Source organism: Pinus tabuliformis, chromosome 8 (assembly GCF_031772625.1).
Source record: "Pinus tabuliformis cultivar Carrire ecotype Pingquan chromosome 8, CPIR1, whole genome shotgun sequence".
NCBI lineage: Eukaryota > Viridiplantae > Streptophyta > Pinopsida > Pinales > Pinaceae > Pinus > Pinus tabuliformis.
The window spans coordinates 51,414,168-51,670,974 of record NC_142294.1 but is presented as its reverse complement, the minus strand read 5'-3'; the positions used below and the strand labels follow the sequence as shown (position 1 = coordinate 51,670,974).

At 40.1% G+C, this 256,807-nt stretch overlaps 2 protein-coding genes across 3 annotated transcripts; one reads left to right on the top strand and one right to left on the bottom strand.

Annotated features, from left to right (window-relative positions):
• Window positions 1–14,680: 14,680 nt before the first annotated feature.
• LOC149234098 (piezo-type mechanosensitive ion channel homolog) lies at window positions 14,681–183,600 on the bottom strand. Of its 2 annotated transcripts, XM_089461107.1 has the most exons (4): window positions 183,118–183,600; window positions 109,757–109,837; window positions 43,702–43,858; window positions 14,681–14,942 (listed from the first exon to the last, which is right to left on the bottom strand). In XM_089461107.1, the coding sequence occupies exons 1-4, from the start codon at window positions 183,164–183,166 to the stop codon at window positions 14,696–14,698; spliced, it is 534 nt and encodes a 177-aa protein (XP_089317233.1). In that variant the 5' UTR covers window positions 183,167–183,600; the 3' UTR covers window positions 14,681–14,695. The 2 variants fall into 2 exon arrangements, with proteins under 2 accessions (XP_089317233.1, XP_089317234.1); XM_089461108.1 differs by lacking the exon at window positions 109,757–109,837.
• LOC149234099 (uncharacterized) lies at window positions 99,856–105,898 on the top strand. Its single transcript, XM_089460977.1, has 3 exons — window positions 99,856–100,810; window positions 100,921–101,096; window positions 105,860–105,898. Exons 1-3 carry the CDS (start codon window positions 99,856–99,858, stop codon window positions 105,896–105,898), a joined length of 1,170 nt encoding a protein of 389 aa, XP_089317103.1.
• Window positions 183,601–256,807: the final 73,207 nt, after the last annotated feature.

Below are 256,807 nucleotides of genomic sequence, written 5' to 3'. Positions count from 1 at the left end.
CAGATCCTCTTTGGGATTCAAAATGTCGACAAGATGTATATAACACTGTGGATGATCCGAATCATAATTTTCCAAAAGAAGGCCGCAGAAGCTTAAAATCTAAAATACATTAAATAAATAATTTTTAATGAAAAAAAAACTATTTTTAAGATTTAAAACCATGATTCCAAGCCAATAAAGACAAAATATGCAAAGTTTGCTCATTTATATACCACGTAAAGGGGAATATATCAAAATGGCACTGAGTGCAATACATATCATCGACAAAATACATAAGCAATGAGGTTGTAAATGGCCTATAAAGTCCAAAAACAATGCTACAAGCTATGAGGCCATTCGCCTACTACAAGACTACATGTCTACACATGATCAATCATCAAATTCATCACCACTACTAGACACAAGAGCTACATAGACATCATCCGGATCAAAGTCTAAGGATGCCTCATATGCAACCTTAGTAGTAACACTGCCACCAATAACAATAGAAGTGGACCTAAAGTTATGCATAGTAGGGCCTTTGAAGCCCTTTCTTGCAACTATAACAGAGTCCCACATAGCTTGGTAATAAGGTGAGCGAGCAGCATTAAATGGGATATCTACATCATACCACCATATAGAAATGTATTGATAAGAAGATTCTTTGCATTGTTTTTTCCAATGTTCATCCAAAGTGGTTTGACAACTTGGCTAGGAGGAAGCGGGATTAGTAGAGGCAGTGGTGGCAGAGGATGAGAAATAACTCTGGATGTTTGTTCTCTTTGTTCCTTTAGATTGTTCACCAAGAGCAGGAGGAACATAGTGAAAGGGGTCATTAGTGAATGGGATAGAAAAGGAGTCTTGAATCTCATAATCAACATACCCACTCTCTTTCATGGCTTATAATAATTCCCTCTTCCTTGAAATTTCTTCTTGGATGGCCTTCTCCCTAGCCTTATTCTCCTCCAACTTTTCAAACTTGGCAAGGTACTCTGCCCTAACAGGCCCTGACACTTTATAATGGCCATCTCAAATTATAGGCAGCATAGGAATATTAGGATGTATACGAGGCATTCATTTGATAGATACATATGCATGCATCGGATGCACTTCGCTAGTATACATATTAACTTATTATGAAAATTGTCAAGAATATATAAACAAATTAATTATTGAAAGTTCTAAGTGAATACCTAACTCACATAAATATTAAATATATTGAGTGAGGTACTTAATGTATGTACCACCATCATAATATATATAACTATACAAGATAAAGGGGAAAGACAATGTATTGCACAAAATAAAAGGGAATATAATATATATATGGTGCAAAAATAAATTAAATATAATACATATTATAAAAATATGCAAGGAAAATACAATACATAATATACAAAAGAATTGTAATATATATATATATATATATATAAAAACTAAAAGGAGAATATAAAATCTACAAACTATCGAAACTTAAAAAGAATCCATAAAATCCATAATATATATATATATATTATATATATATTATATATATATAAAGTAAAATGGAACATATTATTAAGTCACAAGGAGTCATAACATAAACCAAATACAATAAGATATAAATGTTTTACATTAAAAGGACTTTGTTGTCAACCGTTAACGCAGGTGGCAGATGCCTGCTCAGACTTCAGCTAAAGCTTATCGCCTTATCCCTTCACTGGAGGAACCTCGAACAAGGGGTCACCGTTTGGAGGCAGAACATGATTCTATATAAGATGGGAAAGTCATTTCAGGAAGGGGGAGTGGATTTTGGAAGTTAGAGAGAATTCTGTGAAACCAGAGGAGATTTTGGGGAAGAGACGGGAATTTCTAACAGAATTACAGATATTGAGCTTGATTGTTCTTGGAATTTTGGGCACGGGGGCCAAAAGATTTGTCGTCTGGATCTGGGGACCATAAGGGTAGACCCCAGATAGGCTGGGAGGTAAAGGGCAGTTTGGTAACTGCAACAGCGGGCACAACCACAGTCCAAAACACCTTCAACTGATTCCAGGTATTCTTCTGCAATTTAAATTTTAAATGTTGATTCCTATCTGGTTAAAATTTGCATAGTCAGGGTTTTACACACTTCCTTTGGCACTTCACATGGCTTTACTTGGCCTCTTATCCCAGCCAAGTGTTGTTTCGATTTGAGAATACCCCCACCTCCAATAGATTTATAACAAAATTTGCATATCATTTTTCCATCATAATGAGCCCATGCAATGTTCTTGGCTTTTGGAGCTATGTTGGCTTGAAATAATTAAAATTTGCAAAGACATTTGCCAGTTAAAAACAATGCAGCTAAGAAAAATGGAAAACCTAAGATAAATTTAGGAAAAAAAAACATATGTAGCCTGCAAAATTTGATAGCATAAAACTAGAGATTTGATAGCATAGAACACATAAAAAAAATTTAATACATGGACAATAGTGAAATGAGGAATTTTTCAAGTGAAAATCCTTACCTGGAAATGCAAACTAGCTTCCTTAGCCTCCTCTTGAAGATGCCAACTCTACTAACAGCTCCAAACTATCTCCAAAATAGCTCCAAGTCCAACTCCAAGCCTCCAAGATGACTACTCCAGCAAAAACTCAACACTCTCCAAGCTCCTAATCAAACTCACAAAAACTCCAAATGAGATGTGTGAGGTAAATGATGGGGGTGAGCTCCTTTTAAAGGCTTCGAGAGGGTGTTTTTGGAGGGAAACAACCCTTACTTTCCCTCCAAAACACCCAAGAAGCTTCAAAAAAGAGTTCGTGTGGGTCCGTCACCGTCTGTTGCGGCCTTGGCAATGAACCAGCCAGTTTATGATGGAATCGGCCAGTTTGACCATAAATTGGCCGGTTCCATCATAAATCGACCAATTTGGTTAGGTTTTTTGGAATTTTTGGCGAAGCTAGCCCTTAAACCGGGTTTTTTGCCCTGTTCGACCCAATTGCCTAATGAACCGACCGGTTTGACCGGTTTTTGGTTCATGTCGGCCAGTTTTTAAAACATGGTCGCATCCGACCCTGGTAAAGATCACACACACCTAAGTCTCCTCACCCACTGGTTAGATCATTGGCAATCCAAACAAGATTAACTATCTCAATATGGCCTTTAGTCAATAATGACAAAAAGGTGACTTGCGAGTAGGATGCATATTGGGGCATGTACTCAACTAGGTCTATGGCTTCAAGGAGTACCCTCATACTTAGGAGCCTCGCTGCTCACTCCCCCCCCCCCCCCGAGGCTCCCCACCCCACCAACTTTGTGGCTAGTCGAAACACTGGGGGAAGAGCACATGCTTAGTGTTCTCAATTAGCGGTGTTTCCTCACAAGGAGGGATACATTCTCCTGCACTCCACATTATTGTCTGAAGAATAAGAACTTCGCTTTCGACAAGGGGTTGCTGAGAATGTCTGCAACTTTCTCATCTGTTGAGATGTGTTGGAGCCTCACTGCTCCTCTCTATACCATATCTCCAATATAGTGGTACTTGAGATGTGTTTTGACCTATCATGGAACACTGGATTCTCTAAAATTTTGATCTCGCTTTGATGGTCACAGTATATCACAGTCGTATCTGGGACATGATCAAACAACTCTGCAAAGAGCTTCCACAACCACACTACCTCACAGCTAGCCATACTAGTTGCAATATACTCTACCTCGGTTGTACTGCAAGCGACAGATTTCTACTTCCTACTCATCTAGGAAATCATGGCAGATCCAAGCTAAAGCAACACCCTAATCAGCCCAACCACTGTTGGAAAATCTATATATGTGGCAGTTAAATGATTTTCCTCTTAATGACATTAGCTTGTGATGTTTTTCATTATTAGTATTAGATTTTGTAATTATCTTTTCTGATCATCAAGATTAATGCCAAACCACAAAAGAAGAGAACACAAGATATAGGCACACTGCAAAGGGCAAAACCCCCCTCAAGGGGAAAACCCAGTCATTAAATTCTTCCTTCAATAGATTCAAAAGATGAGACGACCATGACCCTTACCATCTATACTCAAGACTAGCTCCATCCATCATAGCATTGAGACACGAACGAACTGTGGAAGCATCACTATAATAGCATCATTGAAGTCACTATACTAGTACCGAGATGAGGATATTGTGGTGATGTGAGAGCATCGAACAAAAGTCACTGTAATAATCTCTAATCTAGTGAGAGCATACCAAATTGTTGGGAAGCCTGACATCGTTCATAGAGATTGATGCCCTATCTAAACTCCCTGAAACAACACTGAAACATTTGCCCTCATCCAAACTTGAATCACAAAAAAGTTTGCCCTCATCTAAACCCTGAGATCACCGAAAAATGCAAGCTCTGAAATTTTGATCTGAAACTTGTGTCATCTCCGAACTTCTGTGCCATCTCCGAAACTTCCTCTGAAATAATGTGAGTTTTGTGATCTCCAAACGTCATTCTACGAGTTTTGTGATCTTTGAACTTCGCTCTGCAATTTTGTCTAAGATTCTGAGATAGAGAAATGTGAAGTCCTAGTACTAGTATATATAGTTTTTGCCATGTGAAAATAATTCAACATGAGAATGTGAATAGTTGTGTCCTTGAATTAAGCTGACATGTGATCTTTTGAGGGAGGACAACTTCATGAGGGTTCTTTCAACAGTAAGGAAACTTCAATGGATGGAGAAGTCTTCAAAAATTGACTTTAACAATAACCTAAAGCTTACAGTGGAGGCTTGACCTATACATTTGACCCACGCATGAAACTCGTGCTTTAATAAGTCAAATCAAATTAATAATAAAATTCTTTTCACTTTCTTTTGACAAATATATTATATTTGACTCAAGCACAATAACAAAGACCGAACCTAGTTACATCTTCCAACACTCCCTCTTAACTGGGGAGGTATTTATATTTACATATAACCAAGGAGGCACATGGAAGATCTGAAACCACATCATCTATGAACAAGTTTAGGCACCACAATGCCATGGACTAGATTCCTGACCAGGGAAATCTATCCATTGGTCTCTCAACAATTTAGGCACTGTAATGCCATAGATTAGATTCCTAACCAGGGCAATCTATCCATTGGTCTCTCGACAATTTAGGCACCGCAATGCCATGGACTAGATTCCTGACCAGGGAAATCTCTCCAAGTGGGACTAAGATGGACTTAAGCTTTCAACCTCTCTAGCTACCATCAGGCTTACTTGCTAACCATCAACCCAAGAATCTAGGTGTGTGTCAAAGCTCAATGACCAACGCCACCTTTCCAACTTTGGGACCCAAACATCAACACAAAGTGTCGTCTAGATGTCTTCTCAGGCAATGCTTCACTCACAAAGTCTCAACACCCCTTGATCCACCAAATCAAGGATGACCAATCTCTCCCAATCAAACTGATTGGTAACCAGCATGCTATCAAAAAACCTTTGAGAGATTTACATGTACAAACACAACCCCAATCAATAATATGCTTTCATATGTACATAATCAAATGCAAACCTTTAGGGTCGTTCTAGATGTTGCTCCTCAACTCAGTAGGACTACAACCGAATCTTTGACAAAAGATTCCTTAATCATATATCCTTTCCTACTTCTCATACAGCAACATATTCTCTGAAATTCATTCTTCAATCAAAACTAAGATATGCCCTCCCTCTCAGCGAAGAAGCATCTCTTCATCTGGACTCCCTCTTAATCTTAGGGAGATCTCTTCTATTCAGGTTTCCTCAGGGAGAACAACTTCTTTTCGTCATCGGAGAATCTTTCGTGGCTTCCAACCATTTCATCAGAGTTATCCTCATCATGCTTATCACATCAACGAACATCTTCACCATATTGAAGATTGTGTACTTGCACAACTTAGATAGCAAGTACAACCAAGTCTATAAAAGCATGAAGTTAGCCATATCAAAATCACAGAAGCATTTCAATTTAATACATATCAGATACCCAGACTTAATTACAAACAAGAGACATATATTCTTCAACATGTTGCTAGGGACTTTGTCATGAGCCCTAGACTATTTCACAACAACTTTCATTCCATGTAGGGTTTCAATGTGTCTTCCAAAGGTATGACATACCTTACTATAACATATAGCAAACCCTAGAAACAATTCAGACAAATATAAAGCATCCAACAACCTTTCAAAATTCATATGTTAGACTTCTCACTAGGGTTTCATACAAATCCTAGATTTCATACAAAAGAATCAATCAAAGTCAATCACTGCTTAGTCATTATCATGACCAGCTTCCACTAGGGTTAGTTCCAACCCCTAGATTTTCAATCAACCATCAATCACAACTAAAACTCAGATTTCACAAATCTCAAATTATCATATAGTCATCATACATCAGAGGTTTCTACTTCTACTAAGGTTCAACTCCAAAACCCTAGAATTCCATTTTCACAATCTCAACAATCATTATATAAATAGATCTAAGATTGTTATATCACACATACTAGACAATTTAACTACTACTAGGGTTTAGCTGCAAAACCCTATATTTCCAAATATCATCATCCTAGAATCTCAAACAAGGACTTCCATTAAATCCTAAGACTTATGACCACCAATACTAGGTCAACACACATATCTAGGAATTCATAACCATACATAAGCATATTATATGTTCGATAACATTAATACATCTCACTTAGACAAAGCTAGGGTTTCAACCAAAAGGACATATCTATATATGCCTAGATTTCATCATCATGCAAAGACATTTCATATCATGTGTTAGTCAAACCCAACTTCACAATCATCAATAAGAGTTAGACACAACATTCTTGATAAGACTATGGTTTGATCAGACAAACACACCCATACCAAGGAAATCATTTCTAAGACATTGTAAGGGTCTTACTTGTACATTCCACCAAACCCTAATGAGTTAGGATTTCAATGTAGGACTATAACGAACCCAATATTACCAAAACTTCAAAGGTTCGGGATTTTAGACCTTATCATTCAACCCCAACAAGTTAGGTTTTCCTTATCATACCAAAATCCCAAACAAGACATTATCAAATAAAAACTTCAAACAACATTCAACAATATCCCTAAGCAACTTAGGGTTTCAAACATTCACATTAGCATACACTTAGGTTAGGGTTTTCTAGAACCTATCTGCGGTTCTACATAATCAGTTAAGAATATGAGTGGGGTGGGTAGATTTATCAGAAGATGAATCACCAGAACAAGAATCATTATGATTCAATATAGCTAGACATAACAATGTTAGTAATAGATTGTCAAATGTATAATTCTTTCAATATAAAGAAATCAATGTATTTAAAACATACCTCTATTTCTTGGCAAACCTTGTCTTGAGAGGTCCTCCTTCATACTTCTTGATCATTCAGCGAATCATGAGCTTCTATATCTGTAGACATACTTTCAAGAAAAACATGGGATACCAAGAATCATGATTTAACTTCTCATGTTAGATCTCCTAAATAACCATGGAGGATAGAATCCTATAAATATTATTCCTTCTTTCAATCAAGGACTTTTATTTGACATCCTAGATTACTTGTAATTTCTAGAAGATAAGGATCGAGATTCTAATATGAGATTTAGTATGTCATCTAGGGAGTACTAACTATGTATCATTTGAAAATATTTATGATTATACTTACCTTGTATTTTACATACCTCTGATTCCTGAGAGCTTATTAACCTTGTCGTAGTAACAATACTTACTTGTACTCAGATCCTGAAAGAGTGCTTGAGTTTGTAAGGACAAACTTCAGATAGTTTATGTGATGACACAGTCCACTTCGGTTTGTACACAGTAATCCCAATCTTCATTGTTTGTAGGAGTGGCACAGTTCATTAATGATGACAATGTGGTGGCAGCAAAAGCTTCTTGTTGTGGTTAACCCTTATCACTGTTTTAGTTCTTATAAATATCAATGCTCCAGCCTATGATCCTATCAAAACTTTAACCACATATCATAGAACCCGAATTCTTTTATGACTGTAACTTCACCGAAAATTTATGAACCCAATCTCTGAAGTGATCAAGTTGTCTCGTTGTAGCTTACATCATACTTATACTTGTGATACTAGATGTCTTGAGTTCATTACTATCCTGTGGAGTGAAGTTATATTTTTCTTCTAGACTGTGAGATCATCGACCCTTGCTCTCTGAGATGATTTGACTGTGACTGAGATTAATACCTGAACTTTTCATTCTTTGACTTGTCACCTTGAGGTATAGCGAAATTCTCTTTCTTCAAGGTGTCTTAGCCCATTGTAGTCTTAGCTCCATTAGCCCAAAACTGCCCTTCTTCAAACTGCCTTTTGACCATTACCATAGCTCTGATACCATGTTGGAAAATCTATATAGGTGGCAGTTAAATGATTTTCCTCTTAATGACATTAACTTGTGATGTTTTTCATTATTAGTATTAGATTTCATAATTATCTTTTGTGATCATCAAGATTAATGCCAAACAACAAAAGAAGAGAACACAAGATATAGGCACGCTGCCACGGAAAAACCCCCATCGAAGGGGAAAACCCAATCATTAAATTCTTCCTTCAATAGATTCAAAAGATGAGACGACCATGACCCTTACCATCTAGACTCAAGACTATCTCCATCCATCATAGCATCAAGACACGAACGAACTGTGGAAGCATCATTGTAATAGCATCATCGAAGTCACTATACTAGCACCGAGATGAGGATATTGTGGTGATGTGAGAGCATCAATGTAATAACCTCTAATCCAGTGAGAGCAAACCGGACTGTTGGGAAGCATGACATCGTTCATAGAGATTGATGCCATATCCGAACTCCCTAAAACAACACTGAAACATCTGCCCTCATCCGAACTTGAATCACAGAAAAGTCTACCCTCATCTGAACCCTCAGATCACCGAAAAATGTGAGCTCTGAAAAATCTGATCCGAAACTTCTGTGTCATCTCCGAACTTTTGTGCCATCTCTAAAACTTCCTCTGAAATAATGCGAATTTTGTGATCTCCGAACTTCGCTCTGCAATTTTGTCCGTGATTCTAAGATAGAGAAATGTGAAGTCCTAGTACTGGTATATATAGTTGTTGCCATGTGAAAATAAGTCAACATGAGAATGTGAACAGTTGTGTCTTTCAATTAAGTCAACATGTGGTCTTTTGAGGGAGGTCGGCTTCATGAGGGTTGTTTCAACAGCAAGGAGACTTTGATGGATAGAGGAGTCTCCACAAATTGACTTTGACAATAACCTAAAGCCTACAATGGAAGCTTGACCTATACATTTGAACCAAGCATGAAACTCATGCTTTAATAAGTCAAATCAAATTAATAATAAAATTCTTTTCACTTTCTTTTGACAAATATGTTACATTTGACTCAAGTACAATAATGAAGACCGAACCTAGTTACATTTTCCAACAATCACGTTATCATCAGCAACTGGCTCTGTTACCCACCATTTCATGGGTGATATCCCTAGGAGAAAAAATTTCTCCAAGATGCTCCTTAGCCGGCAACCAGCAACCCCTTGCAACCACCAGCTAGCTCATTGTGCCGCAACCTAAGCCAGCCATGTGGTCCCTCGCCCATCTGCCATGATCGTATGATTGAAGGTGTGCCTCCCAAACCTAAAGGTATGCCTTGTCATTTGGTAATTGATTATTGTAGTTTGCTTATCATGGATACTTTTGGGCATGGATTAATGGGGGGATTCGATGGAAAGAATGGGCTAGGTCTGTGCTCCTGTCCCCTAGACCCCTTTTGGATATTAACCTTGGATTCTAGTCCTGTGGGATCTCTTTTATTAACCATATGGCTTTAGGGATCGTATTTCACAGGGCACCCCAATTTTGGTTGCATGGTCCCGCTCCCTTATCCACTTATATAACACCCTTTCCACTCATTATTACCCCATTCACCATTTCCCCCACCTGGGTTCACATTCCTCCACTTGGTCCACATAGGGTTAGCTCGCCCTTGCCCATGCCCACACCTTGGGTCATGGCCTGGAATAAATCCCGAAGGTTGATGCAACTAAAAAGAAAGATAAAACAATATTTGTCACATTCAACAAAAAAATGTACCAAAAAATGCAAAAGATGGTCGAGACAAACACATTTAGCACGTGAGCAAAAGCCAATACATGAGCTCTACCCTATCATCATGGCCATCACCCTGATTCCTACAGGTTCTAGGAGCCTTCTTCATCATATAGGAACCCATGATTGTCCCAACCCCTAGTGGGCAATGAACCGCCTTACCATAAAAGGGGGTATTCATTGCTATATCTTATGCATCATACTCTTACCCCTTGAGCCCCAAGCAATTAATCAAAAGAAATTATAAAAAGGCAAAGGGCATATAAGGAAGGGTGGAAATATCAAGGTAGGGGCACCTCATGTACCATGATTTTTCCCTCCTATACACTATAAACCCAGGTGTGGGTTTCCCTTTTATTAGCAACACTTGTACCCCAGCATGTGGCCCAGGCCTGCCCCCTCTCATCCCCTACTTCATTCACTTATCTGTCACATGCCACCACCATTTGAAGGATGTACCTTGAATATATTATCCCCTTTAGAAGTAGAAACCACCTAATAGGATACTTGGTTAACCCCATTTGGAGTTTAGGAGACATTAGCACATCCTAAAGCCCATTATGGAAGGGAAAGCCATTATGAGGTCCCCACTTGTGGACCAGGATTCGTAAGCTCATTTACTCGATTTCTCTAATGACTTGTTGTACTCGAAGGCTAGGGAACGCTTATGCAAGATTGCAGATGATCTTCATCTTGGGTTTGGTCTCCCTATATGGGGTCCTAATCCTCCAAAGGGCTACATTGGCACATGTAGGGTGTGTGTCGAGCGCCATGGGCCTCCACAACAATAGACAACATTCCATGGATCCCCGAGGATGGTCAGAGATGCTTGAGATACTCTTATTGGACGAGGAAGATGCACTTGGTTCACCTTTGCCCAGTCGGCCCCACAGATGTACCATGCACTTGGCAGCTAACCTAGGACTTGTAGGATGATGTGGCATCGCCTACACAATCATCAGAGCCCTTGCAGACAATCTACAGGCATATTCGACTCATTTGGAGAACCGTGTGGTTATTATTGTGCCCCCACACCCATTGGGAGCACCACAAGTTTATTGTTTGGAGAACAGAGGTCCAACCCCTTGTCCATCACTTTTGAGGGTCCTACTCTTCATTATGGCACCCATAGACCTCATCAAGCCTCTTGGAGGGCCCTACGACATTTAGTATTCACCATCTGACCTCTTAAGAGGCTTATTCTTTCATTTGTGAGCTAGTTTGGTGGGCTTGTCACCAAAAGTTAGATTATTAGCATATTAATTTGTTTTTGGGGCTTATGTAGGCCAAGGAAGCTAATTCAAACTCCTCCTTAAGGCTTAGTGTATAAATACAAGTGAGATGAGTTCATTTGCTCATCATCACTTTGGATTGGATCTCTTCTCTCTCTTGAGAATTTCGCACTTTTTCTTGGAGGATGAATTGGAGCTTTATGGATGAATTTTAATGTGTGGATTTGGTTTATCTTATCTTGGAGCTTTTCTATTGTCAAATTGTGGATGGTTAGATATGTTCCATTACATGTAAGTACATGCTTTTAATGTTATTCTTGTTTTACATTTTCATATACAATGTACCGGATTTTCGCTATTTTTAGGGCTAATTGTTGCATGCATTTACTACTTAAATTGTGGATTTTGTCTCTATATAGCATCTCTCAATGTATGGGCCATGTAATGTGAATGAAATCTCTTAGGGGTAATTCTATCAATGAATTTATCTTGATAATCCATCACCTTTTGCACATCAAAGTATAAAAGCTGCAAGATTGCTTCTCTTTGACCTAGAAGGCCAACGAAGTAGTCTTGAGGACTCCTTGACTAAGAACCAAAGGTCCTCAATCATATTTACCCTAGACTTCATTCTCCCAAAACTAAGACACTGATCTACCAAAAGGTGGTCACCTAAAATTAACTTCTTTTCACCTTTTTCTAGGTCTAGCCAAGTTGGGTCACCTAGGGTATCATTTTCCCAGCAAACTATCCCTCCAAAAAGTTCGATCTCCTAGCCTCTCTTGCACGAGTGTCTCCTCTAGATCTCCTCGAAATATGAGGCCATTCCGACAGTGGTGTTGTGAGAAAATCCAAGCCCTAGCTCAGAGATCAAACTTTTCCCTAGTATCCCCAAGGCTAGTGCCTCATAGGATCAGTTGAACACGTTTGAGTGCATGTTCTTTCCTTGATCCTTTCCCCCACCTTTTCTAGGTTTGGAACATCATTGATGCTAAACTCTCACCTCCTAACCTAGGCTGGGTACACTTGGTCCCCAGTCTCGTTCCTTTGAAAAGACAATTCTTCAAGGACCATCCGGGATACCAATTTCAATAAGGATTTTAGGGATTGGAAAGTTCTTTCATGATTCATATCCCCTAAACCTAACCCTCAAATCCCCTCATTCCTCTCCTAGAAAACATTATACCTTGCTTAGAAAACAAGCAAGATCTATCCTTCAACCTCTTCTGGAAGGTGAATCATTTGGGTCACTCCACATCCACTCATCGATTTATCCTTCATAAGTGACTCCATAATATACCAAGTTTCCTCCCATCGGTGAAAGTTTGTAAAGAGTAGGGAGCCTTCGCTGAGGTGACAGTGGGCTAAGTCTCCATTTGTTGCCCTTGGCTTAACATTTGCCCTTTAGGGATCCCCTTTAGGTCTCCTACTAGTTTGAGAGGTATCAGGCTCAGCAACAGAAAGGTAGACATTGTGTACTTCAACACTTTATCAAACATTCCAGCAAACAACAACATCCAGCTATTCATTTAGCTTCAATTGGGGCTTCTCACAGAAGCAAACAATCCAACAAATAACAAGTGGCTTCTCACATAAGCAAATATCAGCACCTAGCTTCACAAGTCAACTACATTTCCAACTTCAATCGCGCAGCAGGCAACAGGATCATCCATGTCATTCAGAATACATCTAGTTCAGATAGAGTCAGTAATGCCAATCAGAGGGATACATCAATAACAAAGTTTCGCAACTTCTTCAAATTTTCCTCAAGCAAGTGACCATGGACTCACAGTCCATTATGCCACATCCTTAGTGGATATTTTGCTAGGCTCATATAATACTTTCAATCTTATAATTCTTCAATCAACTCCCTCTTACACAAGACGAAGAGAACCTCAATCCTTGTCATAAACACAACAGAAAAGTCACAAACTCATCTTCAGCAGCTTTGGATCAACATCATTGTAATCATCTTCATATTGGAAGTCACAGCTAACTTCTTTACATCATGGAACAAAACATGCTTTAATTAGGTTGATCTTATCTGCTCCCTTGAGTCCAAAATTCATCGAATCACAGGTCTTCTTGTCTCTGTTCTTCCATCCTTCTTCATCTACTGCCATAGCCCTGGCAGTATTCATTATGTACCTGTAATCCTCACTAGAAGGCCATGAAAGAACAAATATAGCCAAAAAAGATACAAAGACAAGGGGCTCATAATGCAACAATAATAGAAACAATCAAGAAAGTACTTATCTCTAGAGCATATGTTAGCTTCCTCTTGATCCTCGTCCACATAATCATCAAGATTTCGAGATGTTCACTGAGATTTCGCCTCAATGTGGTCCAAGTTTCATAGTCTAAAATCCCATAGAAAAAGAAGTTAGAGTAAATGTCGAACTGACCCGATCTCAAGAGCATTCAAGAACCCTAAATTCCTTAAGTAGCTCTCCAAAAATATACCGAACACAGATCTAAATTTGAATCGGATATTGCCTGAGATTTCTCCTCAATATTTTCCAAGTTTCATCGTCTAATACCATCATAAAAAAAGATTTAGCGAAAATGCCATGACAACCTGTTTAAGTAGCATGAACCTAGGATCATGAACTCTGATACCAAATGTTATGAACCTTGTGGCTTAAAGATGATAAGAAACCAATAATTATAATCCTCTTCGAGAGGGAAACCCCCTTTTCCAATGAATGCAATGTATGAGACAATATTTGATGATTTTAAGATTACATCTCCTTCATATATATATATATATATATATATATATATATATATATAGGAGACAAGGGGTACAATTATAATAAAGTGGGACCATGAGGAATTCTAGCCTACATAACAATATAACAATAGACATGTAATCACTCCATATCTGGCAACTAATAAGGGGGCAGAGTAGGGTAGGCTCTTTTGGCCTAATTAATATGGACCTTATATAGGGTTAACATAACTATGGTCATATCATAAAAAGTTAATTGTAGATCTTGTGCACTTACTGTATTTGCATGGGGGCAGAGTAGGGTAGGCTCCTTTGATATAATTATTGCTTAGCACATACTCTCGGAAAGTATGACAATTGCATCCCATTTAATAATGTATGAATTAGGCTTTGCACAAAAATCAAACAATGGAGGGAGCAAGAAAACATAACCAGAACTCAAGGTTGAATCAAGAAACACCACAGTACAGTACAAGATAAAGAACATTGTCATTTTCACACATTCTAGAAATATGGTTTTGAAATTTTTCGGTGTATAAAATGTATCAAAACAGAAAATTTGATAGAATATTTATTTTTCCAATACGATTCTCTCAATGATTGGGATCTTTCATCAACCTGTACTACAATCACAACTAACAAAACCACTAGTTGTGTGGCTAAAAATACAAGATATAAAATATTGTTATTTGATACTGTACTTCTAGAAATATGGTTTTGAAAAATCTGGATGTATAAAACGCACCAAAACATAAAATTGATAAAATTATATTTCTCCAAGAAGATTCTTGAAGTGGTAAATGGTTTCTTTCATCAACCCGTATCGCAACACCAACAACTAACACAACCGCTAGTTGTGTGGCTAAAATAACATAAATGAAATAAGTTCCTTTCCATGGGTTGAACCTGCAAAAGACAATTCAATGAAACACCATGAATATTTACGCAAATGTCTGTCATAGAAAGCATATCACAAAAACAACATAGAACAAAAAATATAGTTGCTAATGTGCCAAACAGGTACCAAAGTAAATTAAAACCCTACATCAACAACAGCTCAAGTTGACATATATCCAAAGTTGAAACTTACCTTACACACCTACATGTGGCAGCAACTACAATAAACTATTACAAAATGCATATATAAAAAGTCAAAAATGCACACAAATAAAATTTCATGAAAACAAGGCATGATGAAAAACTCACACCCTAGAAAGAAAATACAGGCCTTATGTGTTGGTAATTGGATGTTTGACCTCATAATATTACATAAAAACAAGGTATTGAGAAAAATGGATGCCTCAAGTTGAAAATTCATGCTGAGTACATGTGATTACATGTTTACATAGTGAGAATACACACATTATCTTAATGGCAAATGCACATTTACACTATGAAGGGGAAAACTCTTGCACTATAAAAATGCATGCCCTTGACATGTTTTGCAGCCCTATGATGCCCTAAACCCTAAATGATTTTTCCTTAGCCCATATGAATGGTTTTCATATGAAGATGAATGAAAAAGGATGTTGATCCATTGTGTATGATTGATGCTAATACAGCATAATATATTGTAACAATCATGAATCCATGTTTTGTTGGAAACACTGAGAGGGGGGTGAATCAGTGTTTCCCTCAGTTTTCCACAATTAGGTTACTTTAATAATTAAAACTTCAGAGCATCAGATTAAAATAGTAAACATCATCAAATCAAGACAATACACAAGATTTGGCTCAACAATAAGCTCAATTATGTATGATGTACAAACAACATTTACCAGGTAAACCTGGAAGGAAGTACAAAACTCCCAAGCGGTTTCTCCAGCAAAGCTGGAAGGAAATAGATGTTCCCTGAAGGATGGGCTCCCGTACCAAGGATAATGGCCCGAGTACAATAAACTGTTGCCACTGCTTCTACCGCTGCTCCACTGCCACACTAACCACTTCTACTACATACTGCCGCAATCTATCAGCTGGTATACCACTACTCCTCCTACTGTTATTGTTCTCACAACTGCACCACCATCCACTGTTGCCACTAGTTGTTACACCTCTGTACTTTATTGTTTTACAACTACCAGCTGCCTCTACTGCTGAAACTTTCCAGTACTGTCATGGATCATATCAATCCTCAAAGTCTATTACTGCCATGCATCTAGGTCTCTGTCATTATATCACAACAAGTTCTTCGCAATGTTTTCATATCTAACTTCATCAATTGGCCACTGTTATCAAAGGACTGTCATCACTATTATGGTCACATAACAGAGCCTTGTTTATGTCATGGTCACTGGCATATCAATGGGTACGTTGATGTCACATCAAGGTGTTGTCAGGAGGGTTTTCAGAAAACATAACTGCCATACATCCTTTGGATATGCCCTCACTGCCATAAGTTTGTCACCACAAACTCTCATGTCAAGAGGGATATTGTCATCTAACCAAACATCGGAAGATTGAAAAATTCAGTACTTTTAGAACCATATCAAACCACGTATTTGCACTCTTGTTGTTTTGGATCAATCGCATTGGTCATACCCAGATTTGAGGAACACACCTTACACACCAGGTCAGAGGCACCTTCTCAGATCATATCGCACCAGGGCATATTTTTGACCATACACTATCGAATTGTTTCACCATTTTGCATTTGATTGAAACAAGTCTTGCTTCTACACTGGCTTAGATAAAATGAGACATATTACACCATGGTTTTCCGCACCAGATCTGGGTTCTATATTGCAGACACAAATACGTACCAGGTCATTACACCATCAACAAACATTGTTGTAATTGAAACACAGAAAACAGTGTAAAGCTCATACCAAAACACTGTAGTGAATCAAATTGGATCATCATCGCATGACAGAACAACACACTAGATTTTTCAGATTGTAAGATCAATTCACTCCACTCACACCACACAAACTTTGTTGTCTGCATTCTACAGGCCAAGGTTCACATCTGCTGCTTCAAAGGTAAGCATTGAAGTTTCCCTAATCAGATTCATGCTTCTGAATTGAATCCACGGGTTTTGAAGGTGTTCTGTTTGCTTTCGTTCAAAGACTGATATAGTTTTGCACAGGAATAACATGCTTAAAGTAGGCTCGGTCAGAAAAAAATTGTCACAGAAAATTTCACCTTTTCAGAGGTATTGTGCCACAGTAAACTCGCTTACAAGGATAATATAACTCAGATGAGGCTCGATCTTCACATGGAGAATATGTCGTAAATTTTGTGCTTCACAGATTAGAAGTATAGTAACAGATTTCTCGAATCAATCCAAAAGGTCACTGGTCAAGGCTTCTTATAAAGTCGAAACATGTGCACGTATAGGTACAGGTGGCTAGACAGATCCAACCTCTTATATAACCCTCAGATCTATCGAATTTCAGATTAGGACAAACAGTGCCAATCATAGATATATTAAATTTAAGTACTGGGCCCAAAAAAGAAATCTTGAGCAAATACCTCAAACAAAAGGGGTTTGGCCCACCGCAAAGAATACATTGTTTAGAGCCATAAAATGCTCAGAGCAAGAGGAGTTGGGTTAATGCCATAGCGAAACCTTCAACTCTGCTCCACTGCTTCAGAATTGGTGATATACAAGGCAGTCAAGATCCCTCAAATGTTGATCTTTACTCCAAAAAAAACTTCTGAAGGCTGCTTGCACTCAAATCTGCATATAAGAAGGATTTAATGATCTACAGGAGAACCACAGTGCTGTGTCATGTGAGGGTTGTGAGGAACATCACATGCTAGAAAGAAACTGAAACCCCAGCGTAGCCCAGAATCATAGACCAAGCCAAAAACCCTTGTCTAAGAAAAGAAACTAACACCACCACTTCATAACCTTGCGTCCATCACAGGGCCGAACATTTGTTAGAGGAGCGAATTTCACTTTAACTAGCTGCATAGATAATCTCAGAAATCCGTGCTAGATTTCAAGAAGTTTATGCGTTGTTTAATACTTGACTAATGGGGTCCTTTATATAGTTTAGAATAGCCCCAATTTTTGGGCAGATGACTTGAAATTTAAGAGGGAAAAGTTAATTTCCTCCAAAATTCGAACTGGGCCTGTTACCCACCATTTTGTGGGTGATATCCTATGAGAAATTTTTTCTCCAAGATGGTCCTTAGCTGGCACCCACCAACTAGCTCATTGTGTCATTTCTCTACCACCTAAGCCAGCCATGTGGTCCCTCACCCATCTGCCATGATCGTATGTTTGAAGGTGGTCCTCCCGAACCTAAAGGTATGCCTTGTCATTTGGTAATTGAGTATTGTAGTTTGTTTATCATGGACACTTTTGGGCATTGATTAATGGGGGGATTTGACAACAATAATGGGCTAGGTCTATGATCTTGTCCCCTAGTCCCCTTTGGATGATTAACCTTGGATTCTAATCCCGCGGGATCTCTTTTACTAACTATTTGGCTTTAGGGATGATATTTCACGGGAAACCTTGATTTTGGTTTTGTGGTCCCGCTCCATCAGCCACATATATTACACCCTTTCCACTCATTATTTCTCCCACTAGGGTCCACATTCTTCCACTGGGTCAACATAGGGCTAGCTCTCCCCTTCCCCTTGACCACACCTTGGGTCAGGCTTGGAATGATGCCCTGGAGGTTGATGCAGCTAAAAAGAAAAGCAAAAGCAAAAGCAAAATTGGCGACGTTCCACAGGAGAACTTACCACAAATTGCAAAATATGGTCGACACAAACACATTTGGCACATGGAAAAAATCCAACACATGAGCTCTACCCCATCATCATGGCCATCACCCTAGTTCCTATAGGTTCTATGAGCCTCCTTCATCGTATAGGAATCCATGATTGTCCCAAACCCCCAATGGGCAATGTACCGCCCTACCGTAAAAGGGGGTATCCACTGTTATATCTCACACACCATGCTCTTACCCCTTGAGCCCCGAGCAGTTAATTAAAGAAAAATCATAAAAAAAGCAAAAGGCATATAAAGAAGGGTGGAAAAATCAAGGTCAAGGCACCTCATGTACCAAGATTGCTCCCTCCTATACATTATATACCCAATTGTGGGCTTCCCTTCCACTAGCTAGCCATGTACCCCAACATGTGGCCCAAGGTTGCCCCTTCTCATCTCCTACTCCATTCACCTCTTTATCACATACCACCACCTTTCAAAGGATGTACCTTGGACATCTTATCCACTTTAGAAGTAGAAACCACCTAATGGGATACTTGGTTAACCCCATTTGGAGTTTGGAGACATTAGCACATGCTAAAGCCCATTATGGAAGGGCAGGCCACTATGAAGTCCCCACTTCTGATCCATGGTTTGTAAGCTCTTTTACTAGATTTCCTTGACGACTTGTTGAAGTAGAAGGTTAGGGGACGCATTCGATCTTATGCAGGATTGCAGGTGGTCTCCATCTTGGGTTTGGTCTCCCTATACGGGGTCCTAACCCTCCATAGGGCTACATTGGCACATGTAGGGTGTGTGTTGAGAGCCATGGGCCTCCACAGCAGTAGACAACACTCCATGGATCCCCAGAGATGTTCAGAGATTAGCTTGAGATCCACCTATTGGATGAGGAAGATGCACCTAGTTCACCTTTGCCCAACCAACCCCACAGGTGTACCATGCACTTGGCAGTTGACCCAGGACTTGTAGGATGATGTGGCATCACCTACACCATCATATGAGCCCTTACAAATGGTCTACAGGCATCTTCGACTCATCTGGAGACCCATGAGGTTATTATTGTGCCCCCACACCCATTGGGAGCACCACAGGTTAATTGTTTGGAGCAGTGTTTTAAAGCGCGATTAAATCGCGCTTTTTTTTGAAAAAAGCGCTTTTTCCCTAAGCCGATTAATCGCGCTTTTTATGGGAAAAAGCACCTAAAAAAATTTTTGCCGCTTTTTTTGAAAAAAACGCGCTTTTTGAAAAAATGCGCTTTTTCGTAAAAAAGCTCGGGGGTCCCTGGCAGCGCGATTTATAATGAAAATTGAAAAAAAATGAAAAAAAATGAATATTTTTGTACTAAATGCTTTTTTCCCGCTTTTTTCCGCTTTTTTCCCGCTTTTTTCCGCTTTTTCCCGCTTTTTCCGATTTTTTCCGCTTCATTCCCGCGGCGATTTAATCCCGCTCGCGCTTTTAACAACATTGGTTTGGAGAACAAGGGACCACCCCCTTCTCCATCACTTTTAAGCTAAGTTGCAGGAAACATTGGAGAAGGGTCCATTTCTGGCCGGAAACGAAATGAAAACGAGGAAACTCGTGTCGTATGGCCTGGAAACTCGTTTCCGACCATACTGGCCTGTTTCTCGAGGAGGAAACGTGGCCAGTACAGCCAAAAAGGAATTTCCAGGCCATACGGTGGAGTTTCCTCTTCTAACGTGACTTTTTCTTGTATTTTTTTTTATTTTTTCGCTTCTAATTTTCTATTGGGCAACTAAAATATCTTTTGGATGCTTCTAGATGCCTCTCAAGTTATAAAAAAGAGGATTTTTTGAGTGGAGCAGCCTAATGTTCAAGCCTATGGCCCTAGTGTTGATATGTAGTTCATGGTAATGGTTCATCCTTTTACTTAAATTTTTAATATTACCATGAAATGACTCAGGATGTTTGAGAGTGGTTTCGCCCTCATTGGATTTCATATCGAGAAAATAGAATCTTAGATCTCACTCAAAATCCAGTAGACTTATCTGTTTTTTAGGATTTCAGGATTGGGGGGATTGCAATGTTTCCATTGGATTTTGTCATGTACTAGTGTATGGAACTTGTATTTAATCAAGACAACCAAGCCCTCTATGCAGGGGAGACTCCCAATAATCAAGAGCACGTAGGGTACTAGGGTATAGAACTTGTATTTAATCAAAAGCACTAAGGTTGTTCGACTATGTAGGAGGAGACTCCCAATCAAGCACGAGACAAGAAATTAGAAATTTCTCGTGGCTGATTTTGGATATTGCTATTTTCATTATGTGATCTTTCATGAGTAAATGTTATGTAAATTTAGAGACTTATAGTTTATGCATTGACAATTGACAATTTAATCATAATGTAATAAATTAGAATGTATCATATATGCTTTATGATTGCACATATTTCCTAAATGTCCTAATATATATATATATATATATATATATTGCGTTTCCCTGTTTCCAAAATTTGGTGGGGTCACATTTCGTACCCGTGCCCGTGTCGAAACTCGTACCCGTTTCCCCATTTCGTGCACCTTAGCTTTTAAGAGTCCTATTCTTCATTATGGCACCTATGGACCTCATCGGGCCTCTTGGAAGGCCCTACGACATGTATTGTTTATCATTTGACCTATTAAGAGGCTTATTATTTCATTTATGAGCTAGTTTGGTGGGCTTGACACCAAAAGTTAGGGCATTAGCACATTATTTTATTTTTGGAGCTTGTGTAGGCCTAAGTGACTAATTCGAACTCCTAATTAGTCTATAAATACAAGTGAGATGAGTTCATTTTCTCATCATCACTTTGGATTGGATCACTTTTCTGGGATGAAGAAATGGAGCATGGATGACTTTTGATGTTTGGATTGGAGTATTTTATCTTGGAGCTTCTTTATTGTCAAATTGTTAATGGTTGGATATGTTTTATTACATGTAAGTACACACTTTTAATCATATTCTTATTTTACTTTTGTCATATGCATTGAATGGGATTTTCGCCATAATAGGGCTAATTGCTTCATTGCATAATTGCAAATTTGTGGAATTATTGATTCTGTATGGCATCTCTCAATGTTTGGGCCATGTATGTGAATGAAATTTCCTAGGGATAATTCTACAGTGAATTTATCTTGATAAGACATCTCTTTTTCCAAGCGAAGTATAAAAGCTTTGAGGTCTCTTCTTCCTGCCCTAAAGGCTAACCGAGGTAGTACTTGAGGCCTCCTTGACTGAAATATGGGTTCCTTTCTCATTATTCTCCTAGACTCCATTCTCCCCAAGGGATTAAGGCACTGGTCCTCCAATAGGTGATCACTCAAAGAACATGTTTCTCCACCTTTCCCTCTCTCTCCTAGGTCTAGCCAAGTTGGGTCAACTAGGGCACACTTTCCCGACAAAATAACCAAAGAAAAGATTCGATCTCCTAGCCTCTACTATGTTGGTGTGTCATCAAGGCCTACTCCAATTTTGAAGTCATTCCGACGGTAGAGTTGTGAGATAACCCAAGCCCTAGCTCTGAGAGCAAACTTTGCCCTGGTATTCCCTAGGCTAGCACCTCATAGGATCAATTTGATACTTTTAATTGGAAATTCTTACTTTGATCCTTTCCCCTTCCTTGTTTGGGTTAAGAACATCATTGGTTGCTAGATTCTCTCCCCTTAACCTAGGTTGGGTCCACTTGGTCCCGCATGGTCCAACAACTTTGAAAAGTCAATTCTTCAAGAACCACTTGGGAAGTCAAGTTCAATAAGGATTTTTACGATTGGGAAACTCCTTTACAAGGCATATTCCCCTAACCTAACCCTCAAATCCTTACCTCCTTATCCTAGAAATCTTTGTACATTGCTTAAAAAGCAAGTAAGCTTTATTCTTAACCCCCCTTCTAGGAAAGGATTATTAAGGTCACTTCACATCCATTGGTTATTTCATCTTTCACAAGTGACTTTCTATATACCGAGTCTCCTCCCATCGATGAAAGCCTGTAAATAGTAGGGAGTCTTAGCTGAGGTCGCAGTGGTCTAAGCCCCCATCGTTGCCCTTGAATTAGAAATTGTCCCTTTAGGAGTCCCTTTTATGCCCCCTGCTAGTTTGAGCGGTAATAGGGCCAAAACCTAAGTTAAATCGAGGCCAACCTTCATCAATTGAATTTCAACTTTGGTGTCACAATTTTTGGACCATATTTGAATACGCCCTCAATTGATTAAATTTAAATATTAACTTTACCCCTTCAACAATTTCTCTTTTTCCAATAAAGCGATGCCACATCATCACATTTATCCTTCTAATCATGCCAATGAAATTGCAACATCAACAGCCCTTGGGGCTTTGGACCATTAACTGGGGCTTCAACTTCAACTGGGCATATCTCACAAATCGTGAGGACCCACTAGATGCTCCACATACCACCGGAATCAGAATGCCGAGTAGAGTCCAATGGCGAGAGTCTCCAAGACAGATTCAGCGATCTGTTGCTTCAAAATCCTCATCACGTGCGAGCTATGTCCATCGACCAAGGAAACAAACCCTAGAGTTAGGATTTCGTCTAGTTGCATCATCCCCTGCATACCTACTCTTGCTCCTACTTTGACATCAATGACATCTTGCACACCTGAACCTGCTCCCGCTTTGACATCAATGACAACATACTCAACAATCTCCCCCTTTGTCATTGATGTCAACACACTTAGCATACCAAAGCATGTTGCATCATGCTTCTTTCTCTCTCCCTTGATTCTTCCAAATTTCTATCCCCCTTTGACATCAATGGAAAAGGGTGACTCCCCTTGACAATCTGTCTGCTTCCTGTGGACCTGTGATATAACTCCCCCTAATAGTGTGCTCTTTTGTTCATCAAATAGAATCCCCCTGTCAATATGTTTTCCTATTACATAATGGGCTCCCCCTGACAATATGCCTTCCAATTGTGTGAAAAGTTATTGTGAGGCATGTTTTCTCTGCCAGACCTTGGTGGTCTTGTCTTCCTACTTAGTGAATGCTTCTCTTTCCCGGTTCTGCGAAATCCAAGTCAAGCCACTTCTACAATCTTGTGCAAAATGGCCAAGGTTATGACATAGATAACATTCTGCACTCCTTCCTTCCTGGTTTTGCGGGATCCACTTCAAGCTGCATTTACAATCTCGTGCAAAATGGCCAAGATTAGGGCATAAATAGCACTCTACATCTGGTCTTAATAGAGGAGCAAAGTTGTTGTAACTCCTGTTATCATAGGCATATGAAATTTTGTCTTGTCTTCCAAAAGATCCGCTTCTAGGGCTTTAATAAAGCCCTCTATCCATACTCTTGTTATATCTGGGTGTATATGGTGAAGATCTGCTGAAGGAATCTTCTCCTTGAGAATATCTTTGCTGTTCTCCACTTCTAAATGGTCTTTGATGATTTGGCATTGAAAATTTGCATGTTAAAATTTGTCTTCCTTGAATCCTATAGAAGAACTCCTAGGATGCATCTTCTATATTTAATTTCTCCCCTCACATAAGAAATAGCCAGGGTTTTACAAATAGGAAAATTATTAGACATACCAGCATCAGTGTTTCAATGATATACCAACATCAGTATTTCAGGCAATATAGACATGAAACAGTAGTCAATATTCAATAATAATCTCACTGCATCCTATTCAACCTTGCAGCAACAAGTAAACATTCTGAGTATGACTAAACCTAGTCATCAACACATCACTGCAGTAACCACAAGCAACCATCCAATTCTTCAACAACATAGGGCAATTATGCAGTCACCGTCTTGGAAGTTTACAGCTAGTAATGTATCACTTGGTCATCATTCCACATAGGTTACTCACATACAGGTTATTATGCTAGTCATATTGACATGATACACGTACCAGCGAACACACTAGTAGTCTTAGCTAACAATCAATTGAAAAGGTGTAGATATGCCATTTTTCATCCTCTACAATGTCACTAATTTTCATATAATGAATTCTTGTCCCCATCTAGATTAATTATCACTAGGACAACGTAGGAATTACTGAATCACTTTCGATTTCAGAAAATGTCCCCTTAGGTATAGTCATGTAGAGCTTGTCCACAGACGAATGTACTCTCAAGGAATCCTTGCCAATAACTGTTACAACTACAGTTGGTTGATTTCGCTGATTTGGCATGCGATTCACTATAGCACCCAATAGAAAGGTCTGGAAATTTAGAATGTATTCTTGAGAGAGATTCTGCAACAAAACAAACTCACATGTCCAAACATAAGCATCTTCCTACAACATTTCTGGCATGTCTGAATTCAACAGATAGATTAACCATCGCATTTCCATACACATAACACAATTAGGTTAATCAACCATTCTCTTAGATTGCACCAGCGAATTAGGTCACATAAACCGCAGAGACCTGTGCCAAAAGATGGTGAAAATAGGCCAAGAGATGAAGCATGGATAGACCATCAACAGCTTCAAGATAGTCACAGATTATGGCACAAAATTCCAGCGAAGAACCTCCAACAAAATAAAATTTTAAGCCCCAAAACTCGGTCTTCTATGTTGCCGAAAGAGACCCTCAATTCGGCCAGATGACAGTCAGACCCATAAGAAAAAATTACCCCAGAAAACTTTTCTGTTTAAGGCAAAAATGAGACCTCAGGCCTGCACATTTAACCTCAGAAGATATGCACTCAAAATACTTCAGAAAGAACTTAGATTAGCCCATACCAGATGCTGAAATGACCTCAGAAACTTCTCTACACCTAGCGAATAACCATACCCCAAAAAAAACATAAGGGTTAAAGCAAAATCTCCTTCATAGGTTTGACCTTGCTTGAGATAATCTTGATTAACCAAGGCCACAAAAGCATATAGAAGATTAGACGTTTAAATCTTTGTGTATTATGGAGGATCCAAGCCTCCTTTTATAGTGATGGAGAAATTTCAAATGGAGTCAACCTGTGCAAAAAGGAGGGAAGCCGACTTGTAAATGAAATTTAAATTTTGGAGCCAAAAATATGACTTCTTGAGGTTGACTTGTCTTGGAGGCCAAAATTAACTAGGAAATCCAAAAAATAATTTGATTAAAATTCCCTTGACAATTTGTAAACAAGCTTGAATAAGATAGGCCCATTTTATTTTAATTTCCTTGCATAATATAGAATTGTTTGTAGCGCCTTCTTTGGGGTTCCTTGACCAAAAAATGGGGTTCCAACTTCGAGAAGCCATATCTCCTCAACAGAGAAGACCCAAGTTATGTGCCATCTACCGTTGAAATCGGCATGACAAGAGCTATCAAATGAAAATGGTCTTGCAAGCAAAGACACTTATCTTCATCCTCAAAATCTTCAACAAGTGCGGTGCTTCTGGGGTTTCCCTTCCTCTCTTCCAAGACTTATTGTTATTTGGAGCTTCCAATCAATGCAAACTAGACGAATATTGAGACGTTCAAGGACCGACGTTGGCATCAATGACAAAACCATCCACCAATCTCCCCCTTTGTCATTTATGGCAACACACATACTTCCCCCGCGATCACTGCTCCCCCTGTCTCCATGCTTCTGATCTTCCTTTCCTGATTTCTACCTCGCCCCCCCCCCCCTTGACATCAATGGAAAAGGGTTACTCCCCCTAACAATATATATTCCTCTATCTTCCTACAATAAACTGCCTTTCTCCCCCTGACATGTTATGCCTTTCATGACTTGCCACAATTGATTCCCCCTGTCAACAACAACCATGAATCCTTCTACAATTTTGTCCATGACTTCACTTTCAAAATCTACTACTCTACTAATCTACCCATAATATTGAACATTAATTTCACGACTTCTACTATCTATCGACCTGTTGAAGGATAGATCTTCAAATCTGCAACCACTGCTACATAAAATCCCCCTCTTCAACATTCACAATACAAGCAATCTTCAAGTTGGATTGTTTAGAATGATATATGAACCTGCCTTGTGTTGATTTGGGGTAGCATCTGATGTGCTCTAGCCATGAAAATTGGTGGAGAGGCTAAAGCACATGAGATCTCCAAGACCCAAAAATGGTTTGGGCAGATTCTACCCGGTTTGGGAGATATTAAAATAATTAATATTTTTAATGGAGTTCCTAAGTCTAAACTTAGGAAAAATAAAATATTAATGGGTATTAATATAAAACTGGGTTAGAAGGTTCTAAAAGACATGGATCAAGCCAAATCTAATCTTAGCCGTTGATTAGAGATATAATCTCGGCCGTTGAAGGACCAACAAGAAAAGTATAAGAGGAGGCTTAAGGGTCAGTTGGAGAATACACCAGAGTGATCAGTCATTCGATTTACTAGAGCGGGGTTGCTAAGTAAAGTCAAATCAGCGATCAGTTTGCAGCGAGGGGTAGTGGGTACTAGACAGAGAGGCAGAGATAGTGCCGAGAGAGCAGCGCAGAGGCAAAGAGGCAGACACAGAAGCCATATCAGGGCACGCAGAGCCCAGCAGAGATAGCGCAGAGCAAGAAGGGTCTGCATCATCCACGCAGAGGGCAGCAGGAGTGACACAGAAGGTCGTAGAGGCTACACAGTGCCTCAAAAGGCTGACGCAAAGGCCAGGAGGGCTGACGCAGTGCTTTAGTTGTGTTGGAGAGGGTTTCGTGGGGCAGATTTTGTGAATATTTTCTTCCGAATAAAGAGGTATTACTGCCGGTTATTTTTCTCTATTACGTGAGCCAGTTTGGCACCCAGTTGTCCTCAAGGATAGACTGCATAATAAATAAACCCTCAGAATTGCTGCACCGGTTTTCCCAAGTTGGATTTTTTCAGGGACGAGTTGTCCAAAAATAACGGTGTCACTTGTGTGTTTGCTATTCTTTTAGATGTTGATCTGTAGATGGTTGAGACTGTATTGTGTTTATTCCGATGTTTATATGTTTAAATAACTTGTTTGTAATTAACAAGTAGGAGAAATAAACCAGAAGAATACAGATAAAATTTCTAACGGTTAGACTTAGAAATTTCAACACATTGCTGCCAAATGACCTCCTTTGGAGTTCCTTGACCAAATCATGGGGTTTCAACTTCAAGAAGCCATATCTCCTCAACCAAGAAGACCCACGTGATGTGCCAACTACAGTTGGAATCGGCATGACAAGGGTTATCAAATGAAGACGGCCTTTCTAGCAAATACATTGATCTTCATCCTCAAAATCTTCAACAAGTGTCGGACTTCTAGGGTTTCCTTTCCTCTCTTCCAAGGCTTCTTGTTATTTGGAGCTTCTAATCAATGCAAACTAGACGAATATTAAGATCATTCAAGGATCTACTTTGGCATCAATGACAACACCATTCAACAATTTTTTGAGATTAGAGTACATTTCCACAAAGGAGCAAGTGGTAGATATTCTCACTAATCCTCTAGTGAAAGGGAAGTTTGTGAAGTACCGAGATAAGATGGGGGTGATGGAGAATCCCTTCCTTGTTAAGAGGGAGTGTTGAAGCTTGTGGTGGCTTCGAAAATTCTTTTGCATGGGCTCAATGTCTTAGCATGTGGAAGATGATTTATTGCCTCTTTAACTGCTTGCTTGGTGGAGTAAGTGATTTATGTCTTCTTTCCTAAGTCTAACTTAGGAAAAGTACAATAATTAAAGTCAATTACTTATCGTGGACTATTAAGTCATTTTCTAAGGACAAAATTATTTAAGTGACTTAGAAATGATCTCAACCATTGATCTCCAAAATCTTCTAGAAGGGAGATTAGACAGGGATTTGGGCTTTAATGAAGATTATAAAAGAATTATAGCGAAGAGGTGAAGATACAAGAACACAAGAGAGAGAGGTTGCTACAACATTTTTGGAAAAGTGAATTTCTCAAGGAGAGAGCGAATTCTCTAAAGCATGAGGCTCAATTTGACTAAGAAGAAGGAAGAAGAATATAGGGATAATTTCAGGGTGTTTCTAGGAGGTCGATTTGTTGGAAATTGGAGAGGTTGAATCGTTGAAGTGAGGAGGCATAGTTGCTTGGGAGGTTGATTTGTTAGGGCCGAGTTATGAATGCACAGGGATCGAAACAGAGCTAGGCACAAAGGCCAATATTTTGGTGAGAAATGGACCAATTTTATTCACACCAAATTTCTTTAAAGGTAGATTTCTAGCTCGTCAATTTTCCTTGGGTCGAATTATTCTAGTGAGGTCGTGTTGCAAGTTCTAGTCACTATATTTTTCTTTGTAAAATCTTTGTGGGTTGTGTTACCCACCATTTTGTGGGTAATAGCCCAGAGAAGTTTTTTCTCCAAGATGGTCCTCAGCCAACAGCCACCAACCCCTTGCAGCCACCAGCTAGCTCATTGTGCCATTTCTCCGCCACCGAAGCCAGCCATGTGGTCCCTTGCCCATCTGCCATGACCATATGTTTGAAGGTGGGCCTCCCCAACCTAAAGGTATGCCTTGTCATTTGGAAATTGAGTATTGTAGTTTTCTTATCATGGACACTTCTAGGCATGGATTAATGGGGGGATTCGGCAGAAAGAATGGGTTAGGTCTGTGCTCTTGTCTCCTAGACCCCTTTTAGGTATTAACCTTGGATTCTAGTCCTGTGGGATCTCTTTCACTGACCATTTGGCTCTAGGGATGGTATTTCATGGGAAACATCGATTTTGGTTGTGTGGTCCCGCTCCCTTATCCACTTATATTACCCTTTTCATTCATTATTACCCCATTCATCATTTCTCCCACCTGGGTCCACATTCCTCCACTAGGTCCACATAGGGTTAGCATGCCCCTTCCCCTTGGCCACACCTTGGTTCATGGCTTGGAACAAAGCCCGGAGGTTGATGCAACTAAAAAGAACGATAAAAGCATATATGGCCACATTCAACAAGGAAATGACCACAAAATGCAAAAGATGGTTGGGACCAATGTTGCACGAAGTGGGGACAAAACAGGGACTTTTTTGGAAGCGGGGACGCGGAAGCGTCATTTTCCAAAAATCTAGGAAGTGAAGCATCTACAGAAGCACCTGCTATATATATATATATATATATATATATATACTCAAAACAAACATCCCAAATACCAAATTAGTTGTAGAAGACATGAAAACATGCATATTTTTGCATAAATCAAGATAGATATGACATCCATGATTCCATTGTAGTTACTAGTATGCACATCAATGATTAATTATTCGAACATCAACCATCTATATTCTAGCAATTACAAACATACATCAAATTTTTAAGCATATAATATAACATTAAACATTTAAGCCTATTGTAAAACATAAAACATGGAGCATATGATTTATCTAGCAAGTGAGCAACTGCCAACATTTGTCATGTCAAAAATTCAAATAATAATGTTTACGAAATATGTCACTTGGTCACTGCCAAGACAAAAAGGTTCAAATTCACAAGCCTACAAGTCTAATGATTAATCTATGACAAAAGTAGTAAATTGTGAATATATCTACTAATCTCTCCTCCCACCACGAAGAGAACGTGGTGGCGGGCCTCCACATGGTGACAATGAAGAAGATGGTACCTGTGGAAGTTGTGGCATTGAAACTGATGAAGACGAACCCCCTATTGTTGGTGTTGAACCATGGAACCTAGGAACCAAGGGACCACATGGGGGTGGCATCTCAACACGATCATCATCATCCTGGAATCGCTCAAAAAATTCATACAAAAAAACACTAGTTAACAAAAAAAATTAAAAACATGAATTACAGAAATGCTTTATCAGGAAAATTCATACCACAATGGACATACCTAGATAAGAGCACCCTCTAATTGCTCTAATCGCAACACTCCATCCTCCAAATTGGGCTCCTCTGGATTCCTGTCCCAAATCTTAAGGTCTTTATTAGTCTTTGCATCATCACAGTAATGGGACAACAATCGCAAGTTGTAATGAACATAAACCAAGTTGTCTGCCCAGTCTAAACTCAACCTATTGCTTTTAACACTGTGGATGAAAAACTAAGAGCTCCACGCTGCAGAAGAAGTGTTTACCACCTGTGATAGCACCCACAATGCCAAATTCTGTAGAAGTGGAGTAGCCCCTCCATGCATGTTCCACCACTCAAGAGAAGAAAAAGTCTCTTGATCTCTAATTGCATGCATGCTCCCAAATGGACCAGTGTTAAGCGTATAGTTGCTCAACTGTCTCCGTACCATGGCAGCCTCCTCCTCATCAGGGACTAATTTACTTAATGCAATCATATATTTTTTGTGAACCTCTTGATCTTGGTGTGGTTTTCTCCTACTTCCCCCCTAGGTGCTGGTGTTGAAAGCCATGATGGATGATAGTATTTAGGTGTCAAAACATATGCTAATGCATGCAATGGAACATTTAGCATTTCCCATCGGTTTTCCACCTCTGCACGAATATAATTGTACAAGGTGATATCTCTAGGCTCAACAATGTCTTTAATCTACCCCAACATGCTATCCATTTGCTCATACACCTCCCCAATTATTGGTCGATCTGAATCTCCAAACTTGATCATGTAATAAATTGGTTTGGTGAATTGCAAAACATATTTAACCTGTGACCAAAAGTACATGTCAAGAATAGTGTCCTTGGCTGCATTAGCACCATCTCTATCAGTGTTAATTTCATCCCACGTTTCAGCACACACCATATTAGCTAAAACTTGTCTCACCTTCACTCATAGTTGTAGGAATCGCCCCCCCCCCCCCGGATCCTAGGCCGGAATCGCGTCCCGTACGGAAGCGTTCCGGAACCTCCAGGCGAAGCGCGATTCCAAAATTTATGAAGCGCGATTCCTGTTTTTTTAAGCGATTCCTGGAATATAGGTTGCGTTGGCCCGGATCCGCGCTTCGGAGGGCGCTTCGGGCCTCCGGAAGCGCCTCGCTTCGGCCCGGAAGCGCACGCTTCACGAGCTCCGGATCCGCGCTTCCGGAAATTTCCGCGGGTGCAGCAATGTAACTCGAATTTTTTTTAATTTTTTTTAAAAGTTAACTTGAGTTTGCATGAGGGGGTGGGTTAGGGTGAGGTTAGGGTGAGTTTAGGGTGAGTTTAGAAAAGAATAAAGCCCCCATTCTCTTCTCATTTTCTCACTTTGAGTTTATGAGAGTTGGAGAAGAGAAGAGAGGAGAGGAGAAGAGAAGAGAGGAAAGGAGAGGAGAAGAGAGGAGAGCTTGGAGGAGTGAAGAAGGAGGAGCTAGGAGAAGGAGGAGGAGCTTGGAGCAAGAGCTTGGAGGACTTCATCTACAAGAGCTAAAGAGGTAAGTTCAAACCCCAAACTCCCTTGTTTTTTTGAAAAAAAAATTGTATTTTTCTCCTCCCTCTCCTACTCTTTCCCATTGTTTCTACTTGCTCCTTTATTTACAGGTTGTCCACCACCTATATCCATATTCCAAGATGGTGTTCTTTTGGCTTCTATGTATCATTCCACTCTTGGTTTTAATGATGGCAAGGGTGAGGAATAGAGGGGAAGAGGAAGAGGATGAACTTGGTCCTAATAGTAGTGACCCAATGTATGATGAGGAGGAAGGGTTTGAAGAGGAAGGGGATGAACTTGAAGGGGACACTGAAGCACAAGATGGGAAAGGTACATCAACACCCTTGTGGAACTATGTGACCAAACTTGAAGGGGGAAAGGGTGGTGGATCTTACAAATTTGTGTGCCCTCATGGTTGTCATGGAGGAAAACCATATACGGGTTCATATACCCGTCTGAGGAGGCATCTTTGTGGGGTGCTGGACAGTGATGAAAAAAAGGGTTCTGTGGGGGTACAAATTTGCCCAAACATTTCAACTGAACAAAGAAAAAAATACATCCAAATAGAGATGGCTGCACAACAAAAAAACAAGAAACAAAAAACTCATTCTGAATCAAGTGCAACCTCTAAATTTGGTAGTTGCCCATCTCCTCATGGTACTTCTGCAACCTCTGGAGGTAGAAAAACAATAGGGGATTTCCTTAATGTTGCTGGGAGGGATGATGTGGATGGAAAGATAGTCCGTTTTCTTTGTGCTTGCGGTGTACCATTCAATGTGCTTCGCTCTCCCTATTGGCATGACATGGTAAAGGCCATCAATGAAGCCCCAAAAGGATACAAGGCCCCCAACTATGAGAAAGCTAGAACAGTGTTATTAGAAAGAGAAAAAGCTAAGGTTCAAAGAGCTTTGACACGTTTTACACATGAGTGGGTGGATTCTGGGGTATCCATTGTATCAGATGGGTGGACAAATATTAGAAACCAACATTTGATAAATGTTCTTGGTGTTTCTTCTAGTGGTGCAGTATTTATTGCATGTCATGACTCCTCCTCCATCAGTGCAACTGCACAAAACATTGCAGATCTCCTATTGAAATCAATCAAAGATGTTGGTCCGAATAATGTGGTTCAAGTGATCACAGATAATGCAGCAAATTGTAAGGCAGCAGGAAAAATTATTGAGCGTACTCATCCACACATCTTTTGGTCTGGGTGCCTGGTTCACACATTGAACCTTTTGATGCATGATATTGTGAAACACAAAGATTGTGGGTGGATTGCTGAGGTTTACAGGAAAGGGAAGCAGCTCATTAAATTCATCACAGGGCATACAAGGGTAAACTACTTCTATGGCACTTACTCCAAGTTGCAATTGCTTAAAATTGCAAAGACAAGATTTGCTAGTTATTACCTCACCTTTAGGCGGCTAGTGAGGGTGAGACAAGCTTTAACTAATCTGGTGTGTGCTGAAACATGGGATGAAATTAACACTGACACAGATGGTGCTAATGTAGTCAAGGACACTGTTCTTGACAGTTACTTTTGGTCACAGGTTAAATATGTTTTGCAATTCACCAAACCAATTTATTACATGATCAAGTTTGCAGATTCAGATCGACCAGTAATTGGGGAGGTGTATGAGCAAATGGATAGCATGTTGGGGCAGATTAAAGACATTGTTGAGCCTAGAGATACCACCTTGTACAATTATATTCGTGTAGAGGTGCAAAACCGATGGGAAATGCTAAATATTCCATTGCATGCATTAGCATATGTTTTGACACCTAAATACTATCATCCATCATGGCTTTCAACACCAGCACCTGGGGGGGAAGCAGGAAAAAACCACACCAAGATAGAGAGGTTCACGAAAAATATATGGCTGCATTGAGTAGATTAATCCCTGATGATGAGGAGGCTGCATTGGTACGGAGACAGGTGAGCAACTATACGCTCAACACTGGTCCATTTGGGATCATGCATGCAATTCAAGATCGAGAGACTTTTTCTGCTCTTGAGTGGTGGAACATGCATGGAGGGGGTACTCCACTTCTACAGAGTTTGGCATTGCGGGTGCTATCACAGGTGGTAAACACTTCTTCTGCAAAGAGGTGTTGGAGCTCTTATTCTTTCATCCACAGTGTTAAAAGGAACAGGTTGAATTTAGACCGGGCAGAGAGCTTGGTTTATGTTCATTACAACTTGCGATTGTTGTCCCATTACTGTGAAGATGCAAAGTCTAATAAAGACTTGTTGATTTGGGACAAGAATCCAGAGGAGCCCAATTTGGAAGATGGAGTGTTGCGACTAGAGCAATTAGAGGATGCTCTTATCCAGGTATGTCCATTGTGGTATGAACTTTCCAATTTTCCCTTATAAAGCATTTCTCTAATTCATGTTTTTAATTTTTTTGTTAACTAGTGTTTTTTTTTTTTTTTGCATGAATTTTTTGAGCGATTCTAGGATGATGATGACCGTGTTGATATGCCACCACCCCCACCCCCATCTGGTCCCTTGGTTCCTAGGTTCCATGGTTCAACACCAACAGCAGGGGGTTCTTCTTCATCAGTTCCAGTGCCACGACTTACATACGGACCATCTTCTTCATTGCCACCACGTGGAGGCCCGCCATCACGTTCTATTCGTGGTGGAAGGAGGAGAGATTAGTAGATATATTCACAATCTACTTCTTTTTGTCATAGATTACTCATTAGACTTGTAGACTTGTGAATTTGAATTTTGAACCTTTTTGGCTTGGCGGTGACCAAGTGACATATTTTGTAAACATTATTATTTGAATTTTGGACATGACAAATGTTGACAGTTGCTCACTTGCTAGATAAATCATAATATGCTCTATGTTTTATGTTTTATAATATGCTTAAATGTTTTATGTTTTATAATATGCTTAAAAATTTGATGTATGTTTGTAATAGCTAGAATATAGATGATTGTTGTACATACTAGTAACTACAATGGAATCATGGATGCCATATCTATCTTGATTTATGCAAAAATATGCATGTTTTCATGTCTTCTACAATTAATTTGGTATTTGGGATGTTTGTTTTGAGTATAAATGCAAAAAAATATAAATATATATATATATATAGCAGACGCTTCCGCGGACGCTTCGCTTCCTAGATTTTTGGAAAATGACGCTTCCGCGCTTCCGCTTCGCTCCCGCTTCGTGCAACATTGTCTCACCCTCACTAGCCACCTAAAGGTGAGGTAATAACTGGCAAATCTTGTCTTTGCAAGTTTAAGCAACTGCAACTTGGAGTAAGTGCCATAGAAGTAGTTTACCCTAGTATGCCCTGTGATGAATTTAATGACATGCTTCCCTCTCCTGTAAATCTCATTAATCCACCCACATTCTTTATGCTTCACAATATCATGCATCAAAAGGTTCAATGTGTGAACCAGGCACCCAGACCAAAAGATGTGTGGATGAGTACACTCAATAATTTTTCCTGTTGCCTTACAATTTGTTGCATTATCTGTGATCACTTGAACCACATTATTCAGACCAACATCTTTGATTGATTGCAATAGGAGATCTGCAATGTTTTGGGAAGATGCACTGATGGAGGAGGAGTCATGACATGTAATAAATACTGCACCACTAGCAAAAACACCAAGAACATTTATCAAATGTTGGTTTCTAATATTTGTCCACCCATTTGATACAATGGATACCCCACAATCTACCCACTCATTTGTAAAACGTGTCAAAGCTCTTTGAACCTTTGCTTTTTCTCTTTCTAATAACATTGTTCTAGCTTTCTCATAGTTGGGGGACTTGTATCCTTTTGGGGCTTCATTGATGGCCTTTACTATTTCATGCCAATAGGGAGAGCGACGCACATTGAATGGTACACCGCATGCACAAAGAAATTGGACTATCTTTCCATCCACATCATCCCTCCCAGCAACATTAAGGAAATCCCCTATTGTTCTTTTACCTCCAGAGCTTCCAGAAGTACCATGAGGAGATGAGCTACCAAATCTAGAGGTTGCACTTGATTCAGAATGAGTTTTTTGTTTCTTGCTTTTTTGTTGTGCAACCTCCTCTATTTGGATGTATTTTCTTCTTTGTTCAGATGAAATGTTTGGGCAAATTTGTATCCCCACAGCACCCTTTTTATCATCATTGTCCATCACCCCACAAAGATGCCTCCTCACACAAGTATATGAACCACTAAATGGTTTTCCTCCATGACAACCATGAGGGCACAAAAATTTGTAGCTTCCACCACCTTTTCCCCCTTCAAGTTTGGTCACATAGTTCCACAAGGGTGTTAATGCAACTTTCCCCTCTAGTGTTTCAGTTTCCCCTTCAGGTTCAACTTCATCCCCTTCCTCTTCAAACCCTTCCTCCTCATCATACATTGGGTCACTCATATTGGAACAATTGTCCTCTTGTGCTTCTTCCCTTCTATTCCTACTCCCCCTTTCCATCATTAAAACCAAAAGTGGAATGATACATAAAAGCCAAAAGAACACCATGTTGGAATATGGATATCGGTGGTGGACAACCTGCAATTAATTGAGCAAGTAGAAATAATGGGAAAGAGTAGGAGAGGGAGGAGAAAAATACAAAAAAATGTCAAAAAAATAAGGGAGTTTGGAGTTTGCACTTACCTCTTTAGCTCTTGTAGATGGAAGTCCTCCAAGCTCCTCCTCCTTCTCCTAGCTCCTTCTCCTAGCTCCTCCTCCACTCCTCCAAGCTCTCCTCTCTTCTCCTCTCCTCTTCTCCAACTCTCATAAACTCAAAGTGAGAAAATGAGAGATGAATGGGGGCTTAAATCCCTTCATTCCTCACCCTAACCCAAGGTGGACCCACCCCCAACAAGTCAAAATGAAAGAATTAAAAAAACAACATTTTTTTGGCCACGCGGCGGAAATGGAGGAAGCGTGTACGGAATTGCTCGCGATCCGTATGCTTCGTACTTCGAAGCGTGGCGCTTTGTACTCCGAAGCGCGGTGCTTTGTACGGCCGAAGTGTCATACGAAGCGCGGTGCTTCGTACGGCCGAAGCGTCGTACGAAGCGCGTTTTGGAAAAACCGAAACGCGTTTCAGTCACACGCTTCTGGAATTTCCAGGAAGCGTGTTTATCAATCTGAAACCGCATTTTGTACGGCGCTTCCCCCACACATCCGTACGGATCGCGGATCGAGGTTTAGATCCGGGGGGGGGACATTTCCTGCAACAATGGTTGGGACAAAAACATTTAGCATGTGGGCAAAAGGCAATACATGAGCTCTACCCCATCATCATGGCAATCACTCTGGTTCCTATAGGTTCTATGAGCATCCTTCATCATATAGGAACCCATGATTGTCCCAACCCCTGGTGGGCAATGAACCACCCTACCTTAAAAGGAGGATATTCACTGCTATATCTTATACATCATGCTCTTACCCCTTGAGCCCTGCGCAGTTAATCAAAGAAAACCATAAAGAGGCAAAAGGCATACAAAGGAGGGTGGAAAAATCAAGGTCGGGGCACCTCATGTACCACAATTGCTCCCTCCTACACATTATAAACCCAAGTGTGGGCTTCCCTCTTTTTTGCTATCATTGTACCCCAACATGTGACCCAGGGTTGCCCCTTCTCATCCCCTACTTCATTCACCTATCTATCACATGCCACCACCTTTTGAAAGATGTACCTTGACTATATTATCCCCTTTAAAAGTAGAAACCACCTAATAGGATTATTGGTTAACCCTATTTGGAGTTTAGGAGACACTGGCACATCCTGAAGCCCATTATGGAAGGGCAGGCCATTATGAAGTCCCTACCTATGGTCCATGATTAGGTAAGCTCATTTACTTGATTTCTCTAATGACTATTAGTTTTAGGTATGTTCTATGCTTAGAGCAATTTATTTCAATTTTCATAGTTAGCTCAATATCTTTTCTAGATTAGCAACCACATCAGCATTAAAGTAAACTGCAGATAGAACATAAACATAAATCGCAGAAGACAAGCCAAGACAAGAGGACACAAGATGTGGCGCTAGCCAGGGACAAACCCCAATGTGGAGAAACCCTTGATCAATTCTTCTTATATGTTCTTCAATAGTTCAGCAAAGAGAGAGAGATAGTACGTTTACAACAAAAGTCAACACTTTGACGTATCTAGATAAGAGCATAGATCATTTCTAAGAAGATGATACATGAGATCAGTTGAAGACATGTTGCTTCAACTGATTCTCCAATGTGATTCCTTCACCTATCATTGCGCTGCATTTCGTCATCATGTTGCACCTCACCGTCCTGCACCATGTTGCACCCATCATCACTATGTTGCATCTCATCATGCTTCATTAAACATGATTGTACCCATCACTGTACTGCATTATGCGCCATTGCTGCACCATGTTGCCATACTGACCTATGTGTTGGCTGCATCTTGCTTGTTTGTTGTCCCTATCATGCTTGTTGTCCTTTGCATGCTCGTTGTTGCATACTAGCTGTCCCTTGCATGCTAGCTGTAACATTGCATGCTTGATGTATTTGCTGCTAAGTACCATACAATTTTCCCAATGTTAGTTAGTTTTCCCTTGCATGCTGCTCTCCTTCGGCGACAGATGCTCTGGTTGTTTTGGCAGTTTCGACAATTTCGGTTGTTCCCGGCAGTTCCGGCTATACCTGGTAGTTCCAGCAGTTCCGGCTTTTCCCGGCAATTCCCGGCATTTCCGGCAATTCCCAGCATTTCCGGCTTCTGCCCTCTGGATTAGGGCAGCGTTATCCCTTAGGATCTCTCCTCCTACTAAAACCCAAAGACAAGTAGAGAGGAAGAGATCCCAAGTGTGTTGAAATGACTTGAAGGCCACCTCTATTTATACTAAAATGTTGCGCACAAGTGGGGTTTATTTGGTTGCTGGCCGACCCTGACGAATTGTCCCATAACACAAATAAATTCATATCTCCATGAATACTTATCGGAATCGGATGATCTTTAGATCAATCATACACCTCTCGATGAGAGGGATCCAAGAAAAATATCAGCTTCCATTAATAAGATGACCCACATGGAGTTTGGCCCTAGTTGCCAATTTTAACAATGACTTATTGTACTAGAAGGCTAGGGGACGCATTGGATCTTATGCAGGATTGCAGATGGTTTCCATTTTGGGTTTGGTATCCCAAAACGGGGTCCTTTTCCTCCAGAGGGCTACATTGGCACATGTAGGGTGAGCGTTGAGAGCCATGGGCCTCCACAGCAGCAGATTGCACTCCATGGATCCCCATAGCGATTCAAAGATTGCTCGTGGTTCACTTATTGGACGAGGAAGATGCACCTGACCCATCATGCCCAGCTGGACCCAGATCTACACCATACACTTGACAAATGATCCAGGACTTGCACGATGATGTGGCATCACCTATACCATCATCCCATCCCATGTAGGCGATCTACAGGCATCTTCGATTTGTTTGGAGACCCATGATGACACTTGTGTGCCCCCACATGTCATTTGGAGCACCACAGGTTATTACAAGGAGCCAACCCATTGTCCACTGCTTTTGAGGGTCCTATTCTTCATTGTGGTACCCATGTACCTCATTAGACCTCTTAGAGGGCCCTACGTCATGCATAGATTATAGTTTGACCTCTTGAGAGGCTTACTTTTTCATTTATGAGTTAATTTGGTGGACTTGTCACCAAAAGTTGGATTATTAAAATCAGTGTGGAAAAAATCGAGATTAAATCCCCAAAATGCGAATTTTTTGGCTGGCCGATTGAATCGGCCGATTTTTTGCCGATTTTTTCCCAGTTGAAAAAGTCGAGATTAAATCGAGACTTTTTCCAAAAAATTGTGAACGAGGAAGTTTCTTTAACGATTTTTTAGAAAAAATCGGGATTTTATTGAAAAAGTCGGGATTTTATTGAAAAAGTCAGGATTTTTTTAAAAATGAATATTTTTGTATTTTTTTTAATTTTGCCGAATTTTTGCCGACATTTTCAAAAAACTCCCGACTTTAACGACTTTTTCAACTTCTGGACCCTTGCCAATTTAATCCTGACTTCGACTTTTTCCACATTGATTAGAATATTATTTTATTTTTTGGGCTTATGTAGGCCAAGGAGGCTAATTCGAAATCCTAAGTTGTGTATAAATACAAGTGATATGAGTTCATTTCTCATCAACACTTTGGTTTGGATATCTTATCTCTCTTGATATTTTCACACTTTTTCTAGAGGATGAATTATGGATGAGTTTTGATGTGTGGATTTTGGTCTATCTTCTCTTGAAGCTTCTCTCGTCAATTGTGAATGGTTGGATACCGATATACTCTATTACTAAGTACATGTTTTTTAATGTTATCCTTGTTTACTTTTTTCAGATACGTTGGACTGGGATTTTCGCTGTTCTAGGGCTAATTGCTGCATGCATTTACTGCTTAAAATTGTGGAATTTGTCTCTATTATAGCATCTCTCAATGTATGGGCCATGTAATATGAGCAAAATCTCCTACGGATAATTTTAATAATCAATTTGACCTTGATAAGCCATTCCTTTTGCACATTGAAGTATGAAAGTTGCAACGCTGCTTCTTCTTGACCTAGAAAGGCCAACGAAGTGATATTGAGGCCTCCTTGACTGGGAACCAAGAAATCCTACTCATATTCATCATAGACTCCATTCTACCAAATATTAAGGCACTGATCTACAAAGGGTGGTCACTAAAAAGCATATTCTTTCACCTCCTTCCAGGTCTAGCCAAGTTGGGGTACCAAGGGCATCAATTTCCCGACAAGCTAGCCACCAAAAAAGTTTGATCTACTAGGGTCTCCTACTCTGGCCTTTCCTCAATCCCTCCTCCAATTTTGAAGCCATTCCGACAGTGGAATTGAGAGAAAAGCCAAGCCCTAGCTCCAGGATCAAAACTTGTCCTACCATCCACAAGGCTAGTACATCATAGGGTCAAAATCACATCTTCAAGTGAAAATTCCTTCTTTGATCCTTTCCCACCTTTGTTTAAGGTAAGAATATCATTGATTGCTACATTCTTTCCTCATACCCTAGACTGGGTCCATTTGGCCCCGTGTGGTCCCGCTCCTTTGAAAGATCATTCTTCAAAAACCATTTGAGATACCAATTCTAACAAGGGTTTTAGGGATTGGGAACTCCTTCACAAGTCTTATCCCATAAACCTAACCCTCAAATCCTCTCTTCCTTTCCCTAGAATACATAGTACCTTGCTTAGAAAGCAAGCAAGCTCCATCCTTCAAACTCTTTTGGGAAAGGGTTTATTTGGGTCACTCATATCCATTAACTTATCCTTCATTGGTGACTCCATACATACTGGGTCTCCTCCCATCGATGAAAGTCTGTAAATAGAAGGGAGCCTTAACTGAAGTGACAGTGGGCTAAGTCTCCATTTGTTACCCTTGGCCTAGCACTTACCCTTTAAGGATCCCCCTTAGGTCCCCTGCTAGTTTGAGCGGTAACAGGCTGAAACCTTGATTTTCCAGATTAATAAATGAAGAAGAATTGTTGTGGGTGAATTATTTCTATTGCAATGTGTGATTGATCTCTCCAATTTATTTTTGTTGCATATATTTCTAGATGTTAAAAATTAAAATACTAGTGGTTTTATTTTTCGATAATTCAATATTTATTTTGTTAATTAAATAAATGGTTGGGGATAAATAATTGCCATGAGAAAATAAATCTAGGCTAGTATTAGGAGATTTAACAAATAATTCCTTGGGACAAATTAACACTAGTGTTAATCCATTTGTTGCAAGTCTTCAAACAAAGGGTAGATTTGCATGTCCAATTTTTGGTCCTGGGATGAAATCTCATCATTCAAGAGTTTAGGAAAGAAAGTGTTTGATGAGTATAAGGACTTCCCCCCTTAAGAACCATTGGTACCACACTGTCGAAAAACATGTTTTCAATGACAAAGAAGAGGCTGGAATAAAACCATGAAGAATGACACCTCACCAATGGAAGTCAGAATACAATAGAATTTGACAAGGTGAGTAATTAGTCTATGTATCATTCATAATGTTTTATAATTTCTATTTGTATTATGTTTATGGTATCTAACAATTATTTGTTGTAGTTTCATTTACATTTAATAAAGGTCGTCAAGGAATTAATGGGCTTCCACAAGGAATGAAAATTTACCCTATACAATTTAGTAGGCTTCCCTACTATGAGCACCTATCGAGAAGAATGTGTTTGATACAATCCATATCGAGAAGAATGTAACAGAAACGTTATAGAGAATCTTTATATGGAAGGTGTGATGAGGAAAAAGTTGTTGGAATTTGCAGTGACATTGAAAAGCCAATCATGCAATGCAAAATGTTATTCATTTGAATAGCGATGGACACCAAGATAGTCTTCCCAGTCATTTACAAAGCAACAAAGCAATGTTATAAAAGAGGTCATTCGAAAAATTAAATTTCCCATCGAATTGTCTTCAAACATAAATAATATCTTAAATAGAAAAGGTGAATTTGGTTGGGTAAAAATTTATGGCCGGCATAACTTCATTAAGATAATTATTTTGTTATCTTTCTATATTGGTATACATCTTTTTAGTATATTTTCTCCTTCACTTTTTTATTCAGTATGTTCTAGCTCTAATTTTTATGATGATTCTTTTTTGTTACAGTATGTTCTAACTCTATCTCTTCCAAACAACATTAATGACATAAAACAGGTTATATATGATCTTGGAAAATACATGAAGTAATGATTTCTTTGCAACATGTTAGTTGTGGATGACCACATGGGCGAAAGTGAGAGAGAGAGCGAGAATAACTTAAGAAAATTTTATTATTGTCCAATGAATGGCAACAATATTAGGTCAATAGGACTCAAAACTACAATCTAGTGTGAGTGTAACAATAACTCCTATCACTATTCTACTACAAAGTGAAAAAGCTAAAGAGCTAAACAATAATAACCAAAAACAAAGCAGATAAAATGTCCATGTCAAACATGGTATGGCAATAAAAACAAAAATGGCTACCATTCCTATTTCAAACAAAGTGAATGAAGGAGCATCTCAAGGTGCATCATAGCTAGAGACAGGAGCATAATGAGAGAAGGAAGGACTAAACACTCCAACAGAGTCATCAGGCATGGATATGGAGCTCATACACTATTTCATACTCATCTGAAGATAATCCTGGACTAAGAGGAACGGAATATGTGATCTAAGGCAAAGTTAACCATCTTCCGCAACTCTCCTAATACTCAAAGTTGTCAAGAACAAAATGGTTATGAACCTTTGGGTGTTCAAGAAGGCAGAGGAGCAAGTAGATGAAACATACTATAAGCAAAGCCTCCTTGAAAACCTTGTGGACACAAGGCTGCTAGTTGCAAGTCTAAGGGTAGGTTTCACTAACCTATAAGTGAATATATCACAACACATGTCACATACGGCCATTACCATCAACAAGAAGGAAAGCAAGAAGTGATCAGCCCAACAGGGTTTGTCTTGTCTCGGCCTGTTAGCACCCAGGTGTACACCCTCTGTAATCTTGGTGCCAAGGTTGCAGAAAACAAACTTTGCTAGTTAATTATTTATGGTGGTGCTTATGCGATACGATATTTTTTACGCTCTTGAAAGTTTTCGTAGTATTTCCAATTTTTCATCATTTTTGAAATCACAAATAGAACAATGTTGCATCAAACCAGAGGAAAAGATAAAGCCATAGAGTGAAAGATGACCATCCGCCATAAGTGTAAAATTTGTACTTCAGAGTTCAAGAACATAGTATTCGAGGGAAAAATATCACCTTGCAACTCCAATGAGTTTTGCCCACCAGAGCCTTGCAGTGCTCCATTCCTCTGTTTTGACAGAGCATGCAACATAAAATCCAGTTTCAGCAAGAACGGCCAAAGTCGCCAGTAAGATGACAAAGAACAGTATTTCCTCTCTCCTTGAATTCTGACCTGGGAAATGCATCCAAAAAACCAATGGTGAAGGAAATTTTGAAGTAAATACCCACATATACAAGTTCCTATAATGTCAAAGCAATAATGCAGATAAGCTTTAAAGCCTCCCTAACTCCACATCATGACCCATATTTAATAAGAAAGGCAGCATAGTAATAAATAGATGGGAAAGGAATTGGATTACTGGCCTTAATGTTTGATGAGATGTAATTTCAGTACAAACAAACAATCAAACATGTAATCAAAGTTACCATCAATGTTTCCTTCCACAATATGCTTGACTAAAATACGGTATAAAATAAATTGGCTGATACGATAAATCATAAAATACACTACATACAAAATTCAAAAAAGACAATAATACATGGACTGGACTCCCAAAACAAAAAAAAAGCAATAAATTCAAAATGAACTCGACATAGATATTGAATAAATCCAAAAACTAAAACAGTCCAGACTCTTTTCTAACAAAATTATATGATGTAAGAATATTCAAGAGCATATTAATCTTCATGACCGTCAAAAAAATGTTTTGTGACTTCTTTTCATGATACTCAGTTTTTAGTGCATTACAAGCTCTCAAATTTGCATTGTCACTTGTTTTGTTTCTAAAATATCAAGCAGTGTTGCAAATAATTACGTATGAGATCGTAGATGAAGAATGAACACCTTAAAAAACAAATGAATGGAATGCAAATATTTCCTTGGATAAATATCTCAAAGAGTGGTATGTTGAGCTTGAAAATGAATTTCAGCATTCTCTCTCATCCCATGAGCCATCTATGGATGAGATTTCAGATCCAACAAAAGAAAAGTATGATGAGGCTATCAAAGTTTTTATTGCCGCTCCACGTGAAGAAGATGAAGAATTAAATGAGGATACTCAAGAATCCATTTCATCCCTTCATGGAAACAAGGCCTTGGTAAGCTACAGTCCTTCGCAAAGTTCTGCATTTCATGGTGCATTTTTTCATGCTTTTGAGAGGGATGATCTTGAAGAGAGACCCTCAAAAGATGATGAATTTTCAGATGTAGTTGTCACTTCATGTATGGGAGCAGAGGGCAGCCAAGAGCACATAGTTATGGACATTCTTTTTCATATTGGTAATCATGGTTGGGACATGGACTAATAGAATTTTCATGGGGATCCCATCTATGATACTAACAATGACGGCCCTATGCCTCAAACTACAGATGTTTTGTCTCTTGGGCAACCAAACATATTGAATGTATATGCACAAAATCTTAAGACTATTTTATAGCCATATTCTCTTGTAGATAGGGAAAATTCATTGCATCATTTTCATCGTATTTTCAAGCAATTGATATCTTCATATCCTACTCCATTCATATATGATGAAAATAGGTGAAGTTATGTGCTATTAAGACTATAATACATTCTCTCGCTTTTGGTTAAAGGATTGGCCTTCCTTACAAGATTGCAAGTATACCACTGCTCGAGCGAGAGCATGAGTGCTCCCTGCAATAGATCTGCACCACGCTTCGTCTCGCCGATCTGATTTGATGACCCCTCCTAGAGTGCTCCCTGCAATAGATCTGCACCACGCTTCGCTTTGTCGATCGAACTCGATGACCCCTCCAGAGGCCTCTCCAAGAGGGGATCGTCGCCCCCCCTCACACACAACCTCTCAATCTAGTTGTTGTCGCTTTTAGGAGCCTCATCAGCTCTCTCAAGTCCCCATGAGAGCACCCTTCAGTGTCCAAATTCATCAAGAAGCTCGACTCAATTCCAGAGATCACACTGCCTCCCTCAGTCCCACGCAAGGCAGCCCTTTCACTTGCAAAATGAGGGTTGGTCGATCAATTCACAGGTCTTTGGCCCTCCCCAAAAACAATGCGGAAATGCGTCAAGCATAACTAGACTGTGAAGACCCAAGGACATATATTAGTGTACTTTTGCGACAAAGGGTATTACACCTTCTAGTTCAAATCCAAAGAAGACCAAGACCTTATCTTCAGCAACAATCCATACTTTATGGACACGTGAGGCCTCTACCTAACTCAATGAAAGCCTGACTTTTATCCAGAACTAGACATTCCAAGCGCAGTTCCAATCTAGGTTCATCTTCCACACTTCCCTCTTCAATGTTGGGGAGATGACTCGGTAAGAGTTATCAGCAATGCAATCAAAAAATATATTGACAGAAGTGAGCCCAAGGAAAACCTACATGCATGCGCTCGGATCTGTGTGGAAATCAATCTCGGAAAAGGGCTTCCAAAAGCAGTAAAGATCAAGGTAGACAACTGGATTCACATCCAACCACTCAACTACGAGCAACTCCCCTTTAAATGTAAGGAATGCCATGAATACGATCATTTTGCAAATAGATGCTTGAAACGACCAGTAGAAGAACCTCAAGGGAATCCAGAGGTGCAATGGGAGACTGAAACGTAGGAATTCGGGCAATTCCAGCAAACCCTCCAAGACTACAGCGCACCCTGCTTCAAGTCCTTCCTTGTCAGATCCCCCTCCCTCCATACCCAATTCCCCTCCACACAATGGATCCTTCCCCCCCCCCCCCCAACCCATTTGACTCCCTATCCAACCTTCCCTCCAATCTTGATCTAGAAGACTCCCACATTATCCCCCCAAATCTCGAAGAGGGAGAGGTCCATCTGTCCGAGGTGATCCCTTCACTCAATCAGCCTTCAAATCTGTACCAACCCCCATTTCCCCTTCCCCCCAGATTCCCAACCCTCTATCCTTTGCTTTACCTAATCACAACCTCTCCACTGCCCACCCTGAATCTCCTCCATCTTCCTCGAACCCCCCTCCATCCTCTTCTGCAGGGACCCTAACTTGAAACCAAAAGAAATCAGCAAGGAAATCAAATAAGGAAATAAGAGACCAAGCAGCGCAAAAAGACATGGCACTGGGCGTTCAGCAACCAATGGATTCATACCCTGACAAGGGAACAACGGGGAAGGACATGCAGCCCCAGGGTAGGGAGAATATGAGAAGGTTTCTCAATCTCGCATGTTTCATAGTATGGTCCAGGCTTGATCACATGTGGTAAGTAAGTAGGTTCCCTGTAGAGGATAAACGGGTTTCCATCGAATTGTGGGATGGTTGCGTATGATAGGTCCATTTGAACGTGCCCCCCAACAATAGCTCCCCATTTCCGGGATAACAACATCCCCCACACGTTAGGAATATCAATAACAATAACATCCATAAGGAGGGATATATTGGGATTCCTAGCCAAAGAAGCTTTAAGCTCTTTGATGTTACCCTCCACTTCTACAGGTTTAGAATTAAAACCACACACCCTTTTATATGGCCGAGTGATGCTGAGACCCAATTGCTTCATAACAGTCAAAGGCATGATATTAGCATAAACACCCAAGTCTAACATACAATTGTGTAAGAAGAGGTCATTGATAGCCAAAGTAAGCAAGAAAGGTTCGTGCCCAGGGTTTCGGTCAGGAATATGAATGTTGTGCAACTCTTCAAGTAGTTCTTCCTCTTGAATCCCTAGGGACTTCTTAAGTTGTTGTTGCTCGGGAAGCTTAGCAATCTGAGTACAAAGAAGAAGAGAGAAAGAAGGGGCTTAGAAGCCTTGATGATATCTAGAACTCTGTAACTGTAGAAATGCTCTGATATATCCTTGGGTATGGAGTCTTCGATTGTACTTCAATGGTCAATAGGTCCTAATGGAAAAATGTGGACCCAGATGGGAAAATGTGAAAAGGGCTTGTAATGAGCGAAGGGGTGTGAGATATATCGGATCGGGAAGCGAGACCACACAACCAAAATCAAGGTTTACCATGTAGTGCCACTCCTAGATCTAGTAGTCAATAATGGAGATCCCACGTGACTAGGATACAAGATTAACCCCTAAGGCTGAAATAAGGAAACAAGAGTACAGTCAAAGTCCTTTCTTTCTGCCAAATCCCACCACTAATCCATGCGCAAGTGTGCCCAAGAAAAGCAAGCATAAGGACCCAATTACATAATGAAAAATCATACCTTTGGGGTTGGATGGTCCACCTTCAAACATATGATCATGACAGATGTGCGAGGGTTCACAATGGCTAGCTTAGGTAGCGGAGAATGGTAGCACATTGAGCTATCAAGTGGCGGCAAGGGGCTACTGGATGAAGACAAATCAAGAAGAAAAATCCTCCTATAGGGATCACCACAAGTGGTGGGTAATAGGTGCCACAAAAAAGTATTGTCATAGTAAGTTGTCTTCTTTTCTTAAGTGAGAGTACACAGATTTCATATCAGCGATTTGTTTTCTTTGAGCACTTTGTAGATGTTGAGAATCTAGGGCATCATGTATTCAACTCGATTTCTCTTCTATTCTAACATTATCTTATGATGTTTCACTTGTTATATCTTCTTTTAATTTGTTATGTTCTTATCATTAAGAGTAATGTCAATCCATGAAGATCACAAACAAAAACAGAACACAAGATGTCGGCACACAGCTGGGGCAAAACCCCTAAGTAGGGGAAAACCCAGTCAAGAACTCTTCCTTTAGTAGGTTCATATTACAGTGAGACAACTAAGACTCTTCACACCTAGACCAAGAAACCACCTTCCATCCATCAAGTCAGCTTAGCACACATTTTTTGGTCCAATCCTTCATATGTTAATGACACGTAGTTCATCTTGACTTTCTTATACTTATGATCTTGCAATAATAATCATTTTAATCTTCAATCCTATAGTTGCATGAAGTCTTAACATTGTTATCTCATGGATCCTCAGTCATTTTCAATTAGTAATTAACTCAAGATTTAGTCTGAAGTTACAAACATTTTTCGATCGCTGTGACATACAAAAGCTTCAATCTCTGTAATGTATCAGACTTTGGTCCTCTATAATACATCAGGAGAAGATCTTTGTGACATATAAAAGCTTCGATCTCTGTAATGTATAAGGAGAAGATCTCTGTGACATATAAAGACTTCAATCTCTATAGTGTATCAAACTTCGGTATTCTATAATACATCAAGAGAATTAGGTCCTGTAATGGTGTCATCCTTTGGTCTGAGATAGCTTGGTGTTTCAACTATGTAGTTTACCCAATACTTTGTTGTCTTGTAATCCGAATTGCTCTAAACTATAGAAGAAGAAGAAGAAACTATTTTAACGTCCACGAGGCTAAAGATAGCCTATGGGACAGATTGCTTCTTCATTTGCTTAATGTATTCGGCCCTTTTTCTGTGAAGCTTCACAATAAATGCTCCCAACTTCTCGACAAACCCCTCGCTAAATAGATTATCCCAAGAGCTAGCTGCCAGCATATCTGCATAACTTTCCCTGTTGTCTTTGAAGACCTCACATTCTAAAATGAAATGTTTTTCTGTTTCCACTTTTCCGAAAGAACAAAAAATGCATACCCTTTCCTCCCACACTTCCTTTGGCCTTTTCCAGCGCCCTATTTCACAACGGAGTTGATGAGAATTAGTCCTTAACTGAGCAATAAGAATTTTGGCTCTCCAAGAAATATTGGCCTCTATGTATGCTTTTGGTTGATGATTATGAGTGGGATTAAACAATTCAATATAGTAATTTTTCTTTCTTCCTAGCTCCTTATCCCAAGTACATTTGTGGAACTTTTCCATAACAAAATCTTTTATCTCTTTGTTGTTTATGGGACATGCGTTCAAGCAAATACCCCATTTACTAAACCATTTGTTATTTTGCTACATCCAAGTTTTTTTGCTCTTGCACAATCTATCATTAAAGACAACCTTAGGCCATCTACCCTCTTCCATTGCTCAATTTTTTTTAAATACCTTATGACTCGCACCATAGCAATTGCTTCAATAGGAGTAGTCCCTGTTTCACTTAACAAGATATCATAAGGAACTACACTTTTAATCTTAAATTTGTTTGTAATCAAACACTTCTGAATTTTCTCAATTTGTTTCCAATGCATGTCGAAGGTACTGCTAGCCCACAGTTCACAACCATAGAGAATCATCGGAATCACTAGAAGCCCAAAAAGAGTTTGAATGGTCTTCCAGTCCCATAACTCTGCCTCTCTACAGCTATTTTGAAAAGCATAAAATGCTTTCCAACCCCCCAAAGTTCTTTTCTTTCTACAACCATTCCAGCTTAGATTTTTGTTGAAGTCAATCCCGAGGTATTTGTAATCCGCAACTTCTTCCAGAATGTTGCCTTCAAAGTAGAACTTATGCTGGTCATGTTTTCTTTTCTTAGAGAAGACCACTACTTTCATTTTGCTAATATTGACTTGCATCCCCACACTTCTACAAAATTCTCAAGGGATAGTAAGTGCTCTTGCAAACCAAGAGTCGATTTAGCAATCAAAATAAGGTCATCTGCAAACAAAAGAAGCCTTATAACAAACTTGCACAAATAGATACCATCACCCCCTTGCGAATATAACCACTCCTCAAGCTTGTTGATATATAAACTAAAAAGGGTAAGACACAGTGGGCAACCTTGCTTGACCCCGATATCGCTTCTAAAACTTTCAAAAATGCCTGTTGAAGTTCTAATTTTGACTTTCACATCTTCATACAACCTATGCACCGCTGCTCTCAAATGCTTAGGAACCCCAAGTTCCTCCATTCTCTACCAAAGTTTATCCCTAGGAACCAAGTCAAACGCTTTTCTGAAATCAACAAAGCAACAAAAGACTTCTTCCCTTTTCTCCCAAACTTTTTCAATAATGTGCCTTAAAGTTATGCAATGATCAATTGTGGAATGTTTAGGTCTAAAACCTGCTTGCCCTTTAGCATGCTTATCTCTTTCTTCTGCCCACTTGCTAATTTTGTTTTCTATCATGCTTCCAAATAGCTTTGCAAACAAAGGGTTTATCATGATGGTCCTATAATTGGAGGGATTATTGACGTCACCGCTCTTGAAAAGAGGTATTCCCAAACTAGTTGACCAATCTGTGGGGAGCCCGTGTTGTATTATGATGTTGAAGATTTTTGTAATGTGAGGTGCAAGAATCTTTGAGCCCCACTTTAGATATTTTGCTTGGAGTTCAGCTAAGTCTTTTGCTTTTCCAACACCCAACTTCTTGATACCCATCTCTACCTCTTGTACTGTGAAGAGTTCAGTATCAGTGTTGACCAAGGGGGAGGGTCAACCTTGGGAACCTGCTCATAGAGTTGTCTTGCATAGTCAAACCATTTAGAAGCTGTAATATTATTTACAATTTGTATCTTTTTCGGTTGGAGCTCCTTCGAAAATAATTTGGGATTATTTTTCCCAAGGAAGATTAGTTATTCCCTCCTTGAAACATGAAATCAACCTTTTTCTTGCTTAATAACTGCTTGTACGATTTGAGCTTTATGTTATCCTTGTTTGACTCTTTCCACATTCTCCTTTCCTTTTTGCATTCCTCGTCAAACCAAGCATTAACCGGAAAGCAATTTGTTTCAGACTTCTTAATTTTTGTTATTTTGCACTTTGCAAGTGCACATTGAATTAAATGTGTTAATTCATGACTTTGAAGGCTGTGAATTGTAATTTTCTCCTTCTCAAAGAGCCTCTCTAGTGTCATTTTGAAGGTATTACAATTTTCTGGTGTCAAAAGAATCCTGCCCTGTGGGAGATTTTGTTGGACATGCTGAATTTTTTACTCCAATTGTTTTTTTCTAATCCAAGAGAAACATAAATAAATTGGCTTGTGATCTAATTTCAAATCCCACAGCTGATCTCCAACCAAAACTTCTTCCATTTTCTCACACAAACCATGCGAGCAAATTACATAATCTACCACATTGCTCCATTGTAAGTATTGCAAGTGAAATTACCAAACTTTTCCCATCTAGTCAAGCCATTACAAATGACTAAATCAAAGGCCCCACATAGAGTAAGCAATTGTTCACCAAAGAGATTGCAGCCCTTTTCCACTGAAATTCTTTCCCACTGATGATTACTTTCTTCTGTAAGCCAAATAGGGTCACAATCATCTTTACAACAAAGAATGCTAGCTTGCTCACTTGCAGTCCTAGCACTGAAATCACCCATAATAAGGACTTCACCTAGCTGCGAATATGTTGCAATATCTGCTTTTAAAGCTGCAAATGGATCTTTGTGGTCAAGCCCTCTACCTTTGTAGATTTTTGAAACCTATGGCGCAAAATAGCATGCTGCAATTCTGATGTGGTTTCCATTTTTTGAAATTTTTAAACCAAATGAATTGCTTATTTGAGTCTTCTTTTTCTAACTGAATAAGATGACTTTCTTTCTCCCTTACTAAAACCATGATACCCCCGTGCCCTTTGCCATTCCCTGTTTCCTTGCTCCACACTACCATCTTCCAGTATCCTTCAAACAAAGGTGTCTTGCACCCTTCATGCTCATGTGTTTCTATGAGGCAAATTATGTCTCTATTTTCCGCAATAGGCCCTAACCCAGGTCCTCGTCTCCATGGGTAACCTCTGCAGTTCCAACAAACTAATCTTAAGGAAACCTGGGTATGACTTGATTGCTATTTATTTTGACATGCAAGACTCACATTTGAGTCTTTATCCCTGTTTTCCCATACCAACCTTGCTTTCTAATTTCCTATTGAAGAGTTTGGTGCCTCTTCTTTATTACCATCTTACTGCTATGTTCTGGAAGGAGGTCCAAATTGCGCTATCACAACTTTGCCTTTATAAATCCATGCTCTCTTTCCTTCATCTCTTGCTGCCCTAACCTTTAAAATTTCCTCTCTTCTTTCCTCCTGTTGTTTTATAGTTAAATCTTCTTCTAGGAAAAAACGAGAACCCCTCAAGAGATGTTTCTTGCTTAGAATAATATATTTATCACGCAAGCTAGGCATAATGACTTTTATGGGCCTGGCTCTCTCCCCGTTAAACTTACCCACCCTCCATGCTTGACATTTTTGTCCTTGCCATAGCAACTTGTCTTTCAAGAAGTCTCTTGCAAGGTCAAGAGTACATTCATTTTTCCCATAGTCTTTCACCCCTTTAATAATTATGTTTGCCGCCCTATTTTGTCTTTCCTTGCCTTCACTATCTTGCATGTTGTTAACCTGAATATTTGTTTTGTAGGAATTTACAGGGTAAGTTCCTCAGACAGAACACCAAAGGACACCGCTCACAAACAGATCACAGATCAATACACCAGTACTTTTGACGTGGTTAAAACCCTCAAAGAGGGAAACAGTCCACGGCCTGAGCCAACGCGGCCACTTCAGGCAATTTATTAATAAAAGAATGAAAATTTACATAAGCTTCTCTCATGGACGGTTAACCTACAAATGACCCTCCATGCTCTTTAAATAGAGATCATGGACCAATCGGGTGTTAAGCCACGGATCAAGTATCGGTAATACCGAGGAGAGAATGAACCGTCGAATCACTACATATCATGACCGTCGGATTGTAAGTTACAAAATGTACATAGTAAAGAAACACACTTTACCTAACTCTATACTAGACCAAGTTATACTTAACTATTTCCTATGTGTCGGAATATCCTAACATCCCCCCTTAAGAACAACTTGGGATAGGATTGAAGGATTTACAAATATGACACAATAGGAGAAGGAAGGAGGCACTAGAGCCTATCCCCCCTTAGTGACAACTTCCTGAACTCCAACCATAAATCGAAGTTTAGTGAACTTCGCCTCTGTGAGAGCCTTTGTAAAGATGTCTGCAACTTGATCATCTGTTGAACAATATTGCACTTCAAGAACATGGTCGTGGATGAGCTTTCTGATAAAGTGCATGTGTAGTTCAATGTGTTTGTTGTGCTAATGTTGGACTGGATCTTTGCATAGTTGAATGGCACTTTGATTATCACACCAAAGTGTAGTCGGATGTTGCTGCTGAAAGCCAAACTCTGACAGGATCTGACGAAGCCACAAGGCTTCCTTACTAGCTTCTACGGCACCACGATACTCTGCTTCTGCTGAAGAAAGAGAAATGTTTCTTGCAAGCCCATGTAATAGGTCCTGAACCAAGAGTGAACACATAACCTGCAGTAGACTTCCGATCATCAAGGTCACCAGCCCAATCGGAATCAGTGAAACCAACCAATAGAGGAGATGCTTCGGCACTGTAATGAATCCCAAACTGAACTGTACCTCGAACATAACGAAGTATTCTTTTAGCTGCTTTCCAATGACTTTCACGTGGGTTTTGCATAAACCGAACAACAAGGCCAACAGCAAAGGAAAGGTCAGGACGAGTATGGGTTAGATACAAGAGTTTTCCTACAAGTTGACGATATAAGGTAGCATCAACTTCAGGAGAAGTACAAGTGACTGAAAGTTTGACTCCAGACTGAAAGGGACAAGGGGCTGGCTTACAGTCTTCCATGTGAAAATGGCGTAGAATATCACAGGCATACTTGGACTGGGAAAGGGAAATACCTTCCTTGGATTGCAAGACTTGAAGACCAAGAAAATAATGTAAGTGTCCTAAGTTTGTCATTTCAAACTTTCTTTTAAGGCTAGTCTTCACATGGTTTATAAGGTTGGGATCACTACCAGTCAGGATAAGATCATCAACATAAAGAACAAGAATGATAAGAGACTTGCCCACTTTCTTGGTGTAGACAGTGTTGTCAGAATGACACCTAGAAAAGCCGTTTTCTAAAAGAAAGTTATCCATTTTGGCATACCAAGCTCGAGGAGCTTGCTTGAGACCATAAAGGGGTTTCTTAAGCCAACATACAAGGCTGGAGTCTGTTTGTATAAAGCCAATAGGTTGTTCCATATAGATTTCTTCATGCAAGTCCCCATGCAAGAAGGCGGATTTAACATCCATCTGATGGACTTCCCATTTGAAAGAGGCAGCAAGGGAAAGAACAAGGCAGATAGAGTTCATTTTGGCAACAGGGGAGAAGGTTTCAGTGTAGTCAATGCCTTCTACTTGTGAAAAACCCTTAGCAACAAGACGAGCTTTATGTTTATCAACTTTCCCATCTGGTCCATACCTGGTTCTGTAAACCCATTTGCATCTAACAAGTTTTCGTCCCTTTGGTAGAGGAAGAAGATCCCATGTATCATTTGCCAATAATGAATGATATTCTTCATTCATAGCTGCTTCCCAATCTGGATGGCCTGAAGCTTCTGCAAAGGTGTCAGGATCATAATTCACTGAAGCTTGAGCCAGTAAAGAAGAGGCTCTATCAAACTGAGAACGTGTACGTCGCTGATCTGTAGGATCACCGGCAAGATCACCTGCTGCATCCCGAGTAGCACAAACCCATTTTGGAAGCTGAGGAGCTGAAGGAGGATCCTGAGAAGGTGGGGAAGGATTTTCATCATCGCTTTCATCATCTAAAGAAGAAATATTTTCAAAAGTAGAAGAGATAGGGAGAGGTGGCACATCCGCCAAACTAGGCTCGTAGGCCGATATATTTTCAGCAAACTTTACATCTCTTCTAATGATAACATTTTTGGACTTAAGTGGAATAAGCCTATATCCTTTGACATCTTCAGAATATCCAACAAAAATACATTTTTCACTCTTAGGTTCTAAAGCTTTATGTTTCTCATCTGGAATATGGGCCCATGCTTCACTTCCAAAAACACGAAAGTGACTTACATCTGGTTTAATTGAGCTCCATGCTTCTTCTGGAGTGATCTTCTTTAAAACCTTAGTAGGAGTGCGATTTATTATGTAATTTGCACAGTTAATTGCTTCTGCCCAATAATTAAGACTAAGTCCTTTAGATTGAAGCATACAATTAGCCATTTCCTTTAAGGTGTGATTCTTCCTTTCAGCTACACCATTTTGTTGTGGAGTATATTGAACAGTATGTTGCATTTGAATTCCATTCTCAGTGCAAAAGTTGATGAATTTGTTGTTAACATATTCTCCGCCATTATCAGATCTTAGCTTAAGAATTTGATGTCCAGATTGTTTTTCAACAAAGGCCTTAAAGGCCAAGAACATGTTAAATACTTCACTCTTGAGTTTTAAGAAGTATACCCAAGTGCGTCTGGAGAAATCATCAATGAAAGTTAAGAAATACTTGTAGCCAGAGAATGAAACAACTGGAAGTGGACCACATAAATCACTATGCACGAGCTGTAAAGGGGCTGAGGCATGCCAAGAGGCACGTTTTTCAAAACTGTCCCGATGATGTTTTTCGAGTACACATCCGGAACAAACACCATCTCTGCAAGATATCATTGGAAGACCTGTCACCATATTTTCTTTACATAGATTCTGAAGAGAGCAATAGTTTAAGTGACCAAATCGCTCATGCCAAAGTTTGCTCATTTCATCATTATGAGCAACAAATACCGAGGGAAGATTTGATGACCCAAAGTTGTGAAACTTATACAACCTTGTAGAATCATCAGCAATGCCAGTAGCTAAAATCTGTCCAGGATCTCTTAGGTACTTAATTACAACATTGTGAGGTGAAAATTCAACGATTTTACCTTCACCTGAATGAGTTATCTGATATACAGATAGAAGGTTGCAAGATAAGGTTGGAACACATAATACATCATTAAACTGACCATTGTCTAGATGAACAGTTCCAGTGCCTACAACACTAAGAGATCTATCATCACCAACATATATATTTTTGGTGTTACAATCATTTAAAGAAGAAAACATGGCTTTGTTTTTGGCCATGTGATAAGAAGCTCCAGAATCAATGAGCCACTCATGAGAATGAGAAGAAGAAGATACATTTAGTGCATAGCCAGACCGAGATGCTTGACAACCACATGCAGAAAGTGTCATTCCTGAAGATGAAGTTGAAGTTGAAGAGTGCTCCAAATGGATGTTATGCTTCTTCATTGCTGCTTCCAAGGCTTCCATCTTATTAAAGCATTTGGATTCTAAGTGGCCATCTCGATTACAAAAGTTGCAATGTCTATCATTTTCTTCCCTTTGTTTTTATTTGTCTTATCATTTTGTTGAAATGATTTTTCATTTTGAGACTGAAATTGCTTAGGACCCTTGTTTGGTTTAGGACCATTTCTTTTAGGATACAACTTCTTAGGATTCTTTGGATTTGGTTGCTGCTGGGCGGCTAACGCTTTCTTAGAAGAGTTTCCAAGATTAAGAAGACCAAGGTGTAAGAGTTTTTCTTGTTCTCTTATTAAAGAATCACAAAAAGAATCAAAGGAAGGGGACTTGTAGTCTTGTCCTTGAGAAATGAAGGCTTCTCTTGTAGAATGGAAGGTGGAAACAAACACAGAGTAGGCTGGTCCCAACTTAGTAAGAATGGAATAGATAAGGTTACTATCTTCTTTCTTAACCTTAACACCTTCCAAGAGAAGTCTAAGGGTCTTGAACTTGGACAAAAAATCTTCAATGCAAGAAAAATTATTGGGGTCCAATGTAAACAACTCATTTTCAAGTTGATGGGCTCTAAGTTCATTTTTTATTCCAAAAACTATAGTAATATGTTTCAATGCTTCATCAGGAGTATCAAGTTCTGCAATATGGAATCTAAGATCTGGAGAAATAGAAATCCCTATCAACCCACGTGCTTGATCTTGCCTATTTTTCCATTTAGCTGCCTTATCTTCATCTTTCGGTTTGGTTTCTTGGCCTGAGGCTATTCTGTAGAGACCTTTACTTCTAAGTAAATCCACAATGTAGGACCACCATTGGAAGTAGTTGGTGTTGTCAAGAATAACTTGGCATGGACTTTCCATTTTAATAGAAACTGAAGCTATAGATGCTGAAACTAAGTGTTGCAATGGAAAGATCTCGAAAAATTAGGCTGTTTCAAAAAAAACGGTTCTGAAAACGGCTTCCGGATGAAGAAGTTTTGGCTTTTTGAAGAAAATTTGATGAAGATGCTAACGAAGTGCGGGAATGTGCGGAAATGAAAAATCCACCCCCACAAAAAGGAGACTTCAGCTCAAGACCTCTACTCTCATAAATTAGCTTTGGACCAAGTGAGCTATACAAAAAGTTTGAGAGAGAGAGGGGGGGGGGTTGAAGCTTTGAGTTGCGTGCTTGCTTTGAGAAAGCTCTTTTTCCCTACAAAACAGAAAACAGAAAACCCAACACAGACACACAAAAAAAACGAACCTTACGGCTCGAAGTTAGCTTTAGCCGGAAACTAAATATTTTCCTCAATGTTTCTGATTTTCCGAGATCACACTAAGGCGCAGCGGAAAAGAGCATACGCATGTGAAAAATCCTTCCTTTCTGTTTCTGATTTGCCCAGATCGTACAGAGTCGTGGGGCAAAGAGCATATGCAGAAATGAAAGATATAGATCCGGTAATAAAAAAGGCTAAATAAACCGAAACCGAAATAAACAGAGAGAAAATAACTGTAAACTGCAAATAAACACTGTATACCTCCAGATCTTAAAAATGACGCAGCTAGGGCTACCGGAAACCTTTTCGCGTGAAACGAAAGGGGTTCCTCACTGGAACAGATGCTACCAACACAACAGAGCAGTCCTCTCGGCCCGAAAGCAGTCAGAAACAGTAGATCTAGGAAACGGTAGTCGGATGCAGTTCTACCGGCTTCAGATTTGGATCACCAACGGACGCAGCCCTCAAATAGCTCTGATACCATGTAGGAATTTACAGGGTAAGTTCCTCAGACAGAACACCAAAGGACACCGCTCACAAACAGATCACAGATCAATACACCAGTACTTTTGACGTGGTTAAAACCCTCAAAGAGCGAAATAGTCCACAGCCCAAGCCAACGCGGCCACTTTAGGCAATTTATTAATAAAAGAATGAAAATTTACATAAGCTTCTCTCATGGACGGTTAACCCACAAATGACCCTCCATGCTCTTTAAATAGAGATCATGGACCAATCGGGTGTTAAGCCACGGATCAAGTGTCGGTAATACCGAGGAGAGAATGAACCGTCGGATCACTACATATCGTGACCGTCGGATTGTAAGTTACAAAATGTACATAGTAAAGAAACACACTTTACCTAACTCTATACAAGACCAAGTTATACTTAACTATTTCCTATGTGTCGGAATATCCTAACATGTTTCTCCTTCCTTATTAGCAGAATTGCTAATAACTTGAGCCCAAGTTTTGGAAACTTTGGTGGAATCTCCTTTCGTTTCTTCTCTTGTGTTCTCTTCATGGTTGTTTATTTGGGCAATCATTTTCCCTTTATCCTGGGATGATTTCACATTCACCACCTCTGTACTTTCCACTACAGATTTCTTTATGTTTTGCACATCCACCTTCATGCATTGCCATTCTGTCTTCTGTATCAGGAGAGCTTCCTGTAACAATGCCACTTGTTCTTTTAAAATTTTATTGCTTTCTGCTAACACATTGTTCTCAGTCGTTATTATATGAATTTTATATATCCAAATTGCTCTGTGCTTCTTATTTGGGTCGAGTTCATATATGTATATATAGTTGTTCCTATCTATAATATGGAGTCGACATAAGTAGTTTGATGAGCCGACTTGCAGAGAGTTCTTTGGAGGTTGACTTGCAAGGAGACCATGGCTGACTTGATGGAGGAGAGGTATGACTTGAATATTTTTCTATCATGTTCGCAAGAAGGGTAACTTACATCAAATTTTAACTTTGACTCAACTGAAAAATCCTAGAAGCCTACAATGTAGGGTTGACCTATGACCATTGACCCAAGTATGAAATCCATGATTTAATAAGTCAATTTAATAATAATAATAAATTATTTTGACAAATATATTACATCTTGACTCAATTACAATTATGAAGACCGACACTAGTTACATTATTCAATAGTAGACCATAAAGATGTTGACTTGAGTGCTTGCATTACCATAGGAGAAGGTGCCTCTAAAATTCACACCAGTATAGGAAACTCACATCATAAATCACCATAGAAACTCGATCTTAGAGAGATAAGTTATGTCACTGAAATTTGCATTAATGTGTGCCTCTGTTTAGGGTTACTGTAGATATCAAAAACTTCAGTGTTTCTTCCTTTTTGGCCCTTAACTACTATCGCAACATAGTGAGGAAACTTTGACCCTCATATATGATGTATTATAGGTCTCTTTTCTAGCCCTTAATAATTTCGGTCCTCCTTGTTATAGTACAAAGATCTTGGCTTAAAACATAGATAGAGAGTACAATTTGTTTAGTCCAAAATCATGCAAGAAAATATTTGTTCCTTCAATGATGAGCATGGCTACCTCACAGTCCTTGAACAAACCTTCTAACCTTCCTTAGAAGATTTCTCTCCGATATTCCTAGCTTTGATTCCATGTTGAAATTTGAGTGCAAGATGAATTTCTTATCATGGTAATTACTTGTGATTGTTTATGTATGTATTTTCCAATTAGTTTTTACTTCATTCATTAAATCATCAAGCAATTACACAAATACAATGCACAAAAGGACAAGAGACACAAAAAATTAGGCTTCAATCCAGGGCAAACCCACAAGGGGAAAACCCATCAATCCTTTCCTTATAGATCCTTCATCAACAAGAGAAATAGAAGTCAAACTAACCAAGGTTCCAAGTGTCGATTCAGCCCTTCAAACTTTGCCATGTTCTGTCCAAAAAATAGTTAACCAATCTGCTTCTTGCCTATCCTTTAGATGCTTCGTCTGGCAGAGATTGATTGCTTATATTTTACAAGAATGATGGCCTTCCTGTAGCTCGTATCACAGAGATATTGATGTCTTCCTTTAACTTGTATCACAAAAATATCACGCTCTTCCTGCAACTCATATCACAGAGATACTATGCTCTTCTCGCAACTCGCATCACAAAGATACTAAGGTCTTCCTACAACTTGTATCAGAAAAATATTATGCTCTTCCTGCAATTTGCATCATAGAGATACTATGCTATTCCTGCAACTCACATCACAAAGATTTTGTCCCTTTTGCAATTCGTATTTTCACAAGGAAAGGATGCCACCGAAAATTTTTGTTATATGCCTCAAATTCCATGCTACAAACCCAAGATATCTTCTTCAGAAGGAGATCGAATGGATGCCAAAATGATGAAGAATTGGTGCCAATATATAGTTGTTTCCACAAAAATTCAAATTTTCTTCTTTTATAGGGTCACGAAGAACATGCCCTTTTTCTTTTGACCATGTTGACACCTAATCGTTGGGATTAGGAAAAAATAGCAAAATAAAGGAAATTGGAAGATGAAGATATGCTGAGAGATGAATCCCAATAACCTCCCTCTCCTTGTATATATCCATGTTTTCTCTTAATGAAAAACCACAATTCATTCATGGAGTTACTCTCCTGCCCTAAGATGGTATCAAAGCCAACCCCATTTTAGTTTCCTTCTGCTCTTGTAACTCTTGCAAAACTCTACCATTGTTCTTTGTATCCTCCGTCCCTCTACCAGAATTTGGAGCGTTGAGTGCTCCATGCGTTGGCTTTGAAAAAGAAATAGACCCTAGTTGTATTTTGGAAAGTGCATAATAATAAAACCCTCTGAAGAGCTGCACCGGTTTTCCTGCATTGGGTTTTTCCAGGGACATTGGTCCAAAAATAACGGTGTCACTTGTGTGTTTGTTTACATTCAATTAATGATCTTTAGATGTTGATATTGTACCTGTATTTATTTTCAGTATTTACATAGTAAATAACTTGTTAAGTAATTGAACAAGTAAGAAGAAATAAATCAGATAGTACAGGAAGAATTTCTAACGGGTTAAACTTAAAAATTCCAACATGGTATCAGAGCGTGGTTGCAGATCACAGAATAACTGAAGGCACTAGTCGAGCAGAGAAATAGCAGCAGAAACAACTGTCCCAGGTGATAAGGGTTGTTCCTAGCAGAAAGCAGCAATGAAGGGGTGACGCAGAGGGCCTACGTCATCAGTTCAAGCCAGGAGGAGGATCAGCGCAGAGGCAGAGAGGAGCAGACCTGACCTACGCAGTGCCCGGTCATCTTTCTCAATCAGGAAGGATCGACGCTGTGGCCAGGAGGTGCAGATTTTGTCGATGTCGGGATTGCGCAGAGCCTAGAGGCTCAGTCCTTCAAGTTACTGGGGTATAGGAGGTTGCGGATAATTTGCGGAGCAAAGCTAGTGGGGTAATGTGGTCAAAACAGTACCTAATAGGGAAAGGCCAAGCAGGAGGGTTTCCATAAGGGAAATCAAAACTCAGAGGGAGTAGAACCAAGGACTTCCAGGAGGGAAGTAGAGAGACTCGGAGGAGTCGGAAGAAGAGCAACATAATGGCCGTGAATGGACTCAGAGATCAGGATAGGTTGGACACAGCATCCAACTTCGTGGTCTGGAAGGCCAAGATCTTGTCCATTCTAGACAGATATCGCATCAAGGACTTCGCCTTGAAAATAATAGCGATCCCAGTTGACCCAGCTGAAAATGAGAAGTACGATGAGGCAATGGCCAAGGCAAAGTGCATCATCCTCGATGGGATCAAGGATCATGTGGTGCCGCATATTGCTGATAAGGACACGACAAATGAGATGTGAGATGCCCTCAAGAAATTGTTCCAACGTACTTCCGTGCAAAGGAAGATGTTACTTGAAAATCAGCAGCGGTCATACCAGATGCAGAAGGGAGAGCAGATAGCTGTCTTCCTCGGTCGATTGAAGGAGATCTGGGACTAGCTAACTTCCATAGGGGCCTCGCCGGATCAAGAATTGATGGTGAGGACCGCATTGAGCACAGTCTCAGAGGATTGGGAGGTATTTGCCCAGAGCATACTGGGCAGGTCGAGCCTTCCCGATTGGGAGGAACTGTGGGCGGCACTTCGTCAAGAAGAGATCAGACAGGTGACCAAGGCGTGGAATAGCGGCAAAGGGGTCGGAATCAAGGAGGAAGAAGAAGATGTGACTCTCGCATCAGTGGGAAAGCAGGAGAAGGGAAAGAAGAAGGACCTCTCCAAGGTCAAGTGCTTCCATTGTGGGGAACTAGGTCATTTTGCGAACCAATGTCCTAGGAAGAAGAGCAAAGGAGAGGCTTCTGAGACCAAGGCAGCGCCAGCGAGGGCGGAAAAGAAGTCGAGGAGGATGACGATTGTGCCATGAGTGCTCATGTGCCACTTGAGAGGAAGTGGGGTGACATCGAGTTGTAGTCAGACAGACTACAGGCGATGAGGGGCAAGATCCTTGAGGTACCCAACCTCTTGGATTATACCTTGCTATGGGAGCCCCGAAGAGGAGTAGCAGGACTGGCAGATGTTGGTAGAGACGGATGTGAATGGAGCGACAGAGAGTGCTACAGTGCAGGAGTCCCGGGACAGCAGGCTGCAACAGTGCGAGAAGCACAGGAGTGTTGCACCAGTGCAGGATGGCACAGAGAAGTGTGCAACGGTGCGAGATGCATGGAGTTGTTGCAGCAGCGCAGAGGTCAGTAGAGGGAGCACTTGTTAGCGGCAGAGGGAGCTTCAGCATCGGGAGTGTCTCTAGCCTGATAGGGATGTTAGAGTTGGGTGGATCAGTTACCTACTTCTCGGTAACTGAGTTGCAGTGTAACAGTGAGAAATGGCAGTGCAATGGGCAGCACGATGCAACATTATGAGAGGGGATGTTGTGCAGATGCAGTGTTAAGAGGATGGAGCAACAACAGCACAGATGCAAAGGGAGTTGTCGTACAGATGCAGCAATGGCAGTGGCAGGGCCATGGGCAGCAGTACCAAATGCAATAGTGCAGAGGATGTTGGGCGAGGAGGCCTAGCATCAACACAGGTCTCGGTGCCGAATAATCAGTGTGATACTCAATGTGGAGTATTATTAGAGCATAGTGCTCGCTAAGAGGGAGTGTTGATTTGGGGTAGCATTGGATGTGCTCTAGCTATGAAAATTGGTGGAGAGGTTAAAGCACATGAGATCTCCAAGACCCAGAAATGGTTTGGGCAGATTCTAATCGTTTTGGGAGATATTATAATACTTAATATTTTTAATGGAGTTCCTAAGTCTAAACTTAGGAAAAATAAAATATTAATGGGTATTAATATAAAACTGGGTTAAAAGGTTCCAAAAGTCATGGAACAAGACAAATCTAATCATAGCCATTGATTAGAGATTTAATCTCAGCCGTTGATGGACCAACGAGAAAAGTATAAGAGGAGGCTTGAGGGTCAATTGGAAAACACACCAAGAGAGATCAAGAATTCGATTTTCTAGAGCAGGGTTTGCTGAGGAAATCGAGTGAGTGATCTAAGTTGCAGCTGAGGGGCAGTGAATACATAGCAGAGAGGTAGAGTTGGTACCAGAGAGGAAACACAGAGCCCAATGAGGTTGACACAGAGGTAGCTGGAGGCTACGCAGAGGCAGCCAGGAGCTGCGCAGAGCCAGAGAGGCCAGCGTGTGAGACGCAGAGGATCTAGGGGCTAACGCAAAGGCTCCAGAAGCTGACGCAGAGGCTAGCAGAGCTGATGCAGGGCCTAGAGGCAACGCTAGAGGATTTCGTGGGACAGACTGGGAGCTGGTGAGCCAGATAGGGTGACGCAGTCCCTATCAGAGTGACGCAGAGCAGCAAAAGCTGCAATTGTTGTGGGATCGTTCATCCGGTGATTAATCAGAGGGAATATCTATCTCCGAGAAGAGGTACTACTGTCGAGGGCATTCTCTGTTGGGTGAGCCATTTCTGGCACCCTAGTTGTATTCTGAAAACTGCATAATAATAAAACCCTTTGAATAGCTGCACCGGTTTTCCCGCATTGGGTTTTTACTGGGACATTGGTCCAAAAATAATGGTGCCACTTGTGTGCTTGTTTACTTTCAGTTGATGATCTGTAGATGTTGACACTGTACTTGTATTTATTTTTAGTATTTACATAGTAAATAACTTGTTAAGTAATTGACCAAGTAGGAAGAAATAAATCAGATAGTACAGGAAGAATTTATAACGGGTTAAACTTAGAAATTCCAACATCATCCCATGAATTCCACAAGTTTGGAATTCTTGATGAAACACTTGCTTCCCCTCATGATTGGTGAACCTTTCAATGAAGATTCCATCAAAGAATCTTGAGGATCTAAAGTATCCCCATCAGCAGATGTTTCCATTTGACAAATGTATGATGAACCTTGTACTAGATGACCTTGCCACTTGTGTTTTCAATGAGATTCCCAAGAGTTATATCCTTGACTTCCATAGATTCTAACCATCTTTCATGCTTCTCTATGATGATGTCCCGAGCTCTTGCTTTCAATGCTTCTATGATGCCTTGATGCATCCCATTATTTTACTTAGTGAATCATGATAGTCATATCTTACAACAGAAGACTTAGGAACTTGAAAAGAACTTATGTGAGGAAGACTATCTCAATAGTGGAGATCTATTACTTCCTCCTCCTTGGATTTCTTCTTTTCAGCTTCTTCCACTTCCTCGGTGATGTGGGCTTCTTCTCTTCCTCTTTTGTTATTGTCCTTCTTGAAGTTATGACAATCTCTCCTATAGTGCCCATATTCTTGACACCCACAGCATTGTATTTTAGCCATGATATTCTTCTTTTTCTAAGGACCAAATTTTCCCTTTCTTTTTGTCATTGCAGGATATGCTTGATTTTGCTCACCTACTCCCACATCACATTTGGCCTTTAGTCTAGATTCTTCAATCTTGCACAATGACCATAGATCATGGAATGGAGTAGCCTCTTTCTTCCCATAAATACTTGAAGTAAAGTTACCCTACTCCTCCGATAGTGCATTTAATACAACTGTAGTCATTTCTCTTTCAGACATGACTTCTCCCAGATCTTGTAGTTGATCCCGAATTTCAAATATCCCCATAAAGTATGAGGCTATTCCATCTTCCCTTGACATCATTAGCTTGTAGAGTTCTTGCCTTAATGAGATGACTTCTCAACAGTGCTTACAGAATACAACTCTACCAATTTGTCATAGATTTCTTTTGAAGTTTCAAGTTTAGATACATATGGGATGAGGGGATCCTTGATGGATTCTATGAGAATCATTTGAGCCCTAACTTCCCCTTTCATATACTTGGAAAATGCTTGAGCATCTTCCTTTCTTGGTTTAGTGATAGATCCTTTGACATGTTCCATAACCTCATTTTCAATGAGATTCAGATCTGTCCTTTTCTTCCATGCACGATAGTTTGAAGCCCCAACCAATTTGTTGCTTTCCTTGCAAAAAGACATTTTGACAGATTCAGATGTGGACATAAATATACTTACCTGATAGGATGCTCTATCTCCTTGTTGCTTCCTTGACGTTGACGATGATACAGAGAATAAAAAACTTCTCTTTGATGAAAACAGTTTTACTTTCCTTCGATAATGATCCTTGATCTCACAAAGAGGGAGATCCCTTTTGATGGTGAAGTCTTGTTGATGAAGATCAATGATGACTTCCTGATGATGTTTTCTTTGTAGATCTTGACTTCAAGATGATCTTTGCTTTGATGTCTTCCTTGAGATTTGATCCTTGAGTGTCCCTTGATAAGATGCCCTTCCTTGACTTGGTCACCTTAGCTCTGAAACCATGTTGAGAAATCTCGAGCATCAAGATTAAGTGATTTTTCTAAGAGATAGTTGCTTGTGAAAGCTTTTTACTTCTTAGATTAGAATATTTTCTTTACATTATTATTGTGTTCTTCTTTCATTAAACAGTTACTAATGCATAAACAATAAAGAGACAAGAGACACAGAATTTAGGCTATCTGCAGGGCCAAAACCTCTCCCACTTGAGAGGAAAACCTGAACAAATTCTTCTTCTTATAGAGTCTTCAATTGACGAATACCAAGACCAAGACCCTTGACCTATTTTCCACTCCAAGACCAAGACACAAAGCCCTTTTCCTCTTCCTTGAGTCAAAGATAGTCAAACCCTTTGCTTCTTCTTCTTCTTGGCTTTCCTTTAGAATTTCAACCCCTTGATTTCAGTCTGCAACTTTTGGTTCCAAATCAGAAACCCTAGTTTGTATAGATGACCAACTTTGAACCTTAACTAGCCTCTCTTTAGAAAGAGACTCCTTCCTTTTAATTCGGCTTCCCTTTGACTTGTCCTTCACCCAACTTGGTTACCTTTAGATGATTGTAACCTTCTCGGCCTCCTTGCTGCAATAGACAGGTCTGCAACTTCACACGTGTGGAGATTACTTAGCCCAAAACAGTGTTGAAACACTTCGCTCTTTCTTCCTCTCTCCTCATTGGTTATAGGGCTTCTTCTTTATCACCTTCGCACTACTTAACTTCAAACTTGCTTCACCGAAAATTTGTGCTCTGAAATGAGGCCAAGTGGCCTATTTATAGTTGTTTGCCATCATAATAAGTCGACTTGTCATCCAGCTAGGCCGATATGTCATTTGGAGAGATATTATTATTCCTTTTGAAGCTGACTTGAAGGGAGATGCTTGTGCTTGTCTTGGAGGGCTATTTATACTTATCTAATGACTCATACAAAATGTAACATACCCAAGAAGGGTCCTTCATACATGACATTGACTCAATTTGACTTTTATGACTAGATGACAAAACCTAAAGGCTCACAATAGGAGTTATTACTAAAAATAAACACATGAAACCCATGAGACAAACATTACAATAATTTTATTTTTCTTCTCTTCATCAATTACATAAAATCACAATTACACGTCATTATGAAGACCGAACCTAGTTACATTTTTCAATAGAATCTTCAAGGCCTTAGTCCTAGGTTTGACCTCTAAACGCTTTCTTTGCTTCAATTTTATTACAACAGTCAAATCATTAATATCTAAGCCCTAAAATCACATTTTAATTGGTCAAAATCAATTAGAATTAGAAAATCTAAATTTTCATAAGTTTTGGCCACTTGGGCATCTCTAATTTGACCTAGATCTAACTTTTTAGCTTGCTGGAATTTATTGCATAACTGAAAAAATTCAGATCTGAAATATTCTGAAGCACATACTTGATAAGAATCAAAAAATTTGAATTTTCAGTTTCTGGAAAAAACTTACTATTTTTAAACATTTTGGGCATCATCTTCAGTATTTTTAGCTCCCTTATCTGTCACTAATTTACTACTGTAATAAATTTATCAGTGCCGAAATTTCCGAATCACACTTCCTAAAAGCCCTAGATTTTGAAATTTTTGAGTTCTAACACGTTGTTACTATTTTTGGGCATATTGACCATCTATTTTTGGCATATTTAGTTTGTTGATATGTGGTTGCTTACTGCTATAAACTAATAATCAGATCTGAAATATCACTTAATACATCATCACAAAGTGGGCTAAATAAGTTAATTTACATTCGCTGGTCATTGAGAAATTTTATGTTTTATGTGTAAGGCAAATTTCATGATTTGAAGTGGTTTCCTCACTGTTGTTATAACGTTGATTAAGTCTGAATTTCTGATTTTTTACTACTGATATAAATTGTCATAGATCTGAAATTGGATAATCTCATCTTTGCACTCAGAATCTGACATTGATCTTGTTGATTGGCATAATATCTTGTGTTAATAATCATTGGTGGATAAGTTGGTTACTTGAAATTTACACTTGTATCTCTTAGCACTCATCTTGTTTAAGATTGCATCACAACATTGTTAAGTGTTTTTGGATTTAGACAAATTTCACATAAGTACTTAAATAACTTAAACAATCTGAACTCAAGATAATCTCACGCATAATCTCTTGCATAAGCATACTAGATTTAAATTGCATTAATAATTTACCTCCTAGCATAAGCTAGGTTGATCAAGATATAGGGCAACCCTTCTCACTTAGCTTGAAAGGCCTCGGTAATCTCACGCATAATCTCTTGCATAAGCATACTAGATTTAAATTGCATTAATAATTTACCTCCTAGCATAACCTAGGTTGATCAAGATATAGGGCAACCCTTCTCACTTAGCTTGAAAGGCCTCGGCAACTCTTCGGTGGCTAACACATTGACCTTGCAGTTGTCAGAGCCACAGTCTCTGCAGCGCCGGAGGCATCGAGTAATAGGAGCACAACAGAAGGTACCATTAATCAGGCTCTAGCCTACTTCCTATTGGCCTTCTTCCCACAACCTACCTTGGAGCCCAGCTTCAAAATAGTTAAAGGAAGGTTACATCTAGATTAAGCATTTAACTAAAAATAACCAAGATCTCTGCATCACACATAGGTCATAGGTTTGCATATCATTCAGTCTAGTCAATCATCTTAAGCAACGGGTGTCCATCCAATCATTTGGTTCCAAGTTATTATACACAAGGATTTGTGACTCCATTAAGGCACTAGTCTCATACTTCAAAATTTAATATAATCAATAGTCTTGCTCGAATTTAACCAATTGGCTAGGCCACTCATCCATGTCTTCCAAACAAGTTGGTTTCCAACATGTTTTCCCTCACTTCACTCCATAGGCACTATCCTCCATAGCCTGTTGTTGGGAGACAGCTAGAACAGAGTGGGTGGGGATCAGAGTGACAGCCCCCGTCCTGAGCGTTGTCTACAATTCGGGCGACAACAGGGCCAAAGTGAGCCCTAAGTGCAATGAATTAAGAAGGACTTTAGGCCTGCTAGAAGTGGCAGAGTTGGAGCAGCCTAAAGAACAACTTGTGGAGGATTATAGAAGCTTACTTCAAGCCCTAAGGAACAAGTCTCTTGAAGAACTAAGGGATTGTTAGAAGTGGCAGAAGAAGAGCTCATAGGTCTGATTAGCCAGGAGCAGTTTGTAGCCCTAGACTTGCCTTGTGGAGGACACCTACAGCAGAAGTTGGGTAGTCCTCCATGCCCTAAGTTCAATGTTGGAGAAAGACATTCACCAGTGATAGTGGGAAGCCCTCTGGCCCTAAAGTGTGTCTTCATCAAGCAGCACAAGAAGGCACTAGTGGGAAGAAAGTTCGTAAGTAGCTAAGGAGCAGCAGTAAGCGAGAAGTCTCAAAGGGTTGTGTCCTTGAAGGACTAAGGAGGAGCTAGTGAGCATGAAGACCCTATGTATTGGTTGTAGAAAGACTTATGATCAGCTACAGGGAAGAGCCGTGTTCAGTGACCTAATAGAGTTGGTTCATTGATAGAGGCAGATTAGTGTTGTTGTAGATCGGGATTTGAAGGACCGGGCAAGTGTGTTCAGGGTACGAATGAGAGGAGTTGAGAGAGTGTGCTATGTTGATTTGGTGTAGCATCGGATGTGCTCTAGCCTTGAAATTGGTGGAGAGGCTAAAGCACATGAGATCTCCAAGACCCAGAAATGGTTTGGGCAGAATCTAACCAGTTTGGGAGATATTAAAATAATTAATATTTTTAATGGAGTCCCTAACTCTAAACTTAGGGAAAATAAAATATTAATGTGAATTAATATAAAACTAAGTTAGAATGGTCCAAAAGTCATGGATCAAGCCAGAGCTAATCTTAGTCGTTGATTAGGGATTTAATTTCAGCCGTTGAATTGTCAACGAGAAAAGTATAAGAAGAGGCTTGAGGATCAGTTGGAGAACACATTGAGTTGATCAAGAATTCAATTTTTTGGGGCAGGGCTTGCTGAGGAAATCGGAGGAGTGATCAGAGTTACAGCTAAGGGGCAATGAATACAGTAGCAGAGAAGCAGAGATAGTACCGGGAGCATCAGTGCAGAAGTCGAGAGAGGGTTGACATAGAAGCCAGCTAGACGCCACACAGAGCCAGCCAGAGGCAACGCAGAGCCACCTAGGAGCTGCGCAGACCCTGAGGAGGGCCAGCGTGGGAGACGCAAAGGCTCCAGAGGCTGACGCAGAGCCCCAAGAGGCTAACGTTGAGCCAGATAGGCTGATGTTAGGCCAGAGAGGCTGACACTGACCCTAGAGGTTGATGCTGGGAGATTTCGTGGGGCAGATTGGAGCTGATATCTATCTCCGATTGAGAGGTACTACTACCGAGGGCATTCTCTGTTGGGTGAGCCATTTCTGGCACCCAGATTGTATTCTGAAACTGCTTAATAATAAAACCCTCTAATAGTTGCACCGATTTTCCCGCATTGGGTTTTTCCAGGGACATTAGTCCAAAAATAACTGTCACTTGTGTTCTTGTTTCTTTCAGTTGATGATCTGTATGTGTTGATACTGTACTTGTATTTATTTTTAGTATTTACATGGTAAATAACTTGTTAAGTAAATGAACAAGTAGGAAGAAATAAATCAAATAGTACAGGAAGAATTTCTGACGGATAGACTTAGAAATTCCAACATGGTATCAAGGTGGTTGCAGATCACAGGATAACTGAGGGCATCAGCCGAGCAGAGCAAGCAGCAGCAGAAACAGCTGTCCCGAGTGACAGAAGTTGTTCCTAGCAGAAAGCAGCAAGGAAGGGGTGACGCAGTGCCTGTGTCATCAGTTCAAGCCAGGAGGAGGATCAGCACAATGGCAGAGAGGAGCAGACCTGACCTACACAGTGCCCAGTCATCTTTCTCAATCAGGAAGGATTGATGCCCATGGCCAGGAGGTGCAGATTTTGCTGGTGTCGGGATTGCGCAGAGCCTAGAGGCTCTAACCTTCAGATTGTTGAGGCATAGGAGGTTGTGGGTAAGTTGCGGAGCAAAGCTGGTGGGGTACTGTGGTTAGAACAGTACCTAACAGGGCAAGACCAAGGAGGAGGGAGTTGTTGCCGAGAATTTCTAGCCAAGAAATCTGGATCAGTGGTGCAGCTGCACTAACGATCGGAGTGGGGCATCTCGACATTGGCAGAGGGGTTTCCAAGAGGGAAATCAAGGCTCAGAGGGAGTCACATCGAGAACTTCTAGACGGGAAATAAAAAGACTTGAAAGAGTCGAAAGAGGAGCAGCGAAATGGTAGTGAATGGGCTAAGAGATCAGGATAGACTGGACGAAGCTTCAAACTTCGTAGTCTGGAAGGCCAGGATCTTGTCCATTCTAGACAGGTATCACATCAAACACTTCGCCTTGAAAACGATAGCAATCCCAGTTGACCCAGCTGAAAATGACAAGTACGAGGAGGCAATGGCCAGGGCAAAGTGCATCATCCTTGATGGTGTCAAGGATCATGTGGTGCCATACAATGCCAAGAAGGAGACGACAAATGAGATGTGGGAGGCCCTGAAGAAATTGTACCGGCATACTTTTGTGCAGAGGAGGATGTTACTTGAAAACCAATTGCGGTCATATCAGATGCAGAAAGGAGAGCAAATAGATGCCTTCCTCGGTGGATTAAAGGAGATCCGTGATCAACTAACTTCCATAGGGGCCACACTGGATCAGGAACTGATGGTGAGGACCACATTGAATGCAGTCTCGGAGGATTGGGAGGTATTTGTCCAGAGCATACTGGGCAAGACGAGCCTTCCAGATTGGGAGGAACTGTAGGCGACTCTTCGTCAATAAGAGATCAGACGGGTGTCCAAGGCGAGGAGTAGCGGAAAAGGGTTCAGAATCAAGAAGGAGGAGGAAGAAGATGCGGCTCTCGCATCTTCGGGAAAGCAGGAGAAACGGAAGAAGAAGGACCTCTCCAAGCTCAAGTGCTTCCACTGTGGGGAACTAGGTCACTATGCGAACCAATGTCCTAGGAAGAAGAGCAAGGGAGAGGCTTCTGAGACCAAGGTTGCGCCGACTAAGGCGAAGAAAGAAGTGGAGATTGATGACGACTGTGCCATGAGCACTCATGCACCTCGGGAGAAGAGGTGGGGAGACATCGAGCTGTAGTCAGACGGGCTACACGCGATGAGGAGCAGGAACCTCGATGTACCCAACCTCTTGGATTATACCTTGCTATGGGAGCCCCGAAGAGGAGTAGCAGGACTAGCAGATGTCGGTAGAGACGGATGTGAATGGAGCGACAAAGAGGGCTACAGTGCAGGAGTCCCAGGACAGCGTGAGGCAGCAGTGCGAGAGGGATAGAGTTGTTGCAGCAGCACAAAGGTCAGAGAGGGAACACTTGTCAACGACAGAGGGAGCTTCAGCATCAGGAGTGTTTCTAGCCTGACAGAAATGCCGGAGTTGAGAGATCAATTACTTACTTCTCAGTAATTGAGTTGCAGTGCAGCGGTTAACAGTGGCAGTGCTATGAGCAGCACGATGCATCATGATGAGAGGGGACGCAGTGCAAATGTAGCAGTGGCAGTGGCAAGGCCATGAGCAACAGCGCAGATGCAGCAGTGGCAATGGCAGGGCCATGAGCAGCAGCGAGGATGCAGCAATGGCAGTGGCAGGGCCATGGGTAGCAGTACATGATGCAGCAGTGCAAAGGATGTTGGGCAGCAGGCCTAGCATCAGCACAGGGACCGATGTCGGATGATTAGGGTGATACACAGTGAGGAGTAAAACTAGAGCACAGTCCTCGCTACGAGGGAGTGTTGATTTGGGGTAGCATCGGATGTGCTCGAGCCTTAAAAATTGGTGGAGAGGCTAAAGCACATGAGATTTCCACGACCCAAAAATGATTTGGGTAGAATCTAACCAGTTTGGGAGATATTAAAATAATTAATATTTTAATAGAGTCCCTAAGTCTAAACTTAGGGAAAATAAAATATTAATGTGAATTAATATAAAACTGAGTTAGAATGGTCCAAAAGTCATGGATCAAGCCAGATCTAATCTTAGCCGTTGATTAGGGACTTAATCTCGGTCGTTGAATTGTCAACGAGAAAAGTATAAGAAGAGGCTTGAGGGTCAGTTGGAGAACACATTGAGTTGATCAAGAATTCGATCTTCTGGGGCAGGGCTTGCTAAGGAAATCGAAAGAGTGATCAAAGTTGCAGCTGAGGGGCAGTGAATACAGTAGCAGAGGCGCAGAGATAGTACTGGTAGCATCAGCGCAGAAGCTGGGAGAGGGTTGACGTATAAGCCAGCTAAAGGCCACACAAAACCACCCAAGAGCTGCGCAGAGCCTGAGGAGGGCCAGCGTGGGAGACGCAAAGGCTTCAGAGGCTGACGCAGAGCCCCTAGAGGTTGACATTGGGCCAGATAAGCTGGCGCTGGGTTAGATAGGCTGGCGCTAGGTCAGAGAGGCTGACGAAGACCCTAGAGGGTGACGCTGGGTGATTTCGTGGGGCAAATTGGAGCTGATATCTGTCTTCGACTGAGAGGTACTACTGCCGAGGGCATTCTCTATTGGGTGAGCCATTTCTGGCACCCAGATTGTATTCTAAAACTGCTTAATAATAAAACACTCTAATAGCTACACCGGTTTTCCCACATTGGGTTTTTCTGGGGACAGTAGTCCAAAAATAATTGTCACTTGTGTTATTGTTTCTTTCAGTTGATGATTTGTATGTGTTCATACTGTACTTGTATTTATTTTCAGTGTTTACATGGTAAATAACTTGTTAAGTAAATGAACAAGTAGGAAGAAATAAATCAGATAGTACAGAAAGAATCAACCAGATGGTTAGTGTTAGGCCAGGAGTAACTCTACAAGTGAATTGTTGTATTAGCATTAAGATATCATATGAATACATACAAGGAGAGGGAGACTATTGGGTTTCATCTCCCAATGTCTCTTCATCTTCCAACTTCCTATATTTCTCTATTTACAATATTTACATAGGATTTCTTAATCCCAAAGATTAGGTGTCAACATTCCCCCCCTTAATCTAAAGGGTTGTTGGTGAGTCCCAACATCATTCTGAATCTTTCAAACTTTTCACTTCCAAGTGCTTTGGTGAAGATGTCTGCAATCTGTTCATTTATGGAACAATGTCATAGGTGGATTGTTTTGGCCTAAAAACGATGTCGAATCAAATGGTATTTTGTATTGATGTGCTTCATTCGATCATGGAACTTTGGGTTGTTGGCCAACTTTATTGCAGAAGTGTTTTCAATCAAAAGAGGAGTTTAATGTACTTGTTTCTCCTGCAAATCTTCCAGAATTTTCCTAATCCACACAATTTCCTTTGTTGTTGCAGTTGATGCCACATATTCTGCCTCAGGTGTAGAATCTGCTAGAACTGATTGTTTGTGTGACCTCCAAGAGACAACTCCTGATCCAAGGCTCATGACATAACCTGAAGTAGATACCCCAGTTTCTTTGTCTCCATCGAAATCTGAACCAGAGTATCCAATCAAGTTTAAGTCCACCACTTGTGTATACTTGGGTCCAAAGTCTTGAGTTCCCTTCAAGTAATTTAGAACTCTTTTTGCCGCAAACCAATGACCCTCACAAGGCTTTTGCATAAACCTGGAGAGGATTCCAACAACAAATGAAATGTCTGGTCTAGTAGTAGGAAGGTAGTTGAGACTTCCTACGAGTTGTCTATACTTTGTTGCATCCTCAAATTCTTTTCCTTCAATGGATGTGAGCTTTAAGTTTTGTTCCATTGGACTAGTCAAAGGATTGTACTCAAACATGCCAAACCTGTTCAACAAATCTCGAATGTACTTCTTCAGAGAGAGGAATATAAACTTTGAATGTTGGGTTACTTCAATACCATGATAGTAGTGAACATAGCCCAAATCTGTCATTTCAAAACCTTTCCTCAGTTCATTCTTTATGGATGCAAAGTAGTTCTCAATGTTCCTGGTCATCGAAAGATCACCAACATATACCACAAAATACACAATTGTTTTGCCAACTTTCTTGACAAACAAAGTTACATCATCAAGATCATAATGTTTGAAATTGAGTTTCAGAAGATGCTCAGTGAATTTCTCATATCAGGGTCGTGGTGCTTGCTTGAGGTCGTACAAGGATTTGAAAAGCTTGCATACCTTGTGTTCCTGACCCTTCACAACAAATGCTTCTGGTTGGGACATAAAAACATTCTCTTTCAGATCTCCATTAAAGAAAGCGGTTTTTACATCCATTTGATGGACTTTCCAAATGTTCTAAGCTATCAAGGCAAAGAGTGTCCAGATGGTAGCCCATTTTGTTGTGGGGGCAAAAATCTCCTCATAATCGACCCCTTCTTTCTATGCAAAACTTTTGCCACAATCCCGGCTTTATGCTTGTCAAGTGAGCCCTTGTTCTTGAAGACCCACTTGCAACCAATTGGTTTGGTTCCCAATGGAGGATCAACCAGCGTCCAGGTGCCATTCTTTATCAAAGCATCATATTCTTTCTACATCGCTTCTTTCCATTCATCATGAGAAGTAGCTTCTATGAAGAAAGTTGGTTCGAAATCCACAGACAAATTCAATTCACAATCATAAGAAACATCCATATAAACAGGTGAATCAAGATCATCTACATAACCTCCATTCTCTCTAGTTGAGCTTCTTGTTCCTGTCTTTCCAACCTCATCAGGACGAACACTTTCAAGTGTCTTTGTCAGCCATTTTGGAGAACCTTCCTGAAATGGCCCAAGCGACTCAGTTGACTGAGATGGGGTTGAATCAAGATTTAACCTCCCAATTCTCTCAATCACATCACTCAAAGTGGCATCAATGGTTGGAGCTTCATGCAGGGAAGAGAGTGCTTCAGAAGAAGATTCCACAGATTGATCCAGTATAGGGATCTCCCCTTCAAGATGTGGAATCTCATTATCAAACTCTCAAAAAGACTTTGCAAGTCTGAATCTATCTAATCAATCAAGTTGTCGCTCAACAACATTGTCAGTCTTGGAAGATTCAAGAAAGATCACATCTCTAGATATTATAAACTTCTTATTCACTTCATCATAGAGATGATATGCTTTGGAGGTATTTGAGTACCCCAAGAAGATACATTTGTGACTCCTTGCACTGAGTTTGTTTCTTTGTTCCTTAGGTATCAAGGCATAACAACTAGAACTAAAAACCCTGAGATGCCTTAGCGAAGGAATGTGTCCATACCACATTTCATAGGGAGTCTTGTTTTCGATAGCATGCGATGGACACTTATCCTTTATATATGCAACACATAGAACTGCATTAACCCAAAACATCAGCGTAACATTCTTGAAAAATGTTATTGAACGTACCATATTTAAGATTGTCCTGTTCATTTTTTCAGCGACTCCGTTCTATTTAGGATTATAAGGCACATTGTTTAATGTTTGAAACTTTGATCCCATGCTAGTGAAGATAGTTTTCAAATTCATTTGAAGTATATTCTTTTCTGTGAAAATTCTATCACTGCAGCAACTGATTTACTTTTCCTACTTATTTCATCATAAGTTATTCATGAAATTACTTCAACAAACATCAAAATAAATACTGCTGCAGATATCACATTGCAATACAGAAACAAAAATATGCACACATTGACACAGTTATTTTGGACTAATATCCCCAGAAAAACTCAATGTGGGAAAACCAGTGCAGCAAGGGAGGATTTTATTATTCAACAATTTTCTTATACAACAGGGTGCTAAACTGGCTTACCCACAAATAGACAAACTTCCAACACTTTCCTAAACAAAGCGTAGGCTCTACTGACCTCTGCTACAGCCTGAAACCCTCTGCGTCAGCCTACTGACACTCTGCGCAGCCTCTCTGGGCTTCTGCGTCACTCCTGCAGCCTCTACGTGGATGATGCACGCCCTTCTGGCTCTGCACAGTCTCTGCTGCCTCTGCATGGCTTCCTTTGGCTCTGCATCTACCCTCTTCTGTGCTGATCTCCCGTCTCTTTATTCCGTACTTGCTGCCTCCTGACTGCTCTCTAAACCACTGGTTCAATTTCTCAACAAACCCCGCTCCAGAAATTGAACTAACTGGTCTCCCTCAGTGTGTTCTCCAAGTGCCCCTCAAGCCTCCTCTTATACTTTTTCTGTTGACATCTCAACGGCCATGATTAAGTCCCTAATCAACGGCTAAGATTAGATCTGGATTGATCCATGTCTTTTTGGACCATTCTAACACAGATTCATACTAATACACATTAATATTTTATTTTCCCTAAGTTTAGACTTAGGCACTTCATTAAAAACATTAGTTATTTTAATATCTACTGATCTGTTTAGAATCTGCCAAACCCTTTCTGGGTATTGGAGATCTCATGTACCCCAACCTCTCCACCAAATTTTGCAACTAGAGCACATCTGATGCTACCCCAAATCAACACTCCCTCTTAGCAAGGACTGTGCTCTAGCAATACTCCTCACTGAGTATTACTCTGATCATCCGGCATCGGTACCTATGCTGATGCTAGGCCTCCCTGCCCATCATTCTCTGCACTGTTGCATCCTATACTGCTACCCATGGTTCTGCCACTGCCACTACTGCATCTGTACGACAGCTCCCTCTGCATCCATGCTACTGCTGGTCCTTTCTCCCAGCACTGCATCCGTGCTACTGTTGGTCCTTTCTCCCAGCACTGCACCTTCCTCTGCATCTGTGTTGTTGTTGGTCCATTCTCCCAACAATGCATCTACACTGCAACTCCCTCTGCATCTATGTTGTTGTTGGTCCTTTCTCCCAACACTGCATCTGCACTACAACTCCCTCTTCATTCATGCTGCTAACACACTACTTCTGAAAGGGGTTCTTTACCATCCCCATCTTTTCCCTGAAGTAGTCAAATTTTGACTTTCCAAGGGCCTTGGTGAGGATATCTGCCACTTGTTCCCCTGTAGGAGTGTAGCTCAACTGTACAGCTCCACGTTGGACACAATCTCTAACAAAGTGACATTGGATATCAATATGCTTTGACCTATCATGAAATACTGGATTCTCAGAGAGTTTGATGCAACTCTGATTATCACACATGATCCTGGTCGCCTCCATATTTCTTCTGAATAGGTTTACTAGCAATTTTCTAAGCCATATGGCCTCACACAAAGTTGTGCTTGCTGCCATATATTCTGCCTCAGACGAGCTCAGAGCCACGGACTTCTATTTCCTACTGCACCAGGAGGTTATTCCTGATCCAATGTTGAAACAGTACCTAGAGGTACTTTTTCGATCCAGTGAACTTCCTGCCCAATCTGCATCAGTAAATCCACTCAACCTGATATGCTTACCCTTGTTGTACAAGAGCCCATAATCAACTGTTCCCTGTAAATACCTGAGAACGTGCTTGGCTGTTGCCTAGTGAGCCCTCTTTGGTTCCACCATGAACTGACTGAGGGTGTTGACAGCGTAGCAAATATCTGGCCTGGTATTGACTAGATACATTAAGGACCCTATGAGCTGTCGGTATAGGGTGTGTCACACACCTACCCTGACGACACTCTTCCAACCGCACAATCGGGGATGCGGCACCACCACCCACTTTCTTTTTAACAATACTTGTAAGTGTGGACTACGCCTACTTTCTATATTTAATTTATTTTTCAACTTTCCTAAGTATAACATTCACATACACAGCAGAAACATTCAATTAATCATCTTCATCGTTATTACCATTTACACATATGCACAGCAGATATTTTAATGGGAGGGGCAACTCCCTGAAATATGAGTTTACCCGATAATAACAATATTTCACAAAATATATAGTTTTATAGTCTTTGCAGGAAACCCCAAGTTTCCTTGGTACAATATCTGTCACAACCGTGCAACCCGGCCTGCACCGTTCAGACTACCCGAACCACCATTCGGAGTGCCCACCGGTTCTACCATCCGTCGCACTGTTCAGCACGTCATTCACATGCAGCTCGTTCAGCCAAACGCCCTCAACTCATTCAAGCGGACACCCTCGCACGCCCTCACCCGTTCAATCGTTCAGGTCGGCGGCCTCGCACGCCATTGCTCATTCTGTCGTTCAGACAGACCTTGCCGATTCAGTTGTTCGGGCAAACGCCCTCGCCCTTTCAGTCGTTCGGGCAGACGCCCTCGCCCGTTCACCTTCGCACAACTTCGAACGCCTTCGAACGACCTTGCCCGTTCGGTCGTTCAGGCGGACGCCCTCGCACGCCCTTGCCCGAACGCCTTCGAACGATCATTCAGACAAACGCCCTCGGACGCCCTCGCCCGTTCTCCTTCTAACGACCTCGCCCGTCAGTCGTTCGACGCACGCCCTCACCCAAACGCCTTTGAACGATCATTCAAACAAACGCCCTCGCCCGTTCGGTCGTTCGGCCCAACGCCCTAGCCCAAACGCCTTCGCATGACCTACGGCTCCGTGCTATGGCCCAAGAGTCTGCCTGCACTTCGCCAAATTTCAGTCTTCCCAAGTAGCTCGCCCTCCTAGCTTGCATAAACACTTGGAAGCTTTGCTTGATTGATTTTTGCCACCATTCCAACGCTTTACTTATATGGCGGTTGGCCCATCGGTTGGGGCGTCAACTCACCAAGCCAACCCACCGTTTCGTCCAACTCGCCCCTCTGTCGCGTCGGCCTATGGTGTGGGCACCCATGTGCGAGACCGCCCCCACATATAAGCTTCCCACCGCCCAACACTTCGTCATTTTTGCGATAACTCTTTGTGTCACACGTTGGCTCGTCTCCTCTGTTCGGTCAGCTCATCGCACCGTGTGGGCGCGCCCCAACTCGCCGATTACCCCAGCTCGTCGCCCGCTCGCCCATCATGTGCCCTTCGTCAAACGAACCGCAACTCATGGGCCTTACATTCTCCCCCACTCTAAATGGTTGTCGCCCTCGGCAACATCGTCATACGACATCACAAAGTGTTGCTAGCTCCAACATCAAAATGCTCAAGCTGCTTGCCTTTGCTCTGCCATCGCATAAACCATAAAGGCTTATGTCTCCATGAATCGGAAAGTCTCCTATCATCAACCACATCCGTCACAATCCCCACATGTTGCCCCACTGTGGAAGGTTGGTCCCTCCAACTCAAGCTACATGCTTATTGCAACATATCGTTTCGAGCTCATCATGTATCGTCATCGTGTAAACTGCTGCCATGATACTCCAACACAATGCTAACACATCTCTGTACACTGCTATAGCCCCCATGACTCGAACTAGTCGGGCGATCAGTCCAACTCATAGTTGCAAGAATCCCCCCCCCCCCCCCCCGGATCCAAAGCCGGAATCGCGTCCCGTACGGAAGCGTTCCGGAACCTCCAGGCGAAGCGCGATTCCGGTTTTCATGAAGCGCGATTCCGGTTTTTTAAAACGATTCCTGGAAATTGGGTTGCGTTGCCCCGGATCCGCGCTTCGGAGGGCGCTTCGGGCATCCGGAAGCGCCACGCTTCGGGCCCGGAAGCGCACGCTTCCCGAGCGCTTCGGAGCGCTTCCGGAAATTTCCGCGCGGGCAGCCAATGAAACTTAAATTTTTTTTAATTTCTTTTAAAAGTTAACTTAACTTAGCATGAGGGGGTGGGTTAGGGTGAGTTTAGGTGAGGAATGAAAAGCATAAAGCTCCCATTCATTCCTCATTTTCTCACTTTGAGTTTATGAGAGTTGGAGAAGAGAAGAGAGGAGAGGAGAAGAGAAGAGAGGAAAGGAGAGGAGAAGAGAGGAGAGCTTGGAGGAGTGAAGAAGGAGGAGCTAGGAGAAGGAGGAGGAGCTTGGAGCAAGAGCTTGGAGGACTTCATCTACAAGAGCTAAAGAGGTAAGTTCAAACCCCAAACTCCCTTGTTTTTTTGAAAAAAAAATTGTATTTTTCTCCTCCCTCTCCTACTCTTTCCCATTGTTTCTACTTGCTCCTTTATTTACAGGTTGTCCACCACCTATATCCATATTCCAAGATGGTGTTCTTTTGGCTTCTATGTATCATTCCACTCTTGGTTTTAATGATGGCAAGGGTGAGGAATAGAGGGGAAGAGGAAGGGGATGAACTTGGTCCTAATAGTAGTGACCCAATGTATGATGAGGAGGAAGGTTTTGAAGAGGAAGGGGATGAACTTGAAGGGGACACTGAAGCACAAGATGGGAAAGGTACATCAACACCCTTGTGGAACTATGTGACCAAACTTGATGGGGGAAAGGGTGGTGGATCTTACAAATTTGTGTGCCCTCATGGTTGTCATGGAGGAAAACCATATACGGGTTCATATACCCGTCTGAGGAGGCATCTTTGTGGGGTGTTGGACAGTGATGAAAAGAAGGGTTCTGTGGGGGTACAAATTTGCCCAAACATTTCAACTGAAGAAAGAAGAAAATACATCCAAATAGAGATGGCTGCACAACAAAAAAACAAGAAACAAAAAACTCATTCTGAATCAAGTGCAACCTCTAAATTTGGTAGTTGCCCATCTCCTCATGGTAATTCTGCAACCTCTGGAGGTAGAAGAACAATAGGGGATTTCCTTAATGTTGCTGGGAGGGATGATGTGGATGGAAAGATAGTCCGTTTTCTTTGTGCTTGCGGTGTACCATTCAATGTGCTTCGCTCTCCCTATTGGCATGACATGGTAAAGGCCATCAATGAAGCCCCAAAAGGATACAAGGCCCCCAACTATGAGAAAGCTAGAACAGTGTTATTAGAAAGAGAAAAAGCTAAGGTTCAAAGAGCTTTGACACGTTTTACACATGAGTGGGTGGATTCTGGGGTATCCATTGTATCAGATGGGTGGACAAATATTAGAAACCAACATTTGATAAATGTTCTTGGTGTTTCTTCTAGTGGTGCAGTATTTATTGCATGTCATGACTCCTCCTCCATCAGTGCAACTACACAAAACATTGCAGATCTCCTATTGAAATCAATCAAAGATGTTGGTCCGAATAATGTGGTTCAAGTGATCACAGATAATGCAGCAAATTGTAAGGCAGCAGGAAAAATTATTGAGCATACTCATCCACACATCTTTTGGTCTGGGTGCCTGGTTCACACATTGAACCTTTTGATGCATGATATTGTGAAACACAAAGATTGTGGGTGGATTGTTGAGGTTTACAGGAAAGGGAAGCAACTCATTAAATTCATCACAGGGCATACAAGGGTAAACTACTTCTATGGCACTTACTCCAAGTTGCAATTGCTTAAAATTGCAAAGACAAGATTTGCTAGTTATTACCTCACCTTTAGGCGGCTAGTGAGGGTGAGACAAGCTTTAACTAATCTGGTGTGTGCTGATTCATGGGATGAAATTAACACTGACTCAGATGGTGCTAATGCAGTCAAGGACACTGTTCTTGACAGTTACTTTTGGTCACAGGTTAAATATGTTTTGCAATTCACCAAACCAATTTATTACATGATCAAGTTTGCAGATTCAGATCGACCAGTAATTGGGGAGGTGTATGAGCAAATGGATAGCATGTTGGGGCAGATTAAAGACATTGTTGAGCCTAGAGATACCACCTTGTACAATTATATTCGTGTAGAGGTGCAAAACCGATGGGAAATGCTAAATATTCCATTGCATGCATTAGCATATGTTTTGACACCTAAATACTATCATCCATCATGGCTTTCAACACCAGCACCTAGGGGGGGAAGCAGGAAAAAACCACACCAAGATAGAGAGGTTCACGAAAAATATATGGCTGCATTGAGTAAATTAATCCCTGATGAGGAGGAGGCTGCATTGGTACGGAGACAGGTGAGCAACTATACGCTCAACACTGGTCCATTTGGGAGCATGCATGCAATTCAAGATCAAGAGAATTTTTCTGCTCTTGAGTGGTGGAACATGCATGGAGGGGGTACTCCACTTCTACAGAGTTTGGCATTGCGGGTGCTATCACAGGTGGTAAACACTTCTTCTGCAGAGAGGTGTTGGAGCTCTTATTCTTTCATCCACAGTGTTAAAAGGAACAGGTTGAATTTAGACCGGGCAGAGAGCTTGGTTTATGTTCATTACAACTTGTGATTGTTGTCCCATTACTGTGAAGATGCAAAGTCTAATAAAGACTTGTTGATTTGGGACAAGAATCCAGAGGAGCCCAATTTGGAGGATGGAGTGTTGCGACTAGAGCAATTAGAGGATGCTCTTATCCAGGTATGTCCATTGTGGTATGAATTTTCCAATTTTCCCTTATAAAGCATTTCTCTAATTCATGTTTTTAATTTTTTTGTTAACTAGTGTTTTTTTTTTTGCATGAATTTTTTGAGCGATTCTAGGATGATGATGACCGTGTTGATATGCCACCACCCCCACCCCCATCTGGTCCCTTGGTTCCTAGGTTCCATGGTTCAACACCAACAGCAGGGGGTTCTTCTTCATCAATTTCAGTGCCACGACTTACACAGGGACCATCTTCTTCATTGCCACCACGTGGAGGCCCGCCATCACGTTCTATTCGTGGTGGAAGGAGGAGAGATTAGTAGATATATTCACAATCTACTACTTTTTGTCATAGATTACTCATTAGACTTGTAGACTTGTGAATTTGAATTTTGAACCTTTTTGGCTTGGCGGTGACCAAGTGACATATTTTGTAAACATTATTATTTGAATTTTGGACATGACAAATGCTGACAGTTGCTCACTTGCTAGATAAATCATAATATGCTCTATGTTTTATGTTTTATAATATGCTTAAATGTTTTATGTTTTATAATATGCTTAAAAATTTGATGTATGTTTGTAATAGCTAGAATATAGATGATTGTTGTACATACTAGTAACTACAATGGAATCATGGATGCCATATCTATCTTGATTTATGCAAAAATATGCATGTTTTCATGTCTTCTACAATTAATTTGGTATTTGGGATGTTTGTTTTGAGTATAAATGCAAAAAAATATAAATATATATATATATATAGCAGACGCTTCCGCGGACGCTTCGCTTCCTAGATTTTTGGAAAATGACGCTTCCGCGCTCCCGCTTCCGCTTCCGCTTCGCTCCCGCTTCGTGCAACATTGGTCCAACCAACTGTCACGCTCAAACCATGAGAATGCACATCCACATTCCATCATCAGTCGTGTCTCCTAGCATCCTGTCACAACACCAACTCGATCAAGAATCCATCTCCATCTCTATCAAAATGTAAGCCATGCCCAGGTCCATGAAGTAAACTCCATCTCGTCTGCAGCATGCTGTCCATGATGTTTGGTGTCAATGTGCCGCATGAAATCAACTGCATCTATCCAACATCATCATCCATATATGTGTAAAATCCATCTCCTCAAAGTGAAGAGATCCTCTCATCAGACCGACTCTCGATGTGCCACATCCAGGTCCATGAAGCAACCTCCATCATCTTTGTAATTGCCATCCCTCGAGTCTACCAAGGAAACAAGTATACACCTGTCTCATCATCCATGTGCTGCCCATGATCATAGACCAATCAGCTCCCACGTATCAAAAGTGGTTAAGTCTCAGCTCAACTCATGCCCAAGTGTTGCCACCAAGGCATCACCATCGATGCAACTCCGTCACTCCAAAGTGTCTCATATCGATCCTCCACATCAAGTCACTCTCCCAAGCACACCCATACATGTACTCAAAAGTATGCACCCCATACTACATCAAAGTCCCTGACCTCAGCTCCTCAATGCATCAAATCCTCCAAGTCCACCATAATATGAAGTCCCCAAAAGTCACAACCTCGTGTCATCATGAGCTCCATGAGTCATCTCCAACCAACATCCTAGCAAGCATACATGTCTCAGCTCAAAGGTCCCTGCAAGATGCCTCAACTCTCCATGTAGTAGGAATGCTCCATATTCTGCTCACAAATCCAACCAAGTCCATGGCCTTGTTGTACAAGAGTGCACAACATCCACATCAACTCATAAGTAAAACATCTCCAGGTCACACCAACGAATCCACCTGCACAACATCCCTACCTTGGCACTCCTCATTGGATGCCCATAAGTGACACCTCTACAAGTGCTCCAACATAATGTCCCTGCGTAAGACTGCCATGCTCCATGTCTCAAACTCGATGTCCATGACTCAAGTTGCCCATGTCCAACTAAGTAGACCCATCACAACAATCGGTCATCCTCATCCAAGTCTGCAATCTGATCTAGTGAACTCGGTCACCCAAACCATATCATCGTCACATGAGTCTCTCCCACCATGGCTCCCCCACTGAAGGTTCCACCAAGACTTCCTCTTGGTCTCAGCCATGAGAAGTCCACCCAAGTGTCATCAAACTCAAGTGTGTGCCCTTCTCCAATCTGTCCATGAGTCATGTTGGGCACTTAGCCAATTTCTCCATATGGCTAAAGCATGACCCATTCCTTCGCAATGATCATCACGTTCCTCCCTTGTCACAGGCATTTGCACCTTTTGCCATAAGGTCACAAACAGCCCCAACAAGCTCTGCAATAGTCAATGGTCCTTGCTTCTCCATACAAGGTCTCATCGTAGACATCCACGATAAGATCCTCGATCGCATTGGCAAACTGAATTTTCCCTTCCCTACATATGGCCCATCTACAAAAAGCTCAACTGAAACACAAGTATTTAATAGTACTTACTGCATCATGAGGCTCCTCCATGTGAATATCCTCATCCATCAATGTCTGCAAACTGCACGATCCTGGTCCAACTTGAACAATTTCAAGTTCATCCTCTACCGCTGTCATGTCTGCAACATCTTCAAACATCACGACTTCCTCTTCTTCATCATCGCAATCTGCAGCTACATCCTGCTCAATTGCCCAACCAAGTCGAAGATGTTTGTCTTCAACGTTCCTCTCCAAGACTTCAAGTTCACCTCGAATCTGTGGGTTCTCCTCTTTCATCAGCTTCAACCTGTATAAGGTCAGCAAGAGCCTCCCTTCGCATTCTTCCAAACCTACCATGTCTTGTCGTTCAGCTTGGCCCAAGCACAAAGCCTCACCCCTGCTAAACCTGTCACGAAGTATTACACTTCCTTCAGTAAGCTTGGTTCGACTAAATCAAGCTCTAATACCACCTGTCACGCCCCTACGTTGGCAGCACTTTTCCAACCGCATGATTGGGGGTGCGGCACCACCACCCACTTTCTTTTTAACAATACTTGTAAGTGTGGACTACGCCTACTTTCTATACTTAGTTTATTTTTCAACTTTCCTAAGTATAACATTCACATACATAGCGGAAACATTCAATTAATCATCTTCATCGTTATTACCATTTACACATATGCACAACGGATATTTTAATGGGAGGGGCAACTCCCTGAAATATGAGTCTGCCCAATAATGACAATATTTTACAAAATATACAGTTTTACAGTCTTTGCAGGAAACCCCAAGTTTCCTTGGTACAATATCTGTCACAACCATGCAACCCGGCCTGCACCGTTCAGACTACCCGAACCATCGTTTGGAGTGCCCACCGGTTCTACCATCCGTCGCAACTCATTCACCGTCGCACTGTTCAGCACGTCGTTCACCTATAGCTCATTCAGCCAAACGCCCTCAACTCGTTCAGGCGGACGCCCTCACACGCCCACACCAAAACGCCTTCGAACGATCATTCAAACAAACGCCCTCGCCTGTTCAGTGGGTCAGCTCGACGCCCTCACCCGCCCTCGCCCGAACGCCTTCGCATGACCTACGGCTCTGTTTTTTGCGTTTGTTGCGGCTCCGTGCTACGGCCTAAGAGTCCGCCTGCACTTCGCCAAATTTCAGTCTTCCCAAGTAGCTCGCCCTCCTAGCATGCATAAACACTTGGAAGCTTTTGCTTGATTGCTTTTTACCACCATTCCAACGCTTTACTTATATGGCAGTTGGCCCACCGGTTGGGGCGTCGACTCACCAAGCCGACCCACCGTTTCGTCGAACTCGCCCCTCCGTCGCGTCAGCCCATGTTGTGGGCGCCCATGTGCGAGACCGCCCCCACATATAAACTTCCCACCACCCAACACTTAGTCATTTTTACGATGACTCTTCATGTCGCATGTCGGCTCGTCTCCTCTGTTTCGTCAGCTCGTTGCACCGTGTGGGCGCGCCCCAACTCGCCAGTTACCCCAGCTCGTTGCCCAATCGCCTGTCGTGCGCCCTGAACCGCAACTCGTCAGCCTTACAGGGTGCGATCAACATCCTTGTCTTCTAATGCATCAATCTTCTTCTAGTTGGTGATCATTGGCGTAGCCATAGGTCTACAGTGTCCCATCCCCAACCTTTTCGGAATTTCTGTAGCACACCTTCCTTGCCCAAGGAAGATTTCTCCTTTCTGCTGCCAAACTTCCAATCCTAAAAAATAGTGCATTCGTCCAAGATCCTTCATATCGAACTCTATGGCTAGATTCTTCTTGCAGTCTTCAATGAGTCTGGATGATCCTGTCAGGAAGAGATGATCCACATATAATACTAAGATAAGTGGCTTGCTCTCTACGATCAGATAGTAGAGATTCGGATCCAAGTCACTCTTGACAAACCCCATCTTCTTGAAGTAACCATCTATTCAACCATACCACGCTCTTGGTGCCTGCTTCAGCCCATACAAGGCTTTCTTCAGTTTGCATACATGAGACTTCTTCTCATGAGTTTCAAAGCCCTCTGGTTGTTCAATGTATACTTCTTCTTCTATTACGCAGTTCAAAAATGTCGTCTTGACATCCATCTGATGGATCTCCCATCCCAGCTGGGCTGCAAGAGATATCACGCTCCTAATAGATGTATACCTGGCTACCGGGGCGAAGGTTTCCTCATAGTCAATCCCTTCCTTTTGAGCATACCCCTTAGCCACAAACCTGGCCTTGTATTTTTCAATACTATTGTCCGCGGCATATTTGATCTTGTACATCCATCTTAAACCTACCACAGATCTGTCTTGAGGCCTTGACACCACCTCCCAGACATCATTTACCATTATGGAGTTATACTCGTCCACCATCGCATCTAGCCAGACCTGATGCTGAGCTGCCTCCTTGAAGCTGGCAGGCTCTCCATCTTGAGCTACTAACGCCTAATACCTGTGTGGCTGTTTTCGCTCACTTTTACTATTCCTTGGCTCTTCGATGAAGTTCTCTGCATCATGCAGAATCTGACGAAGTTCCCTGCTGGTTCTTCCTCTGCCAACAGGTGCTTCTGTTTGCTCCTCTTCCTCATCCTGAGAATCTTCCTGATCTGAGGAAGGATTCTTCACTTCCGTTGGTTGAAGAGGCATGACCAATGGATCCTCTTTCGACTGCTCATTTGAAGGCATTTTGCGAGATCTTTTGAAAGCTCTGTCCTCCATGAACTTTACATCTCGTCGTACTACTACCTTCATGCTCCCTGGAAGATAAATCATGTATGCTTTAGCGTTCTCACTATATCCTGCCAGATACCCGTTTTCTGCAGTCTGATCCAGCTTCTTCCTCTTTTCTTCAGGTATGCGACAATATGCCAAACTCCCACATATCCTGAAATGACTGACTTCAGGTGTCTTCCCAGTGAAGACTTTCTCTAGAGTAATCTTGCCCAATGCCCGATGAGGAGTCCTACTCTGAACGTAGACAGTTATGTTGCATGCGTCTGCCCACAAGAATTTTGGCATATCCTGATCATACAGCATGGCCCTAGCTGCTTCTACAATAGTCCTGTTTTTCCTTTTTGCCACCCCATTCTACTCTGGATTGTAGGGACCTGTCCACTCTCTTCTGATGCCCTCCTTAGCGCAAAAATCAGTGAAGTACTTATCGACATATTCTCCACCATTATCTGAGCGCAAGACTTTTATTTTCTTACCTGTCAGATTCTCCACTAGAGCCTTGAACTCCTTGAATCGACAAAAAACCTCATCCTTGGTTTTCAAAAAATAGATCCAAGTTTTCCTCGAGTGGTCATCAATGAAAGTAAGGAAATACTCGGCACCGCTGAGAGCTTTGACGGACATAGGTCCGTAGATATCTGAGTGTATCAATCCTAGTACACTCTTGGCCCTATGGTTGCTCCTAGGAAATGCCACCTTGGCATACTTTCCTAGAGCGCATCCCCTGCATACATCATCTCGTTCTATACACAGATCCGGAATTCCTATTACAGTGCTCCTGAGAATTCTCAGAGCTCCATGGTGCAAGTGACCCATCCTTTTGTGCCATAGTTCGTTCAAGTCTTTGTCCCCATGACTGCCTATTAGTGCCATTGGAGATTCTAGTTGTAATCTGTACAACCAATTACTTTTGATCCTGATCTGCACTTTCTTTTTCCAGCTCGAGTGTTTGACGTATACCTTTTCCTTGATGAAGTAGACGTCATAGCCCTTGCCTTGTAGTTGTGACACGGAAAGTAAGTTCATCCCCAATCCTGGCACATGCAGCACATTTGTGGCATGGAACCGCTCTCCCAATTCTGTCTAAAAAACTATGGTACCCTTTCCTACTGGAGTACACTTTGCCTTGTTCCCCATGGTGATCTGAAAGTTCATCTTCTCTTCTCGATATTCTAAGAAACACTCCCTGATTCCCGTCATATGCCACGAGGCTCCACTGTCTATATACCATACTTCTGATGATGCAGCACTAGTCATGCACGCCACTTCTTCTTCCAACCTAGAAGCCAACATAGAGAAATCGAAATCTCTCTCTTGTGTAATCTTCTGAAAATATGCGTGAGTCCCCTGAGGTGGATGCCTCTGCATCGTGGTCCCGACCCAGAACTGATTTTCCCTTTGTCTCTGATTACTTGCTCTGATACCATGTGAAAATTCTATCACTGCAGCAACTGATTTACTTTTCCTACTTATTTCATCATAAGTTATTCATGAAATTACTTCAACAAACATTAAAATAAATATTGTTGCAGATATCACATCATAATACAGAAACAAAAATATGCACACATTGACACAGTTATTTTGGACTAATGTCCCCGGAAAAACCCAATGTGGGAAAATCGGTGCAGCGAGGGAGGATTTTATTATTCAGCAATTTTCTTGTACAATGGGGTGCTAAACTGGCTTACCCACAGATAGACAAACTTCTAGCACTTTCCTAAACCCAGCGTAGGCCCTACTGATCTTTGCTACAGCCTGAAACCCTCTGCGTCAACCTGAAACCCTCTGCGTCAGCCTGAAACCCTCTACGTCAGTCTACTGAGGCTTTGCACAGCCTCTCTGGGCTTCTGCATCACTCCTGCAGCCTTTGCGTGGATGACGCAAGCCCTTCTGGCTCTGCTCAGTCTCTGCTGCCTCTGCGTGGCTTCCTCTAGCTCTGGTTTGCCTCTTTTGTGCTAATCTCCCGTCTCTCTATTCCGTACTTGTTGCCTCTTGATTGCTCTTTAGACCACTGGTTCAATTTCTCAGCAAACCCCACTCCAAAAATTGAATTAACTGGTCTCCCTCAATGTGATCCAAGTGCCCCTCAAGCCTCCTCTTATACTTTTTCTGTTGACATCTCAACGGCCGAGATTAAGTCCCTAATCAACGGCGAAGATTAGATATGGCTTGAACCATGTCTTTTTGGACCATTCTAACACAAATTCATATTAATACACATTAAATATTTTATTTTCCCTAAGTTTAGACTTAGGGACCATTAAAAATATTAATTATTTTAATATCTCCTTATCTGTTTAGAATCTGCCCAAACTGGGTATTGGAGATCTCATGTGCGCCAACCTATCCACCAAATTTTGTGGCTAGAGCACATCTGATGCTACCCCAAATCAACATTTTCCATTATCAGTATTGTTGCACACATTTTGTCAAAGTTCCAAGGAAGCATATGTACCAATTTTTTCAAAGGATCAAAGATCATCAACCATCAACTTAACACAATGACCTTGCAATAGTCAAAGCCATAGTCTCTGTAGCGCAAGAGGCGTTGGTGGTTGGAAGACAGGGGGAGGTATCATTAATCAAGCCTCTACTTGCTTCCTGTTGGCTTCCATCCCACAACCTACTCTAAAGACTGGTCTCAAAACAGTTAAGAGGGAGGTTCCATTTAGACTAGGCATATAATTTAAAAGTAACCAAGATCCTTGCATTACACCTAGATCTTAGGATTTCCATAGCATATAGGTTAGTCAATGATCTAAGCAGCAGTTGTCCATCCAGTTACTTGGTCTTAATTTAATAATAAGCAAGAGTTTTGACTCCATAAGGCACTGGTCTCATATCTGAATTCAATCTAATCCTTAAGATCTTGCTAGATTTAACCAAGTAGCTAGGCCATTTAGCTGTGTCTCCCAAACTTGTTGGTTACCAACTTGTCTTTCGCCTTCACATTGCCATAGGGACTACCCCCCATAACTTGTTGTTGGGAGACCGCTAGAACGAAGAGGTTAGGGATCAGGGTGACAACCCCCGACCTGAGTCGTTGTCACAATGCATGTACAATCTGAGCAACAACAAGTACGAATAGAGGCAATATGAGATTATGCATCATCAATAAATGTCATCATATATTTATTACCATTGTGACGCATTGATCATAATTAATGAGTTCAAATTTTCTATGTGCTATGGAATGAAAATCATGAAAACACTATTTGTTGTACTTTCCAAGATACAAGCATCACATTGCTTAAGTTTCCTAAGAATAGTTGGCAATTGGCAAACCAGTAACACCATTTTTTTAACAAACGAAGATTGTCATAGTTCAAGTGTCCAAATCTAGCATGCCATAAAGGACAAGATGGAAGTGTACCTTTATCATAGAGAGAACTGTATGAAATGTTTTGTGCATGAGCAGAGGTTCCTTGCAGCTTATGTAGTCTTTCTTCTTCTATCCCAGTCATGACAAGCGACTAATATGATGCTTTTCTAACCTCAAACTTGCCATCAAACATGTGAATGGAGTGTCCTTGCTGGCAGATGTGGACCAAAGACAAGTTTATCCTCAGCTCCAGGTGTTATAGAACATCATGCAGAAGAAAGTCTGGAAGACCAAGCAGTTTGAGCCTAATGGTGGCAAACCCTAATTGCTTGAGTTTTGACTTGTTTACAAAGTAGACTACTCTATCACCATTTTCAGTGAATTCATAAATTATAATGACATGTATAATTGTGGTTTTATGTAATTGATGAAAAGAAGAAAAATAAAAGTATTATTGTAATGCTTGTTGTTACACAGAATTTTGTCACTGTCCCTATACTCCCCATTCCTCGACCCTAGAGGACCTCTACAGTGAACCCTACATGCTTTCTTGTCATGAATAGACTTCCGTGTTATCCCTCTTCATGAGCAGAACATTTCCCTTTTGCATCATTTCCCAAGAATCTTCCTTTTACCCCAGTTTACAAGACCGGCGCTGCTGACCCATTTCCTCCTCGCGCCGACTTACAGATACTAAACCAGAACTAGCGTCGTACGACGCAACTGAGCCTTTTCTTAGTCGTGTCGATCCTCTTTTGGCAAGTTTTTTAAATATGGAGTCGAAGCTTCCAGGTCTAGAAGCTTCGTAATGGAAGTCTAGTAAATGGTTGGGCTGGATGAAGCCGAGGAAGTCAGTTTCTTTCCCCTATTAGGAGGGAACAAACCCAAGAGATAAGGCCTCTTAGGCCTCTCCCATGATAAGAGGAACCATCCCCCCTCCATCCAAGCTATATAAACTCCTCTTTTTCCAAGCTAAACTAGTCTTAGTCTTTTTGAGCTTGAATAACCAACAAGATATCATAGCTTGTAGCCTTCTAGTTTATGTTTTTGGAGGGAGAATAGTGTGTTTGGTTTGGTTTGGAACTAAAGGGAAGAAGCCTTAAAACTTCCATTGTTGGGGCTTTCCATGAGATGCTAGTGGAGGTATGGGAACCCGGATACATTGAAGGAGACTGGCAACATCAAGGCATTGGTTGTAATCTCTTTCTGAACTTACATAAATACAACTATTGATTGATTTCCTACATTAAGTGTTATCTCACATTTGATGGCTTAAGATTCCTTGACCTTTTAAGTAGGTTGAATGCAATTTGTATGCTATCACGTTTGTTGTTGTTGTTTGTTTGCTTGTTTCAGGTATTCGAAGGAAGGAAATGAAAAGTAGTTGGAGTAAGGAAGCAGGATCATCACCAAGCGGAATAGCGTTCTAAGAGGTAGGCCCTCTTATTTGATTCTAGCCTAAGGAAGTTTTCACTAGATTGTTTGTTTGTGGCTAGACCCGCTCTCTCGGGCTAGAGGAATTGTCTTTGTCCACATCGAGAATTTACCTACACCACAAATTGGCAACTCCACTAGGGAAGCCATCCTCTTGTTTGATTGATTTTCATTTCATGGTTTGTGTGAACTTTTGTAGTATCACCTTTTCCCTTTGGTTTTCTCTGCTTTGCCTAGTTTACTGCTCTGAGTCTGAAATTTATAGTGGCAGGTCTGGTTTTGGCCTTTGAAATTTATTTTTTTTGAAATCCTCGGTCAACGCATTTAATTTTCTGACAGTCGCGCCGACTAGTGCGATTTGTTTTAAAACAGCCGTGTCGTACCCCCTAGTGGCGCTTGTTGTCAGTGAGGCAATCGTGCTGATTCCTGTAGGTGAAGATCAAGGTTTCTCCTGCATCATAACTAGTGTGTCTTGCCCTCTTAATTTCTGTCTCTTAAGCTTGTTTTGCCTGTATTCTCCCTGACAGGAAAGCTTCATTAGCTTGCTTTGTGTGCCTAGTTTGTTTATTTATGGTCTTTTGGATCTGTGTTGACCTGTTTGAAGGCATACAGGCACTAGCCCACCCTTTGATGTGTTAAATTTGGCCCTGTGTGAAGTTCTTTTTTTTTTTTTCTTTGAATCCCTTGATCAGCGCTAGTTGTAGCCTAAATAACGGCGCCAATCAAGCCTATCAGCGCTAGTTGTAGCCTTGCCATTCGTGTTCATGCCGATCAACGCTAGTTGTAGCCTGGCCAGTCGTGTCGGTCTCTGAGTTAAGAAAAAAATCAGAATTTCTCCCTTTCCAGTGCCAGTGTGTCTTAACTCTCAGACTCCCTTCTTCCGCCCAGAAGTGATGTTAAAATTGGACAACTAGGTCCAAACTCCATGTTCTGATGCTCAGATTAAGAGGCTAATATTTTTGTTGGATTCCTCTTTCTGAGAGGTGTAAAATCCATATAAAAATAGTCTTAATCCGATGAGCAGAACTTATATTTTGAATTTATTATTCTTAATAAATTATATGTGCAAGGTCAGCCAGTTTTGTAATGTAGGCTCACATGCCCAACAGATGTGTCACACACCCTCATTGATGGATATATATACAGGAAAAGTTGGAGAGAATTTAAACACAACACAACTCACATCTTCCTCTCTCATCCTAAAAGTACGAACTACCTGGAGGACGAATTTCAGCCTCACGTGGGAAGGACGAAGAGGGTTTCTGCTGCTAGGGTTTCGTAGAAGTTTCAGGACAGCGTTGACTTTTGTAGAACTGACTTGGGTTGACTCATCTACTGGTTGGAGGGTTGTTGTGACATATGCTGGGCTGGCTGACCAAAGGAGACTTTGCTGGTTGAAGCATCCTGTTGACCGCCGAAACGAACACATACATTTTTTCTTGTTTCTGATTTGTCTTCTGTAAGATCTGCTTATATGTTCTATCTGCATTTTGCTTATCTACTTGTATGATTGCTGTGAGAAAAGTGAAATTGCTCTTAGCATAGAACATCTACAAAACTTTACATGGTATCAGAGGTGAGGTGAAGACAAACTCTATCTATAGCAATCATCATCGAAGAAAATGGATTCCTCTAAGCTGGAAGTCATCACTTGGAGTCATAAGCACAACCTCTTCATGTGTAGTCTCCTCCTCTCCACATCTGGGTTTCTGGTGAAGGAGAGAGACACCATGAGTGATACGCTAGTCTTCAAGTGATGCCCTAGCTGCTGTACATTGCCCTAGCCGCAGAGATCTGAACGCAGTCAAGGGAGGCATTGTTACGCTGCACAAGAAGCCTTTATATGCTGCCTGTAGCAACCTAAACGTAGACTTGTTCACGTAGTCAATGGAGGAAGAAGAGCCGCAGTCATCAAGCATAGAAGAATTCATAGGAGATCTGGCCGCAGTTGAAAGGAGACCTGTAGCTGCCAAGCCAATACGCAGTGTGAAGGTTCACGTAGCCCTAAACTTCAGCCACGTCCCTAAACGCTGTAAAGGAGAAGACGTTATGTATGCACAGCACTATACGCTGTCATGATACGCATACGAAATTAAGGAAACTATACACACAGCATGGACATCTATACGCTCAGTTATGGACAGTCTATACGCTGTCACCTTATACGCAGTTATGGAAACTATACATTGTCACCTTATACGCATACGCAGCAAATCTATACGCTGTCATTATACGCAGCAATGGAGAATCTTCGCATAAGGGAGCCGCATCCGCAGCAAGGTATTGACTCCACCATGGTGCAGTCATGACACTCTCGGCATCCTGTAACGTTCGTTGATCTGGCAGCGTGGGATCTGGCAACATAGATCAGGCAGCGTGTATTAAATGATCTCGGCATAAGGACGCAGTCACCATGAATGAATACCCTCGACCTCCAACGATATACCTGTAGTTGATCTATTATAAAGCAGTTATACTACAGCATGGGATCCGTGTTAATGCCACGTAACTGTAGGTGACAGCGTGGTAAAATCCAACGTTGTCTATGAGAAGAAGCAGTCTTGACACCAGATCTTGGTGGTTCTTCTATAGATGTTTAAGTATATTGAATAACAGTATGAAGATAATCCAGTAACGTATCTATTGCAAACAGTGATCTGAATTACAAGAAGTGACAAGGGTAAGGATCTCGGTTGGATGAAAATCTCGAATGAAGGGACCGAGTTATCTCACACAACAGTCCTGAAATACAGTCTCGGTGAAATCTCAGTAAAGGATTTCGGTGCTATCTCAGGGACAAGGTCTTGTTACTATCTCAAGAAAAAGTCTCGGTGCTACCACAAAGGACAGTGACTTCAATTCGGTGTTGTAATTTCAGTTTCGATGTTAATTGCACTAATAGATGGAGTTCTCCCTAGTTGAGAGGGACTGTTAAAATTGGACAACTAGGTCCAAACTCCATGTTCTGATGCTCAGATTAAGAGGCTAATATTTTTGTTGGATTCCTCTTTCTGAGAGGTGTAAAATCCATATAAAAATAGTCTTAATCCGATGAGCAGAACTTATATTTTGAATTTATTATTCTTAATAAATTATATGTGCAAGGTCAGCCAGTTTTGTAATGTAGGCTCACATGCCCAACAGATGTGTCACACACCCTCATTGATGGATATATATACAGGAAAAGTTGGAGAGAATTTAAACACAACACAACTCACATCTTCCTCTCTCATCCTAAAAGTACGAACTACCTGGAGGACGAATTTCAGCCTCACGTGGGAAGGACGAAGAGGGTTTCTGCTGCTAGGGTTTCGTAGAAGTTTCAGGACAGCGTTGACTTTTGTAGAACTGACTTGGGTTGACTCATCTACTGGTTGGAGGGTTGTTGTGACACATGCTGGGCTGGCTGACCAAAGGAGACTTTGCTGGTTGAAGCATCCTGTTGACCGCCGAAACGAACACATACATTTTTTCTTGTTTCTGATTTGTCTTCTGTAAGATCTGCTTATATGTTCTATCTGCATTTTGCTTATCTACTTGTATGATTGCTGTGAGAAAAGTGAAATTGCTCTTAGCATAGAACATCTACAAAACTTTACAAGTGACTAGGATGCTTTATTTGCTGGTTTTTATTGATTGATTGGCTTGAAGTTTCATTGCTTGATTTTTTGAGTTTTTTGGATGGTTTCTATGACCCTAGGGCATCTAGGTCAATTACCGTTCATTTGTTTGTTTACTCATTATGTCAAGTTTCTGATTTGTTGCTTCATTTAATCCATCTTTCAATCGCAACATCTTCATTGCTTCATTTTCAATTGAATGAGTGAAAGAGTCTCGTTTGTTCTCTTATTTCAAGTCTCTTTTCTCTTTCCGAGCATAGATTACATTGCTTGGTTTGTCAATTGAAGCATTTGAATGTTTGGTTTGTTTGGTTCAAGGAAGAAGTTGCTTTTAGTTTCATTTATCATGCTTTGGATTTGGTCGATGCTTGTTTGTTCGGAATTGTGAATTTTTTCATTAAAGTGCTTTATGTGAAAAATTCATTTTGCATTTTATGAAAAGAAGAACATCATTCTAGTTTACTTAAGCAAAAATATTGCATTAGTAGTGTCATTGAGAAGCTAGAATTGCATCATCATAAGCATTGGAAATGAAATGAAACTTCTTTTATTGTTAAGGGAAGATTAAGTGCATTTAGGACATGTATTAGTGAAAGATTTCATTCTTTGATTGTTGCATTGATTGTGTGCTCTCTATCCCTCAATTAGTGTTAACTTTCATCGAAGAAAGATTTATTTTCTCATATAGCTGCATATAGGAATTTTTAGATGACAGTGGTAGGGCCTTGGAATTGAAACCTAATTCAAGATCAACCATTAAAATTTATTGAATTAACCTAAGGAAGCATTGAAACTTAACGCTCACATTTATTAGTCTAGGCTAGAGACGTGTTCCGGCGTCTTTAAACCTAGTGGCTGTCGTTCGCTTCGGCATTAGACAGCGCTAGCATGGACTTGTGCTCCTCATGCCAACGCGTATATAAAGGGAGACCCCACTAGGTTTGCAATCCTTTATCCATAGGAAGCCGAGTCTGCCGAGTTGTAAACGTGATACACCGAACACAGCGTTCGGGGAGATTGCCTGCTCATACTTTTCGGTTCACCGGGAGGTATTCTGCAATTCACAGTTACCTAGTAATCCTTTTTCCTAGATTATCCTAAGCAATCATTTTGATCTTTATGACTCTTTAAATTTCAAAGATCATCAAGCACTTGTCCTTTCGAGCTCGTTAACTCCGAAAGCAACTAGAGTCACCTTTCTCTCTTTTCTCGACTCTTAAAATATGAAAAGGCAAAGTTTTGTTTTAGTGTCTTAAAATTAACTACCCACGAAATATTCCTGGTTAAAGTTATCTTAATTAGTGATTCTTTAGGGTCGATTCCAATGGCAACATTTCTAGAGTCTACCAGTCAAGGATTCCCCTCAGATGGGAATCGTAGTCATAGTTTTAAAAACCGGTGGAGAAAACCGGTTACCGGCCTAACCGGCCGGTTGGAAGCCTGGCCGATCGGAACCGGCCCTCCTAACCTGGTTCAGACCCTCATTTGCCCAGAAATAGGCCCTAACCGGTAAAAACGGGCCGGTTTAGGGCGGAACCGGCCGGTTTATAGCAAACCGGCCGGTTCCGTCCTAAACCGGCCGGTTTATGGACAGGCCGCCGGTAAACACAAAAAAGCGCAGCGGTTTAGGTTCTGAGGGCGGTTTAGGGGTTTTGGGGGTGAGGGAAAGGTGTTTTCCCTCCAAAAACACCCTCACACTTGCTATAAGACACCCCTCTCACTCTCATTTGTCTCACACAACTGATTTGGAGTGTTTGTGAGTGTTTGTGAACTTGGAGAGTGTGGAGTTTTTGCTGAAGTAGTCATCTTGGAGTTGGAGTTGGAGCTATTTTGGAGATAGTGTGTAGCTGTCAGTGGAGTTGCCATCATCAAGAGGAGGCTAAGGGAGCTACTTTGCATTTCCAGGTAAGGATTTGCACTTGATAATTCCTCATTTGAGTCTGCTGTCCATGAATTATTTTTTTTGTGCTATAAACTTCTCACTTCAATGATCTATCATCTATGCTAAGCCTATGAACTCTCTAGCTCTATGCTATCAAATTTTGTAGCTTGCATGTGCATTTTTTTCCTACATTTATCATTGGTTTTCCATGTTCCTTAGCTGCAATTTTTTTTTTAAATGGCAGATTTATTTGCAAATTGTTATTATTTCAAGCAAACATGGCTCCAAAAGGAAAGGACAGTGCATGGGCTCATTGTGATGTAATTGAGGGAAAAATGATATGCAAATTATGCCATAAATCTATTGGAGGTGGGGGTATTCTTAGGTTGAAACAACACTTGGCTGGGGTAAGAGGCCAAGTAAAGCCATGTGATGCACCAAAAGAACTGTTAGGTCCTATTAGGGCAGAATACATTGCCAAGCTTGAAAAATTTTATGAGGATAAGGCTAGGGAGAAGGCCATCCAAGATGAAATTGCAAGGAAGAGGGAATTAATGGAAACCATGAATCTTATGAAACAGAGTGGGTATGATAATTATGAGATTCAAGACTCCACTTCTATCCCTTCCACCAATGACCCCTTTCACTATGTTCATCCTTTTGTTGGAGTTGGCCAACCATCAAAAGGACCAAAGAGACCAAACATCCAAAGTTATTTCTCATCTTCTGCCACCATTGCCTCTTCTAAATCTAATCCCACTTCCTCCCAGCCAAGTTCTCAACCCACTTTGGATCAGCATTGGAAAAAACAATGCAAAGAAACTTCTCACCAATACATTGCTAGATGGTGGTATGATTCAGATATCCCATTTAATGCTGCTCGCTCACCTTATTACCAAGCTATGTGGGACTCTGTTATAGCTGCAGGAAAGGGCTTCAAAGGCCCTAGTATGCATGACTTGAGGGGAGCTCTTTTGCAAAAAGAGATATCTTCCATTGATGAGTATTTGTTTGAGTTTAGAGAGTCATGGGTCAAAACAGGTTGTTCCATTATGTCAGATGGATGGACCGATGGAAAGAACCGCACTATCATTAATTTCCTTGTTCTTGCCCTCAAGGAACCATGTTTTTGAAATCAGTTGATGCATCTGATAGGGTAAAGGATGCAAGCCTTCTATTTGAGCTTTTGGATAACATTATTCAGGAAGTTGGGGAGCAGCATGTTGTGCAGGTCATCACTGATAATGCCTCAAACTATGTTCTTGCTGGAAAGATGCTTGAGGCCAAATATAAGACCATATTTTGGACTCCATGTGCTGCACATTGCATAGACCTCATGCTTGAGGATATAGGCAAGGTGGAGTGGGTAAAAAACACTGTAGAGCATGCCAAGTGCATTACAAAATACATTTACAACCACTCATGGGTATTGAGCCTAATGAGGAAACACACTGGAGGCAAAGAGCTTGTTAGGCCTGCAATTACGAGATTTGCAACTCACTTCCTCACGTTGCAATGTCTCAATGGTCAACATAGAAACTTGCAGAAAATGTTTTCCTCTGATGAATGGTCTGAATCTCGGTGGGCTCGTAGACCAGATGGAAAAGACACCAAAAAGAAAGTGTTAGACACTTATTTTTGGAAAAGGTCTGTAGAGCTTGTGAAAATTACCGAGCCCCTTGTTAAGGTGCTAAGGTTGGTGGATGGGGAAAGATTGGCCATGGGCTACATTTATGAAGCTATGGATCAGGCAAAGGAGCAGATACGGGCAGCTTACAATGACAGGTTAGCTAAATATGGCCGTATATGGGAGATCATTGATAACAGATGGAACAATCAACTCCATCGTCCTATACATGCAGCCGGGTATTTTTTGAACCCAAGGTATCACTATAAAAATCGGCTAGGAGATCAGCATGATGGGGAGGTCAGAGCTGGATTGATTGATTGCTTGGAGCGCATGGTCCCTAACCATGTAGACCAGTTGGATATACATAGACAGCTTACTATTTTCAATCAAGCAAGTGGTACTTTTGGCAAAAACTTGGCAAAGATGGCAAGAGATGTGGACCAACCAGGTAAGCAATTCCAATTTCCATTTTGTTTTTCATTTCAAGTTAAAATTGTTTACGTTCTTTACAATTCAAATTATAAACTAAGTTACTAATTATTGTCTTTTTCTTTGCAGCACATTGGTGGGAGTCATTTGGTGGCCAGTGTCCTCAATTGCAAAGGTTTGCAATTAGAGTCCTCAGTCAAACTTGCAGTGCTTCAGGTTGTGAGCGCAATTGGTCTGTTTTTGAGCGCATACACACGAAGAAGAGAAACCGTTTGGAACAAAAACGGTTAAATGATCTTGTTTTTGTGCAATACAACCTTCGACTGAGGAAGAACCAAATGATGAGCAAATCACCTGATCTAGATCCCATTGTGTTGGACGATATTGATCCAACATCAGAATGGGTGGAGGAGACTGAAGATCCTGTGTTTGAGGCTGATTTTGATATCGACATGGCTTTAGCGGAGGATGAGGCAAATTATGTGGCGGCATCAGAACCAGGATCAGTAGCGGCATCAAGGAAAGGCAAGGAACCAATGGAAGGCACTCGTCGTGCAGGTCGACAAACTCGTGCTTCCACTAGGTCCACTTCTATTGTCATTGGTGGCATTGATACTGATGTTGCAGATGAGGCAGAGGCATCCTCGGACTCTGAACCAGATGATGTCTATGTAGCTCCTGATGATGATCCTGTGTCTAGTAGTGGTGATGGACTTGATGATTGATCATGTGTACACTGTAGACTTGTAGTAGGCCAATGGCCTCATAGCTTGCAGCATTGTTTTTGGACTTTATAGGCCATTTAGAGCCTCATTTCTTATGTATTTTGCTATTTTGTCGATGATATGTATTGCACTCGGTGCCATTTTGATATATTCACCTTTGCATGGTATATAAATGAGCAAACTTTGCATATTTTGTCTCTATTGGCTTGGAATCATGGTTTTACATCTTAAAAATAGTTTTGTTTCATTAAAAATTAATTATTTAATGTATTTTTTAAAAACCGGTTCGTTTAGACCAAACCAGTCCCGGTTAGACCGGTTCCGGTCGGTAAACCGATTAGCTAGGTGGACCGGTTCGGTCACCGGTTCCGGTTTTAAAAACACTGATCCTAGTCCTTTTCCTTCTTTTGGAAACACTGGTGCTCCTTATATGGCAACGTTGTCCCTCCCTGGGTTAACCATTGGTTTACCTATCTGGTTATTAACGACCTCGGTGGTCCCGTATATCCCGACTCCTGCCTAACCATCTCCTTCATTTGAACCACATCACATTGATTCTAAGGTTGACCTCTCACCTTCTTCCCCTATTTCTTCACCTTCCTCTTCTACTTCGCCTAGTGAAAGTTTGAAATCCAGTAACCAGGAGGCTAAGAAGAAGAAGAAGAAGAAGAAGTCAGATAAGCGAGAGGCCAATCGTGCAGTTGTTACTCCAAATGCACCTCCCGTAGACAAACCTTCCGATCCTCCACGGAAGGTCAGATTCCCTTGCAAGTTGTGTAAGGGTGACCATCTCCTTCAAGATTGTCCTGGCATTCCCAGAGTCTTAGAGGTATGGTCTCAAGACCTGAATCGACCATCCCTATCGACCTCTAGAGATCATGTCGATGCTACTCCCTCGGCTAATGATGGTAAGAAGAAGTGAAATATTAGATTCCCCTGTAGGTTATGTGAAGAGAAGCATCTTCTTCACCTTTTTCCTCTTATGGATAAAGTTTCCAAAATTTTGGAAAACCTTACAGCTCCTCAAGCCCAACTTCTTGTTGGTTATCAGAGGCTTTCTTCTAACCCTCTCCTAGTTGGTAAAGAGATCGACTTGGATTCATCTCTTGCCCATCCTGCTCTTCTTGAGCATGCCTTTCTTGTGTCAGTTCCCAACCAACTATTGGTCGAAAAGAGTGTCAACTTGGCTCCGCATTCAGTTGTTCACTCTGTTCCCAAAGAGAGCCCTGATCATACTGCTCATGTTCTTCTCGTCTCCTCAGATTCTCACGAATCGAAGAGTGACTCTCCCGTCCCAGTTGATCAAAAGAGTCCTTCTCCTTCTCCTGCAGGGTATGGGGGCAATCATATGATACCCCCACCAAGTAGTTCTGTCATTTCTTTTGATTGGAGTCAATTGACTGCATTCCGCCTCCCATCTTATGTGCCTTTCCAGATCACAGTACAAGCCTATAATATGGTAGTACATGGCACTATATTAGATAAAGGCGCGTTTGTTAGCATCATGTCTTCTACTACTTGGCAAGCTTTGGGTTCCCCACAGCTTGTGCCTATTACCCAGAATTTATTGCCTTTCAACGGAGAAACCAGTCAACCCTTAGGGATCCTTCCAAAGTTCCCTATTACTTTGGGAGGAAATACCATCTATATAGACGTGATGGTAGTCCAAGGTCCCTTAGATTTCAATCTTCTCCTTGGACGCGACTATGTTTATGTCATGGGAGCTCTTGTTTCTTCGCTTTTCCATGTGGTTTGTTTTCCACACGAAGGGAGAATAGTGACCATTGATCAATTGTCATTCATTGGTCACCAGGTGCCTCCTATGCAACCATCGTCCCCTATTGGTTCTTGTTTGCAAGCAGTACCCTCCCCGCCATAGGTCAATTATGTGGCTACCTGTTCCGTCTCCACATCTGTTGATGATCACACAGATGGTATAGTACATTATGTACTAGGGGCATTGGAACCTGATCTGTCATTTGTACCAGTTGACATGTGTTCCTCCCAGAGCGTAGTTCTCCCATCCTGTGAGGACCTCTTGGAGGCCATGTTCTCGTATGGTCCATGATCAGATGTCGTGAGCACAGTTCTTTGTCTTGTGTCAAGCTCCTTAAAAAATGAAACAATGACCACGGAGCACAGTTCCTTGTCTTGTGTCAAGCTTGTTAAAAAATGAAACAAGGGTTTGAGCATAGTTCCTTGTCTTGTGTCAAGCTCGTTAAAAAATGAAACAAAGAGTCTTGAGGATAGTTCTTTTACTGTGTCAACCTCGTTAAAAAAATGAAACACCTCCCTTTTCCAAATCGAGTCTTTGATTAAGATCTCGAAAAATCTGAGTCGAGTCTTTCTTGGATCTCGAAAGTGAACCTTCATTCCATCCACCTAGCTGAATGAAATGAAGCTTGGGGGGGCATGTACCTCGAATTGAGTCATTATTCTGGGGGCATGCAAACTTAATCCAAGCATAGTTTTTCGTTTCAAGCTTGTGTAAACATGAAACCGAATTCAAGCAGAGTTCCTCATGGTTCAAGCTTGTGTAAAAATGAACCCACGCCCCATTTTACATCTCGTGATTGTCGTTTTTATCAGCTAATTTCTGCTAGACAAGCCTTGGTTGTTTCTTTCCATCGCCACCATCTCTTTGGCCGATCATATCCTTTCACTGGGTTGTTTTTTCCTTTCTTGAGGAACCGCAGCAGTTCCACCATAACTGGAACCAGTTGCTACCCTTTATACCACTCGTTCCTCTAAGACGAGTCACCTTTAAGCTCTTTTCTGACTCGTAAAAAATAAAAAATTGCCGAGTATTTTTCCTTTTTAGACTCGTTAAAGTAAATAAAAACGGGGAGTCTGCTTTACGCCCTTTTCTGACTCTCAAAACACGAAAATATTGCCAAGCTCTTGTCGTTTTGAACTCGTTAAAGGCTGTGAAACGTCATTTATCCAGTATACGTTTACCCCTTTTTCAGGCTGAGATAAACTATTTACGATAAAGGTACTCCTTGACTGAAATGGTCAAGCGGTTCTCTCAAGTATCGTTTTCTGCCTTTTCGGGCTCGAGAGTCACAAATGTACGAAAAGGGACCATGTGGAGTTTTCTTTTCTGTGTCTTTTTCAAGCTCTCTAAATATGAAAAAGATACCGAGTTACACCTTTGTCGGACTCGTTAAAACATTAAACGCCATCGGATTCGTCACCATGACGAACATGAGCTTCTCCTTCCTAAGGCTCAGTAATCTTACTAGGTCGGATTCATCCAAAGGATGGACTTACAATGCAAGCACATGCTATCCCCTTCAAGCTTGCGATTAAAAAATAATTAGGGTACCTGCCAGAAATGGTGGGGGAAAATTGGAAGTATTTCATCAATTGTATTTTGCACTTGAGGCAGCATGTCGCTCTTGAACATTGACACTCATCTGCTGTTCGTGTCGGGTTTTGGGACATCCTCGCTCTATCACTTGCCTCCCTGGGTTTTGGGTTATCCATTTTTAAACCTCTCTTATGATCTCTGCCATGTCACCATGACCTCTGATCCTATGATGTCAAATGCTGCCAAAATCAAGAGTCGTGTCATCCACATGTTCAAGAGAAGTCTTCCTACCTGTGCATTGTCTAATCATATGCCACCATCTTGGATTACTCTCATTCATTGTGTTTCTCGTTTCGTGCCGATGATGAAGGCAGATCGCTTCCTGTCGACTTCAGCTCATTATCCAAGAAGTTAATCTAAAAAATCCTTTCCAGTACCTTAGAGCTTGCATGCCCTAATGGCAAGTTCTTCGCACTCGACAACAAGTTCACATCATTGGCTTTCGATCGAGTGATTTCACGGGTGTTTGACTTCAGTTCCTTATTCACATTCCATGGATTGTGTTGCTGGTACCTTGAGAGCCATTGTCATTATTGGTGGTTTCTCTCGCACTTGTTAACGGTCCACATCATTAACCGGTAATCAAGCGACTTTCTAGCATGTTCGACTTCAACACATCTATTCACATGTTAGAATTTTTACTTTGATCAAGTCGTGTTGGAGTGCAAGACCCTGGGCTCAGATTACTAAAGTCCAGGTTGCAAGGCAATGTGACATGATCATGCTGATATACATGTCTCTTTCAGATGGATGGTTGCGACCATACCATGAGTTGTTATATGTGATCCTTCTCATTATTGGATGGCTGCAACCATACCTTGGTTTCGATATGATCCTCTTTATTGGATGGTTGCACCCATGCCTTGGATCCATTTACATGATCTCTCTCTGGATGGTTGCGTCCATACCACGATTCATGTATCATTTGTCAGAGTTTCAATGATGTATATGTATCTATGCTTGCTTGCAGGTTTTCCGACGAACTCTAGTTCCCCACATCTACTTGTAAAGCATTTCACCCCACTCTAGTTTGGCCTTCATGCTTTAGGGGGCATCTGTTACACATCATTTTGTCACTGTCCCTATACTCCCTGTTCCTCGATCCTAGAGGACCTCTACAATGAACCCTACATGCTTTCCCATCATGAAAAGACTTCCATTATGTCCCTCTTCATGGGCAGAACATTTTCCTTTTGCATCATTTCCCAAAAATCTTCCTTTTAACCCAGTTTACAAGACTGACACTAATGACCCATTTCCTCCTCGCACCGATTTAAAGAGATTGAAACCAGGACTAGCATCGTACGACGCAACTAAGCCTTTTCTCAATCGCATCGATCCTCTTTTGGTAAGTTTTTTAAATATGGAGTCGAAGCTTTCAGGTCTGGAAGCTTCGTAACGGAAGTCTAGTAAATGGTTGGGCTGGATGGAGCCGATGAAGTCAATTTGGGCTCCTTTCCCCTATTAGGATGGAACAAACCCAAGAGATAAGGCCTCTCCCATGATAAGAGGAACCATCCCCCCTCCATCCAAGCTATATAAACTCCTCTTTTTCCAAGCTAAACTAGTCTTAGTCTTTTTGGAGCTTGAATAACCAGCAAGATATCATAGCTTGTAGCCTTCTAGTTTATATTTGTGGAGGGAGAATAGTGTGTTTGGTTTGGTTTGGAACTAAAGGGAAGAAGCCATAAAACTTCCATTGTTGGGGCTATCCATGAGATGCTAGCGGAGGTGTGGGAACCCGGATACATCGAAGGAGACCAGCAACATCAAGCCATTGGTTGTAATCTCTTTCTGAACTTATATGAATACAACTATTGATTGATTTCCTATATTAAGTGCTATCTCACATTTGATGGCTTAAGATTCCTTGACCTTTTAAGTAGGTTGAATGCAATTTGTATGCTATCATGTTTGTTGTTATTGTTTGTTTGCTTGTTTCAGGTATTCGAAGGAAGGAAACAAAAGGTAGCTAGAGTAAGGAAGCAGGATCATCACCAAGCAAAACAGCGTTCTAAGAGGTAGGCCCTCTTATTTCATTCTACCCTAAGGAAGTTTTCACTAGATTGTTTGTGTGTGGCTAGACTAGCTCTCTTGGGCTAGCAGAATTGTCTGTCTGCATCGAGAATTTACCTACACCACACTTGTCTCATGGGTTTCATGAGCAAGGACTTTTAATTTAGTAATGGCTCCCATTGTGAGCCTTTAGGATTTGTCATCTAGTCATAAAAGTCAATTTAAGTCTATGTCATGTATGTAGGACCCTTCTTGGGCATGTTACAATATATGTAAGTCATTAAAAGAGTCAAAGAGACCCTCCAAGACCAAGCTCAAGCTCCTCCAAGAAGTCAGCCTCAAGACGATATCCAAAAGGCATGTCGGCCTAGTCTACAAATCAAGTTGGCTTATATTCATGAACAAATCACTATAAATAGGCAACTCGACTCTCATTTCAAGGCAAGAATTTCGGTGCAGATTTTAGAGAAGGTAATCAAAGTAAAGGTGCGAAATAGTTCGATCGAAGGGTCAATAGCAGCGCTACATCCAAGCGAAGGAAAGAGATCAAGTTTGAAGGGAAGACCAAATATATTTCAGTTCTATTTCTGGGCAAGGTCTGTCACACGTGCGAGGGAAGGTAAAAGCAGATACATATTGCAAAAAAAACAAAACTGCAAAAGATAAGAATTTGAGTTAAGGCAGGTATGATGGCGATGTTGCATGTCGAGTGAACTTACAGCTTCTTTCTAGTTAGAACTCATCCTTTATCAGTCACACGTGCGAGAAAAGAAGGGACTACTACAACAGGCAAAAGACTACGTCAAGGAGACCGAAAAGTTCAGATCTGAGTTGGAGAAGTGAAGGCTAAATTGCAGAAAGTTGACTTGGTCTTGGAGAGGTAATTTTGGTCAAGGGTCTAGGTCGTGGTCTTGGTATTCGTCAATTGGAATCTCTATAAGAAGAAAAATTTGTTCATGTTTTCCTCTTAAAAAGTGAGAGGTTTTGGCCCTGGTTGATAGCCTATATTCTGTGTCTCTTGTCTCTTTATGGTTTATGCATTGGTAGTTGTTTGATGAAGAAGAACACTAATAACCTAAGTAAAAGAAGGTCCTAATCTAAAAAAGTAGAAAGCACTCACAAGCAGTTACTAATAAAAGAGAAAACAATTAATTATTATTCCCTAGATTTCTCAACAATGGTGCCAAGCCCTGATGGCTTGAGTTTTGACTGGTCTATGAAGTAGACTGCTCTGTCACCATTGTCAGTGAATTCTTCAAAGAAATCACTTCTAAAAGTCGTGTGGAAAATTGCTCCTGAATCAAGCAACCAAGCATCTTTCCATGAAGCAAGTGAAGCATTGAATAAGTCTTCATTTACTCCAATGTTACAATGTGCCACAACATAATGAGCGGACTCAGGTACTTTTCCTTTCCCTTTACCAGGTGTTTTACCTTTTTCTTCATTTCTTCCCTACTCAATTTTGTCCCAAGGCAACTTACATGTCGAAGCATCATGTCCTTCTCTATTGCAACGTATGCAATGAAGATCAGACCTTTCTCCTTGGAAATGTTTGCACCCCCTGCCTCTAAAAATTTTTCTTCCTCTTCCTCTTCAGCCACCTCTTCCTCTAGAAGAATCTTGTGCGTGATTCTTCTCTTTCTATGCAAGGCACATAGCTTCATCAGAAGACTGAGGAGTTGTCTTCTTCCCAAAAGCCTTCTCTCTTTCAGCAAACTTTTTATCAAGGGAATCAAAGGAAATATCCTTAAGTTTTCCACTTGCTTGCAATGACTCAAGATAATGTGAATAAGTGGGATATAGTGCCTTGACATAGGCTGTGAGAGGAACATCTATTTCAACACCAATGGCTTTTATGTCATGCATAATGGATCTTATTTCTAATGCTAAGGCAAGAGGGTCATCATTTTTCAACTCAAGATTGAACAACTTGATCATCAGTTGAACCACTTCAAGCTCAGAGTGTGAATCATATAATTCCTACAACTTCTTCAAGGCTTCAAAGGAATTTGAGAATGGCGAAACATGATGACTCACCTCTTCATTTACTAACGCAGCAATCAAGGCATAGGCCTTACTTGACCCTTTTGATTGCATTTCAAAAAGACATTCTTCGAGATTCATGTAGTAGAGGCCATCTACAGAAATTTATCCATGTCAATGTGTTTTAGAGCCCATTTAAGAGCATGCTAGGGAATCCAATGTTGTTCTTCATGATTCCATGAATCCTTCCAAAAAAAGATATTTCTTACGAAATCATCTACCAACTAACATAGGAGAGAGGCCAACATAACCCCTGGACACTAGGCGCCTCCAAATTGGCCATGTTACTAAATCCTAAGCGTCTTGAAGGCCCTCATACTACCAAGCCAAAAACCCAAACCCAATCTACCAAGCAACCCACACCCTCTTAGATGAGGAAGAACCTGTAGGCTGTGATCACAAGCATGACCACTCCAACTATGTCACACAACTGAAATGGACGTTTAATAGCCAGGATGTGTTGTGCCTATTGAATCCAGTGCCAAACTAAAACTTTCCAGGTGCCTACCCCTCCATTGTACATGCTACCAATTTACCAGAAAGAATTGCTCCTTTTTGCTGCACATTCTCATAAGCTGTCCTTTGGGACAAGCAATGGGTGCAAAAGAGCTCCTGTTAGTTCTGGAATGTATGCATTTTCAAGTTTTACGTTTAAAAGGAAAAACAACCATCTTGATTCAAAACCAATATTGGAATTCATAACCAAAATACATTGATTGTAATAATGCAACATAAAAAAAATTAATCATTGAAAAACATTTTGGTATGAGAAACATTTTGTAAAACAATTGAATGGCAATTAGCATACCTTGTCGAGAAACATTGTACTGCACAATCAAGAAGGCAATCAGAAATAATTGTGAGATCAAACTCCAGTCAAGCAAGGCAACTGCACATTTATCAATAATATATAGTTTTAAACCATCATTAAAATTATTGGACCAACAACTCCAACACAATCTGTGACAAGATTACTGCAAAAAAATAGTTATTACAAAAAATAGAACATCATCAAGAAACTAACAAAAAAATGTTCAAAATCGAACACTCAACTCTGGTGGCTAGCATAATAAGACCAGTTCAGAATCAAGGAAAAAGGTTCAAAATTGATACACAGATCAACTCCAGAAAATTCACCACAACAAAGTATCTTATGTTAAAAACTAATAGCTTGAAATTACCACCATGTTGGTTTCAATATGATTTTGTGCTGGCCACAACCTCCTTGTATTTGTCATTTTTTAACCTTGAAGGCATAGGAAAGAAAGGAATATTACAATTATATCTACTGATTTTTGCTTATTCAATATGCATAGTAAAACTAGGGTTGCCTCTTCCAAAATGTTTGTTGATCAAAGCAACTCTACCAAGTCATTTGTTCAAATTCATGTCATTATAGGTCTAACCAATATCTTTGGAGAATATGTTAGCAATTAACATCATAGTACAGGAACCACCTTGATGATTTGCCTTGGATGAAATTTTGTAACTCTATTATTTACTATTGCCACCAAAAATTCAGGTCCATTTTTGAGTTTTTATTTCGCATAACAGCAAGGAGTTTCCGTCTTTCACATAAGCATTTCGAACACATCTTTTAAGGGTATCACAGCTTACTGTTCGCTGCCTAGGAGAAACTTATCAGAGACAAATATGGCACCTGGGAGAGCAAACATGAAGCCTCATGGATCTGCCCATCAGTAATTCAATTAGTGTTCTATGTGGAGGCCACATCAGCAAGATCCTCATATAAATTCTTGGGAGCGGATCTGTTTATTGACAAATCAAATTACAATTTGAAATAGTGCATGTTACCACAAAATCTAGCACCCTAGTGCAAAGCCTCACTAAGCACTCTAGATTAATGGCAACAATGAAATCAGCCACCACTGTCACCTTAGTCTCTGTTGTTCTGTGGATATATTATATATATCCCCGCAAGGGAGGCTTCCCCAGAAGATCTCAGAGGTTAGATAACCCAAGAATTCCTAGGCTAAATACCCTTCAAGAGTTTACTAAATAAAACACCCAAAGATGATTTTCAATAAAGTAGGGCTCCAAGAGGGATGAGAGATGATTCAAGGCAGTGTTGATAATATCGGCGATATTCGAAAATATCGCGATATTTTCGGCAAAACGATATATCGCTGAGTAAATATTGCAATATTTTCCATTTTGAAAATATCGCAATATTTTCAAAATATCGGGATATTTTGAAAATATCGCCATATTTTTAAAATATCGGCTATGTTTAAAAATCTGAGAAAAAAAAATAAAAAATAAAAAATAAAAATAAATAAAATTAAAAATAAATAAATTAAAAATTAAAAATTAAAAATTAAAAAAAAAAATGATTTTTTATGCTCGCTGATATTTGCCGATATTTTCGTCGATATTGCCGATAAGATGTTTTCTGGACCCTCACCGATATTTTGCTGATACCGATATTATCAACACTTATTCAAGGTAACAAGTTCAAAGGAGCTATGTCTAAATCTAGAGGGCTTGAATAGTCCTAAAGAGGCTCAAACAGATCCCAAACACGTGCTAGCTTTAAAGTATCAATTGTTGTTGTAACTTAGGATTTTAAACAATACCATTTACAGAATGCAATATTTATGACAACAATTATAAAACAGCCTATAAATGATGATAAACAATGAGTAAACAAAGGCTATTGAATGAGTTAATAAGGAAAAAGACTAGCAATTTTTCAATGGCTGAAAAAGCATAAAACAGCCATGAAACCCTAGACGTCAGCCCTAAAAAGGTGGACGAAAAATGCATTAGAAATGATATTTTACTTTTTTCAAATTAATAGATGCAACCCAAGACTGAGGAAAAAGATAATTTATGCTATTAAATGAAGATTTTTCCCTAACCTAACCTTAATTTACCCTTAAAAAAAAATAGAGTTTTGAAATTTATAGATTTTAAAAGACTAACACAACAATGGACTAGTGCCTTTTCTCAATCCTGGGCTAATGGAGTCAAAGGGTGAGGTCTATGGAAGAAAAACAATTGGAAAGAGTTAAGAGGGGGAAAGCCTCTTTCCACCAAACCCTAGCAACTTTCAATCAATTGGATATTTAAGAGCAAGGAAGCTATACTAAGGTTCCTTGATAGAAACTTGGTGATAATTTAAAGGAAATGTTAAAGCCATAGAAGATTCAACAAAAAATTTAGTGAAACCATAATTCTACAACAATTGCAAAATAGAAGAAGATACTTGTTAACCACCAAAAGAGGGTAACCCATAGGAGAAAATTGGCATCTTCATTTGAAAGCCAGCAAACCAGAAGACCTATGATGGCCCACAAATAGCTTTACATCAAAGCTCTCCACTTATGCTCTAGTCACTTCTCTCTCCCATCTGACATGCTTTTTGAAGGAAGGTGGATCATTTATCGGAACAGACAATAATCATTATTGCAATCACGTGCTATCATTTAAAGTTTTGGGGCATCTTAATATGGATCACAAACCAAGCTGGAGGATTGACTGCTCTTGATTGTACCCTTGTTCCCATGCTTCACCTCGAAGGTTATCCTTTGCCCCTAGCCCAATGTGGCCTCCCCTGAAGTCCTTTTAGGAAGGGCATTAATAGGAGGCGCTGATTGAAGTACCGTGCCCAAGGTACACTATACTTACCACATTCCATGTTTCCTTTATTATATACATCCATTCTTTGGGCTGATTGTCATCTGTCAATGGGACTGGCAACTTAAGACCTTGTCTCTGAGTCAAGGCTTGAAAATTTTCCCGAGGAGATTGATGCAGTTGAAAGAATGATAAAAACAGATCAAGTCACAACCAAAGAAAAGAAAAATTTAAAGGATGGAGAATGTGGCCCTAGCATCGAAGGGTCCTAGTCAGGGGCAAGGGGAGCAGAAGAAGAAGAACCTGTCAAAAGTCAAGTGCTTCAGGTGTGGTGAGTTCGGTCACTACAGCACGCAATGTCCGCTCAAGAAAAAGGACAAGCAGGAGAAGCAAGACCAGCAAGCAGCATCTACGAAAATAGACAAGCTTTCCTCTAGGCTAAAGGAAGAGTTCCTCCAGGAGTGAGGTGGGATGATTTGGTGTTGTAGCCCTAGAGTGTGGGCAGGGTCCTTGAGAACTCCAACTCATGGATCATTACCTGGCTACGAGGGACCCACAGTATTCAGTAGCAGGATGGATCAGTGGCAATTGATGCAATTGGTACTATAGTGACAGTTGCAGACTAATAGCAGTCAAAGATTGAGAAGTGCAGTGTAGTGTTGACGGCAAAGCAAGTGGCTCAGTGCAGAGTTAGCAGCAACGCAGATTCTTTAGTGATAGTGTACAGGCTGGTAGCAATCAGGACTCAAGAGACAGATGCATCATACTGAATAGAGATGATTCAGTGTTTTGGATGCTTCTCAGTTGTAGTTGCAGTAGCAACAGATGAGAGGGAGTTGTAGTGCAGATGCAGAGTTGGTAGCAGTATAGCAGTGTCAGCAGCAGCACAGATGCAGCATCAGAGTCGCGCAGTGGTTGGTGAGCAGCAGTGGCCAAACATCAGCAACGTGACAGGAGATGACACAGAGATAGAGTGTTGTGACAGGGTGTGCAGCACTAGAACACAATCCCAGCAAAGAGGAAGTGTTAATTTTTGTAGCATCAGATGTGTTCTAGCCACAAAATTTGGTGGAGAGACTAGAATGCATGAGATCTCCAAAACCCAAAAAGCGTTTGTGGAAATTCCACCTAGATATGACTTAATTAGATTATTAACCTATTTTTTAATGTTTCCCAAGTCTAAACTTAGGAAAACTGGTTAATTAATCAAAATTAATTAAGTCAAGGTGAGAATAGTCTAGAAACTCACACGGATAGACTTCAAGATGATCGTAGTCATTGATTAAGTTTTAATCTTGATTGTTGGTGCTCCAACAAAGGATTATAAGGAGAAGTCAATGGGCACTTGGAGAAGACACTTCAGCAGTTTGATTTCCTTGGCAAATCGATTTCCAGAGAGCAGCAGCAGTGGTCGGAGAGCCAAAGACTGAAGCAAGGACAATGAGGGGCAGGGACAGTGAGGCTAGAGGAAGCTTTCCAGATCCTGTTGATTTTTGAGTAGCTTGGGAGGTACTCCAAGCCCTAGGGTTCAGGGTTTGAAGGGTGGAGCACCACAAGAGTCGCTTGTGGGCTTGGAACCCAGGTTGCACCCATCGTGATTTGGGCCAAAACTATGGAGCATTTTGCACATGTGATGGGATGAGATGATAGAAGGCGGAAAGGAGAATCCAATGCTTTGAGAATCATCGAATTCTGAGATGTCCTTAATGAGTTATGAATTTTTTAAGTCAAGGAGTGGGTTTGCACAAGAAGGGTTAAGGTCGGCAAGCTGTTATGGAGGCCTTATGACAGCTTGTCAAGCCCTCTGATGGCATTTTGAGGAAGACCATGTATATGGTATAAATACAAGGTGAGTGAGTTTCATTTGAGACATCCATCCATGCAACGCAAGGCAAAAAAGGAGCAATAAGGATCTCGGCTATTGGAGAAAAGACTACCTATGTTTGGGTCGCAGGTAGGAGGGCACTTCAGCGAAGGAGGGAGGCTATTTAGGCGACTTTCCGTGATTGTTGAAGGGTTTTTTCACCTATAGGCGGGCCGAGTATGAAGAGGTAAGACCGCAGGTCTGTTGGGGCACGTTTTATGGACAGGTATCTCTGTTTTGAGCAGGTTGTAAGCATTGGAGGAAGGGTTGGGCAGGGCGCAAGCCTTAACACCCCAAATCAAGGCATGCGTGGGACTGTTTGAGGGTATTAGAGTGCCCAGATCATCAGCGTGGAGGCAGAGGATACTTGTGGAGGAAACCGCAGTTGTTTAAGGGACTGTGTGGGTGTGTTTCAAGGTTGACGTGGGTCACAATGATGCCCTAACCAGGACATAGTCTATAACAGAAGTTGTACATCAGACTTGGAGCCAAATTTTTCTTGTGTTGGGTCAAAGTGTTGACCAGTATTGGATCAGTTTTGGTTGCAGCCTGTGAGTGCCATGTGTTAAGGTTGACTTGGGCAGTTGGAGACCTCAACTAGGAGCAGATCTTGCAGTGATTGGATTGGGTGCCATTGGATTGGTGGAAGGCAGCGTGTTGGCTACCCATAGTAGCTCTTGACAAGCCATCATAAAGTGACATTGACAGCTGAAGGTTGGGTGAAGATTGGAGCCTAATGTGTAGCTCTTTGACGGACAAAAGAGGCTACTAGATTGGAAGATTGGAGCTCAGATATTGGCCAGCCTAGAGAGCAGATTGGATCAGCCCGTGTTCATTGTAGCAAAAGCGACTTGCAACAATGATAGGTGGCAGCCCCCATGGAGACTCTATTTGTTGTCCTTTGATGGACTAAGGGGCAACTAAAGAGCAGAATGGGAGCAAAAGGCCGGCAGGACAAGATACGACATAGAGACTGCAGCGAGATTGTCATTATATCTTCTATTCCCTAGATTGTTGTATTACTCAGATTGGTTTAATATAACAAAGATTGGGTTGTACATATTTTTACAATATTTTGTAAAAAGTTGTCTATACTTGTGCACGTGTGATTTACTGCTTTATATTTTCCGTTGTGCAAAGTAGCCTTTGATGAAATTTTAAGATTCTATCATAGATCCAAGATCCTAGAAATTCAACATGGTATCAGAGCGTGTCTGAGCTACTTTGGAAGACAGTGAATCATCAGAGTGCACAGGGAAGTATAGCTTAAGAGGGAGTTGGTCACATTGTAGGTGAAGGGCTCACTACAATGTCAAAGTTGCAGGCAAGTCTACTGTATGTCGACAGGTTGGAAAGATTGTCCAACTATAGTCCATGGAAGGAAAGGATCAAGTTGGTCTTGAGGTCAACTAGATCTGGGAATTCGTTGAAAAAGCCATCAAGAAGCCAACTAACCCAAAGGAACTGGGGTATACGAGGATTTGTATACGAGGACGAGATTGATCCTCCTAGATGGTTTTAACTCTGAAGGATCCCCTAATACCTCATTTGGCCGAGAAGAACACTACACATGAGATGTGGATGGCTCTTCAAAATTTGTTCCAGAATAAGAACGAGAACCAGGGATTGGTATTGGAGGATAAGTTGAAGTCCACCAAGATGATATAGGGTGAAGGAGTGGCTTCGTATCTGACGAGATTGTCTCAGGTAAAAGATGAACTTGTTGTCGTCAGTATGACTATTTCAAATTCATATAAGGTGAGGATTGCTTTGAAAGGGTTCATTGAGGAATGGAAGACCTTCATCAAGTGGATCATTGCCAAAGAGAAGTTACCAGACTAGAATAGGTTGTGGGACGACTTCACTCAAGAAGAGTTGTGAGACGAGGATCTTCATCAGAAGAAGAAGACTTTCGATGATGACGTGGCACTTGCAGCGCGAATGAAGGGTAAGCTAAAGAAGGACTTGAGTAAATTCAAGTGTTTCAATTGTGGCGGATGGGTCATTTTCTGTCGAGATGTCTGATGAAGAAGAAGGGAGATGACAAGAAGAAGAAAGGAAAGTAGAATGTTGGTGTTGCCACCTCAGCTGAGATAGATGCTCTCACCAGGAGATTGGCAGAGGAGGACTTTGCTATGATCTCTCATTTCTCGCAGGGTACTATCGATGAGGATGGATGGTACATGGACAGTGGTGCGTCAAAACATATGACAGGGTCACATGACATTTTTGAGACTCTAGTTGAATGGGAATCGAAGTTGCGCATGGTGTTGGGTGACAAGAGTCAGGAGATCTAAGGATCGGGGGTTGTGCCATTCAAGAAGGAGATAGGACGGATGAGGCAGGTCAAGGATGTATCGTTTGTACCAGGACTCAGATAGAGCGTGATATCTGTCTCGATGATCAAGAAGGGGTTTGAGGTCTTGTTCCAGGATGGGAAGGCAAGACTCAGGCCCAGAGGCTCTAGCTCTGATGGTATTGTGCTTGGAGTTAGAGAGCATGGTATATACACGCTAACAAAAAAGCCTATAGATCATGGGAAGAAGAAGCAAGTGGAGCAAGTGTAGGTGTAGGCTTTAGACGAGCAGGTACAGCTTCCAGAGAAGAAGGTCCGGGTTCCAGAGGCTCAGAGGGAGTCAAGTTCTAGAGGGAGTTTACAGATTCAAAGGGAGACTTCGCAGCCTCAGAAGAGTGGATGGTCAGTGGGGAGCAAGGGTGCTCCTACAACTGCCAAGAAGGAATCATGGAGGGATTGGAAAATGATATAGGAAAAGAAGAAGAAGCAGGATGCTTCAAGTGATAACGACACTTCCGAGAGAGGCGTAGTTCATGCTATAGGGATTGTTGTAGTGGTGAGCGCCAAGAGTTGGGCAAGTGTTGCGAGCAGTGATGATGATGATGAGTTAATTCCTAGTCTTGGAAGTACCTCCCTCGCTAAGAGGAAGTGTTGATTTTTGTGTAGCTTGGGAGGTACTCCAAGCCCTAGGGTTCAAGGTTTGGAGGGTGGAGCACCACAAGAGTCACTTGTGGGCTTGGAACCCAAGGTTGGGGTTTTGCACCCATCGTGATTTGGGCCAAAACCATGAAGCATTTTGGACATGTGATGGGATGAGATGATAGAGGGCAGAAAGGAGAATCCAACGCTTCGAGAATCATTGAATTCCGAGATGTCCTTGATGAGTTATGAATTTTTTAAGTTAAGGAGTGGGTTTGCACAAGAAGAGTTAAGGTCGACTAGTTGTTATGGAGGCCTTATGACAGCTTGTCAAGCCCTATGATGACGTTTTGAGGGAGCCCTTGTATATGGTATAAATACAAGGTGAGTGAGTTTCATTTGAGACATCCATCCATGCAACGCAAGGCAGAAAAGGATCAATAAGGAACTCGGCTAAGGGAGAAAAGGCTACCTTTGTTCTAAACGCAAGTAGGAGGGCACTTCAGTGAAGGAGGGAGGTTGTTTAGGAGTCTTTTCATGACGGTTGAAGGGTTATTTTGACTTGCAGGCAAGCCGAGCATGAAGAGGTATGACCGCAAGTCTGTTGGGGCACGTTTTATGGACAGGTATCTCTGTTTTGAGCAGGTCGTAAGCATTGGAGGAAGGGTTGGGTAGGCCACAAGCCTTAACACCAAAAATCAGGGCATGCGTGGGACTGTTTGAGGGTATTAAAGAGCCTAGACATCGGCATGGAGGCAGAGGATATTTGTGGAGGAAACTACAGTTGTTTAAGGGACTGTGTGGGTGTGTTTCAAGGCTGACATGGGTCACAATGATGCCCTAACCAATATTGGATCAGTTTTGGTTGCAGCCTATGAATGCCATGTGTTGAGGTTGACTTGGGCAGTTGGAGACCTCAACTAAGAGTAGATCTTGCAGTGATTGGATCAAGTGCCATTGGACTCGTGGAGGGAAGCATGTTGGCTACCCAAAGTAGCCCTTGACAACCCATCATAAAGTTACGTTGACAGTTAAAGGTTAGGTGAAGATTGGAGCCTAATCTGTAGCTCTTTGACGAACAAAAGAGGCTACTAGATTGGCAGATTGGAGCTCAAGTATTGGCCAGCCTAGAGAGCAGATTGGATCAGCCTATGTTCATTGTAGCAAAAGCAACTTGTCATAGTGATAGGTGGCAGCCCTCCTGGAGACTCTATGTGTTGTCCTTTGATGAACTAAGGGGCAGCGAGAGAGCAAAACGGGAGCAAAGGACCAGCAGGACAAGATACGACATAGAGATTGCAATGAGATTGTCATTGTATCTTGTATTCCCTACACTGTTGTATTATTTAGATTGGTTTAATATAACAAAGGTTGGGTTGTACATATTTGTACAATATTTTGTAAAAAGTTGTCTATACTTGTGCATGTGTGATTTACTGCTTTATATTTTCCGTTGTGCAAAGTAGCTTTTGTTGAGATTCTAAGATTCTATCATAGACCCAAGACCGTGGAAATTCAACAGATCCAGCGAGTGTACTGCAATCTGCAGAGAGGCAGAGATAGCCATAGTGAGGTTGACATAAGGGTTGCGTACAAGCCTCTAATAGGCAGTTTGATTTGCAAATTCGAGAAGTCGTTTCAGAGATCCAGAGACAGAAGAATTTCGCAAATATCGGGATGTTAAATTTGGAAACGAGGGCCAAACTCCACCTTGGACAGCTCATATGATGCAACTGATATTTTTAGTGGATTCCTCTTTCCGAGAGGCATAGGATTAATCTAAAGATCATCTCATTCTGACATGTACAAATGGAATTATGAATTTATTTTGTTTATGGACAAATTGTCAAGGTTGGCCAGCAATCTAATGTAGGCTCAAAAGCCCAAAAGACACGTCTATTCATCCTCAACGTTGCATATAAAATTTAAATAGAAGCATCTACCTCATTTGGACACTCATCTCTCACACACCTCTCTCTCTCATCTGATTGGGTGTACGGATTTCTAGGCAGCCTCTCTCTCCACACATGTGAGGTGCAGTCTGCAAAATTTTGTTTGGGGAGACCACATTTTTGGGCACAGAAATCGAGGCAATCTAAGTTGTTTGACCAACATTGACCGGGTAGTAGTTGACCAAGTTTGACTGCGTTTTTCTTGGAGAAAATTATGTTTGGGCAGGCTGCATTTCTGGGCATAGAAATCTAGGTAATCTGAGTTGTTTGACCAGCATTGACCACAGGGAAGTTGACCGCAGGTTTGACTCTATGTTGACAGAGTTTGACTGATATTTTCGGTATTGTTTTGGGTTAATTTGGACTGTTGTTGGAGACCAATTCGATTGGGTTTGACATAGCTGATTTGGAGGTGTAATTCTGTTGATTTTACCAGCATTGACTTTCTGGTTAGAGCATCTTGTTGACAGCAGTTTGACTGAATAGATTTGACTTTGATTGGGCAAGTGAATTTTGTATATTGTACTCTCTCTCGCTGCTAAACTTTTGAAGAATAATAAGAAGAATTGATCAAAGGGTTTCCCCACATTGGGGTTTGTCCCTGGAATGCGCCACATCTTGTGTCCTCTTGTCTTGGCTTGTCTTCTACTGTTTTTATTTATGTTCTATCTGCATTTACTGTCATGTTAATGTGATTGCTAATCTGGAAATTGTGAAAATTTATGAATCTAACACATCAAAAATCCCTATTGCAATATATGGTTTATTATCTCCTACTTGTTATTTGCATTAACAAGTTATTTAATAATATAAACGTCGAAATAAACACAATTGCAGCGTTCACAAACATACAGATCAGCAACTGAAATAAACTGAGACAACACAAGGGACACTGTTATTTTTGGACAATCATCCCCGGAAAAACCCAATGCCGAAAAATCAATGCAGCATATAGAGGGTTTTATTATTAAGCAGATTTTGAATACAACTAGGGTGCCACAAATGGCTCACCCTTCAAAGAATTTCCTTGGAAGCAATAACTCTATCCGGAGACAGATATTCCAGCTAATCAGCAACTGGATGAACGATCCCACAGTGACTCTGGCGATTCCTTGTGCTGGACAGCGAACACTGCTCCAAGCACTCTCTGGAACTGCGTCACCCTCTTAGGGACTATGTCACCCTCTCTGGCTCTGCGTCAGCCAATCAGCTCTCATTTTGTCCCATTGGATCACCTTTGCACAGCCTCTGAAGCTTTCTGCATCTACTGCGTCAACCTCTACGGCTGTTGTGTCAACCTCTTGACCCCTCTGCGTCCTCTGCACTGGCCTCCTCAGCCTCTGCGGCAACCCTTGCTACCTTTGTGTCAGCCTCCCTAGGCTCTACGCTACCTCTTTGATATGTATTCTTCGACCTCCTGCCGAACTGCCCCTCACTGCAACTGATCACTTGTTCGATTTCCTTAGCAAACCACTCCCCAGAAAATCGAATTGACTGATCTCTCATGTGTCTTGGTGTGTCTCCAATTGACCCTCAAGCCTCCTCTTATACTTTTCCTGTTGACGATTCAACGGCCGAGATTAAGTCCCTAATCAACGGCTAAGATTAGATCTTGCTTGATCCTCGTTATTTAGAACTTTCTCACCCATATTATATTAATACACATCAATATTTTAATTTTCCTAAGTTTATACTCAGGAACCCTATTAAAAATATTAATTATTTTAATATCTCTCCATCGGGGTAGAATTTCCTCAAAAGATTTCTGGATCTTGGACATCTCATGTGCCTTAGCCTCTCCACCAATTTTCATGGCTAGAGCACATCCAATGCTCTACCAAAAATCAACAAAAATTGATATTGGGCTAACAAGAAAAATTGAAGTAAATTGCTCTTAAACATAGAACATACCATTGTTATCTAAAATCAACATGGTATCAGAGTTGAGGTGAAGAAAAAGCGCAAGCAAGAGTGAAAAGAGCAATCACTGAGAAGAGCAATCATTGAGATTTCTTGGACAAGGACAAGAGTCAATGGCCTCTGCATCTTACTTCAAGCCTGATGACAAGCTCAATGATAAGTTTGATTATCATGCATGGAAGATGTCTCTTGATTTGACTTTGGAAGAGCAAGATGTTATGGACTATGTGCAGGGAAAGATCACTGAACCTCTTTCAAATGCATCAGCTACTGCTAAGACAAAGTACAAGAAAGGTGAAGTCAATGCTAAGAAGATCATCAAGAATTCTATTAAAAAGCATTTGGTTGCATACATCTCTGATTTGAACACATCAAAGGAGATGTATGACAGGTTGGTTGGCATGTTCAAGGTTAGCAATGCAAACCAAGTCCTCTTTCTCAAAAACAATTTAAAGGACATAAAGAAGGGAAGAGGTGAAGATATCCAATCCTACTTCATGAGGATTATCGAGATCAAAAATGATCTTCTTTCAATTAGAGAAGTTATTGCTAATAGCGAGCTCACTTTCATTGCCCTTGGAGGACTCCCTCGTGAATGGCATGTGTTCAACACTACTATCCTCAACAATGACAGGATTCCAGGTTTTGATGAATTGTTGACTAGATGCACTCAAGAAGAGACAAGGATGATGGAGAGAGACATGCCTTCAAATAGGAATGAACCTACTGCATTCTCCGCTCATGCTAAAAAGAAGAACAATGCAGGTTCAAAGAAGCAATGTCAAGGAAGACTGGGATTCAAAGATGGAAGGAAGGGAAGATGCTTCATTTGTAACAAGTTTGGCCACTATGCTAGGGAGTGTCCTAATAGAAGGGATACACCTCATGATGATGACAACCACAACCACAACAATTTCAGGGGCAACAACAATCAAAGGAATGGTAGATTCAACAACAAAGGAAAAAGGAATGCTCCCACTACTCAACATGGAAATGGTCGACCTCCCAAAAGATCAAGAAACTCCAGGTATGATGAATCTAATGTTGTAGATAACAAGCAAAAAGAATTTTATCTTATATATGCCCTCTCTACTGCCTCTCCTCTGGATACCTTGGGAAATTGGTTGATTGATAGTGGTGCCTCAAAGCACTTCACTGAGTATAAGGAAGCTCTTTCAAATCTGATAGAAAAGGATACAAATTTGGAAATCATTCTTGGGGATGACGCCACCTATGCCGTGAAAGGAGTTGGGAATGTTACTCTTCAATTGAATCAAGGTAACAACATTCATCTACAAGAAGTTCTATATGTACTTGATCTAAAGAAGAACCTTGCATCTATCTCGGCTGATGGAGGACAAAGGATTCAAGATGGCATTCATTGATGGAAAGGTAAGCATTTGGAATAGAAATTTCAAAGAAGCATTTACTCTTGGATTCAGGGTTGATAGCCCATATCAAGTTGGAGGAAGCCCATTAGGAGCTATGTCTTGCAACACATCTTTTCAATCTGAATTATGGCACCGAAGGTTTGCTCATCTACATTATAAGGCTCTACCTGATGTGAGGAAGATGGTGACAAGTACGCCCGAATTTGAAGTAGAACATGAAGGTGCTTGTCAGGGATGTGCTGAAGGAAAATGTACAAGGGGACCATTTCCCTCAAGTGATAGCAAGATTACCGACATTTTGCAATTGGTTCATTTTGATCTATCTAGTATGATGCCTGTGACATCTTTGGGAGGATATTTATATTATCCCATCTTTGTGGATGACTTCTCCCGCAAAACTTGGATTTATTTCTTAAAGAAGGACGAAGTATTCTCATGGTTCCGTTCTTTCAAAGCCTTGGTCGAAAATCAAAAAGGGAAGAAGATCAAAATATTGAGGACTAATAATGGAACCGAATATGAATCAAATGAATTCAATGACTATTGTAGAGAAGTTAGCATTAAGAGGGAAGACTACTATTGCATATACTCCTGAGAAAAATCGTATTGTTGAAAGGAAGAATCGTTCCATTATAGAAGCCACTTGTGCCTTGCTTCATGATCAAAGCCTTCCGAAGTTCTTATGGGCGAAAGTTGCCAACACTATTGTGTACGATCAAAATAGATGCCCTCATCAAGCGTTGGACTCCAAAACTCCCGAAGAAGTTTTGACCAGCAAGAAACCTAATGTTTCTCACTTTAGAATTTTTTGTAGCCCCGTAATATCTTCATGTGCCGAAAGAAAAGAGAAGCAAATTGGATGCATCTAGGAAGAAAGGAACATTTGTGGGCTACAGTGAAACTTCTAAGGCATATAGAATCTATGTGTCTGGTCAAAGAGAAGTGGAGATAAGTCATGATGTCACCTTTGATGAAGATGTTGCCCTTGGGAAGATTAGTAACCTTCCTATTCCAAGGAAGGACAAAGAAGAAGATATAGGAAAACAGGGAGAACCGCAGGATGAGTCGATGCCCAATGTTGAAGGACCAATGGATCCCATTGATCCACCTCCTCATGAGCCCTTCTCAAAAAGGAGACCCTCATGGCTTAGGGAAACTCTCGAAGATGCCAAGAGACATATTACACCAAGGGGGACTTTTGTGAAAGTAGGAAGTCGAATAGGCACCAAGGGTACTTAGCTTCCATGAGCACCATTGTTCAAATTGAGCCTTACACATTCGAAGAAATTGTGAAGCACCAAGTTTGGAAGGATGTGTTGATTTGGGGTAGCATCGAATGTGCTCTAGCCACGAAATTTGGTGGAGAGGTTGGGGCATATGAGAACTCCAATACCCAGAAAGGGTTTGGGAAGATTCTAAACAGTTCAAGAGATATTAAAATAATTAATATTTTTAATGGAGTCCCTAAGTCTAAACTTAGGGAAATTAAAATATTAATGTGTATTAATATGAAACTGTGTTAGAATGGTCCAAAAGACATGGATCAAGCCAGATCTAATCTTAGTCGTTGATTAGGGACTTAATCTCGTTGTTGATATGTCAACAGGAAAAGTATAAAAGGAGGCTTGAGGGTCACTTGGAGAAGACACTAGCAGGGTTTGCTAAGAGAGATAGAATTAGTGATCTGAAGTTGCAGCTGAGGGGCATTGAGTACAGAGAGACAAAGAGGCAGAGATAATGTCGAGAGAGCAGCGCAGTAGCATGGGAGATTGACGCAGAGCCAGCCATGGCTCACACAGGGCCATGCAGAGGCAATCGGGAGCTGCGCAGAGCCTTAGAGAGGCCAACATTGCTGATGCAGAGGGATAGAGGGCTGACGCAGGGCCTCTTAAGGCTGACGCAGACCCATCTGGGGTGACGCAGGGCCATCGCTGGGCAGAGAGGGGCTAACGCAGTCCAGAGAGAGGCTGACGCTGGGGTTTTTGGGGCAAATTGGTGTTGAGGAGCTGCCGGAAGGATTATTCGGGGTTTCCGCCAAACGATTTGTCTCAAACTAAGAGGTATTACTGCCAAGGAAATTCTCTGTTGGGTAGGCCAATTTCGACACCCAGATTGTACTCTAATATTGCTTAAAAGGAAAACCCTCAGATAGTTGCACTGGTTTTCCCACATTGGGTTTTACCGGGGATATTGGTCCAAAAATAATGGTGTCATATGGTGTGATTGTTTCTGTTTCCTTTAGTTGTTGATCTGTAATATGTTGAGCATGCACTAGTGTTTATTTTCAGTATTTACATTGTAAATAACTTGTTAATTAAAATAACAAGTAGGTAGGAATAAATCAGATAAAGTGCATGGAGGGTTTCTAACTAAGTAGACTTAGAAACTCCAACATGGTATCAAAGCATGGTTGTAGACCACAGGAGGACTAAGGACATCAGCCGAGCGGAGCAATAGAAACAGAAAACAGTCGTCCCGAGGTGACAAAAGTTGTTTCTAGCAGAGCAGCAACAAGGAAGCGTGACGCAGTGCCTGCGTCATCAAGGGTGCATCGGGAAGAAGTAACACAGAGGCTAAGGAAGGCAAAGGGAGTCTCATGCAGAGCCACGCAGAAGCTGGGAGGGCTGACGCAGTTGGATGAGGAGGTCAGGTTGCTGGTGCCGGGATTGCGCATATGCCTAGGAGCTCTCACCTTCAGGTTGTTGGGGTTTAGAAGGCTGTGGGAATATTGCAGAGTAGAGTTGGTGAGGTACTGTAGTCAGAACAGTCCCTAACAGAGCAAGGCCAAGAGGACGGAGTTGCTGCCAAGGGTTTCTAGCCGAGGAACCCGAACCAGTGGTGCAATTGCACAAGACGATCAGAGTAGGGGGCATCTCGACAGCGGCAGAAGGATTTCTAGGACGGAAATCAGGACTCAAAGGGAGTCCAGAAGAGAACTTCCAGACGAGAAGTACAAACTCGAAGGAGTCGAATGGAGAACTTCCAGGAGGGAAGTAGAAGAGCATCATGGCACTACACGGGGTAAGAGACCAAGATAGACTGGATGGAGCGTCGAACTTCGCAGTCTGGAAGGCCAGAATCTTATCCGTACTTGTCAGAAATCGTGTCAAGAACTTCGCCTTGAGGTAATAACTATCCCGGTCGACCCCAATGATAACAACAAGTACGAGGAGGCAATGGCGAGGGCCAAGAGCATCATCCTTGATGGGGTCAAGGATCATGTAGTACCAGACATTGCCGAGAAAGAAACGACATATGAGATGTGGGAGGCTCTCAACAAATTGTACCAGCATACTTTTGTGCAAAGAAATATGCTACTTGAGAATCAGTTGAGGTCACATCAGATGAAGAAGCGAGAACCGATTGACACCTTTCTCGGAGGACTAAATGAGATCCGAAATCAGTTGACTGCTATAGAAGCCACGCCGGATCAGGAGTTGATGGTGAGGACAACCCTTAATGTTGTCTCAGAAGACTGGGAGGTATTTGTCCAGAGTATACTGGGCAGAGGGACTCTCCCACCTTGGGATGAGATGTGGGCAGCATTCGCCAGGAAGAGATCAGAGGGCAGTTGAAGACGGATAGCAGCAGCAAGGGGATCAAAGTCAAGCAGAAGGAGGAAGATGTTGCCCTAGCATCTGAGGGAAAGCAGGAAAAGAGGAAGAAGAAGGATCTCTCCAAGATCAAGTGCTTCCACTATGGGGAACTGGGTCATTATGTGACCCAGTGTTCAAGGAAGAAGAGTAAGGGAGCGTCTTCTGAGATGAAGGCAACCTTCGTCTCGAAAGACTCTCCCACCTTGGGACGAGATGTGGGCGGCTCTTCGCCGGGAAGAGATCACACGACAATCGAAGACAGGTAGCAACAACAAGGGGATCAAAGTCAAGAAGGAGGAGAAAGATGTTGCCGTAACATTTGAGGGAAAGCAGGAAAAGCGAAAGAAGAAGGATCTCTCCAAGATCAAGTGCTTCCACTGTGGGGAACTGGGTCATTATGTGAACCAGTGTCCAAGGAAGAAGAGTAAGGAAGAATCTTCCGAGATGAAGGCAGCGCCAGCACGAGTAGAGAAGGAAGTTTTGACAGATGATCACTGTGCCATGAGTGCATACACACCACTTGAGCGGAAGTGGGGAGACATCGAGCTGTATTCAGGCAGACTACAGGCGATGAGGGGCAGGATCCTCGAGGTACCCAGCCTCTTGGATTAGACCTTGCTACAAGAGCCCCGAAGAGGAGTAGCAGGACTGGCTGAGTCGGGTAGAGATGGATGCGGATGGAGCGGCAAAGAGAGCTACAGTGCAGGAGTCCCGAGACAACGTGAGGCTAGCAGGTTGCAGCAGTGCGAGAGGCACAAGAGTGTTGCACCAGTGCAGGATGGCACAGAGAGGTGTGCAACGATGCGAGATGCAGGGAGTTGTTGCAGTGGCACAGAGGTCAGAGAAGGAGCACTTGTCAGCGACAGAGGGAGCTTCAGCATCAATGAGTGTCTCTAGCCCAACAGGGAGGTCAAATTGGGAAATCAGTTACTTACTTCTCAGTAACTGAGTTGCAGTGCAGCAATGGGCAGCACGATGCAACATGATAAGAGGAGGTGCAGTGTGGATGCAATGCTGGGAAAAAGGACCAACAGCAATACGAATGCAGAGGGAGTTGTCGTACAGATGCAGCGGTGGCAGTGGCAAAACCATGGGCAGCAGTACAGGATATAGTAGTGCAGAGGATGGTAGGCAGCAGGCCTAGCATCAACACAAGGACCGATGTCGGATGATCAGAGTAATATTCATTAAGGAGTATTGCTAGAGCACAGTCCTCGCTAAGAGGGAGTGTTGATTTGGGGTAGCATCGAATGTGCTCTAGCCACGAAATTTGGTGGAGAGGTTGGGGCACATGAAATCTCCAATACCCAGAAAGGGTTTGGGCAGATTCTAAACAATTCAAGAGATATTAAAATAATTAATATTTTTAATGGAGTCCAATTAAAATATTAATGTGTATTAATATGAAACTGTGTTAGAATGGTCCAAAAGACATGGATCAAGCCAGATCTAATCTTAGCCATTGATTAGCGACTTAATCTCGGCCGTTGATATGTCAATAGGAAAAATATAAGAGGAGGCTTGAGGGTCACTTGGAGAAGACACTAGCGTGATCAGTCATTCTATTCTCTAAAGCGGGGTTTCTAAGAGAGATAGAATTAGTGATCGGAAGTTGCAGCTGAGGGATTTTGAATATAGAGAGACAGAGAGGCAGAGATAGTGCCAGGAGAGCAGTGCAGTTGCCGAGGAGAGTGATGCAGAGCCAGCGAAGGCCACATAGAGGCAGCCAGGAGTTGTGCAGAGCCTCAGAGAGGTCAGCGTTGCTGACGCAAAGGGCCATAGGGCTGATGCAAGGCCTCTTAAGGCTGACGCAGACCCATCCAGGGTGACGCAGGGCCATCGCTGGGCAGAGAGGGGCTTACACAATCCAGAGAGAGGCAGATGCTGGGGTTTCTAGGGCAGATTGGTGCTGAGGAGCTGCGAGAAGGATTATCCGAGGTTTCAACCAGAAGATTTGTCTCAAACTGAGAGGTACCACTGCCAAGGAAATTCTCTGTTGGGTAGGCCAGTTTCGGCACCCAGATTGTACTCTAATATTGCTTAATAAGAAAACCCTCAGATAGTTGCACCGGTTTTCCCACATTGAGTTTTTCCGAGGACATTGCTCCAAAAATAATGGTGTCATATGGTGTGATTGTTTTTGTTTCCTTGAGTTGTTGATCTGTAATATGTTGAGCATGCACTAGTGTTTATTTTCAGTATTTACATTGTAAATAACTTGTTAAGTAAAATAACAAGTAGGTAAGAATAAATCAGATAAAGTGCATGGAGGGTTTCTAACTAAGTAGGCTTAGAAACTCCAACAGTATGTTATGAACGAAGAGTATGAGTCGATTATGACGAATGATGTCCGCGATGTGGTCCCTAGACCCAAGGATAAATCCGTTGTCACCTGAAAATGGCTCTAAAAGATCAAGCATGGAGCTGATGGAAGTGCTGAAATTTCAAGGCCAGGTTTGTTGCTCGACGCTTCTCTCAAAAGGAAAGTGTGGACTACGATGAGATATTTGCACCAGTTGCCCAATATACCACCATCCATTCTATTATAGCCCTTGTTGCCTTGCAAGGATGGAATCTACACCAGATGGATGTCAAAACTGCCTTCTTGCATGGTTCAATTAAGGAGGAAGTCTATGTAGAACCCGAGGGGTTCAAAGTTCAAGATCGTCAGACACATGTATGCAGGTTGAAGAAAGCCCTCTATGGGTTGAAGCAAGCTCCCCGAGCTTGGTATGAGAGGATCAATAACTATCTGATGAAGTTGGGTTTTACAAGAAGTGAAGTTGATCTGAACCTTTACTTTAAGGTTGAGAATGACAAACCTCTCATCTTGGTACTTTATGTGGACGATCTCTTTCTGACAGGTGTTGATTTTTAATGTATCTTGCACAAGTGGTTTCCCATGGGTTAGTCTCTACCTAGGGAAAAGTGTCCAAAATAATTATTTTCCTAAGTGTGACTTTATAAAGTGAAAGTGACTTTATAAGTGGTAAAGTCAATTTAAATGATAAAGTGAAAAGTGACTTTAGACCTAAAGTGCAATGGTTACTTCATTTAATGGGTGAGTTAAAAAATAGAAAGTGTGAATTAAATGCACATTTATTCTCATCCCTTGATCTAAATGAATCTGAGCCATTAGATCTTAGAGTTGCCCAAAAGTCATTTAGGGAAAAAAAGGGGGAAAAGAAAAGAGAGACTACATTCATTCTTCATGAGCAGATTGGAGAAAGGAGGCTGAGAGCTGGAGAAAAGTTCTGAAGGAGAAATTTGTTGCAGCAAGCTAAAGGAGTGATTTCTGGGCAAAGCTGGGCATGGAAATCAAGGACAGCCGAAGGTACAGTACAAACAACGTTGAATCCTTTCAGTTGCACGTCGTTCGAGAGAAGTTTTTGATAAAAAAAATCTGTACAGCGGTATGGAAATCTGTATAGCCCGTATAGTCTGTATGGTACAGTCCGTACAGTCGTATCTATATTAGTACATATTTTCAACTTCAAGTGGGCACGGAAATCATGGCAAAGTGGGCACGGTTTGTTAGATGATCCAAAAATACAAATTTTATCATAGGTTATAAAATTGAAATAAAATAATTATTAATTTAAGAAATTAAATTAATAATTATTATTCTAGAATGATTAATTAATGGAGACAATTAGAAATTAGTATATTGTTGTAACAAGATATGGCTCTCCAAATGTGTCGTATCTTAGGCTCTATTTTAGGAGATTAGTTAGCTAGTTGGTTTGAATAGCATTTAATGTAAATGGACACTTGTTATTTAATAAGTGATCCATAATTAGAGGTAGTTAGGACATGGAGCTTATAAATAGCTCATTGCAAGAGTGTTTGGTTGTTCGGGTGTAAACTCTTGCAAAATCAATTATGTAATTGTTTTTTTTTTCTGATTAATAAAATTACGTGTCTGAGGACACTTCTGCCATTATTGTGGTATCAGAGCTCCAGTAATGTTGCAGTTGATTTGAGGAAGAGATTCCAGCAGTTGATTTGAGGAGGAGATTCCAGCTCTATCAGATCGTGGAAAAACTCAACTCCGTTGAAGTGATCAGCAAAAGATTGGTATGAAATTTGCAACAAATTTTTTTTATTGATTTTAGATCTGCCAATTCTAAAATCATATTTTAAAAAAAAAAAGCTGCAAATGCAAATCTGTATGATTTTTTTTTCAAATTGGTTGAGTGAATAAAAACATAAAAAAGGACAGCGCTGTATATTTGATTTTTTTTTAAATCTTTTCCAAACATTCAATCGATTCTGCAAATCGATTCTGCATTTTTTATGAGAATGGTTGACATCTGTTTATGCACAAATACCCTGCGTTGAGCATTCTCGCATCGGTTGCTGTATATTTGAATTGGTGTGAGAGGAAGCCAATTGTGACAACTCTGGATATTACATCGTCAAGAGTAGATCCATTATTTGAAACGCTGCCAACTCCCACAGAAAAATCTGCTGCCGCGTTACAAAGCCGTTCATATAAAATCCGTGATACTCCATTATTTGAAACGCTGCCAACTCCCACAGAAAAATCTGCTGCCGCATTATCAAACGCTTCATATAAAATTCGCGATTATCCATTATTTGAAATCTGCCATTGCCACCGCCGCTTCGTCCTTTGGAACTCCCATTGTTTCAGCACAACACGATCGTAATCAGATTCGAACTGCAGACCTCCTTTGGTCGGCCCCTCTCTCTCTCTCGCGTATTTGAAAACGTTTTATTTCTGTTGTGTGGTGTCGGTGAGAATCATTGAACCGCTTTCAGTTTTCACCTTTCCTGAAGCTGTTACCCGCTCTCCATTGTTTAGTTTAACATATTTTTTACTTCGCTTGTCCCTGTGGTATGTTGATTTCTGCTTTTGCAAAGCACCACTGTCATCTGCAACAAGGTCAAGAACAGCTGCATCGATCCTGTTCGAACGAAAGTCCTCGCTGTCTCTGCATATTTACTGCCATTACTGTGGCCAGCTTGCCAGCCAGCAAAGCCAGCGTTGCTAGTCAGACAGCATTGCCAGCCTTTGTGGATTTTTTAAAAGCCAGCTGAAACTAGCGTTCCAACCATCGTGCACACGGCCGTTCCAGAGAGTCATGATAAGAAGCATAATAAAGGTTTTGTAAAGGAGAAATAAGGTGAATTATAAAGTTTTTTTTAATAGTTTGTAATTTGGAGAGATAAGGTTTTTGTAATATATAGTTTGTAATTTGTAATTGGGTGAGATGCGGTATAATAATTTTATGTGAGTAATAAGGATTTTGTAAATATTTGGAGAAATAAGGTGATTTGTAAAGTTTTGGAGTAATAAGGAGATTTTACTTGTAATGTTTTTTTTTAAAAAGGGAATAAGTGTAACTCAAAGTAATTTTACTTTGAGGGGGGGTAATTTCTTTTTTAACATATTGTGCAAAAGCACCATTGTAAAAAGTCAAATTTTGAAAGTTGCCCTGTAAAAATTTGGGAAATTGACTAGAGCCAAGTGCAAAGCTCAGTCAATATGACTATTCGAGGGTCAAGGCCAAGCCCCGATAGATCGTGTTTTTTGCATGGTGTGTTGTGCTGACTATCTTGTACTTTCTGTTCTGCTTCTTGGTGCGTCTCTTCAACGCTAAAAATGTCTAAGTTGATTAACTTATTTTTTGATTCCGACAAACTTGAAGGCACCAAATCTTATAAAACATGGCATCGTCTTATTGAAAGCACACTCATTTACAATGAATTATGGCAAGGAATATGTGATGGAGATGTTAAGCCGAATAAACCCACAGATTCAGATCCACTGGCAAAATGGGAAATCAAGAATGCTAAAGCCTTAGCTCTTATTAAATCGTCTGTGAATGATGAAATGTATGTTCATATAGAAAATGCCACGGATGCATGCACTGCCTTGAAAACTTTTAAAGACCTCTTTGATACTCAGCCTGAATCAAAGAAGGTTGATCTACAGGTAAAATTGTTGCAACAAAAATTAACTGAAGATGGTGATATTCTTGAATATCTCTCCAGACTTAAGAATATTAGGCAGGAAATTATTAATGCTGGTTTTCCCGCAATTGATGATAGCTTTATGGTCACAATTGTCATTGTTGGGCTTCCTTCTTCCTATACGCATTTTTTAGAGACTTTACAAGTAACTGGGAAATTAGAAAAACTAAAGTTTGATGAACTTTGTGAAATGTTAAGTCAACATGATAAAACTTTTGGGAAGAAGAAGAAAGTTGGTGAAGATGTTTTTCTCACAGAAGCCAGCACAAGTAAGTCATCAGCAGATAGTTCTTGAGGAAGAGGCAGATGGAATCAGAATCAAGCCGCACATAATCGAGGTCGAAGCCAAAGCAGAGGCAACAATTTTAACAAAGGAGGAAGAAATAATTTTCCAGGTAGAGGAAACAACCAAGGAAGAGGCAATTTTCAAGGACAGGGATATAATAGTCAAGGTAGAGGACAATCTCAAAATAGAGGTCAAAGCAGAGGCAGAGGACAATCTTCAGGAAGAGGAAGAGACTTAAGTCAAATTGTGTGTCGAAGATGCAACAAAGTTGGCCATTATGCTGAAGATTGTCGAACTTCACTTAATAAAATTCCCAAGTTTCAGCAGCATTCAGCACAATTTGCAAATGATCAAGATGAAGATAACTCAGAATATGTTTTTACTTCCTCACCAGTATCACAAATTTCATCTCATCTTAGAAGTGACTATGAAGATGCCTGGATCTTGGATTCCGGGGCAACTCAGCACATGACTTGTCGACGTGATTTTTTCTGGAATTTTCAAGAATGCCAACTTAATTCAATTTTTCTTGCTGATGATACAAAACATACTCCTTATGGAAAAGGAGTAGTAAAAGTTTTTCTCCCTGACATTGGAGAAAAAATGATTTCCAATGTATGGTATGTACCCAGTTTCAAGAAAAATTTGCTCTCTTTAGTCACGATTCGACAAGCAGGACATCAGGTGATTATGGAAGATGGTTTAGTGAAGATTAATTCAGTGAAACAGAACTTGAAAACAGTTATGACAGGTTATGAAGATGGAAAACTGTTACGGATGAAAGGGACAGTTATTCCAAGGCATTCTGATTTTGCAGGGGCAGCGACTACAGGTATTTCACCTATAAGACTATGGCATGTAAGATATGGACATTTGAATTTTGAGAGTCTTTCTCAATTGCAGAAACAAGGAATGGTTAAAGGACTTCCCACATTCAAAAGGGAAAATGCAAAATGTGAAGCTTGCATTTATGGCAAACAAAATCGAGAAAGTTTTCCAACAAGTTCATGGCGTGCAAACAGGCGGCTACAACTAGTTCACAGTGATGTTTGTGGTCCACTACAAACTTCATTTGGTGGTTGCAAATATTTCTTACTATTCATTGATGATTTCAGCAAAATGACTTGGGTTTACTTCTTGAAGAACAAGTCAGAAGCATTTGATAAGTTTAAAATTTTTCGCCAACTTGTTGAAAATGAAGTCAAAGAAAAGATAGGTACTCTCAGGACGGATAATGGGGGAGAATTCACTTCAAATGAATTCAAAACTTATTGCAGTGAAAATGGCATAAGACGACATCTCACTAATGTTTACACTCCACAGCAAAATGGAGTAGTCGAAACTTGAAAGAATGAATCGCACTTTGTTAGGAATGGCGAGATCCATGTTAACATTCAAGAGGTTAAGTCCAACATATTGGGCGGAAGCAATACATACAGTTGTCTACTTAAGAAACAGATCTCCAACTGCTTCTTTAGACGAAATCACACCTTATGAGGCTTGGTTTGGTTTCAAACCTTGAGTTAAACATCTTAGAGTTTTTGGGTCAATGTGTTATGCCTTAGTTCCGAAAGAAAAACGAACTAAGCTTGACTCAAGAAGTTTAAAATGCACAATGATTGGCTATTCTGATGAGAAGAAAGGGTATCGTCTTTTGACCAATGGAAAATTCATTGTGAGCAGGGATGTCATTTTTTATGAAACAGAGAGTAAGAGTGCTGAAGAAATTGAAAATCTTCTTCACAAATTAGAAACTAAGGGAAGTAAAAGAAATGGAAAAATGCAAAGTCAAACAACTTCACCAAATTGGTATGAACTTGATTTTCCTTCCTCTGAAGATGAGTCATCCAGTCCATCTACATCAACAACATCATCTGGGTCTTCTAGCAGTTCATCCGCATCTCCAAGCAGCAGCAGTTCTTCTGACAGTGATTCTCCACATTCTTCACCTGAACGACGAACATCAGTTTATATTAATCCTCTTTACAATGATGGGGACTTTACAGAAGCGCAAACAAGTGAGCACCAACTTCCGAAATGGGCAGTTCAACTTTTGAAAGATGTAAAGCCTGATGAACAGAATAAAACTGGCACCAGAAGGGCACATAGAAGTGAAGGCAATTTTGCCTTGATAGCAAATGATTTTACTGAACCTTCCACATACAAAGAGGCAGTAAAACATAAAGAATGGCAACAGGCTATGGTTGAAGAATATCAAGCAGTAATTGATAACAACACTTGGAAACTTGTTGATTGTCCAGCAAATGTTAAACCCATAGGATGCAAATGGGTTTACAGAATTAAGTATAATCAGAAGGGTGAACTTGAAAAGTATAAAGCACGACTTGTCGCAAAGGGTTTTGCGCAGCAGGAAGGCATTGATTATGAAGAAACCTTTGCTCCAACAGCTAAATGGAACACCATCCGATTAACACTTGCATTGGCCACTCAAAAAGGATGGAAAGTTCATCAAATGGATGTGAAAAGTGCTTTTCTCAACGGGGATTTACAGGAGGAAGTGTATATGACCCAACCACCAGGTTTTGAAATGGAAGGACAAGAACATAAAATCTGCAAATTGATCAAGGCTTTATATGGGTTAAAACAAGCTCCCCGAGCCTGGTATGCAAAGATGGATGATTACCTAAAGAAAGTTGGTTCTCAACAAAGTGAATCTGATGATACTCTGTATGTGCGACAACAGGGCAAATATCTGGTAATTCTTGTTATGTATGTCGATGATTTGATCATCACTGGCAATCATGATGATCATATTGCACAAGTCAAAAAGGAGTTACATGCAGGTTTTAAGATGACAGATTTGGGATTACTTCACTACTATCTTGGAGTTGAAGTCTTCCAACGTCCACATCATATTTTCATTTCTCAGAGTAAGTATGCCGCAGAGATTCTTCAGCGATTTGGCATGCAAGATTGCAAGCCCGTTCTCACCCCCATGGAGCAAAACTTGAAACTTTCAAAATTTGAAGGGGGGGAAAAGGTGGACAGTACAACTTACAGACAGTTGATTGGCAGCTTGATTTATTTGACAAATACTCGTCCTGATCTATCTTATGCAGTCAGTATTCTTTCACGTTTTATGCAGGAACCACGAAACAGCCACTGGAATGCAGCCAAAAGAGTTCTTCGATATATCCAAGGAACCAAAGATTTTGGTCTTCTTTACACAAAGACTAAAAATTTTGTACTTGGTGGATATTCTGATGCCGACTTTGCTGGGAGTATTGATGATCGAGCATCAACATCAGGTTATTTAATGAATATGGGGTCAGCAGCAGTATCTTGGAGTTGTAAAAAACAAGCTACAGTGGCCACTTCTTCAGCAGAAGCAGAGTACATTTCAACATGGGAAGCAGCATGTGAAATTGTTTGGTTGCGCCGAATTTTGCAGGACTTGGGCATTTCTCAGGGAGAAGCTACATCATTGTTCATTGACAGCCAGTCAGCCATCAAACTTGCCAAGAACCCAGTTTTTCATTCAAAGACAAAGCATGTGGACACCAAGTATCATCATATCAGGTCTCTCATTGCCAAAGATGTCCTCAAACCAGTTTATTGTCCTTCCGAAGATCAGATCTCCGACATTTTTACCAAACCGCTTGGCAGAATAAAATTTACTAAGTTCAGGGATGAACTTGGTATCTGTTGTAATGTATCTTTGGATCATAGGGGGGAATGTTAGATGATCCAAAAATACAAATTTTATCATAGGTTATAAAATTGAAATAAAATAATTATTAATTTAAGAAATTAAATTAATAATTATTATTCTAGAATGGTTAATTCATGGAGACAATTAGAAATTAATATATTGTTGTAACAAAATATGGCTCTCCAAATGTGTCGTATCTTAGGCTCTATTTTAGGAGATTAGTTAGCTAGTTGGTTTGAATAGCATTTAATGGAAATGGACACTTGTTATTTAATAAGTGATCCATAATTAGAGGTAGTTAGGACATGGAGCTTATAAATAGCTCATTGCAAGAGTGTTTGGTTGTTCGGGTGTAAACTCTTGCAAAATCAATTATGTAATTGTTTTTTTTCTGATTAATAAAATTACGTGTCTGAGGACACTTCTGCCATTACGGTTTTCAAAGAGTTTTGGGCTGAAGAGATAAGTTGTATTTTGTTGTTATGTTTTGTCTGCAAATGTATTTTTCCTGAACTTGAAAAATAAATAAATTTGAAGATCTCTCTAAAAGGTTTCCCCCAGAGAAGATTGAAGGCGTTTTCCCTAAGTCTACGTTAACCAAAACTCTGGTGTATTTTTATGTGTGTTGCTAGTTTGGTTATGTCCGTATTTATTTTCAGCATGAGTTGACAGTCCCATGTGTTTAAATCTGAAAATTTCATTTCCAGAATTCTATACGTTGAAAGGAAGTTTATGGGAAAGGGCATTTAACTGAATTGGAGTGATAAGGTGAAATTAAAACAGGGTTGGGATTGTTGGAAACTTTTTTTAGTCATCAAATTTCAACATGGTATCAAAGCTACAAGCTGAAAATTGCAGTTTGAACAGCAGACAGTAGTTTGGGACAGCAAACAGTGGTTTGAACAACAAACTGAATTTTTGGACAGCAAACTGATATTTTGGGACAACAAAGTGAAATTTCACGCGCACTGAACTTTTGGGACAGCAAGGTGTGCTGGAAAGTTCATTTCTCCATTTTCTTGGTTTTGTAAATTTTGGACAGCAGTCATGGCCATGTTCTTAAGGATAGAGGATAGACTGGATGGGATATCCAACTATGTCGTTTGGAATGACAGAATTTAGACAGTGTTTGAGGAGGCAGCAGTTTGGGACATAGTGCGGCAAGTGGTTGTACCTCCTACTGCTACAGATGAACTTGCTGAATTCACAAAAATAATGCAAAGACAAAAAGGATTTTGATGGACAGTCTGAAAGATCATGTGGTTCCTCAAGTGAGAGGAAACACATATGCATATCAGATGTGGACAACTCTAACCACTCTCTATCAGAGTACCAATGAGAGCAGGAAGATGGTACTCAAAGAACAATTGAAGAACATCAAGATGACAAAGGCTGAAAGTGTAGTTCATTATCTTGGCAGGGTCAAACAGGTAAGTGATGATTTGACTGCTATTGGTGAGACAGTTGCACCCACAGAGTTAGTCAGGATAGTTGTAGCGGGACTTCCTAAGTCTTGGGAGGTCTTTGGAGATGTTGTTACCTCTAGGGAGAATCTTCCCAATTGACACAGATTATGGGATAATAGTGTACAGCATGAGATACAGAAGACTGGCAGTGATTGGGTGAAGATAGCAAATGAGGAGGATGTAGCCTTGACAGCCAAGGGGAAGAACAAAGGGAAGGCCAAGAAAGGGGCCTCATCAGATGGGGCTAAGGGAAAGGAGAAGAAGAAGAAGAAAGATACGGATATGTCCAAAGTCAAATGTTGGGCATGTCAGAAGATGGGACACTATTGCTGCGTCCTGAGAGGAAGAACAAGGGGAAGAAGGGTACTGTAGCTTCAGCAGAGGTGGAGCAGTTTGCTTCACAGTTTGACCAGGACTTTGCATTTATTACTTCTACATCTAGTAGGAGTACATCATCCAATGTGTGGTACATAGACAGTGGGGCTTCCCACCATATGACAAGTGCACAAGAGTTTTCTTCGAAGCTTGCGGAGAGGGCAGTTGATATTGAGATTGTACTAGGAGATGACTGCACTATGAGAGTTGTTGGTGTGGGGACTATAACCTTTGAGAGGGAGTCTTTGCCTCCTTTCAAGGTCATGGATGTTTTGTATGTTCCGGGGATGAAGAAGAACTTGATTTCAGTGTCTGCTATGGAGGAGAAGGGGTTTGACATCACTTTCTCAGCAGGACAGGTATTGATGCATCCCAGGGGAACTTCCATCACTTCAGCCAAAGTGATTGGAGTCCGCTCTAGGAAACTATAAAGGTTCATTTTTCAGTCGGCAGGAGCATTCGTGAGTAGCACATCTAGTAGCACTCACACTAGTACCACCAGCAGTAGAGACTTGTGCAAGTTATGGCACCGGAGGATGGCGCATATGCATCATGGAGTTTTGAGAGTACCGAGGGAGATCACTATTGGAGTTCCTGATTTCAGTGTCGAGCATTATGAGGTCTGCAGAGGGTGTGCTTTGGGCAAGTACACCAAGTTACCATTCCCAGCAAGCGACAACAAATCTACAGGTATACTAGACTTGATTCATACTGATGTTAGTGGTCGTATGTCTCATGTGTCTTTGGGTGGTTATGAGTATTATGTTATATTCATTGATGACTACTCTAGGAGGACTTTGATATATTTCCTGAAGACAAAGGTGAGGTTTTCAGTCGCTTCAAAGAGTTCAGATCTCTTGTGGAAAAGCAGACAGGTAGGAAGATTTGGGTCTTGACGTCAGACAATGGTGGTGAGTACATCGATGGTGGTTTTTATGACTTTTGTGCACAGGAGGGCATTAGGAGAGAGTTCATAATTCCTTACAACCCCCAGCAGAATGGGGTGTCTGAAAGGAAGAACAAAGCTATTGTTGGGGCTGCTAGAGCGATGATTCATGATCAAGGATTGCCTTTGCTTTTGTGGGCTGAGGCCTGCAATATTGTTGTTTATCTTCAAAACAAGAGTCCTCACAGAGTATCGGGGAATATGAATCCGGAGGAGGCTTTCACTAGAGAGAAGCCTCATGTGGCACATCTTCGTATCTTTGGATGTCTCACATATTCTATATCCCTAAGGAGCAAAGGACGAAGCTGGAACCCATGGCAGGGAAGGGTATCTTTATGGGTTACAGCGAGACTTTGAAGGCCTATCGGATCTTAATTCCTTCTAAACAGAGAGTGGTGATTAGAAGGGATGTGAAGTTTGAGGAGGAGAGGGCCTATCAGAGATCACGGGAGTATGATGAGAGAGAATCACAAACTTCTTCTCGGCAGGGAGGTCAGGTACAGGGAGCAGGACCTCAAGGTTCTAGATTGACTGGTACAAGATGTACTTCAGTGTCAATGACATCTGGGGCACCAGTGGCGAGTTCACCGAGCACTTCTTTAGGGAGTCCATTGGTACAGAGTTCACATGGAACTTCAACTGACACAGGCACAGGTGCTAGTACAGGTTCTTCGAGGACAGGTGCTGGTACAGGCACACCAGGGTCAGTTGGCAGACCTTCAGGTTCACCAGACTGGGTGGCAGAGGATGAGGTTCCCTACAGGGAAGCTTCTTCAGGGAAGAGGAGGCCCAAGTGGCTTCAAGACACCTTGAAGCTAAGTTGCAGGAAATGCTGGCAGGGGAGGAGTTTTCGTAAGGAAACAGAAACGAAACGCGGAAACGAGTACGGTATGGCCCAGAAACGCGTTTCTTGCCGTACTTGCATGTTTCTCAAGGTGGAAACGTGGCCAATATGGCCATAAACGCGTTTCTGGGCCGTACGACGCCGTTTCCACATGCAACTTGACCTTTTTTTTTTTATTAATTTGTCTTCTAATTTTTAATTAGGTTTTTCTAATGCCTTCTAGTTGCTTCTAGATGCCTGTCTAAAGTTATAAAAGTGAACTTTTGCCCTAGTGTTGATATGCAGTTCATCGGGAAGTTTGAGGCATATGCAGTTCATGGTAATGTTAAATTATTAAAGTAAAAGGATCTCCTTTATTTTTCATTTTCATCCTTTTACTTAAATTTTTAACATTACCACGAAATGATTCAAGATGTTTGAGAGTGGTTTCACCCTCATTGGATTTCATATGGAGAAAGTAGAATTTTAGATCTCACTCAAAATCTAGCAGACTTAGCTCTTTTTCAAGATTTCAGGATTGGGGGAATTGCAATGTTTCCATTGGATTTTATCATGTACTAGGGTATGGAACTTGTATTTAATCAAGAGAACCAAGCCATCTATGCAGGGGAAACTCCCAATAATCAAGAGCATGTAGGGTACTAGGGTATGAAACTTGTATTTAATCAAGAGCACTAAGATCGTTCGACTATGTAGGAGGAGACTCCCAATCAAGCACGAGACAAGAAATTAGAAATTTCTCGTGGCTGATTTTGGATATTTCTATTTTCATTATGTGATCATTCATGAGTAAATGTGATATAAATTTAGAGACTTATAGTTTATGCATTGACAATTGACAATTTTATCATAATGTAATAAATTAGAATGTATCATATATGCTTTATGATTGCACATATTTCTTAAATGTCCTAATCTATATATATATATATATATATATATTCGCATTTCCCCGTTTCCAAAATTTGGGGGGGTCACGTTTCGTACTCGTGCCCGTTTCGGAAACTCGTACCTGTTTACCCGTTTCGTGCAACCTTGCCTTGAAGGAAGCGGAGTCCGTTGGTCCTCTGAAGAGGGTGAACAGGGAGAGTGTGCCACCTGAGCGGCTTTGCAGTTATGTAGCTAAGGCTACCAATATTGTTGACTCTAAGCCTACTAGCTGTGAGGAGGTTGCCAGCCAAGAGGTATGGAGATAGGCTATGGTGGAGGAGTATGCCTCTATCATTAAGAACAATGTCTGGGAAGTGGTGCCTAGGCCTGAGGGCAAGTCAGTTGTGACTTCCAGGTGGCTCTACAAGATCAAGCATGTTGTGGATGGCAGCATTGAGAAGTTCAAGGCAAGGTTTGTGGCTAGAGGGTTCTCATAGATAGAGGGAGTTGACTATGATGAGACCTTTGCTCCCATAGCTCGGTACACTTCTATCTGGTCCCTTATTTCTATTGCTGCAAAAATGGGTTGGCAGATCCATCAGATGGATGTGAAGATCGCATTTCTGAACAAAGTTATAGAGGAGGAGGTGTATGTTGAGCAACCACAGGGCTTTGAGGTACTTGGGCGGGACCCATGTATGTCAGTTGAGGCGAGCACTCTACGGACTTAAGCAAGCTCCGAGAGCTTGGTATTCAAGGATTGATACTTACTTGCAGCAGATGGGTTTCACGAAGAGTGATGCAGATCTGAACCTATACTACATTGTTGTAGGGGATGATTCGCTCATTCTTGTGTTGTATGTTGATGACTTGTTCATTACTGGGGTAGAGAGACTGATTAGTGGTTGCAAGGAGGATCTTGCTATGGAGTTCGAGATGAAGGACATTGGGTTGATGCATTACTTTTTGGGGCTTGAGGTGTGGCAAGAGCAGGGACATATCTTTTTGGGGCAAGGGCAGTATGTTATGGATGTGTTGAGCAGATTTCACATGGCACACTGTAGACCCATGTCTACACCTATGATCACCACATTGTATAGGCAACTTACTGGGTACTTGATGTATCTGGTCAACACTAGGCCAAATATATGCTTTGCAATGAACACACTTAACCAATTCATGGTTGAGCCCAGGAAAGTGCATTAGGTAGCTGCAAAGCACATTTTTCGCTACATGCAGGGGACTGTTGATTATGGTCTAGACTATAGGCAAGGAGATGGAGTGAGGTTGGCAGGTCACACAGATTCAGACTGGGCAGGTTGTGCTTCTAACAAGAAAAGCACTTCAGGGTGTTGCTTCGGATTGGGTTCGACAGTTGTGTCGTGGTTCAGTCGAAAGCAAAAGTCAGTTGCTTTGCGCTCTTCTGAGGCTGAGTATATGGTTGTTGGCTAGGCTAGTTGTGAGGCCATTTGGCTTCACAAGTTGTTGTATGGCCTATTTGATTAGGAGTTGAGACCGACAGTTATACATTGTGATAATCAAAGTTGCATTAAACTCACGGAGAATACAGTGTTTCATGACAAGGCAAAAAACATTGACATCAGATATCATTTCATCAAGGACTATGTTTAGAAGGGGGCAATGAAGCTAGAATATATATCAACAGATGAGCAAGTGGTCGATATTCTCACAAAGTCCTTGCCAAGAGGCAAGCATGTCCATTTCAGGGACAAAATGAGTGTGGTGAGAAACACTTTCCTCAGTAAGAGGAAGTGTTGATTTTTAATGTACCTTGGACAAGTGCTTTCCCATGGGTTAGTCTCTACCTAGGGAAAAGTGTCCAAAATAATTATTTTCCTAAGTGTGACTTTATAAAGTGAAAGTAACTTTATAAGTGATAAATTCAATGTTAAATTATAAAGTGAAAAGTGACTTTAATCATAAAGTACAATGTGGATACTTTATTTAATGGGTGGGTGAGTTAAAAAATAGAAAGTGAGAATTAAATGCACATTTATTCTCATCCCTTAATCTAAATGAATCTGAGCCATTAGATCTTAGGGTTTCCCAAAAGTCATTTAGGAAAACAAAAGGGGAAAAGAAAAGAGAGACTACATTCATTCTTCATGAGCAGATTGGAGAAAGGAGGCTGAGAGTTGGAGGAAAGTTCTGAAGGAGAAATTTGTTGCAGCAAGCTAAAGGAGTGATTTCTAGGCAAAGTTGGGCATGGAAATCAAGGTCTAGAAGACAGCAAAAGGTACAGTACAAAGAGCGTTGAATGTTGTGAGTTGCACGTTGTTCGAGAGAAGTTTTTGAAGAAAAAAACCATACAGTCCGTACAACAGTACTGAAATCCGTACAATTTGTATGGTACAGTCTGTACAATCATATCTGTACAATACATATTTTCATCTTCAAGTGGGCACAGAAATTGAGGCAAAGTGGGCACGGTTTTCAAGGAGTTTTGGGCTGAAGAGATAAGTTGTATTTTGATGTTTTGTTTTGTTTGCAAATGTATTTTTCTTGAGCATGAAAGATAAATAAATTTGAAGAGCTCTCTAGCAGGTTTTCCCGAGAGAAGATTGAAGGGGTTTTGCCTGGGTCTAAGTTGACCAAAAATCTATGTGTATTTTTATGTGTGTTGTTGGTCTAGTTATGTCCATATTTATTTTCAGCATGTGTTGACAGTCCAATGTGTTTTAATCTGAAAACTTCATTTCTAGAATTCTATCTGTTGAATGTATGTTTATGGGAAAGGGCATTTAACTGAATGGGAGTGATAAGGTGAAATTAAAACCAGGTTGGGATTGTTGGAAACTTTTTTTAGTCATCAAATTTCAACAAGAACCACAGAGTTCGATTTCCTTGGAGAGTTCGATTTTCCAAAGAGCCAGCAGTGTTGGGTTTGAGCTTCAGTAAGGAAGCAGAGATAGAGAGGAGTAGAGATAGTGAGGTTGGAGGACGCTTTCCAGATCCAGCGAGTGCATTTGCAAAGAGACAAATACAGCCACAGTAAGGCTGACGCAAAAGCTGCGTAGAAGCCTCTAGAAGGCATTTCGATTTAGCTGGAGGAAAGGTCGTTTTAGGAGCTAGTAGCTAGAAGAATTTCCACAGAGCCAAGCCAGAGGACTCCAAACTAGCAGGAATCAGTCAGAAGCAAATCAAAGGCAGTTCCTAGCGGGCGTATTTCAAGCTTGCGCAAAGGTTGACGCAGGGCCCACGAAGAGGCAGTTGGAAAGCCAGTTCGATTGGCTTGATTGAGCCAAGATTGCTTGTGGCGTGAGAAAAATTCCTCATTAGATTTTTGCCAATATTTTTCTTTGTAGGATTGTCGGATTCAGCATCCAATTGTACTCAGATTTTCTCTCACATCTGCATAATAATAAAACCCTCAATCGTTGCACCGGTTTTCCCGAGTTGGGTTTTTTCGGAAACATTTGTCCAAAAATATTGGTGTCAATTATTGTGTGTGTGCTAGTATTTTCTCAGTTTCCAGCGCTATTTTCCTCCAAAATTTATTGGTGAAAATCACAGTGTGAATTATTTAATATTTGTCGTAACAGATAAATTGTTAAATAAATTAACAATTAGGAAAATAATTTCCAGTTGTTGTGATAGATGAAATTTTCACGATCATCAATCAATGGACAGTACAGAAAATTTGGCTCAACAATAAGCTCAATTATGTATGATGTTACATACAACATTTACCAGGGGAACTGGAAAGAATCTAAACTCCCCAAGAGGTTTTACCAGCAATCTTGAAGGAAGCAAATATCCGTAAAGGTTGGGATCCCGTACCAGAGATAATGGCCCAGTTACAATGAGTTGTACTCAAGTCTCTCCCACTGCTAATGTTGTTGCTCTGTTGCTGATGTTGCTTTACTTGCTACCACACAGCTACTTCCATTACATGCTGTCTGCAACCTCAACTCTTGTCCATGTTGCCTCTCCTGATTTCCTCCTCCTGCCACTACCCGTCACTGTACTTACAACTGTTGTTGCCTTTGTTGTTACACACACAACTCTTCTGCTACTACACTCACTGGCAACTGCGTTTGCTACACCACTAACACTGTTGTCTTTTTCCCTTTGTTGTCCTCTGCCACAGCTGTTGTCCACCATTCATCACTTCTCTCAGGTTACTTTTGCACAGAAGGTTACTATCAATAGTGATGTATCAAGTCTAATGCATTTTTACTGTTGTGTCTGCATGTTGCTCCTGCACCTTTCAACTGGGTTCAATCAATTCTTTGATATCACAACTGCAACCATCTTTCTGCTACAGATAGTGTCACTATTCAATATGAAGTACTTATGGCTTGCAGCTGCAAATACTGTTCCAAGGGTGTGCCTCAGGATTGCTTCAGGAGATGCCAGACCTTGCACAGGTAGTCTTGTTGTATTATGGTCATTACAAACAGTTAAGGGCTTTATCATTGATCACATGCCATCACAATAGGTTCACTGTTGTACATTGTTGTCCCTATTGTCACTGCACTGTTATTACTGCCATTGTTACAAGCTCAAAGAAAAGGAAACAGAGTGATATCTTCAAATCACTGATACAACATTGTCAGGTAGATATTGTTAAGTGGTATTGTCATGCAAGGGTACAAGATTACAATCCACTGTCATATGTCACAATTTATTGTTACCAATGATTGTTGTCTTACTAACATTCTCTATAAAATGCAAAGGCACTTATCATAAGATTTAAGGATCAGGATCTATGCAAGACAACTGTGTATTATGAATTACACAGCAAACAGTGAGCCACAGAGAATAAGCAATGTAGCAAGCCATATGCACAACTCTCTCCTTAGGGTTTCAACAAGCTTCAAATTCCTAGTAGATGAGATCTCTGTCTTAAGGACACAAGCTCTTTGTTGCAAGTGTCAAGGCTGTAAGGCAGAATCATGTCACGACTCACAGGTATAGATTTAGAGCGAGATACATATCATTATTATTGTGTTGCTGCCAAATAACATACCACTGTCAAGGATACTAGAATTCTAGGGGCTTGTTGTATTTGTTTAACATTGTTTGTGACAGATCAGCTTCATGAGTTCAGAGATTTTGATTCTTCAAATTGATTCTTCCTTCCAGGGGTCATAAAACTGAGACAGAGGTCACTATTAGAAAAGAATCCTTATGTACTGATCCAATTCTGTGGAATAAGTACATAATCTCAACAAATTCAGGACAAGGTTTGTTTAATTCTGGTTCAGAGCCACTCCAAAATTTTCAAGGGTATCATATTGCACCCCAACGAAAGTGAATTCTCAGAATTATTTGGCTGAGTATGCTTAAACAGATGTAAATCTTTTATCACGCCTACTGAACTGACTGCTTTTGAATAAATAATGAACAATATCTCCTAAGATTTGTGAGTTGGTTCTGTTGAATTTCCACGACCTTGGGTCTAGGTTAGAGTCTTAAAATCACTGACGCTACCAAACCAAGAATCTCAACCATAAACTACTTTGCACAGCGGAAATATAAAGCAGTAAATCACATATGCACAAATATACACGGTTTTTAACAAAATTGTACAATATTGTACAATCCCAATCTTCGTTATATTAAACCAAATCTGAATAATACAACAGTCTATGGTATACAAGATACAATGACAAACTTCGTTGCGCAACTTCGATGTCGTATCTTGTCCTGTCGGTCCTTCGCTCCCGTACTGCTCACTAGTAGTGCCTTAGTCCATCAAGGCCACTACACATCGAGACTCCAAGAGAGCTGCCAGTCTGCCACTTAACAACGTTGCAAGTGACTTCTGCTGGACGTACACGGGCACATCAACTGCTCTCTAGGCTAGCCAATTCCTAAGCTTCAATCTGCCTTCTAGTAGCCTCTTTCGTCCATCAAAGAGCTACTCATAAGGCTCAAAACTTCACCCAATCACGCACCAACAATGTCCTTCTTGTCTGCTGCTCTAGGGCTACTTTGGGTAGCCAACACACTGCCCTCCAATCAGATCAATGGCACCCAATCACGTCACTGCCGAATCTGCTCTTAAGATAGGCTTCCATCCACCAAGATAAGCCCTCCAAATGGCTCCCACAGGCTGCAACTTGTCCACACTAGGACACCACCCAAACTAGTATCAAATCAACACTATCTTATCAACATACCTCTGGTTGTGCATACCATAGTTTTAAAACTCCGACTCGGCCAAGGGTCGACTCCGACTCGGTATCGACTCGGCCGGCTCGCTTTCAATGACTCGATCATTGTAAAAAATACATTAAATATTTATTTTTTATAAAAACACATAATTTTAAAGATTTTCATTCATGTTTCCAAACACACAACATTAGAATATAGATAGAACACAACATATGATCAAAGTAGGCTCATGAATATATCCATTATATCAAAATGGCACCCAATGCATTGTCCAATACATAACGATGATGATATAGAGATCAAAACAAAAACACATAACCAAGGAGGCTATAAATGGCCTCTACAACAAAAGTTTGTGACCAGTACAAATGGCTACTGCTAGAGTTGCCAACATCATCTGGCTCAGTGTTACTTGGGAGCAGGAGCGAAAGTGGGGAGCGAGAGCGAAAACGGGAGCGGGAGCAACATTTTCAGAAGCTCCTAGTTTGGGAGCAAATCCCAGAGGAGTTCGACAACCAATGTCACTAACATCAAGGTACATAGAGGGATTGGTGCTCTTGATTAAATACGAGTTCCATACCCTAATACATGACAACATTCAATGGAAACATTGCAATCCTCCAATCCTGAAATCCTGAAAAACTGATAAGTCTGCTGGATTTTGAATGAAATCTAAAATTCTACTTTCTCCATATGAAATCCAATGAGGCCGAAACCACTCTCAAACATCCTGAGTCATTTCATGGTAATGTTAAAAATTTAAGTAAAAGTGACATTCTCCTTAATCTTCATTTTCAGATGAAAATGAAGATTAAGGAGAATGTCACTTTTACTTTAAGAATTTAACATTACCATGAAATTTGAATAGCATATCAATAGTAGAGAGCATTTGAGTGTGTTAAATAGGGTTTGGGAGGGGGAAATGGACCCCAAATAACATTTAACTAATTCATAAAACACATTGGAGTCCAAACCAATCAGCAAACACCTTAAAAAATCATTAAAAATTTGTTAAATCATTGTTTTACTGGGGTTACAAACCGTTGTTTGTGACTCGGCCGAGTCAGTATGGAAAAGGCCGAGTTGGCCGAGTCATGGCTGACTCGGCCAAACAAGCCGTTTCTTCTACCGAGTCACTCCTGAGGGCAACAAAATGGATCAACTCGGCCGTTTCGATTTCGAAACGGCCGAATTTTAAAACTATGGTGCATACTATTGTAGCTCTTCACTGGTTAGGGCACCCACAGAAATATGTCAGCCCTAAAACTGCTCCAACAGTCACCTAGAGGACTGTGGCTTTCCTTCCACAAGACCCTCCTTCCTTCGCTGCTCTATATGGCACCCTGTTTCAGCTTGTTAAGGACAGCAGTCCCAACAAAACTCCTCTACAGGCCTGCGGCCAAGTCTGCACACAATGAATAGGGTTGTGGCATCTTTACACAGGAAAGACAGTCCTCAAAATTCCATGCACAGGTATCCAGATTCTCCTCAAAGCATGCAGCCTCCCTTTCTGCTCAAATCAGACCCAAAACAGAGATAATTACCACCTTAAATCATGCCCAGATTTGCCTTTAGGCCTGCGGCCTACCTCTTGCAGTAGCTCGGCCTAATCACAGGTGTGTTCTGCCCTCAAAACAGATCCCTTTACCCTATTTCGTCCTCCTTCTTGAGCTCGGCCTATTTCAGAGAGAATTCTATGAATGATGCAATTTTTGGATGCTCTAAAACAATGCCTCCACCCTCTTTTTATAGCCTAAAGAAGGGCTCCAACAAATTAGTGAAGAGACCCTTTTATTGGAGTGATCTACATCAAGCCTACATGACTTGAAAACCAATAATTAATTTCTCAACTTCAAAAATTCATTTCTCCACTTCTACAACTTAGAATTCGATGATTCTCGAAGCGTTAGATTCGGCTTTTCACCCTCTATCGTCTCATGCCCTCACATTTAGAAATGTGCCTCCGGAATTGCCCCAAACAAAATTGGGTGCAAAACCCCATACTTGCGTTCCAAGCCCACAAGTGACCCTTGTGGCGCTTTGCCCTCCAAACCCTGAACCCTGGGGCTTGGAGTACCTCCCAAGCTACACAAATCAAAAGGTTCCAGATTGCAAGTTTTGCCCAAATTTTCACCACAAGATTAGGGCTTGGTAGCTTCAACAACCTTTCGTCTTCAAGAATTTACTTCACTTCTTCGCAAGGTTCTCAAGGCCACATGAGGCTATGAGGTGATTCAGTTCCTTCAGATTTGCTCAAAATTCGTTAAACTTGAGAGTCAAACACTGCGTCTTAATATTTTTCTTTTTGAAACCCATAGCTCAGAATTTAGCCTTTTGATGGGTTTGAACTTTGATCAAGCCCTAATAAGGCTTCAATTTGCCTTTCAACAAGAAACCAAACCCCATTCTCATAAAACGCTTCAGGACCACAGAGTTCATAGTGAAACCATCAATAGATTGCTTTAGAATTGGTGCCACGTGTGCAGGCTTCTTCTTGATTTACCTGCATAAGCAAAAGCCTAGACAAAAAAAAATCCCTTAACCCAAAAAACAAAAACTCCAAAATCTTGCGACTGTCACGTGATCAAAGTTTCCTGAGCGTAGAAATCGATCATTTCAAAACATACATCCAAATGTGTATCAAATGCCTTAATATAATTTTGAGAGACATCTAGAAGGGTTAGCTGACCTTTGATTTATTTAGGAAGGAGGTAAAAATAAATTTAAATTTTTAATTTAAGCCCAACATGTGGGCCAACCTCCATAAGAGTAATCTTTATTTTATGACCTTTGACTTCTTGGAGCCACGAGTTAATGTCCTCAAAAAAAAAATATTTTAATAAATGATGAAACCTTTCATAAGACATTTTTGCGATGAAACCTTTCATAAGACATTTTTGCTATGACTAAATCTTTAATTTAAATCATAGCAAGGTTCTTATGGCTTTTGAGCATTTTTTTTAGCCATAGTAAATTCGTCCCATCATTAATATACTTGGGGCTTTGACTTGGCTGCCACATCATCATCCATGGAGCCATAAAGAATCTACCACATCAACAATACCATCCAACCAATGCTATGATGCCACCTTAGTTGCCTTTGGGGTTTCGGACCACAAACTAGGGCTTTGACTTTGACTGGGCATATCTCAAACCGTGAGGGCTCATGAAACGCTCCACATATCAACGGAAATGCCATGATGAGGAGAATGTGATGGCTAGGGTCTCCAAGTCAAATTCAACGATTTACCTCATCAAGTGCGAAGTATGTTCTTCATCCAAGGAACAAAAACCTAGAGTTAGGGTTCGCTAGGGTTTCTTCACTACATCCTCTCATCCACTGCATACCTACTCCTACTCTTTCTTTGACATCAATGATGTGTTGCACACCTGCTCGACATCCTACAGCTGCTCAACATTATGCACCTTCTCCCGCTTTGACATTAATGACGACATGCTCAACAATCTCCCCCTTTGTCATTGATGTCAATGCACCTAGCAAGACAAGGTATGTTGCATCTTGCATCTCTCTCTCTCCCTTGATTCCTCCAAGTTTCTCTCCCCCTTTGACATCAATGGCAAAGGGTGACTCCCCCTGACAATCTGGCTGATCCTACAGACCTGTGATCTAACTTCCCTTGACAAACTCCCCCTATCAACATGCTTTTCCTACTGCATCGGATCCTGTGTTGATGCTCCCCCTGAATAATATGCTTCTCCTACAAACTTCCCCTGTCTTTGTGCATCTACCAATCGTGTGAGAGATCATGGAGAAACATGTTTTCTCTACCAGACCCTAGATGTCTTGTCTTCTTTCCTGATGAATGACCTTCCTTCCTGATCCTACGCGATCCACGTCAAACTGCTTCTACAATCTCGTGCAAAATGACCAATGTTGTGACATAGATAACATTCCTTCCTTCCTGGTTTTGCAGGGTCCACTTCAAGTTGGATTTACAATCTCGTGCAAAATGGCCAAGATTGTGACATATGTAGCACTCAATATCTGATCTAAATAATGGAGTGAAAGTGTTGTAATTTTTGCTATCAAGGGTATGAGTGACTATGTCTTGCCTTCTAGTGAACCTGCCTCTAGGGTTTTGATAAAACCCTCTATCCATACTCCTGCAATCTCTAGCTTTGTGTCCATAGTTAGAACATGTGTAACAATAACCATGAAATGTGCTAGCATACTTAGGTGTGTGGGGTGAAGATCTATCGAAGGTGTCTCATCCAAGGCTTTGTTGTTCTCCATTTCTGAATGGTTTGTTATGAATTGGCGTCTTGAATGGATCATCTTGGCTTCTTGTGGTCTTCCAATTTTTGGTGTTGGTTGATTTGTCCAAAATCTTGACTTTAGGCTTTTCTCCATTCCTGGCATGAGACTTCCTTTCATGGGTTGCTCTTCATCTTTGGAAAGTGATTTTTCTTCTTTTGGTTGATGCTTCTCTTCTTTGACATGTGGCTCTTCTTCAACCTTGGAGCTTCCATCCTTGTTGCTTGAGGGCTCACCATCAAACCCTAGACCAATCTTGATAAGGGGTGACCTTTGGAAATTTATGATGTCATCCAAGACTTGTGAACTTCTCAATTGTTGTTTCAGCTTGTCAACTTTTGTTCTCAAAGTGACAATCTCCTGCTCACAGTTTATGCAATCTTCTTCCTTCTGCTTCATTTGATACCTCACAACTTCAAGTTCCCTTTTGAGAGAGGTGATCTGCTTCCCTTTATCCTATTTATTCCATTTATTTGGCTTTTCTTTTTTCCTTTCCTTGAGTTGTCTTGTCAGCGTGCTTTCTCTCTTGTTTACCTCTTCCAACATGCATTTAAGATGCTCTACTTCCTTCTTTGCTTCATCAAGTTCCTAATGTTTGTAGTTATTTAATTTAAGCTTCAAGCCGCTTGATATCAAGTATGGAAAATCTCCAGCTACTGCAATACTGTCTTTTTAGCCTTCAAGCCTTCATGTCTCTATAAACACTGTTATACATTCTCGTGGTTCTAGCCCTATCCAATGTCATTACTCGAAATTGCTCCTTGAGAGAATCAACATCCTCTTTCAAATCGGCAACCATCCTGCAAATTTCTCTTAATGTTGCGGGTCTACCTTTAAGCAGTTAAGCCTTTAAGAAGGACCCGCTCTAATACCAATTGTTGGAAACACTAAGAGGGGGGTGAATCAGTATTTCCCTTTCTTTTTACAATTGGTTAGATTAATTTACATTTTAAAACTTCATAGCATCAGATTTAGATAGTAAACAACATCATCACATCAATGGAAAGTACACAAGATTTGGCTCAACAATAAGCTCAGTTATGTATGATGTACATATAACATTTACCATTCGAACTAGAAGGAAGTATAAACTCCCCGAGAGTTTTTACCAACAGTCTAGAAGGAAGTATAAACTCCCCGAGAGTTTTTACCAGCAATCTAGAAGGAAGCAAGTGCTCCCTAAAGGTTGGGCCCCTGTACCAAGGATAATGGCCCGTTACAATGAGTTGTACTCATGTCTCTCCCACTACTAATGTTGTTGCGATGTTGCTGCTACCCAACACTGTTGTTGTTGCTTTACTTGCTGCCACAACTACTACTGCCATTACACACTGTCTGCAACCTCAACTCTTGTCCATGCTGCCTCTCCTAACTTCCACCTACTGCCACTACCCTTCATTGTACTTACAACTGTTGTTGTTTTGCTATTACACACACAACTCTTTTGTCGTTGCCCACATTGCCTTCGCTGCACCACTAACACTGTTGTATTTTTCCCTTTGTTGTCCTCTGCCGCATGTTGTCTTTTGTTACAACTATTGTCCACCATTCATCACTTCTCTCAGGTTACTTTTGCACAAAAGGTTAATATCAATAGTGTTGTATCAAGTCTAATGCCTTTTTACTGTTATGTCAGCATGTTGCTCCTACACCTTTTGTTGATTTGGGGTAGCATCGGATGTGCTCTAGCCATGAAAATTGGTGGAGAGGCTAAAGCACATGAGATCTCCAAGACCCATAAATAGTTTTGGAAAATTCTATCCGGATGAGGAGTTATTAAAATAATTAATATTTTTAATGATTTCCTAAGTCTAAACTTAGGAAAATAAAAATATTAATGGGTATTGATAAAGATAAGGATGAGAAGCTTCTAAGAGGCGAAGATCAAGTCTATTTTAATCTTAGTCATTGATTAGGGACTTAATCTCGGTCGTTGATTCATCAACAAGAAAAGTATATAAGGAAACTTGAGGGTCATTTGGAGAGACACCAAGGGAGACCAGTTAGTTTGATTTCTGGAGCGGGGTTTGCTGAGAAATTCGAACTAGTGGTCTAGATTGCAGTGAGAGGCAGCGAGTACATAGCAGAGAGGCAGGGATAGTGCCTGAGGACCAGCACAGAGATCAGAGAAGCAGATGCAGAGCCAATTAGACAGACGCAGAGGCAGCTGGATTGCGCAGTGACTGGAGGGCCTGTGTGGGTGACGCAGAGAGGCCAAGTGCTGACGCAGTGAGGCAGAGTGCTGACGCAGAGGGTCTAGGAGCTGCGCAGAGGCTAGCTAGACTAACATTGAGCCTAAGGGAAGCACCGGAGGATTTTTGTGGTATTACTGCCGTGTGGTTATCTCTGTTGGGTAAGCCAGTTTGGCACCCTAGTTGTACTCAAGAAAGCTGATTAATAAAACCCTCCTCTGCTGCACCGGTTTTCCCGCATTGGGTTTTTCTAAGGACAATTGTCCAAAAATAACTGTGTTGATGTGTTTGATTCTTGTGCATGTATTTTTTTCTATATAATGGTGTGATATCTGCAATAGAATTTATTTTAATATTTACTGAAGGGATTTGTAACTAAGTTATTGGAAAATAAGTAGGTAAAATAAATCAGTGTTGAAATTTTTAAGTATTACCCATTAGAAATTTTATTTGTATTCTTTGGTTTATTTCGCCTACTTGTTTAATTACTAACAAGTTATTTAACCATATAAACACTGAAATAAACACAATACAGTCTCAACCATCTACAGATCAACAGTTGAAAGAAATAGACAAACACACAAGTGACACCATTATTTTTGGACAATCGTCCCCGAAAAAACCCAACTTGGGAAAACCGGTGCAGCAGTTCTGAGGGTTTTATTATTAAGCAGTTTTTCTAAGTACACTAGGTGCCAAACTGGCTCACCCGACAGAGATAAACAAATCTAGCAATAATACCTCTCTTCAGAAGCAGATATTCGGAAAGTCTGCCCCACGAAACCCTCTCCAGCACAATCTGAAGCATTGTGTCAGCCCTCCTGGCCTTTGCGTCAGCCTGAAACCCTCTGCGTCAGCCCTTTGAGGCTCTGCGCAACCTCTCTGGCCCTCTGCGTCACTCCTGCAGCCTCTGCGTGGATGACGCATGCCCTTCTGGCCTTTGCGCAATCCCTGCTAGCCTCTACGTGGCTCCTTCTGCCTCTCTGCTTCTGCGTTGGTCTTCTGGCACTATCTCTGCCTCGTACTCACTGCCCCTCGCTGCAACTCTAACCACTGATTCGATTTCTCTTACCAAGCCCCGCTTTAGAAAATCGAATCACTGATCACTCTCGTGTATCTCCAACTGACCCTCAAACCTCCTCTTATACTTTTCTTGTTGGCCCTTCAACGGCCGAGATTACATCTCTAATCAACGGCTAAGATTATATTTGGCTTGGTCCATGTCCTTTAGAACCTTCTAACCCAGTTTTATATTAATACCCATTAATATTTTATTTTTCCTAAGTTTAGACTTAAAAACTCCATTAAAAATATTAATTATTTTAATATCTTCTTAACCAAGTAGAATCTGCCCAAACCATTTCTGGGTCTTGGAGATCTCATGTGCTTTAGCCTCTCCACCAATTTTCATGGCTAGAGCACATCCGATGCTACCCCAAAACAACAATCGGTTGCTGCAGTAATAAAATTTTTGTTTAGAAATTTTCACATGCTATCAGAGCGAAGAATCAGAGACAGGAAGGGAAAATCAATTATGGGTCAAGATCACGATGCAGAGGCATCTACATCAGGAGACTCGTGCAAATTTTCAGAAATTTGCACAAGAGATAGAAATTTTGATTTCTCTATGCTAGCTTCCATATTGGAAGAACAAGTTGCTTGCATAACAAGCTCTGCATCATCAGAGGTATGGTATATAGACAATGGAGCCTCCTAGCATATGACAGGAATCCGGGAGTGTTTCTCAAATTATCAGGAGGAACGAATGAATTTCCAAATCACCATGGGTAATCAAGCAAAGCATACTCCAATAGGGAAGGGTACCATAGTTTTTCAAACAGAAACAGGAGAACGGTTCCGAGCTACCAATGTGTTGCATGTGCCAAGACTAGAGATGAACTTACTTTCCGTATCACAACTTCAAAGCAAGGGCTATGATGTTTTCTTCATTAAGGAGAAAGTATACGTCAAACACCCGAGTTGGAAAAAGAAAGTACAGATCGGAATCAGAAGTAACAAGTTGTACAGGTTGCAGCTAGAATCACCAATGGCACTGATAGGCAGTAATGGAGACAAGGATTTGAATGAACTATGGCACAGAAGGATGGGACATTTGCACCATGGGGCTCTGAGAATTCTCAGGAAAACTGTAACAAGAGTTCCAGATCTTAGTACAAAACAAGATGATGTATGCAGAGGATGTGCCCTGGGCAAGTATGTCAAAGCAGCATTTCCTAGAAGTAAAAATAGGGCCAAGAGTGTACTAGGATTGATACACTTAGATATCTGCGGACCTATGTTCACAAAAGCTCTTAGCGGTGCAGAATACTTCGTCACCATCATCGATGACCATTCCAGGAAAACTTGGATTTATTTTATGAAAATCAACAATGATGTTTTCTGTCGATTCAAAGAGTTCAATGCTCTAGTAGAGAATCTGTCTGGAAAGAAAATAGAAGTATTACGCTCAAACAATGGTGGAGAATATGTCGACAAGGACTTCACCGATTTTTGCGCTAGGGAGGGCATCAGAAGAGAGTGGACAGCTCCTTACAATCTGGAGCAGAATGGAGTAGCAGAAAGGAAGAATAGGACTATCGTAGAAGCAGCTAGGGCCATGATGTATGATCAGGATATGCCAAAATTCTTATGGGCAGAGAAGCATGCAGCACGGCAGTCTATGTCCAGAATAGAACTCCTCATAGGGCATTGGGCAAGATTACTCTAGAGAAAGTCTTCACCGGGAAGACACCTGAAGTTAGTCATTTCAGGATATTTGGGAGTTTAGCATATTGTCGTATACTTGAGGAGAAGAGGAAGAAGTTAGATCAAACTACAGAGAAAGGATATCTAGTGGGATATAGCGAGAACGCTAAGGCATATAGAATCTATCTTCCAGGGAGCAGGAAGGTAGTAGTTCAACGAGATGTGAAGTTCATGGAAGATAGGGCCTTCAGAAAATCTTGAGAAATGCCTTCCGAGGAGCAATCAAAAGATGAGTCGTTGGTCAAACCACTTCAACCAACGGAAGCCAGTACCAGGAATTCTCCTTCAGAACAGGAGGAATCACAAGAAGAGGAGCTAACAGATGCACCTACTACCAGGGGAAGAACAAGCCGAGAACTCTGACAGATTCTGCGAGATGCAGAAGATTTCATCGATGCACCCAGGAACAATAAAAGGGAGCGAAGACAGCCAGATAGATATTAGGCCTTAGTAGCTCAGGATGGGGAACCTTCCAATTTTCAGGAGGCCGCTCAACATCAAGTTTGGATGGATGCGATGGTAGAGGAATACAGCTCTATAATGGTGAATGATGTCTGGGAAGTAGTGCCTAGGCCTCAAGACAGATCAGTGGTAGGTTCGAGATGGATCTACAAGATTAAATACGCTGCAGACGACAATGTGGAAAAATACAAAGCCAGGTTTGTGGCTAAGGGGTATGCTTAGAAGGAAGGAATAGACTACGAATAGACCTTCGCCCCAATAGCAAGGTATACATCTATTAGAACTATGATATCTCTTACAGCACAAATGGGATGGGAAATTCATCAAATGGATGTCAAAATGGCATTCTTGAACAGGGTGATAGAAGAGGAATTATACATTGAACAGCCAGAAGGCTTTGAGACACATGAGAAGAAGCCTCGTGTATGCAGATTGAAGAAAACCTTGTATGGGCTCAAACAGGCACCTAGAGCATGGTATGGTCGAATTGATGGCTTCTTCGAAAACATAGGGTTCATCAAGAGCAATGCAGATCCCAATCTCCACTATCTGGTTGTAGAGAATGAGCCTCTAGTCCTAGTATTATATGTGGATGATCTCTTCCTGACAGGATCATCCAGGCTCATCGAGGACTGCAAGAAGAATCTAGCCACAGAGTTTGACATGAAGGATTTGGGACAGATGCATTATTTCCTGGGGTTGGAAGTTTGGCAGCAGAAGGGTAAAATCTTCCTTGGACAAGGGAGATATGCTACAGAGATCCTGAAGAGATTCAGGATGCAGGATTGTAGGCCGATGGCTACTCCAATGATCACCAACTGGAAGAAAATTGATGCATCAGAAGACAAAGATGTTGATCCCACCTTATATAGGCAACTCATAGGGTCCTTGATGTATCTGGTCAATACCAGGCCAAACATTTGTTATGTTGTCAACACCCTCAGCCAGTTCATGGTGGAACTGAAGATGGCTCATTAGGCAGCAGCCAAACATGTTCTAAGATATATACAAGGAACAATCGATTATGGACTCTTGTACACTAGAGTAATGATATCAGATTAAGTGGGTTTACTGATGCAGATTGGGCTAGAAGTTCAGTAGATTGGAAAAATACCTCTAGGTATTGTTTCAACATTGGATCGGGGTTGACCTCCTGGTGTAGTTGGAAACAGAAATCCGTAGCTCTGAGCTCAGCTAAAGCAGAATATATGGCCGCTAGCACAGCTTCGTGCGAAGCCATATGGCTTAGAAAATTGCTTGTGAACCTATTCAGAAGAAGGATGGAAGCGACCAGGATCATGTGTGATAATCATAGCTGGATCAAGCTCTCTGAGAATCCAGTATTTCATGATCAGTCAAAGCACATTGATATTTGGTGTCACTTTGTCAGAGACTATGTCCAACGAGGTGCTGTACAGTTGAGCTACACTCCTACAGGAGAAAAAGTGGCAGAAATCCTTACCAAGGCTCTTGGAAGAACAAAATTTGCTTATTTCATGGAGAAGATGGGAATGATAAAGAATCCATTTCAGTGGTAGAAATGGATATGCGTCAGGTATTGCAGTGCAGTAGTTAGCAGGCAGCACGATGGAGCATTTGAGAGAGAGTTGCAATGCAGATGCAGTGTTGGGAGGACGGACCAACAGCAACATGGATGCAGAGGGAGCTGCAATACAGATGTAGCAGTGCTAGTGGTGGAAGCCATGGGCAATAGTGTAGGAGGCAACAGTGCAAAGGATGTTGGGTAGTAGGCCAAGCATCAACACAGGTACCAGTGTCGAATGATCAGGGTAATGTTCAATGGTGGAGCATTACTAGAGCACATTCCTTGCTAAGAGGGAGTGTTGATTTGGGGTAGCATCGGATGTGCTCTAGCCATGAAAATTGGTGGAGAGGCTAAATCACATGAGATCTCCAAGACCTGGAAATCGTTTTGAAAAATTCTATCCGGATGAGGAGTTATTAAAATAACTAATATTTTTAATGAGCTCTTAATTCTAAACTTAGGAAAATAAAAATATTAATAGGTATTAATAAAGATAAGGATGAGAAGCTTCTAAGAGACGAAGATCAAGTCTATTTTAATCTTAGCCGTTGATTAGGGACTTAATCTCGGCCGTTGATTCATCAACAGGAAAAGTATAAGAGGAGACTTGAGGGTCAGTTGGAGAGACATCAAGGGAGACCAGTCAGTTCAATTTCTAGAGCGAGGTTTGCTGAGAAATTCGAACTAGTGGTCTGGATTGTAATGAGAGGCAATGAGTACATAGCAAAGAGGCAGGAATAGTGCCTGAGGACCAACGCAGAGATCAGAGAAGCAGACGCAGAGGCAGTTGGATTGCGCAGTGATAGGAGGGCCTGGGTGGGTGACGCAGAGAGGTCAAGTTCTAACGCAATGAGGCAAAGTGCTGACGCAGAAGGTCTGGGAGCTGCGCAGAGGCTAGCTGGGCTAACGCTGAGCTTGAGGGAAGCACCGGAGTATTTTTTGTGGTATTACTGCTGTGTGGTTATCTATGTTGGGTAAGCCAGTTTGGCACCCTTGTTGTACTCAAGAAAAATGATTAATAAAACCCTCCTCTGCTGCACCAGCTTTCCCGCATTGGATTTTTCCGAGGACGATTGTCCAAAAATAACTGTGTTGATGTGTTTGATTCTTGTGCATGTATTTGTTTCTATATAATAGTGTGATATCTGCAGTGGAATTTATTTTAATATTTACTGAAGGGATTTCGTAAATAACTTATTGGAAAATAAGTAGGTAAAATAAATCAGTTGCTGCAGTAATCGAATTTCTGTTTAAAAATTTCCACACCTTTCAATTGGGTTCAATCAATTCTTTGATATCAAAATTGCAACCTTTTTTTTGCTAAAGATAGTGTCACTACTCAATATGAAGTACTTATGGCTTGCAGCTGCAAATACTGTTCCAAGGGTGTGCCTCAGGATTGCTTCAGGAGATGCCAAACCTTGCACAGGTAATCTTGTTGTATTATGGTCATTACAAGAAGGCAGATTTAACATCCATCTGATGGACTTCCCATTTGAAAGAGGCAACAAGGGAAAGAACAAGGCAGATAGAGTTCATTTTAGCAACAGGTGAGAAGGTTTCAATATAGTCAATGCCTTCAACTTCTGAAAACCCTTAGCAACAAGACGAGCTTTATGTTTATAACTTTTCCATCTGGTCCATACTTGGTTCTGTAAACCCATTTGCAACTAACAAGTTTTCGTCCATTTGGTAGAGGAACAAGATCCCATGTATCATTTGCCAATAATGAACGATATTCTTCATTCATAGCTGCGTACCAATCTGGATGGCCTGAAGCTTCTGAAATTTCTGTTTAAAAATTTCCACACCTTTCAATTGGGTTCAATCAATTCTTTGATATCAAAATTGCAACCTTTTTTTTGCTAAAGATAGTGTCACTACTCAATATGAAGTACTTATGGCTTGCAGCCGCAAATACTGTTCCAAGGGTGTGCCTCAGGATTGCTTCAGGAGATGCCAAACCTTGCACAGGTAATCTTGTTGTATTATGGTCATTACAAACATTTCAGGGCTTTATCATTGCTCTAATCATACATGCCATCACAATAGATTCATTGTTGTACACTGTTGTCCCTACTGTCACTGCACTGTTATTATTGTCATTCTTACAAGCTCAAAGAAAAGGAAACACAATGATATCTTCAAATCACTCATACAACATTGTCGAGTAGATATTGTCAAGTGGTATTGTCATGCAAGGGTGCAAGACTACAGTTCACTGTCATATGTCACAAATTATTGTTATCAAAGATTGTTGTCTTACTAATATTCTATATAAAATGCAAAGGCACTTATCATTAGATTTAAGGATCAGGATCTCTGCAAGACAACTGTGCATTATGAGTTACACAGCAAATAGTGAGCCACAGTGAATAAGCGATGTAGCAAGCCATATGCACAACTTTCTACTCAGGGTTTCATCAAGCTTGAAATTCCTAGTAGATGAGATCTTTGTCTTAAGGACACAAGTTCTTCGTTGCAAGTGTCACATATGTAAGGCAGAATCCATGTCACAAGTGTAGATATAGAGCGAGATACATATCACTGATATTGTGTTGCTGCCAAATAACACACCACTGTCAAGGACACTAGAATTCTAGGGCTTGTTGTCTTTGTTTAACATTTGTTTGTGACAGATCAGCTTTATGAGTTCAGAGATTTCGATTCTTCAAATTGATTCTTCTTGCCAAGGGTCATAAAACTGAGACAGAGGCCACTGTTAGAAAACAATCCTTATGCATTGATCCAGTTCTATGGAATAAGTACAAAATTTCAACAAATTCAGGATAAGGTTTGTTTAATTTTGGTTCAGACTCCAGAGCCACTCCAAAATTTCAAGAGTATCATATTGCACCCCAACAAAAGTGAATTCTCATAATTATTTAGCTGAGTATGCTTAAACAGATGTCAACCCTTTATCACACCTACTGAACTGACTGCTTTTGAATAAATAATGAACAATATCTCTTAAGATTTGTGAGTTGGTTCCAGATTGCAAGTTTTGTCCAAATTTTCACCACAGAATTAGGGCTCGGTAGCTTCAATAACCTTTTGTCTTCAAGAATTTGCTTCGCTTCTTTGCAAGGTTCTCAAGGCCACATGAGGCTATGAGGTGATTCAGTTCCTTCAGATTTGCTCAAAAATCATTAAACTTGAGAGTCAAACACTGCATCTTAATATTTTTCTTTGTTGAAACCCAGAGCTCAGAATTTAGCCTTTTGATTCGGTCCAGATGTCAAGGAGCGTGTTGTATCATGTAGAATGGGTTTGACCAAGCCCTAATAGGGCTTCAATTTCCCTTTCAACGGGAAACCAAACCCCATTCTCACAAAATGCTTTAGGACCACAAAGTTCACAGTGAAACCATCAATGGATTGCTTCAGAATTGGTGCCAAGTGTGTGGTCTTCTTCTTGATTTACCTGCATAAGTGAAACCCTAGACAAAAAAAAATCCCTTAACCCAAAACCCAAAACTCCAAAATCTTGCAACTGTCACACGATCGAAGCTTCCTAAGCATAGAAATCGATCATTTCAAAACATACATCCAGATTGTTGAAGAATCTAGGGCATTTAGGTTAGGATGAGATTCTTCTAACGGTGATATGTAGGAATTTACAAGGTAAGTTCCTCAGATAGAACACCAAAGGACACCGCTCACAAACAAATCACAGATCAATACCCCAGTATTCTTGACGTGGTTAAAACCCTCAAAGAGGGAAACAGTCCACGGCATGAGCCAACGCGGCCACTTCAGGGAATTTATTAATAAAGAAAAATTACATAAGCTTCTCTCATGAACGGTTACCCTACAAATGACCCTCCATGCTCTTTAAATAGAGATCATGGACCAATCGGGTGTTAAGCCACGGATCAAGTGTCAGTAATACTGAGGAGAGAATGAACCATCGGATCACTTAATGTCTAGAACATATCGTGACTGTCGGATTGTAAGTTACAAAAGTACATAGTAAAGAAACACACTTTACCTAACTCTACACTAGACCAAGTTATACTTAACTATTTCCTATGTGTCGGAATATCCTAACATCCCCCCTTAAGAACAACTTGGGATAGGATTGAAGGATGTACAAATATGACACAATAGGAGAAGGAAGGAGGCATTAGAGCCTATACCCCCTAAGTGACAACTTCCTGAACTCCAACCATAAATCAAAGTTTAGTGAACATTGCCTCTGTCAGAGCCTTTGTAAAGATGTCTGCAACTTGATCATCTATTGAAAAATATTGCACTTCAAGAACATGGTCATTAATGAGCTTTTTGATGAAGTGCATGTGCAGTTCAATGTGTTTGTTGCGCTGATGTTGGACTGGATCTTTGCATAGTTGAATGGCACTTTGATTATCACACCAAAGTGTAGTCGGATGCTACTGCTGAAAGCCAAACTCTGACAAGATCTAACGAAGCCACAGGGCTTCCTTACTAGCTTCTACGGCACCACAATACTCTACTTCTGCTGAAGAAAGAGAAATGGCACTTTGTTTCTTGCAAGCCCATGTAATAGGTCCTGAACCAAGAGTGAACACATAACCTGCAGTAAACTTTCGATCATCAGGGTCACCAGCCCAATTAGAATCAGTGAAACCAACTAATAGAGGAGATGCTTCTGCACTGTAATGAATCCCAAACTGAACTGTACCTTGAACATAACGAAGTATTCTTTTAGCTGCTTTCCAATGACTTTCATGTGGGTTTTGCATAAACCGAGCAATAAGGCCAACAGCAAAGGAAAGGTCAGGACGAGTATGGGTCAGATACAAAAGTTTTCCTACAAGTTGACGGTATAAGGTAGCATCAACTTCAGGGGAAGTACAAGTGACTGAAAGTTTGGCTCCAGACTGAAAGGGAGAAGGGGATGGCTTACAGTCTTCCATGTGAAAATGGCGTAGAAGATAACAGGCATACTTGGACTGGGAAAGGGAAATGCCTTCCTTGGATTGCAAGACTTGAAGACCAAGAAAATTATGCAAATGTCCTAAGTCTATCATTTCAAACTTCTTTTTAAGGCTGGACTTCACATGGTTTATAAGGTTAAGATCACTACCAGTAAGGATAAGATCATCAACATAAAGAACAAGAATGATAAGAGACTTCCCACTTTCTTGGTGTAGACAGTATTGTCAGAATGACACCTAGAAAAGCCAATTTCTAAAAGAAAGCTATCCATTTTGGCATACCAAGCCTGAGGAGCTTGCTTGAGACCATAAAGAGATTTTTTAAGCCGACATACAAGGCTGGAGTTTGTTTGTATAAAGCCAGTAGGTTGTTCCATATAGATTTCTTCATGCAAGTCCCCATGCAAGAAGGCAGATTTAACATCCATCTAATGGACTTCCCATTTGAAAGAGACAACAAGGGAAAGAACAAGGCAGATAGAGTTCATTTTGGCAACAGGTGAGAAGGTTTCAATATAGTCAATGCCTTCAACTTCTGAAAACCCTTAGCAACAAGACGAGCTTTATGTTTATCAACTTTTCCATCTGGTCCATACTTGGTTCTGTAAACCCATTTGCAACTAACAAGTTTTCGTCCATTTGGTAGAGGAACAAGATCCCATGTATCATTTGCCAATAATGAACGATATTCTTCATTCATAGCTACGTACCAATCTGGATGGCCTGAAGCTTCTGCAAAGGTGTCAGGATCATAATTCGCTGAAGCTTGAGCCAATAAAGAAGAGGCTCTATCGAACTGAGAATGTGTACATCGTTGATCTGTAGGATCACCGGCAAGAGCACCTGCTGCATCTCGAGTAGCATGGACCCATTTTGGAAGCTAAGGAGCTGAAGGAGGATCCTGAGAAGGTGGGGGAGGATTGTCATCCTCGCTTTCATCATCTGAAGAAGATATATTTTGAAAAGTAGAAGAGATGAGGTGGCACATCCGTCGAACTAGGCTCGTAGGCCGATATATTTTCAGCAAACTTTACATCACTTCTAATGATAACATTTTTGGACTCAAGTGGAATAAGTCTATATCCTTTTACATCTTCAGAATATCCAACAAAAATACATTTTTCACTCTTAGGTTCTAAAGCTTTATGTTTCTCATCTGGAATATGGGCCCATGCTTCACTTCCAAAAACACGAAAGTCACTTACATCTGGTTTAATTGAGCTCCATGCTTCTTCTGGAGTGATATTCTTTAAAACCTAAGTCACATGACACGAGGACACGAGACACGGAGGACACGTAAATACGAGGTATTCAATACGAAACGTAGCGACCTGGAAACAGGACACGGGGGACACGTTTTATATATATTTAATAAAAATATATATATATATATATATATATTATATATATATATACCGAAATATAGTTTTTTATCCATATTAAATTGCAGGTTGCAGCTTATCTAATCAAATTAAAATATAATTACTTCTCAAAGTTCATAGTTCACTTTAAAAAATAAATAGAATCAAAATTTACAACTTACAAGCACATAAGAAACTAAGTAGTAAGTACTTACTACTAATTAATTATTTGATATTAAATCAATTTAGATTTATTTTAACTCTAGATCTACCAAATTTCTAAAAAGATTAAATTTTCTTTTCAATCTTAAAAAAATTAGACATCAAAAATTTAATCAGTTTCAACACTAAATAATTCTGAAGTTAAAATAAACCTAAACTAATATACATTTTTCCATATTTTATGTGAAAAAAGTTACCATTACACCTTATCAAACCAACTTACCTCCACACCATCATTTTAAACTCAAAATTATAAAAATTTTATTTTAAAAAAGTCACACGTATCAGCATAGTTAAACAATTCTAAATATCGCAAACTGTTCATATTTAAGTTGAAAAATTTTACGACTACAACCAGTGAAACCAACCAACTTCCACATGACCCTAAGGACAAAATCACTTCACTTTGATAAAGCTTTACCATTTTCCGGTTGGACACTATAAAGTTAAAACAACCCTTCCAGTTGAACACACCTCTAAACCTCGTAGCCAATGCCGAATTTGATGCCAATTTGTCGTCCAATGAGAAATCTGTGCAGTTGTTCGACTGATCCATCACCTGCCTCGACAATCCAACTGACTCCCCAGCGGTTTCTGATAAGTACCAAATCACATTTTCAATAGCTCTAGGTCTGTACTGTGGTTTTATGATTCTCCATGGGGAATTAGGAGGCCAGCCATTGAAGACTACTATTAAAATTTAAGCATTTGGATCCAAAACAGGAGTTGCAGCCCAAAGAATCCGTGGGTCTTTTTTGAATTCAATGAAATGTTCAGTTTGCTAAATTTCATATGTTTTATTTATTTTTAAGGGAATTTTTGCATTATATAAAAAGTTAATTTATTGAGAAGAAATGTCTAAGATGGGAGAATCTATGACAGCTCCAGACAACCGAAAATAACCCGGGGGCCGGAATAGACCAACGCTTACGCTATAAACCATGTTTTTTTTTCAATACGTATTCAAAACATCGAAATACGTTAGGGCAACGTATTTTATGTACGAAATACGCGTATTCAAAATTTATGACACGAATGGAAAACGTCGAATACGTATTCGATTTTTATGACACGTTAAAAATCGTATTGGACACGTATTAGGGCCGTTTTCGTGTCCAATACGTAAAATACGGGACACGGGACCCTAGGGGACGTGTCCTGTGACTTAGTTTAAAACCTTAGTCAGAGTGCGATTTATTATGTAATTTGCACAGTTAATTGCTTCTGCCCAAAAATTAAGACCAAGTCCTTTAGATTGAAGCATACAATTAGCCATTTCCTTTAAGGTGCGATTCTCCCTTTCAACTACACCATTTTGTTGTGGAGTATATGGAACAGTATGTTGCATTTGAATTCCATTCTCAGTGCAAAATTTGATGAATTTGTTGTTAACATATTCTCCGCCATTATCAGATCTTAGCTTAAGAATTTGATGTCCAGATTGGTTTTCAACAAAGGCCTTAAAGGCCAAGAACATGTTAAATACTTCACTCTTGAGTTTTAAGAAGTATACCCAAGTGCGTCTGGAGAAATCATCAATAAAAGTTAAGAAATACTTGTAGCCAGAGAATGAAACCACTGGAAGTGGACCACATAAATCAATATGCACAAGCTGTAAAGGGGCTAAGTCGTGCCAAAAGGCATGTTTTTCAAAACTATCCCGATGATGTTTTCTAAGTACACATCTGGAACAAACACCATCTCTGCAAGATACCATTGGAAGACATGTCACCATATTTTCTTTACATAGATTCTGAAGGGAGCGATAGTTTAGGTGACCAAATCGCTCATGCCAAAGTTTGCTCACTTCATCGGTATGACCAACAAATACTGAGGGAAGATTTGATGACCCAAAGTTGTTAAACTTATACAACCTTGTAGAATCATCAGCAATGCCAGTAGCTAAAATCTGTCTAGGATCTCTTAGTTCCTTGATTACAACATCGTGAAGTGAAAATTCAATGATTTTACCTTCACCTGAATGAGTTATCTGATATACAGATAGAAGGTTGCAGGATAAGGTTGGAACACATAATACATCATTAAATTGACCATTGTCTATATGAACAGTTCCAATCCCTACAACACTAAGAGATCTATCATCACCAACATATATATTTTTCGTGTTACAATCATTTAAAGAAAAAAAATATGGCTTTGTTTTTGGCCATGTGATAAGAAGCTCCATAATCAATAAGCCACTCATGAGAATGAGAAGAAGAAGATACATTTAGTGCATAGCCAGACCGAGATGCTTGACAACCACATGCAGAAAGTGTTATTCTTGAAGATGAAGTTGAAGTTGAAGAGTGCTCCAAATGGATGTTATGCTTCTTCATTGTTGCTTCCAAGGCTTCCATGTTCTTAAAGCATTTGGATTCTAAGTGGCTATCTCGATTACAAAAGTGGCAATGTCTATCAGTCTTCTTAAGACCCTTGTTTGGTTTAGGACCATTCTTTTTAGAATACGGTTTCTTAGGATTCTTTGAATTTAGTTGTTGCTGAGTGGCTAAGGCTTTCTAAGAAGAGTTTCCAAGATTAAGAAGACCAAGATGTAAGAGTTTTTCTTGTTCTCTTATTAAAGAATCACAAAAGGCATCAAAAGAAGGGGACTTGTAGTCTTTTTCATGAGAAATGAAGGCTTCTCTTGTAGAATGGAAGGTGGAAACAAACACACAGTAGGCTGGTCCCAACTTAGTAAAAATGGAATAGATAAGGTTACTATCTTCTTTCTTAATCTTGACACCTTCCAAGAGAAGTCTAAGGGTCTTGAATTTGGACAAAAAATCTTCAATGGAAGAAAAAGTATTGGGGTCCAATGTAAACAACTTATTTTCGAGTTGATGGGCTCTAAGTTCATTTTTAATTCCAAAAACTTTAGTGATCCGTTTCATTGTTTCATTAGAAGTATCAAGTTCTGCAATATGGAATCTAAGGTCTGGAGAAATAGACATCCCTATCAACCCACGCGCTTGATCTTTGCCTATTTTCCCATTTGGCTCCCTTATCTTCATCTTTCGGCTTGGTTTCTTGGCCTGAAGCTATTCTGTAAAGACTTTTACTTCTAAGTAAATCCACAATGTAGGACCACCATTGGAATTAGTTGGTGCTGTCAAGAATAACTTGGCATGGACTTTCCATTTTAATAGAAACTGAAGCTATAGATGTTGAAACTAAGTGTTCCAATGGAAAGATCTCGAAAAATTAGGCTGATTCAAATAAAACGGCTTCCAAATGAAAAAGTTATAGCTTTTTGAAGAAAAGTTGTTAAAAATGCCGACGAAGTGCAGGAATGTGCGGAAATGAATGATAATGTTATATTGAAAAAAAAATCTGCCCCCTTTCTAAACTTAATTCTAATTAGCTCAACAAAGATAAAGACTTGAACTCAAGACCTCTACTCTCATAAAGTAGTTTTGGACCAAGTGAGCTAGATTAAAAGGTTAGTAATTTTTGGAAAAGATGAAGGTTTTTTTTTTTTTTGGTAGTCACTGAAGCTTTGGGGTGCGTGCTTACTTGAGAAAGCTCTTTTTTGCCTACAAAACAAAAAACACAAAACTCAATACGGACATACAAAAAAAAAACAAATCTTACGGCTTGAAGTTAGCTTTAGCCGGAAACTAAATATTTTCCTCAATGTTTCTGATTTTCCGAGATCACACTAAGGCGCGGCGGAAAAGAGCATACGCATGAGAAAAATCCTTCATTTTTGTTTCTGATTTGCCCAGATCGCACAGAGTCGCGGGGCAAAGAACATACGCAGAAATGAAAGGTATAGATTCAGTAATAAAAAAAAAAAAAAAAAAACAAAGAGCTAAATAAACCGAAATAAACAGAGAGAAAATAACTAAAAACAACAAATAAACACTGTATACTTCCAGATCTTAAAAATGACGTAGCTAGGGCTACCCAGAAACCTTTTCGCCTAAGTTGCACGAAACGGGGAAACGGAAACGAGTTTCCGAAACGGGAAGCGAAACGAAACGCAACCTCCCCAAATTTTGGAAATGGGGAAATGCGAATATATATATATATATATATATATATATATATATTAAAAATATTTAAAAATTATTATTATATATATGTGCAATCATAAAGCATGAATGATACATTTACATTATATGATTATAATTTATTACATTTAAACATTAAGATTAAATTTACATCACATTTACTCATGAGTCATGAATGATCACATAATGAAAATAAAAATATAGGAAAATCCAAAATCAGCCTTTATTTATATTAGTATATGAGGCTGCAAGTACAATAAAGACTATAAGGCTGCAAGAACTATAGAGACAAGTCACAAAAGACTAATCCTCATCATAACAATCCTCATCAAAAATAGAAGCAACACAATGCTCAACAGTGGATGGTAGTGCTGAAGAAGATGATGCACCAATTCCACTATCAGATTCGGCCTCAATATTCAGGGAAGCAAGAGAGAGATCCAAATCAGGATTTTCTGCATCCACATCCCATTCTTTAGAAGGACCACTGTTGTATTCTGGACTCCTACGAGATGCAAGGCGAAGGTTGGAGTGCACATAAACAAGATCCTCTGCTTTCTGTGAGCCCAACCTATTGCGCTTCACAGAATGAATAAAACCATAAGCGCTCCAATTCCTTTCTACTGATGAAGAGCTTGCCACTTGTGAAAGAATACGAATGGCAAGGTTTTGTAAATGTACACCATTTGCTCCATGACAAATCCACCACCTAACTGGATTCATGGTGCTTCTCTCCTCCAAAGCTGATATATCTACATAATCATCTATTCCTGCACCTGCAGCAAAACTGGCAAATTCCTCCTTTACCTCCCTATGTAGATGAGAATGAAACATTCTCATAAGGGCTTTTTTCACCCCAGTAGCCACCTCTCTATCCTTATGGGGTGCCTTCCTCTTCCCATTGCTTTTAGCAATAAGCTCCTCATCATAAAATTTGGGGTTCAAAGCATGTGCTAAAGTGTGCAATGGTGTATTGAAATTGTTCCACCTATCAACAATGATTTTCTTGATCAAACCAGCAAAATGATCATCAACAAACAAAAGTTGTGGAGACTCCTGCGAAATGATTTCCATAGTTTTCTCAACCATGGAATCCATGCCATCATATACCTCTCCCAAGAAAGGTTGGTCAGTGTCAGCACTCCGGAGAAGCTCAAATGCAGGGGTTGTGAACTTTAGCAAGAAATCTACCTTGCTCCACCAATCCTCATCAAGGCACAATCTACGCACCATAGATCCCCGCTCTGAATCTGCTTGTCTCCACTCAATCCAAAGTTGACTCACCACCATAGAAACTAATGCATGCTTAACCTCAACAAGGCGATGCAACATCACGAAGTTTGAGGCATATCTTGTCTCAGCAACTTTTAACAACTCCAATTTGGAGTACTCTCAAAATATGGCCTGAGACTGGTGGTGGTTGGTGATGAATTTGATAATCTCCCTTGCTTCCCCTGTGAGTTCCTTTATCCAAGAAACTTTGTTGTCGATCTCCTCTAAGATCAGATTCAGATTATGGACAATGCATGGTGTCCAAAAGATGTGGTCATACCTCCCCTCAATAATTAAACCTGCAGCTTTGCAAACCGGTGCATTATCCGTGATAACTTGCACCACCTTGTTAGGCCCTATTTGTTCAATAGCTTTTATAATAACATCAGCAATGTATTGTGCATCTTTCACCTCTCCTGAGCAGTCTTCTGCCTTGATAAACATTGCTCCTTTGGGGGAAGTGGCAATGATATTTATCAATGGTCTGCGCCTCATATCTGTCCAACCATCTGAGACTATGGTAACCCCAGAGCTACTCCAGGAAGAACGAATTGGAGCTAAAATGTCCTCCACAAGGTCCTTCTCATTTTTGAGAAGCTGGGTTCTGACTTTCTCATAGTTGGGCCCCTTGTACCCTTGAGGAGCTTTGTTAACTGCCCTTATCATATCTTGCCAGTAAGGAGAGCAAACAACATTGAATGGGATACCACATGCATAAATGCACCTAGCCACTCTGTAATTAGTTTCTTCTCTTGCTTGCACATTCACCAATCTAGCAATTCTGCTATCCTGAACTGAAGGGGATGCCCCTGGGCCTCTGGTATTTTTGGGTGCTGGTTGTTCATGTTGTTGAGTGTGACCAGCGCTCCTCTTTCTTGCTTCAACTACAATCCTTGGCTCAATGTTAGATGGAGCTTGAGTAAGCTCATCATGCCTTCTCTTAGTACCATCCGCCTCATCTTGCTCTCTTTGATATGCCCACCTTGCCAACGGATCTGATGTTTTTGTGCAACCTGAAATCCCCTGTCCTCCTCCATGCAATAGATGCGCCTTCACTCTTGGGTAGGAGCCCTTGTACGTATTATTGCAAAGATTGCATCGCCATTCCCATGAGCCACCACCTCCACATCTTTGAAGCTTCATCACATGCCTCCAAAGAGGATAATATTCAGCCCTTGGGTTGGCCCTAGGGATTGAACTTGCAGCTGCACTTTGGCTGGAAGCCATTGTTGCAAAAATAAATTAAAAAAACAAATCTGTAAATAATAAAAACGTTTTTCATATTTTTTGTTGTATAAACCCTAGAAAAATTAAAGAAATAGTAAGAAAAAAACTAAGAAATGAATGTGGCTTACCCAAATTAATTTTCTGTGGCTGAATCTACCCTAAAATGCCAGAAAAGAGGAGAAATATGGTTGTAGCTGAGCCAAATCTGCTGCAAAAATAAATTTAAAAAACAAATCTATCAATAAAAAACGTTTTTCATATTTTTGGCTGCCTAAACCCTAGAAAAATTGAAGAAATAGTAAGAAAAAACTAAAAAAATGAATGTGGCTTACCCAAATTAATTATCTGTGGCTGAGACTACCCCGAAATGCCAGAAAAGAGAAGAGAAATATGGTTTTAACTGAGCCAAATCTGCTGCTACTGAAATCTCCTGCTGAAATCTCTTTCTCTTGCTGCTGAAATCTCTTTCTCCTGCTGTTGAAATCTACTTTGCTCACTGCTCAAAACACCCTAGCTGAAACAACTGCCAGTCTCCAAGAGAAACGACTTGCTAAATAGTGTGATGAGAGAATGAGACAAACTGCTCTTTTATAACTTTAGAATAGGTTTCTAGAACATCCCGGAAACCTAAAAAAAATTTAAAAACAAATAAAAAAAAGATTAAAAAACAACACATAAATTTGGGGAAACGTGGCTCGTACGGTCTAGAAACGCGTTTCCGGCCGTACTGCCACGTTTCCGTTTCGGGAAACGTGGCAGTACGGCCGAAAACGCGTTTCCAGGCCGTACGGTACGCGTTTCCGGGTTTCGTTTCGTTTCCCGGGAGGAAACGACCCCTAGGGCCACGTTTCCTGCAACTTAGCTTTTCGCGTGAAACGAAAGGGGTTCCTCACTAGAACAGATGCTCCTAACACAATAGAGTAGTCCTCTCGGCCCAAAAGCAGACAGAAACAGTAGATCTAGGAAACGGCAGTCGAATGCAGTTCTACCGACTTCAGATTTGGATCACTAACGGATGCGGCCCTCAAATAGCTCTAATATCATGTAGGAATTTATAGGGTAAATTCCTCAGACAAAACACCAAAGGACATCGCTCACAAATAGATCACAGATCAATACACCAGTATTGTTGACGTGGTTAAAACCCTCAAAGAGGGAAACAGTCCACGGCCTGAGCCAACGAGACCACTTCAAACAATTTATTAATAAAAGAATGAAAATTTACATAAGCTTCTCTCATGAACGGTTACCCTACAAATGACCCTCCATGCTCTTTAAATAGAAATGATGACCAATCGGGTGTTAAGCCACAGATCAAGTGTCGGTAATACCGAGGAGAGAATGAACCGTCGGATCACTACATATCGTGACCATTGGATTGTAAGTTACAAAAGTACATAGTAAAGAAACACATTTTACCTAACTCTACACTAGACCAAGTTATACTTAACTATTTCCTATGTGTCGGAATATCCTAATATTCATCCCTTTGGAAGAGGAACAAGATCCCATGTATCATTTGCTAATAATGAACGATATTCTTCATTCATAGTTGCGTCCCAATCTAGATAGCCTAAAGCTTCTGCAAAGGTGTTAGGATCATAATACGCTGAAGCTTGAGCCAATAAAGAAGAGGCTCTATCGAACTGAGAACGTGTACGTCGTTGATCTATAGGATCACCTGCAAGAGCACCTACTGCATCCCGAGTAGCACAGACCCATTTTGGAAGTTGAGGAGCTGAAGGAGGATCTTGAGAAGGTGGGGGAGGATTGTCATCCTCGTTGTCATCATCTGAAGAAGAAATATTTTTAGAAGGGGTAGAGAAAGGTGGCACATCTGCAGAACTAGGCTCATAGGCCGATATATTTTCAGCGAATTTTACATCTCTTCTAATGATAACATTTTTAGACTTAAGTGGAATAAGTCTATATCCTTTGACATCTTCAAAATATCCAACAAAAATACATTTTTCACACTTAGGTTCTAAAGCTTTATATTTCTCATCTAAAATATGGACCCATGCTTCACTTCCAAAAACATGAAAGTGACTTACATCTAGTTTAATTGAACTCCATGCTTCTTCTGGAGTGATATAATTTAAAACCTTAGGAGTGTGATTTACTATGTAGTTTGCACAGTTAGTTGTTTCTGCCCAAAAATTAAGACTAAGTCCTTTAAATTGAAGCATACAATTAGCCATTTCCTTTAAGGTGCGATTCTTCCTTTCAGCTACACCATTTTGTTGTGGAGTATATGGAACAGTGTGTTGCATTTGAATTCCATTCTCAGTGCAAAAGTTGATGAATTTGTTGTTAACATATTCTCCACCATTATTAGATCTTCGTTTAAGAATTTGATGTCCAGATTGTTTTTCAACAAAGGCCTTAAAGGCCAAGAACACGTTAAATACTTCACTCTTGAGTTTTAAGAAGTATACCCAAGTGCGTCTGGAGAAATCATCAATGAAAGTTAAGAAATACTTGTAGCTAGAGAATGAAACAACTGGAAGTGGACCACATAAATCACTATGCACAAGCTGTAAAGGGGCTGAGGCATGCCAAGAGGCACGTTTTTCAAAACTATCCCGATGATGTTTTTCGAGTACACATCCGGAACAAACACCATCTCTGTAAGATACCATAGGAAGACCTCTCACCATATTTTCTTTACATAGATTTTAAGGGAGCGATAGTTTAAGTGACCAAATCGCTCATGCCAAAGTTTGCTCACTTCATCATTATGAGCAACAAATACTGAGGGAAGAGTCGATAACCCAAAGTTGTTAAACTTATACAACCTCGTAGAATCATCAGAAATGCCAGTAGCTAAAATCTGTCTAGGATCTCTTAGATCCTTAATTACAACATCATGAGGTGAAAATTCAACGATTTTACCTTCACCTGAATAAGTTATCTGATATACAGATAGAAGGTTGCAGGATAAGGTTGGAACACATAATGCATCATTAAATTGACCATTGTCTAGATGAACAGTTCCAGTCCCTACAATACTAAGAGATCTATCATCACCAACATATATATTTTTGGTGTTACAATCATTTAAAGAATAAAACATGGCTTTGTTTTTGGCCATGTGATAAGAAGCACCAGAATCAATGAGCCACTCATGAGAATGAGAAGAAGAAGATACATTTAGTGCATAACCAGACCGAGATGCTTAACAACCACATGCAGAAAGTGCTATTCCTAAAGATGAAGTTGAAGTTGAAGAGTGCTCCAAATGGATGTTATGCTTCTTCATTGTTGCTTCCAAGGCTTCCATCTTCTTAAAGCATTTGGATTCTAAGTGGCCATCTCAATTACAAAAGTTGCAATGTCTATCAGTCTTCTTCCCTTTGTTTTTATTTGTCTTATCATTTTGTTGAATTGATTTTTCATTTTGTTGATATTGAAAATGCTTAGGACCCTTGTTTGGTTTAGGACTATTCTTTTTAAGATACTACTTCTTAGGATTCTTTGAACTTGGTTGTTGTTGGGCGGCTAAGGCTTTCTTAGAAGAGTTTCCAAGATTAAAAAGACCAAGATATATGAGTTTTTCTTGTTCTCTTATTAAAGAATCACAAAAGGCATCAAAAGATGGGGACTTGTCGTCTTGTCTTTGAGAAATAAAGGCTTCTCTAGTAGAATGGAAGGTGGAAACAAACACAGAGTAGGCTGGTCCCAACTTAGTAAGAATGGAATAGATAAGGCTACCATTTTCTTTCTTAACCTTAACACCTTCCAAGAGAAGTCTAAGGGTCTTGAACTTGGACAAAAAAATTTCAATGGAAGAAAAATTATTAGGGTCCAACGTAAGTAACTCATTTTCAAGTTATGGGCTCTAATTTCATTTTTAATTCCAAAAACTTTAGTGAGTTGTTTCATTGCTTCATTAGGGGTATCAAGTTCTGCGATATGGAATCTAAAGTCTGGAGAAATAGACATCCCTATCAACCCACGTGCTTGATCTTGCCTATTTTCCCATTTTGTTGCCTTATCTTCATCATTAGGTTTAGTTTCTTGGCCTGAAGCTATTCTGTAAAGACCTTTACTTCGAAGTAAATCCACAATGTAGGACCACCATTGGAAGTAGTTGGTGTTGTCAAGAATAACTTGGCATAGACTTTCCATTTTAACAGAAACTGAAGCTGTAGATGCTGAAACTAAGTGTTCCAATGGAAAGATCTCGAAAAATTAGGTTGATTAAAAAAAACGGCTCTGAAAACAGCTTCCGAATGAAAAAGTTATGGCTTTTTAAATAAAAGTTGTTGAAGATGCCGATGAAGTGCGTGAATGTGCGGAAGTGAATGATAATGTTATATTTAAAAAAAATCCCCCAATTTCTAAACTTAATCTAATTAGCTCACTTTAAAAAATAAATTATGTGACCCACTTTTATAAATAAGTGAAAATCACTTTTATAATTGTACTTTATGAGCTACTCACTAAATTGTAACTTAAATAAAAGATAAAGAGACTTTAGAATTATAAGTGACTCACTTTTTATAATGGGTGAGAACACTTTTACATAAAGTCACTGTAAAACATAAGTTACATGTGCTTTTTGAAAAAGTAACTCAACAGAAAGAAAGACTTGAACCCAAGACCTCTATTCTCATAAAGCAACTTTGGACCAAGTGAGCTAGTTTAAAAGGTTAGCAATTTTTGGAAAAGAGGAAGGGGTTTTTTTTTTTGAGTCACTGAAGCTTTGGGGTGCATGCTTACTTGAAAAAATTATTTTTGCCTACAAAACAAAAAACCACACAACCCAACACGAACATACAAAAAAACCAAACCTTACGACTTGAAGTTAGCTTTTGCCAGAACCTAAATATTTCCCTCAATGTTTCTGATTTTTTGAGATCACACTAAGGCGCGGCAAAAAAGAGCATACGCATGAAAAAAATCCTTCATTTCTGTTTCTGATTTGCCCAGATCACATAGAGTCACAGGGCAAAGAGCATACGCAAAAATGAAAGGTATAGATCCGGTAATAAAAAAATAGAGAGCTAAATAAACCAAAATAAACAAAGAGATGAATAACTAAAACTGCAAATAAAGACTTTATACCTCCATATCTTAAAAATGACATAGCTAGGGCTACCAGAAACCTTTTCGCATGAAACGAAAGGGGTTCCTCACTGGAACAGATGCTCCTAACATAATAAAGCAGTCCTCTAAGCCCGAAAGCAGTCAGAAACAGTAGATCTAGGAAACGACAGTCGGATGCAGTTGTACCGGCTTCGGATTTGGATCACCAACGGATGCGACCCTCAAATAGCTCCAATACCATGTAGGAATTTACAAGGTAAGTTCCTCAGATAGAACACCAAAGGACACCGCTCACAAACGGATCACAAATCAATAAACCAGTGTTCTTGATGTGGTTAAAACCCTCAAGAGGAAAACAATTTGCGGTCTAAGCCAACGCGGCCACTTCAGGCAATTTATTAATAAAAGAAAGAAAATTTACATAAGCTTCTCTCATGAACGGTCACCCTACAAATGACCCTCCATGCTCTTTAAATAGAGATCATGGACCAATCAGGTGTTAAGCCAGGGATCAAGTGTCGATAATACCAAGGAGAGAATGAACCGTTGGATCACTTAATGTCTAGAACATATCGCGACCGTTGGATAGTAAGTTACAAAAGTACATAGTAAAGAAATACACTTTACCTAACTCTACACTAGACCAAGTTATATTTAACTATTTCCTATGTGTCGGAATATCTTAACATGATAACTATTTGTGAGGTACTTTTTACTTTTTCTTATTACCACAATCTTCTCTTATTATTATTAGTGTGAGTTCTCTAACTTCATCAAACAGTTACCAAAACAAAAGAGACAAGAACACAAGATATTGGCTCTCAACCAAGGCAAAACCTCTCTCTCCTAGAGAGGAAAACCCTTTTGCAAATTTCTCTTATTGAAGCTTCAATTGACAAATGCCAAACCCTAGATCCTTGACAAGTAGATCCTCCAAGCACAAGACACAGTCCCTCTTCCTTTTGTCCTTCAATTGATGCCTCCTTCTGCACTGCACCTTGATCTTTTGTTCTTCTTCCGACAACTGATAGCACGACTGCAGAAACCCTAGGTCTCCTTAGAGACCTCTACTATAGAGTATTTCTTCTTTTCTCTTCCTCGCTTGGCAGCCTTCCTTTTGCTTGATGCTTAGGCTAGAAGATGGGACTTTTCTTGAGGTATATTTCTGAGTTGAGAGGTTGATCCTCCTAACCCTACTGCAGGTCTAATTTCTTGCACGTGTGGTTGATCTAGGCTTGAGATTGACCCTTTTGCTTGCTCCCTTCCTTCGCTTGATGTGGGACCCACTTTGCTTGAGATGGAGGCCTATTTGAAGCCTCTTTTTCACCCAATCGAATTCTCTTATGTCACTGCAATTATGACAGCAAAGTTACCCTCTTTTCCTTCGCACGTGTGACTAAAATTAGCCCCAAAACAGTACTCCTAAACTCGGTTTCCTTTTCCTTCTTCTTCGCTAGCCTAGAGGCACCTTTCTGCCCCTTTTCGCACCTCTTTTTGACTCTCTTCTTCGCTGATTTTAGAGATTACTTGATGCTTCATTTGTGAGGTCGGGCTGCCCTATATATAGGAGTCTGTCCCTCCTATTTGGGCCGACTTGAGCTTGTGAGGCCGACTTGTCCTTAAGTGCATAAAAAAAAATCATTTCGAGCCGACATGGAGATGAGACTTGTCTTTGCCTTGGAGGATCATCTTTGACATATTTCTTTGACATACTTACATAGTGTAACTTGCCCTTAAATGGGTCTTTCATAATTACATTGACTCTTTGACTTTCCTCTAGCACTTCAACATGTGCTAGACCTATGCAATGAGCAAGAAACTCATTTTTACAATTGACAAAAAATAATAATTTTTTTTCTTTTACAAGTACAAAGATCAAAATTACATTTATGAAGACCAAACCTAGTTACACTTTCTTCAACACAGATGTGTATCGAATGCCTTTATATAATTTTGAAAGACATCTAGAAAGGTCGGCCAACCGTTGATTTATTTAGGAAGGTGGTAAAAATAAATTTAAATTTTTAATTTAAGCCCAAGATGTGGGCCACCCTCCATAAGAGTAATCTTTATTTTATGACCTTTGACTTCTTGGAGCCACGAGTTAATCTCCTCAAAAAACAAAATTTAATTTCAATAAATGATGAAACCTTTCATAAGAAATTTTTGCTATGATTAAAACTTTATTAAATCATAGCAAGCTTCTTATGACTTTAAGCGTTTTCTTTTAGCCATCATAACTCTGTCACATCATTAATATACTTAGGGCTTTGACTTGGTTGCCACATCATCATCCATGGAGACATAAAGAATCTACCACATCATCATTAATAATGATTGCCACTTCAACAATGTGTTGGGATTAAAGAAGAACTGCCACATCAACAATACCATCCAACCAATGCTATGATGCCACCATAGCTGCCTTTCGGGTTTTGGACCACAAACTGGGGCTTTGACTTTAACTGGGCATATCTCACAAACCATGAGGGCCCACGAAACGCTCCACATATCAACGAAATTACCATGATGAGGAGAATGTGATGGCTAGGTCTCCAAGTCAAATTCAACGATCTGCCTCATCAAGTGCTAAGTGTGTTCATCATCCAAGGAACAAAAACCTAGAGTTAGGATTGAAGAAAATTTAACAAGGAAGCATTAATTGTTTACCAAAATTTACTGAGAAGAAAAATTTAAAAACCAACAACAAACACATTCAAACATAATGCACAAAGTATTTTCCCTAGGAAAACCCCAACTCCGGGAAAAAACCCACCCTAATGAAGTTTCGTTAGCCTCGGCCAAAACCCTGGCCAACCAGGCCAAGTGAGCCTTCACCACTCACCTCCTTGACCTACATTACAATGAAGTCTTTCCAACCTTTTTATAGGCTCCATTACATAAAATACCATGGGTACACAATACCACGTGCCCCAAAACTACCCCTGTTTAACCTAGTCAACCTTAACTCTAACCCCGAGTTAATTTACCTAACATTGACCCCTTAAACTCGACTTGGGGTTCCTTGACTAAATCCAACCAACCTTGCCATGTGAGTCAACCCAGCTCTGCTCACTCTAGCCCTTACCCCCCTCTAGGTTTTTACCCGGGGTATCTGTTAACCCGGCACCCCCCCTATCACCTAGGTCTAACCTAGACTTTACCGGTAATTAGCCAAGGGTACACATGCCATACCAAGTCTTACAGCCATATGCCCATTTACATTTACATGCAAAAATTTGACTCCATCATAATTTATTTATTTTTTTATTTATATCTTAATCTATCCTCTAGCCATGCTCTCATTGAGCCTGCTGCTCCCAGCAATACCCTAGACTCTTTTCCTTATGTTCTCATTCCAACACTTATTACAAGAGAATCCAATCAAAGACCATGTTACGCCATTTCTAGCGTTGTTTTCATGTTGTGGTGCCTCTCAATGAAATACAACCTCAATTCTAGTAACTCATCTAGGCTCTCACGAGCCTTGCATTCTTGTTGCCCTCAAGTTAGGTGTTGACTCCTTCACACAGCGTATACATCGACGATCTGCTCCCTTTTTAACGCCTACAGCATAGCGCAAACTCCAACTACTTGAATCATTGATTCCCAAAAAACATCACATCGCTTGTTTGAAACCCCAATCCAAATAAATCAAGCTGAGATCTTTCCTTCACAAAGTGACCAAAGATTTTCCATTGTACCTGTAACCTTGCAGCACGTATGCCAAATGTCAATTCACATTATGCCTGTAATCAATAGAGTCCACGGACCACTTTCACTTCAATGTTTTGCGCATCACTTCCATGGATCCTAGCCCTCCGTAGAGTTGCGATGGTCCTCTTTGCTCCGCCACAATGCCACCATCACTACATGGGCTCGACGTTGTTCCCAATGGTCGATATCCAGACCACTGCAACATTGTTCAATGTCGCACGATCAGGTTTCATCCCTAACAGCCTTTCTTCACTATATATTCACAGTGTCAACATTGTTCCACAAACGGATCCCTAGCCACACCTTCACAAGATTGGTTAGCGGCTTCCCTGTAGCGACTTCATCTCCATAACGGTCACCTTGGCATATGCTCCCTCGGATCCGATGGTAAAACAACATAAGACCATAGATTGTCCTATCAGGACATCATCGTCATTGTCATTGACGCTAATGTCCAGCCCTTTGTCGACTCTCTGCCGCAACACTTAGATCTCTCTTGTCGATCTTTGATCGCTTCACAGACTTTCCACAATACTTCACTAACCATACGCTGCAAGTTCCTTTAGAGTTCCTCGGCCTCCACGCAGGAACATTGTTCTTCCAACAGGTTTCTTTGCGCCATTCGGGCTCCACTATGGCCACTACTCTTCTCTACAATGTAATTCATATTTTACCAAGAGATTCACGTACAACCTCGTTGCTCTTGATTGTAGACCCACAATAGATCTGACCAGATCTAGCTCTTCCACTCTACAATAATGGATTTTAGTGCTAATGACGACATGCCTCTGCCATGGGCATCATTCTTCTCTCTACAGTGCATCGACCAACACTGATATCAAAATCACGCCTCCCATTTATTCATGCTACCTTTTCTTGTGGAATGGATACATTTTCCATTTCTTCTAACCATTATGTTCCAGATCCAAATCTGCATTGACAAATCAGATCTCCTTCATTCACCAGGCCAAATATCTCTTGGCAACAAAAGCATCCTTTTGAAGCCAAAACACAACCTTTGGCTCTAATACCAGATGTAGAAAATTTAACCGGAGAGCATTAATTGTTTACCAAGATTTACTTAGAAGAAACTTAAAAAAACAACAACAAACACATTCAAACATAATGCACAAAGTATTTGCCCTAGGAAAACCCCAACTCCAGGGAAAAACCCACCCTAATGAAATTTCATTAGCCTTGGCCAAAACCCTGGCCAACCAAGCCAAGTGAGCCTTCACCGCTCACCTCCTTGAACCTACATTACAATGAAGTCTTTCAAGCCTTTTTATAGGCTCCATTACATGCAATATGGGCAGAAAACCATGGGTACACAATACCACGTGCCCCAATACTACCCCTGTTTAACCTGGCCAACCTTGACTCTAACCCCGATTCAATTTACCTAACAAGGATTTGCTAGGGTTTCTTCACTGAATCCTCTGATCCACTACATACCTACTCCTACTCTTGCTTTGACATCAATGAAATGTTGCACACCTGCTCGACATCCTACAGTAGCTCAACATTCTGCACTTACTCCTGCTTTGACACCAATGACAACATGCTCAACAACCCCCTCTCATCCTTGGGCATGATGCACACATCCCACAAGGCCATAAGAAGGCCACTCTCTACGCCATACTTAGACTACAAATATGACAACAAAATCTGATCCATGTGTCAAAACTAAGTCCAACTTGGAAACCAACAAAAGGCATACTAAATGTGAGAGGCTTGTTGAATCCTCCAAACAACCCTCAATTTACTTGCAAATGGAAGGTCTTTATATTGCTAAATGTGAAGCTTGCTCCACAGTATTTGAAGACACCAATCCCACATAACAATGACTAAAAGACCCACTCCAAATGATATGCAAAGATACATCACAATGACCCCAGTCGAACATACATCCAAGCTCTAAGAATCCAAGCAAGCAGATTGTCGAATCCAACCTACCAAAAATTTCTCTTATGATCACTAACCACTGCACCCGAAGCTACACAATCTTGTACATTATTGATGAAGTCCTAGTGTGCTCATATAGATAGAAGAGAATCACTTGAAAAGTTATTATCATCCCTAACCCATTAGGGAGTGAAATACAAGACACCCTTGAATATGGGAAATCTCTAAGAGATAACCCAAAGCGTTAACTGCCAAATTGTATAAGCTAACTAGAGGCATCCTTGTCAAAAGGATCGACACGACAAAATCTATGATGACAAAGAGTTATTAACTAAGACAAATGCCAAAGCATTAGAGAAAAGAGTATTCACCATAGCTACACATTGTAGTCCAAACACCAACCAAGTCAACATCTTCATGACAAATGACTAATCAATCCAATTGTTACACCTCATATTGTATGAGGTCCTACATTTTGATTTTCATCACATTGATGGGATTTGCAGTTGGTATCTTGGAGAATTATAACAACCTAGATTGATACATCCTTATGGATCCAAAATATTTTGCAAAAATATTTTATATGCAAGGTCCAAATGGAGAGTGTTATGTTGACTTAAGAGATGGATTCAAATTTCACCAATGGGGGCTTAGTTCACTAGTGAAGTTGATGAAAGCTTAAGCCTTCCAGTAATGTTCCATTATAGCTGGGGTCTGTCCCATCCAAATGGAATATGTAAAAAAACGAATGAGGCCAAATGATGGATGAAGCGGGGTGCAAGTCCTACGCTAATTTCACAGAATAGATACCCTCGGAGCTCATACCAAAACCAAAGGAAGTCCCGTGTTATGCAGTTGACGGAAATTTTTCCCTCGAAGAATCTTCCCAAAAACGAAAAGAACCGATAGCAGAATTAACCAGTGAGAACTAGACGCTTTCATGAAATCCATATTGGAGGACATCGCAAAAACAAAAAAGTAATGATCTCATTGATTCACTGACGTCGCAGAAACAAAAAGGTAACGGTTTCATTGATTCACTGACGTCGCAGAAACAAAAAGGTAACGATTTCATTGATTCACTGTAACAGCATTTCCTGAAAATTGGACAGACCTTTAAACTACGGTTTAGCGTATTGTGCTTTTATATGATCTTAATGAGCTAAATCTGCAACAAGCATCTCTTGGACGTAAAACGGGTGCCCTAAAATTTTGGCTTCTTAGAATTATTAGGAATGGCAGACGTTATTGCTGAAATCAAAACACAAAAAAGTCTCGATTCACCAAGGTTCCCGAGCTTCTTTCTATTCCGACTGATACCAAAGATTACTTTCAGAGGAATGCAAAATCAGTAACTTTAGCCACGGCAAATTCTTACCTGTCAGAAGTAGTAATGGGACGAGTGCCCCGATGTTTGATGCCCTCATAATTTAATCACAGTTCTTCGTCCACGCTGCTGTAATTTGTTCCGTGGGCGTACAGATAAGATGCAAGAGTAAAATATACCAGAAATAGTCGCCGGAAAAAGAATATGAGCAAGGAAGGCATGTCGCAGCTCGCAGAAGAATTAATCAAAAATTCAAGACAGAGAAGATCCAGCATTCAATTACACTGGAATCCAGAACCGCTGCAATAATACCTTACATTAAAGCAAAAAGGATTTGAAATCCAGAATTCCTTTACATTAAAGCAACGGGAATTCGAAATCCAGAATGCTACGAGGGTTCTATTGCTCAACATGTATTGACTTAAACTTGAATTAAGCATAGATCCAAGTCATCGGAATTTCAGCTTTCATTGCTAATGCGCTTGCGAGCTGCAGCAGAAGAGGAACTCCGCGCATGATTTCCCGGCCACAGCAGTTCCTGCACGCCGCGATCTTGGTTGTCATATATATACATATATAATTTAATTAATTAATTAATTAATTATATAAAATATTTAATTTATTTATTTTTACATTTGATATATTCTGGGGAAAAGGTTATGTGATAATTATAATATTATGAATGATATCAGTAGTTGTTTCTTGGAGAATGGGATGAGGTTTTTTTATATCTTTTAAAATATTTGTTTATGTAAAGATATTTTTTAATATTTGTTTATGATAAAAATATTTATTTATTTTAAAAATATCTTTGATTTGAAACCATACTTTGTCTTACCTCATTGGACTTGATACCATCCTTTCGCTGCTATATCTAGCTCTCTCCCAAGATCAACCGACTTACGAACCAACCCTTCTCGTTGATTCTAATGGTCCTTTATCTTCTCACTCGATGCCACCAAAAGACAAGACAAGAATTTAATGGTGAAATTTAATACATTTTGTCGTTAGTAAGAAATTATTTTTTTAAATGTAAATTTAAAATTAATCTAGATTTATTTTAACCATGGATCTATTAAGCGCGGAGAGGGATCAAATCTCTAGAGGTGCAAACCCCTTTTTTGAGTACAAAGTTTGAGGAAAAGTTTGCACCTCAAGAGATTTGATCACTCTCGGCGCTTGATAGATTTGGGGTTAAGATGGATCTAGGTTGGTTATATAATACTATATAATATCTATAATTGTAACTATGTGTCTCTTTCTTATTCCCTCTCTCTATCTCACCCCTCAAATATACTCTCTCTCTCTCTCTCCCCCTTATCAATCCCTCTCTCTCCACCTTCCTCCCTATGTGTGTTTCTTCTTCCCTCCCTCTCTCTCCACCTTCCTCCCTTTGTGTGTTTCTTCTTCCCTCCCTCTCTCTCCCCCTCCAACTCCATCTCTCTCTTTCTCTCTATTGAGTCCTCTCTCTGTCATTCTCTCCCACCTCTCTCTATCTCTCCCCCCTTCACTCTCTCTCTTCTCTCTAACTCTATCACTATCCCCCCCTTCTTCTCCCTCTTCCCTCCACCTTTTGTCTCCCTCTCTCTCTTCCCCTTCTCTCCCTATCTCTCGTGGCAAAACATGAAGGAATCAATAGCAGCAAACAAGGATGTGATCATTTCTAAAGCAACTCAGATAGATACACAAGTACCTCAATAAATAGACTTTTCGAAAGAGAAGGCAAAAAAGAACAATATGAAAGACAGTCCAAAAGAAACCAAAGCTAGAGTTGAAGACGCTAATGGTTACATGTGTTTCTTCTTCCCTCCCTCTCTCTTCCCCTTCTCTCTCTATCTCTCGTGGCAAACCATGAAGGAATCAATAGCAGCAAACAAGGATGTGATCATTTCTAAAGCAACTCAGGTAGATACACAAGTACCTCAACAAACAGACTTTTCGAAAGAGAAGGCAAAAAAGAACAATATGAAAGATAGTCCAAAAGAAACCAAAGCTAGAGTTGAAGACACTAATGGTTACATAAGGACAGAGGCAAAAGAAGATGCAAGTGCTTGTAGAGCACGGGAAAGAGAACACAAAGAAAGAAAGGACAAGGAAATAAACTTTATTATCAAGGGAATAAGAGATTATGGGAAGAATGAAAGTACTCTCAATTTAACAAGAGACTTTCTGAAAGAGAAACTACATTGGAAAGGGCAAATTTGTCAAGCAAGGAGGGTGGGGAAGATATGTGAAGAGAGACCTCAACCCATAAAATTCACCGTGGCGAGCATGCAAGACAAACATCATCTCTTGGGCAAAAAGGAACTCCTGAAAGGCTCACACTTTTTCCTAGACGAAGATTTAACAAGCAAACAACAAGAGGAAAGAAGCGAAGAAGTGGAGAAAATTAGAGCAGCAATAAATGAAGGGAAAAGGGCATGGTTGTACAATGGTAAAGCAGTTATTGCAATGTTTGGGTCACATGGCAAAACAGGGCAGCAAGCTGGCAGTAAAGAAAAAATAGAGAATTCGATAATAGGGGGAAACAACAAGATCAATAGAAAGAAGAAAGAATAAATAAATTATTTTAACGTCCACGAGGCTAAAGATAGCTTATCGGACAAATTGCTTCTTCATCTGCTTGATGCATTTGGCCCTTTTTCTATGAAGCTTCACATTAAATGCTCCCAGCTTCTCAACAAACCCTTTGCTAAATAGATTATCCCAAGAGCTAGCTGCCAACATATCTGCATAACTTTCCTTGTTGTCTTTAAAGGCCTCACATTCTAAAATGAAATGCTTTTATGTTTCCACTTTTCTAGAAGAATAAAAAATGCATACTCTTTCCTCCCACACTTCTTTTGGCATTTTCCATCGCCCTATTTCACAACGGAGTTGATGAGAATTAGTCCTTAACTGGGCAATAAGAATTTTGGCTCTCCAAGAGATATTGGCCTCTATGTATGCTTTTGGTTGATTGCTATGAGTGGGATTGAACACTTCAATATAGTAATTTATCTTTCTTCCTAGCTCCTTATCCCAAGTACACTTGTGGAACTTATCCACAACAAAAACTTTTATCTCTTTGATGTTTATGGGACGCGTTTTCAAGCAAATACCTCATTTACTAAACCATTTGTTATTATGCTGCATCCAAGTTAAGTTTTAGTTTTTTTTCTTTTTTTCTTCTTTTTTTTTTTCTTTTTTTTTTCTTTTTTTTTTTTTTCTGTTGCACGATTTGTCATTAAAGACAACCTTAGGCCAACTACTCTCTTCCATTTGCTCTTTTTTTTTTAAATACCTTATGACTCGCACCATAGCAATTGCTTCAATAAGAGCAGCCCCTATTTCACTTAAGAAGATAGCATAATGAACTGCACTTTTAATCTTGAATTTGTTTGTAATCAAACGCTTTTGAATTTTCTCCATTTGTCTCCACTGCATGTTGGATGTACTGCTGGCCCATTGTTCACAACCATAGAGAACCATCAAAATCACTAGAAGCCCAAAAAGAGTTTGAGTGGTTTTCCAGTCCCATAACTCTACCTCTCTACTCCTATTTTGAAAAGCATAAAATGCTTTCCAACCCCCCAAAGTTCTTTTCTTTCTACAACCATCCCAACATAGATTTTTGTTGAAGTCAATTCTGAGGTATTTGTAATCAACAACTCTTCCAGAATGTTGCCTTCAAAGTAGAACTTATGTTGGTTATGTTTTCTTTTTTTAGAGACAACCACTACTTTTGTTTTGTTGATATTGACTTGCATCCCCACATTTCGACAAAATGCTCAAGGGATAGTAAGTGCTCTTGCAAACCAAGAGTCGATTTAGCAATCAAAATAAGGTCATTTACATACAAAAGAAGCATTATAACAAACTTGCCCAAATAGATACCATCACCCCCTTGTGAATTTAACCACTCCTCAAGCTTGTTGATATATAAACCAAAAAGGGTAAGAGACAGTGGACAACCTTGCTTGACCCCGATATCGCTTCTAAAACTTTCAGAAATGCTTGCTGAAGTTCTAATTTTGACTTTCACCTCTTCATACAGCCTATGCACAGTTGCTCTCAAATGTTTAGGAACCCCAAGTTCCTCCATTCTATGCCAAATCTTATCCCTAGGAACCGTGTCAAACGCTTTTTTTCTGAAATCAACAAAGCAACAAAAGTCTTATTCATTTTTCTCCCAAACTTTTTCAATGATGTGCCTTAAAGTTATACAATGATCAACTCTTGAACGTTTAGGTCTAAAACTTGCTTTCCCTTTAGCACGCTTATCTCTTTCTTCTGCCCACTTGCTAATGTTATTTTATAGCATGCTTCTGAATAGCTTTGCAAACAAAGGGTTTATCATGATGGTCCTATAATTGGAGGGATTATTGACGTCACTGCTCGTGAAAAAAGCTATTGCCAGACTAGTTGTCCAATTTGTGGGGAGCCCCTTTTGTATGATGTTGTTGAAAAATTTTGTAATGTGAGGTGCAAGGATCTTTTAGCCCCACTTTAGGTTTTCTACTTGGAGTTCAACTAATGCTTTTGTGTTTCCAACATCCAACTTCTTAATACCCATCCCTACTTCTTGCATCATGAAGAGTTCAGTATCAGTGTTAACCAAGGGAGGAGGGTCAACCTTGGGATCCTTCTCATAGAGTTGTCTTGCACAGTCAAACCATTTAAAAGCTATAATATTATTTCTATTTTGTATCTTTCTCTGTTGGAGCTCCTTCCAAAATAATTTGGGATTATTTTTCCCAAGGAAGATTAGTTCTTCCCTCTTTGAAACCATGAAATCAACCTTTTTCTTGCTTAATAACTTCTTGTAAGCTTTGAAATTTATGTTATCCTTGTTTGACTCTTTCCACATTCTCCTTGCCTTTTTGCATTCCTCGTCAAACAAAGCATTAACCGAAAAGCAATTTGTTTCAAACTTCTTAATTTTTTCTCTTTTGCACTCTGCAACTGCACATTGAATTAAATGTGTAAATTCATGACTATGAAGGTCGTGAATTGTGATTTTCTCCTTCTCTAAGAGCCTCTCTAGCTTCATTTTGAAGGTATTACAATTTTCTGAAGTCAAAAGAATTATGCCCTGTGGGAGATTTTGTTGGGCATACTGAATTTTTTACTCTAATTATTTCTTTCCAGTCCAAGATAAACTTAAATAAATTGGCTTGTGATCTGACTTAAGTCCCACAGTCGATCTCCAATCAAAACTTCCTCAATTTTCTCACACAAACCATGTGAGCAAATTACATAATCTGCTACACTTGCTGCATTGTAAGTATTGCAAGTGAAATTACCATACTTTGCCCATCTAGTCAAGCTATTACAAATGACTAAAGCAAAGGCCCCACATAGAGTAAGCAATTGTTCACCAAAGAGATTGCAACCCTTGTCCTCTGAAATTCTTTCCCACTAATGATTACTCTCTTCTATATGCCAACTAGGGTCGCAATCTTCTTTACAACAAAGAATGCTAGCTTGCTCACTTGCAATCCTAGCATTGAAATCACCCACTATAAGGACTTCACCTAGATGAGAATATGTTGCAATATCCACTTTTAAGGCTACAAATGGATCTTTGTGGTTAAGCCCTCTACCTTTGTAGATTTTTTAAACTTGCGGCACAAAATAGCATGGTGCAATTTTGATGTGGTTTCCATTTTCTGATATTTTAAACCAAATGAATTGCTTATTTGAGTCTTATTTTTCTAATTGAATGAGACGACCTTCTTTCTCCCTCACTAAAACCATGATACCCTCGTGCCCTTTTCCATTCCCTGCTGCCTTGTTCCACACTGCCATCTTCTAGTATCCTTCAAACAGAGGTGTCTTGCACCCTTCATGCTCATGTGTTTTTATGAGGCAAATTATGTCTCTATCTTCCGCAATAGGCCCTAACCCAGGTCCTTGTCTCCATGGGTAACCTCTGCAGTTCCAACAAACTAATCTTAAGGAAACTTGGGTATGACTTGATTGCTATTTATTTTGACATGCAAGACTCACATTTGAGTCTTTGTCCCTGCTTTCCCATAATGACCTTTCTTCCTGATTTCTTGTTGAAGAGTTTGTTTCCTCTTCTTTATTACCATCTTGCTGCTCTGTTTTAGAAGGAGGTCCAAATAATGCTATCACAACTTTGCCTTTATAAATCCATGCTCTCTTGCTACCTTAACCTTTAACATTTCCTCCCTCCTTTCCTCGTGTTGCCTTACAGTTAAATCTTCTTCCAGGAAAAAGCGAGAACCACTCAAGAGATGCTTCTTGCTTAGAATGATATATTTATCATGCAAGCTAGGCATGATGAATTTTATGGGCCTGGCTCTCTCATCGTTAAACTTACCCATCCTCTGTGCTTGGCATATTTGTCCTTGCCATAGCAACTTGTCTTTCAAGAATTCTCTTGCAAGGTCAAGAGTACATTCATTTTTCCCAAAGTCTTTCACCCCTTTAATAATTATGTTTGTTGCTCTATTTTATCTTTCCTTGCCTTCTCTATCTTGTATGTTGTCAACCTGAATGTTTGTTTCTCTTTCCTTATTAGCATAATTGCTAATAACTTGATCCCAAGATTTGGAAACTTTGGTGGAATCTCCTTTCCTTTCTTCTCTTGCTTTCTCTTCATGGTTGTCTATTTGGGCAATCATTTTCCCTTTATCATGGGATAATTTCACATTCACCACCTTTTTACTTTCCACTACAGATTTCTTTATGTTTTGCACATCTGCCTTCATGCATTGCCATTCTGTCTTCCTTATCAGGAGATCTTCCTGTAGCAATGGCACTTGTTCTTTCAAAACTTTATTACTTTCTACTAAAGCCTTGTTCTCAGTTGTTATTATATGAATTTTATGATTGCTTTCCTACTCTTTAGCTTCTAAAACCTCCAACCTTTGTTTTTCATTTAAAAAGAGGTGAAGACTCAAATTTGAGTGTTATGTGCCAAATTGCATAGCAGTCAAATCCTACCCAGGTCTACCTAAGTTTAGTTTGTTGGAATTGTAGAGGTTACCCTTGGAGGAGGGGACCTAGGTTAGGGCCTATTCCAAAAGGTAGAGACATAATTTGTCTCATGGAAACTCATGAACATGATGGTTGCAAAACTCCTGTGTTTGGCAGTTATTTGAAGTTAGCAGTTTGGAACAAGGTAACAGAAAATGGCAAAGGGTATGGGGAATACTAGTTTTAGTGAAAGAAGAAGAAGGTTGTCACATTCAGTTAATGAAAGAAGATGCAAATAAGCAATATTTATGGTTCAAAATATCAGAGAATGAGAATCACATAAGAATTGCAGCATGCTATTTTGCCCCTCAAGTCTCAAAAACTTACAAAAATAAGGGGCTAGATAGCAAGGATCCATATGCAACTTTAAAGCAAGATATTGTTGCATACTCTCAGCAAGGAGAAGTTCTTTTAGTGGGAGATTTCAATGTTAGAACAAGGAGAAGTTCTTTTAGATGAGTTGCTTACACTGTGTGGTGCTTTCAACTTAATTATTTGCAATGGTCTAGATAGATGGAAAAGGTCTGGGAACTTCACTTGCAACACATATAATAGGGCAAGTGTTGTTGACTATTTGATTTGTTCACAGAGCTTGATAGAAAAGATAAATGAAGTTAAGATTGGAAAGCATATTTGGTACTTAAAATCATACCATAGCCCAATTTATATAAAGTTATCATGGTTAGAATAAAGAAGGCATAAGAGGAAAACCGAATGCTCTCCACAATCACTATCAAGGGGAAAAATCCTTCTAACACAAGAAAATTGTATTATCTCTAAGACAACATTAGAGAGATTAATTCAGAAGGAGAAAACGGGTTTCAAAAGCTTCAACGATCATGAGTTAACATATATAATTCAAATTGCACTTGAGAAGTGAAAAAGAGCAAAAAATAGGAAATCAGAATCAAATTGGTTTCTTGTAAACGCTTGGTTTGATGAGGAATGAAAAATGGAAAGGAGAACCTTGAAAAAGGCAGGCAAGGAGAAGATGAATCTAAAGTAATACAAGTAGACACTAAAAAGGAAAAAAGATGAGTTCATGCAAACAAGGCGAGAGAAGTTAATATATCTAGGCAAGAATAACCCAAAGCTTTTCTGGCAGGAACTTCAACCAAGGAAGAAGAAAATCAAAAATAATATTACAGTGAATCAATGGTTTGAATATGCAAGACAACTCTATGAGAAAGAATCAAAGGCAGAGCCTCCTTGAGGATCAACACAACTATAAAGCTCTTCACGTTATAGGAGGTGGAGACTGGAATTAAGAAGCTGAAAATAGGAAAGGCAAAGGACTTGGTTGAACTTCAAGCAGAGTATCTAAAATGGGGAATGAACACTCTTGCACCACACAACGTGGAAATATTCAATACCATCATTCAACAAGGATTCCCAAGAGACTGGACAACTAGTCTAGCAATATCCCTTTTTAAAAGTGGAGACATTAATAATCCTTCCAATTTTAGAACCATTATGATCAATCCTTTGTTTTCAAAGCTTTTCAGCAGCATGGTAGAAAATAGAATCAGTAAGTGGGAAAAACAGAAAAGAGGGCAAAAGGACAAGCGAGTTTTGGGTTGAAGCATTCTACAGTGAATCATGGTATTACGTTCAGATACATTATTGAAAAGGTTTGGGAGGACAAAGAAGAAGTATTCTACTGCTTTGTTGACTTCAAAAAGGCATTTGACATAGTAACTAGAGATAAGTTGTGGCGTAGAATGGAAAAACTTGAAATTAATTTGCATTATAGAGTTGTTGTCCATAGACTTTATGAATAGGTGAAAGCCAAAATTAGAACATCATCGGGTATTTCTGAAAGCTATAGAAGTGACATTGGAGTCAAGCAAGGTTGCCCTCTATCCCCTACTCTTTTTGGTTCATATATTGATAAACTGGAAGAGTGGCTAAATCTATAAGGTGGAGATGATGTTTGGTTAGGAGAGTTTGTGATAAAGCTTCTTTTATATGCCGATGATCTTGTATTGATTTCTAAATATGCCTGTGGATTGCAGACACACCTATATGCCCTTGAGAATTTCTGTAGAGAAGTTGGGATGCAAGTCAATACTAGCAAGACCAAAATAATGATTTTCTCTAATAAAAGGAAGTAGAACCATCATACGTTCTTCTTTGAAGGCAACATTCTTGAAGAAGTAAATGAGTACAAGTACCTCGGGAATGATTTCAACAACAAACTTAATTGGGAGGACTGCAGAAAGAAGAGAAGTTTAGGAGGGTGGAAAGCATTATATGTTCTTCAACAGATATAGAGAGGCAGAGCTATGGGATTGGAAAACCATTAAAGTAATTTTTGGACTCCTAGTTTGTCCAGTTATGCTGTATGGGTGTGAATTGTGGGCTAGCAGCTCCCTTGTCTCAAAATGGAAACAAATTGAGAAAATCCAAAAACGCTTGATCATGAGCAAGTTCAAAATAAAAAAATTTGATACCTTATGAGATAATGTTAAGTGAGATAGGAGCAACTCCCATTGAAGCAATTGCCATGGTGCAACTCATAAGATATCTAAAAAGAATTGAGCAAATGGGAATAGGTAGAAGGCCTAATGTTATCTTCAATGAAGACATGAGTGAATGAAATAAAACATGGATGAGACAAAACCACACATGGATGCAAAAATGGAATATCTACCTCAATGTATGTCCCACAAATAGCAAGGAGCTAAATAATTTTATTATGGAGAAGTTTCGTAAATGGATATGGGGAAAAGAGTTGGGTAGAAAGAAGAAGTACTATATTGAAGAATTCAACCCTACGTGTGATCTACAAAAAAAAGAGTTCATTGGAGCTAGCATTCCGTGGATGGAAAAGGTTCTTATTTCTCAATTAAGAACCAACTTGCATCAACTTCAGTGTGAAACAAGACGGTGGAAAAGGCCTAAAGAAGCTTGGGAAGAACAAATGTGTACATTTTACATGTCTGGGGTAGTGGAACCGGAATAACATTTCATTTTGGAGTGTGATGCATTCAAATACATCAAAGAAAGTTATGGGAATATGTTTGCATCTATTTCTTGGCATTGTCTTTGCAGCGAGGAGATTGTTGGAAGGTTGGGCCAGCTCATCATCAATTTGAATAAGAAAAGGATTGAATTGCAAAAGGCGAAAAGTAGGGAACCAATGGTCCCATAGACTATTTTTAGTCTTGTGGATGTTAAAATATCATGTCATTATCCTCTCCTCTCGTCTTGTTTCCCTCCTCTCTCCCGATCTCTCCCTTATCACCCCCTCTCTCCCCGATCACTCTCTCTCTTTGCCCTACAACTTCATCATTATCTCTCTCTCTCCCTCCTTCCCTCTCCCTGCCTCTCTCTCTCAAATTTGATTCCATGATATTGTGTTTAAGAAAGTATCTAAATTAAAAAAAAAAAAACTCAATTGGTTGTAAAATATTAAGCTTATATTTTGGATCAAACATATCAAAGAAAATACAATGATGAAAAACTTTCCTCTATTATTGTTAGTCAATTTGTTTGCCCTCATGGCTTGGATCCTTAGTTAAGACGGATCTATATTGGTTTTTAGTAACACTATTTATATTATATTTCACATCTTTGTATATAAAGTATTCTCATTTTTAATTTTATTGAAACCTTGATTTAATTTCTATGGGAATCTTTTTAGTATCCGTGAGGATACTGGGTTTAGATATATCTTAAAAATAATGATACTATTTTTCCTTCTAGATTTCATTAAAAAAATATTATAAAAATAATTAAAAGAAAATATTTTGATTGTGAAATAATTTATGTTTTTTGGGCATGTGGTATTGATAAGCCATGGTATTGTAACAAAGTCAGCCGTAAAGTGGGGGTGAATATGCATAGCTGAGAATCGTAAAATATTTTGATTGTTAAATAAGTTATGGTTTTTGGGCATGTGGTATTGATAAGTCATGGAATTGGCCCATGGTATGGTCACAAAGCCTATTCACAAGTTAATAAACAAATCAAAAAATAACAAATTGACTTTAACTTTAAATTTTTATTATTAGTTGAGCCAAAATTTAAATGTTTACATGCATTTGACTTTGTCTTACTTTTAATTTCCTATTTATCACCTTTAACCTTTTTTATTACTTTTAATGGTTTTGTTTTGTTTTTTTGTTTTTTAGTTGATATATGAATGAATGAATGATATATTATAACGTCCACGAGACTAAAAATAGTCTATGGGACTACCAATCTCCCTGTTTTTTGCCTTGTGCAATTCAATCCTTTTCTTACTCAAATTGATGATGAGCTAGCCCAACCTTCTAACAGTCCCCTCACTGAAAAGACAATGCCAAGGAATTGATGTTAACATACTGCCATAATTGTCCCTGATGTCTCTGAAAGCATCACATTCCAAAATGAAATGCTTTTCCGATTCCACTACCCCATAAGTGCAAAAAGTACACACCCGTTCTTCCCAAGCTTCTTTAGGTCTCTTCCACCATCCCGTTTCACACCAAAGTTGATGTGAGTTAGTTCTTAATTGAGCAATAAGAATCTTTTCTCTCCACAAAATGCTAGCTCCAATGTACTCTTTTTGTTGGAGATCACAAGTGGGTTTGAATTCCTAAACATAATACTTCTTCTTTCTACCCAACCCTTTTCTCCATATACACTTATAGAACTTCTCCATAACAAAATTCTTTAACTCCTTGCTATTTGTGATACATGCATTGAGGTAAATATTCCATTTTTGCATCCTTTTGTTCTTTTGTCTGATCCATGCTTTCTTTCTTTCACTTGTGCCTTCATTAAAGATAACTTTTGGCCATCTACCTACTCCCATTTGCTCAATTCTTTTTAGATACATTATAAGATGCACCATAGTAATTGCTTTAATGCGAGATGCTCCTACTTCACTCAACATTATCTCATAAGGAACCGAACTTTTTATTTTGAACTTTCGCATGGTCAAGCGTTTTTGGATTTTCTCAATTTGCTCCCATTTTGAAACAGGGGTGTTGCTAGCCCACAGTTCACACCCATATAATATCACTAGACAAACTAGGAGTCCAAAAAACACTTTAATCATTTTTCAATCTCATAACTCTTCCTGTAGGAATTTACAGGGTAAGTTCCTTAGATTGAACACCAAAGGACACCGCTCATAAACAGATCATAGATCAATACACCAGTATTCTTGATGTGGTTAAAACCCTCAAAGAGGGAAATGCTCCACGGCTTGAGCCAACGCGGCCACTTCAAGCAATATTCTTAATAAAAAGAAAGAAAATTTACATAAGCTTCTCTCCTAAATGGTCACCGTACAAATGACCCTCCATGCTCTTTAAATAGAGATCATGGACCAATCAGGTGTTATACCGTGGATCAAGTATCAGTAATACCAAGGAGAGAATGAACCGTCAGATCACTTCATGTCTAGAACATATCGTGACCATCGGATTGTAAGTTACAAAAAGTACATACTGAAGAAACACACTTTACCTAACTATACACTGGACCAAGTTATACTTAATTATTTACAAAGATGACACAATAGTAGAAGAAAGGAGGCATTAGAGCCTAACCCCCCCCCCCCCCCCCCATAATGACAACTTTCTGAACTCCAACTATAAATTGAAGTTTAGTAAACTTCACCTCTGTGAGAGCCTTTGTAAAGATGTCTGCAACTTGATCATCGGTTGAGAAATATTGCACTTCAAGAACATGTTCATGAATGAGCTTTCTGATGAAGTGAATGTGTAGTTCAATTTGTTTGTTGTGTTGATGTTGGATTGGATCTTTGCATAATTGAATGGCATTTTGATTATCACACCAAAGAGTAGTCGAATGTTGATGCTGAAAACAAAACTCTGACATGATCTAATGAAGCCACATGGCTTCCTTACTAGCTTCAACGACACCACGATACTCTGCTTCTGTTGAAGAAAGAGAGATGGAACTTTGTTTCTTGCAAGCCCATGTAATAGGTCCAGAACCAAGAGTGAAGACATAACCTGTAGTAGACTTCTGATCATTAGGGTCACCAGCCCAATCAGAATCAGTGAAACCAACCAACAGAGGAGATGCTCCTGCGCTATAATGAATCCCGAACTAAACTACACCTCGAACATAACAAATTATTCTTTTAGCTGCTTTCTAATGACTTTCATGTGGTTTGTGCATAAACCGAGCAATAAGGCAATACCAAAGGAAAGGTCAACATGGTTATGGGTCAAACACAAAAGTTTTCCAACAAGTTGACTAAAGTAGCATCAACTTCAGGGGAAGTACAAGTGACTAAAAGTTTGACTCCAGACTGAATAAGAGAAGGGGTTGGCTTACAGTCTTCCATGTGAAAGTGGTGTAGAATATCATAGGCATACTTGGACTGAGAAAATGAAATACATTCTTTGGATTGCAAGACTTAAAAACCAAGAAAATAATGCAAGTATCCTAAGTTTTTTTATTTCAAACTTCTTTTCAAGGCTAGACTTCACATGGTTTATAAGGTTGGGATCACTACCATTAATGATAAGATCATCAACATAAAGAACAAGAATGATTAGGGACTTACCCACTTTCTTGGTGTAGACAGTATTGTCAGTGACACCTAGAAAAGCTAGTATCTAAAAGAAAGCTATCCATTTTGGCATACCAAGCACAATGGGCTTGCTTGAGACCATAAAGGTATTTCTTAAGCCGATATACAAGGCTAGAGTCTATTTGTATAAATCCAGGAGGTTGTTCCATATTGTAGGTTTTAACCCCGTATAGAAATTACCTGTATACAAATTCTAAAACACATAAAATAAACAATGCAAGAGAATAACACATAAAGCACATATACACAGAGATTTTCCCCTGGATCCCAAAACCGGGACTACCAGCTTGATTTTTCATTATGTTCCTTTCAATGTTACAATACATATTTATACATGCCGAAGCATCCAATACCATGGACCGAAAACCATCGCGTCCAAAAAACATGTGCGAAAATCATGCACAAAGCCATAGGTGCGTCCGCCCAACCTAACATAGGGTCCAAAAGTGGGGTTATGGGTACACCTCAAACCCCCTGTGACCCCCCCCCCCCTCTGCGCTACACAATCAGCACAACAAATGGGGGCTCCGCCCCCCCTCTAACCCCCCGGTTAACTATGTGGGCTAGTCGTGAAAAGAATATAACACAACCCAACATTCTGTTGTTTTCTTTCCACAGGGGGCCACAAGAGAGCTTAGTCATTTTTCCAACCCTGAAACGCCCATTGTCTCTCTACACCAAGAGAACTTCTCAGAGCTCACAAATTTTGTCAATGCATCTGCAGTATTCTTCAAAGTGTCCAACTTTACCAGGAACACCTTTTTGTCTTCTATCATATCCCTCACAAAGTGATACTGAACATCAATGTGCATTGTATTTGAATGATATGCAGGGTTCTTTGCCAAGAAAAATGCACTTTGGCTGTCACAGTCTATCCTTATAGCTCCCTGTACTAATCCCATACTTGAACACAATCTCTACAACCAAACTGCTTCCTTGCTTGCATGAGTGGCTGCCATATATTCTGCCTCTGTAGTTGATAGTGCCACTACAGATTGTTTCTTACTCATCCAACTGACTGCACCTCCAAATAGGTTAAACACATACTCACTTGTAGATCTTATCTGATCCATATCTCCAGCCTAGTCTGCATCAACAAAGCCACGAATATCCAACATTCTGTCTGATCCTGATCTTCCTTGGTAGCACAAACCATAATCACTAGTGCCACACAAATACCTAAAAACCTGCTTCACTGTTGTCCAATGCTCCTTCCTTGGTTTTGACATAAACTTGCTCAATACTCCCACAACATGTGCAATGTATGGTTTAGTACAAACCATTGCATACATCAAGCTACCGACTGCACTTGCATATGGAACACGGGACATGTCCTCTTCCTCTTCTTGTGTCTTGGGACACTGTTCAGCAGATAACCTCACACCTACATGAATAGGAACCTTCACCGGTTTACTATCCTACATATTAAAGCTCTACAGTATTGTCTCGACATACTTCCTCTAGTTTAACCAGAGCTTCCTCTTTGCCCGATCTCTTTTAATTTCTATGCCCAAAATATAGTTTGCAGCACCAAGAATTTTCATGTTGAATTTGGAGGACAATTGGGTCTTCAAATCCTGGATAGTTTCTTTGTCATTTCCAACCAGCAACATATCATCCACATACAAGACCAGATAAATAACACAGTCACCAATTAATTTAAAATACACACAGTGATCTGCTTTGCTTCTGGTGAAGCCAAGTCCCCATATAAATGTATCAAATTTTTGATACCACATCCTTGGTGACTGTTTTAACCCATACAAAGACTTCTTTAACTTGCATACCAGTTCTTTCTTACCCTTCACCGCAAAGCCTTTAGGTTGCTTCATGTATATTTCCTCTTCCAGATCCCCGTGAAGAAATGTTGTCTTCACATCCATATGTTCTACCTCAAAATCAAAAGCAACAACAATAGATAAAAGTAATCTAATAGAAGTTACCTTGGCAACAAGAGAAAAATTATCACCAAAATCAATTCCCGACACTTGGGAATAACCTTTTGCTACCAACCGAGCTTTGTATTTCTCCACCTTTCCTTCTGCATTTGTCTTCTTCTTGAACACCCATTTGCTGCCAATGGGTTTCCTTCCAGCCGGCAACTCCACCAGATCCCAAGCCTCATTTTTGTGCAAAGATGCCATTTCATCAACCATGGCCTCTTTCCAGAGTTTTCCATCCTCTGAATCTACTGCTTCCTTCACAATTCTGGGATCATCGTCAGTAATAGATAAAGCAAAATTTGAACAGAAAGCAGATGGACTATACCTTTCTGGCTGCCTTCTTTCTCGAACTGATCTTCTCACATCCAAGTTTGTGGCTCTTCAACTTCTGATTCCTCCTCTGCTATAGAGTCTAATTCTTCCTCCCTAAGCTCAAACTCTATCTTCTCAGGTTCCTTTGGTTGGACTTCATGTTTAATAACATCTTTTAGCTCTCTGAACACTACATCTCGGCTGTACACAATCTTCCGTGTGACTGATTTCCAAAGCTTATAACCCTTTAAACCATCCTTATACCCAATAAAGATGCACTTTTTAGATTTACTATCCAACTTGGTTCGTTTCTCCTTTGGAACATGTACATATGCATCACATCCAAATACCCTCAGATGTGAAAGAGAGGGTTTCTTACCAGTCCATACCTCTTGTGGAATCTTATCCTCCAACGCTGATGAAGGTGACCTATTGACCAGGTAGCATGCAATATCCACCGCCTCTGCCTAGAATTCCTGTCCTAACCCAACACCACTAAGCATGCTTCTTGCCCTTTCCATCAACGTCTTATTCATTCTTTCTGCAACTCCATTTTGCTGAGGTGTATATGGAGTAGTCTTCTATCGTGCTATACCACACTTCTTACAGAATTATTCAAATTCCTTGCTTCAAAACTCTCCACCGTTATCTGTCCTTAGCACCTTTATCTTCTTCTCTATTTGGTTTCCACAAGAGCCTTAAATTCTTTAAACCTGTCAAAGACTTCAGATTTCTTCTTGAGGAAATATATCCATGTATTCCTTGAGAAGTCATCTATAAATGATACATAGTACACAGACTTACCTAGTGATGGAACCTTCACACATCACTATGCACAAGCTCTAATATTTGTTTCGCCCTCTTACCACCAGAGGCGAAACTCACCCGATTTTGCTTCCCATATACACAATTTTCATAGAAATCAAAATCCAGAGAGCTATTACTCATACCTTCTACCATACATTTTCCATGAAGTATTTGAAGGCCCTTCTCTCCAATATGTCCAAGCCTTTGATGCCACAACATGGTCTTCTCTCTAGAGACCACTAGATTTTCTGCTCCACTTTAAGTTACCACAGAACTGTTGCACCCATCAATAATAGTGCTACCTTGCAGCTTGTATAGAGTTCCAATTCAACCTCCCTGCATCAATACCAGTGCTCCCCGAACCATTTTTCAGGTATCCTTCTCGAACAGTGTTTTTACACTTGCATCATCCAGCTTGCTTACAGAAATAAGATTTCTAGCTAATGCAGGAATATGTAGAACACCCGAAAGTGTTCTAACCCTTCCACCTTGCAACTTCAACTTTACTTTTCCGTGACCAATGATTCTAGCCTTCCTATCATCCCCTAAGAAGACATCACCACCATCGTATTTCTCATACTCGCAGAACCACTCTCTATGGGGAGTGAAGTGAAAGGATGCACTTGATTCAATCAACCATGCCTCATGGTCTACATGTGTACTTGAAGAAGCCAAGTACACGTCCCCACCTTCATCTGAGGTGGTTTTCACCTCTACAAAAGGAACATCATCAAATCCCTTTCCTTTGTCAGGAGCTTTAGATTTACAGTCCCTTTTGTAGTGTCCTTCCTTTCCGCATTTCTAGCACACCACCTTTACAGGTTTTCCTAGAGATTTAGATCTCCCTCTAGATTTAGATCTCCCACTTGATGACTTATTTTTGTTTTTGTTCTGGGACCGTCCTCGTACAAACAAGGCATCACCATTCTGGCTCTCCATATTTTTCCGTCTCATCTCCTCCGTCAGCAAGGATAAGACTATTTCATCAAACTGCAAGGTAGTTGCATTGCTACCTATTGCAATAACCAGAATATCCCACGAATCTGGTAGAGAACACAACAAACTGATGCACTTATCTTCATCTGAAATTTTAATATCAACGGATGATAACTGACTTGCCATAGTATTAAATGTGTTCAGATGCTCTATCACCAAGTCTCCATCTTTCATCCTCAGGTTATACAACTTTTTCCGCAAGAATAGTTTATTCACCAGAGACTTAGATTGGTACAAAGTCCCTAACTTGTCCCACAAAGCCTTCGTTGTAGCTTCCCCTGATACATTTAACAATACTAAATCTGAGACACACAATCATATTGTGCTCTTTGCATTCTGATCCAACTTCTTCCATTCTTCAATGGACACTCCCGTTGGTTTAGCACCCAAATCTACCGCGATCCACTGATCTTTATCCACCAACAGATCCTCCATCTTGGGTTTCCACAACTCAAAACTCTGACCATTAAATTTCTCGATCTCTATCTTTCCACTGCTCGCCATCTTCTTTCACCACCAGAATCGATCTCGCAGATCTCCCACTGAATAGGGTCTACCACAGGCCCGAGCGAAACCCCTCAGCAGCAAAGGTGTCCCCTTGAAGCCAAAACAACTTTGATACCAAATGTAGGTTTTAACCTCGTACAGAAATTACCTGCATACGAATTCTAAAACACATAAAATAAGCAATGCAAGAGCATAACACATAAAACACATATACACAGAGATTTTCCCCTGGATCCCAAAACCGGGACTACCAGTTTGATTTTTCATTATATTCCTTTCAATGTTACAATACATATTTATACATGCCGAAGCATCCAATACCATGGACCAAAAACCATTACATCCAATACCATGGACCGAAAACCATCGCGTCCAAAAAACATGTGCGAAAATCATGCACAAAACCATAGGTGGGTCCGCCTAACCTAACATAGGGTCCAAAACCAAAATTTTCCAGGGCGTTGCCCCAGACCCCATAAAGTGGGGTTACGGGTACACCTCAAGCCCCTGTGACCCCCCGCTACACAATTATCGCAACGAAGGGGGGCTTCGCGCCCCTTTAACCCCCTAGTTAACTACATGGGCTAGTCGTGGAAAGAATATAACACAACCCAACACCATATAGATTTCTTCGAGCAAGTTGTTATGTAACCAACTCACAAAATAGAAGAAAAGAGAAATCAATGACTTCAAAATTGGCCTCTTCGAGGGGGAAACCTCCTTTACATTAAAAAAATGAACAATTCTTGGATGATACAACTGACAAAACCTCCTTTCTATATATAGGAGTCTAAGGGTTCACAATATAATCAAAGCTGACATAAAAATAATACTATAAGGGCACAACAATAACAATAGTGGGCTTCTATGGGGCACAATAATAACAATATGGAGACAATAGGGGCACAATAATAACAATAAGGGCTACAATGACAATAGTAATGGGAGAATCACTAGTATTATAGGGACATAACATGCCCCTCCTTCAAAAAAGTGTTGTCCTCAACACTTGAGTAGTTCTGGATGCTTCTGTATAAAATTCTCATCCTCCCATGTGGAATCTTTAGCGGGTAAGTTCTTCCACTTGATGAGATACTCCGAAATTGATCGATTTCATAGTTGTGGAGTTCTTGTTTCTGTAACTGTTTCAAGTTCCAATATGATTTTTCCTTCCTCGTCAAGTTCTGGAAATATTGTTTGAACTAGGAGCTTGTCACCTATAACCTTCTTTAAGCATGAAACATGGAAAGCTGGGTGCACTCTGGAAGCTGCAGGAAGCTCCAATTTGTATGCCATAGTACCAATCTTTTGCAACACCTTGTATGGACCATATTACTTTGGTGATAATTTATTATACTTCTTAGCTTGCTTGAGGGACATTTGTTTATATGGTTGTAGCTGTAGGAATACCCAGTCACCTACATCAAAACTTCTTTCGCTACGATGTTGATCTGCATGTTGATCACATCTAGCATCACCAACAAGTTCTCCAACTCTTAAAGGATAACCTCACTGCTTGAACCTTAGAATTTTCTCTTAAATATGATGTGATGGATGGTGCATGATATCCATAAAGTGCCATAAATGGGGTCATTTTTGCTGCAGTATGGAAGGAAGTGTTATACCACCATTCAGCCAAAGGCAACCATTTAACCCATTGTGTTTGTTTATCAGATACAATGCAACGAAGATATCCTTCCAAACATTTGTTTACTATCTCATTTTTCCCATCATATGGAGGATGATAAGATGAGATATGAGCTAACTAAGTACTAAGACAAGAAAATAATTTTGTCCAAAAATTTCCAGTATGGGATTTGTGTTGCTTAGAATAATGTTTGGGTTTCCATGTAGCTTTTGAATTGTTTCCATAAATGAAGTAGACATTGTACTAGATTTAAATGGATGAGATAATGCACAAAAGTGTACATACTTGGTAAGTCTGTCAACTACCACCATGATGACACTCTTTTCTTCAGACTTGGGTAAACTTGTCATAAAATCCATTGGAACCTCCTCCCAACATTGGCTTGGAATGGATAAAGGTTGTAATATACCTAGGGTCTTAATTGTTTCAACTTTATTTTGTTGGCAAACCAAACATTCCACCACAAAATTTTGAATATCCGATTTAAGTCCATCCCAAAATAATTCCTTCGTAACCCTGTCATAAGTTTTTAAAAATCCTAAGTGCCCTCCTAAGGGAGAGGTGTGCAATTCCATAAGAATCTTTTGTTTGAGTTGGGAATTCTTACATAGGTATAAGTGATATTTGTATCATAACGAATCATTTTTCTAACTAAATGTATCAGATGTATTGGGATCTTGTTGTAACTTTTGAATGAGTGCCCACACTTCTTCATCATTCTTCCATTCATCCCTTGCTTCCTTTATCCAATCTGGTTGGATAATAGAAATGACGCAAAGTAATGCTTCCACATCCTCATCCTTTCTTGAGAGAGTATTTGCCACAACATTTTGCTTCTCTTTTTTGTAGATGATTTGAAAGTCATAGCCCAACATCTTTGTGACCCATTTTTTCCGCTCTTTTGAAGATAATCTTTGTTCTAAAAAGTATTTAAGACTATCATGATCTTTTTTTACCTTGAAGTGTCTTTCCATTAGGTAGGGTCGCCATTTCTTAAGTGCATGTAGTATTGCCAACATTTCCTTCTCATAAATAGCTTTGTGTAAATACTTTCCTTTGATCAGACGATTTTCGAGAGCAATGGATATTTCTTCTTGCATTAAACAACACCAATTCCATTTCCTGAGACATCATAGTCCACAATAAAGGTTTTTGTGAAGTCCAGCGTAGTTAAGACCGGTGCTTGGCACATTGCCTCTTTAAGATGTTCAAAGGCCTTCGTTGCTTTTGGAGTCCATGAAAATGCATCTTTCTTCAATAATGTTGTTAGAGGTGCTGCTATTCTCTCATAATTATTAACAAACTTGCGATAATAGCCCGCCAACATGAGAAATCCTCGCAAATGCTTTATGGATGTGGGGATTTTCCATTCCTTAATGACTTTAATTTTTTTAGGGTCTACCTTAACACCTTCATGAGATACAATATGACCCAGATATTCCACCTCTTGTACTCCAAAGAAACATTTGGAGCTTTTTGCATATAATTGTTTCTCCTCCAATAGTTTGAGCACCCTGCCAACATGTTGAACATGATTCTTCCAAAACTTGTTGCAGATTAGTATATCATAAAAAAATACTAACACAAACTTTCTAAGGAAGGGTTTGAAAATGGAATTCATCAAACATTGAAATGTAGAAGGTGCATTGGTAAGGCCGAAAGGCATGACCAAAACTTCATAATGACCCTCATGAGTTCTAAATCCTATTTTCTGAATGCCTTCAGTATTCATTCTGATTTGATGATATCCTGAATGAATATCCAACTTGGTGAAGTAAATTGATCCATGTAATTCATCCAATAATTCATCAATGACAGGAATGGGAAATTTATCTTTAATAGTGAGCTTGTTGAGCTCCTTATAATCCAGACACATGCGCCATGATCCATCCTTTTTGTGCACCAATACTATTGGAGTAGAGAAAGAACTTTGACTAGGTTGAATTATACCAGCCTCTAGCATTTTTGCAACCATACGTTCAATTTCACTCTTTTGGGCATAGGGATATCTGTAAGGCTTGATGTTTGGAAGAACACTTCTTGGAATCAAATGAATAGCATGATCATGATCACAAATAGGTGGGAGGCCTTTGGGAGTCTCAAATACCTTGGAATGATTGTCCAAGACTTTTTGGAGATATGGGTAAATAGATGATTTCGATGTGAGAACCTCTAGCAAACATAATTGTGCAATTACACCTCGTTGTTATTTCTTTAGAAGCTTTGTCATTCCGTTAGAGTTCATTATCTGCCCCGATTTCCCTGCGATACCCCTTAATTCAACTTCCTTTCCTTCTGAAAAAAATTTCATGAAAAGTTCTTGAAAATTAAAAGCTATTGCAGTCAATGATTGTAGCCATTGGACTTCTAATACAAAATCACCACCACCCATTGGAATGGAAATCATTGGGCTATTCAATACATATTCTCCCATTGATAGCTTGATATTATGGCACTTTCCAAAGCAATTTATGGTTCCTCCACTTGCAGCCATCACTTGACACTTTGGTGCTGGATATAGGAAGCAATTCAATTCCTTGGCTATCTTACGATGAAAAAAATTAAGGGTACTGCCCGAATCAATTAACACTATTACTTTTTTCTTATTGATATGTCCTTCTATCTTGATAGTTTGAGGAGTGGTAATTTTGGCCAATGCATTACAAGATATGGTGGGATTCATTTCTTCTTTCTCTAGGGTTTTTTCTGGTGTATATCCTCTTCTTTTGATGTTTCTTGTTCCTTTCCTTCCTCCTCTTCACAATCTATGTAAAATAATTTCTTCTTAACACACTTATGACCTTTAGTGTATTTTCTATCACAATTGTAACAAATCCCTTTTGCTCTTTTTTCTTCCAATTGTTGTGGTGTCAATCTTGTAGGTTGTGGAAGGCTAGGGGAAACAACACTTCCATCTTTATAGTTGTGAGTGGTAGGCTTCCTTGTTGCCATAATTTTTCTTTCATTTTTCTTGCCAACCTGAATGCCTTCTCCAATGAATTAGGTTCCCAAAGGCGAACCCCATGTTGGATGTTATCCTTTAAAGTCCATATGAACACATCAAACCTATGCTCCTTTGGAATATCTTTTACCATTATATTCAATTATTGGAAGTCTTCAATGTGCTCCATCATTGAACTCTTTTGTTTGAGATTTATCAGTTAGCTAAAAAAGGTGTTGCTTTTTGTATCCTCATAATGTGCTATCATTTCTTCCGTAAAAATTGCCCAAGTGACAATTTGCTTATGAGAGAAAAGCCATCGATACCATACAAACTAATTTGGTTGCAAATATAAAGTTGCAATGCATACCTTTTGTGTGTTTTGCACATTATGGAGATCGAAATATTGCTCCATCTGTAGTATCCGTGTTATGGGATCCTTGCCATCAAACTTACTCATATCAATCTTTGGAACATGGTGGGTCTTCAATCCAATGTTAGAGTCTATGAAATTCATGATTAACATTTCTTTTGTTTTTGAGTTTAGACTTCTATGATCCATAATGTTTAAAAAATATTTTTGTTCTTTTTTCTCATCATGAGTTTCCTTTACTACCCTTTCACCATTAGTAAGCATTTCTTGTAACAACTTTGTCAAATTTGTCTTCAAATCTTCCATGTTGCCTTTAAGTTTTTCTTCTATACCATCCATCTTAGCTTCCACGCCTTTCTTTAAACCATCCATCTTAGCTTCCATGCCATCCATCTTATCTTCCACGCCTTTCTTTAAACCATCCATATTAACTTCTGTTACTTTTTGTGAGATTGCACTTGGTCTCGTAATTGGTGGGCTCCAGTATTGTAGCAATAATGCTACAACTCCTGGGGCTTTCTATCTCTAATTTTATCAACCCGGTAGTTCGTACAAACTTGGAAGCGACGGTGTTGTATGCACAAGTACTAGCTCTTGCCGCAGCTGTCACTTGGTCAGCTGGCACAAGTCCGCTAGGGGCTCAAGCCAACTTATATGAGCTCTTAGAAGAAGCTTTTTAACTGATGGACGAAAGCTAACTCAAAGGAAGCTAATCTACTTGCGGAAAGAAACTGAAAGCCAAAAAGAAATACAAACCCTAGCAACCCTAGCAAACCCTAATTCTACCAACTAGTCCTACTGGTGCAAAAATGAGAATGCAAACTACGAGAAGAGATGCCATTACTTCTAGGAAGGTAAAATGCATGTGTCTAAGTTATCACTATCTGAAGAAAACATCTTTTTGTATTTTTGCTTAGGTTGTTGGAATTATCATGCATGTGCTTCTAACTAGTTTTCCACTGTGCAGAGGTGGATCAAGGAGGAGAAATGCATGGAAGAGGTCAGGAAGGTACAGAGAGGGTCTAAGGGATCCCTAACATTCTTTCCGAGAGTTTCACAAAGTCTGGATGCCATGCAACCGTGTTTATGAACTTCTACAGGAAGTCTGCAGGGGTTTCTACAGGATGTTCTGTAATTCTTCTACAGGATGTTTCGAAATGGGATTTTGGAGCATGGATGGAGGGAAAAAGATGGAGGAATGAGTATGGAGGTGAAATAGGGGTGTGAAGAGGTCTAGGACTTGGTGGATGAGGCTAAGGAGCGATTGGATTTGTTCAAGGATGGATGAAGCGATGTTGCACAAGAAGATGAGAATCATGGCAAAGTAAGCGGATGAGGCAAATGTAAGGTAAGGTTTATAAGTGAAGGATGAAGCAGGTAGGTTGGATGGAGTATGGGCAGGTAAGGAAGGATAACAGGTACTCTGCAAGTGGTTTTTCAAACTGAACAAACAAAGACATGCAAGAAAACAAAGATCTAGTTATGCTACCCTAATATGATCTAGCTAACAGTAACAAGAATGGACAACAGCTTTATTTGCAAGGAAACCATGTACAACACGTAAGAAAGAACAGTCCATAAGATCTAAATGCATGACTAAATCTTACCACTCTATTCCAAACATAAAAAGCTACTTTAACCATCAAAAGAAATCTAAATAACAAAGAAAGATCTAAATCTAGATAGCAGATTTTATTTTAAGAACGCAGCAAAACACATAAAGATAAACAAAGGAGGTACTGGGCGCTTGAGATGGGCCCAACCCCAAGAGCTACAGCCTCCTAAGAGAGATTTAGAGCTGGTGCCAAGCTGGATTCATCTTTATTGATCAAGAAATGAAGAGTTACATCAAAACTGTCCACAAGGATAGCTTGAACATGAGCTGAAAGCAAAGCTAATCTATTGCATAAAAATCGAACTACAAACTAGCTAACTAATGGCTAAAACAAAATGACTAACTGGCTAACCAAATTGACTAACTGAAATGAGGTCTTAAGCCCTCTTATTTATACAATTTGAGGACCCAACAGTCCTCCCAGAATTTAGGGACTTGGCTGCCCAAAACTTGGAGTTAACAGCAGTCCTACTTGACTTGCTTGGCTGCCCTTGTGTTGATTGATTCGGTGACCCTTGAACTCCGAGCTGATGGTGGAGAATTCGAGGTAAGGGCCCATAAATGAAGGGGACACCTTCCTACAAATGCTCTAGCTTGTTCTCCCACGAATTTGGCTGCCAAGTGCTCATTAAGACCTTCAATTTTGTCTCCAAGTTGACCAAAAAGGCTACACAAAGCACCCATTAGACTTGTTGGCATAATGACTAACCAAATTCACTCTATTAACATAAATATAATAAAAAACATGCAATAAACTAATGAGAATGGTGGATTAAGTCAAATTAGGAGGTTGAATGAGCCCAAATAATTGTACATTTTTGGGGCTCATCATCACCCCCCTACTGAAAGTGTTGCTCATCCTCTGAGCAACTGATCTATCTCCTCATCTTTGATGGCCCTGGTGGCCTCCCTGTCATGCCAAGCTTCTTAAGTGATGTCCTCTTCTCGGTCATGAAACCATGCCTTTCTCTCTGCTTCTTCCCACTGCCTGTTCTCCTTTTCCTAGAGAATTCTCAGCTTCCTGTAGAACTGTCTCAGCATCCTGTAGAGAGGCCTTTGTGTCCAACATTTTCATTCTTTCTCTCTAAGTGGATGTCTTCGGGCTTCCCCGTTCATAGCTGATGGATATCTTTGAAGGAGGCTCCTCCTTTTGTTTAGCTTTTGTGTCCTTAATGACAATTTGCTCCTTTGACAGTGGTTTGGGTTTGCCCACTTTTATCTGTGTGCTCCTTTTTCACTTTAAAGTACATGAAGGTTTGCCTCTTTCCCTTCCTTTTTGGTCTTGGAGGTGTGCTAATGGTGGCAAGCATGGCTGCTGCCTCCTTGGCCAAAATCTCAGGCGATTTTCCCTTTTTGTTCCTCTGTTTCTAGACTTCCTGTAGAAAGTCCTGTGCTGACTGTTTTCTGTCTTCCTGTAGAAACTGCTTTCTGGCTTCCTGTAGAAACTGTCTTCACTGTTTCGGTCTGCTTGGCTGGGGGTGTCTTGCCTTTAATTGTGGTGTGGTTGCCTTGGTTGTGCCAACTCCCATTTGGGCTTTCTTGGCCTTTTTTCCAACCTTTTTTCCTTTTTCGCCCTCTCTGTTTTTGTTGTTGTCTCCTTTTCTGTCTCATGCTCAGCGGTCATGTCAAATTCCTCTTTTTCCTTCTGTTCTTCCTCTGTTTTACCCTCTGCTTGAATGCCTTGTGCTCCCTCATCAATGTTCTTCTCAATTTCTTCAGTTGGCATGGTGTTGAGTTTGTGTTTTAACCAAAAAAAGGAAAATTGTTCATGGGAACAATCATTTCACTGCGACAGAGGATAGCTGAATTCTCTTCTTTTTCTGGGACCAAATAAGGAATTCTTCATGCTCCTTACAACATCAAATGACAGTAATTCCCTTGTGTTAAAACTGCTGTCACCTAGAATTGGTCTGTCTATTTATGAAAGAAATTTTTTACAGAATAGAGCATAAGGACATTGATTTTTTCCAACACATTGATAGATATGTAAATTCAGGTTTTTCCACACACACAGGTCAGTCTCTACTGCTGCATGTCTTCTTTGCAAGGGAATGTTTTATTTTCTTCTTTTTCTTTTTAAAACTGATGAGGAGATTTCGGAAGCAGAAGAAAAGAATGGGTAAACTCATTGAATCATGCAGGCAGACTTCCACTGTTCTCAATGCACAGGCAGACTTTTTACTCTCATTTTTCAATTTAATGTCGTGTTCAATTCACCATTTTGCACCAACAAATCATGCACAAAGAAGTTTCCCCGATCCTACCTCATTTTGAGCTTGAACTTCGCTGAAAATCCCAGGTTTTCTTTCTGCATGGCTGTTTTCTGTGTTTCCTGTAGAAGACTTCCTGTAGAAACGCCTGTAGGGTGTCTCTGCGTCTTTGAATGATCTTGGTATGCGGGAGAATTTTTAACAAGCTGAAAAACTTGGCGAAGGACGTCAGTTTAACAAAATTCAGAGGCAGAGGATTCAGCTGAAGAGGTTTGCAAGTGTAAATGAATCAGCAGTTAACGTGAGTCTTCAGCCGAGCCGTCATTAATTGCTGCGTGATTTGCATGAGAGAGTGAAGTGGCCAAGTGTACGTGGCCACATGAAACTGGAAGTGTTGTTTATGAACTATGTGTTTTCCCCCTGTAATCACTGCTGTGAATAGAACTGAAGTTTAAATGGCCAACACTCCTGGTTGCTTTAACTTTCACGTAAGTCAGCTGTCCATGTGCACTGCGTGACTTCCAGCTGAGTGCTAGAGAAGGAAATTGACTTAACCTCGATAATTAAGTGGCTTAATCCCACCATTCCATTAATTCATGCAGTTTTCAAATTAAATTTATGCAACAGGAGAATGAGGTTCAGTCACATACCTCGAAGTTGAATGGCTGCCGTGAGCTGCTGTGGCCTGTCATTGCTGCATGCATTGGTTTTTCTGATTGCATGTGGCTTGGCTGCTAATCTTTGATTGTTTTTTCCCTGTGCAGGTGTCCTCTGGCCGGATCTGAGCTGCATGCAATCGTTTCCACGTTCAGATCTGCACCTTCAAGCTGCTGCTACTGCATGGTCACAAAACCAGAACTTGTTTTCGCCATTGCTCTCAAACGGTAAACCGGATTGATCTGAAACTTGGTGAGCATGTTCCTATCATCATTATGCATCTCCCATAGCAAAATCGTGATCAATGGATGCACGGATTTCGAGAAAAATGGAAAATGGCTGAAGATTTCAGAGCTCGATTTCTCGGAAACCGTGCATCAGAATCGGCTGAAACTGCTTGGGTAGGCTACTATCACCCATGTGCATCTCCCCATGAAACAGATTTTAAAACGGAAGCACGGATATGGAGAAAATGCAAAAATGGCTGATGGTGATGGAGGCTGATTTCTTGGAAACCGTGCACCGAAATTGGCTGAAACTGCTCAAGCATGTTGCCATCACCCTTGTACAATTCCCCATAAAACGGTTTGTCAAATGGATGCATGGTTTTCAAGTTATGGTAAAAACAAATTTTGTTCTAGGTATTTTTGCTTCAAGGCCTTTTGCAAGTGTTTGCATGGAAGGAAAAACTGAGCTTGGGCTGTGATGCAGGTATGGAGATGATGGAGGAGGAGTTGGAAGATTGCATGAGGACTTCTGAACCCTTGAGGAAGCTACCATGTTCGCCAAACCACTTTTTGAAATCCATGTCTAGTTTCCCACAATTTCTACAGGAAGTTCCTGTAGAAGCACAATGAGAAGCACAAGGAGGTGGAAAAAATGATGGAGAAAGGCAAGGGATGGACACACAAGTGCTTGTAGGCCTAATCAATAGATTCCCACCATTAGATTCCATTTTAGACTTGAATTTGGTTCGTCCAAAGGTTCTACAGGAAAAATACAGAGCTTCCTGTAGAAGGCACAAGAACTGCTTGGTCTTTTTTCTGAGTGATCCTCCTGACCTGCAATGTCATTGCTGCAACATGAAATTATTCAATGGAGATTAGCTTTATTTTTCTTTTTCTTTTTCTCTTTTTTTTTGAAAAACAACTAGGGCGCCTCATGGAGGTTTTCACCCTAATTGCCTGCCCTGGGCGCCTCCAAGGGAGGTTTTCACCCAGAGATCTTATTCTCTTTTCTCTTTTTTTTTTCAACCCATTGACCGCCTCATGGAGGTTTTCAATCAATGAGCCAATCTAAGGCGCCTCCGAGGAGGTTTTCACCTTAGATTTCTATTTTCCTCTTTTTTCATTTTTTCATTTTTTCTTTTTTTTTTCTTTTCTTCTACCCTACCCTACTTGAAAAACAAAATCATTTTCAAGTATAAGAATACTTCCAATGGAGCCATGTGCACATCGAGATTAGAGAAAAAATGATGTGAAGGCTCGAAATGCATGCTTTGATAAGTATCCAGATCTCAGAGACCAAATGATCTGACCTTGAAGGGATCAAACATAGCTGAGGAAGAGAGTACTGCTGCAACTTAGTGACTGTCTGGAACCATGTCTCAATATAGCTTTGATATCTTTGGTCCTTTTGCTGATCTGGATCATTCTTCATGTCACCTTCTATCATGACCTTCTCATCTTCCTCTTTTTGCTGATCTTTCTCTTGAATACATGGAAGATTGGATGGTAACCATGAGGAAGCTTTCTCGATCTCTGATTCTGATCTCTTCTCTTCATCAAGTGCAGCCCATGGTTCTTTGATCTCCTCTTTTGAATCTTCTTTTGCTGGATGTGATCCTTCAATGCTTTCAAGATGATCTCTTTTTTGCAATGCTTTTCCCGAGCTATGGTGAAGATCATTGAGCTCAAGAGGAGTCATTTGGATATGTTGTGCCTCAGCATTGTAATGGAGTTGAGCTACTCCAATGTGTGGATTTGGAAATGGTGGTATGGGTAGCTGAGTGGAAGTGTGAAATTGAGATGGAGATGGATGGAATTGTGGTTGGGTAGGCATTTGGGGTTGCCTTGGTGGAGGAGGAGGCGATGGTTGTGGATGAGTAGGTGGTGGAGGAAAATGAGCGGGATGAGAGTTGTACTGGGGCCTCCACTCCTGATAAGGTGCATTCCACTGAGGCTGTGGCTGAGCATAAGAGTGAAATGAATGAGCAACTGGTAGGGCATAATATGGATCTGTGGAGGAACAAGGAGAATATGACCAAGGAGGGGGTGTAGACCAGGAAGGATGAGCAGGGGGACCCTAAGAAGGCATGAAAGTGGCTTGATAGGGGTCATAATAGGTCTCGGGTGTCCCTTGCAGTTCCTGCTGGTAAGATCTAGGTCCATGCGGCCAACTTTGGTTCATGTAATAGGGTGATTCAGTGGCTCCTTTGGCTCTCTGATATGCAGCTTTGAATCTGGGTAAGGAAGGGCACTGATCTGTAGGATGGTATTCTTCACAGACAAAACACACTTCTATGGAGTACAATGGACATTCGTTCCTAGGATGCTTTCTAGTGCACCTAGGACAAAAAATGACCAAAGCCCTCTTGGCTTCCTCTTGCTTCTGTTGGATCCGCAAGGTATCGAGTTGCATGGCAAGAAACTGCCTCATATCACTCTTGAAATCTTTGATCTGATTTTCAAATTCATCTTTGGACAAGATGTTGCTCCCAACATTTCTGCTTGTAGCCATTTGCTCCAGAGGAATGTTTTCTTCTTCTTCCCCCCTAGAGGTTCTTCAAATATGTCTTGATGTCCACCCAGGGGTTCTTCAATCACAGCCATCGAAGAAGAGAGAAGGCTGTGTGAAGCAGTGGGGGTGTTTTGCAATCATTTTTCTAACTTATGTCTACTCCTACAAGGCATGAAATGAAATCTTTTTGGTTGATTTTTTTCTTTTTTCTCTACTTCTACTTGCAAAAATGAAATAGATTGAACTGCAACTAACTATCTTGTTGAAATGAAAATGCGGAATTGAAATGAAAGCACGAAAGGACTAATCTATTTTGCTCAAATGAAATTGCAGGAATGAAATGCTAGTCTACGCTTGTAGAATTGAAATGCTAATCTACGCTTGCAGAATTGAAATTGCGGAATTGAAATGCTAATCTATGAAAGCGAGAAATGCTAATCTATGAAAGCGGGAAATGCTAATCTACTTTTGCATAAACGAAATTGCATAATGGAAATGAAATAAACTACTTAGCAGAAGGTTGTAGTAGAAAATAGAAGAATAGCGACAATCACCAATACTCTGACGCTTCCCCGGCAACGGCGCCAAAAAGATGGTGGGCTCCAGTATTGTAGCAATAATGCTACAACTCCCGGGGCTTCCTATCTCTAATTTTATCAACCCGGTAGTTCGTACAAACTTGGAAGCGACGGTGCTGTATGCACAAGTACTAGCTCTTGCCGCAGCTGGCACAAGTCCGCTAGGGGCTCAAGCCAACTTCTATGAGCTCTTAGAAGAAGCTTTTTAACTGATGGACGAAAGCTAACTCAAAGGAAGCTAATCTACTTGCGGAAAGAAACTGAAAGCCAAAAAGAAATACAAACCCTAGCAAACCCTAATTCTACCAACTAGTCCTACTGGTGCAAAAATGAGAATGCAAACTACGAGAAGAGATGCCATTACTTCTAGGAAGGTAAAATGCATGTGTCTAAGTTATCACTATCTGAAGAAAACATCTTTTTGTATTTTTGCTTAGGTTGTTGGAATTATCATGCATGTGCTTCTAACTAGTTTTCCACTGTGCAGAGGTGGATCAAGGAGGAGAAATGCATGGAAGAGGTCAGGAAGGTACAGAGAGGGTCTAAGGGATCCCTAACATTCTTTCCGAGAGTTTCACAAAGTCTGGATGCGATGCAACCGTGTTTATGAACTTCTACAGGAAGTCTACAGGGGTTTCTACAGGATGTTCTGTAATTCTTCTACAGGATGTTTCGAAATGGGATTTTGGAGCATGGATGGAGGGAAAAAGATGGAGGAATGAGTATGGAGGTGAAATAGGGGTGTGAAGAGGTATAGGACTTGGTGGATGAGGCTAAGGAGCGATTGGATTTGTTCAAGGATGGATGAAGCGATGTTGCACAAGAAGATGAGAATCATGGCAAAGTAAGCGGATGAGGCAAATGTAAGGTAAGGTTTATAAGTGAAGGATGAAGCAGGTAGGTTGGATGGAGTATGGGCAGGTAAGGAAGGATAACAGGTACTCTGCAAGTGGTTTTTCAAACTGAACAAACAAAGACATGCAAGAAAACAAAGATCTAGTTATGCTACCCTAATATGATCTAGCTAACAGTAACAAGAATGGACAACAGCTTTATTTGCAAGGAAACCATGTACAACACGTAAGCAAGAACAGTCCAAAAGATCTAAATGCATGACTAAATCTTACCACTCTATTCCAAACATAAAAAGCTACTTTAACCATCAAAATAAATCTAAATAACAAAGAAAGATCTAAATCTAGATAGCAGATTTTATTTTAAGAACGCAGCAAAACACATAAAGATAAACAAAGGAGGTACTGGGCGCTTGAGATGGGCCCAACCCCAAGAGCTACAGCCTCCTAAGAGAGATTTAGAGCTGGTGCCAAGCTGGATTCATCTTTATTGATCAAGAAATGAAGAGTTACATCAAAACTGTCCACAAGGATAGCTTGAACATGAGCTGAAAGCAAAGCTAATCTATTGCATAAAAATCGAACTACAAACTAGCTAACTAATGGATAAAACAAAATGACTAACTGGCTAACCAAATTGACTAACTGAAATGAGGTCTTAAGCCCTCTTATTTATACAATTTGAGGACCCAACAGTCCTCCCAGAATTTAGGGACTCGGCTGCCCAAAACTTGGAGTTAACAGCAGTCCTACTTGACTTGCGTGGCTGCCCTTGTGTTGATTGATTCGGTGTCCCTTGAACTCCGAGCTGATGGTGGAGAATTCGAGGTAAGGGCCCATAAATGAAGGGGACACCTTCCTACAAATCCTCTAGCTTGTTCTCCCACGAATTTGGCTGCCAAGTGCTCATTAAGACCTTCAATTTTGTCTCCAAGTTGACCAAAAAGGCTACACAAAGCACCCATTAGACTTGTTGGCATAATGACTAACCACATTCACTCTATTAACATAAATATAATAAAAAACATGCAATAAACTAATGAGAATGGTGGATTAAGTCAAATTAGGAGGTTGAATGAGCCCAAATAATTGTACATTTTTGGGGCTCATCAGTAATTTTGATATATCATGTTGCATTTCTTCCTCTTCTTCATGAGTCATGCTAGAGCTTTCAGGTTTCTTACTAGGTTTTTCTATTTTCTTTCTTTGGGGAATCAATTAATGATAATTATGCTTCACTATGCCTTTTGAATTTCTTCAAACTAATTTTTCAAACCAAACTTGTGCAAAATTAAAAAAAAAACTTCACACCTTTTTTCACTTTGTAGGAGCTTGATATTGAATCTGTTGTATCTCCGTAATTTCGGATATCCAAGGTCTGAAATTGCATCCTACATTAGCCCTCTGAGTCCTCTTTTCAACCATGGAAGTGTGATCAAGATTGGATTTTCCAAGCAAGAGTTATGCCAAATCTCTCACGATGACCTGATTATAGACTGGTTCAGTAAAGTGAACTTGTACGAAGTGCCACTTGTCATTGTTTCTACCTTAGGACCTAAAATCGATATACAAAAAACTACAGGCCATCCTCTTTGTGTAACTTTTTACGAAATTTCAATCTGATGCTCAGAGAGAAAGTTATGATAATTTTCCCAAGGTCATCTGTTTGAGATATAATTTGGGAGCCTGCACAAACCCTCACTTCATTGGATCCTATCTCCGAAAATATAGCAAGAAAAGATCTAATATTCAGACCCAAGGTTCATAGAGATTTAAGCTCAAATGGGTTTTAGTTTAAACTTCTGAAACGTTATAGAAAAATAGTTATAGCGAAAATTCCATGATGACCTATTTGAAGCAACAAAACCCTAGAATCCAAAGCTCTGATACCAAAAGTTATGTAACCAACTCACAAAATAAAAGAAAAGATAGATCAACGACTTCAAAATCAGCCTCTTCGAGGGTGAAACATCCTTTACATTACACAAATGAACAATTCTTGGATGATACAAATGACAAAACCTCCTTTCTATATATAAGAGTTTAAGGGGTCATAATATAATCAAAACCGACATAACAATAATAATATAAGGGCACAACAATAATAATAGTGGGTTTCTATGGGGAACAATAATAACAATAAGGGGAAAATAGGGGCACAATAATAATAATAAGGGATACAATGACAATAGCAATGGGGTAATCATTAGTATTATGGGGACCTAACACAAGTCCCCATGTAAGAAGGCAGATTTAAGATCCATTTGATGGAATTCCCATTTGAAGGAGGCAGCAAGGGAAAGAACAAGGCAAATATAGTTCATTTTGGCAGCAGGGGAGAAGGTTTTAGTATAGTCAATGCCTTCAACTTGTGAAAAACCCTTAGCAACAAGACGAGCTTTATGTTTATCAACTTTTCCATTTGGTCCAAACTTGGTTCTGTAAACTCATTTGCATCTAACATTTTTTCATCCCTTTGGAAGAGGAACATGGTCTCATGTATCATTTTCCAATAATGAACGATGTTCTTCATTTATATCTGTGACCCAATTTGGATGACTTGAAGCTTTTACAAATGTGTTAGGATCGTAATTCGCTGAAACTTGAGCCAATAAAGAAGAGGCTCTATAGAACTAAGAATGTGTATGACGTTGATTGGTAGGATCACCTACAAGAGCATCTGTTGCATCCCGAGTAGCGCAGACCCATTTTGGAAGCTGAGGAGATGAAGGAAGATCCCGAGAATGTGTGGAAGGATTGTTATCCTCGATTTCATCATCTGAAGAAGGAATATTTTGAGAAGTAGAAGAGATAGAGCGATGTGGCACATCTGCCAAACTAGGCTCGTAAGCTGATATATTTTCATCAAACTTTACATATCTTCTAATGATTATATTTTTGGAGTTAGGTTGAAGAAGTCTATATCCTTTGACACCTTTAGAATATCCAACAATTTTTTTTTTCACTCTTAGGTTCTAAGGCTTTATGTTTCTCATCTGGAATATGGGCCCATGCTTCACTTCCAAAAACACGGAAGTGACTTCCATTTGGTTTAATTGAGCTCCATGCTTCTTTCGGAGTGAGATTCTTTAAAACCTTAGTAGGAGTGTGATTTACTATGTAATCTGCACAATTAATTGCAACTTCCAAATAATTAAGACTAAGTCCTTTAGATTGAAGCATACAATTAGCCATTTCCTTTAAGGTGTGATTCTTCCTTTCAGCTACACCATTTTGTTGTGGAGTATAGGGAATAGTATGTTGCAATTGAATTCCATGCTCAGTGAAAAAGTTGATGAATTTGTTGTTAACATATTCTCCGCCATTATCAAATCTTAGCTTAAGAATTTGATGTCCAGATTGTTTCTCAACAAAGGCCTTAAAGGCTAAGAACATTTCAAAGGCTTCACTCTTGAGTTTTAATAAGTATACCTAAGTGTGTTTGGAGAAATCATCAATGAAAGTTAAGAAATACTTGTAACCAGAGAATCAAACAACTGGAAGTGGACCACATAAATCACTATGCACAAGCTGTAAAGGGGTTGAGGCGTGCTAAGAGGCAAGTTTTTCATAAATATCCCGAGGATTTTTTCGAGTACACATCCAGAACAAACACCATCTCTGCAAGATACCATAGGAAGACCTATCACCATATTTTCTTTACATATATTTTGAAGGGAGCGATAGTTTAAGTGACCAAATCGCTCATGCCAAAGTTTGCTCACTTCATCATTGTGAGCAACAAATACCAAGGGAAGATTTGATGACCAAAAGCTGTCAAAATTATACAACCTTGTAGAATCATCATCAATGTTAGTAGCTAAAATATGTCTAGGATATCTTAGGTCCTTAATTACAACATCATGAGGTGAAAATTCGACGGTTTTACCTTCACCTAAATGAGTTATCTGATATACAGATAGAAGGTTGCAGGATAAGGTAGGAACACATAATACATCATTAAATTGACCATTGTCTAGATGAGTTCCAAACCCTACAACACTAAGAGATCTATCATCACCAACATATATATTTTTGGTGTTACAATCATTTAAAGAAGAAAACATGGCTTTGTTTTTGGCCATGTGATAAGAAGCTCCATAATCAATGAGCCACTCATGAGAATGAGAAGAAGAAGATACATTTAGTGCATAACCAGACTGAGATGCTTGACCACCACATTCAGAAAGTGTTATTCTTAAAGATAAACTTGAAGTTGAAGAGTGCTCCAAATGGGTGTTATGCTTCTTCATTGCTGCTTCCAAGGCTTCCATCTTTTTAAAGCATTTGGATTCTAAGTGGCCATCACAATTACAAAAGTTGCAATGTCTATCATTCTTCTTCCCTTTGTTTTTATTTGCCTTATCATTTTGTTGAGTTGATTTTTCATTTTGAGATTGAAATTGCTTAGGACCCTTGTTTGGTTTAGGACCATTCTTTTTAGGATGTGGCTTTTTAGGATTCTTTGAACTTGGTTGTTGTTGGGCTGCTAAGGACTTCTTGTAGGAGTTTTGAGTATTAAGAAGACCAATATGTAAGAGTTTTTCTTGTTTTCTTATTAACGAATCACAAAATGCATCAAAAGAGGGGGACTTGTAGTCTTTTCCTTGAGAAATAAATGCTTCTCTAGTGGAATGGAAGGTGGAAATGAACACAGAGTAGGTTGGTCCTAACTTAGTCAGAATGAAATAGATAAGGCTACCATCTTCCTTCTTAACCTCAACACCTTCCAAGAGAAGTCTAAGGGTTTTAAACTTGGATAAAAAATCTTCAATGGAAAAAAAAATTATTGGGGTCCAAACTAAGAAACTCATTTTCGATTTGATGGGTTATAATTTCATTTTTAATTATAAAAACAGAACGAGTTTTTTCATTTCTTTATCGAGGGTATCAGTTTCTGTGATATGGAATCTAAGGTATGGAGAAATAGACATCCCTATCAACCGATGTGCTTGATCTTGCTTATTTTCCCATTTGGCTAACTTATCTTCATCTTTAGCTTTAGACTCTTGGCATGAGGCTATTCGATAAAGGCCTTTACTTATAAGTAAATCCACCACGTAGGATAGCCATTAGAACTAGTTTGTGCTGTTAAAAATAACTAGGCATGGAATTTCTATTTTAAAAGAAATATTTCGAAAAAAATAGGTTGATTAAAAAAAAAGAAGCTCTGAAAATGGCTTTTAGATGAAGAATTTATGCTTTTTTGAAGAAAAGTTGTTGAAGATGCCAAGGAACCATGTGAATGTTTGGAAGTTGATGATAATGTTATATTAAAAAAAAACCTCCCCCTTTCCAAACTTAATCTAATTACACCTTTAAAAAATATTACTTTATGTGACCCACTATTATAAATAAGTGAGTCATTTTTACAATGGTACTTTATGAACTATCCACTAAATTGTAACTTAAATAGAAAGATAAAGTGACTTTAGAATTATAAGTGACTCACTCTTTTTATAATGGGTGAGAACACTTTTACATAAAGTAACCTTAAAACATAAGTTATATGTGAATTTTTGAACAGCTAACTTAACAAAAAGAAATACTTGTACCCAAGACCTCTCTTAGCACTCCTTATTTTCCCAAGGTTGAGAAAGGAAACCAAAGAGGTAACGTCAAACCAACTTTTGACTTGGTATGGAATTGTACACTCCATCCCGGGGGAGGCTTTATATCAAAAGGTATGGAATTGTACACTCGATTGAATCGTGTAGTAAAATCCTAGACTAATTCATCAGGCTGTCTCTTTAGGTTCTTATATTTGTGCATGATCAGGAAAGGGTTCACCTTGACCTCCCACTTGTTAATGAAAACATGTTCAAACTGTTGGAAAGAGGAAATACTTCCAAATGCCAGGCATTTATACCACGTTCTGACTTCTCCCAAAGGCTTTGAGCAAACAACTTCAATTTTACATCTTCGTAGTCTACTTCCTCTAGATCCATAAAATCAATAATTCTATCGACATGCCGACTGGCTGTAATCGTACCTGTGCCATCAAATTTAGGCAACCTTTGCCCATAATTTTGTGGTAATTCATGCATAGGGGCTGACAATTTTAATGGGGCATACCGAGCAGTAGACATGACTGAGATATGCGAGGGAGTTGTATCAGCTCGACTATGATTGACGTTAGGATTTTGTTCAGGACAACTAGTACAAACAAGAGATACAATTGCAACTTTAGGAGAATAATGTATATCTCTCAAAGAGGACTCATGTGCATATTTATAGTCTACATTTAGGTTTAACAAATAAAAGAAACTCCCTTTAATATACTCAGGAAAGAACATGAGGCAATTAATACATCAGAAGATTATATCCTGCAAAAGCCTCAGGTTCAAGTACTTGACTTTCACACACTATTTTCACATCTTTCTTTGATGAAGTTTGTACTGTTGTAAATATGTTTTGAATTCTTGGAGTCGTCAGGTGAATAATTCAGCCTTTCTTATCCCTGATTGTTGTTCACCATCAACAACCAACTCTAAGCCTTATTTTCACACCCAGGGAAAATGTGACCTTTCGCTTCCCCGATAACAACACCAAAATGTTAGCACTCCTTAGTTTCCCAAGGCTAAGAAAGGAAACCAAAGAGGTAACCTCATACCAAATTTTGACTTGGTAGCTAGCCCTATCAAATCAAAGAGGGTTCTCTCTAAATCAACCTCACAACCAATGGAAGTGACTGGGGAATATGAGGGTTTTAGGCTAGGTATTAAATCAATAGGGTTTTGATTAGGGTTTGTTGGATAAGAAGCACAAGGTCTAGGAATTAGGCCAAGTAGGCCAAAATATCAGTTTTAGACATAGTATGAGGCAAGGTAGGTGTAATCAGTGACACAAATTGAGTTTGTCATTGTAGTGTGGTGAGGAGGAAATCACATAGAAGGAGTTAAATGAGCATAATGAATTCACTTGCTTAGAGGATAAAACATTTATGTGAAAATCTCAAACAAAACAGAGCATATGAGGCAAACTTAATCTCAAATGCATAAGGAAAACTGGAGAAAAACATTGTCACTAACCACATCACAAGAATCCCATAAAAATAGTTGCAACTGCTTGTATTATTTCTGTCAAAATCAAGTACACTAGTTGAGAATGTATGAGCTTCAAGTATCCAACCTTTGATTACATTACATTTCAGCCTAATATAGGATATGAGGTCGAATTCCTCCTAAGTAGGTTGAATTCCACTCTAAAAAGTCAAATACATGCATTTATCATATCTTTGCCAAATCCTAGGGGAGTTTAAACAACTTTCCCCTTTTTTCTAAACTACTTGAGTTTATCTCTCAAAGCATTAACGACAAGATTATTTACTATAGTAACCACTAACAAACCCATTTACATTAGATAAACTCATGTAACAACTATTTACATCATCCTAATTGACATTTAACCCTTTACATGCAGTAAAAAAAAACTTCATGCCCAGAAATGCAACGAAAAATAGGGGTCAAAGACGAACTGATATCTCTTCAACCATAACATCTGTTACAAAATTGGAAGCATTTTTTGCATATAAGGTTGTTTTTGAGAAAAACCTCTCTCAGTTTTTGGAAATTTGTTTTCATTTTCTCGTAATCCAAGCTTGAAGTTAGTCGCCAAAAACGCAACAAATTACCCAGAAACGCAACAAATCATAGCAGAAGCAGAACAACTATTTGCAAGCTCATTTGGAGACCTTACCTGATGAATTTTTTGCTGCTGAAGACATGAATTGAAATCTAAGGATGTCCTCTACACAATGGAGCCATTAAATCATGCAAAAACCTCCTTTTAACCTCTTCAAACTTGGTTTTAAAACTGACTATCCAGAAACGCAGCAAAAAAAGGGGCTCAAAGACGAACTGATATCTCTTTAACCAAAACACTTGTTACAAAAATGGAAGAGGTTTTTGTGGATAAGGTTGTTTTTTAGAAAAAAAAATCTGTCAGTTTTTGGAAATTCATTTCCATTTGCTCGGAATTCGTGCCACAAAAGAATGACAAAATAGGTCTCAAATCTCGCTGCGTATCTCCCAAATCATAATACTCGTGCATTAAATGAAGCAGGTTTTTGTTCTTTAGTATGTGATTGACAATAACCTTTTTCACTTTTGTAAAATTCATCTCCATTACTTCATAAACTATTTTTGAAGTAAAATTATCCCTGTGTACAGCAAATGACATCAAAACCCTAAAAATCATGCCAATCACCTCCTTCTTCTAACTTCTTTTTGGTATTTAATGTTTCCATGGTGTAGGAGATGTAGACTTACGCTTTGACTTGGCATGGAATGCAAATAATGGTACAAGGAAGTGTTACCCACGGGAAGGGAGTTGTGAAGGGTAGGCAGGGGAAACGCAACGACAATCTCAGAAGCGCAACGATTTTGAAATAGTGAGATGAGGAGGATGGGAGTGAGGGAAAATTCTAGGGAAATTTTAGGGAGTAGGGGTGGGTGTCAAGGATAGGATAAAAGTGGAATTTTGCAAAGGGATAGGAAAAAAGTGGTGAAAAGGACAAGACACAGGAATTTGCTAAAAGCGCAATTGCAATTAAGGTTTATGGGAAAGGAGTGGAATGATGACCTCATGTGTACTTTGAAGTAGTGGTTGATGATGTGATTGGTATTGTAGCATTATTTATTCAATAGGAAATTCTTTTTGAAAAACTTTATTCCCTAATTGCTAACTCCCATGATGATGACCATAATGGATGACATGACTCCCTAAATTGATATTGATGACTGAGATAATGATGACCATCAAATGCATATCCTTGACCATGACTTAGAATTTTAACTCTCAAAGTATGCATTTTATGATTCTATGACCAGTATGATGACCAACTAACTCATTTGATGACTTATGACAGGAAATGATGACATGACCATGATGGTTGTTTGTGACCTTGAATAAGTTGAGGGAGTAGCAATGACACCTAGACAATGACTTGGAACCATTTGACAACCAAGAGACATGTCAAATTTAATTTGAAAATATTATAATTTGACCTAAGACTCCAACAACATGAAAAGAGTAAATTTGATCACTGTGACTATTGGACACTAACATTAGCTCCAATGGGGATGGCAGCTCCTTTAGGAGGTGTCAAGAACACCGTAGACCAGGTAGCCTTATTCATTGGGAAATGGAGTCACATACAGAAGACTTGCAACTGAAATATATATATATATATATTTGACATCCCATCATCAAAGTCTTGGGGCCTTCTCCTCGGGCTTCAAACTTCAACGATGACTGTCCACACCTACTATATGGCTCACCCTTGACTAATTTGCAAGCTGCTTGATTTGGAGAATTCAAACAACCAATGTAACTATGCAAGCACCTTATCCACTGGTTGAATCTTCTGCACGTGCTCGCTCCCAAGCAAAATAAAAACCTACCAAATGATAACTCTTGTACAAACTTGTAAACAAATTTAACTTTCATGAGATTGAAGAAGATGAGCCCACTAGCTGGCTTCAAGAATGCCGCAAAAGGATCCTCATAGGAATACACACTGAACTTGAGCCCGTTTGACACATTACAACTTTGCACTAAGAAATTTTGATCAACATAATTACCTTTATGCAACTTCAGTGTATATATGTCCTGACAAGGCTACAAATTTTTCCGTGACCTTTGTGTTGAAAGTGATGAAACTATTGTTGGACAAGACAACAATGTTGGTTGCTGAATTAGATCTCCTTAGATCTTGTTTTTAGGCTCACAACTAACTAAAGGAAGAACCATCTGAGTGCAGAACTCATCTAAATGATTAGATATCAGATCGTGAAAAATGAACTAAGACAACTGCAATTCATCATTTATTGGTGCTGATGAGACCATAAGATATTTAATCAATGGGTGTGACTCTGGACTGAAGGGGTTTTCCATATAACAAACAATAAGGGAATCACATAAAATAGAAGGTTGCAACCACTTTAAGCTAGTTTCAGATTGCCTATCTGCTTTCTTTATGAGAGTATAATTTTCTTTTATCAATTCAAATGTAGCATAACATAAAGGTAAAGAGCTACCGTTAGTAATTTCATCATTTTTTGCTTGTTCCTCATCAAAACTATAAGACTTCTCACCTGTTTCAGCACCTTCATCAAGTTCCTCCTTGTTGTCCTATGTGAAACATGCAAGTTCACTGCCTACTTCAAACTGATGTGTTTCAACATTATCTTGTTGGGAGTGCAATGATGATTGTTCCTGAAGGTGGTCCTCAAATGAAAAAATGAAACACTCAGTGTCCATATCATGATGAGACAAGTAACCAACCTCTCCTCCTTTTGTTAAATCTTCTTGGAATAGAAGTTTTCTTCACTGCCTCCTTGCAACAGGCTCATCTTGTAAATAAAATGTTTCCATCACCATTTCCATGGTTTTTATCACTGCATCTAGCCTATGGTATGATAATGAAAAATATTTTTGAATTGCTTCTCTTCTTTCAACTTCCATTCTAGCCCTTTTGATCAACAGATGAGCTTCTACATCAGCCACGGTTTTCTGCACATCCTCCAAAGTGGCAAGGTTCCTCTCTCTAACCTGATAAGAAATTTCAGCCTCAAAACCATTCGAAAAATGCATCATAGCTAATCCTAGGGGAGACTTTATATCATAAGGTATAATTGTACACTCTGTTAAATCGTGCAGTAAAATCCTAGATTGATTCGTCAGACTGTCTCTTTAGGTTCTTGTATTCGTCCATGATCAGGAAAGGGTTCACCTTGACCTCCCACTTGTTAATGAAAACATGATCAAACTGTTGGAAAGAGGAAATACTTCCAACTGCCAGACCTTTATACCAAATTATGACTTCTCCCATAAGGCTTTGAGCAAACAACTTCAATTTTACATCTTCGTAGTCTACTTCCTCCAGATCCATAAAATCAATAATTCTACTGACATGTTGCCTGGCTGTAATCTTGCCTGTACCATCAAATTTAGGCAACCATTGCCCATAATTTTGTGGTAATTCATGCATAGGGCCTGACAGTTTTAATGGGGAATACCGAGCAGCAGACATGACTGAGATATGAGAGGGATTTGTATCAGCCGGGCTATGATTGACGTTAGGATTTTGTTTAAGACAACTAGTACAAAGAGGAGATACAATTGCAACTTCAAGAGAAGAATGTAAATCTCTCAAAGAGGACTCATCTGCATATTTACTATCTACATTTAGGTTTAACAGATAAAAGAAAATCCCTTTAATATACTCAGGAAATAACATGAGGCAATTAATACAACAGAAGATTATATCCTGCAAAAGTTTCAGGTTCAAGTACCTGACTCTCACACGCTGTTTTCCCATCTTTCTTTGATGAAGTTTGTACTGTTGTAAATCTGTTTTGAATTCTTGGAGTCGTCAGGTGAATAATTCAACCTTTCTTGTGCCTAATTGTTGTTCACCAAAAAAACCAACTCTAAGCCTTATTTTTCACACCCAGGGAAAATGTGACCTTTCGCTTCCCTGACAACGATGCCAAAATGTTAGCACTCCTTAGTTTCCCAAGGATGAGAAAGGAAACCAAAGAGGTAACCTCATACCAACTTTTGACTTGGTAGCTAGCCCTACCAAATCAGAGAGGGCTCTCTCTAAATCAAACTCACATCCAATGGAAGTGACTGGGGAATATGAGGGTTTTAGGCTAGGTATTAACTCACTAGGGTTTTGATTAGGGTTTGTTGGATAAGAAGCACAGGGTATAGGAACTAGGCCAAGTAGGTCAAAAGATCAGTTGCAGACATAGAATGAGGCAAGGTAGGTGTAATCAATGACACAAATTGAGTTTTTCATTGTAGTGTGGTGAGGAGGAAATCATATAGAAGGAGTTAAGTGAGCATAACGAATTCACTTGCTTAGAGGATAAAACAATTATGTGACAATCTCAAACAAAACAGAGCATAGGAGGCAATGTATTCTGTTAAAAATTTAGGAGATTAACACAATAAGAATACAGATTCCTTCTAGAACTACTTAATCATCAAATGCATAAGGAAAACTGGATAGAAACAATGTCACTAACAACATCACAAGAATCCCATAAAAGTAGTTGCAACTGCCTGCATTATTTCTGTCAAAATTAAGTACACTAATTCAGAATGTATGAGCTTCAGTATACAAACTTTGCTTACATGAAATTTCAGCATAATATAGGATATGAGGTTGAATTCCTCCTAAGGAGGTCGAATTCCACTCTAAAAAGTCAAATACATGCATGTATCCTATCTTTGTCAAATCCTAGGGGAGTTAGAACAACTTTCCCGTTTTTGCTAAACAACTTGAGCTTATCTCTCAAAGAATTAACTACAAGATTCCTTGCTATAGTAACCACTAAAAGACCCATTTACATTATATAAACTCATGTAACAACTATTTACATCAACCTAATTGACATTTAACCCTTTACATGCGGTAAAAAAAACTTCATGCCCAGAAACGCAACGAAAAATAGGGGTCAAAGATGAACTGATATATCTTTAACCATAACACCTGTTACAAAAATGGAAGAGGTTTTTGTATATAAGGTTGTTTTGAAGAAAAACCTCTATCATTTTTGGAAATTTGTTTTAATTTGTTCGGAATACAAGCTTGAAGTTGGTTGCTAAAAACGCAACAAATTACCCAGAAACGCAACAAATCATAGCAGAAGCACAACAACTCTTTGCAAGCTCATTTGGAGACCTTACGTGATGAATATTTTTCTGCTGAAGACATGAATTGAAATATGAATATTTCATCTACACCATGGAGCCATTAAACCATGCAAAAACCTCCTTTTAACCTGTTCAAACTTGGTTTTAAAACTGATTATCCAGAAGCGCAGCAAAAAAAAGGGGTCGAAGATGAACTGATATCTATTTAACCATAACACCGAGTAAAAAATTGGAAGAGGTGTTTGTAGATAAGGTTTTTTTGAAAAAAAATCTCTCTCATTTGGGAAATTTGTTTCCATTTGCTCGGAATTCGTGCCACAAAATAATGACTAAAACAGGCAATTAAATATTTTCTGAAAAATAGGCCTCAAATCTCACTGTGTATCTCCCAAATCATAACAGGTGTGCATAAACTGAAGGATGTTTTTTTTCTTTAGTCTGTGATTGACAAAAACCTCTTTCACTTTTGTAAAATTCATATACATTACTTCAGACACTGATTTGTAGTAAAATTTTCCCTATGTGCAACAAATGACCTGAAAACCCTAAAAATCATCCCAATCACATGACTAAAACAAGCAATTAAATATTTCTGAAAAATAGGCCTCAAATATCGCTTTATATCTCCCAAATCATAACACTTGTGCATAAATCAAAGGAGGTTTTTGTTCTTTGGTATGTGTCTGACAAATTTTTTTTTCACTTTTGTAAAATTCATCTCCATTACTTCAGAAACTGATTTTGAAGTAAAATTTTCCATGTGTGCAACAAATGACCTCAAAACCCTAAAAATCATGCCAATCACCTCCTTCTTCTGACTTCTTTTTGGTATTTAATGTTTCCATGGTGCAGGAGATGTATACTTACCCTTTGAATTGACATGGAATGCAAACAATGGTATGAGGAAGTGCTACCCACGGGAAGGGAGTTGTGAAGGGGAGGCAGGGGAAAAACGCAACGACAGTCTCAAAAGCGCAACGATTTTGAAGGAGTGAGATGAGGAGGATGGGAGTGAGGGAAAATTCTAGGGAAATTTTAGGGAGTAGGGGTGGGTGTTAGGGATAGGATAGAAGTGGAATTTTTCAAAGGGATAGGAAAAAATGTGGTGAAAAGGACAAAACATAGGGATTTGCTAAAAGCGCAGTTACAATTAGGGTTTATGGGAAAGGAGTGGAATGATGACCTCATGTGTACTTTGAAGTAGTGGTTGATGATGTGATTGGTACTACAACATTATTTCTTCAATATGAAATTCTTTTTGAAAAACTTTACTCCCTAATTGCTAAATACCATGATGATGACCATTATGGATGACATGACCCCCTAAATTGATATTAATGACTAAGATATGATCACCATCAAATGCATATCCTTGACCATGACTTAGAATTTTAACTCTCAAAGTATGCATTTTATGATTCTATGACCAATATGATGACCAACTAACTCATTTGATGACTTATGACAGGAAATGATGGCATGACCATGATGGGTGTTTGTGATCATGAATAAGTTAAGGAAGTAGCAATGATACCTAGACAATGACTTGGAACCATTTGACAACCAAGAGACATGTCAAATTTAATTTGAAAATATTATAATTTGACCTAAGATTCCAACAACATGAAAAGAGTAAATTTGATCACTATGACTATTGGACACTAACAACCTCTATTCTCATAAACTATCTTTAGACCAAGTAAGCTAGTTAAAAGATTTAATAATTGTTGGAAAGGAGTAGGGATTTTTTTTTATTTTTATTTATTTTTTTTTAAATTTTTTTGTTTGTTTGTTTGTTTGTTTTTTTTTTTTTTTTTTTTTTTATATATTTTCAGCGAAGCTTTGGGATGCATGCTTGTTTGAAAAACCTCTTTCTTCCTATAAAACAAAAAACAACCACACAAACCGAACAAACAAGCAAAACTAGCCAAGCCTTATGGCTTAAAGTTATATTTGGGGTTAGTCCCCTAGAAACTAGATATTTTCCTCAATGTTTTTGATTTTCTGAGATCACACTAAGGCACGACAGAAAAGAGCATGCACATGAGAAAAATTCTTTCTTTTTGTTTCTGGTTTGCCTAAATCACACAGAGTCATGGGGCAAAGATCATACACAGAAATGAAAGGTATAGATCCGGTAATATTTTTTTTTTTTATAGATGAATATAAATCGAAATAAACAGAGTGATAATAAATTATAACTTCAGATAGAGACTATATACCTCCAGATCTTAAAAATGATGTAGCTAGGGATACTAGAAACCTTTTCGTGTGAAACGAAAGGGGTTCCTCATTGGAAGAGATGCTTATAACACAATAGAGCAGTCCTCTCGGCCTGAAAGCAGTTAGACACAGTAGATCTAGGAAACGATAATCAGATGCAGTTGTACCGACTTCAGATTTGGATCACCAATGGATGCAACCCTTGAATGGCTATGATACCATGTAGGAATTGACAGGGAAGTTCCTTAGATTGAACACCAAAGGACACCGCTCACAAACATATCACAAATTAGTACACTAGTATTCTTGACGTGGTTAAAACCCTGAAAGAGGGAAACAATCCATGGCCTGAGCCAACATGACCACTTCAGACAATATTATTAATAAAAAGAAAGAAAATTTACATAAGATTCTCACATACAGGTCACTGGAAAAATGACCCTCCATGCTCTTTAAATAGAGATCATGGACCAATCGGGTGTTAAGCCACAGATCAAGTATCGATAATACCAAGGAGAGAATGAACTGTTGGATCACTTCATGCCTAGAACATATTGTGATCGTCGGATTGTAAGTTACAAAAAGTACATACTAAAGAAACACACTTTACCTAACTATACACTAGACCAAGTTATACTTAATTATTTCCTATGTGTTAGAATATCTTAACTCTATCTCTCTACATTTGTTTTGAAGTGCATATAATGCTTTCCACCCTCCTAAAATTCTCTTCTTCCTGCAGTCCTCCCAATTAAGCTTGTTTTTGAAATCGGTCCCAAGGTACTTATATTCATTTACTTCTTCAAGAATGTTGCCTTCAAATAAGAATGTATGTTGGCTTTTCTTCCTTTTATTAGAGAAAATCATTATTTTGGTCTTACTAGTATTGACTTGCATCCCCATTGCTTTACAAAAATGCACAAGAGCATATAGGTGCATTTGCAATCCATGGGTCGATTTAGCAATCAATACAAGATCATCAGCATATAAAAGAAGCTTTATCACAAACTCCCCCAACTGAACACCAACCCCACCTTACAGATTTAGCTACTCTTCCAATTTTTCAATATATAAACCAAAAAGGGTAGGGGATAAAGGGAAGACTTGCTTGACTCCGGTGTCGCTTCTAAAACTTTCTGAAATTCTTGTTGAAGTTCTAATTTTTACTTTCACCTCTTCATAAATACTATGGGCAACAACTCTATATTGCAAAGTAATTTTAAGTTCTTCCATTATATGCCACAACTTATCTCTAGGGACCGCGTCAAATTCCTTTTTGAAGTCAACAAAGTAGCAAACAAATTCTTCTTTGTCCCCCAAACCTTTTCAATAATGTGTCTTAGCGTGATACCATGATCTACTATAGAATGCTTCGGCCTAAAACTGCTTGCCTTTTTTCCCTCTTTTCTTTTACTTATGCCCACTTACTGATTCTATTTTCTACCATGTTATTAAAAAGATTTGCAAGCAAAGGATTGATCATAATAGTTGGAACGACTATTAATGTCTCCACTTTTAAACAGGGGTATTGCTAGACTAGTTGTCCAATCTCTTGGGAATCCTTGGCGAATGACGTTGTTGAATGTTTCCATGATGTGTGGTTCAGAATGTTCATTCCCCAATTTAGATATTTTGCTTGAAGTTCAACCAAGTCCTTTGCCTTCCCTGTTTTTTTATTCCTGCCTCCACCCCCTGTAATGTGATAAGATTTGTAGTTGTGTTGATCCTGGGGGGAGGCTCAACCTCTAATTCTTTTTCATAGAGTTGTCTTGCGTAGTCAAACCACTGATTGACTGTAATATTATTTTCAATTTCTTCTTCCTTGGTTGAAGTTCCTGCCAAAAAATATTTGGGTTATTCTTGCCTAGATATATTAACTCTTTTCGCCTTGTTTGTATGAACTCGTCTTTTTTCCTTTTTAAGATTTGCTTATATAGCTTTACATTCATATTCTCTTCACCTACCTTTTTCAAGGTTGTCCTTGCCATTTTGCATTCCTCATCGAACCAAGCATTCACAGGAAAACAATTTGATTTCGATTTCCTATTTTTTTTTTTCTCTTTTGCACTTCTCAAGTGCACCCTGAATTATATTTGTTAACTCATGACTGTCGAGGCTTATATAAATGTTAAATGTTTATGTTAAATGTTGAATGTTTACACCTACACATTTACCCCTATATTGGGCTGATATTGAAATTAGATTAAATTTGTTAAATGTTAAATGTTAAACATTACATGTTAAACATTTACGCTTGACATCTACCCCATACTGAGTTTTAGAGTGCCTCTTGGCGCAAAGATAATTATTTAAAATTTAGAAGTATTCAATATTGAATTGAATTGAATAATTTTAATGACGTCCACGAGACCAAAACGGTCTAAGGGACCCAGATATACAACCAACAAAACATCGCACAATCAAGTTTCTCTTTATAACAACCCTCTTTACATGAATCATGATCAAAAAGTTTTTTGTCTTGTGCAGCCTTTCTTCCGCAAATAGCTCACCTAGTCTGTCCACTTTCAGGTCATGTTCAAAGTGACTATGAATGTCTACATAGGCAAGACGCTCCATGATGAAGTGTCATTCGGTTTCAATCGCTCCTTCCCCCACAAAAGACACATGTTCTTTCTTCCCATTCTTCGTTGGGAACTACCCATCTACCTATTTCACATCTAAGATGATGAGATCTGATCCTTAACTGTGCTATTGAAATTTTAGCCTTTCCCTTGATTGTGACATTCAAATAGGTCATTTCATCACGCGACCATGTTGGGTTGAAATGATTGATATATATCATTTTTTACGACCAACCTATTTTTCCCACATGGCAGTCCTTAATTTTTCCAACACCCAATTTTTTTATATCCACTTTAGAATTAGGACAGTTCCTCCAATTAATTCCCCATTTTCCCATCCACTTGTCATTTTTCTTCCTCCAAGTTTTGTTCCTACACTTTAACTCATATGCCACAATCAACTTGGGCCAACAATGTTCATCCATGCCATTCATCTTTTTTAAATATGTTAACAAACAAATGATTGCTAAAGCTTCCATCGGAAACAAACCAATTTCTGGCAGCAAGATCTCATATGGGACTGTTGATTTGACTTTGAGGTTACTAGTGATTAAGTGTTATTGAATTATTTCTACTTGTCTCTGTTTGTGATTTGACATGCTGCTCCCCCAACCTTTGCACCCATAGAGGACAACCGTAGTAACTAAATATCCAAAAAGAGTTTTCTTTGTTTTCCCAATCCCATAAGGTATGAATGTAAGTTTATGCCTTATGATTATGATCATCCTAAATCATTTTACGTGACATTTTTTAATGTCACTATAGTTAACTCACATGAATTTTAATTTCTCGATGAGATAATGGTTTCTCTTGAGATTAGGGTTGTTGTAACTAGGTTATACTATAATGTTATTGCCAAGCTTAAGACCACCTAGGGTCAGTCAGAGGATATTAAATGCAATATCAGATTTAAGCAAGGATTCCCCCTATCCCCTAACATTTTTGGCATTTACATTGATAAGATAGAATAGGGTTTAGAAGCTACATGATGCGATAGACCCAAACTCGTCGGTATATTCATTACTCTTCTCCTTTACGATGAAAACATCGTTCTTCTTACAAGAAGCCTGGATGATCTCAACAAGCAACTTAGAATCCTCCATGATTACTGCTCCAAGAAGGGTATTACTATTAATACCGACAAGACTAAAGTCATGATTATCTCATTTATGATAGCAATTACTTGGAGAAGGTTTCTTCGTACAGATATTTAGGTATTGACATTCATCATTATCTCAATTTGAACTATACCATTGAGAAAAGGATTATAGGAGGCTCGAAAGCTTACTATGAGCTTGAAAACAATTGTAAGTCGATTGACTTTCAGGTTTTGAGTAAAAAAGGTTCATCTTTGAGACTCTCATCACCCTTGTCATTTTGTATGGATGTGAGGTTTGGGGTGTTGTATATCTAGAGAATCGTGGAGAAATATTGAGATGATCCAAAAGAAATTTATAAACCTACAACCTCAAGATGAAAGGAAATACTCCTTTCCATATTCTCTTGATTGAAGCTAGCCTCTCCCCCATTGAAAGCATGACTGTGTTTAGGTATCTGATGTACAAGAAGAAGTTGTACAACATGGAAGCCAAGAGGCTTCCCAAAATTTCTTCTAACTCTAGTCAAAACCCCCATCTACGACTCAAGTGAAATTAGCATAAGGATGCCCAATCCTGGCTTGACCATTGGGGGATTAAGGAGGAGATCATCTTAGTGAATAAGGATGATATTAAAAACATTATTACTTCCAAATTTAAGGATAGGTTGTGGGATGATAAGGAGTTAGAGGAAAAAGGGAACTTGAGATATTATAAGGAGGTGATCAACCCCACTATTGCTAACCAGAATTATATTTCTATCTTGAACAACACTAAGAAGAAAATGAACAAGGCAAACATAAGACCTAATTCTCATGAGCTTCTGAGTGAAACCGGGTGTTGGTTTATTCCCATAACACCTTGGGACAAAAGAATCTACTCCCTTTATGATACTAAGAGAGTTGAAGATGAAAAGCACTTTATAATCATCCTAAATCTATTTTAACTCAACATTTACTATGACAACCCTACCCGAGTTTCTATTGTAAAAGACATTGTAATCACACTATGAATATATGAGAAAAAAAAAGGGAGCTGAGTCAAGGGACACATATTCTATAGTTGGGAAGGAGGATGGATTGATTGGGATGTTGTGAGTTGGTACAAGAAATCAGGAGCTGCTTAGACAACCAATAAGATTGTTGGTGCATGAAATTAGTGAATCAACCCTCAAAATTCAATGAACTACAACAAAGGGTTCACAGTCCATAACCCATGTTGCTTGAGGAAAGGTAACAAGGAGAAGAGGACGAAAATAGAGGTATAGGAAAAGGAGTTGTGAATTTTAAGGCATTTGAGAGGGGAACAAGAGAGATAGATCAAAGGAAATAAAAGACCAGAGAGCATTTGAAGAGGAATTCAAAAGAAGACAACGTGATCGCTACACCCAAGTTTAGCTGGGACAATCAGCGAAGATGGTTGAAGAGAAGAGAAGGGGATTGATTCTCAAATTCCTTGGAGGTTGTGGGTTGAGTTGCTAGTCTCAGGAGCCCTATAACAACTTGGGGTCCTTGGAGGGTGTGGTTGAGATAGAATCCCTAGAGCCCTGTAACAACTTGGGTCCCTAGAGGCTGTGGGTTGAGGTAAAGGTCTCTGGATCCCTGTAAGAGCTTAGGTCCATGGAGGCTATGGATTGGGATAGAATCTCTGAAGCCCTGTAACAACTTGGATACTCTAGAGGTTTTGGGTTGAAATAGTTGTTTGTGGAGCCATGTAACAACTTGGGAAGAAACCATCCTAAAGTAGTTTACAAGGTAGACTTGGTTGAAGACTGTGGTGATAGTGGAATTATGGACACCTAAAAGGAGTGAATCATTATATGCCTACACTCAGGGTGAGGTGGAGCACCTCTGGACCTGCGGTGTTGGTAATGGATTAAATACAATTGTTGGGATTAAGGAAGGAGGTCCTCTAGAGTCCCTACGTTTGTTGGCAGCTAAAATCCACCTCCTAAAGCAAGCATCCCTCCCAAACTCTGGAATCTGGCTTGGGGCTGACAATAGCAACTATGGTTGCAATTGTCTATGGTTGGGTGGAGAGTCCTTATCCCAGACTCAGTTTCCCTACAAGAATTAAATATAAGTGTTTATTATCTATTAATGAATCATAATGCATGCTTTGGATGTGAGTTGGTCTTTCATATATGTATCAGTGAACATGTGAATATATGCCTGTAAATGCACCTTAGTGTTGGGCATGTTAGATATTGCAACGTATGTGTGTTGCTTATTAAAAAGAATGGCATTGATGAAAAAATATGGGAGCATGAGCCCTGGAGCAAGAACCATTGTTGTGTGAGCGACTTGCTAGTATTCCTGTGATGGAACATTTTCATGTATTAAAATGCGGCAAACAACAATATATTAAATAATAAGATGTAGTCCTGAATTTGATGATATTCTGAGCAATATGCGTAAATGCGTTAAGAACAACACATCTTTAAACAAGAGGCATTAGGCCACAAGCTGTGATGCAAGCCTCAAAGGCCTGAGTGTTAGCCTAAAGTAAACAGAGGATGCGCATACCCTTTTTCTTAATAATGAGAGAAGTTACAATTGACAATCTCATGTGGGGAGGGTCTGAGTGATGTAGAGCACCCTTAGTTGTTGACATCAAAACCAGTGTGATAAAGAAAAAGTCTAGCTGATTGAACCTGCTATTTCTGAGAGAGGAAAAGCTTAGGCCCTTGTTGGAAGGCTTGTATAGCCTTGCATCCTTAGCAAGCGAAGAATCTACTGTTGGCATTTTTGCATTGACTGTGGTGAACTAGAAGGTTCTGCTAAGCGCCATGGAGCTGCTTATAGTCCTGAAAATGATCCTATCACCTTCGGCGTGTGGCGGGAGAGGTGGAACCCTTCAGGAGTTCACCCCAAGCCTTTAGTAAGTAATGGTTGCAGGAGAGCCTACGCCGCCATGCCTGGAACTCCCTATCTGAGACCAAGGATGTAGAAATTAGGCCGTATATTTGCAACTGATCATGAAGTTTTAATCAAAATCATAAGGCACAATCCTACACTACTGCTTTACAAACATTAATTAACAATTTAGAATAAAAATCTCAGACATGCAAGAAGAAATAACACACATGCAACAACTATTTTTATCTGGGGAAATCAATCTTCTAAAAACCCCAATTCCTCTCGCATTAATAAAATGAAATAGAGATGTATTAAAATTGTTTTTCTCAACTGAGCTCACCCTACAAGTGCATAACCTATCCCTCTACTCATTGAAGGCATTTGACCCAAACTTAGTCAAAAATTTCCTTGACTTGAGATCCTATTTCCTTGTGTTGTTCCTTAAGGAATTAGCCCCTATTATTTAGGAAATTCACTCAATTGAATTGCACAATTCCTTTAGGTTGATCATCTAACTGCATGCAACACATATACACTCAAGACTAGTCTACAACTGATGTTCCACTACCTTGGAATCTCCACCTCAACCAGGTAACTCGAATTCTCTGCATGCACTATTTATTTTGGGTTGATTGATTAGTTAACTGGATGATCACTGAGTTTGATTGAAGTCCCACTATTTAACTGACCTTCCACTAGGTCCTCCAAAAGTTGTAACTAGTTTAACTGAAAATAACTTGAGATAACTGCCATCACACATGCATAGCTGAACTCTAAATCCTCCAACTCGAATTTACTAAGTAAACTGGGTGACACATTTCATGTCACAAAATTTAACATCATCCAAGTTGTCTATTGATGTGGAAATTCAAATTTTCTCAATTTAATCAAGGCAAAATCAAATTTAGAATTTATTGTTGCATTTTTCATTAGGGGAAATCATGAGGGGTTGAGACTCATTTCAACATCCATTACTCAAGCTCAATATGGGTAGCACCACAATGCATATTAATGACCCCTTGCTATCGATACCAAGTTTTACTGAAAGATAGGAGGAGGGCCAGACCCTTGAGTTTGCACCATAACGGAAGAGATAAGATCATGTCGATTAGCTTAAGGAGGAGAATCACTCCACTGAGGGCTAAGTGTAGCCTTCCAAGATGTATTGCAGACTGCTGGGGAGAGGTCCCTGAGTCAGATCATGATGAGGGCGAAGAGCTTATTCGATGAGTAGCATAGTGATGCAACTCACCCTTAAAAAGCTGAAACCCTATCCAATTAGGGAATTGAACCCTAAGCGTGGCAACCGATGATTGGTTTCCAAGATCGCATGGTCAAATATCAGCCAAGTAGAATAAATTCGTAAAGCTATAAATTCAAAGGGTCGGAAGTCGAGTGGTGAGCGGATGTGGAGAGGGCTCCACCAAAGGAAGATTGATGCCTACCCCAACTAGGTTGGAGGTCGGGTCATCTGGTAAAGGTCACGACATGCGTGCTAGAAGACTATGTTGGAAGTTGGGGGTCAGACCATCCAAGAAAAGGTGAAGGTGAGCATGTGATAGGACTAACTCTAACCAGGACAAAGCTCGAGGTTTGGATGAACTGATGGGAACACACAGGGTAGCCTGACCATCCACACATCTGATCTATCATGTGGGCCTATGGAAGGCTTCCATGTGGCAGTAAGAAATAGGGTAAAGAAGGTGTATGTGTACTCTATGTTTTAGAAAAGAAAAAGAAAAAGAAATAATAATAATAATAATAACAGAGAGAGAGAGAGAGAGAGAAATAGGGTAAAGAAGGTGTATGTGTACTCTGTGTTTTAAAAAAGAAAAAGAAATAATAATAATAATAGCAGAGAGAGAGAGAGAAAGAGAGATGATCGAATTTTTTATTTTATTGTCCCTTTCCCATGACTGTATTATGGAAGATGGACTTGTATAGTGACCACCCCTCCTACTGGGATCAAGTGGGTTGGGTGTGTTACAAAGTGGTATCAAAGGGGAAAGTTCGACACTTGGACTGGATGGGATTAATCACCAGCAAGTGATGATTTTGAGGCCCATTGAGTAACTTTTTAGATGTTGAAGTTGGTTTGAATTGTTGACTATCGTACTATTGAATGGATATTAATTTATTTGATGGAGTTGTAGGTTTGAATGATTGTTGCATTTGATTGATATATATATATATGTGTGTGTGTGTGTGTGTGTGTGTGTGTGTTTTACACTAACATGGATTGCCTTGTTGCAACGTAGACTTCCATGGCCGAACCATGAATGTTGGACTTAGAGTCATAACTATGTGGCTAACAGTGTGTGTGACTGAAAACACTTCGCAAGCATTGCAAAGTTCAAGGAAACACAACTATGAGGAATAAAACGATTGAATATAGTTCCAATCAATCACAACATGGAAGTGATGGGGATAAAGATCATTATGAGGAAATATCAATTGGTCAAGGGTAAGGGAATCACTCCCCAGATAGGATGGATACCTTGAGAAGCCTGAGGGTTGAGGTGAGAAGCGTTAAAGCTGACAATGAAAGGCCAATGAAAGCTCAAGAAAGGCAAGAGGAAATAAATGCATTCATTATGCAAAGTCTCTTCGATTGGCAGAGGAAAAGGCAATACGAGATGATAAACATTCATAGAGACAGGAAATTAGCTCATGACCCAAGAGAAAACACTAATGGAGAAAATGGTGGCAAATTCAGAAAGAGACACAAGCGAGGCATTAAGGACATTGTGCTAGGGGTTGTACATTTGAGCACCCCAAGGGGAAGAACTAGCACACAAGTGCACTATTCTAGCAAACCATATAGTTCTATCATTTGGAGGTACCACCATTCTCACCATCACTGTCGTTGTTAAGGAAGCAAACAAAAGGATCACATGCCTAAGGAGCTCAAGAAAGCCAAACGACCTACATTCAATGGGGATATGAAAAAAGAAAAAGATGTAGAGTCTTGGCTACCAGGGATGAAGAAATTATTTAGGGTACATGATTATTTTGAGAACATGAAATTTAGATCTGGTCCCTACAGTTTAAGAGGAAAAGCAAATATCTAGTGGCACGACTTGAAGAATGTCAGGGCTATTGATGAGCGAGAACTAACCTGGGAGGAGTTCGAGAAGCTCTTCAAAGAATAATATTTGTCGAAAATGATACTATGATGGTAGAGCCAAAGAATTTTATGAGCTCATAATAGGTCAGTTAACAAATGATGAATATGTCACCAATTTTTTAGAAATACTGAGATAGGTGTTGTATATCAAGGATGAAAAATCCAAAATCCAAATATTTATCAGTGGGTTGTCTGTGGCATTCTGAGACAAAATTGGGTTGCTAGAGCCACAAACTCTTAAGGAAGTTATCAAGAAGCTAGGACACTACTATGAGCAAGCCCAACATTAGCCTATTACCAAAGGCAATTGGCAGGCTAGGAGTAATGCTAGGCACAAGAGAAAATTGCCCGGGAAAAGCTCAAAAAGGAAGGAAGGTAAACAACCAACTCAACAGAAATAACTTGAGTAGAAAGCCCATGTCGTTGTTACAAAAATTGTGCAACACTCAACTGCAACACCACCCAAGTTCGAAGGTCATGAACCACATAACTGTTAGACTTGTGGTGAGAACCATAGAAGGATAGACTATCCACATCAAGAGGACACTGAACCAAATATTTACAATACTTTGGATTTGAGCATAGTGGGTGAAGTGGCTCAAATTATACCTAGAATTTATGCTGCAAAGGATAACCACCAAGAAGATCACTAGGCATCCATAATTGAGATGGAAGGTAAGTTGCAAGAACAAGTTGTTTCCATTTTTATTGATCCAGGATCTAACTATAGTTATGCTAACCCAGAGCTCGTCGAGAAATGCAATCTAGTTAAAAAGTGCATGAACAACCTTGGCTAGTTCAATTGGAAACTGGAATGAAGCAAAGGATCATCCATTAGGTAAGGTCAAGTGAATTTGATCTCAGTGACATGTCTCAAACATCCCACTTGTATGTACTACCTTTGGGTGTGTATGATATTTTACTGGGCATGGATTGGTTGTACTTACATCAAGACAAGGTGGATTGTGATGGAAAAACAATTGAATGCTTGGATAAGTGGGGAGTGAGAAGAGTGTCGCGGGGTAGGAAAAAGCCCATTTCAGTGAAGGTAATCATTGATATGCAAGCTAAACGCAACAACCAAAAATGTTACACATTATTTGCAGTTCAAATTTCCAATGATGAGGAAGTTTACTAAGCCATAGGAGGTGAGGAAGTTGAAATGCTACAAAGATACTTGGTTTCACAGTAGTATGCATATATCTATCCAATGTTACACATTATTTATAGTTCAAATTTCCAACGATGAGGAAGCTGACTAAGCCATAGGAGGTGAGGAAGTTGAAATGCTACAAAGATACTTGGTTTCATAGTAGTATGCATATATCTTTCCAGTAGAGGTTCTTGGATTGCCTCCTCACACAGAGAGAAATTTTTCTATTGAGATAGTGCCTGGGGCAACACCAACATCCAAGGCGTCATACAGAATGAGCACCTTAGAGCTGGTTGAGTTGAAGTTGCAGCTAGAAGAAATTCTTGACAAAGGCTACATAAGGCCAAGTTTTTCCCTCTAGGGAGCACCTGTATTATTCGTGAAAAATAAATATGGAACTCTCAGAGTATACATTGATTACAAATAGCTAAACAAAGTGACTATCAAGAACAAATACTCGTTGCCAAGAATTGATGATCTCTTTGATCAAGTAAGGGGAGTGGCAGTATTCTCTAAGATCGACTTGAGATCATGATACCATTAGATGAGAATCAAGGACGAGGATATCCATAAAACTGCCTTTAGAACAAGATATGTGCACTATGATTTCTTAATGGTACCCTTTGGACTTGCGAACACCCCTGCAACGTTCATGTGCTTGATGAACAATGTGTTTCATCCCTATTTGGACAAGTATGTCATTATGTTCTTCGATGACACATTGGTATACTCAAAGTTAGAAGAAGAGCATGAGATGCATCTAGCTACAGTATTGCAACTACCGAGAGAGCATAAGCTATATGAAAATTTTAGTAAGTGTGATTTCTTCTAGCCACAAATAAATTACCTGGGGCATATCGTCTCCAAGGCAGGAATCTCAGTTGACCTTGAGAAGATAAAAGCCATAAGACAGTGGCCAAATCCAAAGAATGTGGTTGAAGTTACGACATTCATGGGCTGGGAGGATATTACAGGAGATTCATCCAAAATTTCTCTAAGGTGGGCCATCCCATTTCAATATTGCAAAGAAAAAGGAAGAGATTTGAATGGACTACACAATGTGTAGAGAGCTTTAAACAACTGAAGAGGTTACTTACTATTGCACCGGTACTGAGAATTGTAGATCCTGACAAGGATTTTATAGTGTGTACAGATGCCTGCAAGGAAGGACTTGGTGGAGTTTTAATGCAAGAAAGGAAGGTAGTATGCCATGAATTTAGGAAGTTAAATGAGCACGAGGTGAATTATGTGACTCATGACTTAGAATTAGCTACCATAATTCATGCTCTGAAAATGTGGAGGCATTACAACCTTGGTAGGAAATTCATGCTCCTGATCGACCATAGTGGACTCAAGTATTTGTTTGGACAGGCAAAGTTGAATGCTAGGAAATAGAGATGGTTGGCCACATTCAACAAATTCAACTTTGAAATCAGGTACATAAAGGGTAAATAAAATAAGTTCGTTGATGTCCTGAGCAGAAGAATAAGGACAAACCACTTAGAAAAGGTGAATTATTACATGACGAATTTGACAAAAAAGATCAAAAGTGTTGGAATTCAAGATGAGAAATATCTAGAGTTAAGAGAAAGGTTGCTATGACGGGGTGAGGATGAAGAATATAACCTCAATGAGGATGGGTGTTATGAAACCAGCTCACAAAAAGATAGAAAAGAGAGATCCACGCCTTAGAATTCAGCCTCTTCGAGGGGGCAACCTCCTTTACATTACATAAATGAACAATTCTTGGATGATACAAATGACAAAACCTCCTTTCTATATATAGGAGTCTAAGGAGTCACAATATAATCCAGCCGACCTAACAATAATAATATAAAGCCACAAAAATAACAATAGAGGGATTCTATGGGGCACAGAAATAACAATATGGGGGTAATAGGGGCACAACAATATAAATAAGGGGTATAACTACAATAGTAATGGGGTAATCACTAGTATTATAGGGACCCAACATGCCCCTCTCCTTCAAAAAAGTGTTGTCCTCAACGCTTGAGCAGTTCTGGATACTTCTGCATAAAATTCTCATCCTCCCATGTGGAATCTTCAGCGGATAAGTTCTTCCACTTGATAAGATACTCTGAAATTGATCGATTTCGTAGCTGTCGAGTTCTTGTTTCTGTGACTGCTTTCGGTTCCAATATAATTTTTCCTTCCTCGTCAAGTTCTGGCAATATTGTTTGAACTGGGAGCTTGTCGCCTATAACCTTCTTTAAACATGAAACATGGAAAACTGGGTGCAATCGAGAAGCTGCAGGAAGCTCCAATTTGTATGCCATAGTACCAATCTTTTCCAACACCTTGTACGGACCATAATACTTTGGTGATAATTTATTATCCTTCTTAGCTTGCTTTAGGGACATTTGCTTATATGGTTGTAGCCGTAGGAATACCCAATCACCTACATCAAAACTTCTTTCACTGCGATGTTGATCTGCCTGTTGTTTCATTCTATTTTGTGCCAACACGAGGTTATCCTTTAAGAGTTGGAGGACTTGTTGTTGATGTTCGATGTGATGTTCCACTGCCTGAACCTTAGAATTTTCTCTTAAATATGATGTGATGGATGGTGGTTGATACCCATAAAGTGCCATAAATGGGGTCATTTTTGTTGCTGTATGGAAGGAAGTGTTATACCACCATTCAGCCAGAGGCAACCATTTGACCCATTGTGTCTGTTTATCAGATACAAAGCAACGAAGATATCCTTCCAAACATTTGTTTACTATCTCAGTTTGCCCATCAGATTGAGGATGATAAGATGAGCTATGAGCTAACTGAGTACCAAGACAAGAAAATAATTCTGTCCAAAAATTTCCAGTGAAAATGGGATCTCTGTCACTTACAATAATCTTTGGGTTTCCATGTAGCTTTTGAACTGTTTCCATAAATGCAGTAGAAACTGTACTGGCTTTAAATGGATGTGATAATGCACAAAAGTGTGCATACTTGGTAAGTCTGTCAACTACCACCATGATGACACTCTTTCCCTCAGACTTGGGTAAACCTGTGATAAAATCCATTGAAACCTCCTCCCAACGTTGGCTTGGAATGGATAAAGGTTGTAATAGACCCGGTGTCTTAATTGTTTCAACTTTATTTTGTTGGCAAACCAAACATTCCGCCACAAACTTTTGAATATCTGATTTAAGGCCATCCCAAAAAAATTCCTTCTTAACCCTGTGGTAAGTTTTTAAAAATCCTGAGTGCCCTCCTAAGGGAGAAGTGTGCAATTCCATAAGAATCTTTTGTTTTAGCTGGGAATTCTTACAGAGGTATAAGCGATCTTTGTACCATAACGAATCATTTTGCCAGCTAAATGTATCAGAAGTACTGGAATCTTGTTGTAGCTTTCGAATAAGTGCCCACACTTCTTCGTCATTCTTCCATTCCTCCCTTGCTTCGTTTATCCAATCTGGTTGGATAATAGAAATGGCACACAACAATGCTTCCACATCCTCATCCTTTCTTGAGAGTGCATCTGCCACCACATTTTGCTTCCCTTTTTTGTAGATGATTTCAAAGTCATAACCCAACATCTTTGTGACCCACTTTTGTTGCTCTTCAGAGGATAATCTTTGTTCTAAAAAGTATTTAAGGCTATCATGATCCGTTTTTACCTTGAAGTGTCTTCCCATTAGGTAGGGTCGCCATTTCTTAAGTGCATGGAGTATTGCCAACATTTCCTTCTCATAAATAGCTTTGCTTAAAAACTTTCCCTTGATTGGACGACTTTCAAAAGCAATGGGTCTTTCATCTTGCATTAGAACAACACCAATTCCATTTCCTGAAGCATCACATTCCACAATAAAGGTTTTTGTGAAGTCCGGTGTAGCTAAGACCGGTGCTTGGCACATTGCCTCTTTAAGATGTTCAAAGGCCTTTGTTGCTTCCGGAGTCCATGAAAATGAATCTTTCTTCAATAATGTTGTTAGAGGTGCTGCTATTCTCCCATAATTCTTAACAAACTTGCGATAATACCCTGTCAACCCAAGAAATCCTCGCAGATGCTTTATGGATGTGGGGATTTTCCATTCCTTAATGGCTTTAATTTTGCTAGGGTCTACCTTAACTCCTTCATGAGATACAATATGACCCAAATATTCCACCTCCTGGACTCCAAAGAAACATTTGGATCTTTTTGCATATAATTGTTTCTCCTCCAATAGTTGTAGCACCCTGTCAACATGTTCAACATGATCCTTCCAAGACTTGCTGTAGATTAGTATATCATCAAAAAATACTAACACAAATTTTCTAAGGAATGGTTTGAAAATTGAATTCATCAAACCTTGAAATGTTGAAGGTGCATTGGTAAGGCCAAAAGGCATGACCAAAAATTCATAATGACCCTCATGAGTTCTAAATGCCGTTTTCGGAATGTCTTCAATCTTCATTCTGATTTGATGATATCCCGAACGAAGATCCAACTTGGTGAAGTAAATTGATCCATGCAATTCATCCAGTAATTCATCAATGACAGGAATGGGGAACTTATCTTTAATAGTGAGCTTGTTGAGCTCCCTATAATCTGGACACATGCGCCATGATCCATCCTTCTTGTGCACCAATACTACTGGAGCTGAGAAAGAACTTTGACTCGGTTGAATTATACCAGCCTCTAGCATTTCTGCAACCATACGTTCAATTTCACTTTTTTGGACATAGGGATATCTGTACGGCCTGATGTTTGGAGGAACACTTCCTGGAATCAGATGAATAGCATGATCATGATCACGCATAGGTGGGAGACCTTTGGGAGTCTCAAATACCTTGGAATGATTGTCCAGGACTTTTTGGAGATCTGGAGAAATAGATGATTCCAATGTGGAAACATCTAGCGAACATAATTGTGCAATTACACCTCTTTGCTCCTTTTTTAGAAGCTTTGTCATGCCATTAGAGCTGATTATCTTTCCTGGTTTCCCTGCAATACCCCTTAATTCAACTTCCTTTCCTTCCACAGAAAATTTCATGAAAAGTTCTTGAAAATTAAAAGCTATTGTACCCAAGGATTGTAGCCATTGGACTCCTAGTACAACATCAGCACCTCCCATTGGAATGGAAAGCATTGGGCTAGTCAATACATATTCTCCCATGGATAGCTTGATATTATGGCACTTTCCAGAACAATTTATTGTTCCTCCATTTGCAATCATCACTTGACACTCTGGTGCTGGATATAGGAAGCAATTCAATTCTTTTGCTACCCTACAATGAATAAAATTGTGGGTGCTTCCTGAATCAATCAACACTATTACCTTTTTCTTCTTGATTTGTCCTTCTATCTTGATGGTTTGAGGAGTGGTAATTCCCGCCAATGCATTACAAGATATGGTCGGATTTATTTGTTCTTCATCTAGGCTTTGTTCCTGGAATATATCCTCTTCTTTTGACCTTTCTTGCTCCTTTTCTTCTTCCTCTTCACAATCTATGTAGAATAATTTCTTCTCAGCACACTTATGACCTTTTGTGTATTTGCTATCACAATTGTAACAAAGCCCTTTTGCTCTTTTTTCTTCCAATTGTTGTGGTGTCAACCTTGTAGGTTGTGGAAGACTATGGGCAACAACACTTCCGTCTTTATAGTTGTGAATGGTATGCTTCCTAGTTGCCATAATTTTGCTTTCCATTTTTCTTGCTAACCTGAATGCCTTCTCTAATGAATCAGGTTCCCAAAGGCGCACATCATGTTGGATATTATCCTTTAAAGACCCTATGAACACATCAATCCTATGCTCCATATCTTTTACCCTTATGTTCAATTTTTGGAACTCCTCAATGTGCTCCATTATTGAACCCTTTTGTTTGAGACTTATCAATTGGCTAAAAAAAGTGTTGCTTTTTGTATCCTCATAATGTGCTATCAATTCTTCCGTAAAAATTGCCCAAGTGATAAATTGTTTACGAGAACAAAGCCATTGATACCATACAAACTGATTTGGTTCCAAATATAAAGTTGCCATACGTACCTTTTGTGTGTTTTGCACATTATTGAGATCGAAGAATTGCTCCATCTGTAATATCCATGTGGCGGGATCCTTGCCATCAAACTTCCTCATATCGATTTTTGGAACATGGTGAGTCTTCGATCCAACATTAGAGTCTATGGAATCATGATTAACATTTCTTTTGTTCTCATCATGAGTTTCCTTTACTACCTTTTCACCATTAGTGACCCTTTCTTGTAGCAAGTTCTTCAATTCCTCCATGTCTGTCTTCAAATCTATCTTCAAATTTACCATAGAATCCTCCATCTTAGCTTCCATGCCCTTTATCTTAGATTGCACACCATTTATCTTAGATTCCACGCCATTTATCTTAGATTCCACGCCACTTATCTTAGCTTCTGTTAGCTTTTGTGAGCGTGACATTTGTTGCACTTGTTCTTGTAATTTTGATATATCATGTAGCATTTCTTCCTCTTCTTCATGAGTCATGCTAGAGCTTTCAGGTTCCTTACTAGGTGTTTGCATTTTCTTTCCTCGGGGCATCAGTTACCGATAATAATGCTTTACTATGCCCTTTGAATTCCGTTAAACCAAGCTTACATAAAAATTTAAAAAAAAAACTACACACCTTTTTTCACTTTATAGAAGCCTGATATTGAATCTGATGTATCTCTGTAATTTCGGATCATCCAGTTCTGAAATTGCTACCTGTAGTAGCCTTCTGTGTCCTCTTTCCAATGCCACAAGTCTGAGCCAAATTGGATTCTCCAAGGAAGAGTTATGTGAAATCTCCCACAGTGACTTGGTTTTAGACTGGTTCAGTAGAGCGAACTTGTACGACGTGCCACGAGTCACTGTTTCAACCTTTGAATCTAAAAAACACATACAAGAAACTACAGTCCGTCCTCTTTCTGTACCTTTTTACGAAATTTCAATCCGATCCTCAGAGAGAAAGTTATGACGATTTTCCCCAGGTCACCTGTTTTGAATGTAATTCAGGAGTCTGCAAAAAGACCAACTTCCTCAGATCATATCTCCGAAAATATCGCGCGAAAAGCTCTGAAATTCGGACCCAAGGTTCAACGCCAATTCTTCTCAAATGGGTTTTTTTTGCGACTTCTGAAACGTCACAGAAAAAAAGTTATAGCGAAAATGCCACGATGACCTGTTTGGAGCAGCGAAACCCTAGAATCCAAAGCTCTGATACCAAATGTTATGAAACCAGCTCACAAAAAGATAGAAAAGAGAGATCCACGCCTTAGAATTCAGCCTCTTCGAGGGGGCAACCTCCTTTACATTACATAAATGAACAATTCTTGGATGATACAAATGACAAAACCTCCTTTCTATATATAGGAGTCTAAGGAGTCACAATATAATCCAGCCGACCTAACAATAATAATATAAAGCCACAAAAATAACAATAGAGGGATTCTATGGGGCACATAAATAACAATATGGGGGTAATAGGGGCACAACAATATAAATAAGGGGTATAACTACAATAGTAATGGGGTAATCACTAGTATTATAGGGACCCAACAATTGGCTAATCAGGTTCAAAGGTAGGATTTATGATCTGATAATCACCCTATGAGTGAGCTCAGTTGAAGATTTATTAAACAAAAGGTATTACAGACCCATGTGCTGGTGTGTGTGTTCTGTGTTATTGAAACAATAGATTGATTAGATTGCCAATACATGGAAAATAAATGGAAAGACAACAAAGAAATACATTAAGAAACACAAAGACACAAACAATTTTTAATGAGGAGTTCACCCTATTCTCCAGGGCTACGTCTCCGGTCCAGCTTCAGTGGTGGCCTTGTTTTATTGTGTCTTTCAGCAGAGAAATTACAATGCAGGGACTCAATATGAGTTCTCCTGAAGCAGATTTTGCTTGGCAGGGTGGTTCTTGGATTCCCCAAGCCAGGTGGAGTACACTGACTCTTATTCTTCCTACCAGCTCTGTGACCCTTAGTCTACAGTGGAAAGAGCCAACTGTGATGCTCAATCCAGACAGATTCCTCTATGGGAAGGCTTGATTCTTCAAGCTCTCTGGTGCTCGATGCTGCCTGTGGTCAGCTCAGCCCTCTGTCTCCTCTGCTTGGCTTTACTGCTCTCTGTGCTCAGTCCTCCTCTCAGGGTTCACTGTTCATTTTCTCTCTTGGTCGCTTGGACTCTTCGCTCTGAATCTCTTTCTTAATCCCATTGCGTTGTCTCTGTTCATGGCTTTAGCCATTCGACCTCCATGCTTGTTTGGTTCCTCTCCTTCCTCCGTCGATTCTCCTTTCGCCTGTGTGCTGGAAGTTCCTTGTTTGACATAAGCATGAACGCTCGGGAAGTATCCACGTGCCTCCATCGGAACATCGCCAGCCTGTTCATCGATTCGTTTCTTTCTCCACCGTGGCGATCAACGGATTCCAAATCCCCTTAAATCACGGTTTAATTCCCTGTCAATTCCACTTCTGTCTATTGGGCGCAATCTCAGTCGTCCGATCTGGGCTCCTCCAGATCCAACGTCATACGCATGCCAAGCGCAGTTGACTTGCTCGACCGATAACACGTGATCACGACGGTTTTTCTCTCACCTCTGCTGCCACGCATCGATCGCTGAGTGTGATCGCTCCGTTTTCTCCAAAACTGCTTATCGTTCAAGGGCGCCCCGATCAAACTGCCGGTTTCCAGGTTGTGGGTCCCACCTTCGTATGATGGCGCTTTTTGTTTTTTCGCACATGGTCCTCTGGCTCCCAACGTGACCGAGTGCTTAAGGCTCTGCCATTTTAGCCATGTTCTCCCAACGATAATCGCGCATCGAAAATCAGCTCCTTTTCCCATTCCGGGGCTCCCAGGGGCTACATCGACCTCCTGCGCAGTCTCCATGGGCCTCGGTCAGCGCGCTTTGACCGAGGTCCTCGTCGTTCCGCGTCGGCTACCATGGCCACTGGTTCAGGGTGTTTTCGATTGCTGTTTTGGATTCTTCAAGGATTTGTTTCATCCCGATATAGTCATGGTTCTATGACAGTCATTTATGGATTCGATTCAGATCACGGCCTCCCTACTGAAAAGCTTTTGGACCACCAAAAGTTGGTTTTCTTCAAGCATCGACTAAGTGAGGAAATTGCTGTCTCACTTGTCTAATCTCAATCCACTTCGCACTGCTCGACTTCGAAACTTTAAGCCCAATTCTAAGGTATTCCACCTGTCCATTGTGCGTCGTCCTTACCTTCCTGTCCAGCACTGTATCTTCCTACAAATTATTAATATATTCAGGTGGTAGGTCATCAACAAAAGGCAATTGACTCTGCTCTTCAGGGTCCTCAATCATTGAAGGTTCAAACAACCTCAAGCAATCTGCATTCACGACTAAGTAGATGTGCATGTAAGCTGGCAGAGCAAGGCGAAAAGCATTTTCACCAATATTCTCAAGTATCTTGAAGGGTCCATACCTGATAGGTTTTAGCTTCTTACCTTCGCCTTGCATCCTGTCCTTGCTGATATACAGCCAGACTTGGTCTCCAACTTGAAAACTATGCTCCATCCGATGCTTATCATGCTTAGCCTTGTACTTGGCTTGGCTCTTTTCCAGTTGTTCCTGTACTGCCTGGTGGATCTCCTGGATTTGTTCAATGAACCTAGTTGCTTTGTCCACATCACTGTGTCCATCAACCATGGTATCTTTACCAAAGAAAAAATCCAAGGGAGACCTTGGTATGAAACCAAAGCAGGTCTCAAAAGGAGATCTTTGGGTAGAAGAGTGTTTGGCTCTATTGTAAGCATGCTGTACATAACACAAGTGTTCATCCCAAAGCTTAGGGTGTTTGCTGCAATATCCTCTCAGTAACTGGATCACTGTCCTGTTAACTACTTATGTCTGGCCATCTATTTGTGGATGAAAAGCTGTGCTTTTCTTTAATTTGGTGTCCATTAGTTCCCACGGACTGGACCAAAACTTTCCCACAAATCTGGTTTCTCGATCAGATATAATGGAAGTGGGTAATCCAAAATGAACCCATACATGTTCAAAGAATAATTTTGCAGTTTTTTCAGCTGTAATCTGTTTACTATAGGGTATCAAAATACACATTTTTCTGAACCTATCCACAACGACATATAGATAATCATGACCTTTCCTAGATTTAGGTAGTCCACCAACAAAATCCATGGAAATGCTTTCCCAAGGGTGAGAAGGAACTGGAAATGGAGTGTACAAGCCTAGTTTTCTGTTGTTGGGCTTGCTTTTAGCACACATAGCACACCCCTTTACATATCTAGAAACTATCTCACTCATTCTTGGCCAATAGCAGAACCTTTGCAGTTGTGCAACTGTTTTACTTACCCCAAAGTGACCTGATATCAGAGAAGTGTGTGCTTCCCTAATTATCTTTGCTCTCTCAGTTTGTGGAATGCAGAGTTTCCCACAATGATATAAGAGTCGGTCCTTTACATGATAGTCCAATTCTTCTACTCTTTTGCCTTGACTCAAAGTTGCATATACATCTTTAAAGTCCATATCCTGAGCATACTGTTCTATGTAGCTTTCATGCAACACAGAATTATGCTTAAGTATGGTAGATGCATTTATAATGGGTCTAGATAACATGTCTGCAACCTTGTTATGTATGCCCTTTTTATATCTGATGACTAAATGAAACTATTGTAGAAAACCCATCCATCTGTAATGTCTTGATTGTTGCAACTTGATTTGGGAGTGTAGATATTGAAGTGGCTGATGATTAGTTTGTATTATTGTTTCTTTGCCCATTAAGTAATGTTTCCACTTTTTCACACTCTGAACTAATGCATACAATTCTTTATCATATGTAGGATAGTTGACTACTGCAGGATTAAAAGTCTCAGAATGATAACATATGGGTTTACCGTGTTGTGTCAACACTGCTCCCATGGCATAGTCACTGGCATCAGTTTGGATCTCAAATGGTCTTTGTAGATCTGGCAGTGCTAGTATAGGTGCTGTACTAATTTTTTCTTTCAAGGTGTCGAAGGCTTTCTGTTGTTTGCCTCCCCACTGAAACACCTTGTTCAATCCTGTCAAAGCATGTAAGGGCGCTGCAATTGAGGAAAAATTTGAAATGAACTTCCTCCAATACTGTGCGGCTCCTAAGAAGCTTCTCACTTTTGTAGCAGACTTGGGTTTAGGCCAGTTTACAATGACTGCCACTTTAGAGGGATCTATTTTCAATTCACCTCCCCCTACTATATGACCCAAATAATTTAGAGAGGTTTTGCCAAATTCACATTTGGAGAGTTTAACATAAAGTTTTTCTGTTTTCAAAACATCTAATGTCTGCTTAACATGCTTTAAATGTTCTTCCCACGTTTTACTAAAAATCAGAATGTCATCCAGATACACAATAACAAAATCATCAAGACAAGGTCTGAGTACATCATTCATTAATCGCATGAAAGTAGCAGGGGCATTGGTCAAGCCAAAAGGCATAACCAGCCATTCATACAATCCCTGCTTTGTTTTGAAAGTAGTCTTCCATGCATCTTGCTCTGCAACTTTGACCTGATGGTATCCACTGTGCAAATCTAGCTTGGTGAAATAAACAACTTCCTTCAATTGATCTAAAATATCATCTATGCAAGGAAGCGGATAACGATTTTTGATCGTTATCTTATTCAGTGCTCGATAATCAATGCATATTCTCCACGAGCCATCTTTCTTTCTCACCAAAACGATTGGTGACCCACATGGTGATGTGCTAGGCCTGATGAACCCTTTCTTGAGCAACTCCTGCACCTGCTTCTTGATTTCAGCATTCTCTAAAGTAGATAACCTGTACATCCCAATGTTAGGCAAAGGAACATCTTGCTGCAAAATAATATCATGTACTATTCCCTTTTTGGGTGGCATACCTTGAGGTTCTTGAAACAAGACATCATACTCTGAAACAATCTTTTCTATATCAGCTTGCTGATCAGAATTACAGCCCTCAAATACATTGGTTTTATCAGTTTTCCTTTCCTTTACAACCATTAGTAAGAACTGTTTGCATGAATTTATCATTCTTTTCATCTGTCCTGAGTTTATGAGAGTATAATTATTCTTGAGCTTATGAGCTCTTACAAAGTATTCAATTCCATATTTAACAAGTAGATACTTGTTCTCGGCTCTATAGAAAATAGCCTTTCTATCATACAAGTAAGGACTTCCTAAAACAATTCCACATATATCCAAAGGAATTATATTTAACTCAACCTCATCTACAAATGTTGACCCAAAAGAAAACTTTAGTTTGCACTGTCTAGTCACTTGTAGTTGTGCTTTATCATTCAACCATCCTAATGGGTATGGCTTCTTATGAGGTGTAGTTGCTAATCCCAATTTCTTTACAATTGCTTCAGAAATCATATTTACTTGTGAGCCACTATCAAACAAAGTATCAATCTTTTGATTTTTGGAAACAACTCGAATATGGAAAAGCTCATGCCTTTTTCTCTCATGTTCTTCATCAATAACAGATTGAGCAGAATTACTAGTAGATGCTTCAAAATTCTTACCTTTTATACCTGTGGCTGCAATGATTGTTTCATCTCCCGAGTCTGACCCCAAATCTTTCTGAATAGCTGCAGCAGTCTTCTTCTTCTTGGGCCTCAGACTTCTTAGGTATCAACTCTGGATGCAGAATCCAACAGTGCTCATCATCATGCCCCTTTTTTTTATAGTGAGTGCATGAAGCTTTGCCTTTCTGTGCAGTGTTAGCCTTCCTTGATTTCCACTTTTGCTTTCTTTTCTCCTTTCTCTTGCTTACAGTGGGTTGGGATGGTACCCCAACTTCTAGATTTCCATTCTTTCCTCTAGCTTCTAGATGAGTAGCTTGTACAAATACCTTATCTATACTAGTGGGATTAAACATGAGGATGGTATGCCTCATGTAGCTGTGTAGACCACCAATGTACTTCAAAAGATTTTCTGGTGAGAATAAATGAAATACCCAACATCAATGCTCTCTTTCGAAACTCTTGAGTATACCCTTGTACACTTTGCCCTTTCAACTGTCGAAGAGTTTGCCAACTCATCATGGCTTGTTGCATGTAGGCCAATGGATAGAATTGCTTTTTGATTGCAGTAACAAATTCACTCCAGACAGAGATGGTCTTACCATGCTTCCTCATATCAGCTTGGGTTTTGCCTTCCCACCAAACCAAGGCAGTGCCCCTTAGGCGAAGGCTTGCCAGCTGAATCTTGCTCTTGTCTGAGTCTATATTTTGTACTCTACAATACACATCAATTTGTCTTATCCAGTTGTCCAACTTTTCAGCATTTAGCTCTCCATCATATATAGGCAAATCAAATTTAACATCTAACTTAATCAAAGATGCCTTCTTATTATGCACAGGGCTACTAGGAGGTGTAGGGAAGCTTTCTTCTTTCCCCTTTCCTTTGGAGTGGTCATGGGAATGAGATTCATCTTCTTCTTTATCTTGCTTAGATCCTGATGAATCTTCACCCTTATGCTTTCTAAAGTCCCTATACATTTCTTCCACCATGGACTTTATAGCTAGGAAACTTTCTATGAATTGAGAGTCTGGCCCTATAGAACCTTCTTCTGACATTGTCTTTCGAGAATAGACTCTCCCAATCTCAGGATTAGTTTCCACCAACTCTCCTTCTCCTAATTTGAGCTTTGATCTAGTGAGCATTCACAGCTAAACCAACACAAGCTTGTCCAACCTTACAGCCTAGAGCTCTGATACCACTTGATCTGATAATCACCCTATGAGTGACCTCAGTTGAAGATTTATTAAACAAAAGGTATTACAGACCCATGTGCTTGTGTGTGTGTTCTGTGTTATTGAAACAACGGATCGATCAGATTGCCAATACACAGAAAATAAATGGAAAGATAGCAGAGAAATACAATAAGCAACACAAAGACACAAACAGTTTTTAATGAGGAGTTCACCCTATTCTCCAGGGCTACGTCTCCGGTCTAGCTTCAGTGGTGGCCTTGTTTTATTGTGTCTTTCAGCAGAGAAATTACAATGCAGGGACTCAATATGAGTTCTCCTAAAGTAGATTTTGCTTGGCAGGGTGGTTCTTGGATTCCCCAAGCCACGTGGAGTACACAGACTCTTGTTCTTCCTACCAGCTCTGTGACCCTCAATCTACAGTGGAAAGAGCCAACTGTGATGCTCAATCTAGACAAATTCCTCTATGGGAAGGCTTGATTCTTCAAGCTCTCTGGTGCTTGATGTTGCCTGTTGTCAGCTCGGCCCTCTATCTCCTCTGCTTGGCTTTACTGCTCTCTGTGCTCAGTCCTCCTCCCAGGGTTCACTGTTCACTGTCTCTCTTGGTCGCTTGGACTCTTCGCTCTGAATCTCTTTCTTAATCCCATTCCGTTGTCTCTATTCATGGCTTTAGCCATTTGACCTCCATGCCTGTTCGGTTCCTCTCCTTCCTGCGTCGATTCTCCTTCCGCATGTGTGCTGGGAGTTCCCTATTCGGCGTCAGCATGAACGCTCAGGAAGTAGCCACTTGCCTCCATTGGAACAATGCCAACCTGTTCGTCGATTCATTTCTTTCTCCACTGTGGCGGTCAACGGATTCCAAATCCCCTTGAATCGCGACTTAATTCCCTGTCGATTCAGCTTCTGTCTATCGGGCACAATCTCAGTTGTCTGATCTGGGATCCTCCAGATCCAACGTCATACGCACACCGAGCGTGGTTGACTTGCTCGACTGATAATGCGCGATCACGGCGGTTTTTCTCTCACCTCCGCTGCCACGCATCGATCGCTGAGTGTGATCGCTCCGTTTTCTCCAAAACCGCTTAGCGTTCAAGGGCGCCCAAATCAAACCGCCGGTTTCTAGGTTGTGGGTCCCACCTTCGTATGATGGCGCTTTTTGTTTTTCCACCCACGTTCCTTTGGCTCCTAACGTGACCGAGTGCTTAAGGCTCTACCATTTCAGCCCTGTTCGCCATCGCGCATCGAAAATCAGCTCCTTTTCCCATTCCGGGGCTCCCAGGGGCTACATCGACCTCCTGCGCAGTCTCCATGGGCCTCGGTTAGCGTGCTTTGACCGAGGTCCTCGTCGTTCCGCGCCGGCTGCCATGGCCACTGGTTCAGGGTGTTTTCGATTGTTGTTTTGGATTCTTCAAGGATTTGTTTCGTCCCGATATAGTCATGGTTCTATGACAGTCGTTTATGGATCCGATTCAGATCAATTTATGTGCCTAAAAATGAGGAAATGAAAGGAATGATAATGAGAGAATTCCATGTTAAGCCTTATTTGGGTCATCCAGGATACCATAAGACCCTTACAACCATTAAAAAGTCCTACTATTTGTTAGAGTCGGTCTGGTCATCCCTCCGTCAGAGATCAAAACTCTTTTTTGCATTTCATGTTTAGGTGTCCCGTCTCGCTCAATCAATTGTATTCTGTTAGGATCATGCCATAAATCTGTCGGAAGGGTTTTTGTCATTCATTCCCCTCATGCTTTGCACTGCTGGCTCAGGTTTGTTCATCAAAATCAAGTCTTAAAAGTCATTTGCAGTCCTGTTTTAGTTTTTAGGTCATAAAAATCATTTTAGTCATTAGGTCTAGGGTTAGTCAAGCTGTGTCTTCACAAAGTATAATAAAGCCAGCTGGCTAGAGGGAGGTCCTTGATAAATTGTTATTTCAAATATTTTTATCGTCATATGGATGGATTATGACTTTTCTTCAAAACTCTGTTTTGAAGACAAGTCGACATTTTGTTTTTTGTAATAATTTTCCAAAATTTTCAATTCTTGAATTCTTCAGGCGCAGCCCTGGTCTCCTTTGCCAAATCCCATGTCAGCTATTCCTGCAAAAATTTGCCAAGAAATTCATCATTTCAACCAAAAAATCAAGGAGGAAACAAAAAGTCGGAGTTCTATTATTTGTCAAAAAGTGCCAAATTCAAAACATTACAAAAATGGGTTTTGAGGAACCAAAAATCAAAGCAATGTCTTTATAAGCTTTTGCTGTGAAAATGAATGTCATTCTGCATGCCAAGGTCGAAGAAAAGCATTTCAAAGAGAATTTGGGTGAGCAGTGCGTGTTTTGGAGAGAAATTGTTTGCAGCGAGCGGGCGCGACGCACATAACAGGTGGCGTTGTGCACTAGAAGCACGCGGCGCACTGGGAGCGAATGCGCACTGGGAGTTTCTGCCCAGTGTTATTTTGAACGGGCACGACGCACAGGAAGCGCGCGGCGCACTGGGCTCTTGGCGCGGCGCATACAGTCCAAAGCCCGATATTGCATGAAACTTCACCAATTTGCTCATACCTTGTGTGAATTTTCCAGGTAGGGCCTTCTTCTTGATGTTGCATCAAATTTTGTA

Coding starts and splice junctions, on each gene's coding strand:
- LOC149234099 (XM_089460977.1), top strand. CDS start 99,856: ATGTTTTTGAAATCAGTTGATGCATCTGATAGGGTAAAGGATGCAAGC. Junction 100,811..100,920: donor AAGAGATGTGGACCAACCAG/GTAAGCAATTCC, acceptor TTTTCTTTGCAG/CACATTGGTGGGAGTCATTT. Junction 101,097..105,859: donor GGTTAAATGATCTTGTTTTT/GTGCAATACAAC, acceptor GCTTGCTTGCAG/GTTTTCCGACGAACTCTAGT.
- LOC149234098 (XM_089461107.1), bottom strand. CDS start 183,166: ATGAGGGCATCAAACATCGGGGCACTCGTCCCATTACTACTTCTGACA. Junction 109,838..183,117: donor CCCATTACTACTTCTGACAG/GTAAGAATTTGC, acceptor ATAAATGTGCAG/TTGCCTTGCTTGACTGGAGT. Junction 43,859..109,756: donor GTACAATGTTTCTCGACAAG/GTATGCTAATTG, acceptor TGCATTTCCCAG/GTCAGAATTCAAGGAGAGAG.